General features: G+C 40.8%; 6 protein-coding genes, 1 long non-coding RNA gene and 1 other non-coding gene across 14 annotated transcripts; 3 read left to right on the forward strand and 5 right to left on the reverse strand.

Annotated features, from left to right (window-relative positions):
• The first annotated feature begins 3,704 nt into the window (after positions 1 to 3,704).
• Positions 3,705 to 31,543, forward strand: LOC124073161 (F-box/WD repeat-containing protein 7). The gene is made up of 11 exons (XM_046415184.1): positions 3,705 to 4,248; positions 8,510 to 8,592; positions 10,314 to 10,455; positions 13,913 to 14,047; positions 16,628 to 16,751; positions 16,919 to 17,055; positions 17,729 to 17,842; positions 23,256 to 23,437; positions 24,946 to 25,171; positions 26,191 to 26,401; positions 28,955 to 31,543. Exons 1-11 carry the CDS (start codon positions 4,210 to 4,212, stop codon positions 29,221 to 29,223), a joined length of 1,662 nt encoding a protein of 553 aa, XP_046271140.1. The 5' UTR covers positions 3,705 to 4,209; the 3' UTR covers positions 29,224 to 31,543.
• A 2,228-nt stretch (positions 31,544 to 33,771) lies between these two features.
• Positions 33,772 to 135,477, reverse strand: LOC124073180. 2 transcript variants are annotated; one of them, XR_006845655.1, is made up of 7 exons: positions 135,054 to 135,477; positions 75,440 to 75,600; positions 38,721 to 38,854; positions 38,381 to 38,510; positions 35,513 to 35,615; positions 35,335 to 35,431; positions 33,772 to 35,052 (listed from the first exon to the last, which is right to left on the reverse strand). It is a non-coding gene; the product is annotated as an uncharacterized LOC124073180 (long non-coding RNA). The 2 variants fall into 2 exon arrangements; XR_006845654.1 differs by having other exon boundaries at positions 33,774 to 35,052; positions 38,721 to 38,838; positions 135,054 to 135,476.
• Positions 135,478 to 139,017: 3,540 nt separating this feature from the next.
• Positions 139,018 to 140,299, reverse strand: dctpp1 (dCTP pyrophosphatase 1). The gene has a single exon (XM_046415462.1). It carries the CDS (start codon positions 140,189 to 140,191, stop codon positions 139,637 to 139,639), a length of 555 nt encoding a protein of 184 aa, XP_046271418.1. The 5' UTR covers positions 140,192 to 140,299; the 3' UTR covers positions 139,018 to 139,636.
• Positions 140,282 to 156,881, forward strand: gatb (glutamyl-tRNA(Gln) amidotransferase, subunit B). The gene is made up of 13 exons (XM_046415423.1): positions 140,282 to 140,583; positions 142,082 to 142,235; positions 142,321 to 142,434; positions 147,232 to 147,430; positions 147,892 to 148,014; positions 148,137 to 148,250; positions 149,490 to 149,574; positions 150,579 to 150,623; positions 151,058 to 151,250; positions 151,493 to 151,626; positions 156,045 to 156,123; positions 156,244 to 156,378; positions 156,495 to 156,881. The coding sequence occupies exons 1-13, from the start codon at positions 140,435 to 140,437 to the stop codon at positions 156,618 to 156,620; spliced, it is 1,650 nt and encodes a 549-aa protein (XP_046271379.1). The 5' UTR covers positions 140,282 to 140,434; the 3' UTR covers positions 156,621 to 156,881.
• Positions 156,882 to 158,074: 1,193 nt separating this feature from the next.
• On the reverse strand, positions 158,075 to 185,580 carry fhip1aa (FHF complex subunit HOOK interacting protein 1Aa). 2 transcript variants are annotated; one of them, XM_046415409.1, is made up of 14 exons: positions 185,257 to 185,580; positions 177,878 to 177,948; positions 175,918 to 175,973; positions 174,089 to 174,309; positions 168,424 to 169,104; positions 166,685 to 166,843; positions 166,466 to 166,552; positions 165,910 to 166,077; positions 165,027 to 165,106; positions 164,622 to 164,824; positions 162,416 to 163,417; positions 162,133 to 162,311; positions 161,575 to 161,695; positions 158,075 to 160,672 (listed from the first exon to the last, which is right to left on the reverse strand). In XM_046415409.1, the coding sequence occupies exons 4-14, from the start codon at positions 174,194 to 174,196 to the stop codon at positions 160,476 to 160,478; spliced, it is 2,985 nt and encodes a 994-aa protein (XP_046271365.1). In that variant the 5' UTR covers positions 174,197 to 174,309; positions 175,918 to 175,973; positions 177,878 to 177,948; positions 185,257 to 185,580; the 3' UTR covers positions 158,075 to 160,475. The 2 variants fall into 2 exon arrangements, with proteins under 2 accessions (XP_046271365.1, XP_046271355.1); XM_046415399.1 differs by lacking the exon at positions 177,878 to 177,948.
• A 1,124-nt stretch (positions 185,581 to 186,704) lies between these two features.
• On the forward strand, positions 186,705 to 202,512 carry sh3d19 (SH3 domain containing 19). Of its 5 annotated transcripts, none has more exons than XM_046415369.1 (21): positions 186,705 to 186,925; positions 193,247 to 193,286; positions 194,837 to 194,877; positions 195,168 to 195,207; positions 195,312 to 195,444; positions 195,775 to 195,949; positions 196,070 to 197,080; positions 197,304 to 197,417; positions 197,551 to 197,663; positions 198,063 to 198,103; positions 198,208 to 198,421; positions 198,503 to 198,571; positions 198,719 to 198,859; positions 198,975 to 199,047; positions 199,530 to 199,660; positions 199,749 to 199,807; positions 199,902 to 200,131; positions 200,911 to 200,960; positions 201,130 to 201,316; positions 201,975 to 202,081; positions 202,178 to 202,512. In XM_046415369.1, exons 1-21 carry the CDS (start codon positions 186,844 to 186,846, stop codon positions 202,286 to 202,288), a joined length of 3,162 nt encoding a protein of 1,053 aa, XP_046271325.1. In that variant the 5' UTR covers positions 186,705 to 186,843; the 3' UTR covers positions 202,289 to 202,512. The 5 variants fall into 5 exon arrangements, with proteins under 5 accessions (XP_046271325.1, XP_046271335.1, XP_046271308.1 ...); XM_046415379.1 differs by having other exon boundaries at positions 186,706 to 186,925; positions 195,796 to 195,949; positions 198,716 to 198,859; XM_046415352.1 differs by having other exon boundaries at positions 186,709 to 186,925; positions 198,716 to 198,859.
• Positions 202,513 to 203,139: 627 nt separating this feature from the next.
• Positions 203,140 to 207,047, reverse strand: rps3a (ribosomal protein S3A). Its single transcript, XM_046415450.1, has 6 exons — positions 206,894 to 207,047; positions 206,154 to 206,257; positions 205,608 to 205,795; positions 204,266 to 204,474; positions 203,522 to 203,631; positions 203,140 to 203,310 (listed from the first exon to the last, which is right to left on the reverse strand). The coding sequence occupies exons 1-6, from the start codon at positions 206,953 to 206,955 to the stop codon at positions 203,183 to 203,185; spliced, it is 801 nt and encodes a 266-aa protein (XP_046271406.1). The 5' UTR covers positions 206,956 to 207,047; the 3' UTR covers positions 203,140 to 203,182.
• On the reverse strand, positions 203,391 to 203,458 carry LOC124053904. Its single transcript, XR_006842263.1, has one exon. It is a non-coding gene; the product is annotated as a small nucleolar RNA SNORD73 (small nucleolar RNA).
• Positions 207,048 to 207,248: the final 201 nt, after the last annotated feature.

A 207,248-nucleotide genomic window follows, 5' to 3' on the forward strand; every position in this document is an offset into this window, starting at 1 on the left:
TGGTGGTATAAATGCAATCAAATGTTGAAATGTCTTTTATTTAGCCAATTAATATTAGAACTTATTGTGTCCTCACAAGACAAAAAAAGGACTTTACCCTGACTGCAATGCATCAGTTTTTATCACCTCTCGTTATCTGGCAAATATTCCAATTAAGATTCTGTTGAGTGACTGATAAACAACAAATAATACTCTCTTTTATTTTTGTCCAATATTTTATGACAGAGCTTCACCCCTGAAGCCTTTTAGTGTATGAAAGCGTGCCTGAGTAGGAAGCAACACTGGACGCTGGTTCTTCGATTTTCATCATCCTGTCCTCAGTGTACTCATTCATTGCATAAACCATTGCCTGTTAGTTATTTTGTCAAGCCTTCCCTGCTTGTACACACTTTAAAATGCTGCAGCTGCTTGAAACTCTAATTTGTAAATAATTGCCAATAATTGCAAATCCTGACCCCTCCTCTTCATTTATTTTCCAAGGAGACCATTAATGTCACAAGAGAGATAGCAGTGGCCCTGGCCTTAATTTCTTTTTCGACCTGACCCCTTCAAACTTGAATGTTTCAGTCGCGTGGGTGGCTGTAGGATATGTTAATTCAACACCATGCAGATGATTCTATTATTATCCTGTGCAGAATGCCATGATCCATGGTTTCCTTATTCATCAAACCTCCCCCACTCGTACTGCATCTGCCCTGCCTGGAATGGAGCTCACACTTCACCATTTCAGAAAAATCTATTGAGAGGAGACCCCCTCGTCCTCATTTTTTTCCACGGGGTGGGGGGGTGGCAGCAATCGCACAATGACATGGCTCCATTTAGTGATGCATCATTGCCCAAGAAGTATTTGCCTCCTTCAAGTTCAGCACCTCACATGAAACATTTGTTCAAGAAAGCCCCTTTTTCTTCTGTAGTGCAGGATTTTCCCACCGACATCTGTCGACTGGAATAGCAGGCCAGTCACGTTCTTCCTATCGTACTGCTGGACAGGTGTTAGACCTATAATTGACTCTTCTAAAGTTTAAACGCTTAATCAGTGACTTAACAGAAAATTAATGCGATGATTTAGATCATGCATTCATGGTTGCATGTAACTGTTCTTTCCATAATCGGTTGTCTGCAGATTATTTCTTAGTTAATAGATGAATTGTTTGGTTTATGACATGAAACAATTTCTGACATTTTGAGGATGGAAAACTCAGTAAATTATGATTATCAGTAAATAAACTGATGAGGAAAATGATCAATGTTTTCAGTCAAAAAATATCCTCATCCATTCATTGATCATCCTTATCCATTCTTTAATTGCCTCCTCCTGTATCTCCATACATCCAAGGATGCTCAGCTTATCTGCAGGCTTGTAGAGTATCTGTTGACTCCATATGCTGAAACCTTGGCGTTGATGTTGTCTATTATTTGTGCATTTGTGCATTATTTGTTTCCCCACAAGCTATCTGCTGCACTGCGATGTAATGAGTTTATTTTTATACCTCTGCTAGTGCAACAGGAGCTGATATCTGATGTAGCATTTTTACCTGAAAAGGTTTGCCTGTTGACAAAATAAAAGATCATTAAAAATAGTTGGTTGGTTACCACTGACCAGCAGGATTTTGGTTTTGGGGGTGAGAGGCCTATTAATGCGTTACCAACTGGCAGAAGGAGAGCGACAAAGGAGGCCACGGCCTATTCAAAGGCCACAGTGCAACTCCTCTTGCATGCCAAGCATTCCAATGTGCTGTGTAAAGGTTGAGCCAGCAGAGAGATATGAGAGGGCCTTTCTCACGAGAGCCACCTTAAACACACACACACAGACAAAGCTTGGACCGATCTGCCCGACGTGCCCCGACGTCCTCCAATTTTAACGCTTTTTTTTGTTTGAATTGCTGCGGGGAGAAAAGTGTGACTAAAATGCCGGGATTAGGCAGTCCCTTCACACCTGTCGTGTCCCCTCAAAAGAACGTGATTTATATCTCTTACTACATTCATCCAGGCTCACATCCTGCATCTTACTGTGTGAGATTACCCTGCAAAAAGCCATAGGGATTGCAGAGTGCAAGTCTCACATCGCATCTGATTGTTTGTCTTGTCCAAAATAACTCAACAGTTCTGTTCCATCTTGTGGCAGGTTTTACCAGAACTCGTTTGCCAAGTTTTTCTTTCCCAGTAACAAGCCCTAAAATTCGCCCCTGTTCCAGGTTGCCAGGTCACTTAGTAATTACAGGTTGTAAGCTGGGAGCGTCTGGAAGGCTGCCAGATCTCAATGCTCCATCACCTGTGAATAGAACCCTTCCCACGACCCTTCATTGTGTCCCCTGTTTCGATGATCTAATGCCGATGTCTTGTGAGGTCAAGAGTAGCAAATGTTGAAGATCTATTGAAAGTTATGGCGTGGTCCGAAAAACTCACGTTATGGCACGCGCGAAACCCAGCAAACCCATAGCTTTAGGAGGTTTTAATCTATACACAAATCTCATTGTGGTCAGTTTAATGTAAAAACACGTTTCACTTTGCTCTCCTGCAGCCCAGTCACGTAATACAGTTGGCCGGGGACGTTGTTTAATATCCTCTGTGCTCAATTTGTCCAAATTAATCAAACAAAAAGCTTCTGGTATATTTATCTTGCATGGCTAAACAAGATAAATATATTTTATGTGACAACTCAAAATGCCTTGAAAAGCCTGTAAATGCTTATGTGTTTTTAAACTAAAGCTGCCATCTTGGGGTTGTGATTTTTGCCAGCTGTACCAATAACAGTTGTGAAGCCATTAGCGGTGCGCATTGTTGTTAACTGGGCAGGTGCAATCACCCATTACCTGCTTATACTGAAATGCAAATATTGACCTGTTGTGTGTGTGTGTGTGTGTGTGTGTGCAAATGAGCAGCTGTAGCAGACCATGATCCATTCACACTGTTGCCTTATAGATTATAATGGTGGATTAGTTTCTGTCATGTGATTTGTAGGCTGAGATCTTGATGCTCTTTAAAGCAGCCTTCCGGTGCAGTATCTTTAATGTGTGTGTGCGGTGGTGAATGAAATATCAAAAATATGAGAACTTTTTATTTAAAGTAGAGAAATAATATAATCAAAATGTACTTCAAATATACCAAGTACTCTTCTACTTCTAATCTTCTGCTGTGAAGATTTGCTGCTCTTCTTCGTGATGTTAAACTAGATACTTTAGACTCTTTTTTTATGGACTGTCTGGCAAAACAAGCAATTTGAAAACATCTTTGGTAAATCACGGTTCTCTATTTTCTGACATTTTGTCGACAAATCTATTAATCCGTTAATTGCCCCCTCTGTATCGTAGTGAAGTAAGCATAAAGTAAAATGAAAAGGATATACTCCATTTGTTTTTGATGTAAAATGTACGTGGTTTCTTTCCACCACTTGCTTAGGTTTCACTGGGAAGGCAAATGTGCTGACTTTTCCTGATCTAATCTGCTTGACGCAGACAATTTTAGAAGTGAGGATCCCTCCTGTGTGAACGTAAAGAGAGAGCAGCCTCGTGCGGGGTGCATGGATGAGGCGTTTGGATTCAGCAACAAGTGGGGGGTCCACCTTTTTTTTTTAATGCAAGGGGACTAGCGCACACCCCACCCGGTCTCTGTGTGATGCCTCCTCTGTTACGCATATGCTCCCGGTGCCCTGCTCGCAGAGGATGCGCTGCGCACAGTGTCGGCTGTGGACTGCACCATTCCTCCCGTCTCCACCGGGGAGGCTGTAATCCGATCCTGTTTAGAGGAGCCGCCGTGCAGCCTGTGAAGAGGAAGAGGGCACTGCTCTGCGCTCTGACGCTCTCTCTCCTCCACTCCTCCCCTTTTCTGCCGAGTGTCACCCTCTTTCTCCCTCATCTGTTCACTCCCTGCTCGGTGAGGCTGGTCGGCGGCGCACACGCCTCCGGGATCGTCGCATCGCATTGTTCACCCAACCGACCGAGCCCCAGTTCAAGTCGGCGCGACACGGCGGCAGCTTTTCGCCCTTCCTTTTTTTTTTTATTTCACATTTTTTTTAATGCCGGGGGGATCTACTGTATGCACGCCAGTCCGGTGACGTGCTCGAGCATGTTCACATCAGAGGCGGCGTCGGATTTACCTGAGAGTACGCTGCCCTCACACAGTCAGAGCGATCTCCCCACCGCGCACGCAGATTTGGACTTCACCGTTTGTCACTGAAGAGGAAAAGGGAAAACACACAGGATTACAAGGATGGGGTTCTACGGCACTTTAAAGATGATTTTCTATAAAGTGAGTAGGGTTTTTCTGCTTGTGTTTTAACCGGCCGTGTTACCTCTAACACCGTCTCTTATTATTTAATGTGTAACTCGCTCTGTCGCCCTCATTATCTCTGACGCGCCTCTCACGGCAGATTGTGCGGCCACTGCGGAGGATGAACGGCGATGTAGCAGACCCCCAGAGACGCCGCTTTAATTGTCCGGGCCTGTGTGTTATGTTATGTTTTGTTACGATAACGCTGCGTTAAACGTTGGAATATCACGTCGCCGTTTTGGTGTGTTATTCCTTCATAGTAACTTCAGTTTCGTAAATAAACGCCGCCGCACCGATCCAGGACTCCTTGTTGTTTTGTTTTGTTTTTTTTTATTTTTTTTATATATATTTGTAAATGGAGTTACTGCTGTGCCACATATGGACGTTTAGTCCTGCAATGCTGCATGGAAATATGGTCATATTTCCGCCTTATACACTACTGATTTTCCTGTGGACGGCATAAGATCCCATTTTGCCTGCGCGTTGGCTCGATGCTCTATGCACCTGTACATCAGCTGTGGTCTTTCCTTCCCCATAACCCAAATGGGTGCTTTAGCTTTTATCATATATAGTAGATACAGATAGCTGGCATCACCTCCCTCTATGTTTTAACACATGCAGGCTTCCACTTTTCTAAATAACAATCAGTGCCGCCAGTTCCCACCCCCCACACACCCGGTGATCCTCCTCAGTTTGCAGGGTTATTATGATCCTGCATTATGCAGCAGTGGTTATCTCGCACTGACCACAGTGACTGCTTGAGATGCATGCATGCGATCAGTCTGCTGTCGCCTGTTGGAGCAGCCTATTCCCTGACATTGTGCACTCGCCTCGGGCTCCAACCACAGATAATGGGTCACTGTGTCAGACTGCGCGAGGTAGAATATCCTCAAGGATGTTGGGTGTATTATGCTGGATGGCAGCCATAAAATGATCCTCTCGTAGTTGGAATTGCAGAGCATGAATCAAAATAAGAAAGGGGATCTGTTGCTTTGGGTGTGTTAAGTGAACAAATTGCATATCGTTCAAAATCTGACCAAAAAAAATCCCTTGCAGTGAGACGTTTGTTGTGCAGCCGTGTGCGCTTTGTATGTGTTGAAACTTTTACTCGATTAATCCTAATGATTGAGTGAAAGTCTCATTCTTAGTCAATGGGCAATAGTTTATTGAGTTGAACGGTGACTCATTTGTATTCTCCATCCATTTTGTGGATGTGCTCACTCTAAGATATCAGGATGTTGAAGTCAGCCCCTAGAGCTTGCTCTTTAACGGCATTGACAGAAAGTGAAACACCAAGACTGATTAGTTTGAAATACATCCTCAAACCCATTTTCTGGCTGGATGTCAGTGTTGGTTCTTCTGTATTTTCCAGCTTGCCACTTCTTTCCAAAATGGCCAGTAGTCAGATGCAAGTGTTTCTGATTGACACAATGAAATTGTTTCATTGCAGCTCGAAACAAGGAACAATTTTTCAAGTGACTGATTCTGCAGGATGTAGTCTGTGTTGAAGTGAATCAACACATTATGTAAGAGTGATTGATGTCTTTAAAATATCATTAACTCTCCGTGTTATCCATCTGTCGTGCTTTTGGACAGATAGGGAATGGGGAGGGGGGTGGGGGTGAACCAAGAAGTAGGAGGGGAGGACTGATTAGTAGTGATTTACAAACACTGCGTTCTCTCCTTACCTTTTCCCAGGCTGAAACACAAGAAGAGGCTGGTTACATGTCGTTTTTTTTTTCTTTTTTTTCCACACCCGCATTTAGTTTGAGGTTTTTCTTACAAGTGCACACACTCAAAGCCAGCCAGCGCTCCCCCTTTTCTCTCTCACACTCTGAAGCACACACATCCAATGCATGCATACACACACCAAGGCTCTCCTTGGCTACTGAACTGCCAATGCAGTGAGATCACTGCTTTAAGAACAAGGCAGTTGGGTTTAAGAGCTGGAATATCTTATAAACCTGCCTTCATGTTCCTTAGCAATCAGACACGCTCCCAGCCACTTATTTTAAATCCAAGTGGAAAGTAAGCTACATACCTACATATCTTTTCAAAATATTTAGATGACATTTCCATGTTTTTTTGCCACTTAGGTTAAATTTACCAGTGTATATATATATGTGTGTGTGTATAATATATACTTTTTTTCTTCCCGCACGTCTCATCTTGAGATTTTCACGGCTGCTCCCTTGATCCTCTCTGCAGCGTCACACAGGAGCTGACTTGTGAGGAGAAGCTCACAAGTCCTTGGTCAGATCACAGTCTGAAGTCCAGGGGGCATCTAACCTGAAGTACATGTTGGTGTGCTAGTCATGTACACGTGCCTGGAGAAACCCAGGCTTTAGTTGTGTCAGGTGTATTGGTGCAGCGATCCGTTCCTGGATCGATTCTGCTGATAATCCTTCACACCGCTCAGCGTTTCTGAATATTTCTTTTTTTCGTTCTTGCTTCGTCATTGTTATGATATGTTGCAACACTCAGATGTGTGCCTCAGGCTGGGAACGCTGGGAGGACAAACATGCTCACCAAATTATAGTGATAAAAAGAAAACAAACATCAACAAAAAAAAAAAAAAAAACCCACACACATCTCAAGAAGAGACATGTAATCATGCCACAGTAAAGCCAGACAGCATGGAGTCAAACGTCCAGTTCTATTTTCTTGTGTCGCATACACTACAATAACTTACCCAAAATGTATCAAAAGAGCATTGTTAGCTTCAAAAGGGGGGAAAATGAATGTGGTTTTTGTTTTCTACAAGCCATTATCAGTTCCTACAATGGCAGGATCACAGCTGGAAGTTCTGCAGCAACTCGTCCAGTACAGGTTGCGTCATGCAGCACAAGAGGCCGGACAGTAACTGTAGACAAACTGTTGACAATTTCTTTTGACCCTAACCGAAAGTGTAAAATATGAATTGTTATGCCACACGAGGAATATAAACCTCTTATGTCTAACAGTGCAGGATTTAATCATCCATCATCACTGTGATGTATGTTTTTTTTTTGGTGTTTTTTTTTAAATCAAAATATACCCTTGTTATGCAGCTGGTGGCTCCTGTATTATTTTAAATGAAGCCTAGAAAGAGAATTGATAGCGATTTTTATTTTGCCCTTTTTGTATATTCATTTTCTTTACTTGAGGCCAAAACTGCAGGACCATGATCAGATCTCGCTGGGCTTCCGCCTCGACATGAAACATATTTAACTAATCAGGAAACGAGTCAGACAGTCACATTGTATATCCTATTTTGGCCACACAATCAGATTGAAGGAGTGACAATGAGACGGTGATCGCTTGCATGTGTGGTGAGAGGCCTTGCTGTGGAGAGTGGCAGTCATGGGATGAAGAAAATTGGCTTGCCCAGGCCTTTACACAGACTCCTTTGTTTGTACAGTAGGGTAGGTGGTAACAGAGTCTGGGTGGTGTGTGCACATGCAGGTGATAGATTGTGATAAAGAACTGACTTGCTCTGTTTTTCATTCTCAAGTATCAGTTTGAATTGAACTTTAATGCCAAAGAATGTACTCTGTACCCTCCCTGAACACATTTGTGTACTTTGTGTGCATGAACCGTCTTTACACTTGGAGCTTTGGGTGTGAATGTGCGATTGTGCCTCTGGATATCATGGCTTGTCTGGTTGCCCCGGGGACCACTGCTGTCACTCGTCACGTACTTTTTCAGCATGGAAAATAATCGAAATAAAGCTCAGCATTTTTAAACACCTGCTTTGTATCCTGCTGTCTCATTGTGTTGAGCCAGTTCATCTGCTTTGTTATGAAACGTGTTAATAAATTGAATCTCTAGCCTATGCATTAAAGTTTAATTTCCTATTAGCATAAAGCTTTTGCAAGTCTGTGGTGTCTGTACTTTATATGCTGAATTTCAGACATAATGTTAACAAAGTCTGTAACTCGGAGAAGCAATTTTCTGCTTCCGTCCCCGTTTTTAAAAACTTTTGTGAACTGTGTCCTCTCTTAAATTTGTTTTTCAAGAGCCGGCTTCTCCTCTAAAAGTAAAGTGATGTAGTTATCAGAAAGAAAGAGGGAAAAAAGATGCCAGAACTGTGCCCCTCCACAGAAACTGCTGCATGACACTCGTGTACATTTTTATCCGCCACTCAGAAAGATGTAATGCCATAATGAGCTTTCTGTGTTGTGTTTCTGAACATAACCTCCTTCGGTATTATGCTGTGGTGGTTTCTAATGTTTGCTTTTTCTCTTTCTTTCTTTCTCAGATGAAGAGAAAGTTGGACCATGGCCCCGAGGTCCGATCTTTCCCTTCAGGAAAAAAGCCCTGCAAAGGCCCAGAATATCCAAGGTAAGCAATTTAGATTTTCCCCACAAAGCCTCCTACTTAGTGAACAAGGAGACAGAGACGGACCTTCACACGGTTTTTCTTTTACTGCAACATTCTGCATTTGTTTCCCTCCTCTGGGTCAACAGTATTGTAGTAGATAACATGTTTAAAAGCCGTATCCCCACTTTTTTAATGGCTATAGTAAATGAACCTAGCATGAAAAGAAAACTAAGAAAAATTATGGTATGAACAAAAGATGTTATGTGTCTTCAAACAGCATGGTGCTTCACATCATATTGTATCTCCAGCATCCAGCCAGCAGCCCCAGATGTTTCTCTAACCCTGAATATTTAATGCACGTGTTCGCATGTAGTCCCATTAAAATTCAGACCGAACACAGCCACTTAACTGTAAATGTTGCCATGTAACAGGCTCCCTCTCAGCTTCCTCTCCCATTAAAAATGAATCAATAATGAAATGGACCCCAAGCTTTCCTGTTTTGCTGTCAGCAAGCAGATTCTGGAGTATTGAGAGTGCCCATTGGATAGTTTCTCCTCCTGCCCTCACATTACAAGGGTAACATGGGCGCCCTTTGAAGTCCTGCACTGCTTTTCACATTCAGGTTCTGACAACAGCAGTCTGGACTCAAACAGAAATCTCTGGGATTGTACATACTTTGAAGTCTCTGAGTTAAAATATGTATCTTGGAAGCGCTTTCAGGCAAATATTTACTGAGTCTCTTTTGATTTTGGAATACTGCACATCATTCAGATTTACTTTTAAAATTCAGTTTGAAACTAGAAAATGTTTGATAAGAACATTGATCTATCCTTATTCTTCTCAAGCCACAATGTTTTGTTGCAGTCTAAAGTTTATATTTACATTTGCTAATTCAGGCTAGAGCTACCTTAACTATAGTTTGAATTATGAATTATTGCTGTTGAACCTGAAGAATATAAAATACCCTTTGGCTGCGAAAATGCAAGTGTTGTAAAAAGTACCTCAAAGTCATACTTGAGTGGAAGTAAAGATATCATGCTACAGTATTGTTTTGGTAAAATTGAAAGTTATAATTATGAGTAAAGTACCACATTTGCCACCAGAATGTGGTGGAGTGTAAGTATAAAGGAGCAGAAAGAGGAAATACTCGCATAAAGTACAAGAACCCAAAATTGTACTTCAGTACAGTATTTGAGTAAATGTACTTAGTTTATTACTGGTAAGACAAGAGATTTTGCCCTCATTAGTATGCAGTTACTGCACATCCGTTCACTCGGTCTTCACTGTAAGAAGAAAAGAGTGGGCTTTAAAATAAATTAGCATAACATAAAAAAAATTGAACAGAATGCGCATGCTTTCAGCTGGAGTTTTTATTACTAAATCAAATCAGTCGGAGGCAAAAATGCTTTTAGTTTCAAGTAAGGCTTAAATATTTAATTCAGTGTTATTAACAATGCCAGTGTTCCATCTTTTGTGTTTTCTCTTTTGTCATAATTATTTGTAGTGGAAATATTTGCAAAGAATTACTACAAAATACCCACCAGGAGCTAAATGACCTCATTATGAACTTATTGTTTTTAATAATGGTGTTTCCTGTGTGTCTGTAATGTGTCTATTTTTTTTAAATACATCTTCTTGTTGCAAGCAGCTTTCACATCCTTTGTCTGATGTGTGTAGCTATTTGGCAGCGCAGATCTCATGCTGTTATTCATTTGTAAGATGTTTTCTTTCCTTAATTGCAGCCCAACAGGAATTGTCCCTTGTCCGGCCACACCCACCACATTTGGCCACATAAGAGCAGCCAATGGTCAGGGGCAGCAGAGACGACGTATCACCTCAATCCAGCCACCCACGGGTCTCCAAGAATGGCTCCGAACATTTCAGGTGAGCACAGTGGACTTTTCTGCTTCTTTTTTTTTTCTTTTCTCTCCATGGGTGACTCTGAAACCTCAAGCAAAAGCTCATCAAAAAGCAGATGTTGTGTCCAATCAATGTTCACTTAGTCTCAAAGATAATTGGTGCCTTGTTGTCGTGGCCCACCACATTACCATAGGCACTGTAGCGTGGAATTGGAATTAGCCGTACCTGTTCAGACTAAAAAGCAGAGTTATCACAGAGTTTCTACAGTAGACTTATTGTATTAAAAGTTGAACAGATGTTGTCCTCTATAAGTTACTGCAGTATAATCTTAGTTTATTGTTGCCATGTTTTTTTTATATATTTTCTATGGACAGTACTGTAGACTTTAGTTCTTAAGATTTTATTTTGGTGTGGAATAGATGAAGTTGACTAATTTAATCTGGTTTTCAACCAGTTCACATTCGTTTTAGTGTGCATGCAGCCGACAAATAATAAATAAATAATACTGTATTCATTTTTCAATATTTTAATGATTTATTATATTTTATCTTACTATATTATCACTGTCCGTAGAGATGCAAGGTAATACAGTCATTTTTTTTTCATGCTAGACTTAAGATCTAATGACCTCATGGAAATAGAGTGTCATTTAAACATATTAGCCTTGACAGGATCTCTCTGATTTCCTGTATAATAGGTTGCCGTGTATTTCATTACCTAAGAGAGTTTAAACTCATTATCTCTGAATAGCTGGGCGAACCTGTGACACCTCAATGTTTATTTTACGTGTATTAATCTTCAGACCTGACCTGCTGCAGATTCTTTCATCCGGCAGCTAAACCTCAGACTTACATTCTGTTCATTCCCCAGTCCAGTCCGATCCTGTAGCTCCTGTTAGAGTGGGAGACACGACTACAAAGCAGCACACAGTCGCTAGAAAGAATGTTTTCCACAAAAAATGTCCAAACTGCTGGTGTTATTGTGGGATTTGGGACTCTAAATGACAAACACAAGGACACACGTGGCCATACCAAAGTCACATATTACATTAAAGGATTAGTTTGAGATTTCAGGAAAATGCGCTTATTCGCCATTTGGTCGAGTCAGATGAGAAGATCAATGCCACTCGTGTCTCCCATTAAATATCAAGCTGCAGTCAGTTAGCTTAGCATAAAGGTTCCAAAATCCACCTACCAGCACCTCTGAAACTCGCTTATTAACATAAGCTATCTTTTTTATTTAATCCTTACAAAAACCTCATTTTATAAATGACATTTTCTCACTTTATGGATGATTATGACAAATTAGTGTTACAGATACATCCAGATTGATATCGTACGTTGCTAAAATTTTAAAACAAAGTTAAATAAGACGTATTTCCTTCTGAGTTTTATGTAAGCCACAACCCAGAGACAGTTACTATGCAGATGAAAGAACTGCCTCTTCATTGTCTTTGTAGCTCAGTTATCTGTGTTTGGCTTGCAGCCTTTTTGAAGGCTAAAGAATGTATGTCTTCATGAAATTAAGTAGGAGTTTTTCAGCAGATGCTTCAGCATTTCCCTGATTGTCTGAAGTATTTTATCAGCAGCTTGTCACCATGATTCAGTTGATCAAAAAAGAGCCAGCCTGATGCACTGTGATTGCAGATGTAAACTCCTGGTTTGTGTTATAGCCACTCTGTGGGGGTTGTTGGTGTTGTTGTTGTTGTTGTAGAGAGGAAAAATACAAAAATGGTAAACTACCATTTAGTCACTGGAGTTTATCCTGGAAACATCTTAGAAAACGTTGAGCTCTTCAGCACTTTGATTTGTTCTAAATATTCAAAAATATTCTGCAATGTTTACAGCCCCATAGAGAACAATGAAATTCTTTTAAGGGACCCACTTGTTTAATTATTCCACATTTTACCTGTTCATTTTACTAAAATGGTCCAAACTGTTCTGACATTTGCCAAATCAGATTAAAAAGTATTAAAAATAATAATATAATATAATAACTCTAATAATAAAATAACTCTCATCAATGTACATGAAATATTGCCAAGTACATTTATGAACACATAACAAACTAAGCTAAGCTAACAAAACTAGGCTTTAAGCGTTTACTAGCAGTTTAAACAAGAAGATCACTAGTAGTCCGTGGTAGAAAACTGATGTAACACATAAGTGGCTGTTGCGTGCTTCTCTCATTGGTAGGGAGGAGGTCTCTGAAGCCCCTGATTACCTCCAGAACTAGCACCTCTGGCTAAAGCTTTTAGTTGCCAAATTACAGGTGGTTTGTGTGTGCCAGAGTTTCCATCCTGCCTCGTAGCCTGTAATCATTGTTTGGAGTGCTCCACAGAGAGAAACAACTGCGGCTGTTGGGTCCAAAGTATAGTACAGTGCTATTCAAGCAGCGTTAAACAACTGAATGTTCAAGCACAAGAAGTAACCCCACAGAGTTGCTAACAGAGTCTGCTTCCCTACGTTCAAATTTTCCACTTAATGTGTTGGCTGCTAGAAATAGGCAGGCGCCTCAAGCAACTCAGTGCTGCTGCGAGGTCACGTAGGGAACATTAGCGTGTTAGACACACTGCACGAGGCGGTTCTGAGACGTTTCAGTCAAAGTAAAGTTAGAGCTTACACAAGCACACTAAGGCTTCTGGTTTGACAGCGATGGATGGGCACAATAAGCCCATACTGCCCGGCTGCTCTGTTGTCTACGTTTGCTGCTGTATCAGGTGTGGCAATCCATATGTGGATTATTCTGCTGTTCAACGAGTGTTCTGCCACTTGTGATAGCCAACTGCTGTGCAAGATGACGGGCTCTATAAACTCACTAATAGCTACAGCACAATGTGTGTTAATGAAGATTTGGTGTGTAAATGGAAAAAAAAAAATCAAAGTCCCAAAAAAAGAGCTAAGATACAGGGTAAATTATAGGAATGTTGTGCTGTGTTTAAAGTTGTAAAGTATGTGAACAAATGCTTAAAAAAATGCTTTTTATATGCTTTGGGTGCCTGGCAGCAAAATCCATATTTGTACAAAATTTCACAGATGTCAGAGGTGAAAAGTAACATATTAAGTCTGAAAATATCTTATATGGCTGACAAGAATTTCAGGTTTTTTTTTGGTTGCTCTTTTTTTCTTCAGTCCAAATCAGCAGTTGTTTGTGATGCTGTTGATGGGTGCAACTTAACTTCTGGAGGATTAAGATTACTGGATTTTGTCTTAAGTTGACTCACACATTTCTTTTTCTTATTTATGAGCCAGTTCATTCTAGCTGCTCATTTACATCTGGTTAAAACAAAAACATCCTTATCAGTTATGCTGTCACTGAATTCACCTTTAGTTTTTTGTTTAACTTAACAATATTTGATAATGGGAAGTGCAGTTTGTGGGTAGTGTAGCTTTTTTTCCCCTACATTGAACACTTCAGACAACAATATAATGTAGGATGCGCAATTTTCTAAAACCGTTTCCTGCATCCTGATGTCTTCCAGAGCTGGACTGGCCCAGAGAAGCTGCTGGCGCTGGATGAGTTGATTGACAGCTGTGAGCCCACACAAGTCAAGCATATGATGCAGGTGATCGAGCCGCAGTTTCAGCGAGACTTCATCTCCTTGCTGCCCAAAGAGGTGAGGACCTGAATCCCCTTTCTTGTGTTACCAATTCCTAACTTCATCTCTTATCCCTGTATCCCTTATTTCCCTCCCCTCTGACCTGAACTGCCATGGGAATCTCTCGTGGCAGGCGCTGTTTTGTGAATGAGTGTACGCCACAAAGACGAGGCTTCCTCTCCAGCCCTTATCCTGTCACCGTTTTCCTTCACCTTATTTAACAGCATCCGTGGCGGCTGTCTTGTTTTTGCGCTGCGTCATAATTGACAATACAGAACATCTAAAGTGCCACACTGATGATAAGATCACATGAGGGGCTCTTATGAAACAGCCTCAAACCCACCATATCTGGTTCTCCTGATCAAATGCCTAACACCTCGTCTCTGTCTGGCAGGTTTTAGGATGAAAGAGGGAAGTTTGGTAGCAAAAAGAATGAGGCAATAGCATGTAAGATTTTAAGGTATCTGCACCAATTGCTCCAAAGCCAAATGTGCAACAGCATCATGTGTGCTTTGAGGAGGCCAGCGCTCGCTTTTTATCGTGTTTTCTGTTTTTCCTTTTGTCATATCCTGTTCCCTCTGACGTCCTTTTGATAATCCTGTCTCCTCTCTCTGCTGGAGCTGCTAGATTTATATTGGGCGGCGCTGTCAAGTCATTTTAACAGACAATCCCTGTGGCCGCACTGTAGATACAGTTGAAATTGAAACTATGAAGAGAATCTTCAGAAGGCAATGTGTCAGGCTTAAAAAGCAATCACTGACTCAAGGTCCATTCATAAAACTTTTAGAATATCCTCCGGCCCGGTAATGACTACTGGCTTAGACAGGCTTTCAGGTGACTGAGGGATGTCGAGGTTTGTGGGTCTTGTCTGGGGCAAGTGACTTGGAATAATCCGAAACAGTAAAAACGTTATGAATGTCAAACGCCAAGGACAAATCTTCATATTGACCCACATATGTCTTTTAAAATGTCGTCAGAGCAGCTTTGAACTGCATAAAGTCATGTATTTGACAAGGAAAATGCCCAAGAACTTTTCAGGCACAAGGACGTTCAGATCAGCTGCTACAGTTTGACTGACTTAAATCTTACTAATAGCCAGATTTCAGATTAATATCGAAATTAATGTGTTGCACAAAACTTCTTCTTCGCACAATTTCTTGAATATCTTTAAGTTGGCATAATTTAGCAACATCAGACTTCAACAGTTTGTCTTCTGTAATTATTATCCAGTAGTTACAACACTTTACTTGTAAATTTCTGTAACAAAAAATATGACCACAGTAAATAGTCTCAATCCCACCGTCGACAGAAGCATCAGAGGCTTAGTTGGATAAAGAGCTGACTGGCTGTGTCCTCGCTGTTGTATCTTATCAACAGGTTACTGCGCTCTTTAAAAACTCCCTCCTTTCTTATTACTCGCTCAACAACCTTAGTAATAGACCACAATTTATCAGCCATGTTTTCCTCTGGTTTCTTTGTCATTCATTTGGTGACCCTGTTCGACAGGTGTCGCTGATTGGTACCGTGGAAACTCAAGTCTCAGGAACGACTTATCGATCAACAGAACTAAACAGAGATTAACCTGCAGCTATTTTAATAATTTAGCAATAGTTTGTATTTTGTAAAGCAGAAATGTCAAAGGAAGTTTCCCGCTTCTCAAATGTGGGGGTTTGATGCTCTCTTCGCATGTGATAGGAAAAGCTATGAATACATTACCTCAGGCTGTGAGAAAAATTTAAAGACCAGTTGTTTAATTGAGGATATAATCCACAGGTGAATCCATAATGAAGTAACTAAGCCTTTTTTTGTTTTTTTTTTTTAAATTTGACTCAAGTCTGAGAGTAAAATGACCACGGCTGACCCAACCCGATAGATTAGCACCTCTATGAAACCAGTCCCTGGTTACTGTGGACCTGACATTTGTCATACGACTCCATCTTGATGTTCATGACTCCACTCCTGAATTTGTCACACAGCGTGTTGCGGGTCATTATCATCTCGTATTATTGCAGTATGGTAAAAAAACAATATTTGCACAACGGGTTACATCTCATCCTGCAAAATGAACCCATAATCCTCACTCTTTTTATGATGATATAGAGAAATCACTTGCCCTAATGGTTAATCCACTGCATTGTTTCACAGTACCAACAGACATTGTGTGTTTAGAGCTTGTCCAAATATATGCTTGTTTTTTTTTTTTTTTGTTTTGTTTTTTTGCTCAGAGGTCCGGGTTTATCCACCAGGTTTGGTGTCGTTGTATGCAGGCACTTGATTCAGTATCGCCTGCTGTGTGAAGCTCCTTTTGCATATTTTTTGTTCGACTTCAACAGAAATGTTGGTTCAGTTCTGTGGTAATACCACTGTCTGCCCTTGTCAGTTAGATTCATGCTGCTAATATTGTGTACAGTTTGTTCGCCGAGTGTGTTTCTCATCTGTCCTTTTTTGTTATTGTGATTTAGTTTCTTTAAATTTTAAAGTCCTCTACCATGAGGTGTTTGTGCTGTTATATACACCCGCTGCAGTGAATAATGGCCTCTTTTTGTGTCTCTGTTTCCATTTACACCCCTCACATTCCTCATCCTTGTCTTTCAACAGCTGGCTTTGTATGTGCTGTCGTTCCTGGAACCGAAGGACCTCCTCCAAGCAGCACAGACGTGTCGCTACTGGCGCATCCTTGCAGAAGACAACCTGCTGTGGAGGGAGAAATGCAGGGAAGAAGGTAAGTCTGAAGGATGGATGCAGAAAGACAACATGCAGTCACCCAGCGGGAGCAGTCTGAAGCTACTGCTGCGGTCAAAAATGTGGCTGTACCGCTTTTTAAAACAAACTTTTCAAGGAAAAACGCAAGCCTCTTACTCCAGCCTGCCTCCGCCTCTCCCCCAACAGGCATCGATGAACCTCTGCCCCTCAAGAAGAGGAAAATTGTCAAGCCTGGCTTCACTCACAGCCCCTGGAAGAGTGCCTACATCAGGCAGCACAGAATAGACACCAACTGGAGGAGAGGGGACCTCAAATCACCCAAGGTGGCTTTGTCTCTCTCTCTCTGTCTCTCTCTTTCTCTTCAAACTTGAATTCCCCACAGGGTGGCTGATCTTATAGATCTGATATGAAATGGCTTTGAGTCACAAAATGACAGTTCAATAAGGGTGTGAGATGTGGAGTTGATAGAAAGTTGGTGATGGGTCAGGTCCGTGCTCCGCAGTATTGGTGTTGAATGATAATTGGATAAGATGATCTTACTCTCCTTCCATCTAAAGACCCCATTTATCTTTTGCCTGTTCAGAAGTCTCCCATAAAGCAAGACCAGCAAGCTGGAGCTGATCCTTAATGAACCTTGCATGCTTTAGAAACAGCCTGGGGTTGTTTTAGGCCAACACTGTGGTCTTCATATTGCTTTGCATATACAGTGTTTGCTGATCTAGCAGTCCTGTGACCCAATATTAGCCAGCCGAGACCACACACACACACACACACACACACACACACACACACACACACACACACACACACAGAGCTCTGTTTAAAGAGTGTACACCTGCAGCACTTGATGACATTTTCCTCTTATCTCGTCTTTGACATATAAAGCACCAGTCGTGTCATTGTCTGCCTTAGTTCTTGTTGCTTTGTCGTTCCACATCCACCTGTCCTCCTTGTACATATTTTCTTTTTTTTTTTTTAATCTCTCCCATCTAAAAGGTGCTGAAAGGTCATGATGACCACGTGATCACCTGCCTCCAGTTCTGTGGCAACCGCATCGTCAGCGGCTCCGATGACAACACGCTTAAAGTCTGGTCGGCCATCACAGGAAAGGTATGCATTAATTGCTTTTCCCATTTCCTGTTTTCTCCTCTAGTCTTAATGGCTTACTTTTCTTCTGCACTGCTGTCAGACGTTAATGGACCGAAGGAGATTTTTTAGACCTGAAGGAGGCAGTCATCTAAATTACTGCTTAATGGTTGTAATACTTTCTGCCATCTTATGTAGCATGTTGTACATTTAGCAATACATAACAACATAAGAGATGACTTCTCTATCCATACTGCTCCCACTAACCTGATAGAGAGCAATTAGTGCCATTTGCTCCGTCTCATAAAAACATCCTGACTGGCCTATCTCAGTGTGTTCCCCCCTCTTACACTCAGCAGACTTGTTACACAGCACATATCTGCGAGCAGCGTTAGTATTCATTGCTGAAGCTGGTGCAGCCTCACAGGCCTTGTGCTGCAGCTTTACGCTGTGTATTAAAAAGAAAGGCAGCGGTTGTACTGTTATGTTGGGGAGAGGTTCACAGATTGTTGTAAATCACAGCGCTTTCATGCTTCAATGTTGGACTCCGTTTTCAAAGGAGCTTTTGTACTAAAAATCCTCTGTCAACTGTTATTGCATATTTCTCGTCTCCAGTCTCTATTGCTTTCACTTTCACTTGGCAAATAAATGAGATACGGTTTGGCTGTGAAGTCACTATTCCATTTCACAAAAGTAAAAAAAAACACATGCAAATGAAAAAAAGAAAGTCCTTAGAGAAACTAGTATTCTGCATGATCACTCTGCAGTAGGTTTATTTTTCTGTTGGACACAAGAGACCAGAGAGCTTGCCTTTCATTGCTGCAAAGACTCGGCCTAAGAGATAGTAAAGTTGGCATCCAGCCCACGAGTGATTACACGCATATCAGTCACAGCATTTGCTGATCTGAACAGTTCTCGCCAAGGTCATCCGATAGGCATGGAGCACGATCTGGCTCTCCTTCACCCAAAGACTAATATTCGGACGACAGGTTGTTGAGTTACAGCGGCGGTGGCTCCGTGTTGGTGGTTTGCGAGTCTGCGATGAGTCACATCACCAAGCAGGCTCAGCTGCTTTTTCTTGAAACCTCCTTGCGCTCAGACTTGCGTCACAGAGAAACATGGGATATTGTCTGTGGTCTCAACAACGTTAATCCGTCTCAGAATTGTTTGTTTATATTCATCATGAAGAAGAGATGAGCTTAAATCCGTTTCTGTTTGGGTGCTGTATTCAGAGCACATCCCCTCTGTGGATTTCATCTCTTTGCTTCCTTAGCTCTCAACACCAGAGAGAGAATCCCTCACTCGAGAGGAATGGCCAATTAAGCCCAGTCGACCATTTCGGGTGAAGTGGCTGTCGATGCCAGTAAAACTGTAAAGTTAAAGTACAATGGGATTACCAGCACCTGCATTTGTTTTTCCTCTCCTCTGTCAACACTTGTATAGTCTTTGCCGGCGTATTTGACGGCTTGATTGCTACGTTTTTTTCTTGCTGTCAGCTTGTCCCACGAGAGATGCAGGAGTACAAAGTGGCTATCAGTGATCTCGAGGTGTTGCACAGTCTGCGATGGCGCCTGGACGAATGCCTCTTGGTGCTTCCAGTTTTCATGCAAATATCAACTCTTCTTGTCCTTCATATTGCAAATAGCCGAGATGGTAGGAAAATATCTCCTCCATAAAACTCCCTTTTTTAGAAGTGATTTGATAGACATTCATCTTCCGACTTCAGAGAAAGCTTAGGGTACCCTTTCACAGTACCACTGACCACAACTTGGGTCTTACTCAAGAGTGACTTTGGTGGACATTTATGAATAACAAGGGTAAATTTGGCTCACAATCTGCGATCAGATTTTTATTTTTATTTTTTTCACAAGACGAATTTGAAAAGCAGCTGCAGCGGATTGGGCTGTAGGTACAGGAAGGAAAAAGAAATTCATCAGAGCGCAGCATTAACGCTTCTTCCCGGCCACTTGTGCTGTTTTTTGCTCTCGGACCTTGTGTTTGTTTTTGAGCGAGCGAAAAGACTCTGACTGGACAGCATGGAGTGGATCAAGGGCTGTTATACCACTTTTCAGTGTCAAAATGTTCTTGTTTTTTCTTAATGCCCACAGCATCCGCATGCCATCTCTAAACAGTGCATCAGTTATGATGCTGACAAGATTGTAACAGATGTTTTTATCAATAGTTTAATGAATCTGTTCAAGATTTGTTTGTGCATTATTTATTTTTTGATCTCACTGGGCATTTTTAGCACAGAAGTCAAAGTGCTGCATCATATTGAGTGGGTCGTTTGCGTGTGCATAGCTAACAAAATGTGTGGATCAGATGCTGTTACTCTGAGACAGTCTTGCTAAATGTTCAGCAAACAGTAAGACAGGTATTTTTTTTGTGTTGCTGTCAGCGTTGTCTTGCCCTTGATGTATCTCATTACATAAAACACAGTGAACAAAGTGAACCCCCTGCTGTGCGGCAATCAGGGAGTTATTATTTGAGCATGTTTTTAAATGCTCCCACACCTCTGACAGGCCCGGGCTGTTGCTTAGCGATCGCTTAAGACAAAGGGGATTTGATTGTGGTGAAAATATTGCGTCAGGGACTGAGCAAATGCAAGTTTACGAGTTTGAAATTAAAGTGACATCTGTCAAATCTTGCATGTGCAACTCAGATTTGTGGCCTGGAGAAATTTCGGTAAGCTTGTTTTGCAGGCCCCATCTTCACCCGATGGACTTTTTGTCTTTACGTGTCTTCCAGCATCAGTGAAAGATGTGAATCTTCCACATACAAACAGCTGCACTCCTCTCATTGCTGTAAAGGTGGCTGCCCGGTGCTAAACAGAGCAGTGCATGTCCTTGGTGGTGCCCGTCAGCAGCAACCTCAGCTGTCAGGCAGATCTAAGATGGCAGACCTGTGGACTGCTGTCATATACAGGCAGAGCTTTCCTCTGCCAGATGGATACTCCGATCACCTTCTCCTCTCATTTTACCCAGCGCAGATTGAAGATCGCTGCTGGAGCTGTGGCCTTCAGATGAACAGAGATAGAGAAATGACTTAAATTATCAAATTGAATTAATGAAGGTCATCGAGCATTTATGTATGGCTACACGTGAATGCACAAAGGAGGGTGTTTGTTTGCTCCTTTTCTGTTGAGTAAAGCACAGTGTGTAGTTGCGAAATGACACCTGTCGATATTTTTAAAGTGAAACAGTAAATCATGACCCATCAGAGCACATTCAGACTTCACCATTTTGATTTATCTGCCTTATTCCTCCTGGATCGTCAGTTAAACAAGCTGAGAGGATGGTCGGTGTTTGCAGTTGCAGGGGAAAGCGTACCAGGAGAAGCGTTTTGATGTGAGGTGTCATGGTGGCTCAGTTGGCTTACGTCTCCCAACAGAAAATAATGGAGGAGGCAGCAGTGGAGAGTTAATGCTTTATCTGTCAGGATGCTGTGGAGGACATCTGTGCGCATAACAATCGCCACTGAACGCCAATGAATGTTATTTTTTTCACATTCGTATGGGAAGTATTTTTGGTTTAATCATGAGCTTAGCTGTTCACCATATACATAGTATATACCATCACCTTTGTTGCTGTGGTTGTTTAAAACATAGAAGCTGTTCTGAACAGAACTCTTCTTGAGTTGTGTTAAATAGTCTCCTGCCACCCAAGCAGAATCTTGCATTTTTCACAGTCATGTTGGAAGAGCTCGAAAAAGCAAGCAGGGATATCTGAAGCGTCTCTATCCTGTCCCGATGTTCTTCTTAACTTTCAAGATGTGAAATCAATCCCAAAAAAAAAATAAAAAAATTAAAAAGGTAAGAGAAACTTCAAAGCTTGCCTGATGTCACATGTGGACTGAGTGATCTTTTGATCATGCAGTGTGAATCTGTAATAATGTGACTTGAGGAGGGGTTGGGTTTTTGCCTGCAGCTTTAGCAGAGTTGACCCTCATTTTCTGATATTTCCTATCAGGGCCAACAAAGGTGACTTTCCAGTACAAAGAGAAAACTATTGTCTTTCATGGTCCAGAGCTTTAAGGCTGCTGTACTGGACACGCTCTCTTTTCTCAAATTGAAGAAAAAAATATGATGCAAATGGTGAGCATTGCCAGACAAGCCTCATAGGGTTCGGAAAAGGTCCCTCACGGGTTTGTTAAAAAAAAATGCAAATCTTCTTTCGCTCTCAGGGTCGGCCTTGTTTTGTGTTTGTTTCGCCGAGAGATAAAGCAGCGTAAGCCCTTCGTTTCAGGTATTCTCTCCTCCCACACGGTGTTTGAGTAGGCTCTGATCACACACTGCGATTCTTATTCTGGAACCTCAAACTCAGGCTTCAATTCATGAGAAAAATCTTGCGTGTTTGACAGTGTGATTCACTGTGAAGCGCAGGCCCGTGTTAGAGAAGAAATGTAGCGCAAATGTGAACAATCTGAATAGTAATACCGCAAAACATTTATGTCTCCGCTACACTTTAAATGCACAGTAAAGTGTAAATTAGCCAAACGTTCTTCCAGCTGCGGTTTTATTCTTTTCACTGCTATATAAAGCTGAGAAAAGGGGCCGTGGTGATAAAACAAGTAAGACTTTTAACACTGTAGAGAAGTTGATTGTACGGTCATGCCACATTGGCCCACAGTTAATGAAGTGATTCTCTTTATCACATCACAGAGACGAGGGGGGGGGGCAGGCTGCATCATCATCCTCCTCTTTCACTTGCTGCAATAAAGCCTCCTGCCCTGTGTCGCCATTCGCTGCCCAATGGCTTATCAGCCTCTGTTAGCGGGTCACATGTTGTACACCACAGCAACACGCTCCACTTTGAACCCGACATGCCCACAGCACTCACCACCGACCTCCCCGACCTCCTCCACTGTTTGCTCCTCTCCGCAAACAATTTTAATTTAATGCATTTAGGATAATTAAATCCGGCGACAAGTGAGACAAACTGTGGAGACGCAAATTCAATTGATCAGAAAGATTTCCATAACTGCAGTAATCAATAGCTAATCTACCATCCCTAATGAGGATGAATGGGCACATTTCTGTATTGGAGACAGTTGTCAACCCTTTTCTGCTAAGAGGATGAATCACCAGCTTTTCCAACAGATAAGTGAAAGCAATTATAAAAGGACAGAGGGGAGATTTTGTTCCCAGTCCAGCAGCAGGTATGCAATGACTGAACTCCTCTTTCCCATGAAAGGTCACTAGAATTTCATTTTACTTGTCTTTTTTTCCCTCCCCTGAAGGCAATAGGATGTGGTGGTGGTGGGGGGCAAACCACAGATGTGATTTTAGGAGTTCTTCCACTCAAACGTGATGAATATGAATGAAATCGCCCTGCACGTCTTTGAAACGAACTTTTCCAGCACCCGAAGCCTGCAGTAACAGTGAAGGTATATACTGATCAAGACTCTTCTTCTTCTTCTTCTGTTGTGATCTTTTCAGTGTCTGCGCACATTGGTGGGCCACACAGGGGGCGTTTGGTCATCCCAGATGAGAGACAACATTATTATCAGTGGCTCCACTGATCGCACACTCAAGGTCTGGAACGCAGAGACAGGAGAATGTATCCACACCCTCTACGGGCATACCTCAACAGTGCGCTGCATGCACCTACATGAGAAAAGGTATGGAGCAATCTGCCCAGAGTGCTTATATAAGCCCGTGTAAGATGGAAGAAAAAGCATGCAAATTTAATAATTACTAAATCTTGAGATGAAAGAATTAGTCCATTAACTGATGAGCTGACATGTTATGAATCTGTCAGCTGTTCAGATATTAGATTTTCCAAACACAAAACTTTCTCTTGCCCATCGAGGATTTGCTGATCTTTCTGTCTCATGCGACGCCAAACGAAATATATCGAGGAAATAATGAACAGGAAAAAATTCAAATTAGCTGCAACCTTAAATAAACCCATTGAATATGTTAAATTGTGGGCTTTACAAACAATTTTGTTTCAAACCAATTCTTAGTTTATGAAAAATGCTTTGTTTGCTTTCTTGTTGAAGTTGGATTAGAAGATTAATAATCTGTCGGGTGCATATGAACTTGTCATCCACAGTACTTGTTGTTGTACTTGTTAGTTTGACCCACACAAAAAATCAGAGTGTAAATCTTCTCATGTAACTCTCATTTAAGCATTTGTCCCAAAATGTTGAACTATTCCTTTAACATCCCTTATGCTGTGTTTATTATTAGAATCCCAGCACCCGACTTAGCAGCGACCCCACCAAGCTAAAAGAGCATCTCTGGCCGACCATAAGAGGACAGTATCTGTATGAAAGTGAGCATGTGGTCTCACAGTGATTAAATGGACCCTGTGAGCCATCTTAAGTGACCTGCTGCTCATTCATTCACTCAGTATTACTCTCCGGAGACTCAAAGTGCTCTTTTCGCCTTAGGGCCCACCAAGGTTTTTGTGTAGCATTTGATTACTCACTCACTCTGGAAATGCTGTGTGCTGCAGGCACACAGTGAATAACATGTTGATGATTTTCATCTATGTTGCACCTTGAGGCATTTTGTAAGTAAAGAGTATTTACAGCTTGCTGACTGAATAGCCTGTGATAGACATTTCACAGTATGGGGGAATGTCTGTCTCAGTCTGTTTTTGAAGTGTCAGGAATCTGGTGGAAATTAAAGGAAGCAGGGTCGGCCAACGACCAGGTTTTTCTACAGCTGAATATTCCCTCCATCTCAGGTTTTAATAACATCCTTGGCCCAAACGGTTCTTGCTGTAATAATCTGAAAAATGTAACAATCTTCTATAAAGGGAGTTTGCTTCTTTGTACTGTCTCTTTGGTTTTCCACTCTGGGTGAAGACGCTGCTGGAGGGCAGTTGTTAAAGTTAAATGGGTGTTTTTCCGCGCTCAAGTACGAACACGAATATGACGCAGCAGGATTCGCGTTGTCAGAGGAGCGAAAGAAAATGTTCATACCTGCCTCATTATTCTGTCAATGCAGCTGCCAAGGTGTGTGTGTATGAATGAACGCGTTGTGTAGACTACTGAATTTAATCTCGGCTTCTTTGTGTGGGAAGGCGAAGCTCAGCATAAAGACTTCTGTTCGACTGCTTGGGCCGCACCCAAGCACCTGATTCACCGTCTCCATGCGTTTGTTGCTTTCCTCTCAGGGTGGTCAGTGGCTCTCGCGACGCCACGCTGCGCGTCTGGGACATTGAGACAGGTCAGTGTTTACACGTCCTCATGGGCCACGTGGCGGCGGTGCGCTGCGTGCAGTACGACGGGCGGCGGGTAGTCAGCGGTGCCTATGACTTCATGGTCAAAGTGTGGGACCCCGAGACCGAGACCTGCCTCCACACGCTGCAGGGCCACACCAACAGAGTGTACTCGTTACAGGTGAGCGCCATCTCACACGCACACACACACACACACTCGTATGTGTTGTTTTAGGCATTTGTACAGCCGCCAAGTTATTCCAGTCATTTAGAGATCAACATCAACAGGCTCACGTCCCCCGGCTGATTTAGTAATTTGCTTAAAAGGAAAAAAAAACAAAAACCAACAACAAAACATTAAAAGTAGGAATATGTTCTCTAGCAGAGGCTTGTAATCAGTTTGACATCAAATAAAAAGCAATCGGCTGTGTAAACGGGACATCACTGGAACATCACAAACTGTGACATAACAAATGACAGTTTTCCTGAGCCAAATGAAATGTTAAAACGAACTGCCGATGTAAATGTTGCTATAATAACTTTATGTACACACATTAACAAAGATTTGTGTTTCAGAGTTTGTAGGGAGCGAAGTGTCCGATAAGGCTAACCTCACACTCACGCTATCGACAGAACATTTTGTAATTCGGGCCAACTTATGTTATTTTAAAAATCTTTCCAGTTTATGGCATTTAAATCAAAAGTTGCATATTTTCAAATTCCTTAGATACATACGAAATACTTATAGTCCTTATATTCCTGTAGTTTCTTTGCCAGAGTGGCACATAAAAGCCATAAACTCGTCAATCTAATCTGTTTTTCCTACTCTTTTTATATTGCGTGTGTGTGTGTGTGTGTGTGTGTTTTTGTGTTCACTCCTCTGTGTCCTCTAAGATGTCCTCGCGCTCAGTGTGATTACAGTGCACTTCAGCAGGTGCCATCACCAGAGATGTGAGAGCAGGCTGTTAAATCACACATCACGAGGCTTCTCAAGTGTTCGTGCTCTACTATTGGATGTGGGGAATAAAAAGAAAAGTTTCACAGATCAATAACATTCATTCATTTCAATGAGTTTAATCTTAGGTTTGTTAACAGAAACTTGGGGTGACAGCGATGGACACTTGATTAAATGAATCAGCATTCGGTCTGCCATCAGGATGAGTGCAGAGGCTGAACTCTGGATCCTTTTCTGTCTCCTAGTTTGATGGGATCCACGTGGTGAGTGGCTCACTGGACACGTCTATAAGGGTCTGGGACGTGGAGACGGGCAACTGCATCCACACGCTAACGGGGCATCAGTCCCTCACGAGCGGCATGGAGCTCAAAGACAACATCCTGGTCTCAGGCAACGCAGACTCCACTGTCAAGATCTGGGACATCAAGACGGGCCAGTGCCTACAAACACTGCAAGGTGAGTCCGTCGTAATCTCTCGTTAACGGTTGTTGAGGCGGAAAGGTTAAATAAATGGTAAGGAGTGCTATTAGAAGAGTCAGAGAAAAGGTTGTATTTGACGTTCACATGAGGAACGTCAAATACAACCTTATTTATGACATTTATAATAAAACTGATATGAGTGCTCGGTACTCTTAAAAGTGGTTTTACGCTGCGTTCATTCGTGATTGGAATTGCTGCGGTTAAGGTCTTATGGCTTCAGCTTAGTTCGCAAGTGAGCAGAGAAATCTGAACTGTTGGTTAGCTGTGAGAACGCCCGGCTTCTGCCACTCCAAACCGAAACCTGACAATGAAAGTGTATGAAAAAAATGTCGTAAGAAATTCCATGTTTCTATCAGCTGCTGGTGATTATTTACATCCAGGTTAAAATCGGTTCCGTTGAACCAAGGAGTTCTGGGGCTCACCAGACAAAACAGACTGGGAGATGCTGTCTTACATCAGTTATTGTTTTAGTTAATTATATAACTCGTGTGATTTCTGTTTCGAGTTGGTAGCATCTTTCTGCAGCACATGACCCGAATAACGCACAACAGGAGGAGAAATTCCTCTCTCTGTGCAGCCACGTCGACTTTCTTACAGTTTGTGCGACAGGTTGCTGAACCTCTCGTATGTGCACTGAACTGAAAACCTGTTCCTAAACCCTGAACACCAGCGTTGAACAATGACAAAAATTTTTTTTTAGAAGATCGGACTTGAAACTGAGATTCCAATTAAAATCCGGACCAGATGACCGGTTTGTCTGTATGAGCCAACACCTCGCGGGCCTGCTGGACCTGATTACAGTCTCATTTCCTTTGTGTCTGTTTGAATAGTTCAGACTCTATTAGAAGCTCTGGTGCCTCACAGGAAGTTGGAAATCCTTTGCTGAATAGCAGCCACAGCCACCAGTGCCCCACCCCTAAATGCCCTCATTAGCAAACTACAACTCTGTATGCTGTGCCCACAAACACCAACACACACACACGCACACACACATACCCGCTGAACAAAAGGATGCCCCAGTGAGAGCCTGAAGAGAGAGGGGAGGGATAAGACCGACTGGGGGAGGATGTGAGTGCGTGTCTCGTCAAGAGGGGGTGACTACTGTGAAGGGATGAGGACCGAGGGAACTTTGTAGGTCACATAATTAGGTCAGCGGACAATTTCTGCCATTCATTAGTGTGTTTTGATAAGACAATGGACCAGCAACAAGGTCGTCACTGTGGGCTGAAGAGACCGTAGGTAATGACGGAGCAGGCGGCTTTGTTGTGGTGATGGGGGGAGGGAGGAGGGGGCAGGCAGGTTGGGGGTTGGTGCAGAGCAGCACTGTATACTGTAGTAAATAAAAAAAGCACAGCCTTTGATCTAACTGGAGGCAGGGCTGGAAACATGCGAACACTTGATGACAGTGAGATTTCAACAAATTTTCTTTGCAAATGGATTGCCAAAGTGGAAAGATATTAAATGTGAATGAAATAGCTGCTGCAGCAACCTCGGTAAAAAGCTCTTCATTTGCCAGCACTCGATTCTGTGCTTGTTTGTGTTCTGTGTCAGCCTAATTGATTTAATTAAGATATCATTTTCAAACCCTCAGGGGATTCTGAAGTCACTGCACATGTAAAGTCACAAATAAAGTCACTTCAGTGAAGGGAGGGCGAGCCGCCATCTTTACTTAAAAATGTGGCCTCCTGCCAGCTGCTAGCACACAGACACGCCAGACGGAGGTGTAGGTGGAGCCGCTTCGCCTCCGTGACGGGCCCGGGTCCTGGCATGTTGCTGCAGCTCCTTCTAAACACCTCGCTGCTCTCACAACAGCTTCACGAACACGAGAGATTTCATTCGCGCCCCTTCGTCTCACGGGCTTACCGAGATTTTGTTTTGAGTTCCTCATTCTCGATCTTGGTTCTTATGCTGCTGCTGTTTTTCATTTCAGATCCATCCACTACTCTGTCAGCTGCATTCACCTGGTTTTTACCATATTATTGTAGGAACTATGGAGCCCCTGGGCAGGTCAAAGTCTTGTCACATGATCAATCATATCAATCATATCCTTCAAAGATAGCAGCCTAAACGGCAGACAAACATTACGTTAAATATTGCGTTTGCTGTGTGAAATTCCGCTCCTTTCACCTGAATGTTAATGTTTTCGTTCATAAAAATGTTTTTATGATGTGAGCGGAGTTCATCTTTAGCTTAGGTGAGCTTGTTCCTGTCTTTTGTTAGAACACACTTGAAAAAAAAATCCTGCAGGAAGTAAGAGGACGTTACTGTTTTGGCATTGCTGTTTACATTTCAGACTTAAATGGTTACTGGAGGTGAGTTAGAAATTAGATGTGCAGAGATGTGCATATCAATGAAAAGTACAACAAATTCCAAACCTATCAAAACCCAAAGTAAGCAGTAAGTAATACACATTGAATGAATGTCTTGAATTAGTCTTTGGGTGCTGGAACAACAGTAAATATTAAGACAAAACAGCATTTAATGTGCGGTCTGATCCTTTAACAAAAGCCGCGTTCTCTGTGTGTTCAGGTCCCCACAAGCACCAGAGTGCAGTGACGTGCCTCCAGTTCAACAAGAACTTTGTCATCACCAGCTCGGACGATGGCACCGTCAAACTGTGGGATCTCAAGACGGGCGAGTTCATCCGAAACCTGGTGACTCTGGAGAGCGGCGGCAGCGGTGGTGTGGTGTGGCGCATCCGGGCCTCCAACACCAAGCTGGTGTGCGCTGTGGGCAGCCGCAACGGCACAGAGGAGACCAAGCTGCTGGTGCTGGACTTTGACGTAGACATGAAGTGAGCAGGGACGTGGTGGGGAAGGACGAAGAGAACGAACCACAGGGAGGAAGGAGTACAGAGGGAATTGGGAGATGAGGTACCTAGAAACCGGCGGGCGGAAGCCCAGAACTCTTCACCCAGACTTGCAAAATCTACAACCACCACCACCAACAGTGGGCTGTCCTGTCCTCTACCATTATCTTCCCCGTCCCCCTTTGGGCAAATGTTACCGACAGAGCCACAGACCCTCGCGTGTTCAGCCCCTTCTTTTGACCCCCCCCCCTACCACCAATATGAGGTGGAGTCTGAGGAGACCTGGTGAAAATGAAGCGGATGAGGGGAGGAGGGGCACGACCGGTCTGTCCCTTGACTGGCTGGGAGAAAGCAGAGAGGAATGATGACTGAACTCTTGAAGCGACTTGCAACCCTTTCGGTTTGTGGTCGGCTTCTCGCAGAGACTTGGTTTCGCTCAAGCCTGACAGATTTTGAGATGTACAGAGATATATTATTTTTTAAATATCCCCCCACCCCAACACCCCTCCCTCCCCCGCATCAGTGCGCACCCACACACACACACACACACACATATACAGTCAAACGGCCAGCTGGAAAGTGGGAAAGACCGAGGAAGATGGCAGACGTTTTTAAAGTTATATTTCCACATACACAATTACACCTAAGAGCTGCTTATTGTAGAGGAGAGAAGAACGATCGGAGGGTTCGGCCTGAAATCGGGCTCGTTTCTTGTCACTCCGTTTCCGTTGTTATTGTTCTCCACCCGGTTTCAGCAGTTTGGTTTCTTTACAATATCGCACACAAACACAACTGTGAATTTCAATACGTTTTTGGTTTATCATATGAAAGGGGTTTTTCTTTATTTTTTGTTTTTTCTTTCTCCTCGTGGTTGCCAACAGCAACAAATCCCAGTATTAGAAAGCTGCTCTGTTTAGGTTTGCTGTCATTATGTCACAAGGGTTTCTTCTTTTTGTCTTTCTGAGTTGTTTGTTCTTCCTTTCTGTTTTCTGCGTACCTGGGTTTTAGAGCTTCGTCTCCACGTAGGACATCAAAGCTGTCCAGACTTTTTCAGAGTCTAGCTGGGGTGGTTTCCTCAATGCTGGTGCTGTGACGAGAGGAAGTAAAGGTTCTTTGCTCTAAGCGCTGTGGATTAATGCCCCTGAACCCCCAGGCCCCTTCCCCACCCTCTACTGTTTTTCCCCCAGTGGCCAAACTGTATTTATGCTGCTAGATGAAAGGAAAAAAAAAAGAGAGAGAGAGAGAGGGAACTTTTACTTGCTGCGACGTTTTAGTCCCAGGCAAAATTCCAAATTGAACTCTGTATGTTTGGACTTAAAGAATGACAAATGACAAAAGATAACATCCATCATTTTTGCTTTATTTTCTTTGTTTTTGCCACTGAAACTTGAGCCAAACGTGCCTCTACGAGGCTGAGAGGAGGGAGCGTGTCCGACAGATACTGACGGGATCGCCTGCAGAGAGGAAACAAGGGGATGTACACTGTTGGCGTGCGTGAGTGTGCGTGTGTGTGTGTGTGCATGAGTGTGTGTGTTGGCGTGTTAATGGGCAACCTGTAAACACATTCCTTGGGACAAAGCTCTTTCAGCCTGTTCTTTGGGGAAATGTACAAATGCTGTGTGGACTGGCAAAGAAAAAAGAAAAAAAAACCTAGCAGATGTATCGTTTTTAACACGTGAATGAAAGAACTTGTCCGTACCCGTGTGTGATTGTTATTCCATTCAAAGATGTCTGAAGCAACAGAGGAGACCATCACAAGCATCAACTGACAGGAGTCTTAGTGTTACATGCGTTGCAGTCGAAGTCGGCGAGGCGGCCGCTCTGCAGCGGTCACAGACTTGTGGATTGTTTTGTGGGAGAAGTAAAAACACAAAGGCAACAAACGTGAACAGAAACATTGTAGCCAAACGAAAATCGTCTCAATCTCCAAGAGTCACAACTCAAGCTGAACTGTGAAAGTGGTATAACACTGTATATTAAAAAGAAAACAATCTCGCTCTATCTCCTCTCGTTGTTTTCTCCCTCTGTTTTAATTTATGATCTGGTTTGAGAAATCAGATTTGTTGCAGGTGTTTTATTTTTTCAGTTCATGTAAACTGCCTGGCAAAAAAGAAAACAGACAGAAAAAAAAAAACCTTAAAGGGATTGTGTATTTGTTTGATTCACTTAGAATTTTATTTTCTTATAACTTAAGTGCAATAAAATGTGGGTTTTTCTTTTTTCATTTCAAGCATATCAGTTGTCTGTTTTTGTTACCTGTGTGAAGGCATCTTATATGTTCAATAAAGCAAATTATTTGGTTAATTACATCCAAGAGGGAATACTTTTAACATTTATCACAGGTTTTGTAGGCCAAAATGTATCCCTAACCTATTTAAGAATAGACCCTCATATTCAGTTTTCCTGATTTGAGGAGGAAGCGGTTTTACCTTTTATAGATGAGCTTTTATCTCCCAGGGAGGTCGTGTTTTCAGTCCTGTTTGTCCGCTCCAGTTTATTTAAACGGTCTGTATGGTACTTGGCAGGATGTGAACTGGGAGAACAACATTACAACATAAACAGGAAAAAAAAAATATATCTCAATACTGTGGCCCCAGGTTGCCATTTTATTAGTTATGCTGACCAGGGCTGGAACAACAAGGCGGCTGATCGGATGGGTTCTTCCGTAGCCTAACACACCTTCAGTTTCTTACCTTCAAATCCAATGCACCCAAAGGCACGGTAGGAAGAGTGGTCGCATACATAGCAAAATACCCACACTAACGCTGAAATTATGAGCTCAGTAACACAAAACCTTCATTCATCTGGTAAAAACACCAGTTAACTAATTCTGACGTGTTTTGGCCAGAAAGAAAGTTCCAAGTTTTCAAGAAGAAATACCAAATACTTTCTGATGACCCGCTCCTTCTACTTCTAATCCCAATGAATGTAATTTATTTAAAGAGATTAACCTACCCCGTGAAAACATAATAAGGGGTATTTTTCCAATTTAGTCATTAATGCAATTTTTGTCTTTGAAGCTTTTAAGATAATTTAGGTGATTTTAGCCTCACTGAGGCCAGAACAGAAGAACATATTACCTCCATGCTGTTCTCAGGGTATACGAAGGTCAACAATTTGAATTTGACCCTCTGTGGGGTGGGGTTTCCTCCATCAGTGTGTCAATTATATCCAAACCGTTATCTGTCATGAGCCCACACAGCTCGCCGCAGCAGCAGTAACACAGCCTGTGCTGTGCTGCGGATTCCCTCCTGCCTGTTGCCTAGTGATAGCTCGTCTCGGGCCGGGCCTCGGAGCTCAGTGCGCAGTACTCGCAGTATAAATGGTATTGTGAGGAAGCACTGAGGGCCGTACATCCTCACATGAATGGACGCGTGGGGAAGTTTCCACTTTGGTTGGCAAAGGTTACTCTTAGCGCCCGTTTGTTCTCAGGCTCCACTCTTGCATTGTGCAAGCAGCAGCAGCTCTGCTCAGGTAGTAATCTTTATTTTTTCTTCATTTTTGAAAAAGAATGTTTGTTTGTAAATGTGTTTCCGGTTTCTTACATCGACACTCACAACACATCTATGTTTTAGGGCTAAAACGATTGGTGTACTGACAGAACGTTGAGTGATTGAGAAGATTGATCGTTCAAGCAGTTACTCTCTGACTCAAGCTTCTCCGGTGTGAGGATTTGTTGCTCGTCTCTGTATTATATCACTGTGAATGTAAAAGACTGTTGGTCATACAAAGCCTAACATTTTCAGCTAAGTCACTTTTTTTTTTTTTTTTTGACATTTCATAGACAAAGTGATCGATCCATCAACTAACTGCAGCTTGTCATTTTAAAGGTGGCATCTAGTGGTGAGGTTGCTTTTCAAGCATGTACAGTAACTATGGTGACCCTCTGTGGAGCCAGCGTTTGGTTTGTCCTTTCTGGCCCACTGTAGAGCAACATAGTAAGATGGTAGACTGACCCTCTCCAGATATAAAAGTCTCATTATAAAATACAACATATAATATGAATGTTATGCTCAACTTCAGAGAGCCTCTTAAATCTTAGGCACTAGACTTTTAATTATTGTATAGTTATGTGGTTTAGTTAAGTGATTCCCATCTTATGTGTCAGGGTCTTTTCAAAGAAAGAAAAAGATTTTGATGTAAATCTGAGGGGTCACAAGATGATTAATGACTTTTGACAATTTCTTTAATCTAATTTTTTTTAGTGAAATATCAGATTTTTATTTTTTTTTTAAGTTTTTGGTCCTTGAGCAGTTATGAAACCATTTGAGAAGCTTAGAGTGGAAATACACAAATTGTATGCCATAGTGAGGTATGTATCAGAGAACCAAGGTTATGTGAGTAACCTTGTTTTTTTTGTTTTTGTAAATCTGAAAAGTTAAATCGATGATTTGAAAAATAACGAAAGCTGTCAGGTAAATGTAGTGAAGTAAAGTGTAAATATTCATCTCTAAAATGTAGTGGACTAGAAATATAAAGTATCTTAAAAATGACATACTCAGGAAAAGTACAAATACCTCAAAATTGTAATGAAGCACAGTTCTTACTTTGCACTGCAAGAAAAAATGGCAGAGAAAGGTTAGCTACAATATTTTTTTTAATTTTTTTACATTTTTCTTGGAGGAAAAGCTTAACGTCCACTGCAACAAACATCTGGAGTAGGAGACACTGATGTATCTCCACTGATAGTCCTTTAATGAACTTCATTTTAGGAAGTGATGAATCAACTCATTCCTTGAGGTTATTAGCCATTTATCTACCTAACACTTAATGCCTCTACTGCACTTCACTTCCTCTTGATGAATGACTGTCCCTCTCACCGCTTGAACCAACCACGTCCGCTGCTGTTGCCTCTCAGCACTAACTCATCCGACAACAGACAACACGCCACGGTCGTGAGAGATGGAAAAAAACGAACGAGGCTGCCTCAACGAGTAGAATTTGATGATACGGGAAGCACTTAAGAGGTTTGGATGTCAAGATGAAAGTAGTGGAGGGAGGCTCCCACACCTCATTCCATATCCCTCCATCTCTTTGTTCAGTAATCCTGCCCTGCAGCATCTCGGCTCTTCTCATTGCCAGCAGATTCTCAAAGGGCCGTAGCATTAGCAGTGGTAGCGTCTCCACGTCTCCGCTTAATCCTATTTTGTACCTTTGTTGTAGCCCTCGAACTGATAAAGGAGCACTTAATCACCATAACCTGCTGTCAATGAATGATGCTGAATGGAGTTACTGTACTGTAGCTCACCACTGATCCATGCACACCCATACAGGTAGCTCTAAAATGCCTTTGTTTCCTTCAGGGAGCGGATGTTGATGTCGGTCATTAATCTTGACGGTTACCCTCTGAGGGAGCACACGCATTTGTGGCCGTGAGGTCAGCGCGTTCACTCGACTCGTCCCTCGTGGCTGAAAGTGCGTGTTTGTGTGAATTTGACAAGTCTGACCTTTTTCTCCTTTAGACTCGTCTCATATCCGAAAAGCTGCAGTTCTTGAAAACCGCATTGAAATGCCAGGTTTGTCACTGGCAAAACTGGCAATCTGAATGAATTCCCGCATTTGATCACAGCTCAGCAGTGTACCAAATCACATCTTGTGTTTCATAATGAGATGTGTCAGAGCCATTTTTGAGTACAATAGTCATGTGTGAGAGCGCTAGAAGCAGAAATATTCATTCATCTTTTCTTTCTCCCCTCTCTCCTAAATCAGGCACGGTTAATCACACCCAGGTGAATACGAGGCAGATCAGATTAGTCCAATCTCTTTGATTGTCCAGATGGGATTCATGCCTGACTGCCTCTTCTTCAGCATCAAGAACCTGACAGCAGGGGGTAAAACTGCAGGGGTCATTCATTCATATCACTGACAATCCCACAGCCCTCCCAACGCAAGATGTGTACACTTTACAGTCAAGATTTTGTCAATAAATTACCCACCCTCTCAGGTTTAATTATAGAGAAATGTATAAAATAATTTGACATAATGACACCTAAAAATTTCCTTTTGATCCAAAATGAACGTGCCAAGAGCATTTAGCAATAATAAATCAAAGGCAAATGGATTCGCTGGTGAATTCTTGAGATGTTTTTTGATCACTCACTCAGTCAGTGAATATGTCCTTCACGTTACGCCACCCGAGAGCCATTGAGATCACGTGCGAGTCTTGAGGTCGGAGGCGAAGTGCGGTGTGAAACCACCTGAGGAAAGAGGATGTCAGGGATTCAATGTGAACAAACGAGTACTTCTACCACAACTATCCTGTGACCTGGACGACCTACCGTCTCTCCTCACACTGTAATTTTGGGCTCCCTGTTGACAACTGTGGGAGAAAAGGTGGTAAAACCTCTGGATGTCACTATAAAACAGAGATCCTACACCACCCTGTGAGATATAAGAGCCACACACATCCAAGTTAGATCATTTGTGATCAAAGACAGCCTCAATCTAAAGTGTCAGGACCAAAATTCACACAGTGTGACTGCTGCTACGACTCACCTCTGCAGACTGTTGGAATACAGCGTGAAGTGACATACAGTACAACGACTGACAAAGCAAAAGTCAAAATGTGCTCGTACTATGGCAGCATCACAGATGGATGAGTTAATAACATTAGTGTCCTTGCGTGCATGTTTTTCTCTGTTTCGATTGTAATTCTGGCATTCGTTATGTTGTGCAGTGAGACAGATTGCGAGCAAGATTTCATTGTCTTGCACAGTGTGACACGACACTGTGCAAGATGCGCTGAACCTGCAAGGCCGTCGTTATCGCACAGTTTGTAGGGGCTTAAGTTTAAAGGCTCAGGGAAGAAAAACATTTCCTCTTGTAATTTCTAGCCGTGCTGATAGTTTTGGTCTCATTGGTTCAGTTTGTTATTCAAGTTAAACCAACAGTGAGTGAGAAAACGTGTTTATTGCAATTTTGGTGAGCCAAACCTTTTAAGGTATGATGGCAACTAATGGCCATTTTTATTATCGATTCATCTGTCCATTAATTTACCAGTTCCCATCACAGATTTCCCTAAAACCCAGGGTGGAGTCTTTAACTAGCTTATTTTGTGGTGTGGAGCTGTAACTATTACTGCTAAGTCTATTGATAATTTTCTTGACTAATTGTTTCACTTATAAAACTTTTAAAAAGAGTAAAAAATTTTCCTGTGTTTTGTTCAAACAACAGTCTAAAACCTGCTCGATTTGATATAACATAAATTTGAGAAACTGGAACAAGCGAAAACAATGAAAGAGCTTATCCAGTAATTTTCTGTTCTTCCACTGGTAGACTAATTGACTAATAGTTTCAGCAATAGGACAAAATATTTTGCTGTATGAGTGACTTCTCTCGGTGCTGTGACCTTGAGATTGTCAAACTCGAGAGGTAGGAATGTAAAAACTCTGTTTCACTATCACGGAGGACTGCAAAGGAGCATTTGCGTTTCACGCTACAACAGAGCCCATCTGCAACGCTCGTGTGCGTAGGCGGCAAAAGTATGGCAGGGGAGGATGCCAGCACATACTGCTATGGAGAGGGCATACACGCCGACTACCCAGCACCACCTGTCTCACTTGGGTAACTGATGAGCACAAGGTGTGCGACGGTGTGTGCTCTCATTTATCTGCAGAGAAGATGAGTAAGCAGATTCACCTGTGGTGTCGTCCTCAAGTGCTAATTATGCGGTCAATTTTCTGCAACAGGGGACAGAGGGTGACAGAGATCTATTATGTTTGCATGAATATGGAACATGTCTGGGATGTAACAGAGTCAGTGTCAAGAAAATGCAGTTGTATTTTCTCTCTTTTCATTTTTAAGCAGTTGTGTGCTCCTGTTTGTGTGTGTGTGTGTGTGTGGAGGTGGAGGTTGCTGCTGGTTTCCTGCGTCTTCGCCCGCTGTGGCTTGGCAGGAAGACACTGACAGCTCCTGAGCAGGAGAGTGCCGAAGGCAGAGCTCGGGCATGACAGACCCTTCTGGAGCACGATTAGGACTCAGCTGAGCCATGATACAAAGACTACTTGAATCGCTAAGGCCCTGACCCCCTACATAATTCACGAATTGTGTGTGTTTTGTGCAGGAATCTTTTAACCCTGGAAAAGCTGTTACCAGTTCACACTCTTATTTTCATAGTTTAAGCCATAACTGCACTAGAAAATAGAATTTGAGTAAAAACAAGTGACAAAAGTAAAGGCACATTCAGACCAATCTGAGCCCTGAGTGAAAAACTGCAGCCTTGTCATTCAGTTGAATGGAGTCAGTCCATCTGTCAGACCACCCAACTTATACTCATAGAATCTGGGGTTATGACAGTAATCAACAGTCTCGTCTAGCAGAGCATGTATGAATATGTCTATGTATTATTTTCTGCACCTGAAATTTGCTCCACTTAGCTATGTTGCGCCTCTCAATGACTTTGAAATCTTGAACCACAGCAGCTCTGCCAGGATGTTATTTTTGCAAAGTGCCATTCACATTGACTGGCAGCCTGTCATGCTTCTAGTCTTATATATATATATATATATACATATATATATATGTATATATTAATGCGGGTCAGTCCAGCTTGTTGGCAGAGTTGCACTTACTCTCACCATTTTACGCACAGCTGGTACAGCATGGATACTTTCATTAATTATTTAAATCTTCCCACACAGCACCAGGATGGACCTAACTGACCTTCTACGCACTAATGAGCTAAAACTTCGTACGGTGAGATCACAGCCGACTTTATAACTTAAATCAGATCCCCAACACTCACACAGAGATGGTTCAGAGCACTGGCATCTTTTTTTTTAAATCTACGTCATGCATTGGATTCTAAATGTTTGTGGTCGCGTCCCACCACCTTCACAGATCTCGGCACTTGTGAGAACAAAGTTGTTGAGAGCAAAGTAGTTATTATTGACAAATATAAAAGGCCAAAACTATGAAAATGACAGTTTTAATAACTGGAATTTTTAAGTAGTAAACAGATAATTGTCACAATTCTACCTTAGATGGAGCGTGACTAAAAAAAAAAAACATTTTAGCATGTCAGTGAAATAATAGACATAAAATGCTTTACATTATCGAGGTTAAATATTACCCAGAGAGAGAGAGGAAGGATGCAGTGGACCAAGTACTGGAAGTGCCTTTAATACCAGGAAACTAATTATACTCACCATCTGCAAAATATTGCGCAGCAATGATTCCCAAGGCTGTGTATTGTTACCCTTTCATCACGATCACAGTTTTCCCCAGGAGGAAATGCTTCCATCCAGCTCGGGACCAATACAAATCTGCGTATGGATCCTGTCAAGTGTTGCAGTGTAAGAGCGTGATTATTATCCCTTTAGAGGTCACAGCAACATTCAATTAGTTTAGCACTCATATTCAAGTTAATTAGAGCATCAGTGCACACAAAAACAATTCAAAGTGCTTTACAGGGTGACAAAACAATTAAAAAAAAAAAAAAAAGGTTAAAACTGAGACACACAGAGACACACATATATTCACACAAACCTTGCATGATCCTCAGGATCACGGAGGGCTTCGGGTGCATCAGCACTCAATGTTCAATCGACAGATTAAGGACGAGCTCTGGGAATTTGATCTTGACGTGTCTGGTCACCTGGGAAATCTGTTAGGTGGACAGACTGGAAGAGGGTCAGATAAATAACCTGGACTAGACCATCAAGAACTTCACAACAGGATAACAGGTAACAGGATCTTAAAGTCGATTCTGCAATTAACAGGTGGCAAATGGAGATGGATGTGAGAATCGGAGGGATATGATTTCGTTTTTTGGTACTAAGATGTGAGTGGTTGCATTTTGAATGAGCTGAAGCCCTAAAATAGCTCATAAAGGATGTGTTTGTTTGTTTTTTAATGGGACTGGATAACAGCAAACTAAATTCAAAGGAATCTGAAGGTGCTTTGGGGATCCAAATGGCACAGTAACAACTTATTTGACAAACAATCCCCTATAGCTTGACACAGATTAGCTTAGCTTAGCATAAACAAAGGTTGCCTTACTTAAGTCCCACTAAAACACGTATGGAGTGAGAATCCCACCCTGACATAAGATCAGGAAGAGAACTGCTAGAATTACTGCTGACCAACACCCAAGTGGGACTGTCTCATGTGACTGCACTGCCAGAGCATCTAACTGGTCATCAAGTGACGAGATTCAGCAAACTATTTAACAAGTTAAGATCTCTGCTGTTACGGTATGCTCAAAAGAGAGGACCCCTCTGAGAGGAAGAGTGGAGTGTTCTGTGAACACCAGAACCGAACCAGTCCAAACATCAACTGGAAAAGGGTCAAAACCATTGACCATGAGTCAACTGAGGCCCAGAGAAAGATCAGGGAGGTCCTCCACATCCGATGCCTTTTTGAACAGATGCAGTCGATGCATTTCAGTAGCGGTTAATAAGCCCTGCATCGCTGCATTTTGAGGAAATCCTGTCAGCCAAGTTTGAGTCTCCTTACTGACATTAATGTGTACGAGAGACCGCATAACAGAAGTAAAGGAGGCCATGGAAAACAATAACTCAAATGCACAAGAGGGGTCCCCCTATACAGGACCAAGTCTTATCCCGAGACTGAAATTTCGTACTACCTAATGATGATGAGTGAGCGAACTCCACTGGTCAAAAAAGAGTGTGAGATGCAGTTGAAAGCTGTGAAAATAAGTGAGCTAACGCTACCTTGAGCCAAGACTGTTTCATCAAGGTCATGATTGAACCTTCATGTCCAATTTAACAGCTCATTATGACGACATTGTGATCTCGGGGGAGAAGGTCAACTAAAGGCGACAGAAGCGCATGAGCAGGACAATAAATTGTGTCGACCCTCTCCTGACCCCACTAAGACCTGAAGTCGGTGCTCTTCTGGGCTCTGCTGTGTTATTCCGGTCTGCAGGTTGTGATGTGTTTCTCTGGCAGTCTCATAAAGACAAGTGATTTACCCTGAAACGTTGTGTAATCATTATCGATTCTCATTGTTCTCATTTTGTCTAATCACCTTAATTGCCAAAATGCTATTTTAGAGAGCAGATAATCACAACCATAAAAACTCTGGTTCTTCTCCTAATCCTCCAAAGTGACTGAAGAAATGTATTTTCTATCTTTCTTTTTTTTTTTTTTTTAAATCTCAATTAATTAGTGTTACATCAAAGGAGCCACTCTTACTCTATAAGCAGGATATGTAATTAGGCACTAATGATGAAAAAGACTATGCTGCTTTCATTCCTCCACAGTGACACTAAAGGCTTGTATCAAAATCTCACTTCTCTCTCCCCCACAGGGAGTTGATCAGCCAGTCGTTGGGTGAAGCTTTAAACCTCTTGGGTGAGATAAGACATGTAGGGGACATACAAGGCGGGGGAGGGTATTGCTGCTCCTAATGACAAGTGTAGGAGAGCTCAGACTGTCGAGAAAGCCCGACTTCAAAGGGGCATATGAAAAGAGAGAAAGAAGGAAAGCGCAGGCAGGCATGACGTGTCACAACAGAAAGCGGACTGTAGCTGTCTGAGAGAGCGGAATATAAAGGTTTGGGATTTACATTTTTTAAGTTGAATGCCCTTAAATACTGTCAAGGAGACACCTGAGCGCTCGAGTCCACCTCCAAAGACTGTACAATGCACCACCAGAAACACTGGCTCACACCTTTTGAAGCCTGCAGGACTTTTGTTTGTGATGTATAATTAAGCGAACTGTGGCTGGACGTTGGCGTGCTGCAACGCCTCAGACTGTATTTTGATTGATAATAATGATGGTAGCCCCCGGCTGTATGAAACCACTTGCATGATGATGTGCGCCACACAAAACTGATCAAAGCCCCAAAATATGAAATGTGAAGATTAAGGTTTTTAAATGAGAGTGAGAAAGAAAGAAGTAAAAGAGAGAGAGAGAGAGAGATCCTGGAAGAAAAGAGGCTGGTTTCACCATAGAAACAGCAAATGAGCAAATGAATGCATATCAGATCTTTTACAGAAATAGACTCTTTTCTCACTTTTCTCTAAGGGAAGACTGCTTCAAATCCCGGTGAAATAAGGAATGCATAAGGGCCTTCCTAGTGGGGCCGCAACGTACGCGATGAGTTTTCTGGAAACATAATGAAGATGCTCTGGGCCCGTTCGGAGCGGGTTCTGTGGACGTTTGCTGTGCAGCTGATGACTGCCAGAGCCTTGGGATAATGAGGCCTGGGATAAGACGACTGTGAAGAAGGATTGGAGGAATCTGCGGCAGACTGTTGGCAGGCTTGTGTTGTCTGAGCTGGGCTCTTACACCAACTGCACCAGAGGATGACTTCTTCAGATGAGGGAAGGCTTGCAGAAAAGCAGAGGAGGAAGTTTGTGTGAAAGAAAAGAAAAACACCCACGTGTAACAGCAAAACATTCAGCTTTAAGGCGCGTTAGATTTCCCCATGTGGCCTGCTGCTACCAAAGCGACAGGAAACAGAATAGAGGGATGTCACTCAGTGAGACAGTGAGTGGGATGAGATGATCTGCCAGCGGATGAGATGAGTTGACATCACCAAACATACTGTATCGTATCACAGACGAACGCTGTCCTGGTTTTCTGCTGTTTTTGCTGTTTCTCAAAGTGCGCACAAACCTAACTCATTTGTCTGTTGAGACTGAACTCTGCAGAGACGGGCTGAGAAACTTTTAAAGCCCTGATCCCTGCTAATAATATGCTATATATTATTAATAGTTACAACATTTATTCAGTGCAGTAAGTGAAAGTGTATCAATCAACTTCGAATATTCTAATATGAAATAATGTCAATAAACAGCAGCTTTTCGTAACTTCGAATAGTCTACAGCCAGACAGACATGACACAGACATGCAAAACCCTTCATTTCTCCTACACAGAGCCGCGACACCAAGCAGTGCGTCTTCTTCTGGTCGTTTTTGCGTTTGTTTTGCATCTCTGTGTGGTAAATTTGTGCCTTTTTGCATTGGTTTCTGGTTGTTTTGTGTCTCGTTGTCGTTTGTGCCTCTTTTGGGTCATTTTGTGGGGTGAGTTTGCGATATTTTGGGGAGAATTTTCAACACTTTGTGGTTATTTTGCATCTCTTTGTGGTTGATGGACTGACTTTCCATCAAGCCAACTATCTCTCACCTTCTAACTTTAGTGGGCAAAAGGTTCCAGAGGGGACCTTGTGCCACCTCTGGCCAGCCCCCCAGCCCTGTGCCTGAGGTCCAACCCTCCGTTCAGACTATTCTGAGAGCATCAAGAGAACAGAAAGAGGCAGCTGCTGCTTGCATCCCCCAAATGTGTTTTATCACAAATTTGGGCATTTACAGTGTGCTCTACACGCTCCATCTTCTGTTGTTTTCCAATGATTACAATTTCAATTTATCAAAAACAACTTCTCCAACAAAAACACAACACAGCAGCCCATGTTCAGTTGGCACCACAGTTAACAGGGGCCATTCATTAGGCTCTCTCATTCATAGTTTCCCCTTGAACCAAAGGGAATGATTAAAAAGGCCGCGAATGGTTGGAGAGTTTCTGATTCTGCACTCATCCCAGACTTCAATCATCCTGTAATTGAAAAGTTATAACGAGGTTCAGCCAAGCTCAGCTAAAGCGCTCCAGCTTGACTCGGATTCAGCGTTGGCCTCGTCGCTCAGAACAAAGAGAAGACACAGTTGTTTGAGTTTTAACACAACAACCAGTGTGGAAACAGATCTTCACAAGGGGCTTTTATTCTGTTTTCTTTTTTTTTCATCAAGCTTGAAATGAAGTGACATTAAAGCTTGATTTAATGCAAATTGGATGCGCAAACGCAGTTATTTGTCATTGCGCTGCATGTGTGATCAGCTGCAGTCCATTCAGACTCACAGAGGATACGAAGGAAAAACAATGTATACATACTGCATTAGGGAGCAGACGACCAGGGAGGAGCATCATTAATCAAAGATCTACAAATACAGCTGATAATGTTAATTCAGAGCAATTCATTTCCACAAAGAGGAGAAAGATGCAAATCCACAATATGTGCTAAATTATCCATTAGTACGCCTAGCACGGTTCCCACCTTTTCTACTGGCTTACTTTTTTTTAACCCATCAAGATACATGAAACATGAGATCTGCAATCCCTGATGTAATGAGAGGAGTATGTCAGCTTGCATGCTTTTATTCTCACCTCGAGCCCCAGTGAGGCACTGTTAGTATTCCCCATACGTCTCATCTTGCTGCTGTAGCTTTGAGGTATATATATATATACTGTATGTGCAAGTGGATGTCTGTTATTGTAAAAGTGCTTCAGATGAAGGCCCGCCGCCTTACTGAGGGCATCACAGCAGCGCAGGAGGCACACAATCAATCGCCACTCGCACATATCTGCTCAAATTAATTTCCCAGTGATTACCTCCAGGTATCCGCCGCTGATGTTTTTCCTTTGCAAATCTATAGTGCAAACAACCTCGAGCAGCTGCACGTGTGCGTATGTGTGGTTTGATTTATTTATTTAATTATTTATTGGTGTGTGTGTGTGTGTGTGTGTGTGTGAGATGCACAAGCTGGTCGAAGCAAACTATAGCTTGTTGAAAAATGAGCACCCCTGGGCAGTGAGGGAGGGAAAACAAGAGAGGCCGGGGAGAAACAGGAAGAAGTGGAGGCAAAGTTTCACTCTATGTGTGTGTGTGTGTGTGTACATGTGTATGTGTGTGTGGGTGTAGAGTGAAAGAGGCTGAGGACAATTTTTCCTGGAAGAGGGATGTGGAGAGTTAATATAAGAAGTCTGCCAAAATATTAAAGGCCTATAGAGAGAGAGAGAGACAGAGAGAGAGAGAGAGAGAGACGGAGAGAGAGAGACAGAGAGACAGAGAGAGAGAGAGAGAGAGACGGAGAGAGAGGGACAGAGAGAGAGAGAGAGAGAGAGAGACAGAGAGACGGAGAGAGAGAGAGAGAGAGAGACCGGTCCATCTTAAGAGAAGGCTGCGAGTGAATCTGTCCCACTGATCAATACTCACAGGGTCCTCTTCTGTGAGTAAGATCCTTACATAAACTCAATGGCAAAGCCTATTACTGTGCACTCAGCTTCGATATACAGTTAAAATATTATTTCATGCTTCGGTGCCCGTTAGCTTACTGGACTTTCTTTTGCTTTTTCTTAATATTCGTAGTAAAAAAACAAAGAGACATCTCCTGAAAGCAGGCGAAATGGATTCATAATGTTCTGCTGTACATCTTCCAGATCACGGCGAGACATTGCCGCTTGTCTGTTGGTGATTTCCTTGACAACCCCATTTTTAATCTTCAATAACTTGTTGGCGTTCTTCTGGAGAGGATGTGGGAAAAAAAAGATCACACAGAAATAGCTAATTCAAACTATCATAAGTCCAAATGAACCCATTACCATAATTCTCACTGCTATTCAGTTTTCTCATATCTCTGTGCTCGAGGGCAATGCTGGGAGCCTTTCCTACCCATCTCCATTACGCTCAGCTTGTCAGCCAGCAAGCCAAGCAGAACAAGGGAGGAGGAACAGTGGTCATAATGAGATAGACAATAACAAAGCAGAGGACAGAGGGATGGTGAGTGAGATGGTGCTAAACAGTCTGCATGCCTTGAAATGAAGCGTGGTCATCCCTCACAAGCATGGGGCTTTGACTAGGGATCATGAATTTAAAACAAAGGAAATGACAATTAGCGGGTTTTTCATCATTTGGAGTAGCCGGCCGTTGTCCAGAACAATATCGAGCGCTGTTCTCCACATCATTTAGAGAAAACGATGAATTAAACATGGCCACTTACCACCCTGGCGGAGATGTGATGAAATTTGAAAACATTACTGACACTTGTTTTTATGTGTTATTTGATTAAAATAGCGTCCACGAGCGTGAAGGATTCTGAAGTGATGAGTGATTAACTGGGAGGTGAAATGAACCTCCCAGTTGCTAATTCTCTCCAGAGTGTTATTGCCTTTGGCAATTGTAACACTGGCATGAAATTATTCATTTGCAGCACCGAAATAAAATTCTTATGCTTCCAGCCTTCCTGTTCCAGCTGCCCTTTTTCTCTCATTTCATGTCTGCTTTTTTGGGCTCAGATTCATCCGTGTGATACGACTAAACCTCTCAGTCTGTTTTGCCTGCAGCTTCAGCAGGTGTATCCACAGCCCGTCACAGGTCACTGATCCTCAGTCTGTCCACCTGCTCCCTGTCTGTCCTTCTTTAAGACAGCAAACAGGAAGCTGCTCTTTCTGCCAAAATAAGAGGTCAGACGATAAAATGCTACTCCATTTTCTTCTTATCAAAGTGTGGCCCAGTTCCAGCGTCCACACTAAGCCCGAAGCACTGAACTCTTACAGAACTTCAAATGACATCACATCCAGAAATGGCAAAGTGTCTAAGTGAAGGTAGGTTTTAAGGACCCCAATGATGTGTGGGGATGGAACAGCGTTTGCTTAAGCCACACAGCACATAATTCATGCCTTTGTATACCAAAACACAGGATCATTTTAATCATTACAACAGCGCTCCAAAGTTGATCAGAGAGCCCTCAAACACTTGTCGAATTCATCATGGGACAACCCTCATGGACTACACGAAAAAACAAAAGGCCCCTCATTCACTTTAATGAGACCACTGTGTTGGCATAACCAGGGTGCCAAGAGAGCTTTCAGCAATGCCTGAAACAAGCTACATGTTATCCTAACACACATGGCTTTAGTGTTTATGGCTGACCCACACTCACAGAAAGGTTGAATCGAGTGCCATCATAAGGGAGGTGAAGGAGAGGTGAGACATGTTGACTGAAAAAAGGGGAATCACAATGCACAGTGTGGGTCTTTCAAGAGTTTCTCTTCCTCTGCAGTACATATATAAAGCGGAAAGCATACGACAAAGCTTCAAACCCTGCCTTCTTTCTCACCTCCACACACACATAGCCAGTGTGTGCTGTGCTTTTCATTTTCTTGGTTTTAAAAAACTTACAAATATTGTTGGGTGCAGCACATCAAATTAACAAAATTAAAAAGTTGTCAACGGAGGAGGTTTTAGATGCTATTCAGTGATTCATTGCAATTTTTTTTTAAGAATACCGACCCATTAAAGAATGATGGATTTTAAAGAATTTCCCCTCTGGGATAAATAAAAGAATTCTGATTCTGAAGACAGCCTTACAACATAGTCTCGCTAGTACCTTAAGCAACAAAGCCCTTAGCATTTATTTTAACACAGTGTTTTTGTGCTTCTGGTCTGAACGTCTGGTAATCAGACATGCAGTTAAGTCAGTGGGTCTTTAAGGTGACACATGGGCGCTTGGCCTATGTCACTGAGGACAGGAGGAGGAGGACAACATTACTTATTTTATGAGACGTCTGTGAAATTGGAGACAAGCGGCTCTACCTGTTTTGTTTGACTTGTTCAGGAAAAGTACAATCTACCAATCAGTATTTTGAGAACAAAAGCTCTGTTTGTATTTCTTATTTGACATTATATACAGTATTTATCTTTGACGAAAGTACTGACATTGAAATTCACGGCATGCAGCCATAAAAACCTCATTTTATAGTCTCAGTTTTCAACACAAGTCAATTCAAACTCAATGGCAGAGCCAGAAAGTCAGAGCAGATGTGCAGTAGGGATCAACACTCCAGGAACTATGAGCGATACAATATTGATGGTTGAGCCTAAATAATGAATCCAACCAGAGAAGAGAATGTGCTGCTGCTTCACATCAACTTTTCTCTCTTTTTCTAAAAACACAGTAAAAACTAAACATAATGTAATCACTTAGCCATCAGTGACCATTCATGATATCCTCTAATATTTCCAAAAATAATCTTCACCTACTGAAAAAAACAAAACAAAACATTATTTCAACACACAGCCCAGTTTTTGGTCTTTGTTTTCAAATTCTCTTCTCCTTTCTAATCATCTGCTCGACAGCAGCGAGTTCTGCTGTATCCCTTGCAGTTTGTCTTGTACAATAGCAGGCGTACAGTATCAGAGTCCTAAAATCGAGCACAATGGCATCCCCAGATAAAAGCCCCCCAAATTGGCATCCACAGATGAGGAACGAGGGTGTGTGTTTCCCGTCCGACAGTCTCCGTCTCCCTCTGCTGCTCTGACAGCTGTGTCTGTTTCACAGGCCTCATTATGAGCCTCTCCGTCTCAGCTTTTTCCATGTACCTTCGATCGCCCACCCTCGATCTCTTCCTCATATATTTTCTTCTCTCTCTCTCTATCCCTGTGACTGGGGCTGATCTTTGACTGCCACCCCTTTTTAGTTGCAGGTCCATCTACTGCCCTGATTGGCAGGTAATTACCAGCCAGGTGACAGCAGCCTATTCCAAGAGTTGAGAGGTTATCAAGGTGTTTTTTCTTTTTTTTTTTTTTTTTTTGGTAGACTGAGTTTTCCAGGACCTCTTGGAGTTCTCAGAGCTGGATTCTTCTTGTGAGGCAGTGCCAGGCGGTGACAGGGCAGAGCTGTTAGTTCTGTCGTTCTGTACATGGTTTTGTCATTGCCGCTCCCATCCACGTCCTCTTGAGCCATCTTTGATCCTGCGACTGAAAGGCAGGCGGGGGAGAGTGTTTGTTTTCCTGTCTTAACCACTGTTATTGCAGTGGGACAGGCGTTGCGATTCAAGTGCATGCAAGGTTATGTAAAAAATACTGTAAACTAAGCAGAAGAAGAGAAAGATGAAACAAAGCCTTAAGACAAAGTGTGTCAACACTGAGATACAGGATTAGAGTGGGAGTTAAAAGTCACAGGGAAATGGTCTTTCGATGGTGTCTTTCTTGTTAAACAGCGTTGGGAGGCACAGCTCAAAATAGGTTGGACCATAACAAAAATCAAAAAGAAACTTTTTGTTTTCATTGTCTTGTCATGTCTTGTGTCGCCTCCAGCAGGCACTGTACCAAAATTTCATTTTAAAATCGGGTTTTTGTAGGATGCAGGAGCAGGTTATTTAGGGAAATCCTCAAAGATCAGACTGTGGCATGTTTAGTTAGACCTCCACCGGACATGGAGCAACATTTTAACGTGAATTTGGTCTTACTGACCACCAGGTGAATGTACGTACAATATTCAACCCCCTTTTAGCTCTGTTTTGGTCTCCACCGACTCTTAAAGGAAATATTTGTCTCTTTTATCAGTTGCTGTTCAGTGTACAGCTACTAATGGACACTGTGTCACTGTGAACAAGCCCTTTAACATTGCACAGTCATTTGATCCAATTTTTGTATTATGTCAAAGTTTTAAAGAGCTGTTTTAATGGAAGACATTATATGAACGACATGAAACGACCACTAAAATTTTCTTACAAGCCAAACTAAAGGGAGTTTGATAAGAAAAACATGTTTATAATGGGAGAAGTAAAGCATCCCAAAGGCTGTAGTGAGGTGCTGATCACTGGATGGAGGCTTGGAAATAGAAATGGGACAAAATGTTACAGGAAGAAAAATACAAGTGAAGAATGTAACACCTTTTCCCTCTTTCTAGGAAAAAATGGTTTTGTTTGTCCTGCAGCTCAGTGTCTGAATGCGTCATCGTATCCATCATGTCACAGATATAACAGCTTGCCTGTTTCTCCTCAGCTTCTGCTTCCTGGCCTTTTGTCTTGCTAAGTGGTGTAATTGTTGTCTGTGTGATCTGGTCAGGTTTCTGCTGGCCACTACCCCTCATTTATCTCATTCACAGAATTAACACATTAAAACAGCATCCTGCAGCTACATTTGCTGTTCAAAGACCAATTAGCTGCTCATTTAGCATTAGCTTCTCAGCACCAACACTGACACAAATGCTAACTAACAAAAAGGAGGCAAAATAGAGTAGCATTTAGCATCATAATGCGCTCTGTAGTTAATCACAGGTTCAAGCAGCTCAGGATTTGTTAAGCAAGCAGCCAAAAACAAGCACTTTACCTCAGAATGTGTTATTTTACCCTCTGAACTTTATATAGAGCTCTGGTTAGGATGTACAAGCAGATAGACTTCTGAGAAAAGAGATTCAGTTTTTCCCTGTGAAATTGTGAGAGGTAGAGTTGAATCAGCCCTTATCTGATTGAAGCCACGGCGCCTGTCAGAGCGACGCCCCTGTGATATTTTCAGAACAACATGAACAAGTTGTGTCTCTTCTTTCTACTCAGTGTACTGTTAGTGCACACATTCGGACCTCGGTTACATAAGACTCAGTAGCCTTTATTTAGCCCGAGAAGGCTCTCATTTGAGGTGCAGCATAAATGATGCAGGGCTCTGAATGACGCACGTAGACACAAAAGCAATGGAAACGTTTCCCACTGAGGCCGCCACTTTGGGCACAAACAGTCGCCACCATGCTGGCAACACGGCTGAGTCACATAGTGGACTGCATGTATGACGTCTGCACCTCTACTGCAAGTCTGTGGCTCAGGTCTTCTCCCAGGACTGAAGTAATCTTTTATTTTAGATGCCTTGGTGCATAATTCAAGAATCAGACATTTGAGCATTAAAGCAGAGCAAAGAAAAATGCGGCCTTGCTTGCTAAGAAGAAAAAAAAGTCTCTTAAACATTGATGCTCCTCAAATGCTGAAAAGACAAACAGTCCTGCAGACAAACATGAGGGTGTGGTGGGACTCGAGGCTTCCTCTTCCACAGACCAACACCACAGAACATTCTGGAAACTGCTGACCGACTATTCCCATCCGCAACCACCACGCCGCCATGCAGGACCATCATTTACCAACAAGACGGTGCCTTTTGCACCAGCTCACCCTAATGCACACTCCCACACATGCTGACAGTGCTATTATCATCTCAAAATTATAGTATTCTCCCTGCTCTTCACTCAACACAAGCAACTGGCAACACCAGCCTCACAAGTCTCTCTCTTTGGCCCTGTGATGCATCTGCATGTATCGAAGACAGCCAGAGTTACACGGACGTGGTCCTCATCAGAAAGCACCCTGTGTCCCGATTGATATGCACCAACTGTCCTCATATAGGCTGCTACTACTGCTGCTGCACTGGAAGAAAAAAACACAAGCAGGCAGAGAGCTACTGCACAGAGACACAGATAAAAAGCACACAGCTTACTCTATGATCCAGCTTCTCTGTTAGGCCCTAGGAAAACAGGACAGAGCAGCACTCTATGTTAAACAGAGCTGCAGATGTGAAATCATTAATCTCATGTAAACCAGCCCGACTGATGCTTCGATGCTGCTCGGGATGCAGGTCCACTCTTGTTACATACGCACTCATGCTATGAGACTTGAAGGGTTTAAAAGATCTTCTCTGGATGTGATTGTATTTGACAGGAGTCTTTGATCTGTTGCAAAAGGATGAGAAATTATCTCTGGTGATGCAAGGAAAAAGAAATATAGTCATCATGGTGTTTGTGTGCAGAAATTTATTTGGTTTTCTAATGCTGAAAGGTCAAGAGGTTCGTGCTGAAAGGGGGATAAAAAAATCAGGCATATGCCACAGCGATCAGACATCACAGGGCCTCTCAGATGTTTACAAAATTAATGGTTTTCAACACATGCATAAACTGTTGCAGTCAGATTTAACAGACCCTCGTGCTGTATCACCTTCACTATGGCAGGCTGAGCCACGACTTAGCTCATTAAATGGAGACAAAAGAGGGCTTGACAGTTTACATAAACCGCAACAGATATGCGCCCTGTAGGCATAATCAGCAACACCAAAACATCTCCTTAATTAAAAATCATTAACTTGATGCATTTGCTATTAACAGCATCAATTAATTACATACAGAGCTAATGTCTCATAAATAATGGAAAGCAGGGTAGACGGATGAAAGGATAGATGGATGCGTTCACTGTAGAGGGAAAGAACAGATGGATGTTCCTTTCACTAGTTTTGCTGCGTCAGTTCACGTTAAGTCTCCCGCCCAGTCCACTAAACTACACTAATGGGGCTCTGGTGTCAGCGGTCCGGCGGTTGATGGCGACAACTTTGTTTAGGGGAACAAATGGATCTGTCTGAACCGCTGCTTGAGCCATCTGTTGAAGGGAGCCCACTTCCACTGAAGCAACGATGGCCTCTGCAAAGACACGAAGCCCTGGTATTCAGCATCGCTAATTTCATTAAGTGTGTAAGGGGCCACAAGTGTGTGCACACACACACTTTCGCATCTGCATGTAGTTGTTGCAGGAGGAAGTGTGTCTGAGTTGCAGAAGCAGATGGTCAAAGCTCGTCCTAATTTGTGAATCTCGTGTTGCCATTACATTCCAGTCGCAGAGCTGAGCATCTGTTTTTACAAAAAAAAATTAAATTCCCGGCAAACTTTGAAAAACCCAATAGGTCATTTGACAAAATACTTACTGTTGCAAACGTATTTCCAAAATCCGCAACCATCTGGATGAAAAACAAATATTCCAGCTGTTGCAAAACAGAACAAAATCCTACTGATTCTGTTGATCCCCTGATATTATCTCCAACATCAGATGGAGCTCAGCAGTTCAGAGTGAAATATCTTGACAACTAGAGGATGGGTTCCCATGAAATTTGCTTCTGATACTAAAGGTTCACAGAGGATGAATTCTCATGATTTCGGTAATACCCTGGTCTTGGTTTTATTAAAATATCTCAACAATTATTGAATGAATTGCAGTGAAATGGCTGGTGCATACCTGACCTTTCATGTAGCGCCATCTTCAGGTCAAAATTTCTGTTAGTCAGATACTTCAGTTTATGACCTGAGCTAATAAGAAAAATGCTAGCAACATGCTAAGAAAAAAAATGTGCATAATTAGCATAATGACGCTAGCACTTCGCTATGCCGAAGTGCAGCTTAACAGCTTTAACTGCTAGTGTGGCTGTAGACACACAGCCCTGTTCCGAATGCGAACTAAGAAGGCAGCCAGAAATTACGTATTGCATATGTCTGTGCTCATCTTATTTGGTGAGAAACAAAATTAAAAGGTTTTATTATCAGTTTGTCTAACCTAATATTACAGCCTTTTCTACCGAAGAGTATTTACAGCCAAAAAAAAAAAAATTTTGTTTATATTTTTCTTGCATCTAAGAAAATGAGTGAGGAAAGGTGTTAGTCCTGGTTACGTGGAAAAGGAAACCAAATTTGCAACTTGGGGAAAGGCTTGAAAATAAAAAAACAGATTTAGCATGTTTAATCTAGACAGTTAGGAAGTCTTTAAGGGGTCTGGAAATACTTTGCATTTGTCATCACCTACAAATCATATAAGGCAGGCATATGTATAATACAGAGTGCAACGTGTTGGGAAAAGCATCAGCTCCCCTCTCTCTCTTCTCCCTCACTGCCTCTGATTCTTTTTGTTTCTTATTTCTCTACCCGTGCTTGTTTCCCACTTCCTGTCAGTAGCAGCAAAAATTATAAAAGCAACTACTTCATATCTTTGAGTATATCTAAAAACAGGAGGGCTCCCAAAGCTCCCTTCCAAGTAGAAAGCAATTCTTTTGATATACCGCAGAACAATTTTATGCCCAGTTCATTTATTCCCTGGGTACTTTAATTGTGAACTATTTTCAGATCCACTGTAAAATTCCTACCATCTAATATTGTTAGAGTGGTGGTACCAATTCTCTTCAAAGTCTAGACACTGCAGTTAGAAACTTCAAGCTCTGTAAGTGCTTTATTACACACCCTTAATTACAGTCATTCAATTTACACTTTTTCTTACTGAGCGAGTATATAAAATATTTAGATTTGGAAAACATTGGTCCCACATGAACTAATGAGCCACAGCTCAGACTTGCCTCCTTGTCAGTTTCTCACTCTTTGTTGGAAGTGAATTTAACAAACTCTACATGTGAGCAGTGTTTTATCTCCGTTATTGGTTTAGTTTAGGGTCTACAGACTTCAGGCTTTCAGATATGAAAACAAACAACAAACACTGCAAGATTTTTCCTCCACCGACCGATCAAAGCCCACATCACCAACCCCATTAGTGTCAGTTTACTCCACACTAAATCTATAATCTATCAGTAGAAGTCGCAGTTCACAGCTTGTCCACCGCAAACCACATCCAGAACGGGGCAGCAGTAAAACAAAGTCAGCTTCCATCTGCAGCGCTGGCCTCCGCATGGAATAGTGCTGGATGTAAATATAAAGCAACTTTTATTTTTGTTGTGTTTGATGTATGATTTAGCTGCTTTGTACATGACAGAGCAGGAAAATAAGATCAAGCCACTTAAAGCACTTTTTTCTGTGACATTTTAAAACCAGCTCCGGCTGGGGCCATCAATCTTTTTCACAGCAAACATTTTAACTTGACAAAGTATGAAAAGAATAGGTGTTACCAAATAACTTTAACAGTGGCTCTCTTCTTTTGCCAGCACACACAAATCCAGGATCTTGAAACCGCTAACTGAAATAGTATTCATTTTATTCATTTGCACTTATGCTTTTCTTACTGCAACATGTCAAAATGTCTTCTGTGAAAAACACAGATACTGGAATAATAAAAAAAGGAAAAGGGTACCACTACTCTCACTGACCAACCCACACAGTATGCACACATTTAAGGGTACAAACTGTATTAAAGAATTATTAATTTAAGGATAGACGTTAATAATTCAGAATACTAGAAAACATACTTGTAATTCTGGTAATGCATGTGCATGTGTGTAAATTTCATGTTGATCTGTCCCATACATTTCAGTCAAGGCCACAACCTGATGTTGGCACTAAAGGAGGGAAAAAAACAAGGAAGTTCATCATCTGGAGAACCAGAATGTATATCCAATGTATACCAAATATTGTGCCGATCCATCAAATAAATGTTGAGATAAGGGCCAAATTTGACCTTGTGGTGGAGCAGGAGGAGAATGTCAGAGAATCACTGAAGTTATTTGGATTCATCATCTGGGAACCAGATGAATATGTCTAACAAATTTCATATGTAAATATTTTTTTTCTGTACCAAAGTGGAAGACCGCTGAACCAACGGACAGACAGACAGACACTGCCATCTTTAGAGTCCCGCTCTATTTACAGGTTGCAAAGAGCCTGAACTGAACTAGACCACAGTATGCTGTACTGCTTACTGCTGCATATCTTTCCATACTACTGTAGCTTATTTGAGCAACACACAATTTATTTTGTCCACCATTTACCAACAAAGAAAATGATGATGCTGAGTTATGGTAATTACTTTATCGAACATACAAGTGTTATGTCAAAGTCTGTTTGGGTTTCTCTCTGTTTTCTCACTTACCTCAAACGGTAACCCAACCTTAGCCCTAACTGCACCCTCTGAGCTTCTGTGATCCTTATGCTGCCCTTCAGAACTGCTTCTCAGATGGTTTCCTCCCGCACCTTTCTGATGTCTGAATAGGGGTGGGGTAAGTCTGACCATTTCTGTAACTAAAACCGACTATGCAACATCCACATCCATTTCATGGCCAGCTGTGTGGCAGGTGGAAAGCAGCCGGGGTTTGAACTTCCCTCCCAAGATCTCTAATTTATTCCAGGACTATTTCTGTCATTTCTGTTCTGGTTAAATTCTTGCACTGAGTTGGGGGCTACTATAATGATAAACTATATACTATGAGACAAACTGGTGAAGCATCAACAATTTCTTCTTGCAATAATCTAATATTTATAGGTTCAGGTCATTGCCTCCAGTGTGACTGCTTTAAGACAATATCTGGACTAATGCCTCAATTCGATGAGGTACCTTGATTTTTCAGGTATTTAATTTACTGGATTAGTCATTCAGTTATTACTGCCGCCAAGGAGGTTATGTTTTCGCTCTGGTTGGTTGGTTCATTTGTCTGTTTGTCAGTAGGATTATGGGAAAGCTACTGGCACGATTTTCATGAAAACTGGAAGGGTGTAGCATGGGCCAACTGCTAATCCATTAAATTTTGCAGTGGATCCAAATCACAGGTGGATACACACATTACTTTTCACTTCCCAATATGCATTTCATCTATATCTAATATCTAAAAGCAAAACTCTTATCAGATGGGGGACCTTGGGACAAACTTGTCAAAGGGGGGTCTGTAGTCTAACCAGGTTTAGGGGTTGCCAACCTGAAAAAGTCTCCAAGCACCCTTCCAGTTTTATCTGTAAATGGCATTTCATTGAAATTCTAAAAACATTACTATGACAGAAGACTTCATCAATATTTTCACTCCTAAAATTAACTAATTGCTTTGCTGCTGTGCTTGCATTTGCATATCCAATCATATTAACCTTTTTATATTTGGCAAAATAAGTGGCTAGCTGATTAAAAGATTCTGCCTGGTTTCCCGACTACTGAGGAGTACAGTACTCATCAGGATACTGGGATTGTGTATATGCAACGCTGACAGACATGTTTGCCAAAATGAGACACAAAGAAAATGGCTTTGTCAAAACAGTGAGCATGTGCAAGCACATTCAGTGTCCATACAGGCACAGAGCCTCTCAAATCAGAAAAGCCTTTTAAATCCATGCTTTACAGGAATTGTACCATAATAGGACACCTCTTATCCCTGCCGAACAAGGACACGCAGGTTTAGTAACTGAAGCACACATGCACTGTATGTGTAATATTATTGCAGAGAACTATCTACCATGATTTAATTAAAAGATAAATACAGCAAAGTTTTAACAAGAGGCTTAATTTTTGCTAACAGACAAATGTACACCTGCTCCTTCAGGATGTTGGGGGATGGATTAGTCTTTGATTAGATTCTATTGCTGATGGGGCAAAGCAAAGAGGGTCATTACAACAAGCAGCTTGAACCACAAACCTCACCAGCTCCACAGGGGCTCAGCATTTACTTGTAAATACTCTTCGGTAGCTGGAATAACAGGTGGAGGCTTCATAACATTTCAGGTGCAGTCTGTCTGCCACAAATATCTCCTTCTGTACAAGAACAGATTGGAGTCCAGTTCATTTTATAACCAACAACTGTGTAATTTTTATTTATAGATTTTCTTAGCTTTTTTTGCCTTTATGAGACAGTATAGGCAGACAGGAATTGGTGAGGAGAGACAGGGGTATGACATACAACAAAAGTCACAGCGACAGTGACAGTGTGAAGGCACCAGGGGTAACCATTTGGCTATCAAGGCGCATCACAACTGTGTTACTGATGCAAATAATCTTGCAGTTCAGTAGTTCTGCAGAGAGGTGGTGGGTGACTGATCCTGGTACAGCAGCTGTGTCCCAGCTGCACACTAAAGATTAGTTCTTCCTACCAGTGGAAAATACCATGCCAGAATGAACAGCACTACAAGTGCTGATAAGATTAACCAATATTCTGATGGCTTTTTTTCCCCAGTCAATTTCAGCCCAAGTTAACCATGCCATTAACTCTTGAAAAAAGTCAGTCCATTCACTTTCCTCGAAGAACCTGTCCAAGCCAACTTATTCTTCAGAGGTACAAGTGGTTCCTCCCTGCACTTGTGTTGCAAAGCCTTAATTACTTAAAACATGGTGATTGCTGCCTGACACTTCTGAGGAAATGAAGGAGGTTAATAGCTTCCTCTTTATGTCATGACACTAACCCAAATTACTTCAATTACAATAATAAAAGAACCTGTTTCAGCGCATTCCTATGAGTTTATCAACATGACATTACATGCATGCACATTGACATAACAGTTGATTAAAGACTCAAACACTGATCAGTCAACATCTTCGCATTAAAACTGAAAATAAAACTCATAAACTATAAAAAACATAAATGTTATGTCTCTGTTTTATCCCTACACAAACACAAGTGTAAAAACAACTTTTTTTTTCTTTTTATGGAGTGCCGCATGATGCACAACAGCTGGGCTGTGACTCTGCACGGCATCCCAAAGACTTGTCATGCCAGGTTTGGCTTTAGTGCATCTGCACAGAGACCAAAACCAAAGTCTGTGCTCACTGAATGCATACAGCAGCCAAACACCGCAGCCAGAGATATTGCTCACACAAGTACAGCACGGATGTTTATCCGTTCAGTTCAATTTATTTATACAGAATCGATTCACAACACAAGTTAGCTCATGACACTTTTAATTATTTTTTAATACAGAGAGACCCAACATTCGCCCATGAACAAGCACTTGGCGACAGTGGAGAGGAAAAACATCCTTTAGTAGGCAGAAGCCTCGGATCAGACCACTGCTCTAAGTGGGCGGCCATCTGCCTTGACTGGCTTTGTTGTGAGGGGGAGAGAGGGGGGTATAAGGGGCACACAGAGATGCAGTTACAGAGTACTGGAACTATACGTAATAATCAGTACACATTCGGAGTGAAACAGATATTTCAACGTGTACCATTTCTTGCTTAATTTGTTGTCACCTTTCCCCTTTTCATACTGTAAGAGACACATTGACAGAAAACGCTCATTTCCGAATGAAACTGTGCTGCTATGCCTTTTGCCTTTAGACTTTAAAACTTAATCCAGTGTATTCTGGTAGCCAGCATACTTTTTTTTTTATTAGTGGGGAGAAGGGATTCCTTCTTTGTGTTTCATGAGACCAGTGTCTTCCCATTGTGGCTCTGGATTTTCTGTATTATTCCCTGCATAATTTAACACAATCGTCTTGGTAGCCAACAATGCCTTTTTTGCATTTTAAGCAATTGGGAAGCTCAGCTGTAAATTAGAGTAGTAATGAGCTTGCACCAGAATGCTGTGTTGTTTTCTCTCAAGGCTTCATCAGAACTCGACCCCTGAAAATGGGCGCCATCATCAGTGTGTTTACCGTTTAATGCTGATCATCCAATCAGGTCCTACCGTCACAGCTTGTGTCCCGCTCCCCTCCTGACACCAGAGCTGGACGCACTGGCAAAACAGCTCGGCACAAACAAGCCACGGCAATCAATAGGCAACACAAACACATAACGGCAGTGTTCTAGAGTAGCCTCTATCTATTTCTACTAAGCACAGGGTAGCTAAATAACCTTTTAGTGGGCCCAGGCAGGCGAGACAGATGACTTTCCTAAATGAGGCTTCTGCTGACGCTGGGCCTTAAATCAATGGTGGTGGCAGGCGTTGAAATGAAGCCCCTGCAGCATGTGCTCATAGTTTCCTTTGAGAAAAAGAGATGGAAGCTATACCTCTCCACACATATTAATATTTTATCACTGACACACTTATTCCTATGAGAAAGTATTGTAGCTGTGGGCAAAATTGTGATCAAATCCAGTACAGGTTCTTCACGATCTACCGTGATCATGTTTCTAATGTTTGTTTTCTATCACTTAATAGTTTTTCATTGTTTGCTGGATCCCGATTAGCTTCTGGTACAACAGTTTCTAGCATTTGTGCATGAATGGGACAACATGGGACAAACATTTTAGTTACAAATGAAAATTGACATACTGATATACACTATATGTAAAACATACACTATATATATATATATATATATATATATAAAAATTATGTTCATAGAGACACAAATGAGCATAAAAGGAAATGAAGCATTTTCACTTGCACTTCAGTTCTTTGCATTAGTCATAAACAGTATTAGTTGTGAAATGCATTTTTTCCAAACAGCAGAACAACACCTCCTGATAATGTTTGTCTCTTCTCATTTTCTTTACAATTTCACCACCATGATGACATAATCTTAGCACCCATGAACTATTATTATTACTTTTATTCTTCCTATTTCACAATTCTTAGATTTATTTTCCTGTAAATTAGCTAAGTATACCTTGTCTGTCCAAACTGAGGCCTCAGAAGTCCATAGAAAAAGAAATCAAAACCATAACAATGTACATCTTGCAGCAGGCTGCAAAGTGTTTATGAACATATGTCTCTATAATTGCTACCCTTCTCAACAAATTATTTGTCAACAGTAAATTGTTATCATTTGACACTCTGCATGCTGAGATAGACATAGGGCCTAACCTGCTATGTAAGGGCTTTTTATTGAGATGCAAATGTTGTCTCGAGGATTTTAGCTCCAAGTCAATGGTTCATTGTGTGTCTCCAGCTTCCTGGTGCTCTGCAAATTTATGATGTTATTTGTGATTCAAATAGATCCACCAGGGCATTGAGTACATGCAAGATTTTTGTGCATATTTGATCTGGAACCTTAGGAGGAGCTTAGCTTACCCTTACCCGAGAAATGTCTTTGAAGTGGCAGTTCTCATCAAGAAAAATTCATTCACTCCGGTTAATGATAAGTTATAAAATCTAATTTGGTGTTATGAAAATAAGGAACGGTTTGAAAAATGATCATTAATACATTATGAAGAACTTTCCAAATAGAGAAGGTGATGGTGTGCTAATAATATGAAAGCAATTTCCTTTGACAGGTAGCAAATCACCTTGAGTTAGTGATAACTGTGATGGATAGGGATGTACTTCTGCATCTATCTATCTATCTGAGGCTGTCTTAAGAGTTTTACTCCAAATGTAAAGAGGTTGGAATGTGGTACCATATCTTAGTCTTTCCAAAACCAAACATGCAACAGCAAAACTTGTAAGAAATGGATTAAACACCTCTGTCTGCTCTTACATACACTGCCAACATTAGCATGTCTAATGTTAGCAGCTAACAACTTTACTACCTAAAGTAATGACCTACCCAGTCATACAACTGCATACATAGTATTTCATACTTTGTGGGGTTGCAGGTTTTTAAGTGAATAATGCATATATTAGGTATTATTTTCCCACTGTGTGGAAGCTTGTTCTGAGTGTAACTATGTCAGAATTTGGACTAACGTTAGTGGCTACGTACTGCTATTTAGTGGATTCTGGGAAGTGCCAATGGCAGCCAGACTCATTATCTGAGACTGCATTATGCTCGCAAATGTTTAGTCCTCATCTACTCCTTCCAACATACTGTTCAAAAATGTAAACAATGAAGCTTAATACATTTTCTGTCTTGCTTGTCCAAGTATGTAGGCTAAACATCCATACATGGCTATGTTAGAATAAAGGAACAGGCTGATCCTACATTTTTACCTATCATGAATAATACTTGGACTAAGTAGCTCTATGCTGTAATACAACAATGATCAAGTTTCTTTATTTATATATCTTCGACAAGTTTTTGTTGAGGATATGCAGCTTTAGTCTTTTAACATGTCATATTTCCCTTCGGGGATAAATAAAGGAATTCCAATTCTGATTCTGATATGTATAGCCATCAAGTATATCATCAAGACCCTTTATACTGACTTTATTTTAAAAGGATATTTGATAACCCAAAAACAGTCAACAGCAAACAGCGTTTTCAACCAGCTCATGTTGCTAACTTTAGCTTAGTTATCAATTAAAGGTCAATGGAATCGGCGAGCTACTGCTAACATTTCTGCAAAATATAGTCACCAGCTTGAAATGAGAACCCAATTTTGTCTCCTTCTGTATAAAATCAGACACTAATTGTTTAAAAACTACTACAAATTTCAAACAGGCATAGCAACAGTAACTAAGGAGCTGAACATGGGCATTAACAATTATAGACCTGCTTGTTGTGAATTGGCACTATATAAATAAACCGGATTGAAATGAAAATTATTTACAATACAGGTCTGCGGATCCGTCTCAGAAGACAAGATCAAAGTCAAACTTGACAAAATTGAAAATCCAGCCGGTTTTGTTCTTAATTCATGGAGCATCAGTTCAACTTTCCCTCCATAAGACAGATGAGAGTGTTGAAACAATGGCAGCCTTTTCATCACCAAACCTACAAGTCCCTCATCACTTCAGGTGACCTGACATCACCAGCTCTGGGAATATGATATCTTCTCTCTGTTTCTATGTTTTCAGCAGCTGAGTGCTGCAGCACCTAATGTTTCGCTCCTGCCGTATTTAGTTCCATATTTTGCAAGTGGTTGAAAACATAATGGCCTGCACCTAAGCCACAGCGGCTAATACGTTATGGTCTTCATATAATGGATGCACATTTACCTGCATCCCTCTCCTCGCTCTGCTCTCTCCTGCTCATTCTCTCATCTCTCGCTCTGTCTCAGACTCAAGCCTGTAATGACACCTCACTTCAGGACGAACACACTGCCATTTTTCATAATTACAGCCAGATGTGATTTTCATACAGCCTCCTGGTTGACATTTCTGAACACACACACACAAACACAGTCATTAGAGGCTGCATGAGGACCAAAACTGAGAGAGAATGAACACCATTAAAGAGGAATTCAAGTATTTTTAAACCTGGGCCCTATAGTTACATATTTTGATGTGTAAACTCACACACACCCAAAGTTTTGGAGTTTATCCAGCATTGTTGGCTGGACCATTGTTGTAGGGCGACAGTCATGGGGACACAGGCTGGACAAAAAAAACCACGACAGCTTGACACATGACATAAAATATGTTTTTCTTGAGTTTATAGGAGTGGTACCATCTACAGCTTCCTCTAATGCAGTAGATCTCCTGAGCCATTTTCAGCAGGGAAATGTTTTGAGTATGAAACTTCTTTCTTCTTAATGGATGAAGAACATGGAAATCTATGCTCTGGAAGTTCAGACAGCACATATTTAGTCTCTGTGGAGCTGTGTTACTTTCTTTGAGAAACTCTCATGTTAAACTTGATTTTATACATCTTTTCTTACTGCGGGCAAAGCCTGCCTGATAACTTCCTTGGGTAGACACATTAAGAATAAGGATTAAATTACTTTTGTTTTTCTGTTTTAATCTTTTCTCTTCTGTTATTGCTTCTTGAACACAGAACACAGCCATTACCCTTTAATTATTCAGCTGGATTGCACAATGGACATTATATAGTAAATTTCGTGACACTTAAGTAGTTGTAGACAGAGAAGAAAAGGCCTTCTACCTTTTTCAACCTCTGTTACCATTTGTAGTCTCTAAATGCTCTCGTCCTACATTTCAGCACCCAGATTCTTTTCAGCCACCCTGACATGTTTCTCCTCCTTGTTTTGATGTTTAAATGCAAAGTGATGGGGTGACAAAACACTGTCAATCAAAATGTGTTTCATGACCACTTGAGATTCTTGGCTGGTGTCGGAGTGTGAAAACATCTGAGGCGCTGAAGCCAAGGTCTCATCGAGAGACTGAGCAGCAAAACCTGACTTGGCTGTGAATGGGCCGCAAGATTCTCACTCTGAACTCAAGACTATTTCCTTGACAATGGCCTCCATAAAATGCTGTTTTGCAGCAAAGCTTCAGTCCCATTCTGGTTCCCTCTGAATCAGTGCTAAGCTTGTGAATGCGGACAGCCTATTTGTCAAGTCTTTCAATTAGAGTGTATAATGCCACTGTGTTCCTAGCCAGGAATTTGGTTTTTGAGATGTATAAATACATGGGCAAACACTCTTATTTACCTCAGTGTTCTCAAACATAATCACCGTGCTTGGCTCCATGCTCTGTGCCCTGCATGAAATTAGCTTGCTATTGATTCCTTAAACATCCCCCCACAGCTCTCAGCATCGTAGGGCCCTAATTGGCTAAAACCAAACTTTTGGTTTCAAGCAACGTGACAGTTCTGCTCTTAATGTTGTCTACAGCAGAAAGGCAGATATTATACCAAATCTTTTATGTTTATAATCCTATTTCACATCTCTGCCTATGACTTGATGAGCTGGAATGCTGAGGTCTTGATGTGACATTTGGTGACATTTAGCACAGGAATGTGAATGAACGAGACTTAACATAAAAGGTCATGCCATCCGGGAGAGTTTGCCCACTAGATCTGACTTATGTCTGCACTTGTGTATTAGTGTGCAGAATATACATAACATTTGATTATTTTGCCCTTTGAGGTGGTATGAAGTTGTGTTGTTTTGCGATCTCAGAGTTTCCCAATAATTTCCTAGAAAAGAATCAATATGTAACTATAATTTCTTAGGAGGGTTCCCAGAAACAACTGTGTAATCTTGTGCTAATTATAGGCTAAAAGTTCAACTGGTTCACTTTCAATTCCACCGAGTGTATGACCTTCTTTTAAAGTAACCCTTTTTAGTGTACAGCAGCTCAGTATGTCTTTGTGTGTAAATCAGATGCAAGCATACAATTCAACACATATAAAGAGGTAAATTTTCAAGGAGTAAATGAATATTTGCTTGGGTTTCAATGAATGTCCATCAGTAAATAATTTCCTTCGCAAAACAATTGCTTTAAAACTCTACCCAACTCTGTCTGTTTAGATTCACAGTGATCCAGGTCGTCTTGCGACGAGAAGAGCTTAAGTTGGACCAACTGGACTTCAGTTTAATATCTAACTATGTAACAATCATATAATTCCCACTTTCTTTCTTTAAAACCCCCAAAAATATCTTACATATTGTATCAGAACATTTTTTCTCTTTTCCCTATAATTAACACCAAACTGCATCGATCTCAACTGCAGCTTTCAATGAAATTGTTAATTAACTAAAACAATCACTAAGGCAATGTTTTGGTCTCAATATTGGGACTCTGAGTTTAGCTGAAACAATGAAGTGATTGATTGATTAATTAGTCAAATGCCATTTAATTTATTTTGCAAACTTTTTTTGGTTTTGTGGTATAATTTCTAAGTAAGTTGGGATGAGCTAAAGTTGTAGTATGCAATGCCATATGATAGCATGAAGTAGTCATGTTATGTTCTGATTATGATTGAAAGAAAAGCAAGATACAGCTGCATTAAACAGGTACAACTGTTTAAAGGCCTGTTAGCGATGGAAGGTAAAACTGTGTAGTTGTGAAACTGTTTATGGTAGTGAAACACTGTCTGTGGTAGCAAAACACTGTTTATGTAACCTCATTATACTCACTGCGAACCTGAAAAAAACATACAAAAACATTGCATAAAACAATTATTTTTTAAAAAATGTTACACCAAGAAGCCTGGAAATAATGGTGTCTAACGCCAGCCGAAACTTAGGCTGAAGCCAGCCTGGGAAAAGAAATATTGGCATAAACTGTGCTTGAGAAGCAATTAAAAAATAAATAAATAAGTGCAAGCAGGTGCAAGATAAGGCCTGTGGAAAGTACCCAGCTAACCCAGGGCAAGCTGACCTAATAGTGTAAAACAGTCCTAAACAAACCCAGGCCGAGAAGAAAACCTAATGGTGTAAAAATAGTGATGGTAAAGGGATGGACAATAGGCGTGGAAAGGTCCAGACCATAAGGTATATAAAGTGAAGCCACCAGCCATTTTGTTCAGAGCCCTTCATTTGTACTCAGTGTATATTATGAACGGTGTTCCTTTTTTGCCGACACTAAAGTCTGCTCAGAATCCTGTCTCCTGTTGATGATTCTACTGGACTTCAAGAGAGGATTTTCCTGAACAATTAGACATAGCTAAAACTTTTAAATTTAATGTTTTGTGGCCCTGAGCCTTGGCTCAGAGTCCACATGACAATTTCTCTTTTTAATTTTTATTTTTTGTATTAAGTGATAACGAACCAAATATTTTAGGTTTTGGAGTGTTGTTTGGACAAAAAAAAAAAAAGTGTTTAAAATTTTTTTTAAACATTTTATAAACCAAATGAGTAATCGCTTAATCATAAAAATCCTCATCACACTACACGTTAATGAAAGTAATCATTAATTGCCGCCAAAGAGCAGATTGATGTGATCACTGAATGGAACACTGTGACCTTAACCTTAATTAAACTTAAGCACTGAAGTCCTGCTTGTATTAGCTGGTTCAGCTGCTTCATTCATGCTTTGCAATCACTCGCTCATTTATCAGCTGCTTGCCAACCAGCTGATAAATAACATCCAATCATATTCATACCTTCAGAGCTTGACATATCTCACTATGCTGGTGATACCTCCACAGCCCAGACCTCCTCCTTATGAGCAAAGTATTTATTTATTTTTTTGACTCTTGATGTTTGTGTATGTGTTTATTGAAGAAGGATTAGTTCTTGCGGCGAAATCCTTCTTGCTGCTTGGATTCTCTAAGTGCTCCCTCAAGGAAGACCCTTTTATTTATTTATTCTTTATCAATTCTAGCCATACAGCCATTTAATATAAATGCTTAATTCTTTGATGTAAGAGTCTCTGACTGAATTGCAACTTAAAAAGTGGCAACTTAAAAAAAAAATTATTGTAAACTAAATGTGTTCTCCTCTTTAATATTTCCTCCACCACCAAATCCAGCCTACGGTACTGCACCATCGAGGTTCGGTCCCCCAATGGCTTCTAATTGGTCAGGGACTGAGGGGACACTTGTGATATGATGGCAGTGACAGAGCCGCACTGCCTGTGGGAGCTCTCGCCACATCTTCTGACAGAATCAATGTGTGCAGCTGGCCTAGTCAAGGCTACAGGGACCCTAGTTCAGCAGAACTAATTACTGTTCATTTTAAAAGTTCATTTGCTGCTGGTTCACTCCTGTGGTGTGTTTTTCTTTTCTTTCTTTCATTGAGTCTTTCTTTTCCACATTTCTTCACTGAAGGAGTTGCCATTATTTTAAAGTGCTTCATTAAGTGTTGGCAATCAGAGAATCCCAGACAGCTCAAATCACTGCCTTGATATATTTCAAAGAGGGATTCCAGGGCAAATGAATGACAATAATTAGTAGTTATTCAGCCGATTAAATAACAAAAAAAAAAAAAAAAAAGGCATTTTCTCCAGATTGGGCGGCACGGTGGTTAGCTCTGTCACCTCAAAACAAGAGGGCTCTGGGTTTGAGTGCTGGAGTTTGCATGTTCTCCCTGTGCCTGCATGGCTTTTCTCTGGGTACTTCGGCTTCCTCCCGCAGTCCCAAAAACATGCAGATTAGGTTAACTGGCCACTCTACATTGTCCCTAGGTATGAGTTTGTGTGATCGTCGGTCTTTGTGTGTTATCCCTGGGATTGGTGACCAGGCCAAGGTGCACCCTGACTCTCTGGATTGTCTCCGGGTTTATTTGTGATTTAATTCTTCTTAAAACTTTCATTGTCATATTTTTTTATTGGCTGAAATTATTCCTCATCTATCAGAGCCACAACATAAAGAATAAATCATCTTGTAGTCTAATTGATGATTTCACTATTCAAATATGACAACATCTAACACATTGTTTTCAGTGATAACACTACAGCAGCTCAGTCATGTCAAGGCCTTTGCTCTCACTTCAACTCAAGACTGACAGCGTCCACGCTCAGCACCACCTGACATATTGTTTACTGCGTGACAGCAGCTCTATGCACCAGCCTGAGAGATGTGTGTGCCCACGCACACACACACACGCACACACAGCCTCCTCCTTATTGGGAATCGAGGGGTGAAGCCTTCAAGCTGGGGTGCACAGCTCTGAGCTGACGTGAGAAGACAGGCTCTCATAAGTAACTGAAGGGGAGTCGACGGACTCCGTCTGTGGGGAATCCACGGCAGGAGCTCCTGAGCAGGTAGGGGGCTCACTGCAGCGCTCTCCTCCAGCAGGGCAGCTGATAGATTGCAGCATGCACAGACAAGACATGAGCCAGCGGTAAGCGGTAGTCACAGGATGCTTAAAATAGCAGTGACTCGACAGAAATGACCCAGCTTTAAGGGGAGCTACTTCAGAAATGTACCTCTTCAAGTACTATTACATAACAACAAACATTGCTGTGTTTATATTATTTCCTTTAAGTAACTTTTAGTAATAAAAATAACTATTCTTTATTGCAGTCAGCCAACTTATATGAAACAGATTTGTTTGTACAGTACCGAAAATATGGGAAGAGAGCGTAGTAAACTACAGGAGAATTGGAGCCTGCAGGTGGATGCTGGTTGGAGTTGGGGCTTATGAAATGCTATATGAGCATCATCTGAACTGTTATTTAAAAAAATAAACGTTAGTGCCATTGTGAAGTGAGTGTGTAATGGTGGCATCAGACCAAACACTATGGTCAACATCAGCAATTTGCTCCCCGGGTGCCTGAAATGGCAGCCCACTGCATGTTGCATGTGTGTGTTCAATCAGTGAGGTATGTAAAAAATATACTGACAATAAAGGTTTGAAGTTTATATGATTTAATTTAATTCTCTAACGTGATATCCTGACCGCCCTCTAATATGCTATGCTTGAGATTTTTTTAATTAAGTCCTAGTAGAATCAGAGAGTAGAGTATCTAAGTCTGTGGTTTCACAGATGTAACCTCCTCAGTTCTTCTCCACACAAACATTGTCACTGTAAGATTTGTCAGTTGCCAAGGACTCAACTGTATGCTGTGGAGGTCAAGCTAAAATGATACAAAAGCAGTTCATGGAGCTAAACCAATAGTTTTGCTAAGTTCTTTTGAGCTCAGTGGGTCTGTTAGGGAAAGGACATTACAGTACAGTACACACAACTTGCTACATACAAGAATACTAAATGTGTAAGCCAAGTATAACTTACATCAAACATCTAAAATTTGCTTTCTTTATGTTTTTCCTGTATTTCTGCAACTGTAATTTAAATAATGCTGCTCACGTTCCTGTTGTTTGTCCACATTGATTGCTGTGTTTTCAATTTTCCTGTATTGATTTTAACGCAGCTTGTAGTGCCATGTTCCTGAGTGTGGACAATAAAGTTCCTAAGTGACAAACATCGAGCATCTCGTTCCTTTTAAGGTCTAATATCGTAGTATCAAAAGTTGCTTTAAAAATCCAGTTAGTGAAGTTTAAGCTGGAACGAATGAGAAAATGAACTGAGGCAGCAGCTTGGCTTTTGAAATCCAGTGTTTATACATCCTGTTACTCAAAGATTTATTTATTTCAAGTTTTTATTGTGCAGTTATTTTGCGGTAATATACAGTATTACTGACAAAAGTGTTGTCACCACTTGTGTCTGGGACTAAATGTAACAAACATTACAGCACACACAAACACTCACACCTCGTTGGCTGAAAAAGGATCAAACACAGTGTGGGGGTTGACTTAAAGTGCATATAATTTCAGAGACGGATATTAAACCGATCCTTTGAAATCCAAAATAATCATTACTTTGGGGCTTGGGTTGCATTTCAGCATATTTAATATTTCACGCCTAAACTGAGGCATGGCATTAACAAAAATCACTTAATTCATTTATTCGGTTATCAGTTAATTCATTCTTGGCAAGGCTGTTCAAATTTTCGAGCATTATTTTTAGTTATGCTGTCTGAATTGCAAGAGGATAATAAGCGTTGCAGCTGGATAAAACACTTAATGTCTTTTGGTGCTCTTTGATGCCCTGTGTTCTCTCTGTGTGTGTGTGTGTGTGTGTGTGTGTGTGTGTGTGTGTGAGAGCGAGAGAGAGAGAGAGAGATGGAGATCCTCAGAGTCTCTATTTAAGGGCAGCAGGCAGGGAGATGGTTAATCTCAGGTGGGCTGAGTCCACTGTGGTTTCTGCTTAATTAATGGCGTGCCATCTGTCTGTCTCCAGAGGAGGTAGACCACCAGCTGCTCAGGCTTTGATCTCACCTGTCTGTCTGTCTGTCTGTCTGTCTACGAATGTCTGCGTGTGTCTAAGAGAGGGTCTGAACATATGTACGTAAGCATGTCTGTCCTCGCCTCGTCATTTCAGAGCCGCTGGAATGTCATCAGTGAGTGATGTCATCAGTTCTTCGCACTACATGTTACTTCTGGGTAAAAAGGGACGTCTAAAACTCTTTTCACAGCTTTAAAGTAACGATCTGACACATTAACATTATGTAACTGTTGGACATCCCTTTCTGCAACTATGGGCATTACAGTTAACATGCTATTCATGCCTCCACTTGTCTGGGAACCCGTGTGCAGGGATTTGCTTCCGTTCAGACACAAGAGCATGAACCATCCCAAACTGTTTTGAGGGGTTCAACTTGTGCACAAAGGCTTTGTTTTGTTAAAAAAAAAGGGCCTTCCCCTTTCTACTCCGGCAAAGTTGTAAGCACATCATTGTCTAAATTATGACTGTATGCATTACAATTTCTATTAAAGAGAAAAAACGTTAGACAGACAGACAGACAGTCACAATGACACAAAAAAGTGTCATCTGAGCAGAGGACTTTGGGAGCAGGCAAAATATAAATATATACTCATTATACTACGCATTGTATTCACACTGCAGTGATACAAAACCAGTTGAAAATCTGTAAAACTTCCCTTTAACTGGAACTCAGGCACCAAGACCAAGCAAAGAAAACCAGCCTTAAATGACCAGCATGGTGCATACTGTTTGACAGACTTGTCCACATATTTATGGCCATATTGTGCACAAATTATATTATATATCTTATTTATATGTGCTTCTTTTCTATTTACATTTAATATTCGGGCTACACTGACTACTCAGTGCTCTGTGATACCTCTATTATCACCATCTACTGTCTCCCTCCTCCATCCATTCAGAGAGTCAGTTAACGCTCAGCATCATTAGTCCCATCATTGATCTCTCTCCTCGCTGCAGCTGAAGCCGAAGGACCGTCTGCTGCCAGCGCTGGCTCTGACGTGTCCCCTTTAAAAAGTCAAGGTGAAGCGTCAGTATCTTGTGTGGGAGGAGAACACACCACAGATCACGAAGGCTGCATCTTGAAACTGCCTTCCGACAGCAGAGGTAAAGCACGCACGGCTTTCACTTCAATCCCGCGTCCCCTGAGAAAGCTTAAGGAGGAAGATTCATGCAACAGTTGAAGAAGAAAGTTTGCCATTGAGCACAGAAGAAGTCACCCTGTCCCGGTTTTTAAAATTCTTTTCACCACTGTCTGCATCTCAATTTAAAAAGTGACACTTATTCAGATTCTAGATTGAGATATATACAGGATTTCTGTATACGTTTCCACAAAATGATAAGGCATCATCTATTAAATGAAAGTCACACAAGCTGCACCGGTGTTTTACCAGGATTTGTCTTAATATCGAGTAGGTCCCCCTTCTGCCCCCAAAACAGCCCTGACCTGTTGAGGCACTAGACTTCTGAAAGTAGGCTGTGGTATCTGGCGTCAAGCAGTCAGCAGCAGATGCTTTAAGTCCTGCAAGTTGCGAGGTGGGACCTCCATGGATCGGATTTGTTTTTCAGATGCTCGATTGGATTGAGATATGGAGATTTTGGAGGCCAAATCAACACCTCAAATTCGTTGTTGTGTTCCTCAAACCATTTCTGAACCACTGCAAAAGAGGCCACTGCCATCAGGGAATACCGTTTCCATGAAGGGGTGTATTTGGGCAGCAACAATGTTTAGGTAGGTGATACATGTCAAAGTAACATCCACATGAATGGCAGGGCACAAGGTTTCCCAGCAGAACCCTTTTCAGCAATATGAACTTCAGTAGCTCTTCTGTTGGTTTGGACAAAAAGGGCCAACCTTCACCCGCCTCCTGCTTCAGTAAGCCTTGGCCACCCATGTCCATGTCAAAGGTTCACCGGTTTTCCTTCATTGGCCTGCTTTTGGTAGGTCCTCAGCCAGACCAGGGCAGGTATATGATCAGTGACTTAAACCGCTAAGCCACAAAATGCATGTTTTTACTGCATGAATTTAGCATCTAAACAAAATACAATATGCTTGTGGCTACAGCAAACTTAAGCACTTGGTAGCCACACCAAGTCTGACTTAAACCAAGAGAGGTAGGAAAATAAATGTTCTTCTTGTCCAGTTTTATCCTTTATAGTCTATACTGCTGATGTTCTATAAGCACCTCCAAAGAATGGAGACAGACTGATTCAGGGCAGATTAACAGGTGGTCAATTCAAAGAGAAAATAATGTCCTAAATAAATATAAATGTTGGGACACAGTGACCTCCATCTGCAGATTTTTATTATCAGACTGGTGAGCAAGCCCTCATAAGATCACCGTGACGATTTTACATAATGAAATTCATTTAATAAAAAGTTAGTGGGACACTTGATGGAACTGAGTCATCGTCAGTGTTACTAAGTCTGCCTGTGGTCTTCCAGCTGCAACGAGTCAACATGTCTGCTGCGCAAACAAGTCCAGTGAAGAAATTCATTTAATATAAATGAAAAGTGAAATCTCTTTTTACAGATTCTGGGACAATATAGAGTCAAAGACAGACTCCAGAAATAATGAGGGGGTTTCTTGAAGAACATCGCTATGTATCCTCAGGATGCTTTATGCATTTGTGCATTTAAATATGTATTTTTATAATGTGTTGCATTATGGAGATGACACGCTCCAGTGTAGTGTTGTTTTTGTTTTGATAAGGTGATAATATTCGATAGCAGGGTCTATTTTTAGTTTGTAATATTCTTAAAAAAAAAAAAAGAAAAGAAAAAAAAAGAAACTGGTAACTCATTCATTATGGTGCTACGATGCCACAGAAGACACTCTGCAATGTTTTTTTTATTTCTGTTTTATTCTTGAGTGCTGCTATTTGAACTGACAGCCTGTAACTCTGCTGGATGATGGATAGATACTTAACGTTTCCAAATGAGTTTGTGAGCCTGTGGTTCAGTATATTTACATCTCCACATCACCTAGTACTCTAGTTTTCAATCTACAGAGACCTGCGGCAGAACATGTTTCCTGTGTTTTTACATTATTTACTAAAGGTGCCAGAGGTTTGTCATAAGTCTGATTTGACTAACTCTCTACATATGGCTTATGACTTATTTAGCTTAGAGGAAGAAAAAGCATCAATACATAAATCGCTCATTACTGATACAAAAACACAAAATTCTACTTCTACATAGTAATCATAGTTGCTGGTGGTGACCTGAGTGACATGAGTACTCATATGATAACACACAGTTTAATCCTATCGCTGTGCTTGAATGCTATTTAAGTTTGAATATCAGAATCAGTTTTGTTAGTCAAATATGTTTCTAGAAACCTTGACCTGCTGCTTTTCAAGGGCTGGAAAAAGCAGCACTGGCAGCCAGTTGAGAATCTCTGCAGTGTGTTCTGGTTCTACCACAGGGCCTTGAATTTATTTTAGCAATGATGGAAAAAATCTGAAGGCTGTCCATCATTTTTACAGCTTACAACATTCAGGGTGATCTACTTTAACATTAGTAATTCAAACACAACCCTGTCAACAACCACATGTGGACCACCTGTAGCAGATGCCAGGACGTGTCCGAGATGGCAAAATGAAACAATCATCCAGACTGTTTCTATAAACATATCAATACTTTCAGCGCCCCTAACAACAGAAATTTCATCTGCGTAGTTTTCATACAGCATCATAGAAACAACAACATGAACAATAACCAACTGAGTTCCTGTATGTTCAGATCAAAGTAATAATGAACTGGGCTCTCTTAGGTCAATCAATCAATAATAACAAAGTAAAGAAGAAAATTGACTGGAACATTGCAGGTGCTGCATAGTAACATAGTGCTTTTTTGAGTGTTATGGTTTATATATGGTTGGTAGTCTCCGGTGGACTTCAAACGGTCTTGGGCATTGACAAGTGTAAAACAAATCATGTTCTGCCTCTCAGTTCAGTTCTCGGCCGCTCGGGTGTTTCGTTTTGTTGGTCCTGAATCATTCTGACGTAGCAGGAATGACCTTGCCTTTACAGCCTCGTGGTGCAGATCCTCGTGAAGGACAGTTTACACAGAGTGGGCGGGAGCATGGGGAGCCACGATATGGGAAGACAACTCCCCCAACTTGTAGGTTAATACCCCCTTCATCTGTGCATCTGCCCTTTCATTAATTTCCCTTCTCTCGTCACTTCTTTTCTTCCATCCATTCAGAGGTACAACAACACTCTCTCTGCTCTGCTGTCAACACTGTTAAAACAACCACTTGCAGCCTTGTCCTGCAGTGGAATATTAAATTTTAATCACGTCAATACAGACTCATAATTGCATTATGATTGCAAATCATCTGCGCTATTATTAGACAGTCATTGATGAATACATGAAAGCAGGAGCTGCTAGGAGAGTGACAAATGACAGGACTAATGACACTACAAGCTGACTGCAGATTAGCTGTGGCCTTATAAGGTCAGGAGGAACTGCAGCAAACTGACGTGACTCTCTCTCTCTCTCTCTCTCTCTCACACACACACACACACACACACACACACACACACACAAACACACACACAGCTACTAATATGCACAGTTGTAATGGGCATTTTATCCTATTCCTACTTTTACTCAAGCATGCATTTTGCACATGTGCATGAAGGAGCTTTACTGAATACTTTGGAGCTCTCTCTTGCTACTGTGTGACCTGCTGCTGGCCTGAGCACAATGACTGGGCCCAGTGTACTGACAGGGGAATAAGTAATAGCTCCACTATGGCCGCCAGCCTATACAATCATCCCTGCTATTGCCTCCACTGATTTATTGAAAGACAACGACCTTTGGTTCCAGTGAGCGCCGCCGTCGCCTGGCCCGGCTCCCGGTGCATGTATTGTTTTCCATTTTAGTGCCACATATTGCCATGGGGAGACACTGCGACCCTGAGCTGGGGTCCCTGTCATTGCTACAGATGTGTCTGCATTTGCTGTTCATAAAGCAGTCACAATAAATTAAACGACACTTTTGCATTGCCAAGCCCTGTCCATATGAATCTTGATGAAGACAAGAGCAAGTATTTGAACTGAATTTAATGTAAATTCTGTCAGAACATTTCAGGACTTATAACAAGACGTAATATTATTTACAACACATTCTCAGTGAAAGACACTAATATACCACAATAGTAATACATCAACTTTACAATTGGGTGGATTTCTTTTGATTGATGAATGCTTTAATTAAAATACATTTCAATTATCCCAGTTGATGGAGTACAGATATAGTGCTGTGGTAAATCACACAAATTGTGAACTGGACTGTTCTTGAGATGAAACTAAATCACCTCTCGGTCAGATTTTGCATCTCAGAGTGTTTGTTAATTTATATTCCATTTCACTTTGTCTGGACTAAAATGCTTTATGGAAAGGCAAATATTTCCGCCCGAGCCAGAAGTTGCTTCCTGCGCACACACCTTCATCATTCACTTCATGGTGCGTTAAAATGCTGCCAGGAGCAACCATGCTGATAAAACAGTGTGGCTTCAAGCAGACCTTGATACTAATACAGCAAATATGAGAGTCTGGTGTTAAAATCCTAAAGAAAGAAAGTGGGAAAAGTGCAGAAATGAAGATGATCAGTGCTCAGTCAGTGTAACAAAGAAAAACAGAAGAGTAGAGATGCTGGGAGAACTAATATAAACTAGTGTAAATTTACATTTAATGATGAGTCTCCTGGATAATTTAACAATATTACAGGTTTATGTCATCAGGCCAGTGGTTTGAGAGATCTTTTGTCTGGTTTTATTTAAGTGCGTAAAATCATTTTTTTAAAAAAAAGGTAGTTTGGTGAAAGGCCTAAAATGATCTGCTTTCTGCAAGGAATTCTTGTTGACATTGTAAATGCACTGCAAAAAAATATAACTGTATCTATGTCACATGAGGAAAACGTCAAAGATCATCTTTAAACAGAGACATAGATCAAAACTTCCCCTGCAACCACATGACCGATCTGATAGTTCTGGAACTTGTAAATACAACGGACCTCAAGCTAAGGTTGTTTTGTCAAAGTCACACAAGTAAAGTTCACAGGCGCTTTGTTGCACTAGAGGAATTGGGGCACACAGTTTGGAAATGCTTAGGGGTCATTTTGGACGTCACAGACAACACTTATCTGTGGCCTGTTCAGACCGGAGGGCTTGTTTGAAAGCCTTGGAGTCATACCTTTCCTCTCTCCTTTGGTTTGTATATACACAGGCTGGTAACTTTAACTTTTTATAACAGAAATAAAAGAATATTTCCTCACATTTGCTCATCCTCTTTGCTAATGATTCAACCAAGTGAGTTTCAAGTACATCCAACTTCCAACCACCCAACATTATCTATGCAAGGAAATGACTTTTACTTCCATAACCGTAGGAGCCAAAATAACTCTTCCCTCTTGCTACTCTACGGGAATTATTTAAGGTTTTATGGCTCACCAAATAGTGGAATGAGAGAGGGAGAGAATATTCAAGTAGAGGGATGGAGTGAGAGTCAAAATGCTCTGTCCGCTTACATATCGAGGTTATGTTCTCCATCAGTGGGTTTGAGGGACTGAGGAAGGAGAGAGAGAGAGATCCAGTCTGCTGGGCACAGGAAGCCAGAGGGATGACACGAAAGAGCACACACACACCTCATCTACCTCTATCAACTCACACCTGGACTTATTTTTCCGCTGTATCCTTCCACGGCTTTCTCACTTCGATGCGTCACCTCTTAGCAACTCAACTTTTCTGTGCCCTTTCCTGACTCCATATTTCCTTGTATTTTAAATTCATGCGCTTCATACACTCGGTTAGACTTACTAAGGCAGGGTGTGAAATGTGTTGTTGTTTGTCAGCAAATAAACAACATGTCTGATGGTTAACACTGAATGCTCAATGCTCTGTATGTTTTTGTCTGTTTCTGTTTCTCTCTGGGGTGAGAATGTGGTTGGTGAAGAATGACTGGGTGACTGGGTGACAGGTGAACGGAGAGGAGCTTCACAGGTTCATTACCGGCTGGCAGAGCGGAGCACTCCAGGGCACGGCGGTTGGAGGTAACGCTTCGGGCCTCCTCATCAACATCCTGTCACCTCCATTTTCAGCTCTCAGGCTTGGCACAGCGGCTGACCTGCTCCCCCGGGGGAAAACTGTCTTTGTGAACAATAAGTCAGCACCTGGTAGCAAGAAAAACACAGTGTTTGTTTAGTCGCAGAGAAAATGGAAAGAGGCGGCGTCAGCTGACCTTCATGTAGATTTGATACGCAGTTTGCATGAACAGCAGGGAAGACTGAGTGTTTGTCATTGTTGGTTTGTGTTAAAAGACGTTCAACCACATTCCACATCAAATAAACCATTTCAACATCACCATATCTGTTGTGCCTTTTATTAAAGGTCTCCATTACATAAGTGTTGGTTTCCGTCAAATGTGACAAGAACATTGTGATTAAAGTTGTAATGCTTGTACCATGGCATGCAGGAGGGAATGACATGAAGCAAAGGGAGAGTCAGACGGTATAACCAGGGGTGATGAACTCTGACTTAACTGACCAACGTGAACTTGAGGGACAGGCGCCCCCACTTCTCACTCATTTTCATTGTTTTACCATCATTACTTTGTGATAAATGTTATTATTATCTGTATTTATGCTAAGCAATTGGTATGCGTAAATTGTGATATATAAATGAAGTTTATTATTACCGTTCTAATTAGTCTAACCAACCCTGGAGGTCGTCTAATAAATTCTCTCATCAATGTCACCCTTTATTAGATAAAATGTAGACTTTATCAGATTAGCCTCAGCTATACAATGTCACGAATGCTGCTGTGACACAATACAACCTGCCTTTAGATTCTGTTTTTTGGGGGCCATTTAATTTCTTTATGGCCATCAAAAAAAGACGACAGGAAGTAAGGAGGGTGTGATAAGGAAGGCCATGAAGCAAACATTTTTGTAGAGATGATGACCAAATGACCAATATTTATTACAGTACCCTTTGACTTCTGTTTATGCTGCTGTTGGCTTTACGTTCATGTGGCAGCATTCGGTTCAACGTTATGATGTCTGACTGTAAGATTTCAATGCAGTAACTCAAGTGTTTATACAACCGTGAAAAACTACATGGAAACACAGAAAATGAACAGCACATTTAAGTGTTTATTAGCATCATTAGCACGGTCTGATTTTCCTCTTATCGTCCACACAGACCGCTAGTTAGGGCTCTTGATTTCAAACCACAGTCAAAGGGAGGTTTTCTTTAACTTCAGACACAAAGTCTTAGACAAGTTCCCCAGACAATTTCACCGAAACAGGAGTGTACTTCTCACTGTTATCTTCAGGTAGAAGAGGTAGGAGGAAGAAGTCATGCAATATCAGTCGGCGATATGTTTAGCTGAGGGTAAGAAATAGCCAGACTCGTAATTGCTTTGGGACAAGCCAGGATGGCTCCTCTGCCAACAGGAGATTTGCTTTTGGTCAACCATGAGGGCAATAAGACAGATAAGAAAGAAGGGAGAGAGACGAACTGAGAAAGGAGAGAGAGAAGGAGATTTTCAGATTTTCTGAAGTGTTCAGATGAAATAGAGGCATTATCGTCCCACGAGGCTACGAAGAAAAGCCCACAGTTGGTTGCCCTTCCAAACTCTGAGTTTTAGGAGAGGAAAGCACAAGATTGGGAAGGCAAAATAAAGGAGAGAAACAGTTTTGATTTCTGCACATAAGCATCCTTTACAACTTTTTGTCCCCAGCTTGTTGTGACTGTCAGACAACCCTCAGAGGAACCGTGCCACAGTGTCGGCTTTCAGTGTTACTATCAACAGCTATTCTCTAAACGACTTCACTCCTGTTTCATTACCACCTCTCCATGAGATAAAACCTGCTGAAAGATACAGGAAGAGAGTGAAGCACCTGAAGCCACTGATGTGTTCGACTGTTTCCTGCAGTGGTAAGGTACATCACTTGCATTGTCAGGACAGAGCTTGTTTACTGTCTCTGAGGTGTGTCCTTTAATTAATAGCTCTAGGGCAGTCCTGTGTGTTAAACTGCTCTGAAGTGGGAATGAGTTTATAAAAGTGGATCAGTCATGCATACTTTTTACCCCTGCAACAGGGAAACAACTAGTCAAGCCATGAAACTAATTTCTAACTGATTAATCAGCTAAGTTGAAGGAGAAATTTCACTCCCTCATCCCAGTTGTCTCAGTTGTCAGCATTTGCTGTTTGTCTTTGTCTTATGAGATGGTTAAGTTAGTTAGGTTTAAGAGGGTTGGCCAGACAAAGACACAATATCTTTCACTAATTTCTGATATTGTATAGATGCATCTTACAGGATAGAAAATAATTAAATAGAAAAATTAGAAAATAATCTGATGAACTGATAATGAAAACAGCTCTAAAAAAATACCAATATATTATTCAGATATACATGTGAACAGACAACACCGTACAGTACAGTCAGACTGAGATCTGTCAGCAGCCAAAAGAGCATGGTTTTCATATTGTAGATTTGTCAAATTGTAAACAACATAGCGACACACTGTTAAAAATTCATACTTTAAACATTTGGCAAATGTTAGGGGTCTCAATAACTTTTAATCTGCTTTTAAAAGATTTGTGTGTGCAGTGTGAGATGAAGCGTGGTTGATATTGCACAGGTGTTGTTGTTACCTCGCGATCTGATAATGAAGCACCTTGCACAGTACGCAGCAAAGAGAAACTGATGAGATGAATTAAGGGAGTGTATCAAATATGTTAGTTATGGTGGCACTATAGCACTATAGCTGGGTGTGGTCACAACGGGACTCACCAAACCACACCCAGCTGTGATGTTTGGGTGTGGTCAGAGCTTAAGAGACCCATAGAGTCCAGTGAAGCTATGCATGTAATCCTTCCACAAAATCTAGTGTTCATTTGGCTTTAATAACAAGCTTTAATATAACCTTTTTCATATGATTTTTTTTTTCTTAAAAACCTTCAAAAGCCTTCTTAGTCTGTCATGCTTTAATTGCCTTTCAAGTAATTGTCGACTTCTCCATGTCTGTTTTTCAAATGGTTGATGTGGTGCTTGTGATACCGCCTTTTGAAATGTCACTGAAACATCACTGATCACTGAGCTTTCTCCAAGACAGTAAGACGGTAATGCTCCCATACAGACAATAATGTCTTTCAGTTTTACCAATTTTAACAAACCACACATGCACACACGCCACCTGTTGCCTTCTAACGTCACGCCAGATTCGTGCCCAGCCCGTGGCTTCTTCTTCAAATCAGTAGTTGTTTGTGTTAGCCACCGTTGCCCAATTGCAAATAACCAACACAATGATTTAAATTTGATCTTACTGGGATATTTTGTTAGCAGTTAAACTTACTCAGATACATGTAAGGACTGGCAGCACCTCAGCCAGTGGCATCATGTTGGCGACACGGACAACTTGTAAAGAATTTCAGTCTAGGCGTCACCCAAGTCCAATATGAATCTAAATCTCGATATTTTTGTTCAATGAGCTGAGACAGATAATAGTATTAGACACCTACATTGTGGATGAAAGAGAACATCATATCTAGGAAACAGCATGTTGTTTCCCTTCTGGTGATTCATTTGTGTTACTCATAATGTTCTCTTTTTGTCTGGCAATGCTCCTAAATTCACAACATCCTAATGACAGAAATTAAACCGGACATGCTGCTGCCTAGAGGCACTGACTAGACACACTTTTTCATCCCATTGTTTTAATCTCTTTGTCAGTTATTTTGTTGTTTTCTTACAAGTTTGGCAACATATCACATATCGCAGTTATTTCCACTGAACTCTGTTCTGTTGTTCTGTAGCTTTTCACATGATAACTCAAAGCCCCGAACACCTCCTGTTTCAAAAACATTTACTCTGCCAGTTTACTTGCTCCAGCAAATCATAACAAATGTGCACAACCACATCATCCTCAGTAATGCCCCTGTTTCTTTGCCTCCTTGTTCTTTGCTTTATTTCCCTAAACACTCATTTTCCAGTCGAGCAGTTAATTGAATTTGGTGCTGGGTGTAAAGGAGTGGGTCCGTAGCCACAGCTGCCTGCTCGTAGTGTATGAGGTAACCGAGGCTAGATTAACCAAAGATGGGCTCAGATAGAGGAGCCAATGGTGCATAGCTACACCCACTGAGTAACTTATCATGTTACTCCATGCTGAGTATTCACAGTCGCTACTGGTTCTTAACAGTAGTGAATCAGCTGCTCTGTTGTACAATAGGAAAGTTTCAATCTCATAACTCAGTGAGACGTTTTGCTTTTGGCTATGGTGATAGAAGATGGATAAATGCAACACATACAGATGATTGTCTTAATACACCAAATGATCCTGCTGGGGAGACAGTACAGCTAGAACAAATGGTCCTTCAGTGTTTGTTATGTGGCATCCTCAAGATATAATGTCTGCAGAGCAGTATTGTAGCCAATTTAATCTTGTCCTTCTCTTCTGAGCACCACTTAGAACTTAAGTGCTTCATCTCTGACTGTTGTGACCCTCTTCATCGCAGTGCAGTTTTTTTTTTTTCCAAATATTCATCTACCAGTGCATGCATTTATTTTCAGCAAGCTCACCACTAAAACCACATCAGTGCAAAAAACTGTAATGATAATAATAAATGTAAAAAAAAACTTAAAAAGCTCTCCTAGAAGCCAGCAGGCACACGGAACGAGGTTACATCCGAGTCGACCTTACTGATGACTCCGATAGTGGCTTTAAAAATAGCCCTGGCTGTCCGCCTCTCCCTCCTCACAACACGCCACTGTCAGTGTGTCGCACCTGCTGCGGTGAGACCATTGCATAACCATCTCTGCTCACGCAGAAGATCAGCATTCCTCTCCAGCAGCGCGCTGTGTGTGTGTGTGTGTGTGTGTTGTGTGTGTTCTTGGAGACTTCTAACAGAGAACAGTAAAGGACACTGAAGGACAACACGCTGCAAACAGGAACAAATGCACCTTTTTTTTCACAAATATAACTCTATAAAATATTAAGAGGCTCATGCTGTGTTTTATCATGTTTGCAAAATTGGACTTTTCTAACGCTGTGTGATGTCCTCAACTAAAGTTTAGGATGTCCTGTCAGAGGACAGATCACCTCATAGTGTTTATATTTTGAGTTTCATGGTGAAATAACTTCATACTTCTTCTGAAACACCTAAAGCCCGAATTGGAAAGAAAGAAGGAAAGGATTGATTGAATTACAGACTAATTGCACAAAGAACACCTGAGAGGAAGGGGGGCACCTATGGTCTCTGCTATGGCAAAACATCTGTACTTATGATGGGAATGCTGTTACAGAAAAATACAACTTTCCAGCCTACTTCTAGTCTGATTTTAGACAAATGTTAACAACTTTATGGCATTAGCAGCATAGAAGTCAGGCTTCCTGCAAGTACAGCTCACTAATAGACCAGAAAAGCAAGCTAATTATGCTGCTTTTTTCACACTGTCATTATGGGGGTCTGAAGACTGCGGTGAGGTGAGAGCTAAATTTCTTCTTTGACAGCATGTGGTGGTGTTGTAGAGCAGAACAGAAGAAGAAAACTGGAGGTGAGAGGCTGGATTGCTTGTATTTGCCTGAAACTGATCCCATCATCTGAGAATTTACACTTTCCAAAAAGATACAGGAATCAGTTAATTAATCAGTCACTGATTAATATTTCTGCTATAAACACAAAAGCCTGGCCTGAAAAAGTAGGCCCCCTCATAACATCAGAGGAAATTATTACATCTTTATGAAATATAATTTTAGGATTATGAAGCCAGCAGTGGTTGTCCACCCCACATCAAAGCCCACACATTTAACAGACGAAGTTATTGTTTAAACTGCCATCTAGTAACTTTAATAATAAGATGAGACGGGCCAAAGAATCTTCAGCTCAGCAAGGGATTGATGGATCAATTTCATTTTTCGGGTGCCTTGCAGTAATTAATCAGAGCAGCTCACCACAGTGTGTTTGTGAGGATAAAAGGAAATCTTCAGTCACAATCTGGTGAAATTCCACAAAGCTAAAGTTGGTTTGATAAGCACCAGATGGACACACTTCTACACAGCACGGTCTACATCAATTTGTTGTCAGTTTATGAAGGGCCGTGCTTCCCACCTCCACTAACTGAAGGGTGTTCTTATTTCTATTTTGTTATGCCCACGCAGATGGAATATCATTAAGACACACGCACTTCATATGCATTATACATTTGCACTGGGGGGGGACGCAAGAAGCTGTGAATCCACATTCAAGAGGTCAACACCTCCCACCCATTATTCAATCCACCACCCATTATAAGCAAAACTGACAAGCAAACCGTATATCTTCAGATTTCAGTTAATCTGTCATGCACATATGTTATGAATTGTGCAAAGAGGCAAACAAGTACAAACACAGACAAAATGCATAAAAGCAGGAGCGAGAGAGTGAGCGAATAAGAAAAGAAACCCACAGCAACAGCAGGTTAAACTAATAAGCAATTTAGTAAGATTTACAACAACACGTTCCTTCTGCTTTTATCCAGAAAAGTCCTCACTTCATAGGGAGAACGTGTAATTAAACAAGAGATAATAAATAGCATTTGTGCCTGGATAGACCGCCTTGAGTTTTAATGTTGACTTTAACTGCACTGATTTACTGAGATAACTTATCTATAAACTGTCCAAATGTGGCCTTCACACCAACCATTAGCACAGTCCATTTTAATGTAACTGCAAAATACCTTAAATGCTTTAATGCTCTTTTACAGAGAAGCTGAGAAATACACTCTGCTGTTGATCTAAATCTCTATGAGTAATAAGTAACTCCTTCTACTCACTTCAGATGCAAGTACAACTGATGCAAACTCTTGTACATGTCTATGCAGTGACCGTGAAAAGTGAGTTATAACGAGTTTCTCCACCCGCTAAACCAAACCTGTATAATACAGCACGATGGAGTTTATGCACTTTTTTATTAATTAAAGAAATATAAGATTCACTCAGGTGTGGCCTTAATATTAAGGTTTTAGTGAAGAATCTGTGGAAAGATTTTAATCATTTATGCAAATGTAATCTCACTCTTTGTCAACAGGCTCGTCTTCAAAGAAGCTTCCTGAATTAAATTAACATTTTCTCTCCAAACACTTCTTTAAATACTAACTTTAGACAGGTTTGGACTGCAGCCAGAAAACATGAAAGTCACCTTTTTATGTATATCCTTTAATGATTTCATCTCTAATTTTACAGTTGTTTTCTGTAAAGTTTGTCTGACCTACAGTGCTTAATGTTCCTCTTAACGCAAACTGAGTAACGCCTTTCATGTATGAGGGCATCTCTTTCAACACTAAAGACAGCTTTGGAGAGGATTTTGTATGCTGTAAGTACAAACATGACACACTCAGCTGCTTTGATGTGTGACTGTCTGACTGACTGAAATGAGATGGATTTGAAATTGCGATCCAAGACGTCTGCTGCGAACTGCGTGAGCGTGTTTGCTGTGAGGTGTATCGAGTCAATTATAGTGGGAGTGCTGGGCAATACCGCTCAATTTCAATTACTGTTATCACCTGCCTTAAAAGATGCGCGTATCAAGTGGCAATGCAGGCTTCAACCAAACAGAATGGCTTCATAGGTCGATGCACAGATAGAAAAATGAATGGCTTCAACAGTGAATGGAGTTATGGAGCTCTGTCATGAAGAGGAAAGAATGAAGTTTCATAACTCTTTGTGAGTCTTTGCCACTAAGTTATTAAACTGTTATTAAAAGTTACACTCTAACTTTTAGATGCTATTCTCCACGTTTTGTGGCAGGACGTGCTACCTTTTACTGTGTGAGTAGATTGAACCTTTTCATTGATGCCCTGAGAGTCGAGGGCCTGTGAAGGCTAACAGACCCGATACTGACTCTGTCAGATCACAGTTCAAATTGTTGGGTGCTGTTGATAGGGTGCTCTATAATTTCTTTACCAGAGGCTCTGCCACAGAAGTAAAGGTCAAAAGATGGAGTAGCTGGAGTTGATTTATGAGGAACAAAAATCAGCAAGAGAGGCTGGGGCTTTCAATTTTACACCATATCCTTCATGCGTAATGATGTATATCAAGAGTACTATGGTGGAAGTCAATGAGCATGATGACCTCATGATGATACAACTTTGTTCAGTGGTCAAATGATTGGTTTCCACAAGGTGCAACTGACTTGTTCCTGCCAGAAAATTATTTTGGTGATATTTCATATCAGTGGGAGAAAACATATTTTGCACAAAATAAATAAAACTAAATTACTAAAATCTGCTGTTCTGTCTTCAAAATCAGACTCAGTGGGTCCCATCATAATTTTAAGGCAGCCACACAGGGATTCTAATGCTAAGCTTGGGAAGTGTGTCTGCTAGGAGACAACTGACAAACCAGCAGTTAGTTATGAAGATACACAGTGAGGATCATCAAGAAAAGGTAATTGGAAAGGAATTTAGTGATTCACTGGAAGAGGGTGGAAAAAGGAACTTTAAGGCGTTTTACCGTATGTCATGGAGCCATGTAAAATTTCAAAGGGTCACCAGGATGTCACAGTCCATGATCCAGATTCCTCTTCCCAGAAAGAGGAAGTACATCGTGCATGAGAGTGAGTTCTTGGCAACAATTTCCAAACCACAGGCATTTTTATGTCTACTTAGGTGCTGTTTGAGTAGAACTGCTTATGTAAATTGGATGAAACTTGGTGCATTTTCACGCGTACAAAAATACACATCTGTTCCTGTTGTCTTCATGGATTTCATCAACCATTATGACATTACAGCAGTACGCAGACAGTTACAGACGCACATTTGTAAAAAAAAAGAAAAAAACAAAACAACAAAAAACATTATCTCATCACGTAGCTGAACCACTCACTGGCATTAAATGCATTCTTGTTACAACTTTAGATTTGAATGTAAATGTTGAAATGGTTATGCTCAAGTGAAGCAAGCTGGCACAAAACACCTGCGAGATTATGTGATGTTTACACGGTTCCTGGATCACCTGCGGCCATGAGCGCCCACGTTATGATGTGATGTGAGCAGACAATGGGAGAGATGCAAGTTTTAAAACCACGATTGCACTGCATCTCAGAGCAAGCACTGGGAATCCTCTCTAGTGAGCTCTCCCACCTAGTTTGTCACAGGCTGTTACAGTGAGCTGTGAAATTGCCAAACAGGAGCAGATGAGAAAAAAAAATCTGGTTCCAACAAAATAACCACAAAGCACAAGGCATCAACACAAAAACGGGACAATCTGTCTTAATCTGACCGCTCCGGTTGTAAACAGACATTTACATCAGATATGAGGCGTACATAATAAAACTCTGTTGTTGCATCTCTTCTTTCTCTAACCAAAAATCTCCCTGACTTCAGGCAAAATAATAATTAATATGTAAATAGAGTTGCTTGTCCACTTTACAGAGCTGGGACAGGAAGCCTTATTTCTCAGCTACACAAAGAATGTCACAAATACCTCCAACATTTTAATCATTTTTACACTCTCACAGGTCTGTGGAGAACCATGAAATGAAGAGGATTTGCCAAAGTAGAAATTTAAATTCAAATCCATGCAAGTCCTGCAATGGCGTATTTTCAAACAGATCATCTTATCTTTCATGTCTTGATCTTTTATCCACTGGGGAGTTTTGCAAAATGTTGCTTTGTGAACGAAGGTAGTCCGTGAAACTCTCCAGGCATAGTTCTTTTTAACTCTTAAGCATAGCCAGTAAAAATGTTACTTCTTCAACAAAGTGAAAAGTTGCAATACAAAAAGTTAAAATAAAAGAGATAGCTGTCATAATTGGCAGAGAATAAGGAGCTATGGTAAACAGGACAGAAACAATTTATCTGTCCAGTGAGGTGTTGGAGGCGACAAGTGGGAACGTGGTGATTATTTCAAATGAGCTTATTCATTGGAGTCATCCATCAGTATCCAGGGGCTGTGTTTAAATTTTTCCTTTTGTTGTTGGCCCACAGTCAAAAAACAGATACTATGAGTACACTGATTTTCCATCTTATTTAGATGCCAGAGGGTGCTGGCTCAAAGTAAAGTGCTGGCTATGTCAAGCTTCATTTCTTACATTAGTATGCCCTCACCAACGTACAAATGAAATAATGTTTTTCCATTTTTGTCATGCCTTCAAAGGTACAGTACCTTGACTAAAGAACAACCTCAGTGTTTTGCATGTTGATTCATTAGCATTATTTTAAACCTGAGAATAGATGCTATGAGGTCATTTCAGCTGACACTGAATCAGAATGAACAGGCATAGTAAAGTAAAATTCAACTTACCCAAATCTAAGTTGAATTTTAGTTGCAAGTTTGGGCCAAATGCTTTGAATATTTGTGGTGCAAAAAGGGTATGTTGTGGTCACAGTTCCTGGTCCTGGTCTTTCCTGAGTGGTGCCCGACAGCTCTGTCAGCCAAAGTGGTGAAAATGCTAGAAGCATGGCCAGAGTCTGAATCATGAGCAGACTTTGATTGCATTCAGCAGAAGGGCTGACACGATCAGATCAGGGAGCAGAAATGAGCAAATTACAAGCAAAACACAGTGTTTGTTCATGCCCTTTAGACACATGGAAGCTTTTTCTGATCTGATGCCCCTCTTGGTATGTCGATGTCATTTGTTTGTCCCCTCTAAAGCCATTACAAATGACCGCTGAAGAACGAAAAAGCTATTTTTGTGACAACCAATGGTTAAGGTTTGGCTAGTTTTATGTGCAAAAATGACTTGGTCAGGTTTAGAGGATCATGGTTTGGGGTAAAATAAATAGTTAAAGTTCCAGAACCATCTTGGTTTGGATTAAAATGACTACTTCCTTCAGGTTAGTGGACTTTTCGCCATCATGGTTACACTAATAACCAAGTGGTCATGACTGACATTTGTTTTTGAAACAGGGAAATGCACAGTTCCGTTACCAAGTGACTGCATTTTGGTTTTATTTACGTCTTATGGCAGTGTCCCAACTTCGTCTGTGGAAATGGGGTTGTATTTCAGGGAAGCAATAATTTTATAATCACAGTAAAACCTTCAATTCTAAATTTGGGCCTACTCAACTGATGATTTGAATCATCAGTTTTTAGCAGGCAGGCCTAGTGGTGATGTTAGATACATGTCCTTTCTGAACTTCTGATGACAGAAATTGGGATTCACAAAACACTTTAGGGAAGTGGCTGCTAAATTGAGTAAAATGATCTGGAAGAGAAAACGTGTGAATAAAATAACAAATAGATGAGTATATGGGTAGGCCAAAAAAGTAAAATAGTATAGTTTTTGTGGTAAGTGAGCATTAGAGTGCTGTTTGTTGTGAGTACTCAAATATCAGTAACGGCAGCTCCGCAGTTGCCCAAAATAAATAAGCATTGGATGGGATACTAGTACCACTAATTCTCCTGAATAACTTTAACAGACAACAGACACAGGATTTGAGTTTGTTCTGTGCAATCCACCAAATTCTACCAACACAACAAAGGATCAGCAGCCTGTTGGCCAGACGTAGTAATCTCACCATCTCCAAACACTGTTTCACGGATCGGGTCAAGAGCTTCAGTCGTCTCTCCTGAAGCTGGCGAACATCTCTGAATAACATCTTGCCTGTCCTTTACAGACTTTAAGAGGGTTATCGATGCTTTCATCTCGTCCTGTGGACTACAGCGTGCCAAGACTTTGACCCCAGTGAGAGTTTGTGCTCCTGTCTAATGGAAAATTCTGCTGCAGGGCTTGTAACAAACAAAAAAAAAATTCAACTTTTCCTTTCTTCTTGCTGCTGATTCATCTTAGAAATAAGATCTGGCCCTAACTCTTAAGAATCAATATGGCTCTCATCGCAGCAGGCTTTCTCTCTCACATCTTCAGTTTTAATGATATGCTTATTGATTGTTCATTTATACTTTTTTGCTGCTTTTATTGTTGCTCACTGAAGAACTATACATCTTATAGCTTGTTTGATTTGTTTGGATTGTTATGGTAAGACAAAGATAGAAAAATTAGAGGCTTATGTTTGGTTACAGAAACTCCACAACAAATATTAAAACAATCTTCTACAGTATGAAAAAGATCTTGTATACAGTCAACAGGTTTGAAATTATTGATATTCACTCAAGTAAAGCTAATGGCTTTCAAACTCGCTAATGAATTGCTGTTTATTTACTGATATAAAATTAATGTAAAACTATAATCCAGAAACTCATCAAAGGTGCTTCGATCAGGTTTTCTGGGGTCAACCACTGATAAGTAGAAACAGCAGTGGCCAGTGATGATCACAATCAGAATGTTGTGTTGGTGAGGAAATAAATAACTGTATTTACTTTGATTCGACTAAAAGAAATAGATTTTTTTTAAAATGAAAAAGTTGACTGTGAACAGATTTAAGACACAGTTCAAGTGTTGAGGAAATGTGCTGTGTACTTGTCTGATTGGCCCTTCCTTTACAGAAATCAAAAAATATCAGCTGACAACCGGTGGCTGATCTATAAGAGAACCTTTAAAACTCATACTGGTGCCAAGTGATTTATTAATTTGTGGTTTTTCTGTCTTCAAGAGTTTCAAAATCTTGTTTACGTGTAATACATCAAACTGGTTTACTAATTTTGATTTAATTAAGCTGAAAGTGGAAGCAGTGAGGTTTTTGTATTGTCGTCACGGTTTTGCTGACCTGGAAAGGACGAAGAATACCTCATATGTGCACATGCATACGAGTATACACACACTCTCACACAGATAGAATCGCATCAGCGATTTCAGAGCATCTGACTAATTGTTAGGATGACAAGGCTGCAGCTAAAGGGGAATAAATATGATTAGCTTAAATGATTTTGCTCATATCAGTCATTAACATGAAACAAAGAGTTGATCCTCGTCAAACCAATTTACTGTGGAGCGGTGCTCATCAGAATTCAATGAAATGGAAACTTTGAATATTAATTTTAGAATATCAGTGGGTTTTTTTCTTATTTCATCCACCAGAGGACTGACAATCCACAGCAGGCGCAACAGTGTCACCCTTCAGTCAAATGTAGTGTTCTCATTTATAGACTTTGAGATGAAACAGCCTCAGTGGATTTAGTTTCACAGAAAATTTACAGCCAGAGAACTTTCCCCTTATTTTTTTCTTGTGTTGGTAGTCACCCTGTTGGTTCTAATGTCTCTGTTCTATTTCTTCACACCTAATCTGTGACTTTTTCTAAGGTCTCCGAAAAATTACATTTATATACTATCTACAACAGAAAATACGTCTTTAAAGAAAGCCAATAATACTCACTATGCGTTACCTTTGTTTTCCCTTCAATATCTGCTCAATACAATATTTCTTCATAGCACCTAAAGTACAATTGATGGTTACATGATCATTTATTAATAGCACTTGCTTACGGGTAGCGAGAGAATTAGATTTTGACTTTAAAACGACTTTAAGAGTTGAGAGCGTCATGAGACAGGACATGTTTTATTTTTCCATAGTGAATCAAAGCAATAATCTTTATTGTAGCCCACTTTGTACTTAACTGTGGGGCACAAAAACATATTACTTGGACTGGAACAAATATTATTAGTGAACATAATCAAAACACCTATGAAATTTACTATTTGGGAAAAAAACACTAATAAAAACTTAAAATAAACTTAAAATGCCTGTTATTTAACATGTTAGATTACAAAAACAGTTGCATCATTCATACTAAATACCTTATTTAAATAAGTAAAAATGATATGAAGACTCAGAGTGAGCCCCCTCTTTCCCTCTGCAACACATAGAAAAATCTGCACAGTATAACAAAACCACAGGGCTTTCTTCAGTACCACAACTAATCATGTCAACCTCCCAAGATGCATCATTAATTGAACCCATCCAGTCTCTCTTGGCTTGGACAGTAGTCATCAGCTTTCAATAGATACCTCAGCTCCTGGATCAATGGGACTATTTGACAACTGGAAGTCCAAATGAGAATTTGATGACCTGCGCTTGTGTCAGTCGGTTGTGCCTCTAATTGGACCTGTCTGCCAATCACTTGTCTGGGTTTGTTAACAATGAAATGACGAAGCAGCTTTGGAGTCCTTCCTGAGCACAGTTAAAGTGTCAGACAAACAGAACAGGTGCTGACTTTGCTGATTTAGCACGTTTCATGATAGCTGCACAATGGGCTCATTATAGTAAATGGCCCAGGATTCTTCCTCGAGGGAATTAATCATCATGTTTGGCTGGATATTAACTTCAGGTTAATTTAACTTGAGCTGCAACATCAGTGCAAATAGCAATTAAATAATTAGACTATTCTTTTATTTATTTATTTAGCAGTGGGAAGCAACAAGCATTAACAGAGTTGGCTGGAGTTTTTGTGATATTGAATTTGTGCGTATGTGTTGGTGCAATGCTGTAGTTTTAGAAGAGTTTGACAGATATGAACCTATGTTCACTTTTAAAGAGACAAATATATATTTTTCACAACTACAGCACCTGCATGTCAAATATGTACACTTAGAGAGCTGTTTGTTGTAATTGTTCCTCCTGTTCATACAGACTGTGAATTTCCTGATTCTTTTCAATGTCAGAGAGAGAATCTTTTTCGGTTTTGCTTTGGGTTTTTTCACAGCTTTTCTAAAATCCTGGCGACAACCCTGCACAGTCCACAAGTCACCAATATACCAAACATGCACAGGCAAGAGAAATAACAGACAAAACTGCTACTTCAGTGACCCAGTTACCCCACCATGCACCAAAAATAGAGCCCTTATTGTTTCCGTACTTTATCTTCATCTCTTTCCTCATCTGCTCGCTCGTCATATCCTTTATATCTACCACCCCCAACCATCACTAATGTTCATAGTCGTGCAGCCAGTGGTGCTTTATGTTGCAGCAGCATTTAAGCAGCTGTGTGTCTGCGAGAGCTCCGTAGCTGCAGTTATCTGAGGGCACTGCCAGGAGCGCTGCTATCTCAGCTACAGTCAGGAAGCTACTATAGATAAGATCCCATCAGCTCCTGTGAGGAAGACTCGCTACATGAATGATCACACTCCTTTACTTTCATTCATGGCTCAGAGGGTTTGAGTAAAATAACAGTTCACAAGTTAACTCACTTGCAGAATAATTTTAAAGAAAGCACTATGTCCATACGTTTCTAGCTCTTTCGATCATACTGTAATGTATACCTGTGTTATTACTCTTATTATAAATCCTGCTTTCTGATGGATGGAAATGTCCAGTGATGTATTTTCATTAAATATTTGTGTTGTGAAAATGCTGGCGGAGGATCAAAATCTATCAACACAGAAACTCTGCAGTTTGAGCACAAATTGGTTTTGGAGGAAACAGAATGGATCAGTATCTCTTGGGCTGGTATTCACATAGCTCAAAACTGTACTGTCTGTGCACAGGAGTGTGACAACAGGAGGAAAGATTATGTTGATGTAAGTCTTAACAGAGAAAAATAACACAGTTTGGTGAAGAATGGTTGGCTTTCCCAGCCTCAAAGAGAGAAGAGAGAGACTTTGACGCAGTAAAGTGGCTTGATAATTACAGTGGAACAATACACACACTACAAGACAAAAATATAACAGAAAGGTACACACAGCAGCACTAAAATGATGTGATTGTCCTGTGGGTGTTGTGCTTTCTTTGAATGCCAAATTCTATTATTATCATTATATAAGTTGAGAGCTTTTCCCCAGTGTAAAACTTGGTCTAAAAGTGCAAATAGGTTTTCACTCAAATACACAGCAAATGTCATAAACCAACCCCCCTGATGGCATTAACAGAGTCAAGAGTGTTTCCCTGACCTTGTATCTGTGTGTCTGTTGCTTATTACTGAGCAATGGAATACCCCAATCACTGGAGAACGCCATCCAATCTTTAGAGCTGAAATGAACACTTGATTTAATAAAATAGCTGATTAGCAAGAACTGAATAGCCATAACTGATAATCAATTAATCATTTTAAGCTGTTTTTCAAGAAAAAAAAAAAGCCAAAACATCCCTCAGAAGCAGCTTGTCAGTTGTGGACATTTACTGTTTTTCCCATTTGTACATCATTGTAACTAAACATGTTTGGGTTTCAGACTGTGGGCTCAATGGACTGATAATGAAAATAATTATTAGCCGTAGCACTGATACAGTTCCCCTGTTGAAAAATTAGAACTACCACCGCTATCTGGTAGTCCACTGGCACTGTTACTTCATTACACACTAGAGACGCATGTCAACCAGGACAGCACAACATCATCCAGAGTCTCCATCAGGATGCTCAGAACTGCAGTTTGATATGTAAAGAAACACTTCCTCTCCACAGAACACAGTCATATGGACAGTATCCTCCCATTCCTCGGTGAAAACTCGAACATGGCGGCAGTGAGAGGAAGCTCCTCTGGCCTTGCTTCCTCTGAAGCAGATCAACTTGTAAGTAGGGGACAAGGATTTTGTTCCAATGCCAGGGCGATGTATAGAGTTGAGCCCAAGTATCTCAAGTTGTCACTGCTACTCCTCCTACTTTGACTCCTGCTACTTCCCTTAGCCAGATTCTCAGCAAATCCATGTCCTGACCTGGGACCTTGATCGACATGGTGGGCCTGCACAGCCACAGACTCCCAACAGCCTCCTGCCGTTAAAACGTCTTTTGATAAGAGGACTTTTCCAAGAGGCAACCATCATAATCCTGAAGCCAATGTCTAAGAGCTATAAGATGCAGTTTTTCTAATGGCAACATAGTGATTCCAAAAAACTGACTCAATTGTCAGGTCAAGGGGAAAACTCCCAACATCTCTCTGGAAATACAAATTCAATTATTTCCTTTTCACTTGGTTTTAGGGTCTCGATAGCCAGTGTCACCTCCTCTAATGTGTGTTTTGCTGTCAATCCTGAAAATCATTGCTAAATTAAGAGGCTGTAAAGGATCCAAAGTGGCGTTTGATTGGAGGTGGTGTCACCTTGATTGCCTTGTCTATCACATTGATCATGGAGATAGCTTATTACTATGGCCACCCATCAGCCAAATGTGGTTTCCTGGCTCCAAACAGTTCAACAAGGTGGTCTCGAACAGTAGATCAAAACTCTAGGCTTGAAAACGTCCCTTTAACAAATTACGGGTGATATCACGGCCACTTGTCTTTCTAGTAGCTGGTTGAACATTATAGATTTAGGTGTGACCAGATGTGAAAAAAAGGTTTTGTTGAACAGTTTTCTGCTCTGTGTAATTCGGTGGTGATTTGTGGTTTGTTTATTCACTCAAGGCTGGTGTCATTTACATAAGGCACAGTCATTATTGTCATATATCATGCTATTGCATTTTCTGATGTGGGACACCATATGCTACCCTTTATATTGTGGTAGCTTATAGCTTATATAAATTTTTATAAGGATTCTTGCATCAATGTAATGGGGTATCTTGACTTTTCAGGTATTTAATTCACTTCACTGGATTAATGAAAAACAAACAACCCAGTCAGTTTATTTCACTCATTTTCATTTTTTCCAATTGATTTTCTATAAAGTTTATTCTGTTGTGCTTTGCAATTGACAGAGATTTTCACATCATTCACTTTTAAATTGAGACTTACGAGGCAGCATTTCAACCCTTTCGATATCATGTTTTTGTTTATCGTTACCTGACCAATTGCGTGAATATACATGCCCTTTTCATCATCTTATTCTAAACCTTTACCTAGAATGGGTTGTGAACTATAGCATATAGCATTCCCTAAATTTGGGGGAGGGGGGGTTCTACTCGGTCAAAAGTCCAAAGGTTTTGCAGAGCTAATAACATCATTACACTACTTGTACCTCATCAAGAGTCACAATACACACAACCACCAAAGGTCCTCGTCAGGTATACAACAGTTGCAAGAGTCAAACGTTTTTTGCTGGAGGGCCACATTTGGCCTATTTGCTTAACTCTGGTGTACAGCAGTCTTATCTCACAGCGAGAAAGATTTTTTATCAATGAAGCATTACCATATATGCACCTAACACACTCCACCTCAGTTCATCTGACGCAAGTGCTTACTCCACATTGGGGAAAGGTACTTTGCTTGTGTAAAACCTTCAACCAAAAGGTGTAGGTATAAAAATCTATTATAGTGGTCAATTTCAAGCAAAGGAAGGACTGGTCTGTGCCAATTTGTGAATGTGTCAGCTCATGTCCAATCTAATTCAGACTTGTCATACCAACACCTCTCCAAAACACCGTTAGAGGGCTGTTTCTATATCTATTAATACCAACCTGCAAAGAGCACAGAAAGGATAACTCAATTAGTTATTCTTTCTCTGACCTTGCCTGTGCAAAATGTAGTGTGAAGTAAAGTGAATCATACTGACGTCAGAGGAAGTGATACGCTATTACTGACCTTACCATGACTACCCATCTGGCCCATTTAAGGTATTGCTGCCTGCTACACTGTATTGTGGTTTCCAAGGTAACAAAAGCAATTTCAGTCTTGCATCCAAACTAAATCATCTCTTACTCCATTATTGTTTTTTCCCCTCACAATGTCGGTATACGTCAAAAGTTATGTGCCTATAAATAATTACTGTAATCATATCAGACAAATAAACACAGAGAGTTTGAAACAGTAGGATTACCACAGGAGCAGTATATTTCTTGCATCTGAAAAGATACATACTACTGGTTACTCACACAAAAATACGTTGAATGTCAGTACCCATATTGGGTGTATAGTGCAGTGTGTGTGTAACAGATAAAACAATGTTGTGAAAATACTATTCAAAGTTACTGATTACAATAGTTGATTAATCCATGCTACTCTGAGAAAAATACAATATAAGAGTTTATAATGTACAAGAGAAAGTCGGAATATTTCTGCCCATGAGAGGTTTCAGCAATGTACAAAGGAGGTTTTTGTGATTGTTGAACCCTAACATTTGCATAATACGTGACAGTGACAGCTGAGAAAGGAGATTTTATTTCCTTGGTTAATAGAAAAGGCGCCTGGGCTGAACAAAATCTCTGCTGCTTGGACAAAGGAACACAGACATGAAGTGGCAAATGCCAACTGGCATGGATGGTTTCTACCTGCCCATTATACTTTTCTGTTACTGGGTTTGCCATGCTTGTTTAACCTGGCGTTGGCTTTATTCGTATCTTGACTAAGCTTGCTCAGCTCCCTCCCTATGGGGCCTGCTTAACTGCAAAGACCATAACAGCACTAAAGAAGTTAAAGCTATCCCTGTTGTTTACATTTCTGTAAGGATTTGGAGAAATGCATCTTCATCCGAGGGAGTAGCAACTTAGTCTTTAACATTTTAACATGTGGGAAGCTAAGGGCACTACGGTTATTAGAGATCTATTTCAGGAAAGTTTTTTCTGCAACAGTTAGATCTATCTAGGGAATGCTTCTTCTGCAAATTCATCACTTTATTAATGTGCATACTTTCGCCTTGTTTGATTAAATATTTCCAAACTCAGGCTCAACTTCTACCCCTTTCTAAATTTCATTTGTGTCACACCCAGTGGAAATGGGAGAGGGAATTGAGTCAATGAGAATGACTGGCAAGAAGCTTTTTGATATATATATATATATATCTATATCTATATATATGAAACTGCAGAGCCAAGGAGCTTAATGATATTTTCAAATTAAAATTAAAAAAAGAGCCCGGGCGTTTTCTGCTGGGGCTGCTCTCTAAAGATGTGCCACTTCCCTCTGTAAAAATTCAATTTCTGGATAAATTAACACTTTTGGCAAGAAAATGTACTTTGTGGTACAAGGAGATCTTTAACGTAATACCTCATGAGAGGATAAGCTCTGTGCCTAAAGATAATGATTAGTCATTTCTGAACATAAGGAGGCCATTCATGGCCTCAGTGGAGAATATTAATTTACTGTCAAAGGGACTTTCTTATTTGAGCTGAAAACCTTCAGGACAAAATACTGGTATTGGACACACTCTACGTGAACTAAGCTGAGGTCAGAGGTGACATTCAGTGGTGGAAGGACCTATGGGATCTGCTGTGTATTTGACAGAAACTGCGTCTTATTGTTCTTGTCTAGACAGCTTTTACATTGTTTTACAGCTTTTATGTTTTGCAGGTCTATGTCGTTTCCTCCCTGTGTGTGAAAATTTCTTTTTATTTATGTGTGTATGGTCTGTATAGTGTTTGTTTCATCTTATTTCAGAAGAATCAATACAACTGTTTGGAGAAGAAAAACATCAATACTGTTTTTTCCAATTTAATTTCCTCAGGAGATTTTGAAAACTGCTCTGGTTGTAATGGTAAAATTCCCAATGAGGTATTTATTGGTGTAAACTGTATTCGAGTGAGCTTGAGGACTGCAGCAGAATTCAGGCATGTGAACTGTCTGTAGGAAAGCAGCATCAGGTACATGAGAAGGATAGATGTTTTTAGAGGCAGAGAAGAGTAAACTGTGAGGGGGAAAAAAATCTTATGCTCTGAATCAGAGCTTGCATCAGCATGAAATACATAAACTTCAGCTATGGCACTAAAAAAAGTCCTGTCATTTAAGTCAGAAGTCTGTGACAACTTGGCTGATTCCATTTGCTTTTAATTTCAGAGATTAAAATAATTTCGTTGTCAGAACTGTTGAGTTGATACCTGACAGACGGGGAAATAAGCCCGAGTGCTATTTTGAGTCACAGTCACTTGACAACACTGTGGCAACTGTGCAGAAATGGAGCTCAAGACATGCAACATTAATTGAATAAAAATACACTTTCTGTGCCCCTCTGAATCTGATATTTCACTGGAGGAGGAACATGAGGCTAGTCGGGTAGGGAGATGTTCGAAGGTCTGCTTAAGATAAAATAGTTCATAGTTCATATCATTCTAGCTAGCACCTTCAGAAATTAAACTGAGCAAAGATTTCAATGTTGGCCTTTTCACCACGTTCTAATACTGTAGCATCTGTGACAGGAAGCTACGCAAAGGAGGGTGGGAATTTTATTTCCCTTCTTATCCACTAATGAGTTAAAGAGGGACTTTGATCTCACACTGTAGATTCCTCGCAAAAGATTAAAATGCAAATTACTTAAAGGGGAACAGTTACTAGAAATATCAGAGAACATTTTCATAATAGTCAAACAGAGAAATTGGTGAGATTAATTCCGAGCTGAAGTACACAGATGGTGGGCTCAAAGGAGCAGTTTGTGGATTTTCAACCGTATTTCCCCATGTTGCCACTGTTGTCTGTATCATTTCCATCTACCTGTAGCACCTGTAGCAATTTACTTCCACCATCCCCTGACATATTGGATGCCTGGAGAGAGTAGATAGTTGAAGAACTGCAAGAGGATTTGGCAGTTTTGCGTTGTTCTCCTCACCATTGCTCGGTCTGCTATCAGAGCTGAGAACCACATTTTGGACTGACACACAATTTTCAGGCATGCAGTGGACATTTTGGATTCCTACATATTTTGTAACATGTTGTTAGCCAAAGCATCTTTGCTTAAGCCACATCCCAGCAAAGAAGGAGAGGAGACAGATGTAGCAGTGGCTAGAATACTGGGAGGTCAAGTGCGGCTATAAAATTCTGATTTTTAAAACTGCAGCTTTCAAACTGCATCCATTTGTTGAAAAGGAATGCTGGGTTTCTTTTGGGAATACACTTCCTTCCTCAGACTTAGATGAGAAGATCAATATCACTCTCATTTCTGCACGTTAAGTACAAAGTGCAAATGCCAAACCGTCTAAAGATTACTAATTGCATCATGTTTGATCTGTGCACAAACAGAAATGTTAAAACATTTGGTTTTAAGAGGAGTTACATATTGTTACTGTTTCTTTGATCATAACAACCGTGACTTCCCACAGTCATGTCATGACTGTGAGGTTAACTGGAAATTAGCTACTGGTCCCAGAAGCATTTTGCCCACTCTGAGTTTTTGTTGGTTTGGTTTGGTGTGGTTTTATTCTGCCATGAGAGAACCTACACATAATGCACTACAACCAAAGTGTTAGAAATAAAACTGAAGTATAGCACAGATTAACTTTTATATTCTGCTGATACAGTTTGCAATGAATCACCATCTCATCTGACTCACCTAAACTATATAGACAAAAATATTGGGATAAGGCTGTTTTTCAGGGGTTGGGCTGGCCCCTTTACTTCCAGTGAAGGGAAATCTTAATGCTTCAGCATACCAAGATATTTTGGACAATGCTATGCTTCCAACTTTGTGGCAACACTTTGGTAAAGGCACTTTTCTATTCCAGCATGACTGTGCCGCAGTGCACAAAGTAAGGTCCATAAAGACATGGTTGGATGAATTTGGTGTGGAAGAACTTGACTGACCCATACAGAGCCCTGACCTCAACCCCACTGAACATCTTTGAGATGAACTGAAACACAGATTGTGAGCCAGACCTTTTCGTCCATAATCAGTGCCTGACCTCACAAATGCTCTACTTGCATGAATGGGCGAAAATTCTCACAGAAACACTCCAAAATCTTGTGGAAAGCCTTCCAAGGAGAGTGGAAGCTGTTACAACTGCAAAACTGAGCATGTATTTAGAATACAATGTCATTAAAGTCCCTGTTGGTGTAATGGTCAGGTGTCTGAATACTTTTGTCTACATAGTGTAGCATAGTGTAGGGGAGGCAGGGGATTGGATTGCTGGGAGATGGCATAAGCTGCATTATTGTCCATGATTTCAGCTTATAGATGACAGAAAAAAGTTCTATTCATGTCCACTAACAATTACAGAGCAGCGTGAATATCTGTAAATCATCCTTTTCTCAAAGTGCCTCCCAGGGCTGAGGCACACTGCAAACGCTACACACTTTCATCTTGTCACGTTTGCTCATTATGGGAGAGCGACACACCAGCTGTGACTGGATTCTTTGCCTCCTACCCAGGGTTGTACCGATTCGCCTGCGTCTCCCTCCTCAATCACGTAAAACAAATGAAGAAGCATCTCCTCGCAACAGAACAAGGAAAAGAGAGAGAGAGAGAGAGAGAGAACAAAAAATAAAAAATAAAAAAGGTCAATAAATGATATGATCATAGGTAACAAATTACTCCTGGCCCTTGGGCTTGGACTCTGTGTATTTTACTGTGTTATGATCGCTGGTGGTGAGAGTGCAGACTTGCTTCTCTTAAGTATTTCCTCATCTGTGACCGTGTTGGCCAGGGTGGATCACAAGAGGATTTCAGAAACAGCAGGGAATATTGACAGGGATGATAGGGTCAAGACCTCCAGATGTATATCATTTATAAAACAAGAAAAAAAAAGATCTCTCTTCACTGTATGGAATATCTGGTTGGAGACAGTTATGTCAAAGTTTCTGTTCTCTTTGAGAATCATTAAGTATTTTTTTTTTCTGTTTATCATGATGAACAACACATACTTTATTCATTCAGCTTTTATGAGCAAAGTACCAGAATCCAAGGCAAACATAGAGGCAAACTCGGTCGATGGCTGCTTGGAGAGATCTCGTACAGCCTGAAAAATTAAATGCATGTTGTTGTTTTTTTTTTTTAAATATGGATTTCAAAATAAATAATTACTGTCTTTTACACCGCAGTCAGTTCATATTGTGTTTCTTTAAAGCTCTTAATCAATATTTTTATACTAACAATGGATCAAGTGATTAAGTTGGATGTTGAAAGGAGCCACTCATAGTGACAACCCCCTTCCCCCCACCAGATAATTATTAGCAAAACTTGTAAATGGAGGGTTTGATTGGAGATGGCTAGACATCCAAGGTAAGGGTGGTGAAGGGGTGGAGTTGAGTTGCAAATCATCACAGGGCTGGAATGACAGCTGAATGACAGCGAAGAGAGAGAAACACTTGTAAGGTCTGACAGCTTGCAAGTGATTGGCTAAAGGAGAAACATGACAGGTTGTGATTGGAAGAAGATGAGAGTGATTTAAAATTTAACAGAGGAGATTAAGGATCACAGGAAAATGCCTGTGACTGAGCGGCCATGTGCAGAAGGAGAAGGAGAGAGAGAAACTTCATTTAGGAGATAAACAGCCTGTTATTTGTTTCAGGAGTTGGTGGAGACCAAAGCTAAAAAGCAGAATGAATATTGGACTTACAATTGAATGCTGCTCTGAACACGTCTGCTGTAGTCTAACTACTTTATGTCATGTTTTGTTTATATTTTGTTGCATTGCCCCAAGTGAAAAAAAAATCAATTAAAGCAGGTTTGAGCTTCATTAAAATGCTATGTTTCTATTTATGTTTTACAGGTGATATTAGCAAAAGCACAATGCATTTATTTATTTTAGCCAAAGACAGTTTCAACCAACTAGCTAAGAGGGTGTGCATAATAAGCAGCATATATACAGTTTATGCATTACAATGAGCTGAAAGAACTTGCCAAGTAATCACTTAGTTGATTGTGAGAAATTTTTAGCTTTTATTTGTCATAAATCATCATAAATATCTAGATGTGTGTGTTTTGGACTTGGTTGAACAAAACAAGCAAGATAAAAACATCACCTCAGGCAATGGGAAGCCTTTCATTTGCTGGAAAAACAAATCAATAGAGATTAATCAATAATGAAAACAATCATTAGTTACAGTACTAATTAGCTGTATCACAAAAAATAAATAAATAGAAGATCAGGAAGAAAGTCAGTCAAGACAACTAGACAACTCTCATTACATTATCACCATCATCTGTACATATAGAAGACATGTTTGTATTTTTTAGTGAAACATTAGCCCTGTAAAACGCTTGCTCATAAAATGACAGACAGTTGTTGGTTCACAGCATGTCTAACAAGATTGTAATTTCAGTGCTGCTGAGTGGGATCAGAAGTGCGAGAGGACCAGGGTGTGTAAGTTTCTTTCTTTATATTATACATAGCGATAATTTGTCCTTTGGTTATACATTTATGTCATACTAATACAATACCTCATTACACACATTCATCCTTTTTATTAGAAAGAGTTGGTTTAATATGAATGATAATGCAATAAGAAAGGGATCATTATATCCTTGATTTTTAACTTAGGAATTACTTTTCTAAACAAGGTGACCACAATCGCCTGCAATGCCACACCAAGTCAAATTTGAGGACAGATTGTCAATACGCAGTTCATATTTGTTTTATATATATTCCATGGTCCAATAAAATAGTTATTCTATTTTTTTTATTATGCTATGTTCTCACATCCATTATGCATGTTTAACATAGGGAAAATGTGTTTTCATATTGAAGATTATATTGGCTCATGAGGCTGCGGCTACAAACCCCTGTACTCTTTTAACAAACGGCTGTGTGACTTACTATACATGCATACAGCTGAGACAACTACCAGGCAACAACTGAAATTCCTGTAATCTTTAACAATGAGTATGGACTTGGAATGCACTTTCTTACAGTGAAATCTAGTCCATCTGCTGCTGTTTCTGTTGTACTTACACAGTGAGTCTTTGCGTTGGTGCCGTGCCTCTGCAAAGGAGTAATGGGTGTCTAATCAGATTATGAACCATCACTGTGTCCTTTCAACCTACAACAGATTTAGTCACGTCCAGGAAAATCAGCTCTCCATTTCTGCCAATGGGCTCGAGCCCTTTCATCTTATTGTCTGATGGAGTATGGCTTCAAAGGCTAACATATCTTCCATTGTGGGGGAAACTGTGGTTCAAGGAAATGAAAAGAAACTTTGGTTGCCCACACTGTGTTGCATGCAGTACTGCATGTTCTGTAATGAAAGCACAGGAAACAGACAAAATGTTCAATATATCTGATGCCTGAAGGAACCAAATTTAAATGAGCACGGGTGAACATAATCTAATTACACAAAGCCAGTGTTTGTGCTCTATCTTTCTATTTATCTCTCCCTTACAGGTCTGCGTGATCGTTTAAATGATACATGCACAGATAGCCGTTTCATTTGTATATCTACAATGTTAGAAAGAGTCCTTATTGCTTTTCAGTTAAGATAAAGTCGCAATGTTTCCTGCGGGTTTCAACACATTGTAGTTTAAAGATGCCATATCGTGTCTACTAAATGGAGCTCAACGCAGCACGGACGCTAATGGGCAGGGTTTTGTTAGGTCATTCAATTAACATCCCACGTTGATGTCTGCTGTTGTTTCCAGCTCCTACAGGACAGGAAGATGTTTGATCTCCTTCTTTCCAATCAAAGGGTATTTTAAAGATGCCTCGCACAGCAATTTTTTTGTGGTATCACTTGGTTATTTTGTATTCCTCAATATTGATACACAAATCTGAAAATGTTTTACTCTGTACTGTTAGTTATTGTGCTGTTTATCCGCTGTGACCTGCTGATTGACTAGAGATTTGCATCACCTTGAAGCTATAACCTGTTAGAGTGCATCTATGTTTGAGCTGTGCACTATCCCTTTTCAATTAAATAGTTTGTGTAAGAATGGGATTTAGATATAGAAGTAAGAGCTGAGGGGGAAGTGCAGAACTGAGTAAACATTCTGTGTGGGTTTGTCATTATGAGTGACACTTCTCACATTACGCTGTCATTTAAATTCATTTGGGGTCAGATTTTCTGCAAAACTGTTAGAGACAACTGTCTGGAAGATGAAAGAGATAAAGCTAAAGGATAAAGGACAGAAATTACCACATCTGCAAGAGAGGACAAGTCATAAGCTAGTGCAGTGCCAGTTGCTGAATATTTTAGTAGTAGTGATGATATACAAGTACTGTAACAGATGTTTATATTTATGTAAAAGTCCCACACTGCAGGCTTAAATAAACTGAACAGCAAACGATTTCAACTGAAGATTGATGTAATATTAATCTGAAAACATCATGTAATACCAAAACACTAGGATGAGGACCATCTTACTGCAGAGTGAGTACTTCAGCATTTTATATTTTAAGTCTAATTTGCTGATAATACTTGCACAGTACTATCATAAATTCTGAATGCAGAACACTTAATTGTAGAGGAGTATTTTCAAGTACTGCTACTTTTACTTAGCCGAAGGAAATGAATTCTTTAACGACTGACCATCCAACACACAAAACCCTATAACTGATGTGGACCAATACAGTAATTTTCAGGACCACTCTTGCATACAACACATAGGTGTCCTAACAACTGTAACAGGTGTGTTATTTCAGTATAATAAGATACTGAAACAGACTGACACAGTATGAAATTGCCATTTATGACCTCTGATTGGCTGTATGGTGAAAATCAATGTGCCGTCTATGTGCATGACGAGAGACAACAGAACGAGGACAGAGAGAGATTGCCCAGACGTCTCAGATATAAGCCATTGTGGCACGTCAGTCTAGATAATTAGTGCTTACACTGAGGGAACGGGACTTTAATCACCAGAGCTCTGTGTTGATCATCAGTGTTCAGTGTTCCACAGAGTACCACCAGTCTGTTGATGAAGTCATTAACCCACTGGCATGTTGGCTAAAGGCAAAAAGAACATGTACATCCATCGAGACCTGCATCATCTTCTTCACTTGCTCATATTTTCCTCAATTCAGGGATGTTGCTACAGACTGATTTTGTATTATACAAGATAACATCAACGAAGATGCCAGTTGATTGGCTGGTTGTACATGTTAATCCTTTCAACAGTTATTTCGGTCTTGACCAAACATTCATGGTTCCCAGAGGATGATTTTATCAGTTGCCCATGACTTTTCTTGTTGCAAAAGTTTTTCATATGTTAATCTTGTGATCAATCTAAACTCCACAAATGGATAGGAAAAGATTGTTGTACAAATACTTATTGTTCCCAGATGATGAGGTAATCCTCTGACATCTCTAGCGCGACCATTAGTGTGATTTTGAGTGAAGTGTCATGACAACTATTGGATGGATTGCCATGAAATTTGGTAAAAACATTCATGTTACCCTCAGGATGAACTGTTATACATTTGGTGAACCACTGATTTTTACTGTAATGCCTTCATAAGAACTGAACTGTAACTGGTCCATTACTTTGGTTTAAGACTCAACACCTGTAAAACTAATGACATCAACCTGAGCTGTAGTTTGCATTTTGTACATATTAGCAAGTGTTAGCATATTATCATGCAAAACTAAGATATGTTTAGCTCAAAACACAACCGTGCCTAAGTACAACCTAACAGAACCATTAGCAGAGCAGTCCTGCTTTCTGCAAATCTGTAGCCCGTAAACCCAGAGAGTAAAGTTAGGAAAAGGCCGGTTAATAAAGAGGCAAGCATTGCAAGCTTATGACAGGACAAAAAACCTTTTATCCACCCATCTACCACCCTGACATCCACACAAACACCGACACTGAATATAAATCATTGTGGAGTTGTTAAATATGGATGTAATTCCTCGGGATACTGAGCTAGTATACCACCGAGAAACACTGACATGCAGTGCAGATCTTCGATTATGGTCTGGCTTTAATAAAGAAAATGACAGACAGAGAGAAAAACCGAGAGAGACCTTTTGTGAGAGACATCGCCTCCAACTTCGAGTTTGTTTGTTGGTATTAAATGTAGAGCTTGTGGATAGGATGTGGTCACGATGGCAGCTGTGTGGATCCGAGAATGCCCAGCCATCACTCTCTTTTTGAAGCCAAGTGTGAAATGGGCTTTAAATCACTTTTACCCCAAGCAGTCTCATTATTGATGGCAGCCTCTGAATCCCATGAAAGAGGGCGTCTTATCGGTTTAGCACAAATGCTGCAAATTAGTAAAGTAATTATTATGGCTTTAGCTTTATAAATGCAGCTAACCACAATCCTCTCAAAGACACGCTTGCATGGAAATTAAATATTTTAGGGATGCCTTTGTGAATGGAACAGACCAGAGGGCACCTTCCACAATCCGGTCTGATTCATGTGAAATTTATCTCTTCGTTTCTTCAGCACCAAACAAAAAAAGTAAGGACCAATTCATTATGAGAGGCCGGATCACTTTGTGATACTGTATCATTAACGGATTGAGGACAAACAGAAAAGGAATACATGCTGTTGATGCCTGAAGCATTCATGTATGATTTACCACTTCAGAATGTCATTGCAAAAAAGATCTAAACCTTTAAAAAAAACAAGCCTTGCCCTGTTACACTTGTAGGCAGAAACATGCTAGATCTAGCAGGGGTACAGTTAGCCTGTGCTGAGATATGGGGCAGCCCTCATGGGACTGGATGACCCATTCAAATCTAGATCATTTCCCATCTGAGCCTCACTGACCTTCAATTTGTCCAAGCTGTGAAGAGGCTTTGTATAGCAAAGAGGAGAGGGCAACATCAGCAGAGTACAGCTTCTTTAAGCACAGGTACCTGACAAATGTCATAGCACTATCTCACCTGTGGGCTCTGCTGCCAGGTTCGGTGCCAGCCTAGGGTCTGTGTACTAGCGGCTTCCAGCAGCTATACAATTTATCTTCGTTTTGTGTATTTCTCTGGGAGAAATAAAATGACACCGTTCCCACTCTCATTTCATCTCATTCTCCGGAAGCTGTCTCTGCTGTGATGAATCATTTCATCTTCTGTTCATTGTTGGATGGTGGAGAGACAGAGCAGCAGGCATTTCCAAGCCAAATGTATTGTGTACTCATTTTTACAGACCTTAGACAGTGAGTCAAAACATCCAATATTACATTTCATGTCTGCAGGAAAGATGATAATGGACCCATCACCACCCCCTGTACCCATATGCTGCACACACATACTCACCAATGCACACACAGCCTTTGTGTTAATATTTCTTTTATTATCTTACTTTGTTCTAATATTGAAAAAGATCCAAATTCTGAGTTCATCTAGGGGCTAAGGAGGGCACTGGCTCATTCCTATCAAGGAACTGACCATTCGCTAAACCCCTCACTGAAACAGCAGTTGTCCAGTCATAGCTTAGCAACCAAAACGAGGCTCAGCACGCCTGTCAAGCTTTGGATCTGTCCACATGTTGAAGCAGTGTGCTGTAAGGTGTGAGCTGTAAGAGAAACTTTTCTTCTCAAGACCCACCCTTCTCTGCTTCTGATTGGTGTTATTATTACCATAAGCCAAGCCCACTTCTGTGAACTGAAGCGTTGAGCAACATAATTCTGAAGGACAATGAGTTGACAGTTTGAGTCAAGCATAGAACAGGCTATATTCTCTGGTTGTGTGTGCATTTTTCTTTCAGTTGGTTTGTAAAACAAACAGCCTGAAGCAGTGCTGAGCTTCCCTGGTAAACACAACAACCTCTTTCATGGCCAAGGATCTGAGGCGAGTCAACTGTTGTCATTTAACTTAGCCAGCACCCAAAATACTAGTCAGTTATTAAATCTTCCCTCCACCCACACACACACACACACACAGCGCTGAGAAAGTTTTCATACAACTGGAGTCACACTGATGGAGAATGCTAGCTTAACCAGCTAGCTAGCAAGAACTGATAAAAGCTGCTAGTGACAGCTGTCATTTCAGCAAAGAAATATGCAAGCTAGAAATTAGAAGGCTACAAACAATTCATTGATCCACTCTTTCAAGAATTACTAAGAATTTGTATTGATAAATCTGCAAAACTGAAAAGCTTGACAGGTATACGGTAAAGGGAAAGGCTCAGCAAAAGGTCAGCTGGCACTCCACACTGTCTTATTTTAATCTTTCTGAAGTTAGACATTTGTCATTTTGATGTGTGTAATGTGTTTCAAGACACCATCATCACACAGTTTATTTCTAATACGGAGCCTCATGGCTTTGCAGCTGCTCCTCATCCCCACTTTGCCCTTTCCCTGACACAAACAAAGACATGATAAGCTCTTATTAGGAAATCTGTGGCATGTAATAGCTTCAGCTGTGTCCATCAGGAAAGAAAAAAACAAAACAAATTGCCTTATCTTACTGCAGACCAACAGAGACCAGGGCAAAGATGCATTTCACTGTTAATCCACAGTTGCAGTCACCACCCCTTTTTACAGCCAAATGTATGTTTCATACAAAATCATCATCTTTATTCCCTCCCTTTAATATACACTTAAGATGAAAAAAATTACCTACAGTGGGTGGTGATTGTGCAAAATAGATGTGAATATCTCAATTGTGAGTGCAGCTGTGCTCCTTGATTGATATGGATGTGTAGGCTGCATACATGGGGATTGCAATTTTCACCCTGTCTCTGCTGTAAGGGGGCATTTTCAATCACAGCCTCCAATCAGCCCACAGCCCTCGAGATACAGTTTAATTCATCACCATACGACCAACACTGTACAACGTAATGACAGCTGTATTCACTTTATCCTACCCATAAAAAACAAAATTTTATAAATGTGTGAATGAATAATAAAACATAAAAAACAAGAACTATTTATATCAAGCTGGGTGTGGAGACTGAGTGAGAGAGTCTCACAGCCTGAGGAAAGAAGCTGCTCCACAGTCTGGTGCTATACAGCAGCACAGCATACTTTTATGTCACTGTGTATTGTCAGTGACCTGAGGTGAGAACTGGAGGCTTTGACTACATTGGCAGTGATGTTAATGAATCTTAAGATCATCTCTGCTTGTTTTCCTGACAGGACTCGAACATACTGCAAGGAAACTTCAGTTCACTTGCGCAGTCCCTGAAAAAAAGACTCTGACGCATGTGACGCCTGTAGATTTGATTTGTTTTGTGCATTACTGAAAGGCTGAAAAGGGAGTTGATGACATTATCTACAGCTGAAGGATCATTTTGTTTCACAACACGTCTGCAGGATTCCTACAGTTGTCAGGTGTGAAATAACTTCACTGGCGATGCAGCCAATGTTTATCTTCATTAGATTATTCTGACAATTGTTTTCCAATGAGTCTATTAATTATTTCATTTATAAAATGTCAGCAAAAAATGAAAAATGCCCCTCACTACTGAAACGGGTTATAAAATGGACAAATGCAACCAACCTTCATGACTGAAAAGCTAAAAACATCATCTCCATTTCTGACAACTGACAATTGAATTAATTGATCGTGAATCACTTCAACGCTTCACTGACGCAACCTTGGACATAAATGGACATTAGGGCTGCAACTAACAACATTAATAAGACAATTATTTTTTTCAGTTAAGAAGTTATCATTTATTTCCACAAATTGTCAGAAAACCATGAATTGTGTTCATTATAATTTCTCATGCCCCAAGCGGATGTCTTCAGATGTCTTGTTTGGTTTGACTAATTGTCTAAAACCCCAAAATATTACTTTTACAATATCAAATGACAAACAAAAGCAGCATCCTGAATATGGAAAATGAAACCAGCAAATGTTTGGGATTTGTGCTTAAAAATGATCAAAATGAGTGATTACAAAAATAGTTCTTGCTCATAAGAGGAACGTGGGGTTCTGCAGAGTGAGATCTAGACCATCTCCGTTTCAAGGATAAACTGTATGGTGATTTGGTGACATCTCAATACGTGATTTGACTTATTGATTTCTTCTTATGATGATAGTTGTGGGAAATTTGATTTTCACAGGTGAGTTCATAATCTGGTTTGATAGCGAATGAGGCCTGTAAAAACAAAGCTTGAGGAACAGTTTTTGTACACCATGCAGTTATTGTTTTTTTATTTTTTTAAGAACATGTAATGTCATCAGTACAAACATGTTTACATGACATACACTTGGTCTATTGCCAGAGTGTTACAAATTATATATGAGTGAATTACTGGCTTTGACATGCAGGGCTCACACATTTAGTTACTCATTTGGGGTACAGCACAAACACAATAAATAATTTACTGCAATGTCCTTAACTGCATCTGTCGTTGCAGGGAGCAGAGTGGTAAATCGTGGAAGACAGAGGTGGCTATGTGTGTTTGTGAATAGCTGCATGGGTTGTATTTGTGTTTGCATGCTGTTTTTTATTAACTGTGCGTGGAGACACAAGTAAAACACATCCGTGCAATCTCTTGTGTCAGCGTTACTGCCTCATCCCACATCTTATTCTGATGAACACAGAAGAGAAAAGGCGAGCAAAGTGAAAGCTTGCCATTATCTGAATATATCTGGATTATGACAACATCATTACTGTAACAGAGGAGTAATTAAGGGGCTCTGACTGGTGACGCGTCACAACTCAGCGGAAATTACAACTCAGTGTGGAGAAATCATTTCTCTGTCAGACACATCTTTCTCTGTGAAAGAGGACTAAAGGTTTGTAGGGAAACATAAATTGAAACAGAGACTGTTTCATCAAAGTGGTTGCACTTTGCTGATAGACTATATAATTGTGATATGGAAGCCAACAAATTGTCCAGGACAGAGTCTGAGAGCATGGGAAGCCACCAGGGCCGCAGAAAAAAAACAAACAGAAGACCTTGAAGGTAATCAGTGTCATTTTAAATGTTCCCTCTGCTTTTAGGAGCCTGTGTTATATTGTCAAGCCATAAAAGAATCAGCGAGAATCCTTTACTTCGACTTCTAGATTGTGGGGAAAACCAACAGTTCGTATAAAAGGCTATAAATCTGACCGCCTTCGTTATGTTGGTAACATCTTTTTCTAATGGGCGTAATAGAAGATGCTCGGTACTGCAGAAACCACTGCTAGGAAACTGCAAAAGGTATACTGGCTTCAACACACTTTATCAAAGTCAATAATTTCACTAAGATGCTGCGGCTTATTAAAACAACACTGGAAATGTCAAAGTCAGACAGGGGCTCTGAACAGACTCAGAAATATGTAATGTTGGGTAGAGGGAAAAAAAGTTTATATCTACATCTAATCTACTCATCTACAGCTGATGTTAAAAGAATGACAGAGCTGTAAAAAGGGAACTCATCATAACTTATAACAACTTATAAAGGTTACAAAAAGGCAATAACTATTTTTTTTTTTAAGTTGCTTGGTCAGTAAAACACAAAAGCTAATCAACTTAATATCAGAAAAGCAGAAAATCTTTTAAGTGGTCATATTGTTTTCAGGTTGCCTTTGGACAAGGAGAACTGGATCAAATGCACACTTCCCCTCAGCTTTATGGAACTGCTTAGTCAGTTTGAGCTAATTCTTTAGCTGTCCCCACTAATCTGATTAACAGATAGTGACCGCAATGTGCACATAAAGGTAGACACGACTAGGAGGGGTGGACTTAATAAAAAGTATCAGTAATCAATGAAATATAACTAATAATACAATTAAGTATCTGTATATTATTCAATTATATTCAATGAGATCAATACGGTCATTTTAATATGAAATGATTATCATTAAAATATCATCACTGCATCATTTAAGGTGGTATACTGTGATCAGAACTTCTGACTGACTACAAACCACAATCACACCAGAGTTTTATATTGAAAGTTAAATTCAACTCCACAGGGCACGTTTTATTTTTCTGTTGATCAAGTGATTGATTTATCTGTTAACTATGTCGTCTCTCAATAGATTTAGGGCAAGTGTTTTTCCAGTACGTTTACATTATGCAATTTTTGCATGAATAGACCAGAAGCAAATTATTACCCAAATGTATTTCATATAGCTTTAGCCTCGAGCAATGTAGAGAAAAAAACATTTTAAAATCAATATATACCAACATGTTGAGTTACTTCACTGAAGATTTCATGGGGCAGCCTCAAATCTATTGAATATAAAAATGATAGCAGACTACTTACACTTAAGCCTCTTCAGTCTCTAAAGTGAATGCACGAAAAGACCAAAATATTTCAATGAAATCTGATGAATTTGTGCATACAAAGATGAAGTCTGAGGCATAAAACAAACAGATGAGATGTCACCACACTCACTGAAAAGGACAGCATTTTTTTTTTTTCTGCAGAATCAAGCCCCTTAAACAGACCCTCTGTGGCTCGGAGACAACAAAATTTGAATATCTACAGCCTATTCATCTCAAAGCTGATCTCAGTGTGCCTCCCATGTGCTTCTTATCTGAAGGGCTTTTAAACTGGCACATCCCTGAATACACAAACCCACAAGGCTGTAATAAGCCAAAGCTGCAGTCATGGCATTACTGCACCAAGAATTCTTGCACCGCTTGTTCAGACTGGAGTAGTAATTCCCATCTTGGCATCTGTGCTGCCTCTCAGTCGATGAATGGAACATGCATATGTGGCAAATCCAGCCCACTCCGGGGTCTTTGTAGTACGTGAGTATGGGCATGAATGTCTCAGCTGTGGCATCTTTCCATGTCAGTAGATTTTTAATGTTTCCACTGAGGGGAGTAATTGCAGACAGGCATGGCCAGACTGGCAGTACACATTACAACACACACATTCTTTCCCACTTCACGCACTGTGTAGGGCCATAATGACAGTGCTAATGGTATCTGCTATCAAAGGCAGCAGGAATTAGCCATGAAGGACGACAAATTTGAACATCACAGACACAAGCTTGTTAACTGTGATGTTTAGATGAGCTGAGTAAACAAACTCACAGCTATTAATAATGTCAAAGAGGCATACAGGGAATTGTAGTAATGATGCAATGGGAAAGATGCAGAGTAGCTGTCCAATTTTCATGCAGAACAACAGGAATAAGCAGAGAAATAGGGAGATTTTCAATCATGTCTGTGTCTTTAAAACTGATTGATGGTGTGACATTTCCACATCACCGTGCCAAGCAAAGCTGTAATTAGTTGTGCTGCAGAGATAGGATGAATAATGCTTTATTTTCCAGAGCCATGTTGATGCAGGTTTTTATTTCTGGGTGTGGAGAAAAAGAGCAGCACAATAAAGTTCATGTCTGATATAAAGTACTCGGCTTTCAGCGCTCGCATACCCCAGTTCAGCTCAGACTCCAGAGTATGACGATGTGTTTGATCACCATGTTCTCTTTGCTCCCGAGATTGTTTTTGTCAAGTATCTTGTGAGAGCAGCGTAATCAGAGAAGTTTCATGAGTTTGCATCTGAGGATTAGCTCAGGCCCGAAGAGAGCGGGGGTTAAAACTGCTCAAATTAAAAAAGAAAAACTTTGATCCTAAGTAAGAAGGGTTACACCAAAGAGTTTCCAAGAATAATTGTGTTTGCCTAACACTGCTTCACTTATGAAAGAAAGTGTAAAACTTCTCCCACCTGTCCGCTGGGAGGAAGTCAGAGGCAGAAGTTTGCCAAAGGTAATATTGTCTTTGGAAGAGGCAGTGAAGACTATGCATTATTCATCACAACTGGTCAACTTCAAAGGCTAGATGTAAGCAACAGTAAGGTTGCACCACTTGAGTGTTATCACCTCACAGACCCTCCAAAGGTTTTAGTTCTCCAGAGCAGCTTAATATGATGTTGTTTTACGAATTATGCATGTGTTCTTCATTTTGATGTTTGACAACAAATAATCGTTCTCAGGAAAAAAAAGTAAATAAATAAAACATTATGATGTGTTAGATTTAGCTGTACCATCTAGTGGGAAAAGGCACCTTGGTTTTAACTTGCACTGAATCAGTGTGGTCAAATCACATGAAATTACTATTGAGAATTTGGGAAGCCAAAAAGCTGAGATGTTTGTGTTTTCGTCACACAAAACACAGCGACGTGAGTTTTCACCTCAAAAAATGTATGTCATCTCCAAAGCCTGTGAAAGGGCTCCTTAGTGTGCAATCAACTCATAAGTTCTGATTTAGAAACCTGAGCCCTGATATTATCAGCCAACATCAGCCTATCACGGATGTGTCGTACAGGAACTTACGTCAAGTAACGAGTAACACAAAATTGCAGAACAGAAATTAAGAAAGTTTAGAAGAATGTTTCAAAATTTAAGAGACATGTATAGCAAATGTTTATTTTATGCATTTACATATTTTTGTTAACATTTAAGAAAATCTTATTTTTTATCAGTTGGTCGCAGAGGTATTAACAGACAAACAACCATAGAGCTGTTGTTAAAAAGCAATTTTTTGTTTTGTTTCTTTTCCTCCAACTGTACCAAAAACATACTGAACCATGACTTCAAAACTGAGGTACCTCCTGTGTACTGTGTTTTGTGTACCGTTACATCCCTCATAATTAGATCTGATCCAAGGTGCAGCCAACCCAAACAGACCCAAATAAAGAGCGTAAACTGCAAAAACAGCTCTCGAGTTTCAATACATTTTTGGTAGAAACCAAAATATATGCTTAACAGAGTATTGAAAGCTGGTCCCAACTCTGGCTGCAGCATAGTGATCCACTGAGTCTAATTATATTTAGACTAGACTGGATATAATTTGGACCTGTCCAAAGTCAGTTACTGGGTCAGGTTTCAGTTGATAGGAAGTAACCGCATACCTCCCTGATGAAGATGTGATCAGTAAACGCAAGAGAGACAACACAGATTCCTGATCTACCCTATGAAGATGTCAGTTTGTTACTGGGAACTATCAGTGCACTATCAGAGTTTTTCTGGCTGCAACTCCAGAAAGAAAGTGATCTGAAATAAGGGAAGGATGGGGAGAGATCAGGACCAGACTTGCAGCAGCTCATCCTACAGCCACAGGGCCCCAACACTTATTGAGAAGCAGAAAGAGAAAGGGACAGAAAGAGCTGCTGGGTGCAGTTTGTTAGACCGCAGAGACAGCTGTCTGATTACTTTCTTCCTAAGCTAACGATGACTCTCACAACAGCAGGGGTACAACAAATATCTTACAGCCCCTGCCTTTCTACAAGGGCCTATTGTCTGCCCATAAATCAACAAACGACTACCAGACCGTAACATTAACTGCTCTCCGTTTCTCAGTTTCTCAGGCCACTGAATACATCATAAAACAAAATATGCACAACAGATAAAGAAATCTAAAGGTGCATTTAGATATGTGTGTATTTCAGAAGGCACAATAGGCGGTGAAAGAAATGGACAAAAAAAAGATATGACTATAAGTTGAATTTAATTTCACAGGACATAAAGCTAGCCTTTATTAGTTTTTCTCAGACTGTGAAGCGTGCTCTAAAGCCATAGGCCATAGAATATGCTGTACTTGGGAATTATTGAAAATCAAATCATAAACAGTAACTATGGCTTCTTTCTGCCCCTCCCTTATTACAAATCAAACCTGACAAACATTGTAGGAACTGTTTTGTCATTTTGTTCCTGTCTTAATGCATTGATTTTCTTGCTTTCACAAACTGAATACAAAAGTTGTTTTGTTTTTTTTGTTTGTTTTCTTTTTAATTCTCCCACCATATGATTACACTGACCCAAGTCTGAGGAGAAACAAGGAGAGGGGATATGAAAACTTTTCTGATATCTAATGCAGACTGTGTAGATTAAGACTCAGCTTCATTAGCAGCAGGTCCCTTAACTGCATTGACTGCGGTAATTGGCAAGGCTTGAATAAAACATTTAATGAGAGTGCCCTGTACTCCTGAACAGGAGTGACAAATAATATATGTATAGGCTGTCAGCAGCCATGTTTAGCTACTGAGGGGGTTTATGTGTCTCTGTTTCACACAGTGTGATTGCCAGAAAGAGAAACAGATTTTCTAAGTTTGCTTCCACAACTAAGGGTCAGTGCTTAATGAGAACTGCTTTACATTATAATTCAGAATCCATACTATACATGTGATTGATTACTTGCGATAAGCAGCACAATAGGCTGCCTAATGCTAAATGACTATGTGCGACACTACTCCCATCCATTTTGCTGTATCCATCCAAAAACGATACGAATCACTGCTGCAACCATCCTGAACATCAGTCTTTCCTGTCTTCTTGAATTCCTTAGAGGAAAGATGGGGAAAAAAAGCACCACGAGAGATGGTTGGGTGGGAGAACATTTTTCATAACGCAGGTATATAAAAGACATCTATACTCCAACAACCCCAGTCGGCCCATGACTTTTGCTTCGTAAGTGGGGAGTGAATGAGACCCAGTGGCCTGCAAATGATGCCTCTTCCCTACCTCCTCCATCTCAGAGGCGAACAAACCACTTTAAAAAAACGAGAGAGTAAGAGGAGCTACACTAGCTAGAAAGGGGGGCTGGAAATCCTGATTTTTCTGGGTAGATATTTGGTAACATATCACAGACATGCTTTTAACGTGCCTTGTGCCTCTCTCTACAAATTGTTATAGCAAGACCTGACATATAATTTGAATGACGAGATATGTTTTAAAAGTCTTAGTGAGTGCTTCGTTTAATAGTAAAATGGTTCTTCATGGATCTATGTGCTGGCTGCCGCGATCTCGTTATGATTGAGTGTGTTAATTAAGTTCTCGTAGGGAGTGACATTTCCATGCTCACTCTCTCTCGTGACGGGCTGGCGGGAAAGGGAAGCCAATACCACCATCTCGCCTTGCAGAGAAGCCTGAGAGTAATGAGAGATGACACTGAGGAAGGTCTTGCTGCAGCCATAATATATGAATCAATGCATATACAATGTATGTGAAGTCTTTATTTGAATTTTAAGCACCAGACAGGGACAAGTGTTGGGATTCACAACGTGTCTATTTCTGTTTGTGTGTAACATTATATTATGTTTGTCAGTGCAGTTATGTCAGTGAACAGTATTAGGTTTATAAATAAATTTCAGTGGTTACTGTCTGCCTGTGTCTTCAGGCCGGATGTTCAAAGCAACTGTTAGCCAGATGCAAAGAAGCAAAGAATTGAAAAATCCAGAAATCTTTTTTTCTCCTTATAAAAAAGACACAATTGTTCCCGCAGTACAAATAATCTTTGTCACTGATCCATGCAGCTTCACACACAGCCGGTAGCAGTGACAGACCAAATGTTGCCTGGAGGTGATGTATCATCTCACTATACCTGAATGGAAAAAAAAAAAAAAATCCATACAAGCTACTGTAGGTAAGCAGAACAGACAATAATTAGCATATTTTATACCAGCTACAAATGTCCAGTTGGGGCAACAAGCAGGCCATGATGTTCTGTACAGAGGCAGATTACTTGCAAAATAAGGCTGACTACAAAAGGGAAAAGTCGGAAAGTTCTGCTTTTGTTGCACAAAAAAACACACTAAATCACACAACTGTCAACCTGAGGTGTTGTTTGCTAACACACGGGCTGCAATATTTCAAGGTTCTACAGTTGCTCGAGGCAACCTCACGTCAGGTAGCTTGAATCAGCTTGAAGTCTTCTACAAAGATCTGTTTTGGTAGAGGGAAAATTTTACTGAAGGTACATCATTGGACATAATAACTCTGAGGCATTTTTTAAAAACAAGACTGCGACTACTCTGCTACAGCTCTGTGAGACTGTGAGAAATGCTTAGACAATGCCTTTTTTGCTGATCTTTACCAGGTATGTTTACCATATTCAGCATCAGCTTTAGTTTAGTCAGTCAGTCAGTTTTAGTTAGTGACGTTATTAGGATTCATCCTTTTTGGAATTTTGAATCTCTTTTCCAAATTTCATGACAGTACACTGCAGTTGTTAATTAATAGTGCACGTCCAATCAGGATTTTTGAGGCCAATCATTGATTGTTGGAAGAAGAATCAGGTTAAAGTTATAAGTTATGTATACATTTTATTATGAAGTTATCACAAAAGCACCATTAAAGTGCTGGTAAAAATGTACACTGAAAAATCACTGAAATTGAAAAATTAGGGGGAATGTAGGCCTTTGTATCTAGAGGTTTAGCTACATTATTACCTGAAGCTGCTTGGTGGCTGATTTCAGAACATTTCAGAATCTTCTGATTTTTCATAGGCCTCACACTGTGGAGCCAGACACTGATAGTAACTAGAGTTAACCGAATGAGAAGATGTGCTTTGTTGTGGTCAGCACTGTGTTCAGTTTATTTGCTATTTTGCTATAGTCTGTTTGTTCTCCTACAGAATTTTTTAAACATTCAAACATTTTGAGTTACAAGTTAAAAAAGAAGAAAAAAAGACATTTCTCTACACTATACACTACACTGACTTGAGTCATATTTTGACCTAATTTCATTATTAATTCTCTCACATTTACATAAAATATATTAGTTCATCATAATTTCTTGTTTTTAGTTCACCTTTCCAGAAACTCTCTTTAAAACTTCATGTATGCTTAGCAAAATTTAAATAGTGAAAAAACACTCATCTAACATCTACAGCGCTGTGCATGCGTGCTGCACCATCACCCCACACCACATCCACATTGAGCTTTCAATTTCAGCTTTTTTATTGCAGGGCAAGGATAGGTGACTGCATCACCCCATGCTGATCTGTTCCCTACCCCCTCAGTAGATACTGTGTGCTTGCCTTCCAATCTGGCAACCCCCAAAATGCTCAATCACCTCGCACCACCATATTCAGCCCATGACAGAATATACTGATAGCCGGCTAACCTTCCGCTCACACACAGGCTGATAATTCCACCTGCACCTGCATGCCTCCAAATTGATTCGTCCCTCTCTGCCCATCCCTTTGGTATAGCTCCGCTGTTTGATTGAGGTGCTCCCTAATGAATTCTTAGAGGCCAGGTGCTGATACTGTGTTAACTGAAGGCAGAGAAAGCCATCTATTAAACAGGAGGGCACAAGTCTCATCGGAGAGTTAAGCTATGCTCCTGAGGGGACAGGCCTAGATGAAATACAGAGGCAAATATAATATCCAGCAGCTGTTTTGTTGTACCACTGGGCTGTCTAGTGGAACACTGTCACACCACTTTCACCGGTGTTATCAATTTATGGAAATGATCCAACAAATATTACATGCCTTAGCTTCACCTTTAAGTTAGATGGACGTTGAATAGACGTCTGTATTATGAGGCACGACACAAAGGATCCTGTTTTACATAAAGCTGCCATGATGGACGCAGTGTCACCGTTGCTGTTCAGAATTAATGGGAAGATGAAATGAGTTGTCTGTCTGGGGACATGCCATGTAAGAGATGGCTGCCATTAAGATGAGAGGGCAGGAAGGCTCTTCCTGCTCATCTGTCCGACATTGTAATATGTGCTGACAAGTTTATTGCTGTGTCCCATCCTTGAACGAGCAGCAATTACTGTGGCAAGTGCTGATAGTCAGTCAGGCCATGCCAAAGGAATTTTATCACTTGAGGGGGAAGATTTTAAGAACGAGCCAACGAATTAATTCAGGATGTGTAAATGATTCAGAGCGCAGAAAGTGTTGAAATGAAGGTTCAAAATATGGAGAAAAACTACTCAAAAATATTTCCCAGGAAGCACAATGCTATTTTAGCACTTTTGTTCAAAACTCAAAATGATCAAATGAGTGTATGTAGTGAAAATTCACATGGCTGCCCACGGCAGCCTCCACAAATCTGGAGGACCGTCGAGAAAATCTTTTAAGTTATTGGCTTTGGAATGGAAAATATGAAACAATAAAGAAAGCAGAAAGTTTCTCTCAACTATAAACCGGTACTTGATGTGAAATTGTCTGAGTTACCTATCAGACCAGTTAAAGATTTGCTGCGCCCCACCTCAGTTAGTTACTGCTGCTATGTAAGCTTACAAGGTTACAATGACAGTGGCAATTTTACATCTAAAATGTCTCTGCCATTTTTGAAACACTGGCACAAATGGTTTCATACAAATGAAGACAAAAGCAACCTCCTCATTTCTGGCCAGCAACAGTGTTGCCAGTTGATGTGACAATGTCATCAGCTAATTAGCTGTAGCTAGTTTCCTAATTAAGCTAACATTAGCTCCATGGGTTGGTTGAAAATGCCATTTCTGGCTGACTTGATGTTTACAGCCGAGTCATTAAAAAAAACACACACACACACAAAAAAAAAACATAAAAGGGTCTTTAATATGAACTTAGCATGAGCTAAAGCTGCATGTCCCAGGCAAAAAGACATCATCCCCATGAGCTGATGATCCATGAGGATGTAGATCTACTTAGTTTTAATATACATCACACAAAGAGGAAAAATTGGGGTCAATCTGTCACAGAGGACTAAAATAATAGCATTGATTAGCTTAAACACTTGTTTGTGTTTTCAAAACATGATTTCACGTTAAAAGAGAAAAGGCTTTCAGGAAGAGGATTAAATAGACGATTTTGACAAATGTAATGCCATCTTGGGTTTGACCGGAGGTTTTGCTCGAGTGTAAACCAGCAGTAGAACAGCAGAACAGCAGAACAGGACCGTACTCAACACTAATCCAGAACCAGCTTCCACACATTCGGGAAACACTACACACTGGATGTGCAGGTAGGTGGTGAATAAAACAAAAATCCAAAGCTTGATGGCCCTGCTGTGTCCGGTTATGATTGCTAAGTTATGATTGGACCATCTATGGACCATCAAAGCAGAATTCAGGAACAAGCTATTGTTATGCCACTCATCCTAACCAATCAATACAAATAAGACAGAAAATATGTCTGGTGTTTCCTGGAATGAAAGGCTCATAATCATAATCCAGGGATTGGTAAGAAACAGCAGGCTTTAGTCTGTCAGTTTTTGTCTTTCGTTACCTCCACAACTAGTTTTCTGTTTTTAATATCTGAATATTGTAGACTATACAGTGTACTGTGTATCCAGAATCTTAAGCACCTAAGCTGTCCTGAGTTGAACTGAGCTGGGCTTATGTGGGCTGGACTGAACAAAAATTAACTGATTTTAACTTCACTGAACTGATGCTTAATGTTCATTAAAAAGTGAAATGAACTGGACAGAGCTGAATGCAACAGAACTGAACTGAATTGACTTTGAATTGAGTAACAGAATGAGGAGAGGTTGAGACGTGCTGCAAACACTAGTATCCTTCTTATCCAGTCTGGTCACACCTTCCTGCAAATTATACTGCTTATTATCCCTGAACACTATCGCAGCCCTAAATCAGACTGAATTATGGGTGCACAGCCTCTGCCTGTGACCGAGCGACGCTTCCAGGTTGTGTGACAGCCAGAGACAACATCATCTTACTTTTTCCATCCTGTCGCTTTGTCTGTCTCTCTTTCATCCTCTTTGTTTCTTACATTGTGTGCCAGTGCATCTCTCTCAGTCAATTTGACTTCATTTCAAATCTACTCTCTCCCTTTATTCTCTTTATCTCCAATTTCAATTTTCTACTTCTTGCGACTACTCTCATCCCTCCTTATCTTATTTTGATTGGAACTGCTGCACCCTCTTTCTCCATTTTTTTTTTTAATTATCTTTGAAACATATGGCATATCATTCATAAAGACTAACTTTTGTAAACAGATTGCATGGAGAACTGAAAAGATCAATAAATATGCAACAACAACAACATCGCATTTTCAGGTTAAAATTCTCTCTTTTACCTCTGTTTTGGTCTCCACCGTCTCCACTATATTCACTAGTTGTTAACTGTCAATGTCTGTTGTTTAGTGCTGAGCAGGTAGAGTAGATTTTGGACATTCTTTTTTTGTTTTGCTGAAAACAGCTGCCTGCTGCATCCCAAACTAACGCAAAAACCCCTTGTTAATTAGTGAGTTAAATATTGATTTTGGTAAGAAAGGTAGTTGATTAAATCTCATTCTCAGGTCACCAAATTGCCACCAACCCAACAAAAAAACAGCCCAGAAATACCGGTACAGAGCTAAGAAAAATAAGATGGGCTGAGGGCAGGGTCTCTGTAGATAGAGACACGACTGCACTTCTACTGGGTCATAAGTGATAATTGATAATTGGTTTATCTTTGTATGAGTCTGTACATCATTTTTCTCAAGAAGCTGAGATCCTGTACAGCAGCAAGTGACCATTTTCTGACTTAAAGTTTGGCAGAAGGATAAATGCAGTCTTGCTGTTTAATTAAGTGACAAAATATCTTGACAACAGAAAAACAGAAATGGAAAAAACAGAATTAATCATGGAATCTCAAAGGACCAAATCCTCTCCCACAGTTTTGCATATTTTTGCAGTTCATAAATTTGACTTGCAGAAATGTTGGAGTGTATTCCCCAGCTCTGTGTAACCTGTTACATCAGGATGAATGCATGATTAGAGCTCAGCAGTTTTCCTCTAGCACCAGCAGCAGTCCCTGATGATCAGCTTTAAACTTTACTTATGCAGATTGCATTAGCATTATGGGTTTCATTCAGTTTTTATTTGGCGAAATTGCGGATTCCTCAGTTTGCTACTGTGTGCCTTATGAATGCACTTGGATCCTTGAAACACTTCACAAGGCTAATACTTTCACAGCAAGCTCAAAAGTATATTTTGTCACCATCAAATCGATAGCTGCAATTTAAAAAAAGAAAAAAAGGAAAAAGGCAACAAATTCATAATCGCACTAAAAAAAAACACAAACAGTAAAGTGAGAGTGGCCAGCAAGATCAATGGTGTTCAGCAGCCTGATCTGGCTCACATTTTTCCAAGAGCAATTTCAAAGGCTTAAATCATTTTTGAAGAGCCCTCTCTATTGTCTGTATGAAGAGTTTTAGTTTCGCCCCTCTGGACAGAGATTTAGCCTGCTAGAGGCCCGTAGGACATTGCTTTATCTCTGGTAACATCAATTCTTCAAAGTCTTCTGTATAAAAACTGATGCTTTACAGTCATAAGTAGGAAATAGTGATGAGGTTTAACTGTATATTGAGTTAGATGGCTAAATATTGTCCTGATTTTATGTTGTATAGTTACTTTTATGTACACTGTATTTTATGTGATTTTAAGTGGTAGGTTTTAGCATATTTATATAGACTCTGTTGTTAGGTTATTAAGTTGTCCAGTTAAATCTATTGCAGTATTGCAGTAACTGTATGGTCATTTTGTAGGATATATTTTGCGGCATCGTTGAACTGTTCATTACAATACGATTAAACAGCGCCACAAACCACAGCCTCCATAAATCTGAATCAGCACCTTTCTAAAACAGTTTCAACAAAAAAACTGAACATTATAACTCTATATAGAAGGATTATATTGCAGGACTGCATATTATACCACGTTTGTCTTAGTTAGGTATATCTCATAAACTGATAACTGAGTGTATACACCCATTTAATTAAAGTAGTGTCAGGCAAATTGCTCATTGTAGTTGAACTGTTGGAGAAAGAGAAATTAGAATTAGTCACATTTGTCAGATCGTCAGTTAAAAGTTTATGGGACAGACTGCAGTATACTGGATGTTACTTGAGCAAACAGATCACGTACATGTCTCTCAAATAGAAGAACTCACTGAGCCTTAGGACATCGTGAATCTTCTCATGGGAACTGTAGTACTTATGTCATTCAATATATAAAACTGTATCTTTACACTGAGATGCAGCACAATGGCACAGCACATTATGGATGTTGTACTGAACGAGTCACACAAAGAGCCGGTCTGAACAAATGTTGAGTGTGTAAGTTGGCTTTGGTTAAAGGGAACCTCCACACCCCCCCACCAGGCCTTAAAGTCTTTGACATAGAAACTGGGAAGGAGAAGAAAGAGGAGGAGGAGGAGATGGGCTAAAAACCCAACTGTAGACATGAAAATTCAAATGCTCTGCAAGGATTTCTATTATTTATCCAGGGCGTAGTCTCTACATTCCAGGGATTTGCTTTGATTTGAATTCTCAAAACCAAAATGCATGAGAATTAATCATTAAAATGAATGTTTATTGAGCCAGGATGTTGACTATGTACAAATGTCTAATACTGTATCAAATTTACCGTACAAAATACAAGTTATATATAAATACATGCAAGCGACTGTTGCAAACTTAAGTCGAACAAATGTTTTGTAAAATGTCTGATGTACATTTAGCAACAAAAATAAACTGTCTGGGGCCGCAACTCATTATGACTGATTAATCCGCTGATTATTGTCATGATTTAATTAATGATTAAGTAATAATTAATGATTCATCATTTAGTCTATAAAATGTCACAAACCCGTGAAAAAACTCATCACAATTTCACAGAGCCCAAAGTAACGTCCTCAGATTGATATGTTTGCCCAACCAGCGGTCCAAAACCTAAAGACTCTTCATATAATGTCATAAATGACATTTTTGCTTGAAAAATAACTGAAACAACTAACTGGAAAAAGTTTGCAATTAATTTCTTTCAGCAGACAAATCTATTAATCGCTGCAGCACTTGAACTGCAGCAACATTCGTGCAAAAGTAACAATGAGAATCCCAAATTTTCTCATATTTGTCAGATGCACGCATGCGTGTGATTAAGCATGTGTGGTTCTGAGTTAAATTAGTCGGTAGGATTTGTGCCACTCCTGTGGCAGGTCCATATGGCACAGAGCTCAGCTTGAAGGCTGGCTCCACTCATTAACATTCCCCTATCATAAAGGCCAAGGGGAATGCACAAACCAAAATGTGTGTGTGTCTGTCTACCCTCCAGAATTGTCATATCAGCACTCGGGCATAGCAGCAGACATCAGTGAAACTACACCTAAAACTTAATGTATTACACACACTAGGCTTTCAACATATTTGGTTCTAATGACGACCTATAATCAAGTGCTGATAGTTATGGTGTTGAATGCAAATATGAACTAATTTGACGAAGAGCGTGGGGGATCAATCTCTGAATCAGTGTGTTGCATTCCAAAAAGGGTGTCTGCCATATGCTTGCTGTTGAAGAGGCAGCTGCCCCCAAAGCCTCAGATTCCATGTTTTTGTGGTTTTGTGTTCTGGCGCCACCGCACCAGTGTGATTCTGTACTAATTACTATTTTGGAACATGAGAAAAAAGAGGACAGAGACACAGAGGTGGAGGGAGGGAGGGAGAGAGAGAGAGAGAGAGAGACCAGAATGGAACGAATGCTCTAACTTTGAAAAATAACATAAAATGAGAATGAAGCTTTTTGTCTTATGTAACCAAGATCATTTTGTGTTAATTTATATACTTCTCTACCATTCATCTTGCCCTCATCAGATGCAATGATATCCTTGCTGAGAACACAGAAACATTAAATTTGGTTTCAAATGAAGCAAAATGAATTGCATTTCATGTTTTCTAAAGCCGTTTTTTGCAGTTTAATGGCTGTTTCGGGTAAAAACTTCAAATGAAATCATCTGTCTTCAACCTTTAATTGCATGTGTGTTTAGCTTACTGCAAGGCTGTGCACCCACACATCAGTGCAGACCCTCAGTGGCTTCATGTACAACGATTTCACATCATTCACATCAATATGCATCCCATCTTTTTGGACAACATTAAAATCTTCTAAATTAAATTGTGCAAAATGTTTAGGAACATTTTCTTTCTCTTAGACTAGTTATCAAGTGCAGGTTTAAGCTTCCTGCTTAAATGTCAGGTGAATTAGTTGTTAGGAACATCCCTATACAGCACCAGCTTCGATTCCAGTTTAACTCCACCCACAATACAGACAGCAATTAAACACTCAAAGGCCATGAATTGTTTGGTTCTCCACAGTGAAGCAGTGAAGTGAAGTTGGTGTGCAGAACTTGAGTTCATTATCATATTACACTTATACACTGTGCATGTGGTACCTACTGTACATCAGCACCAACAACATTTAGAAGACTGGTGACGTGGAACTTGGGGAGCTTCCAGATTGGGCTTTTAGAACTCCTGTGGAGTTTTTTGAACAGTATGTAACAGGCTGAGAATGGATATTTGGCTCCAGTGAGTTCAAAAATGATTTCTGTGAAATTGCACCTCCATTCCAGCTCGCTACCCTGACAGACAGCAGGACATTTGATGACAACATAAACTCAGCAAATGTTCCCTTACATTTCCTTACTGTCTGCTTCTTACACTCTTTTTTTGTTTCAGTAAGCAACCTTTCTCAACTCCTGTATCATTATTCACAATAACGCTCACATCGGTTTCACACCTCTTTATTCTAGCTACCATATAATAACGATTAATAATTTGTTTCCATCTCCACATTTTCATACACCTGTCAGCCAAAACCACTGACAGGTGAAGTAAGTAACGATGACCACCTCTTTTACAATGCAATATGCTGCTTGTTATCCAGAATGCCATTGTGACTGCTCAGCGTGAGTGGTTTTAAGGTGTTGTGTGACTTGGGGCCATACTTCTTCCAGTCTGTGGATGCTTGATCACACAGTGATCTGGGGGGCTTTGTGGCCAGAACAGCACTTTCTGCTCTTTGTCATGTCATGTCATGTCCCCCGCGAGTCATTTCTGAAGGTTTGTGAGGTGTCAGTATTACTGAATTTCTTTTTCTTAAAGCTTTCATTTTTTTATTGTGCCTTTATTTGGCATAATGTATCGCAATCGTGGGTTGCTGTTTCTAAACACGCCGTTCAGCGACTCTGGAGAGAGATAGTTGATTGCAGAGTCTCATTCCCAGGTCGTCAATCGCCACTAATACTTCAGTATTTGACAACCTGGGAATGAGACTCAACAATCATCTATCTCTCTCCAGAATCGCTGAACGGTGTGTTTATAAATAATATACGTTTTCCAGAATCACTGAAGCCCAGAACCATCACAGAAAAATAATGAAGCAATATATAATGCAGGTAAAGAGCACACTGACACCACCACACACACTTCTAGTGAGTCATAAGTGATGTCTGAGAGGGATTGTTTTGTATAGCCTACACAATATTTATTTATTTATTTATTTTTAAGAATATTCCTGCATGTCAGTACCTGCGGTATATTTTGCATGAACCTCATCAAAAATAGCTGTGATGTGACACAACAGCTAATGGAGATCCAAATAAACAAATAAACATAGTTTGTCTTTCAAATATCAATAATATCTAAAATTGAAACCTCAGCAGCAGAAAATCCAACAAAAAAACGACGGTACTTATCTGGGAAGTTCAGGACTTAATCTCTGTAACAATATAACTGTAAACAGAAGTTCTTATTTCTTCCAAAGATGAAAGAGCCTGTAAGAGTGGTCTCTTGAAAACACTGTTTTCCATAGATGTTAAACAACCAGCCATGGTGGTAATTCAAACAAGAGGTTGTAACAGACTTTAAAAAAAAAGGTGGCAGAGAGGAATGAGAGAAGAAAATGAAAAAAAAAAGAAAAAGAAAAGAAGTACTCCTGCTCTGGAGAATATTTTCTTTTCAGTGGGAGAAAGGACTCTCCTCTGCCTCTGTGGTGCCCCTGGCTCTGTCTGTGTTTAGCTGTGGGAACAGACCACTTGGTGGCACGTACTGAATAGGGGGCCGTCGCCCCTTGACGCTTTTTAAGTGGGCCTGCCAGTAAACAGGCTTTCGGCCATCTCTTTCTCTTCTCCACTCTCATTTTGTTATTTTACTCTTTCATGGGCACATTCATCACAGCCTTACTACGACTACCTTCATCTTTCTGCTTACTTTTCTTTACTGGCCTACGTTGCAGCTGTTCTTCATTTCTTTTGTCACATACGTGGTCATTTCCCCCCCATACACAGCAACAGAAAAGGAACTATCAGTACAAAAGGGGAACCCTGATTCGTAGATGCATGTGCGTAATAATTAGTCATCTCTTAGGCAGGTTTCCAGAGAGGCTCCCCTGGAGGCTGGGATCTCTGTTGTGGAGGGCTGGACTTGGTCACTAGGAGCTGGCCCAGATTCCTCTCTCCCTCTTCCTCAGGGAGGGAGGAGGGGGTACAACTGGCCCGGGTGGTGCAAAACATACGGACACAGACCAAGTCTATTACCCATAGTGATTTAAGGTCCTGATGAGGGCTGATTTATAACCACCTATAGAGATGTGGGGCCCTTAACTTTGGCCAACATACCGCCCCCATCCACAGGGTCTTGAGTGGAGTGAAGAGGGATAATGGAAGAAGGCGGGGTCTAGGCAGAACCAATTAATAGTCAATGGGGCCTGCCATGCAAATGGACTGCTAAAACGATGGAGGTAAAATTTATTTATGTGTGTGAAAGAAAAAGAGAGACATCAAGCATGCCTGTGTGAAAGCGGTCGCTTAATCCATTTTCCCCATAACCAAATTTCTGATCATAACTTCAAACTCCTTGTTGTCAAAGATGAAAACCAATTTAGGGATGTAATGAAGCCAGACTGAAAAGTGAAAGAAATATTGCCTTCAAAAGCTCTTATTCTGAGCCAAAACATGATTTTATTTTTCAAACACTTTCTTTTCAAACAGGAAATCACTAATGAGCCAAAGCACTCTCAGATTAGTAAATCAGTCAGATCTCATATTATATTTTTTAAAAAGCTGTATATGCAGTATATCAGTAGTAATTTACAGCAGAAGTAATTACAAGCTCATCAAAGCCTTACTGGCTATAATACATACCTGTGAAGTTTTCCCTTATAATTTCCGTAATAATGACAATAACATTATCCAGCTCCAGTAATCATTCCAAATTTAGCCTCCATCATTCCCTGTAATCCAGTTCACTCTGCACGGCAGGAGGTGTGACGCTGCACGTACTCATCAGAGATATCCAGGGATATTAATAATCACTGTGGTCCATGTATACTGCAAATTCTCACTTGGTGCTCTTTAGCTCCCCATGATCTGTGGGAGGACATGCCCCTCCATACCGCATGAACCATACATAATCTACGAGCTGCCATGTTTGAAATGCGATAAGGACGGCTGAGCTGCTCAGCTGCTCTGCCAGACTCTGTGGCCGATGCTTCAGGACAACCAAGTCAATGTGGAATTTCACAGGCCGGGGTGGGGGGGGATGGAGAAGATCTCTGCTGGTCTCCGCTAGATTTATTGTTTGCTTGATTTCTTTAAATAAAATATGTCAGAACTTCACTTTATTTACATTTTTTAAAAAAGGAGAGACTATGAAAGTGTCAGATCCATTTACTTCAACCCTTCACTAAAGAGTTTAAAAGAGGTATAAACAGTCAATAAATGCTTGGCAACACACTACAGTGCAGGAGCACACATGCAACACTCCAAAAACCTGAAATACTGAAATGAAATGACAAACATTGCCAGCAATCAGTCATGTCAGCTGTCAACATTAATTACTGACGGGTTAAAGTATGAAGTGTAATGTTTAGTAGCTAAAGCTGTTCTTTCATATTTGATGTATTCATTTAGGTGAATAAGAGCATTAGATCAGAGTCTCAATAATTGTTACAGGACTCAGATCAAGATGGGAACAAAAAACCTTGTTTGGTACATCCCTAATACTAACTTTGCAGTGGCAGGGCTAATGTACACAATGTGGTGAGCTAGCTAGCACTTGACTCTGCAATATGGTACAACTGAGCAAGCCATAAAGGGCTTTTAAAATCCCTCTCCAAGTATGATATAGTTTGGTAGCATAACCCTGTTCCAGACATTTCAAATGAGTGTACTCTATTAAACTGTTCACGGTTCTAATACAACTTTTGTGTGGTTGGTGGAGGCTACTGTACTGGAGCGAGGTATTAGTTGTTGTCTTTTTTCCCCTGTGGTGGTGCTAAGTGATAGCCTGTCAGTGGAAACACGGGGAGAGAGTTGATGACCCCTTTTAAAAGACCGACGTGAGGTAGCTCCTCAAAGGTTACATGAGTGGTGGGGTGAGAAGGAGGAACTGGTGGAGGGTAAGGAGAAAGAGAGGCAATGGGGTAACGACCAATAAAGACCAAACAAGGGAAAGGGGTATAAGTCTGAAAGTCAAATTGAGCCACGGACTAAAACACCCTTTGCAAGTATGGCTTTTACCACAGGGTAGCATACATTATCCCAAGAGAACTAATGTGCAGCTTATCTGTATTCTGGCCCTGCTCAGTGAAACACATGGGGGTGGTATTCATAGAAAAAGTATCAGCTGCTACTCCAAGAGTGATCAAGAACTCAAGCACAGGAGGAGAATTTGCAGTGCAAGTTTTTATATATCAGGCACAGAATTAAAACAAACAAGCTTTAACAAGTTTTCATCCTTGTCCTTTTTTGTGAGCAGTAATTTGTAACTAAACATTAGCATCTGATGGTAGGGAATTGTTTGAGACACTGTATCCATTGCTGACCATGAATATTCTCAATGTCTGGCTTGTTGTGTGGATTGGCAGCAGAGCAACAGTGAATCAGTTGTGGACCATTTCTGGTTATTCCACATGGAGAGTGGAGGATTGCTTTGATGATGCCAGTTTCAGTCCAGAGGGGCACAGCAGTATCCCCAGCAACTAGAACAGCTTAGCACTGGCCTTCGTCGAATCAGCTGCTGCAGGTAGGCAGTCTGGGATGCTGAGTATGTCCTTGGTGGCCTGATGTTTGAGCACAGCAGCAAGGCCAAAGTGGAACAGCAGGTTGTTCTCAGGAGGTTTACAGACCTGGACGTCCTCTGATTTCAGGCCCCTGTGGAGGGGTAGTGCTGCAATGCTCAAAACACATACCTCATTACTGTGATGTACACCAGTCTTTCAGCTTTTAAGTGCAGTGAAAAAGCTTACAATCGACTGAGCAAGTATGAGGTGCACAAGTCCTGTGAAGGAGGTGGGGTGCTGCTATACCATATGAGCATCCCACTGCATTTGAGGCAAATATTTTAACAATTCTTTCATTAACTTTCTGAAACCAGTCCATGTGTTCTCAAAGACTAAACCACAACTAGTTGAATTCCAAGTCTCTCTGCTGTCAATCTTCTTGAAAATTATTCTTACACACTAATAATTTCCAACATAATACAAAAGGTGGAAGTATTTTGTGGACTGTGTATTTTTGCATTACTTAAAATGAAATGATTGTAATGACTCCGCAAAGACAAAATGTTTCTACACAATAAAAAGCAACATGTTCACTGACAAACTCTTTAATTTGCGATATCTGCTTGCAGCAAGTAAAGCATGTTTAGAGTTGTTGTTGGCTTTTGGTTAAGTTTAGAAAAAGGTTCTGACCTTGGTTAAATATTGGGGAAAAAAAAGTCAAAAGTGATTTTAAGCATGAGACAAGCTATGTTTAATTTACTCATATTTAATCAAATGGACAATCTTTACACATACCAAAGTGCTTTTTGTGGCTTAGACAAGAGGGACCGCAAACCCTTCAAATCGAACCCAAATTATAGCACTTTGGACACCCACCATCCAGCCTGACCAGCTACCTAAAACTTCCCTGCATTCCAAAATATTTGGGAAATATACACAAAATAACAACAAAAACAGTATAGACAAATCATAGATTGAGAACAGATGATTTAAGTCTTGTATCATACCTATCCTCTAAGTTGTAGATATATTTTTATGCAGTTTGTGATTAAAAACTCTAATAAAAATGACACAGTTGGCAGAATAAAACAGTAAAAAGTGAGACACACCTATCTCCTTCTGGTAAGTCTGTCACAGACACACACTTCCAGTCCCTCTAGCCAATAAGTCTCACTTGTCTGGTCATAATGCAAAAGAGGATAAAGCAAAAATTCTCTTTAAAATCTGGCTGTCCAGGATATTACAGTGACTCTCTCTCTCTTGCAACATCCAACATCGTCAATCTTATTAATCATTACACTCTCAGTAAAATTTAATATGGTGAAATGCAGCATGTGTCTCGGACGTTAAAACAGCCTGACAGCACAGGCCATTAACCAGCCACTGAACTGTCAGTTTTACAGATGGAATAAACTATTTTTCTGCCATATTTTGGCTCTTCTTATACGCACTTCTTGGACAAACTCACAACAACCAAAAAATATTAAAAGTACAATTAAGCATCTGTGTTTAGGAACATCACGAATGCCTTGAGGCCTTCAAAACACATAAACTATATTCTGTTTGAATATTCACAAAGCTGATATTCAGAATGTAAATGGTAAGAGGAGAAAGAAGCCGTAAAAAGCAACCAATGAGGTGTGATGATCCTTCACCTGTTGACAGCCACTGTGAATAGCGCCGGCACTGCTGCAGACCTGTACACTCTGGTAACTTCTTGAACTTGATCAATCTACTTCTTTCTCAGCGCAAGTGAATGAGTCACCGTTTTATTTTTATCACTGTGAGGAAGGAACCTCCTGCTGATTACCTCAGGTTGGACTCCTCAGGAAACACCACACAGGAAGAAGAGAGAGAGAGAGAGAGAGAGAGAGAGAGAGAAAGGGCTCCTCCCTGTGGCGAAGCTACAGCTGTCCATCGCTGTGACAGGGTGAAAAGACTCCTCCATAGCAACAGTCCTACATAGCAACAGTCTCTTTTAATAAAGATAGCCTTGGATGCCATTCAGAGAGTTTCGTGTATTATCAGTCCTTAGAAACGAAGGACATTGTAAGGCAGCATCGTAATCATAGGCAGGACAATCATGCATCTCACGCTTTGCATGACTTCAGTGGTCTCTTTTACTTCATTTTTGGTTTATACAAGTGGCCTCACGCCGTTACATTGTAGAAGTACGAGATTCAGTCCAACTATAGGCTGTGAAGTGAAAAAAGTCAGTGGCTGATTTCCAATTTATGCCAAGCAGAGAATAGAAAACTGAGGCCCAAAAAATGGGGAATCTTCTGAGAACAGAAACGTCTTGCACAGAGTGTTCAAAGACTTAAGAGCTCCATTTGAATAACAACACCTCTTAGCCCCCTCCGGTAGAAACATCTCAACCAAGAATTTGTCACTCTCTATTTGAACTTTTCCTCCGTCATTTCCACACTCTGTATGATGAATCATTCAAAACCCTGGGCTCGAAATGAGACCAGACAGGACGGAGACTTGCCTCGTATTGAGCTTTCAGCAGCCAGCCCAAGTCCAATTTCAGCCCAACAATGCAGTACTTTGATCAGTCTATACGGCTGATTTAGGATGTCACTACTAACTGTCTATCACTCCTACGCAGCCCCTCCAGGAGCAGTCGAGCTGAGCATGCTGGGACTGGGACATGCCAAGTAATCAGGAGCAGGGTGATACGCGAGACGGAGGCTGACTTTCAAATTAAAGATGTATGTCAGGACAAAAATGCCCAGGCACCAACGTCAGTCATCTACACAAAGTCATACTATAGTAATGTGTATCTCTGCACAGTATCACAATCAGGTAATATTATATATTTTTGTTATTGACAAAAAAAAATCCATTGGGAAAAAAAAACAACAACAACAAATTATATACGAATATAAGATGTATCACTGCACCTCCATTGTTGTCCAAAAACAATTAAGAACACACAAAATGATTAAAAATACATTTGAAGAGCCCCACCATTACACTGAGGCTCATTCATTTCAATGAACACTCAGGACACTGCAGTTTATTTTGATGTTTTGATGTTCATGTGCTGTAAATATGCTTGAGTACTGCATTCGCTGCAAAAATAGCCTAAACCATAATTACTTCTACTTGAGTAACATTTTGGTGAAACTTACCGAGGTGTTTAAGGGAACCATCTAGCATTTTAATAATTAATGTATACATTTGACCTGTTTATAAATGGCTTAAATCTGAGAGCCTCAGGCAGAGCAGGGAAGTAAAAAGTATCAAGAGACAGAATAAAGCATTGCTGGCTTTGATCTCTTGGTGGGAAATATACAATAATCCCACTGTATAGAAAAAAAAATGGTTGCACACTTTATTCCATGTGCAAAAAGTGACAAAATGTGGAAAAAAAATGTATATGGCCAGCACTGTATGTCAGCATGTCATGAGTCTTCTGAATGCTGCACGGCTCAATCAAAAGACAATCCTCCTGTCTGTCACCGTCACATCTCCGTCGTTCTTGGCTCCCCCTGGCCGATATGTGAATGGGACCTGTGCCTGTTCTGTCACACTTTGATCATTGGTGCTATTAACCATTTAAGAGATATATCTGTCAGATGCATTTCACAGTTGGGTCTTCGCATAATTTAGTACCTGCTGCAAATCACAACGTCCTTAGAAGTACCTGCAGGGGCTGGACACAATATTAGCAACACCTGTGCAATCTAATGCAATCTAGTGCTGTACGCATGCAACAAAAGCTTCTTTCAATCTTTCTGAAGACAATGCTCCACTTTTGTTCAAACTGTGCCGGGAAGTGTGTGATCATTTTGGAAGGCGTAGTTTAGCAACCCTGCGCTAAATCCTGACGTTCTATTTGTCATGGCATAATGTACACAAACAGCTACCGAAATGCAGTTTTTAGAAGCCTTCAGCTGATTAATGACTGTTATTTTAAGTCTGCTATTCTTTATCTCACTTTACTTCATATTCTCTTTCATTTTTGCTCCAGGTCTCACTGACACAAGGAGAGATAGCAGAATGTCAAAAGCAACAAAGATCTGAACGCTTCTGTCAGAAGAAATGTAGCTGTACTACCTTTGTGAGCGCTTTGGGAATTCTTGGCCGAGCTGTCGACAAAATCAGTTATTTTCCATCATAGGCTATTTGGTCGCTTTGTTTTGAGGAATTCGAGACTGTCATCTTTGTACAGATGTTCTGTTTTATGGTTGTGTTTCATCTACAACTGAAGCCGTTAGTTTACAAAGGGATCACTTGGAAATGTCAAATTCCAATGAACTATCATTAATTTGCACATTTTACTGACGTCAAGCAGAGCAAAATAACTACATTTTTATCAAGACAGTCATGAAGAATAGTGGGAAATTTTGTTGAGATCACAACTCATAACTAGAAGACATTAGCTTTGAAATGACCTGAAATTTTCCTGGTAGTATTATTATTAGTAGTAGTAATAGCAGTAGTTACAATCCCCTTTAAAGCATTGGAAAAGTTTTGTTTGTTTGTTTGTACAAATGCTTTACTATAGTTTCTCAAAATATTCCATCCATCCATTTTCTATACCACTTATCCGTCAGGGTCGCGGGGGAGCTGGAGCCTATCCCAGCTGACTACGGGCAAGAGGCAAGGTTCACCCTGGACTGGTCGCCAGTCAATTGCAGGGCCAACACACAAAGACAAACAACCACAAACTCTCACACTCTCACCTAGGGGCAATTTAGAGTAGCCAATTAACCTAATGTGCATGTTTTTGGTATTGTGGGAGGAAGCCGGAGTACCCGGAGAAAACCCACGCAGGCACAGGGAGAACATGCAAACTCCACAGACCGGGAGTCGAACCTGGAAGCCTCTTGCTATGAGGCGACAGTGCTAACCACTGCACCACCGGTCCGCCCTTCTCAAAATATTTTACAGTAGAATTCAATACCATAAATAAGCAGATGTACATGGTATGATAACCGACAACTTTCATACCATGATATACCACTGCCATCCTAATATGCCTAGAGAGTTTTTTTTTTTAATTAACACAGAAAGAGGACTATAGTGAGAATTGTAAAGCAGAAAAACTACTTTACAATATTTTTTGTGGCTGTTGAACAGCTTGTCGGGTCGTACATGTCCTGGTTGACAATGATAATTAAAATCTGTTAAAACAGCAAAGTAGCAGCTGTGCTTTTCACACCAAGTTTTTAGAGTAACAAGCTGAAAGCAACAAGCTGAAATCAACAGCATTAGCCCATCAGCTTCACACTGAAACTAGATGTCCCATTTTCCTTCTTTTGTAGTGCATGATTCAATTGAACAGCAGGCTTTCACAAAACCTCAACAACTCCACTATCTTTGATGCGGTTCAAACATCATTTCAATCAGCTCTCATTGCTGCAGAGAGCAACACTGTGCAGGAAGATCCAGGATTCACATTTAAAGTAACTTCAGTAACACAATGTGCTGCAGAGGAGATATTATATCAACTGTTATGGCTGAGAGCATTAAATGCAAAACAATATGCATACAAAAACAACAGGCTGTAAAAGAATCCCACATGGATCACAAGAGTAACATTGGCCCGGAGGCTATGATTAAACTCAAAAACTAGTTCAATATAGACAATGGATAAATACAATATGCTACTGCACTGCAGATACATTAAAGTCTGCCACCTTGTCAATTGAATGGATGTATTACTAAAGAGAAGTACAGGGTGTTTTTGGTATCAAGAGACTGACCTCAATCACTTGCTGCAAGCAAACACTGAGCTCAGCAAAGAGAAGATTGGGGAGTGACAATGATATACTCCCCCAGAAGGGAATGAGAGCCTTCAGGTGGATGCTGGGGTGGTGGTGGGGTTTACAAAGTGCTGTATGAGCCGCAGCAGCAGCGATGCTGAAGTGATGCTTGCAGCAGTAATGTAGGATAAACTCCAACTGTTGTACAGTCTGCATCCCGTTTGACACCTCAAACCATCAGGGTAAAACACTACGTTGTGACCTGAGGAATGATACATCGAAATCCACCTCATGCGTGGCCGAAGGCTTGGACACATCAGTTATAAAAGAGTCAATATAAAAGTGTAACAATCTTTTACTAATAAACTGTTATGAAGAGTTAAGGAGCAGATCACCAGTAGTCAGCAGCTGTTCTGTTTATCAACCAATCAAACTTTGTTTAAATGGCACTTTTCATAGAAGAATAATGTAGCCTTAAAACACTTTACATGATAAAAAATAGAAAATATTTCAAACCATGATATGATATGAAGAATAAGAAAGCCACTACAATACCTAATGAATTTGGGTTCAAATCTTTCATTAATCCTTAGCTAAATGTGTAAAGGCAAATTTGAAAAAGACTGCCTGTTTTGTGTACAACAATAGTCATGCTCATGACAGCAGCCATCATTAATGCGAACGGGCTTTGTGCAAAACAGCACTCATGCTGACATTTCTAAAACCATTATTCAATAAATAAAACCATCATACAATAATGTAATATCCTCCACTTGAGACCCAATTTGCATTGAGGCACTTGGCAGCTCCACAAGAACACCAAGAACCTGGGAGAAAATATGTCGCACAACCAATTCATCTAACAACACTCTAATACTGATACACTGTATTTCACCACTATGCAAATTAACACCGTTAAAGCAACATAATCCGTGGGCAAAACAAGAAGAAAGCAAAGCACAGGCATCACAATAAATTAATTCACAACTAACACCAATGCAAACGTTGCACAAAATGGCAGCAGCATGAGAGCAAAAATTAGCTGCCAGCATGAGCCAACATGATGCCAACAAACACCGGATGAATGTGAAACAGCAATTAAACAGTAGCAGCAGGCTTACAGCTGAAATTACCAAGCACACAACTGAACAAAGCCGGCGCATGAGCCTGGTTTGTAGCATAATCAGAAAATTCTCACCTTAGATGAAATGACGAAGTAATGATCAACATATCTTCGCATTAGTGGGGAAAAAATCCTTTGGAAACAGGTGTCCTTTGGTAGGAGTTGTGGTACTGAGCTGCCAACAGGTATGACAGGAAGTCACAAGGCTTCAAGTACAACTGTTGCTAACAGGCAAAGCTAAAACGACGAGCTAATGAATTCGGTTAAGGAAATATTCTTCCTCTTAGCCAAGAAAAAGCTGCATGAGTGAACTTTTGGGCATTTGTGCTGGTTTCTAAAAAGCTAAGAAGAGCAACCTGTGTTAAAAGTTGCTCGAAGATATTTAAATTAGAATTTAAAAAATCAGCAGGTGGCAGCAGAGGACGAAGAGCATAATTAGCTTAAATAAACCGCCCCACCATAAAGGGTGCGTTCGATTTATGTTAGAGACTGCACAGGTGAGAGAGCACGCACAGTACCAGGGCACCGGAACTTTAACTGACCACACCTGTGCTGTTACGTCATGTCAATCTATGATCTAAAATCACATGTGTCAAATGAGTTAAAAGTGCAAAGATCAGAAACAAAAAGGGGAAAAAACATTGCATTTCCTCATTGTTTCTCTTGGCAGAAAATAAGCACCCTATCTGAAACAAAAACGTAGTTTAGTTTTTCATGTGGGTAACTGTAAAAAATGTATTTCCCTTGGAAATGTCAAGGGAAATACATTTTTTCTTTTATAATGTCATTTTCTAAATCACAACTTACACAAAATGATATTCATTGTAAGGTATAAACTGTAGAGACCATGGAGACAATATTTCTCAGCAATGTACTTTATAGATAAGCAATAGCCTGTGACCAGATTCACCCTTGCGAACAATGAAGACTGAACTGCTTGTAAACCATGCACATACTCGCATAATCTTAAATTGTTGGCAAGGAATTTGACTTGTAACACTGCTGTAATGGCTCAGCTGTCAGGTTTATGAAAGGAAAGAAAATTGCCAAGCAGATGATGCTCAGAATGGATCAGTTTGGGGTATTCAAGATGTGATTGTCTCTGGCAGCACCGCACAAAAGAGACAAAATCATGCCCAGCCATTAGCAGTGGTCCAAAATAAAACAGTCTGTCTGTGTGTGTATGTGTGTGTGTGCGCGTGTGTGTGTGTGTGTGTATGTGTGGGATGTGATGCGATGTGAACCCCTGCTGCTGCGTAACCCCACTGTGTGTGAGATCTGACAGCTCCCACTGCTGTCTGTATGACAGGATAAAAGAGCATCTATGTGTGTGTGACTCAGATAGTGAAAAGGAGGAGGAAGTGGACAGTAAGAAAGAGAGAAACTGTAGCTTATTCAGACAAAAAAGAAAGAAAAAAAAGAAATACAATCACTCGAGGAAACGTCTCTTTGAACGCTTATCTGTGTGAGCATGAAGAATTAGACATCCCACATCCTTTTGAAACTCAAAAGAAGCAACAACAAGTTTGATTGTATCTGCTGGGTTGACCATAGAAAATCTAAGATTTAACCTCATCAAAAGTCTTCAGTGTAATTAAGCCCTCAGTGCCTTCTTCAAACAAGAAACGACGCCACGGCGAACTTCTCTCTCAAAACACGAAGAAATGAGGGCACCAAACATTTCCTCAGCTAACTTTCCGCTAACAGTTTTAACAACTGGAAAGTCTGAAAGTGTTCATTTGATAACAACTTTACATTTATATCCCACTTTTAGGCAAACAAAATACAACCTATTAATATAAGCAGCCTTGCAAATCTGCACTTAGCAGTTCTCGGTCCTCTTCGTTATTTGGATTGAAGCAGTTCGTGCATCGTAACTCTGGCTGCAAATGTACAATTTACTATGACATTTGTTAGGTGGTTCCTACTCTCAGAACACAACTTTTGAGGTATTTGTAGCATTTAAAAGTCATTTGTCCACTCTGGCTATGAAAAAATGACTTCCACCAAGTAGCAGGTAGAGACTACATGAAGTACTCTTATCAGCAGTAAATGGAATCCACCATTACTTAAAGTGCTTAAAGTATTAAGGACTTATAAGGATTTCTGAAAGTATCCCCATCACTGTAGCCCGGGAAACATGAGAGCAGACTTTGTGAATGTAAAATGACTTCACAGCTTCAATGGGTAGATGCAGATAAGGTCGTTCGTTCATTTGCGTTAATTAATGCATGACAAAGCAAAGACCATGACAAGTGCTTCAAAGAAGAGTTCTAAAAAATATTATTGTTCATATACAACAAGTGAATGTGGCATATTATTACAGATTATCAGTGAAATGTGTTGTATAGCCTCAGAGGCAGATTAAAACTTATTTTACATCTGTCTTCACATGTGCAGCAAATTACAATGTGTAAAAATGTGCTACACCTCATTATATTCCACCACTTCCACCTCAACATGCATGAGGATTTCACAAAGTAAAGAGATCTTGCCAAGGATAACTTTTGGCAGTGCTCGTGTACTCTCAGAGAAGCAGCAGGACAGAAAACTGCAATAAAAGCAGTGATGCCGGATGAAGGAGCTTACAGTTTACTCTCCTGGGACAGCTGTAACTGCAGCTTGCTTCCTGACTGGCACAAAGGTAGACAATGAATATTGAGATGGCACCTACAATGTGTCACGATCTCTCACGTAAGGCAGCGCACACTGTTTTGCAATGAGGTTCGCTGTGCATCACAAAAGTCAACCTGTAAGTGAGGAGTGGCTCATGTTTTAGATTAACTACTGCAGAATCATATTTCACTTTGTGCTGCAGACTTTGGGGAGGACTATTGTAGAGGGCTTAATAATCTCAAAGAACAAATTTATGGTGGGCGGCTACTGTTATGCTACCCCATTTGATCATGAAAGACAAAACTTAGTCCTTGTTTTTCCTGTAACTCTGACACTTAAGAGCTTAAATTTGAAATGATATTTACCCATTACAGTGCCAGAAAAGGAGGAGAGTGTGCATATTCAAGTTTTTGGATACACATCAAATATGTGGACAATTGCACATTCTTAATGTGGCATGCTATGTCACATCTGCTTAAGTAAATTTTCACTTTGAAGTGAGGTTCAACTTGCGCACCGAGTAACACTTTGGTGACGCATGACTGTTCCCCTTTGCAGACTGCGGATGACTCATTTCTCTGAGTGAATACAAGTATATACAGCTGAGGGCCATGTTTGCAAATCATAACACATCAGATGAAAAATCACAGATGTTTGGTTCACCGTTATATGCTACACAGCCTCCTCTTAAACGCGCAGACATGACCAACCGCTGTCAGTGTGCTCTGGTTGTTCAACAATCCCATGGTCTTCCAAGTGTCCACCGGCAAGATCATAAACCCCATATTTGTTCCTAATGGTTAGGCATGCTTGCATGATGGATGTTTACAGTGTGTGTGAGTGTGTAAGGGTGAATATGTGGCAAAACTGAAAGCCCTTTGAATAATGCTGTCTAGCACTCTACAAGTTACGCGGTAAGTGGACTGATGATGATCTGTTGTTACGCTTAACGTGGGCCATTTTTATGTTGTTGAATCTAGGCAAGATGAGTCATGTAGATTTGTTTTAGACGTGCACTTGAATTGCATTCTTACGCTGAGGCGTATTTGCCATAGCAGCCAGCCCACTTCTATCAAAGTCAGTAGACCAAATATTAGAAACAGGCTTTGCTCTAAAATACGTAAAATACAATTCAACATTTTTCACAGACTGCAGCCTCCCAAAATGACCATAAAATTGAATCTATGAGAGAGTTTCCACAAAAACAGAATGTTGTAACCTTGAAGGCAAGTTTTACATCAGGGCGTTTGTGTTAGTAAAGCATTAGACTCAGCTAGGTGTACTTAATAAACCTGGAACTGAGTGGAAATTTCTTTCCATGGTCTTATGTTTACTCTGAATGTGCACATAGCCAACAAACAATTGAGCTCCCATTGACAACCATTTTTTAAAACTTCAACAAGTGAGTGAAAAATACACTGGACAGAGTCAAAGCAATGTTTACTTCAGGGAAAAACAGGGCAATTGTGAAGTGAACAAAGTACAATAAGAGTCGATCCAACCCTGACAGGAAATGAGGATACATCAGAGAACCTAATAACCCAAAAGCAATTTAAAATAGTCAGAGGTGGTCAGAACAATCACAATCTGTTTCAACTCCACTTTTCTGATTCACTCGGTCACATTCATAAACTGGTGAGAAGCTGTAACTTCTACAATATATTCTTCTTAATACTCCCCTTACTCTGCACAACAGTAATATTTTCCTGCAAAGAGCATACACTGTTTCAAACCCACTCAGGCACATCGATAGATCAGACTAAAAACAGGATTTAAAAGTTACCCCAATAAAAGCCAACATCCCTCAAGTGTGTACTAAATGTGACTTTGCACATGAAGGCAACTAGGCTAACAAACGCGTATCACAGAAAATACACAAAAGTTAAGAGCATTAGAGTTACGTAACAAGCCCATCCAGGAGAAAAGCCATTTGAACCAACGGGCATAATGTTCAGTAGTGGGCCCAAGTAAAACTACTGCATGCTGTCAGTAATCAGCAGCTCCAGCAGTCATTGCGACCGGCGTCTTCTCAATACCCAAACTCAGTCCTTGTACTCAGTGTACTTTTTGGCCGATCCGTGCACCTTGCTGGCGGGGTATTTCTGTCGGTTTAAGGCCATTTTACGAAGCACCGCCTGGGGAAGGTCGATGCGACACTTCTCGGCGAGCTCCACCAGGTAGATCATCACGTCGCTGAGTTCGTGTGCCAGGTTCTCACGCTCCGAATCGGTCCAGTCCGGCAGGCCCTCGGCCACCTCACCCCGCCACTGGAAGAGCTCGGCCACCTCGCCCACCTCCCCGACCATAGCCAGTAGCAGGTTACGGGGCTGGTGGAACTGGTTCCAGTCCCGCTCGTCCGTGAACTCCGCTTGCATCCGCCTGATGTCCTCAACGGTGGGCTCAGAGCTAAAGGTGAACCTCTCAGCCCGCCCGGCCCCTCCGTTCTGCAGCTTGGAGTGAGACGACGCCTCGGCTGCTGCCCCGTTTACCAAAGATGAGTGAGACTTGTTAGCAAAAACACAATTGCTGCCATTTAAAGACACCGATGGCGCGTCACTTTTTCTTCCACAGGCGTCCTTTCCGTTTGTAGCCATCATGTTGTATTAAATGTACACAAACCACTTTCTACGGTCTGTAAACAACCTGCTCAGCACATACCATGTGGACAAATCCCGCCAGTTGTCAAAACGGAAATGATGCAGCTTATGTCGGAAACCGGAATCTTGCTAAGATTTACGCATGTTGGGTCTTGTAGTTTTAACCCGAAAACTAGCTGCGTATTTGTCCAAATGTCACCTTAAACGAAACTACAGCTCCCGTGTTCATTAGATTCGTACAACATGGCTGCCCCCTCAGTTGCAGCAAGTGAGTTGCTGCACAGCATGAATAAACAAATATCAACATTTTATCCAAAGGCTTCGTGTGTAATTAGAAGAATAAGCACGTCCCACGCACGATGTGGCAGTCAACCGCAACCGAGAGCAAAAAGGTGAGTGGGGCTGCTAAAATAGAAAGAGTGTGGGATAGTTTGCGTCGCGGTGTCCCTGACATGCCCCTCTGCCGAGCTAGTACATCTCAAGTTATATGTAAGCAGTAGTTAACGATAAAGCGAACGAAAGGCGAATATTTTAGTGTATAACAAGCCACTCACCGTTAACCTACTGAAGAAGAAATAAAGAATTTGTGTTCAAATGGCCTTTTTTCTTTAAGTGCGTCAGTTTAATCATACTCAGTTTAAACCGGCGAGCTAGCAGCTAACTTACATTCAGGCAAAAGTGCTGTTGCTATCGTTACATATCGTCTGTTATCCCTCTCAGTTCCGCTCACTTGCCGGCTGTTTTGTGTTGCACTTTCCTTGCAAGAGACAGATTTTGCAATGATGACAAGAATGGAAATCAGAGTTTGGGACGCCGGGATATATTGAATTATAGTTACAACTTTCAAAAACATCCTACATTACCTATGATGCAACACAATAGCATATTTTTGGTAGACTCTCCCTGCCTGTTACAAGCCTCCAGTCTTTAAAGTTTACCATTTGTGGTCTCCAAGTGCAACTAGCGGTCTGATTACCAGTTTGAGCAAAGTGGGCCTATGAGACGGTTGGTTTTAGGAGATGTATTTGAATGTAACGTGACAAAGACCATGAAAGTAGGTGGTAATCAAATAGCAAACCAGGAGCCATGTAATTCTGAGTGCAGCAATGTTGTTTACATGCTCAGAGAGGGGGATGAGCAGCTGATTTGTCCCAGAGGGCCCCTTAAAGGGTTAACTGGGCCATGTTTGCCATTGCTTAGTTTCTGAGACAGCTCCCTCTGATACCACAGTAGCCGTCCAACTGTTTTCATGCATTGCTTCTCATGAAAAGTTAGCAGAGCTTCATGTGCAAAATTGATGGAGTTGTGAGACAGACAGTGATACAATACCAAAGTATTGTTGTGTTCCATTTCCATACTACACTGTAGTGTCCGCTTTGTAGCCTACTTTTTTTTTTGTCTTTTAATATACAAAAGAAATCAACATGATCCAAGTGGTGGCCCATTAGATGTCAAGTTAATTTGTTCACATAAACTTCTCAAAGAGAAAGCAAAATGTATTTTCAAAGATTTAATGCTTCAGGAATTGTATCGCATCCATTTGCAATTTATTTTCTGTGAGCTGTGAGCAGTACATACATCAAAAGCAAATCAAAAATCAGGTGTTCATTAGTACACATGTTGATTTTTTTTTTTTATCTTCCCTATGTGAACACACAGTGTGCTGATACTGTTTAGAATTAGTATGTAGAAGGGAATCAAGAAACCAGTTCTGTATGAAATGTCCTTGTTTTAGTGGGAGCTTGTCATGTAGGCAGAAAGAAGTAGTTTCCTTTGTCATGATACATGTCTGGTGTTCTGGCTAATTTTGATATCCTCAGTTCACTGGAATGGTAGAAGTTTCTTTTATATGGTCCTGTCTGTTCTATGTCTTGTTCGTCTCTGCTTCAGTGCTTCCCAGCAGCTGGTTGGAGTGGTGGGCTTGGAAATCCACGCCCAGATTAACTCCAAGAGCAAGTTGTTCTCTGGCTCATCGGTTTGCTTCTCAGCACCTCCGAACTCCCTCGTGTCATTCTTTGATGCATCCTTGCCTGGCACATTACCCGTAAGTGTTTAAGTTAATTCAAAGGAAAACAGTTTGTTGGTTTTGGAACACATTTTCATGGGCTACTGTCCCCACATGTCCCCAGGTTCTGAACAAACGATGTGTCGAGGCAGCTGTGATGACAGGATTGGCTCTCAACTGCGCTATAAACAGGAAGTCACTTTTTGACAGGAAACACTACTTCTACGCTGACCTCCCTGTGAGTTTTTCTCTCCCTGTCGTTACGTTCTGTACAACATCTAGAGTTTAATAGGTACAGGCATTAGTATGGGCACTTTATTTGACAAACAGCAGTGTAGACACACTATTGTCCTGAACATCATGCTGCATCATTGCATCTGCCTCCAGCTTCTCCATCACCCCACTCTCAGTGAACTCTCCCAGCTAATAGTGAGCAAGTCTTGCTGAAACAGCAAAAAATGCTGTTTGCCACACAAACCGATGAATGACATAGAAAGCCGTTAAAGAAAATCGCTGGTGTTTTTTTTCCCCTCTTATCAGCTCATATCCTTCAGTGCACTTCTGTTTTTTTTTACATTACCCACAGGTCATTTCCTTCTCTGTGCCTTTGCTGATAATTTGGGGATAGCTTTCTTTTTATTCACATAATTTCCATCATTAGTAGAGTCATTAAAATCCCAGGCAGCCATCTCTGACTGAACAGTTCTGGGTGTGATATGTTTGATTAGAAACCGTCTGAACTAATCATAAGATATGAAAATTAAAAAGCTAATTAAAATGAACAGTTTTGTAAGTTAATATAATTCTGATATTCAGTAGTTATTGTTAATGGACTTCACTTAGATACCAGCCTTTTTCTTAAAATAGGTGGTGGTATTTTATAATTGTACCTCATTTCTAACTGAAAGTCCTCATATAGTGACTGTTGAGTACAATCTTTTAAAGCAGTGTTAATCACTGTTCTCATAGTGCTGTTTTCTGTTGATGCGGGCATCCGTTTTCAGCCATAAAAACATTTAGTAGTTACAGAGACCAAAAACAAAAGAAACTAACTGAATATAGGACTTACTTTCTCCAGGTGGCTACAAACACAAATAAATGATAATGTTGCTTCATAACTGCTGAATGTTTTTTTCTACTGCCCCCAAGTGGCCAAAAAGGGTTCCCTGCAGCTTTAAATTCTTATTATTTCAGTTTTCCAATTTACTGCTGTTAAATAAACAAATAAATAGAACAGACATGTTTACCAGCATGGTATTTCAGGAATTATAAATGAGCAGTCTAGTAAGGTAGTGGTAGAAGTATAAAAAAAAAAACCCAAAAAATTTTTTTAACAGTGATGTTTCCATTTAATGGTCTCGCCCAAGTGATGTTCACTTTGCTGTAATGGAGTGCTTGCATGGCAAGAAGGGTAATTTTACTGCCATTATGAGTGACATTTTAAGGCATAGATGGAAATGTCATGGGAAGTCTGCAGTGTCCTGCCCTATGGAGACCTCTTACACCTCATGTTCTTTGAAGAAAGGTGTTTGAGAATTTTGCATTTTGAATTTTCAAAGTCAGTCTCTCCATGGTAAGATATTGTGCTTACACAGCTTTGGGCAAGGTAACGAAGGGGATGATTATGGAGTGAAGAGTTTAAGAGGCATATTTTCTTTTCTTTTGGTAGTATTTCATAGAAACTACCCATTAAGAATTTTAAGAATTTCCCTTCAGGGATAAATAAAGGAATTCTGATTAAAATGAGAGATCCGTCATGAAGCGGCATGCAGTACACTGTAAAAAAACCTTTAGCTGGTCATTTTACTGCGCTGTTTTGTTTAGACAATAGATTAGACAATTTGATGAGTTTTTGCTCAAATTTCTCACCTAACTTGACTTTATTGTTAAAACGCTTGATGGAGCGCAGTAGTTTTCTAGTAGTAGAGTTTCCTCCCATGTCATATTTCACAGACTTACTGATTATCACAAAGTTGCAGCAGTACATATTTAAATCACCATGGTAGGGATACATTATCTCACCCAGAAAGTCCTTGCATCTAGAAATTCCAGCAAAATCCCCTCCAGAAGCGCTGGGATTACAGTTTGGTTCCTCTTCTCTGCCATTGTGTGTTTACTGGAGATTGCATCACCTCTTTTGGAGTAATTCTCAGCAGTTGACACACACAGCAGGGGCGATAATACCCGATTACAGTTTTACTTTTTCTGTGACATTTCCCAAACAACTCATGCCAGCAGGCTGAACCTGAACTTATATTTGTGTTTAAAATTGACTGTGTGCCCTGTGCTTGATACCTTCTGTTGCCTTATTTATAATTGTTTAGTTTGTATTAGTGTCTTCAGCTGTTCAAAATCAGTGATCTGTCCCGATGTTGTGTGCAGCAGCTTGATAAACTGAAGTCAGATTGTAGATGATGGAACATTTTTCACATTTGGCCTAAAGTCTGACTGTAATCTGTGCTCATCAAACGAAACTAGGAGCAGGACTGAGGGAGAAATTATCCCACCCTTGAAAAATACATTTGTAAATTGCGTTGTACATTATTGATATGTTCCACAATCCCTGATTGCGTTTGTAAAGCACCACAGTTGCTCATTAAATGATTAATAGTGCTGCCCAGCCAGTATTCCTTCTGAATTCAAGCGGCAGACAAGACACATATACAAAGTTTTTAACAGCCCTGTAATAACATGCACCAGCAGCCCTGCACTAACCTATGAGCAGAAGCAAATTACGATAATAATTACTATTTCCCTGAGATGTTACGTCTCTAAACAAACACACCCGGCCTGGCTGATGAAACCTTGACATGTGTTAAATGGGAGCTATGAATGTTTTTGTGACCTCCGCGGGCAGCCGAGAAGGACATCAGCGTGCAGGCGTGAGTAATGAGATGACCGACTGGTTTGTTTAGCAACTTTGAAATGAGTCAGAAAATGACTCAGCAGCTCATAAGATAGAATTTAGTTTGGCCCGCGCGTTTGTACGATCCTGTGCGTACAGCATGTGATCAGGAATTCATCTTTATCTTTGGATATGAAAAGGGTGAGGAGTCACAGGAAGTGTTTGGAGCATCGCTGCTCATTAGGGCTCAGTCTGCTGTCAGAGTGTAAATGGGGCGGGGGGACTTGTGTGGCTAGCAGGAACTTATTAACAACACTCTTCCTTCATCATGTAGCAACAGCGGTTGATGTATTATGTAGGAAATGCAAATAGCCTTCTCTTACACAACTCCCTAATGTACAGCATGCTCGTGTTTCAGCCAGCAGAGACATTTTCAACAGCTGAGGCCAAACTCGTGAAAAGATTATGTTAGAAGCAGGGGATTTCTGATAAGCTGCCACAGTATTCACAAAGCCAACAGATTTAAAGATTGAATCCACCAAGAAGAATAGAAATTGAAAACGAAAATCCCTGATAGTGTTGGGTTTTTTTTTTTCTCTCGTTTGTTTTAAAAGGAAGAGGTGTGGGGGTGATTGATTGTGTCGATCAGGCACATCGCGCAGAAAGCCAGTGACTAACAGCCCCCCAATCTCTTCTCCCACGGCCTCGCTCTCTTTAGCATAAGTATGATTAATGTGTAGGTCCTGTGATCTGGTTGCCATAGAAACATGGGGACGTTAATACTTGAGGAAGCAGATTCTTTTAGGAATATACCGTAGGAGCAGGTGAAATATTTATTCTCATGCTTTTGTGAGCAGAGACCTTGAGAGGAATTTTTAATGACGGCACAGCCAATCAGAAAGCACTGAGTTTAATCGATGCTGCTTTACACAGACCCATGACACTGACTGCAGCATACTCACTCATCACTGTTATTTCACTGAAGTAGGGAGTTTTAAATGAAAGACTCCAGGAAATGGTATCTTACTTCCATAATTTGATGTATTTCCTGTTGAAAAAGGACATTTCAGTCACGCAAAATGAGGATTCATTCGATTTACTCGATGTATGACTAGGAAATAAAGTGAAACACTGAATTACTCACGTTATGTATCTTTTGCTGATACAGATTTACTCACATTGCAGCTTGCAGTACCTGTCTGCACGCTGAAAAAACACATGTAACAGTCAATGGGATGAGAAGTATTTTCATGATACTTTAATAACATTAACAGTGAACATGAAGGCCTACATTTAATGTAGGACATACAGAAAGGAGATACACTTTATAGACAAAAGTATTGGGACAGACCTGCAGGTGTGATATGGGGTGGTTTTTCAGGGTTGGCCTGGACCCCTCACTTCCCATGAAGGGAAATCTTAATGCTTCAGCATGTCAAGTCATTTTGGACGACTGTATGCCTCCAGCCCCATGGCAACAGCCCTGGAAAGGCCCTCTTCCACCCGAGCATGACTGCACCCCCTGCACACAAAGCGGGGTCCACAAAGACATGGTCGGGTGGGTCCTTTCCAACACCATTGCCCGACCCCACAAACGCTGCACTGCATGAATGGACAACAACCCCCACAGAAACACGAATGGATGCTACCACACCCGCAAAGGAGGGACCAACTCCACAACAATGTCCATGCAGTTATATATGTGATGTCACCAAAGTCCTCGTTGGTGAAATGGGTAGATGTCCCAGTACTTTTGTCTGTATAGTGTATATGTACTGCAGGAGAAAAAAATATTGTTTTTGAGGAAAATCTGAACATTTATCTATAATTTATCTATCTCTGTCTTTCACCAAACTCATCTTCCAGTGAACTAGAAGGATATCAGTTAGCGACAGACTGTTGTATTTTGTGAACGAGGTTAAAGGATGACATTGTAAAGTTATTCCCGACTGGTGTATCAGTTGAAATTTTTAATTACTCCTACTAGAGCAGCATGATATCACCTTTGATGTTGACTTCAAGGAAGTGAAAGTGATCAGCCTGTTTTCCAAGCTAATTTCATGTGGGATGAAGTATGTGCTGGCAAACATTTTGGTTTTGGTTTCTCTGTTTACACTGCAACCGTGCTGGCAAGAGTTGTACACCACTGAATTTTTTTTCATATCAGGCTGATGCATTTTCAAATTTCAGGCTGGATACCAGATAACTCAGCAGCGACTGCCCATCGCAGTAGACGGCAAGCTGACTTACAGCCTCCTCGGAGGGAAAAAAAAGAACCAGGTCATCAGAAAAACTGTCAACATCAAACAGATTCAGCTGGAGCAGGACAGTGGCAAGAGCCTCCATGATGACCTCCGCAGCCAGACACTCATAGACCTCAACAGAGCAGGTAACAGCTGAGAGCAAAGACCTGTTCCCTGCTTTAAAAGAATATATGTGGGGTGTATTCTACATGTTTATCTTCAATAAATCTCAAGAAAAGCAACAGTAAAATGATACCAATGTGTAGTCTGCTTTGGGTGACATGTTTATCATTACTATGAACATGGGCTCTGTAGTTTATAAAGAAATTTCCGTCTTCCGGCTTTGTGTTGAGTCCCATGAACAACAGGGAATTCAGAAGAGGTTTGAATGACATACTAACATGTTTATTTGTTGTGGTCTTATGAAATTTGTTGATAATAAGAAGAACTTTTTCAGAACACCAGCTTCCTCTTTTAATTCTGAAAGAAGTGATATTCATACGGATTCCAATTGCCCAACAAAGCAAGAACTGTTGAGGTTTGCTGCAGAGCTCTATGGGATCGGTACCCGAGAGATGTAAAACACAGCTGTCTTCACATGCGTCAGGTGTAGGTCTAATGGAGCTGGTGATGGAGCCAGACATGAGCTGTGGAGAGGAGGCTGCTGCAGCTGTCAGAGAGCTTCAGCTCCTCCTGCAATCCCTCGGCACCTGTCGAGGCAACATGTCTGGTATGGAAATCACTCTCCGTCTCTGTCTCTCTGCTTTCGTCCCTCTTTTTATCCTAAGCTGCCATACCTCCAAACCCAAACTTATTTCCCGTTGAGCGCATCTTGTTCGTCTTTCTTCACAGAGGGACAGCTGAGAGTAGATGCCAACGTGTCTGTCCACAAACCAGGCGAGCCCCTGGGCGTCAGGACAGAGGTCAAGAACCTCAATAGCATCCGCTACTTGGCCAGGGCTATCGGTGAGCACCATAAAATATTTAAAAGTTAAAGGCGGGACAGCAGGATGGCTTAAGAGAGCAACAGATATTTAGGGAGCTGCTTTTAAGGCTGCTCTGTCTGAATGGGTCTCACAATTGCATGATTGCTCACACGCGCAAATACACACACAATCCTGAAAGTAAAGACCATTTAGTGAGTTTACGTTTGCATTTCTGTGACCCGAAAAGAATTACCTTGAGTGTGTGTGTATGTGTGTGTAATTATGTGTGTGCCACAAGTCAAACTAGTAGAAATGCAGTGGTGGAATGTATATAAGTATATCTGCTCAAATGTTGTGCAGAAATGGTGTTTTGACAGCAGCTGTTTAACTTTGCTTGGCACAAAGACTGGAAATGGAGGAAAGCAGCTAGCCTGTCTCTTTTCAAACAAATATAACAATAAAATGCTACATACACCTGAATGTAATCAGTAATACCAGTCCAAAGATGTAATATAACACTCATAGGGGCCATGTTTCAGCATTGTGAATACTTTTATAATTGATATTTTTATGTACTTTTACTTAAGTAATATTTTCAGTGTAGAACTTGTACTTGTTGTGTTGTCATAATGTGGTACTGCTAATTTCAGTAAAGGGTCTAAATATGCAAAGACACTCATACAAAGGAGCAGGTTATTTACGTGCTGTCGGGTATAACAAACCGTTTTATGTCTTTCACATTCTATTTAATGAAAACAAGATTTATGAAGAGACATTAAGACAGGAAGCATAGTCAGTATTGACAGCATCTCTCAAAGCACAAGTTTAGGACTGACAACCAGTCACAAACAGTTAGCTGTGTAGATAGAAGCTAATTTGGCTTCTCACAGCTGTTCACTTCGAAAGGCATGGATTTTATGTCAACTGTGACTCCTAACTTCAACTGACTGTTGATTGAGCTTCACTTTAAAAAGCTGACGAAGAGCCACAGCCAGAAAATTTTGTTGTTTACATGCAGTTTTTCAGGTGTAGTTTGACACACCATCATGCTGTGCTTGGATTATTTATTGATAAAGGTGTATCACAGTTGCCCACTTCACTGCCGCTGAGGTGCTCTTTAAAAGTCACAGAGAAAAAGATTGTTTATCACAGTTACAATGTGGCAGCAGTCAGAAACCTGAGGATTGCCAGTACATCACACACAAAATTATATTTGTGTGTACTGCTGTTTTGAATAAACTGTCTGTATTTGTGTGCATCTTCTCCCTTACGTCGCCAGACTACGAGATCCAGAGACAGATGGGTGTTCTGCAGCGAGGAGGGACAGTCCAAAACGAGACCCGGGCATATGATTCCAAATCAGGGTAAGAGAATGAAAGAGCAGCATCACGATGCCAAGCTTCAGCCACTACGGCACCCTCTGACTGGGAACTGTGCCTGGTTCATTAGTCCTGAGCTTTGCTGTGGAAGAACCATCATGGTAATCATGATGAATAGAGCCATTTGGAGGCCGCCGTCATCCTGTGTTATCTATGAGCTATGTGCTACTCATAGGTTTATGAGCTTACAGAATGAGCCAGCTCGCATGCAGCTGAGGCCTTGATCATCTTCTGGTGCTCTGGCTCCTTCCCATCAGTTCTTGCCTGTCCAAGGTACATGGTGAAGTGTGTTTAATAGAATGCATTCTAATTTCCTGAAAAGTTCAAAATCCAAATGTACATACATACATATATATATTTATGGAATAGATCGTTACAGTTGAACTTGTTTTTGGTATCATTATGAATAATTATCTTTAAACTTGGAAATACTTTGAGGTGGAGACCTCATTTACAGCACAAAAAATAGGGAATAAAATAGAATGGTAACTGGTAAATAAAAAAAATGGTGTTAAGAAGTAAAAATAATAATGATAAAAAAACAGATTAGTAAAATTACAAAACCTTCAGATCAGGAGAAGCAGTTAAAAATAAATTTCAAATAAATGACTCAACCAAAATAACAACAGTTGGAGGTTAAATAATATCAAAATGAAATGAAAAATTTAAATTGATGAAAATGAGGTAAGCTTTAGCTTGTTCTGCATGTTATTTAAGGTTCCAGGTGCCCAGTGAGAAAAACTGCATTCTCTCAACTCAGTGAAAGCATTCTGGATCTGTAACAAGTGATTATTTTTACTCTAAATTGATTATCTAATATGTTGCAGATTAGTTTTCTTTTGATCAACTAATCCATAATTCGATAATTACTACAGATCAGTTAGATATGTCACATTTTTGCAGCAATTCCCTAAGTATGATTTCTTCTCATATCTGTTTTTTAAGTCAAAAATGTTCATAATTTATGACGCATGCATCTTTTTCTGTAGGGAGACCGTGCCTATGAGAGACAAAGAGGGTCTTCAGGATTACAGGTGAGGGTTAGTTTAGTGTTGATGGGCTCTCTGCATATCTGTTTTTTTTTTCATCCCAGGAGGTTGGGTTTATTGGCATGCAGTTATGATATCAGAAGATGATCTTGCCCTCAGCGGGGACTGAAAGAGAGAGGATGAGAGCCTCTGAGTGGCAGCTAGATGGAGGGAAAATAAACAGACATCACTCAAGGTCCTGGCCCTCAGTCGTATGTATGTATGTGTGTGTGTGTGTGTGTGTGTGTGAGCTTAGGAGGGGGGAATGATAGATGGACAGGTTTAAGGCTGATGGAGTCAAATGATTAGCAGAGTAAGTGAAATGTGACAAGTGTGGTGTCAAGAGGACTATTAGTATCTCAGCAAGAGCCAACCTTCTCTTCTCTAAGCTTATCTGTACTGCTGATAAAGCACCCCCACCCCCCAACCTCTCTTTTCAGGTTTATGCCAGAGCCCAACCTGCCCCCTCTGATTGTGTATGAGGATAACGCATCGCTGCCTGCTGGCACTGATGCGTGCCAGGCGGTGGTGGTGCAGAAGATAAGGGCAGAGCTGCCAGAGCTACCCAGTGTCAAAAGAGACAGGCTGGTGCAAACATACGGCATCCTGCCCGAGCACAGCTTCACTCTGATGGTGAGTTTATAAGCGAGTGAAACCAACCAGTGAGAGAGTTGTTGATTCCCTCACCAAATCTGTTTCCTGCATCTTTTTTATAATTGCCATCTGACAAAGTCCAAGCAGAGTCAGCTTGGGTGAGGTTCTGTTTGAATGCAGTAGACAGCTGCATACTGCTGGACTCTGCTGGGCTGAGTTGATCCTAATTGGATAATATGCATGTGAAGTGATAAAAGCATCCTCTTGATATTTTGTTGCAGAATGAGGATGGGCTGGTGGAGTACTTTGAAGCGGTGTTGAAGGCTACAACGAAGGAGCCAAAGAAGGTTATTGGCTGGGTGATAAATCAGCTGTTGGGACACCTCAAACAACAGGACATGAGTGTGAGCCAGAGGTGAGACACACACAGACATCCTTTCATGTCCCTTTTACAGTATCCACACAATGCCATCATCGCTCATGAAAGCAGTGCTATTCTGCTGCCAGTGTTCTGCTCTGAGATGTTAGATCCCCAGGGCATGACCCCTCCCTCAGAGACTCTTGTGTTTGGCTCGTTCACTTTCTACCTTCTGAAATGTGGCAGAAGAAAGAATGGAACAAGGGGTACATTCAGGTACACACATGTGAAGATGCTTTGTTGCAGCCCCTTTCAGCTTGGGAGTCAGGAGGCCATGAAATACTTTTCCACGACTTTGCCACAACTTTTGCTGTTTCTTGTGAAATGGGATTCCTCTGATAAGTGAAACAACATAAATAGAGAAAAGTTAGAAAAAAAGGTTAAACTATCCCACCCCCATAGCAGTTAAGACGCTGACCGTAAACCGTGCAGTCTGTGTATGTCAAGCTCATCTTTACTTTAAGGTGTCATGAGCCTCTGTTTCAAGGGTTCTTGAAAAACTGATTCATCTCAAACAGGATAATCACCTAGAAGTGATTTATTACATCTTATACCATTTATTCTGCTTGATATTCAATAACTCAAGACTAAACTTTAGTCAGAGGCAACTCAAGACATCTGTAGCAGATGGTTATTCAGATGGATTTGGAGTACAAAGCTCTACTCTTTGAGAGAGCCCTCAAAAGATCCAGAAACAAATGAGGGTTCTGCAGGGACATCTAATCCAATCTTGATAAACACTTGAACGAACATTAGATCTTAGTTAAATCAGTAGTTTAGCACCTAAGGAGGATGATGTGATGGTGAAAGTGAACAGTGTCGGCACATGCATATGAGCAGTCAAAATTTACCTGAACTTTACCCACATGGCCAGAGACAGTGGTGACAGGAAGTGGCGTGGGTAGGCTCGTAAACATGAACTGCAAGCTTTAGGCTGATAACAGCACTGAACAACACAAAGTTGGAAATTATACACTTTGCCATCTTTGAAACAGCATCCTTTCTTCTCTGACGTTGAATGTGAAGCAAAATCTGGTCTGACTGCACCACAGTAGTGAGAAGTATTGGAGCGCTATACACCTGCATGGTTGTAATTGATATAATTAGTCAGCTGATGATTGTGAAGTATGAATCAAGCAGCTGTGGACTGAGGTCCGTTCAGGGGCCTTTTTTTGTTTTTTTTATGAGCACAATATGAACAGTGGTTAACCACATTATTAATGATATTCGATTTGCTAAGTGAGGAAAAATGATAAGTGGCTTTCTGCTGAACTGAAAAGAAACCAAAAAGTGCAGGACAACAAGAACCATAATGACAAGCTCACTTCAGTTGGAAAAAATCAATCAAATTTTCGGCGGTTGCTGTTGATTCCCACCTCTAACACACATAACCATAAACAAACCCTCAGTTGTTCTTGGCTCAATGGGAAATGTCGCTAAAATCTAATGCATTGAACTGCTTCCTCCCTATAAGAGTCAGCACTGATTAGCCAAAAGAAAAGTTTGTTTGTTTTTTTTCCTGTGCTGTGTAGTGCTCAAAATAATGTCTCTATAATCAAGCTGCAGCATTACAGGATTAAAAATGACAGCATATAACCTTCGTTAGATAAAATAATTATCTATCCACGAAGCATTTCACACTGAACTGGTTTGGTTTGACTGACATCTGGGATTATTAGATTCTTAGTGTTCACAAGTACTGATTAGACCATTGCATACCACACAACAATCACCTGAATTCATAAATCATCTGATAGCCCCTGATTCTTTGTGCCCGATGATGTGAAAACACCCGCTGTAGAATGACAGCCCATCAGGGGATCACCCGTTTTGACAAATCCAATAACATAAGTGAAATCATTACTCTCTGGAAGAAGGTGTTGTTTTGATCTCCCCTGCCGAAAACCTGTCAGATGGAACATGTTGGATTTCGTAAATGTTCCAAAAACACTTGAAACCAAGGTCTTTTTGATGTTTTGATGCTAAGATAAGTATGTAATACTTCCATCACACTTGTGCTTCAAAAAAAACAAAAAAAACATGAACATGCAGTCACTGGCTATGGAAAAACAGCACCAGCTGACTCCCACTGTTTCTGTTTATGGCACACTGGGATGAATATCAGACACTTATTTAAACTCATTTATTTGTAGCAATTTTCTTAAACTGGCAGTTTGATGGTGTCTGTAGCTAAAAGAAAAATGAGGACCGTCTCATGCATCTGAGTTGTATTTGTGAAGCTGTGACTGGATTATGATTTTAGAAACTTCACTCCAGCTTGCTCAGATTGTTCTGAGTTATAAACTGTGATGGGTAATTTTCCCCATTGTTCAAATATGATGGTTTCTCTGAATAAAAATCTCTGAGTCATTACAGAGCAAAATGAAATTGAAACAAGTGATCGGTTGACGTCAGTGCAGATGCTGCGAGCTTTACTTTATCTACCATTTCCAGACTGTTGTGTTGCGTTTGTGTGTGAGCAAACCGCAAAGTAGCTGGTGTTTATTTATGCATAATGCTGCATTTGCTTTGGTTGAAAGGAGGAGAGTTGAAGAAAAACAAAGGGCGGCCCGCAAGACTGTCAAAAGCTGCAGGCTGAGAATCAAACATTCTTAGAAAAACATTTTTGAGTGTGTGCATCCAGAAGGAAGTAATGAACATTTTGGGCATAAAATGAAAGGTTTTGAAGGGTGTTCTTAAGCATACATGTGCTTCCATATGATGACTTCCAATAGGCTTATCAAATCTTTTTTTATCTTGGCAGTCCTTTATAATGTTCACAAAGTTCCTTTCCCCCCTCTGGTTCTCAACCCTCAGGTAAAATGGAAAAAAAAAAAAAAGAAACTGGAAAGCATGTTGGTCGTACAGTCGGAGAGGTGAAGCTCCAGACATGTCATGAAGAGCTTGTTGGGTGGTTTTAGCCAGCTGAGACAAGTCTTCCAGTGTGCTCCCTTGCTCGGTATTCTGGCAAATGCCTGAATGTCACTGCGGGTTCAATGGCTGATTTGTGGCAGCGTGGTGACAGGATGCCAGACCTACATTAAAGTTTTAAAACAAATATAATGAGGGCTCTCTTTTTGAGTGGTGTGTAGACGTGCTCCCACAGCCAGATAAGTTCAAGTACCCCTTCACGAGCACCATCCAAATATGTCTTTAATGGGTTATGAAGTGGATGGTATTTGGCAGTTTTAACTATTTACAAATATGGATGCTGATATATATATATATATATATTTATCTCATTTACTCATCAGTATTCAGATCAAGCTGCAGCTATGCTACTACTGCCATTGCTTACTTTAACTGTTTCAACTGTTGATTTGGTTTACAGCTAACTATTTAAAGGATCATTTATTATTTTAATTTATTTGAACCGTTTCAACTCTTTATTCAGTACTTAAAACTATTTCAGCAGTTTTTTTGAAAATTACATTAAGCAACTGTTTCAACTTCTTATCCGTTACTTTTAGCTATGACTTTTAATTTCCATTTCCTGTTATCCATTACTTTTTTATTTCAACTGCCTGTTGATTACTTTCAGTACCTTTAGCTAAACTACAGCTGTTTATTTGGTATTTTTAGCTCAATTTTTCAAAAATGTATCCAATACTTTTAGCTAATGTTATTTCAACTTTTTGCTAACTTTTTATCAAGTACTTCACTACTTCAACTGTTTTTTGTTTTGTTTTTTTTAAATTAACTTTAGTCAACTATTTAAATTGTATGTCCAATACTTTTAGCTCTTTAGGTCGTTTAAATCAACTGTCATTTCAACCATTCGTCTAGCATTTTTACTTAAACTATTTCAACTGCTAACGATTGCAGCTTCATAGCTCGCTTGCTAACTAGTTTTCGGCGCTCAGGTTGATGCAACTTCATGGTCATTGTAATTTTACTAAAGATCTTTATCACATCAATTGGTAATCCTATTTGGCTGTTTATTTTCCTACTTAACACAAACATGTCAATGTATGTTTTTAATCAAATTACAGCTTCTGGTTTAGTTAATTTGTTGACCTTTCCTTGGAACCTGCAGCAGGTCCAAGTACCCCTGGCTGGGATTCACTGCTTTATTTAACATGTCAGTCAGGCTGAGTTGTAAAGACAGATACTTGTCATTTGTTTTTTTTCCCAGTGTCTTTGCAAGAATTTTAACTGAGTCTGGCCTGCAGTATGCTAAATGGAAGTGTCTCTAATTAACGTATTCTTGCAGCATTTTGATTGTTTGCCTGGTAGCCTGGGGAATAAACAAAAGACATAGGAAAGACAAACACTTTTCATTCACTCACAAATGCTGATAGACTCTTTTGCCATTCAGGCTAATACTCCCACTCGCTTCTTCTCACCCTCCATTTATAATCACTAATTTGTCAGTACACCTGTTAAACTGTAATTAAACTGCCCTTTCATTTCAGCCCTATCACTCCCTCTGCCCTGGCTGAGCTGCTGGAACTCCAGGAAACAGGACATATCTCCTCTTCGATTGCCAAGCAGGTCAGGCAGCTGCACGGACCATGCAATTATCCCCTTCTACCTGTCACTCAGTGCAAACAGCAAGGGCTCATTTGCATTCTGGTTCTCACCTGTGTCTTCCTGGATTCTCCCTGCTCTCAGGTGTTCCAGGAGATGTGGAGGTCATCGGGCAAGACAGCCCTGCAGATCATCCAGGAGAAGGACTTAGGCCTTATTAGTGACATTACACAGCTGCAGAGCATCTGTCAGAAGGTGCTAGACTCGCACCCCAATGAGGTGAGGGCTCACATGCAAATTCTCACTCACATTTACATTTTTTTGTTTTACTTTTGCATGTCAAATGATTTCAGATGATACATCAAATGTTTTGTGTTTGCTGTGTCTCTATTTAGGTTGATGCCATCAGAAAAGGAAGCAAGAAGATTCTGAACAATCTGATGGGGCTCGTTCACAAGGAGACCAAAGGCCGAGCCGACCCAGTTCTGGTGAGGGCAATTTTAGAAGAGAAGACTTCGTGAAGGTCGAACTTTTCATCACAGAGCGGGAGTGAAATCACGGCATATGTGACCTTCGCGAAGTCATATTGTAGGTATCTGTATCTTCTTTGGGTTGATTTAACTATTGATGTTCAAGCTGAAAATTAAAATTAATCTTTAGAACTTGAGAAGATGAAATTTTTGTAAATACTGAATAATGTTTTTAAAAGACAGCAGACACGATCTTCTGTATTTATGTACAGTATTTATGTGTTTAAAAAGTAATAAAGATTTTCAGATGAATACTCTCAGTGGCAATGACATTTGGAATATTTTCTATAAAAAGGTGTTCATGAATCCTAATAAACAGTAACTATCTTTTTATATTCTGACCTGGTGATAAAGATAGGATGAGACTTAATACTGATTGGAAAAAAGCTAAATCTGCTCAACAGAAAAATTAATTTAATGTTTAGGGTTAGGGGTTAGTATAAGTTAATGTAGCATTGTCCTTATTAGCTATCATGGTCATTTGAGAGTCCTGACAATCACACAAGCAGAAGGTGAAATTACTGACATGACAGATGCTCTCTTATTAAGAGATTAAACAGAAACCTTGCCCCTCAGACTTCCAGGCAGGAGAACGATCAGTGAGCTCCCTCTTGTGGCCGAAGTCCATTATTTGCTTTGTTATGCTTGATATATTAAATATGGATTCTCTAAATATTGAGCTGTAGATCCTTTGCACAATCTTTATCTTAATTGTTTCAGTGTGTAAATGTCCTTATCGAAACTACTTGTGATCAGTAAATATGGAAAAAAGACAATCAATGCACAATAATGGCTGCTGATGGGACTCATTAGTCTTGTTTCTTGCCTCCAGTTGTACATTCAACGCAGTTTAGCACTTAATGTAGTGAGAGAAGTTCCATATATTGCCAGTATTTGTGCATAGTTCCCATATCCAGACTGCCAGTATGTCTACTGCACACCCCCAGAAACTGCTGAAGCGTTTTCAGTTCTTCTAGTTCTAGTAGTTCCTTCTTTGTGACAAAAGTTGAAGTCTGATGGCAACGTTCTGTATTTTCCCTCCTGTACATATTTTCTCCAGTTTCTCCTGCATTCATGTACTTTCATGTGCTGCTGTACATGTAATAACTTGGTGCAGTTTACTTTGAGAAGAAGCTTTCATCAAATGCTTCTTATTCAGTTTGGTTCATCTTTGCATTATTTCAAAGTCATGGAAAACAAATGGAGAATCTAAGCTCTTGTTAAGGATGAGACCTAGATCTGAACAAAATCTCTCTGGCAGGGTGGGAGACAGCTAGCAAAGGGAATGTGTATTTAATGAGGACGTCAGTGTCTACAGAACAGAAAGGAAAGCGTATGATTGTGTCAGGTGAAACCTGTTAGGTAATGCAACAGGGTTTCTGTTTTTAAAACCTTTCTTTAAAAAAAAAAAGTTTCAAAAGCATCAGCACATCAATTGCATCCGGTTTCATTTACTAGAAGTTTTCTTTATTAAAAAAAAAACATGCCTTTGAGTCTCCGACATCAGCGACAAACAGAAACCTGATCACATCTTGAACAGAAAACTGAGGCCACACAGTGTCAGGAGAAGATGAATCTTTTGATTAAGAAACTGAGACAGTTGGTTGGTAATTTTGGTTATAATACCTGCCTTTATGCCGCAATATTGCTGAAACAGTGATGTTATACTGGGCTAGGTATGTTACAGAGACTGAATCTGTGCTGGTTCAGGGTCTGTGTCAGCAGTGCAGAGGGTCACTGCAATATGAGAAGGCTGATAAAGTGCTCTGAAACATTCCTGTACCAGAAAGAGACATATTCAACAAGTGGCTTTGACTGATACAAATATACATTTCCAAGACTCTTTTTTTGTTAAAAGTACAAACAGATCCTACTGCATAATTTGTTGACTGAATTCTTTGTCTATTAGCTGGATTTATGAGATGATGACATTATTTAACCTAGCATAGTTTCACAGTCCATTATGTCAGTCTGGATCAGAATGTTTTTGTTACCGAAAAAACATCAGTTCTGCATAAAGAGCTCTAACCATTTCTGACATTTTTCAATATAAAATTCAGAATCTAATAAAACTTGTACAACAGTTTTTTAAAAAAATGTTCTGCATCTTCATCATCTGAGTTGTAAATGGTGGTGAAATTTGAGTTTTACCAAGAAACGCATTCTTTTTGAAAGCAGTGCTGGTGTCTTCTGTGAAGTTAAATTAGTGTGAAACAGAACATATCAGAAATAAAGGGATGAAACAATGGATTCAGTCCCTACGGCCTTTCCTTTATGCTTTGAGAATGGACATCTTCAACTTAGCATTTTCTTTAAGTCACTACAACTTTTAAGCTTAAACTGTGACATTTTGTGTTACTCCTGAGTAAATCCATTCAAAATCAGGCAAGGATGTGAACTACAATCATAATTCAGGCACCTATTTTTAAGTATTTCTGTTCTGGTAAATTCATTTAGACAGTAGGCGCATGCTCTGTAACAAAATACTTCTCTTACATTATCTCATTCTAACAACAATGTGCAACACCTGGACTAAAACAAAGGCGATTTCCAGCAGTTTGCCCTCGGTAACCGTTACAATCCGAGATGGTTTTCAACAGATGCAAAACTTGAACACACTCATCACAACTAAATACAACACCATATGCAATCCCTAAATGTAAGATGATGACAAACTATAACAGCTAACTTCTAGTATAACCATGTTGAAAAAAAAAAATGGCAATAGAAACTCTCAAAAGCTTAAATACCCCTTCCCAGTCTGAAAAAGTTAATCATACCCAAAATATTGTTGATTTGCATAGTGTTCTATGTCATTAGAACATGTTTCTTATGATATGTACATTACAAAGCAACACTAAAGTAAGGCAAATTAAATATAGCATTCTGGTTTTGGTGCTCTGATTTGGAGAACAGGTGGAGCCCATTATTGTGAGAAACCAGTGCACTGGAGGAAAAATGCTCAAACCAAAGACCATTTAAGAACAGAACGTGCATTAAAAATCTCCTGAGGTACCGTCACAAATGAAAAGAAAAAGCAATGTACATCTAACACAGAGATTTTGTGGAAACCCCTCGTTGTAAAGTTTAAAGGCAAAAGCGGACAACTTGTTTTGCCCAAAAAAAATCTAGTCATGTAACATTTGCATAAGAACAGAGAATAAAAGATCAGAGTGATTATGCCAGCCCTTCTGCCAATCAGCTACAACAGTTAACTTCAAACGACATTTGCTGCTAATCTAAACGCCCCGTCCTCTCAAAGCAGCAGAGGCTCCACGTGGTCACGGTGTGTGCGTGTGATCCAATAGAAAAGAGAGGCAACAGCTATCTGGAAAGGCCACCTGAGTATTTAACAGGACCACAAGGAGAAGTGGACATCTGGAGCTGGTTCTAGAAGACATTCAAAAAGAAGGCAGGACCCTGAAGTTCAGATAAGGGCTGATTGCTAAAGAATGCTGTTTTTGTTAAAATCATCACTTTACAGTCTTTGGTTGGTGGACCTGGAGCTCACTCATATGAACATTATTAGCCAGTGGAGGCTTCAGTGAACAGGTTAAGTTTTAGCTGAAAGTCTGGACCTCCTTCCTGGCTGCCAAACCCATTTTACAGAAACACTAAGATGAAACTGAAAAGCACATGAAATTGATTATCTTTGCTTGGAAAATAAATATGCTATCATGTTTTTTTTTTGTTTTTTTTTAAATAGTTGCATAAATCACTTGATCTAAGGTTTTCTTCATCAAGTAGTGTCAGAAAATGACCAAAAATAGAAAACCATTGTAAAATTAAGTCTTAATATCTTTAAAAGTTAAGTTGGACTCGTCATGGAGGCCTACTGGGACAAGATCACTCTTCCATAGGAATGTATGATAAGATGGAGTGCTCTTGTGCAATGGCAGCCAGTTCCTTGAGGAACTCGGTGAAGAGGACGGTAGCGAAGACTTCTGTCCGATCCAGAGAGATGGCTTTAGGTTTAGGTGGTGGCGAACTCTTCAAGAGCCTTCCAGTCTCGCCGTGGGTGGACAGTCTGCTGCTGCTTTTGTCTGAGAACATGAGGATTTAACATGTTACAATGACAAAATGAGAATAAATAGTGGAAGCACATGGATATATAAGACATTTTGTAAACATAACATATTCCTGTTAATGATTTCTCCATTTATAAATAATTTCAGGCACAAAATAGGATCCTAAGTGCTGCTCTTCTGGAAACACATCGAACATGCACAAGAAAGCAGAATATTCCAGTTAACCAACTAAAATATTCCCTTTAAATTTCCCATCTAAGAAAACTCTGGCGCTTATCTTTATGCAAACATACTCCCAGCAACATTTTTTTGTAGATTGTACAACTGTGAAACCACTGGAAGTTGAGTTAAAAAAAAAAACTCTGGGGTATAGCTGTGACTGAACTGCAAAGTCTTAATGTGACTTAATGAAATCAAATAGAATTTATTCTGATTCCCAACAGGAGCCAGAACACAACAGATAATGAACGCAGAGCTTGTTTTGAACTTGACCCATTTTTGACAGCAACTTAGTGAAATTGAGGAACAACAGTGCAGAATTTATATTCTACTCACTGAGTCGCCGCCTAAATATTTCTCAATATTCACAATATCAGGCTTTCTGAGGATGCTTACTCCAAAACATCACAACTTAAAGGAATATTTAGACATTTTGTGAAATATGAAGCTACCACCAATACCTGGTTAGCTTAGCTTAGCATTACAGACTGGAAATGGTGTGAAACAGCTAGGTAAAAGAGTAAAAGGTAAAAGAATCTGTCTACTAATAAAAACATTATATGTTGAATAAGAATAAGAATATTTTAAATACTTCATTTTCCATGCATAAGTCATACCACTATGGCTTTATTTGAAAATACAGATTCCAACCACAGCTGGCACAGACACAAAAGCCCTACATGTGGGTGTATTATTACCAGCAGCCATGGACAAAGTCTCCCTGGCCAGCAGCCAGTGTTGGGCTGCAGTGATCATCTCGGGAAAGTCTTTTCTGGTGGCAGCCACCGCTTCAATCTGGATCTTGACAGTGGCCAGTACCTGCAGGAAAACAGAAAAGAAATTAAATGAATGAGGATTACATCCACATCGGCAGTATCTGCAGGAACGTTTGTCATTCTGAGTGACAGCAAGTCCGATTAGCTCCTCGTGTTTGTCTTTGAATTTCCCCCATTGGGATGAATAAAATATCTATCCATCTAAATATCTATCTATCCATCTATACTGGTGTACTTAAAACTAAATGAACGAGAACAACCCTGAAATCTGCAGTCTGATTTTATTCATCAAGGATTTCAAACAATTAACTGGATTACAATTTTCAGTCTGGCCTTACAAAAAAGTACGTTTCAACATCTTTCAGTGATGCCACAAAAAAAAAACTATTTCTTTGTCTACTTGATTATACACAAGCCTCTGGGAAAGTAAAAGGCTCAATCCTGGCAGCACATCCATACACGGAACAGATAATCTGTCACCTGGTAAAGGGAGCGAACACTTGGCTGAAAGACCAAGTTGGTGTTGAGGAGGAATGAGCGCAGGAGAGGCTGAGGGTAGGCTGCCAACTGGGCCAGGATGCCCGTCAACAACAAGTTGACATGAAGCGAGTTGGACAGCATGTTCTCCATACGAGACAACAGCACACTGACAAATGGACCTGCAGAAAGGATCAATCACAAACAATCTTTTAATTGTGCCATCTGGGTGTATTGTTCAGTAAATAATGAGGCTGCTGCAGAGGGAGGATTTCCCTTAACTTACCTGTAAAAGGCACTGAATGACTTCTACCTGCACTTCCACTGAAAAACTTCCCAAATGGTGAATGCAATTTCTCTGGCTCTGGTGTTTCAGCAGAGAAGGAGGTGAAATCCATGTCTTCCTCCTCCACCTCCTCCGCCACAGGTGTGACAGGCTTCTTCAACTCTCCATCAGTTTTGACCTGTTTTCCACCTGCTGCAGTGTCCCAAGTACGAATGAGCTCCTCATACTGAGCCAAAAGGTCACCGCCAACCTCATGAGCAGTGTTGTTTTGGAGGTTGGAGTTACAATCTGTGTGACCTTTGGCCTTTGAGTCCGAGTTATTCTTGCTGTTATCAGCCTTCAGAGAGATTGGAAGTGTTAGATTCAGTCCGTTTTTTAGTGGAACTTCTGTTGAGCCTGGTTGGGTTTCTTCTGATTCAGATCCGCTGGATTTGAGCTTGCCGTGCTTGACATCTTGGGCATCTTTCTTGGCGACAAGATCGTAAACCATGGCGTCATCCTGGAACTCATTTTCCTCAATATATGAGCCTTTTACCAACATGATGGCTGTTTTCCTCATCTCCTGGATGTGCTTTGGGGGCTCAGCAGGTGGCTCCAGTGAAGGTTTACTCTCTGTAGGAGCCTCAGCAGTCTGAACCGGGCACGCATCGTAACTATCATCCCACTCCAGCTCCAGCTGGTTGTTGGATGGCTGTTCTGTATTTGACTGGGAGCAGGTTGGAGGACACGGCACTGGAGGCTGAGGAACTCTCTTGAGAGCCATCTGTGTTTGCCGACTCTTCAGCCCTGGTTCTTCAAGGATGCCGGGCTGATATTTCTCAGGCGGCGGGTCCTCGCCGTCGTACGGGGCTGACCAAACCTGGCAGGCCCGTAGGCAGCTGCTGATGCTCAGACGGGCGTCGTAGAGGTAATGGAGATAACTGACATCCAGGTAGATTTCCGAGCCGATTGTGCAGGAGTTACCTGAGCCATCATCCCCTTCAGAGAAGCCTCCGTTTTTCTCTGGGAAAAATAGGTAAAAAAATGTTGATAAAGGCTGGCGTGCAGCGGCCACAGCGCACACACAGAGCAGAACTAATGAGTTTGACAGGAAGCTACAGGGGGTAAAGTGATGCAATACAGCGAAACAACAGGAGATCGCACCATTTGATATAACACTCATAATCATCCCTGCTTTATGTTCATGTTCCAGGAAAATGCATGCATCAATATTCTGCAATATATGATACTCAAAATTATATTTTAACACATTTCAATGTTAATGAAGTCTACTTTTTATTATTTATTAGTTATTACTAGATTTAGATAAGCACTCTCACTGCTGCAATGAATAAATTTCCTCTGATATGCTCCGTTTGTTCCACTTGCTTTGACTGCACCCCACTATTACTGAGGTTATAACATGCACACACTCAAATGGGGTTATGAATAGTAAAATCTTTTGGATGAATTCACCAGGCAATGGAACTGAAAGAAGCAAACAAACATCCATTAAAGCTGATTACAAATATGGATGAAAAGCAGTCATTCATTTTGGATAATCTGTAGCACACACAGCACCTAAACTAAATGAAAAGTGTTCCATAGTCTCAAAGAGCATCATTAAAACCTCCTCGCTTTCTTCTCGCATGTAGCTCACAGGAGGACTCAGTCATATGCACGAAGAGTGGACGCCTACTGACACAGAGCCCTAGAAATCTGCTTTCCTACATTCAAACTATCATAATAATGGGCTAAACTCCACAGAGTGCACCATACACTTATTAAATTCAACTTTATTACAACTTGTAGTTTTGGTCATCATTCACTTCTGTAACATCACTGCTGAAATATGGGAACAAAGAGACATCCCTGACGCCAAACATGGCAGGACGGTCAGGCAGGTTATGAACAGGCTGAACACACCAGATTTTCAAACGATTCTTGTCGTTATTTGTTGGTTATAACCATCTATCACAGTTTACAGATGAACCTCCGGGTTCACCTAGTTGTGTGTGTGGTTCTCCTGTGCAGTGAGCATCTTCTTAGGTATACAAATGTTCTGTTTTGCCATAATCTGGCCACTGACAGCAATGTCTCCCTGTTGATCTGAGCAATTACTTTGGCAAGTACAACATAATCATAACTCACTGAAAATGATGTCCAAATCAGTAAAAATTAGATCCAACCTAGACAAAACGTTCATTTGATGTCCTGTGCCTCTTACCCGTGGCACTGCTGCTGCTGGGAGCCTCTGCACCCTTGGAAAAGAGGATGGAGTCCAACTGTCGGAGGGGCGGGGGGCTGTGATCAGGAGAGCAGCAGGACGGCGTTAATGCCAGGATCTTGGATGCTGACACCGAGTAGCAGTCCCTCTCCCTCACCACACGTCTCTGACTCAACATCATGTGATTACAGGGGATCAGGTACCTGGGGGAGGCAGATGGGAACGAATCCTGTTAGGAAGACCAACGGGTGGTCGTAGGAGGCGGAGTGCGGGGGGAGGATAGACAGACAGACGGTAACACAAGTCTGCGTGGCAGGAGGTAGAGAGTAAAAACTCATCACATCGTAAACCAATTAGATGTACCACGCTTGAGAAGTGGGATAAGCGTGTGCGTGCGCCACTCACCTCAATATGAGCTGCAGCATCACATCTTCACAGTACAAGCCAATGAGAGTGCGGAAAAGTGCCAGAGACACAGTGCCTAGCTGGAGAGTTGGATAGAAAGAATTGAGCATATAACAACACCTGAGGATGGCGTTTTTTAAATACCACTGCTGAAATGTTTCAGTGTGGACAGTGTGGAAAGTGTCGTGTGGCTGAGCGACCCACAGAGCCACACCCCGTGAGATTTTATCTTCAGTACAAACCACTTTTACATTCATTAGCTTCGAGAAGGTCGGCAAGGCTCAATACTGAGAGGTTTTTTTTTTCTAGATACAAATCTGAAATTTTACTCTGTGTGTGAGTTTTTGCTTCAGCGAAAGGCGTTAAAGATTCAAACAGCACGAGGAGCATGACCTACCTAATAAGTGCCAATTTTTAAAGTTATTAAACATCAAAGGTAAAAGCAAACAGAAAAAAATAAATAAACAAATGTGAAATATTTGTGTGTTAGTCAATGTTTAATTTGGCTCGAGGTTAAAGGTTTGAAAAGCAAACATGTTTCTTATTTTTCACTGAGCTGCTCTCCCCAGGCCATTTCCACAGTCACACAGCCAAGTCAGTCAGGACTACATCACATATTCATGTTAATGGTTTAGTTTGGCCAAAATATTTGAACAAGATGTTCAGACATATAGGGCTATGTTAAAATACTGGGATCACTTGTTTCACTAACAGAATATATCACAGCAACTGAACATCACCACGGCAACAACCTGCCAGTTTTGCTGCTGACATTTAAGTTTCAGCATGGGTCCAATCGCCTCTGGGTTTAGTGTTTCTGGAGTTACCAAACACGAGTTCTGCTGCTGAAACAGAAATGTAGCTACATGCATGTATCCTGTACCTGAAAAGGAGTGTTGATGCGGCTGACCAGAGTATCTAAAATGTGGACGCCCTCATGTTGGTGGAGGAGGATGAAGGAGAGGAAAGTCTGCAGCAGGGCCGGCTCAGTTACACTCCTCAGGAAGAGGTCGAGGTACGCCGTGGTGGTCATTACCTCCTCTAAGGTCAGCTGCACAGAAGTAAGAAGACAGGAGCATGGGGTCAACTTCCAGAGCAAATAAAAACAACATGCCAGAGAAGGATCTGTCAACCATGTCTACATGTACAAATCTGAGCACACTGTTTAATTTATTACTGCATTAATTTGATACACTCTTAATTCTGCGCACGGATAAAAACAAAAGGTGCAATTTTAAGTATTTTTTATGAGTGAAATTTATTCATTTTCATGCGATAGAAGGTCAATACCCGCTCAGACCTGTGTGGTGATTACAAGGCTACTTTTCACTCTAAAGCATGTTAGTCTTAAAAGATTTACTTCCCCCTCAAATATAATGTATGCTTTTACAAATGAGGCATTTATGGCGGCGAAGAGGAGTAGGAAGAAGAAAACCAACCTTGTGGAGAGCTGGTGCTAGGACAGGCACGAGGAATCCGTTGTAGATGTATCCAACTAGCTGGTCTCTGATATCAGGGTGGGCCACCTGGGCAAAGTCAATAATAATTCACGTGTCAGTCAAGAGAGCAGTGAAGCACATGTTTGCAGCCATTTATCACGTGCGCATACATTTTTCATGTGGCAGAGCACCGTGCATGCGGCCTTGTCACATTTTCACCTGAATTACAGCGTTGCAGAACTCCAGCGAGTTGAGAAACTGGACGAGGGCCGGCATCTGGAGCCAGTCCTCTTTGTGCAGGCAGTGCCACTCCTCATTGGGAACCTCCAGCTTCGTGGGCAGACTGGAGTACAGGCCGCTCAGCCCTGTGGCCAGCACCTGAGGGGAGAGAAGGTCATCACCATCAAACAGTTACAGTTAAGGTCTAATTATTATTCATTTTGCTACTCTTCACTAATGCTGTGAAAATACGTCTTTATTTACATATGTGGTTGCGAGACATGGATCCTCTGACTTTTTCCCCCCAGCACCCACAGGAATTCCCACAGGACGATTTGCAATAACTGCCTTTTTATATCCAGTGTCATCATCAAGTCAAAATACCTACTTTGGTTGATGAATACATACATGCAAAATGAATGAAGGTCTACTGATGATTTGTGCCAGTGAGTTAACGTTAGCATGCTGATACACAAAACCAAGATGCTGAACATTACCCGTGCCAAACGTCGGCGTGTTAGCACTGTTGCCACTGTGAGAATGTTAGCCTGCTCAGAGCACTGCTGTGTCCACACACAGCGCAGTCACACACGCTTTGGTCATTAAGATTTGTTTTAGAGCTCTTAATAAAATGTGTGTTTTGGTACTAAACTACAAAACATTTCTCCAAAATGCTACTTAGCTGCTAGCTTCCAAAGCAAAACTTTCACTGTAAAATAGAAAAAAATAAAATAAAATAACACCCCAAGCATCATGTGATATATACACAGTGTAATGAAAAATAATTAGGGAATATTACAGGCTTCGTTAAACACTGATGAGGGAGTGTGTGGCATGAAGGACACATGAAGAGCTTCTTTGTAATCCCTTTCACTTTTATCCTCACACAATGGCTTTAAAACAGTGTTTCACTGCTCACTACAACCTAAAATACTTTGGTAAACCACTTCCACCTTTTGATAATGTAATGCAGATGTCAGCAGAGCACTGCAGCAGTCACCGTACCAGCCTGCCTTCTCCTCCTTGCACAGTAAGGCAGCGTGCATATGTGGGTTGATGCCTCCTGCTGGTCAGCTCTATAAATATTTGAGCAGCGAAGAGTTGTATTGCCTTTAAGTTTCCTGCCTTAACATTCATTGTGATGTTGTAACTGGGTCACTAGATAAATCATCAATGTCAACAGGCTTTCCATATAACAAACAGCCAATGATCTGAATACGATTTCAAACAACAACAGAGTCTATAGCACTGCAGTGTAATTAAACTGTAAGATCAGTGCATCATTAGTGTTGCATTGATGTATATGTACATTCTCTATAGAGGATTATCCTTGGAGCTTGCCAGCAGAACTAATTAAATTCAGTCTCCAGTTGTTAAACTGGCATCGCATCAAAAGCTTTTTTTCCATTGGGCTGTCTGCAGCTGCGGCTAAGTGGAATTATTTACATGGGATTAGCTTGCAACCATGTCATAATCTTTTGAATGCCAGACATTTGTGACTTTCAATGCCAAACATGTTTTAACCTTGCTTCAAGTGGCTTCATGAATTCATCTGCATATTTTAGCCTGATTATGAGCCCCGGGTTCACAATGAGGTATGGGATTTTAGAGTGGCTCTGGGAGAATAAGAATGAACAAATCCTCATATGTAAAAGGTTGATTTCATTTGGAAAATTAAAAAAAGAGAGAGAGAGAGATTGACAGATACCAAAATCCACCATTCATCACGCAGGACTGACCGGACAGAAGTAGGTAGTCTCTGCGATGTGTTTGGCCACTCGCTCGTTCTCAGCGGACAACGACATAATGAGCAGCAACGCGTCTCTGGCTTGCTGGCCCACTGTGCCTTCCCTGTGGATGAAGGGGATGAGCAGGGAGAAGATGAGGAAGTTGGTGGCTCCCTGATCCTCGCTGGTGTGGAAAAACAGTTCCAAAACTGAAGGGTCCTTTGCCAGAACGCAGCACAGCTGGTTTAACAGGAGCACCAGCTCGGCCTCGACCTGTGGCGCTGTGGTACCCGAACAGGACGACAGCAGCATCATGAGCGGCCGCAGGATGGGCTTGTGATGCAGCAGAGGCTGGTGCGCCTGGCCCACCAGCATCTCATACATCTTTAGCTGCTCCAGCTTCATGTCATCTGTGAACTCCCTGCGGAGGCTCCACACAAAGAGACGCTCCATCACATTCTCCATCACCACAAACTCCAGTATGGGGCCCATAGCGCCGGCCTGACCGCTCTTCTCCTCCATCAGCAGGAACAGCATGTGCTCCACATAGTTCTGTACCGCGTTTGCCTCGTCTCCGGGTATCGGGTAGAAACGTGGGCCTCCACTGGAGCCAGCGCTGAGGTTGATGACACTGAGGGAGGGTAGGGTGGAGCTGCTTCGCAGGGGATCATGCTTTTCTAGGATCTTCACCACCTACAGTACAAGACATGACAAATATTACATTATTACATGGAACTAATTATAACCACATAGTGTTTTATATTCAAATAAAAACAGCTGCAAACTTTGCCAAGTAACCAGTAATTAGGCTTTGGCTATCATAACTACATGTCAATGTCCAAGTATAGGACAAAGTCAAAGGTTGTAAATTATACTTCAAAACTGAAGCCTTGAGAGACAATGACAACTTTGGCGTTACCTTTTCGGTAGAGGAGAAAACTTGTTTCATTTACATAATAAAGTTATTGTGACTTGTATACATTGCACACAAGTACAAAGGCTTTCAGTTCTAATGAAACACCACATTTAACAAACTTGATACACCTCTTTGTTATGTTGGCAAACAGGATTTTAACCATTACCACTCTTATTAACACTCATTCCTTTTAAAAGCAGGTTTAATCTTGTGTTTAGACAGGGCTTGTATACAATGTTATGTTAAAACATATTGCAGGGTTCCTGACAAGTTAACTATCAACAATTGAAGGGTGTAAATAGACAGCAGTGCAGTGCAGATAAACTCAGTCTGCTAGCAGAGAGTGAAACAGTCCTTTGTGTATCCAGTCCCTCCCTTGTGTGTCAGCTGCGTAGAAACCAGAGTCACAATAATGGAGCCAGTGTCCCCAGCCTGCCACTGCTGCCATGACAATAACTGGCTGTGCACAAGAGGACTGGGCATGGCTGACGGAAACAAGAGAGGAGTATGTAATCCCCATATGAGCTCGACACAGTCTGGCCCAGTGGCCTGGTGCTCAGAGATCAGTCCAGTTCAGGCTCACCAGGCCAGTGCAGCAGTGACAGGAAGGGTCCAGGTTTCAAGGATCTTACTCACTGAACATAAGGAGCCAAACTTGTGGACTGCCTGCTGGCATAATACTGACATTATCAAGGTCAGCTGCAGGCAAGGTTATTTAAAGTACAATGTATTGTTTGCACACTAGCTGCAAGTAAGTGTGATTTTTTCAGGTTCTACAAAGTGAATGTGAACGATGGGCGCTGGCAAATCAGCAGGAGGGGTGATGGGGGGTTGGTCAGACACTAACTGCAATAAAGTGTTTGTGCTAAACAAATATAAACAAGTGAAATATCAGGTGAAGCTGCCCTTAACCCCCAACTGTTCCAGCTACTCAGACTGGGGCTAACCCATCAGACTGTGGGCAGTGCTCCAAAGGAAACTTCCCTGAATAAATAAAAGCTTTAAAAAAAAACACCTGCACCTACAGTGAAAGTTCAGATTAATTCTGTGTCAGAAAAATTATAAAATAATGTGTCTAACCTAGCCCGACGCACACTGATAAACAGAACTTTGCATTAATAAAAACTGTAACTTGATAAGATCATAAGTATGGAGAAAAATAGTGACTTTTTTTTGAAGTTATAACAATACATCAGTGCCAAATTTGCTGACGTTGGTGTCTTTTCTGAAAACTTTTTGAGTTTTATGATTAGTCAGCATATAAAGTACAGTAAAGTAAAGCGTTTTAAAGCATACCTTATGCATTATTAATACAACATGACAAATGTGGTGTCAGATTCAGACAGTGCTCTGAAGTGCCAACTTCAAGGTGTTAACACTGCAAAACAAACTTAATATCCGTACTTTCAGTTTTAGTTGAGGAAAGGAGACATTATTCTACATGAAACTTCAACTGAGGGATGGGAGCAATGGCACCTGTTGACCATTTTGTTTCACTTCATCTTTTTCTGGTTTTGATACCCGGGAACAAGTCTGAAGTGAGACTAACAAGTCTGAAGAAGCTCTTGGATGTGCACTAGATGGTTATGTTTCCACACAAACTGTACAACAATTAACGGAAACACATCCATAGAACTTTGACATTAGTCATGACTGGAATGAGTCAGGAAGTCTGAAGAGTCCCAGTGACAGGCAACAAACTGCCCATACTTCACTGTCTCTAGTTAAGGATTGCTGGCAGCTACAGCAACTGACGGATCACTTTTGCACAACAAACACAATGAGCTCTGTGAGGTCTGGAGAGCTGCAGATAAGACACGGCAAATGAACATAAACCTTATCTACCCATGAAGAAGGCAGAGCTTCTTACAGAAGAGCAAGGCAACATTACTTACAACGTGTTACTCTGATTTCAAGGTTTATCCCAACTGAAACCAAAGTCAAGGGCACTTTTATCGGGCTGCAGATTAACCAGGCGTGGAAATACGACTCTGCAGGAGTGAAATTGTGCTGCCAGTTTGCCTGAAGAAAAACAAGCTTTAATCGGGAACAGGGAGTTTTTCTTTTTTTTTTTTTTCTGTTCACAGTCAGACGCTGGGACCAGTCACACTCTTGCATTTTTCTTTCTAGTAACAAACTCGTCACATGCATGTTGATGCACAGGGTGGATTATGGGGACTTTCATTTTATTATTACAGTTAAAGGACATTCATTTCAAACCTAAAACCCAACCTTCAGTGGTGGAAGAAATACTCAGATGTTCTACTTAAAGTAAAAGTAAAAACAAGTAAAAAGCCACGCAAAATCTCACTAAGTAAAAGTACAGAAGTATTAGGATCAAAATTAAAGTACTCATTATGCCGAACAGCTTATCTCAGAATATTTATGATATGACTAGATTAGAATTATTGGTGCATTAATTTTATTAAACTATATAATATATAATGTAGCAGCTGGTAAAAATGGAGCTAATTCTAAATATTTAATTCGAACTTATTAAGTGAATGTAAAAATTCTAAATGTGAATCTGGTACAAAAAATTAAAAAATCCTGGTTGAGGTTGAAGACTTCATGTATATGTTAAAAATGAACCGTAAAACAAAACAATGGCTGGCCTGCCATTGAGGTCAGTGCCAGGTCTGTCACTGGTCTGGAGTTTACTGTCACGCCTGCTGAACTTGGCACCCACAACAGTTACGTTTGTATTCACAACAATAAGCTCACTTACAACATCAGCCTGAATTCACCCACCACATCATCAGATACACCCAGCATGATGCACGTCACCGGAATACTTCACCTCCTCTTATTTTTTCCAGCGAGTTTTAAAATGAAAGTTTTAACATTATTTTTATTATTATTTTTTTTTTTTTCCCCTGAAAAGTTGTTCTGAGTGTTTCGAGTTTCCACGTCACATTTTCAGAAGTTGCACACTGGACCATGAGTGGTTGTTGTGATATGACAGAATTATGCTTGTGTATGGAACAAAAAGGAGACTTTTTTTCCCCTCTTTTCTCAGATTCAAATTGCTTTTCTCCCATAGACAGCTCTCTGCTCTTCATTTTGATTTATCCTTTTGTAACACAAAATGCAGTCTTAACAGGTAAATGCAAGGCTAAATCCAAGAGTAGGCATTTAGAGCTATTTATTGTTTAAGCAATAAATAGGACACATCTGGGTGACAAAAAACACCCATCAGTCACATGTTCCAATACTTTTGCTCACTGAAAATTTAGGTGATCTGGCACAAAAGGTGCTAACTCCTATGCTGTTTATGTGATCTGGACGCAAATACCAGGAAATAAAAGCTGAGATTCTTTTGTATCACATTCATCTTTTGATCTTAAACCAAAACGTGATCACAATACAGCAAAAACAAATGAAATGGCCTTGCTGTTCCAATACTTTTGGAGGGTAGCTGTGAGCACCTCAGAGCGTCCTCAAGGGGTCACAATGACAACCACTAATGGAGACATAAAAGCAGCTGACACCACCCTATCCCCTCAGTGTCTGGTCTGCTTCATACTTTTGTCAGTGTGTGTAACGTCTGTTCATGTCAGTGTGGGAGGAGTTGGTCTTGCAGGCTGTCAGGACCCACAGGGGTGAACAGGGACACATGTTGCTGCAAAGAGCCAAGAGTGTGAGACAATCGGCCTCACGCTGCCAAGATTCCACCGGCCACAACTACACTGCAGTTCAGTGTTGTTGGGACGGCAGCAGTCGGACCGCCAGTTCTCCTTAACTCTTTGCATTGGTTAAAGTGGTGGTTCCCAATCCAGAAATGGGACCTCTGCTCTGGGTCACACAGAAATAATTTACTTTTTTTTTTTTTTCAACTTTTCTATGATTTTGCTCTTTTCCAGTGAAATAGTAGATGCTTCTACCTCTTGAGGAAAATTACTTGCCAATTCAACTCAGATATGCAATCTGTGATGAGGACTGATTTAAGGAAACACAGGCTGAAAAGGTCAGGAGCAACTCTTTTAAAGACAAGTTTAGCTGAGGCTTATGGACATGCATTGGTGGAATTTGGAAATATTCAACATAGTTTCAGAAAATATGCTTGATCGCTTGGGTGATTAGCCCAGCTTAGCCAATAGACTGGAAGCAGCTAGCCTTGCTTCAAAAATACCCCTACAAACACCAATGAAGTTCAACATTTAACACAATGTACCTGGTTAGTTTAGTCTGCAAAAAAAAAAAACAGAAATGGAAAAGCAACAGTTTGTGGTTTTACGTGGAGTTATAAGCTGCAAGCTGCAACTGGTGACCAAAAAAAAAAGTTTTTCATCAGGAATCAATCTACAACTGCAAACTGTCCTCTTGCTTCCAGTCTCTATGCTAAGCTAAGCTAATTGCCTTCTGAGTAAAGCTCTATACTCAAACCACAAACTTGACAATTGCCTTTTTCTTGTTTGGATCTTATTTTTGCATGTATTGGACAGTCGACAGTGATGTAACACACAGGGAAGGGAAGAGAAAGAGAGAGAGAAAGAGAGAGAGAGAGGGAGAGAAAGAGAGAGAGAGAGAGAGAGAGAGAGATGGGTCTGACATATAGCAAAGGTCCCTGATTGAAATTAAACCAGAGACACTGAGGTAATATGTCAGGCAGTGTGACCGTTTGCCCACCAATGCACTCATGAAAGTTGTATTGATGTTCCCATCCAACTCACTGCACAAAAGCCAATAACTGTATTGCCAAACGCAATACCAAATCATTCCTTCATGCTATGGGACTCTTGATTCAGTGCTGACGTTTACCTGAGCCCAGTGGTTCTTGAACACAATCATGCAGGTCTCTGGATCCACCCCTTTCAAGACCAGAGACTGCCCATCTTGGTTTCCACTGGCAACCATGGAGGCCATCATGGTGACCGGATCATATGTGGATTAAACCATGTCATAGACAGGAGAAGGAGGACGTTCCTGACTGCTTACTGGGTGCAACCATAACCACAGGAGGAAGGATAATGACAGAGGACCTGAGGATGCAAAAATAAAAATAACACAAGCAGACATCATCAAACACAAGTAGCTGCTTTATAAAATAGTAGCATAGATGCAAGGAAATAACTGGAGAGTGCAGTGCATTTCTCTCCCTCTGCATGGCTAGACAGCAGCTATGACAGGCATGCAGGAAAGAGAACAATAACAGGCAAAGTCAGATGACTCAGTCGAGGGGAGAAAGAGACACATCTTGCTCAACTCTGGCTCACAGCTGAGTTGCCTGCTGCGCTCTGGACTTCGGACTGAGCTGTCAAATTGCTTTTGGAATATCTCAGACGCCCAAAGCGGATTCCTGCAGGCCCCCTGACATCACTCCCATTACAGAACAATTTTTTGACATCAGAAAGCGAAACGGCAACTGGGTGTGAACAATTGTGGCTTAACGTGAGGAGTTGTGGAAAACAAAAGACGGTCGCTAGTTTTGTAGATCAGATTTTGGTATGTGGTATGCGTGTGTTTTCATTTCTGCATGACATATTTTATGACATATTTAGGGAAACGAGGCCTGCACTGCTCACACCGCTCATTTGTATGAAATATGTGTACATATTATTTTAGCTGGAAATAGCCTGAGGGGTGCTTTGTAGATCAGTTCCAACACTCACACTGGCACTGTGGAAATTTGGAAGATGCCCACTTTTTGCCCCAGAAAGGAACTAATTTGTTGTTTCCCTTGGAGAGGATATCACTGGAAAGACTTATTCTGCCAGACATAACAGAAGTTTTCATTGACAGCAACGAAAACAAAGCTGTACTGTTAACATAGAGTTAACCATCTTAAAACAGTATTGGTTAGCATGCTAACAGATCCTAATTAGCACTAAACATAGAGAACAGCTGAGGGTGATGGTAATGTTCTTCAAGTTATTCGATTTAATAGTACCGGACAAATTAAATTTTAGACCTGACGATGGCGCTAGAGGGAAAGTCAGGGCATCGACCAAAGTTGTTAGGATTTATCATCTGGGAACCATGAACGTCTGTATACTGTTTTGTTCCAGTACATAAAGTAAATGTTGTCATCTCACTGAATTAATGAGAGTAATTCAAGCCAATAGCTGTTGAGATATTTCACTAAAAAAAAACAAAAATGTAAATCTCATCTCAGGTGATCACCATAGTCAGCAGGCTTCAACCACAGGATACCATGAACACCAGCCCCAGAGAGATGCCATTAATGTGGCTAAAACGGACATGCAATTGTTTAAGTCCTTCTGTCTCAGCTCACCAACACAATGTCAAAACCTAAACCACACAGGATCATATGAACTCTGTCACCACAGGGGATCAACTGTAAAACCCCGCAGCAGCTGCATGCCACCATACCAAGTTAGGGCCTTTCAGGTACCACCCCTAATTGTGTCTCTCCACCAATCGCAGTTCAGTCCCTTTTTTTGAATCCACTTTGCCACAGCACCACAGAAACATCCCCACCAACCACAGAGTTAAAGCATAACAAGGCACACAGTCAAACTTTCACCATCTGCTTTCAGTTAGGAGGAGAGCGTCGGCTGGTTGGATTCTTGAGAAGGAATGTAAAAGCAGCGTGGGGAGTGTGTGTGTGTCTGTGTGTGGCTTCCTACCTTTGCTGAACCATCTTCAACAGGGACGGATCGCAGACAAGGACCTCATTCTTGTCCTGTTGTCACCAAAAAGAAAAAAAAAAAAGAGAAAGAGGAGGATATGAAGCGAGGAGCAGGAAGTGAGTGTCCGTGTGAGAGGCGCGGCGTGGTGGGAAGTGACTGGACATGAGTAAGCTGCTCCTAACTCAACTTGGATGGAGATGTAGAAGAGGAGGAGGAGGTTACAAGCAGGCAGTGAGGGAAAAAGGGAAGAGCAGGAGGGGGAGGGAGTTAAAAAAGGAAAAACACGGTGAGAGAAAGTCTACAGAAAAGGAGGAGGTACAAAAGGAATGACAGCAACAGTGTTCACGTGCAGGAGGAGAACACAATAAACCTGGACTAAAGCGTCTGTATGAATTCATCATGAATATCTCATCCTCATGATCCCTCCCCCCTCCATCATGAGAGGATAACACTGTTGTTCCTTTCAGTTAGTGTTGTGACTGGCATCCCCAACATTATGTCAGAAATCACATCACGTAAGCCTCAAAACTCACAAAATCTTGTCGTGAACCTCACGTACGACACCACGCCCTGACCACATAAACGCTCTAATTCTGCTGCTGATGTTTCGGCCAATAAGAATTTAAAACTGTGGGCTTCTTGGAAAACGTGCAGCGTTTCACAGAGGCGTGATGTCATGTAAACAGGGAGAGTGAGAGGGAGACAGATGGAGATGTGTGTGGGCGAGTGTGTGAAAGAGGAGTCACCAAACACTCATTTTGTTTTCCAGGCTGGTTTTGTGCCTTGCTTTGGATTCATACATGCAGTTTTTCTTTTCAGAAGCGCAGCACAGAAGCCACCCATGGAGCCGGGCATTACATTCACTGGTTAATGAAATTTTGTTCGTTAGATTCCATTGACACGTTATTTTTCCTGCTCAGAAAGTGAACCGCCGATCTTGTGATTAAAGGTTGACCCACACTACATCTGAGATTGCCTGAAACGTTACTTTATTTTACCTATTTAAGGCCTTTAAAGATGGCTGCCACGCGGGCAACCTGCCATTAGCAGCTGATTGCCAAAGCCGACAGAACGGTTGCCATATCTGAATGCTTTATAACCGGAGTGATAACAATCCTGTGTAAGCGTACCTCACGCGTCAGCAGTGAAAAACTGATATCAAGAATGGTTAAACATTATGCATAACACAAATCTTCCTACCATTTCTGTTTCTCCCCATCACATAAAACAGATTTCATCAAAAACACGCTAGTAGAACTGATGCATTGGTACATGGCGGCCTAGGTAGGCCATAGGTAGTACAGAAATGTCAGCTGCCATTACTGGATGAGCTAAAGTCACTGGTTGAACAAACAGTGAAAAAGTGAGGATACTAAATTAAAAAAAAAATTGGCAACATGCTAGCAAGGAAAGCTGAAGAATTATTATCTACCGTTGAGCCGTCTCTGACATGGAGATGCAGAAAACCAGGGAAGGCTGAGGAGGGCTTTTTATTTTAGCAAACAAAAGCCAGATTTTCCGGTGGTGAAATTTCAAATTGCCCCATTAATCAGCCTACTTGCTGTATTTTTTAAAAGCTGGCTGTGGCCTGTTTATCTAAAGGTTTGTGTTATTTTCTTATTTTGTTTTTTTTTTCTTTGTTTGTTTTCCAGCTCCACAGCAAACAGCACGATAAGCCCAAAACACTGGCAACCACTCCTCTCAAACATGCTCCACTCCACAAAAATTTCCATCTTGAACTAAGAGCCAAATAGGTTAAGACTAACTAACTCAGTACACCTTAACGATGACCCAACGCATGGAAGGTCTGAATAATCTACTATATATATTATTATATCCATTCAGGACAACAAAGAGCACCACATGTTACTGCAGACTAAAATGTGCTTTTTCATCTAATCTGGCCAAGGTCTTTTAATAAAAGTCACGACCTACATTGTGCTCTCATTTACAGTACCTGCTGTCACGTCACACAGAGGGAGAGCCCACGGTCGCTCCACAGACACTGCTCTACTTGCTCAAAATAACCTGAAATGGGACAAGCAGGGCACATGTCAAAATATAGGTTGGTAAAAATACATGTTTCGTGTGTGTGTGTGTGCGAAGCCGTTAGCTCGTTCTGAAATAGTTTCTTGAGAGCTGGATGTTTCCATGAGAACGCAGTGTGTTGTGCACGTACGTTTGTCTGTTCACAGCCTCAAACTGCCGGCGTAGCAGCCGCACTGCTACACGAGCCTCTCCTGATTTGGTAATTTCTAATTATCCAGTTACAACAATTTGGTAATTACACATGTTGCTTCCACTTCTCCACAGTCAGCGACATTATCGACAGAGCAGACAAATCCAAACTCAGTGCAGTTAGCTACCCTCACAGATAAATAATCTATTGCTTCATTAGACAAGGTCACATGTTTGAGAAACACACAGTGCCAGTAAATACAGGATTCATCTCAACAGGCTAAATGTCTTCAAACAAAATCTCGGACGCGTTTTAAAGAGTGGAAACTTGTGACGAAACTTGGGGAAAATGTTTCACTGTGTTGCGTTGATTGGCAGAGCAGAGAACTGAAAAGCAATGAATACGTTTAAATATGAAGGCTGGAAATTAAATAACAATAAAACAAATGCCACATTCAATCCTCTTTTCTTCTCAAACTAAAGTACCAGACACAATGGCCCATTTCTCAAAGGCTTGCCTGGTTTTCATTCACTTGCGGTGTGTTCCCTCTAATACTGACTATGGCAGCCTTTAGGAGCTGCTGCGGTTAAAATCATCAATTGTTTGGCCCATCCTCATGAAAAAAAATAAATCATGGCTATAAAACTGTCATGCAAATAATAAAACAGAAGAAATGATGTATACAACAGAATAAATTCATAAAAAGAATAAAAAAAATGAAAACTGAATCAGTCAGACGTATTTCTAAACAAGTGAATGTGAAGTAAGGCCTTTGAACGGCTGCACTCACAGCAGAGCGTCCAAGTTAAAAGGACTTTTGCAGGTTAATCCATGAACAAGGTGCACTGTAAGAGGCTGACATTTTCCCTAATCCAGCTCTAATTCATGGAACGTAAAGCAACAACCTTTTCTGTGAGCGAGTACCAAGAATATGGAAGTGCAGGGTTAAACCAGGGGTGAAATATAGGACGAAAAGCATCTGGATTAAAGCTTCACAGATGAATAAAAACTAGTGCCTCACAGCCAAAGATGCCCAGTCAGCCTTTTGAGAGACGGCACTGGTGGGTGCTGCAGGGATCATGAGGTATAAACCTGAGGGCTTCCAGGGATTTGAATGTAGAAGCAGCAAGTGGTTTTACAAGTAGTGTTGCATAAAGAGCAACAGGCTCTCGGTCTCCTCGTTCCCGAAGGTGAACATGACGACAAAGCGAGAACATGAGCTTGGCTATTGTGTTGCACATCACTGTTTTTGCCAAAGTTGCCTCAGAGGAATCCATAAAAAAGCAGTTAAAGCCCGAGGCTGAAAGGAGCAAACACGGGCTAAACATGAAAGGGAAATGCTCGCCGCTGGGAGTTTGGTCTTTTTTTTTTTGTTGTTTTCTGATCTGGTTTCTGGCATTGTCAGCTTTCTGCAATCTCAGAGGTTTTCACGCACACAGGTGTGGTCTGGACAAACAGCTCAGAGGCAGGACACACCCTTCACCATAGTCATAACCAAGAACATAAAGATCATCTTTCTTGCTAAACAGGAATTTGATTCATGAGCAGTCAGAGTACAGATGTTCTACTTCAAATATTTCAAAAGCACATTCTAAAATCTTTTCTAAACCTGCCTCCGTCTTTGTGGAAGAGACTAGACAGAAACTTCTCCCTGCAGTCTGTTCCCTCTCTGCTGAGGGTTCCCTCTCGCAGACGAGAAATTTACAGTGGAGGCCATGGCAACCCAGTGACAGGCCCATTAACGTGAGAGCAGCTGTTGAAATATTTAGAGCTACAGGTGAAGCCATTGAAGGGCCAGATAGCGCCTGGTCAGGCTATTTATAGTCTTCACCATCATCCAATTCATTCATTTGCTTATCTATGTTTCTATTACCCCCTTCAGCCAGTGGGGGAGTGACCACTGTGTCGAGCCATTCATTCCAATGACAAACAATGACTTGACATTTTTACCTGTTAAAGTTCATAAACATACAAATTAATAAAGAAAAAGGGGTGGTTGAGGGTTTGGCATTATTTTCCAACATTTTAGTTGAAGAAGTGTTCTTTTCCTGGCACTATTTAGCTAAAGCAGCTGTAATCTGTATTGTTATATTCACAATGGGGCAAAAGACAACTCCTATGTAAAGGGTCAGATTGCAGTAAAGAGAACATACAGAGAATCATCACCCGATACTGCAGCTCCCCTCAGTCCTTCTGAGCTTTTTTAGCATCTTTCAGCATAGATTATAACGGCACTGTTGGCAGCACAGTCTCATTTGAACATGATATTAAAGGACAAAACAAACAGTGTATAAAATATAGGCTAAAATATAAAAACGGGAGAATTACAGCAGTTACATTTACCATTTTACATGGTTCATGTAACCATGGCTAGCAGTGTGATGGTAACGTAATGTAACATAAACCAGTTTCAATGGTTTATTCAGTGTAAGAAGAAGGAAAATGTTTATCCAACAAAGAACATCTAATCTCTTACATTTTCTTAAAAATTCATCACCAACGTTGGAGAGGCGGTTTTACTTAAGAGCAAGGATTAGAAATGGCTGCGAATCTGAATGAGAATGTTTTGTCTCCACTGGACTTGACACGTAAAAATCTGTTCCATATGAAGCAAAGCCTGTCATAGGCCGTTTCTAAACAACGAAAGACAAGCCTGACAGGTGCTGAATAATTACTCTGACTCGCTTATGAGATAAGACCGTGATTACGTAAGCAGATCCACTCTGCAAGTCTGTGTCCACAGGCACATGAAGGCTAACAGGGTGTTGGCTGTATTAACAAACAGGTTGTTGCTCCCACATTGCTCAATGATTATGAAAAGAGATCCATTACTATGTGCAAACACACACAGGTGATCGTTTAGGTTGGAAAGGAAAAGAAGGAGGAGCAGGTGCTCAATAGGCACAGCAGTACCAAACCCCCCAGAAGAAAAGAAATATGTGATTTAGAAAAGAAAGAGTTCTATAAATAAAGCAGATAAAGCCTTCAAGAGGCCTACAGGAGCGCACAGTAGCCCTTATGGCCCATTGTTAAGATCAAAGACATCTGGCCCACTTCAAATGCCGCCAGTCTCCTGAAAGAGATTTCAGTCAACAGTATAGAGAGAGTAAACATAGAAAGACAGAAAGACTCTTTTCATAATCACCCAAACTTATCACGTCCCAAACGTTACTGAGGACATGACTTCAGTGACACTTTAAACCACAGGTCACCACACATTTTTCACTATGTTTTTTTTCTGTCTCTCACAGGCTTAATTACTATATTGTGTGTGCACAGTGTGGGGGCTGGTGACATCATTACTTCTTTCATGTTGGTATGAGGCTTCAGGCTAGTCCCACACCACTATAGGCTTCTCTCAGTGATAAGACCGTGTTTAGTGTGGGTATATCCTATCTCTGCTCCTGCTGCTTCCTCCGTAGCTCGTTTGCATCACGTCTCACGAGCCGATTTTAAAAAAAAAAAAAAAAAGGCCAAGTTTGCATGTGGGATGGAAAGAGAGCAGGACAGAAGATATGGCATATCTGTGGAGTTCAGAGATATTTATCAGAGGGATGGGAGCAAGCTGCAGCATTGTACTCACCTAGTTAAGGAACTGCATGAAGAGTCCTTTCAAAAAACAGGATACAAAGATGACTCAAAAACTGAAGTTTCTCTTTAAAGGGAATACAGTGCATACCAAAATGCCTGTCAGGCTCATCTGTTTCAAATATTTGCTTGGGTGCGGATTACTGCAAACCTGTTCCATCTCAGTTCTGCTCGTACCATTTTAAGACTTTTCATTGCCTCTAAAACTAGTTCACTTGAGCAAAGACAAATGCTTACTTTAGTGGCTGCAAACTCTTTCTATATGACTACCTTTATTTTCTTAAACTTTCAAGGCGGCAGATGCAAACTTATGCATATTGGCTTTTAAATACTGACCAATTTACACCTCATGCTCAATGTTTTACTTCATGTCCACGACTGGCTTTCCTGTGACAGAGGACAAACTCCAAGCTCCGTAAACATAACCTGTAGCGTCATTCCACTTCATTCTTGGACAACAGAAGTGGTTCAACCTGATTCAGTTACAATCTCTTTTCACAAAACTGTAAAGAGACGTTTTTCTGAAAGACACCGTAGAGAGACTGCGGGGGGGGGGGACACAGGGTGAATCCATTGTACTAAACTGGAACGCAGGCAAGCCAACAAATGGGCCAGTATCACAAATGCAATAATGAATCACCAATCTGAAGCTTTTACAGTAAAATACTCAAACACTTAGACTAAGAAAACAGAACATTCTGATGTCTGTATGTCTCATATGAAGCTAAAGTAGGGAGAACGTGATCGAGCCAAAATATAATACAATCACAATCTCAACTGTGACCTTTAATCTCTATTTCAAAATGCACCGTAGATTACAGCTACACTTCAAATAGCCTTTCAGCGTTCATATTTACAGCATTTAAACACAACACTCCCGTTTCTTTTGGCACAAAAAGCTGTTGCATGGCTTTCAATACCACATGAAATAATCCACCCAATTAGCATAGCTAGTTAGCTACGTGACTCTAGTGGCATGTTCACATGTTCGCAGATCCACTTGGAAACAGATGTAAGAGGAAATGAATATCACAATCTCTATGAGTTATTGCCTGAAACGTAGATTTGCACGCCCTCGTGATCGATCATGAGCTAAAAGACTGCTCCATCCCTGCTATGGAGCATGGGGAGAACAGTTAGCATGGGAGATTAAATAAATAAAATACAAATAATTAGATGAGCCTAGATGAGGGCCGAGCTAGCTGATTCTTCACGCATCTGGTGTTTATGCTAAGCTAGGCTAATCACCGTCTCCCACAACTCTCATAAAGAAAGCAAGAACTTTCATGTTGTCTGCTACTTCTCAGGGTCAGAGTGGGGACACAAGCAGGGAAGGTGGGCCTAATCCCAAACACGGGACAGAGCTGAGCTGCCTGTGTCTGTGGTGGGAAAGGGAAAACAGGTTAACACACACACACACACACACACACACACACACACACACACACACCTGCTGGTCGGTTGACTACTGAACCTGTCCCACTTAATTTTTGAAAGTTCCACCAAACCTGTGCTGTATTTGACAGGCTGACTTCCAAAAAAAAAAAAAAAGGTTCCTTTGGCATCATTTTTTCATTTCAACTTTCAAACTATAAACTATATAGTAACACTGTGTTCAGCATAGGCAGCCACAAGCAAGGCACAGCAGATCCAGTCCCAATCACAACCTTGTGACTTGAACCTATACATCTAATCACATCAGAACGACGATTATTCACAGTCTAGCATGCTGCGAGGGACCCACGGAGATCCTGTGTGCGGATATCTTGACTGCAGGCCTGAAAGCTGATGTAAGCCAAACAAAATTGCCACTAGATCAGATCTGAGTCCCCACTGAAGATCACTAGCAGTCCTGCAGATGACTGATTAGCCTCACATTCCTCTCATTCCTCAGAAACTGTTCCAAACACTAAACTTCACATGCACTCTCACTGCAGGTCAGTTTTCAGCCTACTCACATTTAGAACGCCCTTATGAAAAATGAGAAAATCTACTGAGATTTACTTTTTTTGCTGTAGACTCTGGAGTGAAGCTGATTACCAGTCAGACTGAACACATTCAGACAGCATCAGATTCTTCTGTACAAGTCACAAGATCACACCGAACTGAACTTTTCTGCGATCACAAAAACCCCATAATTTCACTTCCTTCATAGTGACAGATACCTTTTATGTGGTCATTCTGCTGAGAAACACTGTTGTATTTATATCCTTTCCCCTGAAACCAACCCAGCTCTGAGCCCGAGTGCAGAAAACAGCCACTTTCTAGTGTGCTGGCAGGCCTATAAGAGCCTCCTGAAGAGCATTTTTAAGACCAGCTCAGAGCCACAGAAGCCACATTTAATGATGACATGCAGACATCTGTGGAGGACACTTGTTCTTACAATAAATAACAGTCTGACAAAGTAGAAGGCAGAAATGGTTCAGTCGTCACCGCACGAGCAAGCTCTTTTCCAAACGGTCCTGCGAGTGGATCTTGTGCTAAGAATTCTAAAGCTCACAAAACGGTGGGTCGGCTCCAACCATATGGGTCAATGTAGATTTGACTGGCGTGAAGAGAAGGCATTCATCTGGTCCAAATTTACCCTTTAACAACAGCAAGATCATGATGAAGAAGAAAATTAGCTATTTTTGATGATCTATTTTTCTAAATCTTCAGCAAAAACCATAAAACCAGAGTAGGTTACAACTTCTAAAAGTTTCGGGGCTTTATGTCTCAAATGATCTTTTCTGGTCTTGTTCTGGGCTGCTAAGACAACATAAAATATTTGAATCAGCCACTTTGGGTTTTAGACACTGTGATGAGCTCTCTCATTTAACAAGCTTTCAAAATACTCTGCTGCCTTACAAACAAAACACAAAAAAACCCTTCCTGCAGCTGAGTAATAAATCAGACAAGAGATCATCTAACTATCTACAGAGGACCAGAAACCTGAAGAAAAAAAAACAGTTTAAGGCCAGTTTTCTCCCCCATAAAAAGGGGGAGCCTCAAAAGCTCAGTTTACATCAGGTTATTGTGAACAACACTGATTAGGCAGGTGAAGCTGAACACCTGTACAGGAATGACACTCACACCGCCATTAAACATTAACGATGTTTGTTTGCGGGTAACTCGACACCCCTTGAGTTCACAGGGTGAGGGTGGGTGAGGGTGGGGCTGAATCAGGGACAGATTCAGGCTGCACCTCACACTTCTCCTGTCAAATAACTTCGTCTGTCAACAACAGCACGTGTTTCGGGGGGGGGGGGGGGGGGGGGGGGTGAGAGGCTGCGGGCACTGCAAGTTACTGCGAGATTATGAGGTCAAAACGTGTTATTAAGCATTGACTGGTTTATTGGCTGAGGCTGCCAACTGTGCCGGGGTGGGTCTACTTTGTCTCTATGGTGAGGACAAAGTGGAAACACAGCAGCGCTGTCGTTAGGCAGTTTGGTTTGTCATTTCTTTGAGTTTACTAGGATGCAAATTTGCCACCGTCGTCTTATAACTCAACAGGTACATTAAAGCTTCAGCTGTAGACGAGACCCAAGTGTTGTTTTCCAGGTTTCTTTCTTTCGTTTTTGTTTTCTTACCGTCAGACGGATCCTCCGCTTGGACGGAAAGAGCGCACAGCAGTGTAGTTTGAGCGGCGTCGAGCAGCAGGTTGAACCACAAACACACGAACACACACTCGGTATGTCCTCTCAGGGATTAAAAACACACTCCGTCTCGGTCACAGCTCCATCGTTTTCCTCCTCTTCCAGACCAGTACGGTCCTAAATGAGTAACCAAGATACTTGACCTGGTCCCGGAGCGCACGCAGAGGTGCCAGCGCACTAATCCCCGTCTGAACGCTCCTCCCACTGAGCTGCAAAAGGCCCACATCCACTGGTGGGCTGTTTCACCGTGAGTCTGTAGTTTCCCTTATGAAACAAATAAGCTGGTGAGATATGAGAAGCGTAATATTACTGGATGCTTGTTGTGGGCCAGAGTTTGTCATGGTTAATTCACGGACAGCCTGGATTGTTTGGTCTCCTGAAGCTCCACTTCTCTCAATAGAAATAATATTTCCAAGTATTCCAGTTTCCCAAACCTTTAATTTGGATGAGAAACGTGCAGTATAATTTGTACATTTAAAGAGTAATCCGATCCTACTGACATAAGGGCAGTTTAAAAAAAACAAAAAACCATATTGGTTACTTTTATAAGAGCTAAAATTCAGATTTCACGTAGATATCCACAGTATACCGCCACACGTTGGACAAAAAGTGAAATACAAGGACAGTGTGAATAAGAGCTATGTGACAAATTAATTCTTACTTGACTTAAAGGCGAAATTTCTCTAGTAACGAGTCTTTTTAAAATAATAACATTTGATACAAGCTTATTTTCACTCTGGTTAATCCAGAAACTAAGACTTTCCTCTGAAGCTTATTTGGTTCATGTTGTGTATCGTCCCCACATTACGTCCCTTCCTATATTTATTGGTTCTGTGTAAAGCTTTTACTTATTGTTCAGGATCTCTAAATCCACCCGGGCTTGATTTCCACCATGAAATTATACTGTAGAGTTATGAAAAGGGAAGATCCGACATTTATGTCTGATTTAAGGATAAATTTAGCCCAAGTCACAGTCACCTGAAATGATTTGATCTGAAAACACTAGTATTTATTTGTATATCTTGAAGTTAGTTGGACGGGTTTGGTAAAGGTGAGCAGGCCTGTAGCGACATCTAGTGGCAGAGCGACTGAAGTGCACCTCCGAGTGTAAAGTGTTGAACAATATTAAAATGTTGGTCTCGCCAGGTATTTGACTGGCTCTTGTTAGAAGTTGTTCTTGACTTTTTGAAGAGACAAACGCACCAAGATTGATATATTTGAACCACAAGACACTCCAGCCAGTGAATATTTTCTTTTGTCTGAAGCGTTAACCGTGAACTAAAGGGATAATCCCGCTCTCTCTGTGTACATCCCCACGCAGAAGTTGGACTGCGTTGCGTGTTGGGGTCCCGCACAGCGAGTGGCACCACCTCCTCCACCCACTGCAGGGCAGGACCAGATGAAACTTCCAGAGGACGGGGCAGTGAGCCACGTTTTTAACCACCGCGTAGACAGATGAAGTAACCACATTTCTAATAAAGGCTCTTCGGTGTTTTGTTTTGTTTTTTAATTCGACTTTAAATGGCCGAAGCCCGGCGTGAAGAGGAGGGAGAGATGGGGCGCAGAGATCCGCGGGATGTCGGGAACAGGAGCCAAACAGCAGGTATGTTGGGGAATAAACCAGGCTGACAGGCCAGTGATGGACTGAATCCTCTCCTCAGTCTGCCAGCGACTGCATGCTGAGTTAAAACATGCTGTCTGCTGATCATTTGGTGTCGAAGTGGAGCGTTTGGTTTTGACTTTTGAGAACTGAAGGGCAGATTAAATGCGTTTGGTGACCGACAAAGAAGCAAGTTTAATCATTGTTGTTCTGTTTTGTTTTTTTTTGGTTTTTTGTAAAGACTGAATTTTGCATGTTTTCACCAATTTGCTACACATCACTCACAGGCCTGCTTTACATACTTCAGCAAATCACGCAGTTGTCTTGTGGGAAATGTGGGCGTATGTAGCCATTGTTCTCCATTCATTTGCAAACTAGATGAAAATCCATCAGCAGCCTTTTGGAACTTAACTGAGATGTGTAATTAATCCATCATTGTGAACATCAAGACTGCATTCATTTCAGATTGTTGTGTGGACGAAGATGTGTTTGTTGGTTTTGTTTTTCTCGTTCTTATTGAATGTTTCTGCTTCATTGTCTGCTATGTGTTTGGAACCAGAAGGCTGTTTTCACATCCATTGCTGAAAGTGTAAATTTTTGTTAAGTTTACTTTTATGATTTGGAGGCCAATCCTGGTGAAATCTTTAACGTGCACAGGTGTGATACGGCAACTTGAGTGTGTGCACACACACACACTGATAATACAGTGAAGCAGGAGTCCAGCAGCTAAACTTGTGAAATGGAAAATATTTCTGTGTTTTGGGGATTTTTAATGAGGGAGAAGTAGTAGGTGTCATTTTAGGGATTTTAATGTGGTAATTATACTTCTTACCACACACTGGAGAACGTTCGTTGACACTGGATAGGCTGGTTGTCAAGTTTCGGCCTCCTGAGAGTAAGTAAACTAAAACTTTTAAGTTTGAAAGCATTCCATTTAAGATAAAATACTGCACGACAATAGAAAGGGCATCATAATCAATAACCCCCATCAGCGAAGATGTGATAGCACAAATTTCTTTGGGTTATCACTGAAAAATCCACAGAGCAGAGTCAAAGTGCGCTAATATCAACATCATTAAATGATGTGCCTGCAGGCGCTGAGAGCAACAGTAGCCACAGGCAACAGAACCGAAAAGCTGTCGCCTTATCACAGTTACATCGCTTACCCACTTAGTGGCCCACACACCTCATAGTGTGTCACTCGTCTTTCTTTTAGTTTTGACTTGGCTTAAGCCTGTGATTTTATGCACAGACGTAAACTTTCATTGTCAGTCAGCTGCTTCTCTCTCTCTCTCTCTCTCTCTCTCTCTCTCTCTCTCTCTCTCTCACACACACACACACACACACACACACCCTCTACTTTGCTTAAGAACAAGGTTCCTTCTCAACAGTTGTCTTTGTTCCTATTTTTTCTTCCAACACCTGGTGTGCAAACTCTTATTCCTTGAACCCCACCCCATTACTTTGCCCATTTATCTGCAACCAGTGTATCAGCTCAGACCTCCCCCAAACCACACCCTGACCCCACCAGCTGTCTGGATGGGAATTTCTGTTGGAGACAGGCCGCTGTGGCAGGAACCAACTGTACTTGTCTCTACTTGATGCAGCCTTTATTCCTTCAGAATAATGTTTGAATGTGATACATTCCATCGAGTGGTGTGTACCAGCATATATGTCCATTTCAGGTAGTTTCCGCTGTGAATCACTCGTCTGCATTGGCGCCATCGAATCTTCTCCGACTAAAGGTCCGCACTAGCTGTTGACATTGCGTTAGTCATTCATGACACCACAATCTGTCTTGTTCTTCAGCTGAGGGAAAATCTGTTTTGTATGGTCGTCTGTTAGCAGCAACAAAAATGTCGTGTTTATCCCTGCGTGTTCAATATGACACGACACTGGTGGAAGAAGTGTTCGGATCAGTTACTAAAGTGAAAGGACTAATACCACACCATGAAAACAACTACAAGTAAAAGTCCTGCTCTCAAAACCGTATGCAAGTATAATCAGTTAAATTTACTTAAAGCATCAAAGGTAAAAGTACTCATTCTGTAGAAAAATGGTCCCTGTGAGTGTTTTGACATTTTATATGATGTTTTTGGATTAATATTCCTACTGCATTAATATGCATTTTACTGCTGTAGATGTTCAAGCTGTACTTAATTACAATCCACCATTAAACGCTACTTTAGCCAAAGCTGGAGAAAGACGACAGCTAAACTCCCTGTCAAACTCATGAAGTTCTGGCCAGTGTGGCGCGGCGCTCAGAGGCAGAATGTTTTTCTTTGGCTCCCTTTGTTGCCATCCGCAACACCAGCTGCTCTGTGCCTGCTGTTGCTGTGCTGAGTAATGTCAGCATGTGTTCAAGTGAGAGTGCGGCTGTGAAGGGAAGAAACCCGTCCTGCTGACTTGGCAGCTTTCCCCATGTGCTTGCTTGTGGTGTCTTTTCAGGTGTCTGTGGTCTTTAAATACCAAGGGATATGTGGTGATTAGAATTAGAATCTAAAACTTTATGAAGTGTTCATGGGGCTCATCAATTAATCTGACAAGGATTTGCATTTTCTCAAAAGTCTTCTCATGCACAGTTTGCATTGTCGTGGGGTTCTGCTCTTTCAGATAATCTGCATGCTTTTTAAGAAATACCAATGTCAGCTTGTTGTGTCACCTCTTTGGTCCTGATTGGTACGGTGGCCGACAAGCACCAACGCGCTGCGTATACAGACAGAAAGAAACAAGAAACAATTGCAAAAAAACCCCCAAAAAACCGCTGCATATGCAGTCATACAACAGAAATACTCCAGGCCTCTAGGGGCAGTGCTGAGCTTCAGTTGTATGACTCCATATGCAGCGTTTTCTTTTTGCATTTGTTTTTTCTTATTTGCAGCGCCTGTCCGTATATGCAGCGCGTTTGCACTTGTCGGCCACCGTATTGATTGACATATCACAACAACTAATGGATGGATCGCTGTGAAATCTGCTACAGATATCCACAGTCCCCCGAGTTTGGTGATTTGACCTTTTTTTTTTTTTTTTTTAGCATAATTTTGGTTAATATCTTTGGTTCGTATTAAAATGTCCTGACAAATGTGGGATACCGCCAGAGCAAATCATGCTAACAGACATTCGTGCTCTCCAGAGGGTGAATCATAATAGCCTTGGTGATCACCTGACCTTTTGTCTAGCGCCGCCATCACCTCAAAATTTAAATTTCCATAATGTCTAGAAAACTAACAATATTGTCATCAGCCTCAGCTGTGCTTGTCTTTTTGTAGTAATTAGCAAGCGAATTCGCAAACCTAAGATAGTGACTGTGGTAGTGATTCGTGTGTTAGCATTGCCACTGTGAGCATGTTAGCAATCAGCAAACGTGGTAAACATTTTACATGATTAGCGTGTTAGCATTGCCACTGTGAGCATGTTAGCAATCAGCAAACGTGGTAAATAATTTACACGATTAGCGTGTTAGCATTGCCACTGTGAGCATGCTGGCAATTAGCCATCTAGGGCCATTGCTTTTGAATCTACATACCAGTTTACTCTCCCAGTATCCATGCCAGTGCTTCATATCTGAGCTCATCATTCACAACTTAATTTTTAACCATGTTTTTAATCACTATCTGTGGGAATTGCTACAGCTCAACCAGGATATAAAAAATATTGAGGTGCTGGCCACTGGAAGACTTAAATCCAGCCAACTAGTGAACTTTTAAATCTGCTATTTAATGTCTGTAATGTATCATACAAGTGCAAAAAGCAAAGACAGTAATGTTAGGTATAGGTTATAGGTGTATGTATATGTACAGGTTATATGTTAATAGGTGATGCTACCAGTTGGCTTGCCTGTTATAATTTTATTTGATATGGTTTCGCATAAAAATCCAAGTCATCTGCTATATGTTTCAGAAGAAATAAGACTCCTATGAGGCCATGAACAGATTACCTGCAAGTTTTCATACTGATTTTAAAATTCTGTCACTATTTTTAAAGCGATAAAATGGCCTTATATTAGGCGACAGTAAGGCTCCTTAGGTACTCTGATAATGTTATTGACCACCTTTCAGCCAAATTTCAGCTGAACAAACAGGCCAAACGTTAATTATTCATGTCATGCCAGGAGTGTGAATATCCCTGTGACCTCTAACTTTGCAGGAAAGAGACAGTGACAGTGCGGCGACATGTGGAACAGCCACTACTTCCTGATCGACCACATTCCAGTTCATCAGGCTGGCCAAGTATACACAGGAGAGCTGAGATATTCTAGGGCCCTCCCTCTCTGTCCTGTTGTCTGTGGGTGTGTGTGACTGCTAGTCTTTTATCACACTCACTCGATGGAGCAGGAGGAAGGCTCCTATTGGAAATATTCTTTTGATGCTGAAGATTTGATATTTATTCCTTTAACTCCTCACAGGTAGGGACATCATTGCATGATATCACCAGAGACACGTTTTGTGCAGCGCATCACACACACACAAGTGAAAGCTAACGAGACAACTGTGCTGCTATGTAAATCAGACGACATATTCACAAGGAAATGGTGGTGTTTGTGTATGTGAAATAAGGGTTTGATACTTTGTCTGACTTGCTGAAAACATGTTTTTTTCTCACTAAGTGAAAGTAGACACTGGAGCTAGCTCCACAGGTTGTTGAAGTGTAACCTGAGGTGGGAGCACTGTGGCACTAATGGATAACAAGTAACAGGTGCGACAGGTGGATCTGACTGCAAACGAGGTCGTGGTTTCAGGCTAAAGGCTTTAACAATAATGGTGACTTAAACCATAGCCTGTAGTTTTTTTTCTCCAGGATCCTTCTGAAATATGAGGAAACAAACTACCTTAGATTAGATTGTTTGCATTACTGATATTGCTCCTCAGTCTTGCGGTTAACTATTGAACTTGGATGTGAAATCTACTTTTGGCTGCTTTTATTGCTTGTTGTTTGAGTGAGAAAGCAAATCCAGGTCACTGCCAAACAGCAGACCTCAGGAAATAATAAAACCATAACCTGGAGATTGCTCGCTTCCTTTCACTTTTGCCTGAGTATACTGAACTTCATTAGTTTCCTTTAAAATGACGTACCTCAGATCTCTTGAAGTTCTTTTGACAGTACTGCCGCTCTCTTTAGGAATTCTGTATAAGAATTGTTGTTCAGCGATGTTTCACTTATACTCCTAAAATAGTTTAGTCTGTCAATCCACTGTATTTGAATTATGTCTATATATGTATATTAGATGTCAAATGTAGAAACAAGTGAATTCATTCTGGTTATCATTGTGTCTTTATATTTGGAAACACCAGCACACTTAACACACTAACCAGTTCATCAAGATTTTAGTTGCTGCTCCTGCTGGTTAAGGGTTACATAGTTCCTTAAATTCATTCCCAGGCTACAGGTTTTGCCTGCTTTGACTGGTATCTTAGCTGACTAATGTTAGAAAAGTGTTTATAGATATTTCTGTGTCACTCTGACTTTACTGATTCAGTCTGGTTATCATCATGATGCTTCATACACTGACTACCACACTGATGACTGCTGCTGTTAAGTTCTGACACTTGTGTTTATGGGGTGTATTAAAATATAGTCAGAGTTATTGTATTTGTATGTTGCATTTCTGAGCCCATAGACGGCAGTAGACGTGATATCATCCCTTTGCCAATCCTGCATGGCACGATCTTCTTCACTTCTTGCTTTTTTTCAGGAGCTTTTTTCATTCAGGGGATGATATTTGAAACCATCATTGTGCTGCAGTTATCTAAAATCAAGGGACTGTATATTCCTCTGAAAGTGTTACAAATCCTTGTTCATTCAGTATGGATGTGAACACCTTCCAACACCTTTCTAGCTGAAAGACGGCGCTTTAATCGTATAGATGTTGTTTCATTTTAAAGCCAGTGCACCTGAGTGGAGTCAAAACAGTGAAAATCATCCTACTGTCCTGGTCCAAACAGAGAACAATATATACCCTGAGACAAAATAAAACCATGGTGGTACTTACCTGAATATTTCTGTGTATTGGGCCATTGTGAGTAATGTAGCAAATCAGTGAAAAGGATTGGTTGAGTGTGACTGATTTGTCAGCTACCCACTGAATCAGACAAAACAGTCATTCCCTTTTGATGATCCTATCTCTTAACAGTTTCCCAATTAGACTTTATACTCTATCAGGATATGCATTATATTGATACAGAGGATTTTATCCCTATAACCCACTTGTATTACAGATATGACATGTAAATGACATAAATCTTCATTCCATTAATGCTGTGAGTTCTGGGATGTTATCTTTGTTGCTACACATTTTAAACCTCTGTTGTCTCTTTTTCTCTGCAGATCATCCTGAAAGAACCAAGCCAGATCATTTAAATTCTTGGTATGTCTTTTTTGTTCTTTTTTTTTTGGATTACTACTAAAAGCTGTTGACTCACCATCAGTGAACCATATGTGTTGCTGGGAACAGGGCCCTGCGCCTTTAACAGTCAGATCTGCTGATGGCGAGGTTGTGAATGGACCAAACAATACACTGATCTCTTCTCACTGACTGACTGACAGAAGGTCACTGTGGGATACAAATGGGTCACCCTGGATTTTGTTGTTGTTGTTGTTTACATTAAGCAAAGTAAAGCTTCCTCACTTACACTTGAAGAACTGACAGAGAAAATAATTTAAAACACAGTTTAAGAGTCCACAGGATGTTTTTATCCTTAATATCCTTGTTTGCAGCTTGGCAAATATAAGGATTAAATAAATCACGTGTTATCAGGACCGGGGCGGGGAGAGGCAACTAGTCTTTGCCCAAGAGAGTTTGCATCACCCTCCTGCAGTCGTTCCTTAATAAGCACGATATGCATTAATGATGAGCCTGCCTCTGCTGTCAAGAGAATTCACCACAGCTTTGGTAAAGAGGCTGTTAGCACGCAGTTGTTTAATCTCTACACTTTTAAGTGAGAAAAGCACAAACACGAGGGACCTTAATGTTCCGGTGTGATCAGAACCTTCACCACTGAGGAGTAAACGTCACGCTGTGTCAAACGTTCGGCTCCCGCGGTGAGAGAGGGTGATGTGTAGAGGAGCAGCTGTTTGTCCTGTGTTTACCTGGAAGTGGTACCGTCTACAGGGCACCGCGTTGATGTACGGTAGGCGGTTTTCAGCCGAGACCATGAACAGCACTTTAACGGGTGGTTAAATTTGTTCATTCGTGTAAATCTGGAAGTCATCACTCTTTGCAGCACGTTTTGTGGTACAAACCTGTGGCGAGACTTCAGTTTTTTTTTAAATTTTAGAAATATTTTTGATTTGAAAAACCATCACTTTGTTGAGTATTGTAATGCAGAAATGATAAAATTTGCCTGGCGAAAGCCTTGTTGCTGTTCTTGCCTTATTTAAACCATAATTATCTGAACTAGCAGCTTTGAGCTCTTCCTATATTAAGCTGAGTCAAAAATATCTCCATCTGCTTCCATTCACATGTGCCACTCCTATTCTGTGTTTACATCTCAGAAAGCAATAATTCGTCCCTTCAGCAATTACATAGAATACAGAAAATGCACTGTGTATTATGACTCCTTTGACATTTTAGAATCTCCTTCTCTTTTTATTGTTTTAGCCTGTTTTGTATTTCCTGTTACTTTAATTTTTTGTTCTTTTTACACCATGAAGCTCTTTTATTAAACATTCTCCTGTTTTCTTTATGTCATTTTTTTAGTTTAAAGTCATATACTTCAAATCCTATTTCTCTGCTTCGCTTTACAACAGCAGTATACCAGTGTGGATTGAGCGTATTGTGTGGTGTAGGCCAGGTGTGACTGAAGAGATTTTGTTCTTTAACAGTTGAGTCACCACACAGGTATGAACCTGCTGGTTTGTGTGAGACCCACACCTTAGTGATAAATCCTGTTGTGCTTTTTTTTTTTTTTCCCTCAGCCAAGGACCGCTGTCTTCTATACGAGCTGCTATCAAACGAAGTGAGTTTGTGTGAGAAAAAGTGACATTTCAGTGACAATTGCAGGTCACATTTAAGCAACACATCCTGAATTAGTCTTTTGTTTAAAATGAAAGATTTATAAGGGAGAGTTATTAGCATGCTTAAAAAATTTTTTGTTCATTATAATTATATAAAATATGCAATCATTTATATAATTTTTTTTTGAGAAAACAGAAAACACAATGTAAAGTTGTCTTTTAGATCGAAGTCTTTTGAAATGTGAAAAAAGGTGAGAAATAATTAACATAATTATGATTCTTCTCCTTTCAGCAAGAACAAACTCCCAGAGTGATCACACCAGAGAAAGAAGGTAATGCAAACAAAGCAGAAAGCCAATCATCTGTAACCATGTGTATGCTGGTGTTCTGAATTGGTGCCCTTGATATACAGTATAGGCTGTGGTTTTTGTTCCAGGCGACCAGAGATCACCATCGTCTCAGCAGAACCTCTGGCCAGTAACAGCTGGTTCTCAGGACCCTCTGTGGTTTTCCCTCCTCCCCTTCCTCCTCAGAAAGGCTGGTCAACAGGCATACAGGCTGTTTCCCAGGTAGACCTAATCAATTTTGATCTAAATTAGGTGTTTTATGAATTTGTTGTCCGCGTATGAATACACTGAAAACAAACTGAGCAAGTTTTTGCAGTTTTAAGCAGAGGTATAGCCAGAATCTCAAAGAAAATGCAGACACCAACTGTGACATTTTTATTCTATTATGATTATTATTGTAATTTCAATATATTAAATCTAAAAATACTGGATCTTAATTGCAGAATGTAAACCCCCTTCATTACCTTAAAAAATAAATCCTAATTTAATATACAGCACATGAATAAATAAAATATCCTGGATGTGTGAATGCTTCTCTTTTTCATGACTTAGCCCCCACCATCCTATGACCAGGTGATTCAAGAGAAGACCCAGGAAGAGCATATTGTCAAGCCCACTGCAGCCCCCCGCCGGACCACCTGCACCGCCACAAGTGCCACGCAGACTGACCCTGTGAGGGAAGACGCCTCCACCGTTGCCCCGCAGTCAGTGCAGAAAAGACCAGCTGGTAAGGCACGAGAATCAGTGGTGATGGTGTAAAGGTCTACTGAACTGCCAGTTTTAAGTTTCAGTCTATCTCTGCTTCTACACGTGATTATTCTTCCATGATGGTCACGTCTCGTTCCAGGTAAAAGGCCACAAAAACCACCAAGGCCAGCGCTTCTGAAACCAGTGAAAAGAGAACCTGCCACTGAACCCACCGATGAGGAGGTTGCAACAAATACTGCACCACCCACAAGCTCTGAGGAGCAAAGTGACCCCAAGTCGGAAGTAAAGCAAACCAATCAAGCAGATTTCTCTCATACATGCACCAGATCTGTCACTGTACACTGGGATATTCCTACAGCAAACCTTTCTACCACTGCTGCTGAAACTACTACCTCTACTTCAGATTCAGAACACAATCAACGGCCCGTTCCTCTTCCTCGTACAAAAGCCCGAAAGCAGGCAGTTACAGAAGAGGTCAAAATTCAGACTTTGGTCAGGCTCAGTGAAAATTGTGACAACAGTCACTCTGATCCAGAAGAGGTTTCATCGAGTAAGTATTTAAAGGAGTTATTGGAGATATTTAATGCAGATAACAAGCGTGAGAACAACAGCGACACTGTAGAACAAACAGACGAGACCTTACAAGGTGAAAATGCTGGTGGCGAGATGAGCGCTAGCCACAGTCAACGCAACATCCGGGCCAGGATCCAGGCCTTTGAGAGTCAGGCTGAGGCAACTGAACCAGTCAAACCCGAACCTCGACCTAGGAAGGCCATCAACAAACCCCCAGTTGCTGCTAAACCTTCTGCAGCTCTTAAACCTCAGTTTAGCCACAGTATAGACGATGACTTCCAGGGTGTCTCATCTACAAACCTTATATCAGCCACCAGACCTCAGCCTCCTAAGAAACCTGTGGGACTGTCCATAAAAGACGAACTAGAAGCTTTAAACAACAGGGCAGTCATCCCAAACAGATCACGTCCTTCTGTGCTGACCAGAGCTAACAGCATCTATGAAGAGGAACCTCCACCAGTTCCACCAACACCTCCGGTGAAGCCTTTTAAGGAACCCCTGAAACTGAACCTTAATATAAACAACCACAACTCAGCGTCCATGTTCAAAGAGAATGAGTATGTGGACAATCCATCAAGTGAGTCGCGTTTTATGTTAAACTGTAAATTTTGTGAGACTGTTCTGTTCTTACTGCTCTGTAGCTATGCAGCATAGTCAATAGTTACACCATAGAGTAATCTGTTGAGTAATCAGCTGTTTTCTTAGAACATTAAACCATAATTTATAAGTAACCTTTCAATGTTATAGAGTACTGCACAGCAATCAAAGTAAATAACTGAAACTGAAATAACTTTATTCAGATCACATCCCAGTCAAACCTCTGCACAATGCAGACAGCAATGGAGGCTCTTTCACCAGACAAAGTGTATCACGGAGACCAACCACCATCAGGGTCCCCAGCAGAACTGGTTCATGTGAGTCCAAACATTGTATTTCATAGTTTATTGGTGTTTTTAATATTATACACGTGTTTCTATTTTTAAAACGATACAAAACATATTGGTACAGGTTTTCAGTATGTTGTAGTAAAGGCAGCTCTCTTCACAGTGTCAGATCATTTTCAGGACGGCCCCCCTCCTCTTCCGCCTCAGAAGCCCGTAGGCAACCTAAGCACCTCAACCAACCACAGACAAAGCCTGATACCCATCCTCCCCCATCAGGTAAGATTTGCATTAACCTGAGCAATTTAAAAATGAGCAGGAAGGAGAATAAACTTGTGTTGTCTACCTCTTTCTTACTACTGTGCATACAGAGGGCCTTCTCCTTTCTAAACTTGCTCACTTTTAAACTATGCCGTGGTGCATTTTGTGCCCAGAAAATCTTCCTCAATCAGGTTTATCTTGTCTGTCAGCTGTGTGGCTTACCTGCTTCATTTCCTCGGCTTTGCACAAACAAAGACGCTATTGTAGCCCCGTGAGCACATTGCCTGCTGTTGAGCTGAAGCTAGCTGTGGATGAATGCTATGTGTTGCAGCCTGGTTTCCATGGTTTCCAATACCATGTGCGGTGTGTTCATTTGTTTTAGTCCTAATAAAATTTCACAATTGGATTCTCCTCCAGGATTCTTTCCAGTCTGGGCCAGAGTTATCACTGCCACCTCGGTGAGTCAAAAGAAAAGCACATCTAGCAGTAACATTTAAACGTGGTACACTTTAGAACACTTTGTAAAAAGCTTGCTCAACTTGATGATGGTGTTTCACTTCAGGAGGCTGAGTACAAGCAAAACCCTTCCACCTCGCCCACCTCCAGCCAAAACAGGCCCAGGAAGACCTCCCCCACCCAACCTTCAGTCCACAGGTCGATCCCAGTCAGCACCACAGGAAGCTACACCGAAGCCCCAGGCACAAAAGCCCCACAGGAAAGGACCTGTCTTACCTCCAAGGCCCAACCCAGGCCACCGTCTCTACAACAAATACACTGTGAGTGAGATCCCACTGTTGTAATCATGTTTTAAGTACCGTTTGATGAGCAGATGTTTTACTTTTGCTTTCTTTCACCAGCTTCAGCTTTCTCATGGGATTGCTGCCGTGGACTACAATGGGGCTAATACAGGAGAACTGACATTTCAGGTGTCTAAGCTATCTTTTACTAGCTCACATATTACTTTTATATAAAAGTGAGATGTTAGTCTCAATTCCACAAGATTTCTAAAAGAGCTGGATGTACAAAGTTGACTCGGTGACAGAGAATATCTGTGTTGGCCTTTTAAATAGAAGAATGAAGTGCTTCTGCTGCTGGAGGAGATTGACCGCAATACATTTGAGTGCCAAGTTGGAGATTCGAGAGGCAGAGTCCGCAAGTCTCACATTAAGGTCATAACTCCTCTCGACTCCGTCTCAAACGCGTCCCCACCACAGGTAACTTGTTCTTATTTATGAGCATACCTACGTGCCTAAAATACCTGAGGCTTCTTGCGCCTTTGTGCCCAATGGGCTGTGATACATTCACTGCTAAGTTTCTTCTGCCTTTTAGGGTGCCAGTCCGACTGGTTCAAGTTTAGCTGGTTATGGGCTGAAGGTGCAGGCCTTACACGACTTCATTCCAGGTGACACATCTTTTTTTTTTTTTTTTTTTATAACCAAACGGCTGCTAATACTCACAATAAAATAAGACAATATATTAAAAGAATAGTTTGACATTTTGGAAAAATAACTTGTGTACGACAGGATTTATATACATTGACTAAACAAACTACATACAGAACACAAAAGAAGTACAATTTTCACGAGTATTTTTCATCTTTGGGAGAGAGCTAGGCTAGCTTTGTCCTGTGCTACAACCACAAATAGGAGGAAGTAGCTAACAGCTCTGTCCAAAATTTAAAAATACATCTAGAAACACCCCTGAAGCTAGCTAACATGTTGAGTCTCATTTCTTTATTCATATGCAAACTCAAACACAAACATTAGTGATATTCTTGCACTTCAGAGAGAACCAGGCTGATTCCCATCTGTATGCTAGGCTTTAACTGTTATACAGATCCATAATACACAGCTATGAAATTGGTGATGTGTCCTACACACACAGTGGGTCCAGGAGAACTCGGTCTGAGAGCTGGAGATGTTGTGACCATGGTGGAGCAGGTGGATAGTGAGTGGTACAAGGGCACCTGTCGGGGAGCTACTGGTTTCTTTCCCATCAATTATGTCAAAGTCCTGGTAAGCAGAGATCACATCTTTGTGTCATTTCAAAATGTTTACTATGATTGAAGATTCACTGAATTTAACAATTTCATTATCATTCCAGTCAAATTCACCAAAACCCCTCCCTGAACGGAAAGTGAAGCCGCCACCTGCTACAGTCAGGTACTGTTTATACCGCATAATTGTTTGCACCAGTGTTTACACACTGCGCTGATGAACTAGCCTGATGTTTCAAATGTTGCTGACTCCCCTAAAGTGGTCCAAGATGCGTGGCGAGATTCGACTTCGAGGGGGAGCACAGTGATGAGCTGACGTTCTCTGAGGGGGATGTGATCCAGCTGAAGGCGTACGTTGGACAGGACTGGGCTCGAGGACAGATTGGCATCTCTACTGGTATCTTCCCTCTTAACTTTGTGGAGGTCATTGAAGATCTGCCTCCACCTCTGATTCAACAGCAGACACAGGTCAACAAGATAGCATTGCCTGGTAAGATTACATGGAAGCACCAGCACTAAATCCACTCATTCTTTACTCCATGCCCTTGTTTGGCCAGTAATTAATTGAAATTCAGTTTGCCAATGTCTTAAATGGGAATATTTACATTACACCAACATATCATCCGCTTGATCCTCAAATAAAAACAGAACAGCAACTGTGTCTATCAGCGGAAAGCCTTTATCCCTTCATGTTGGCTGACATCTCGCTCGATGGCATGTCAGGAATCTGTGCTTCTGTTTATATTTAATTAAATAGCTGTTTACAAAAGGCATCTTAACAAAAATGAACCTGAATTCTGGACACATTCAAGCAACAAGATCCAAAGGGGTGAGTTTAGTGTAAATACTGAGATCCTTAATTAAAGTCCAATCCCCCCAAATTTTTATAAAAAGTTAATTTACTTTTTTATTTATTCAGTTAGCTGTTATTTTCTGTAGATTTCTTTATGGAACCATTAAGTACTTCACCACAACAAACTATACTAACTAAAATAAGTGTCCCAGAACTTTATGTCTGTAATTTGTCCAATATTAGGAAATTAGCAAAACACATTATAGTTATATTTCCCATCATGAAGGCTTTTGAATGAAATTCTGAAGTCCTGTAAATACTGAATTTGTATATTTATTTTGTCAGCTTGCAACTCCTCTCATATTAAACGTAGTGGTAGAACACGAAAACTAGTAGGTCACGAAACCCAACAAATTGTTAATGGCTGATGGATGATGTATGGGTTTAATTGTTAGTAACCTGTTTTCCCCCCACAGGCATGGTTACTTCTCCAAGTACACACCCTGAGGTTGCCAAACCTTCTCAGGTAAAATAAATAAATAAATAAATAAATAACAAGAACCAACCAACCAAAAAAAGAAAAGAAAAAAATCACAGATAAAGGCTTGTTCCATTTGAATACGGTGAATGGTGTTCGTTTTACCAATACCTATACCATCTGTCTGCCTTTATCTCTTGCCCTGGTGATTCTGCAGGCATCTCAGTCTGGCGTGGAGTGGGTGGTGGCTCTGTATGACTTTGCTGGCAATTCGGAGGGCGACCTGTCCTTTCAACAGGGCGACTGCATCCTGATCAGCCAGCACATTAATGCTGAGTGGAGCCGCGGCAGGCTCGGCGGCAGAGAGGGCATATTCCCCATTGCTTTTGTTGAGAGCTGCACAGGTATGAAGTTCTCACAGCATCGGTATGTTGACGATGCGACAAAATGACTGCCTAAGTACTGTACTTCCGATCTGGTGTCAATATAGACAAGCGCATTAGAGAGTGTCTTGGTGCTACCATGTGGTTGGTTGAGAAGGTCTTAAATTGCTCACAAATGTGAGAGAAAATTTGTCACACATTCTTCAAGTAATTGATTTGTGGGGCAAATCAAGTGTACTTTTGCATCTAACAGTGACAAACTATTATCACTGGCAGTGTGATTGCCAGCAGTGGATATTTTCACTATTGATTCAAATGCTCAAGACCTTATTCATCTATTAAAGGTGCCTTTCACAATTCTAAGAAAGCCCAGGGTGATATCTTCAAATTACTCTAGTCAAACAAAGATATTCAGTCTAAAGCACCAAATAGTCACTATTAAGCTATAAGAATAAGAACCCGTACCTGTATTTTTAGATTTAGACTTATCTTGCTTTTGTTTATCCTATTTTTATATCTTTCACTTTTCTTTCTCGGTCAGGAAAACTGCAAGTGCAATGTCTGTACGAAAGGAATTTCCCTTCGGGGATAAATAAAGGAATTCTGATTCTGAAACAAATAATTAATCGACACATGGGCAGTTTCACTGATACGTTAATTCAGTGTATGTCCCTTTCAGCAGGCCAGCAGTCATCTGTTGACCAGCAGAAGATAGCTGCTGTTGGGGGCAGAGCCAGGGCCATGTATGAGTTCACATCAGACTGTGATGAGGAGCTCTCTCTGCAGGTATAGCGATATTGTTGTCCCTAATGCACAAGTTAAGATACAAATACCTACTGAGAGCATTGCCATTGAGTCACCCTCTCACTCCATCTCTCTCAGGTTGGAGATATTATAACCGGTCTGGAGTCTGTTGATGAAGAATGGTACCTGGGGGATTTGAGAGGAAAGCGGGCCCTGGTACCTAAAAACTATGTGCAAGTACTAACCTAAAACCATGTTGCCTTCACTACAAGAAGACACTGCTGGACGCTCCTGGGCCTGAGATGAGATCTGAGCGACCCGAGGTTTTCACCAGTAAAAGTCTAAAGAGAACTCTTAAACTGGAACACAGTATTTCAACTTTTTTTTTCTTTTTACCTGCTGCATTAACTTAAAATTAAATGTTTATTGAATAATTTCTTGTGGTTATTAATAAATATCAGAGTAAAGCCGGCTGACATTTTCAATACACACAGGGTATTACATGCAGTTCAGGATTCTTCACTGCCTGTGCATTTGTGCCACCTAGTGGTTTCTCATTTTCCTGTCCAAAGTTAATACCTTATGACTTTTCCTTCATAACTGGGTTTGTCGCTTACATTCCATTCAATTCAAATAAAGGTCAGACAACTTAAAAGGGAACAAAAATATTGATACCAGATTAAGTATTTGTACCATTTTAGCCACTCATTTCTAGATTTCTGTTCAAGTAATGGAGTAATGGAGATTGCCATGAATGTGACCACCTCTAATTGCCGCTGTTCTAAGTCTTTACCTTTGCCTCATTTTGCCATCTCCCAAATCACTTGTAATTTCCATTTTCAAAAGTGCTACATAAAATTTACTATAATGCAAAACTCGTTTTATGGAATTCAAACTAATGTACTGGATAAATCAAAAATCACTCGATATGGAACAGTTGGCACAGATTATGTCTCATGGCCACATGAGCCTCTACTAAAACTGGCACACGCATCTTTCATTCTGCAGCCTCAACTTTTGGATTTGATTTCACTGCTTGTACAGGTTTCGGTTGTGTTCTATTACTATATGCACAAGACAAAAAAGAAAGGAAAAAAAAGTCTGTTGGTCATTTACATTTTTTATTAAATCTGTCAGGATGTTTTAGACTGTCTCCTGGATGGGGGGCTCATAGCCATCAGCCCTCTCCACCTTGGCTCCAGCGTCATCACCGGTTGCCTTTGCAGCACTGCCAGCGCCGCCCTCACCATGGAGCTCCATCAGTTTGCCCACTGCAACAGAACAAACAGCTTTTTTTTTTGTCATCTCTCCACAATAACCGAAAACAATGTTTTTTCCCCTCATGTGAGGGAACATCAGCTGATCTCAATGGGTAATCAGGCGATCATCTGGGACCGAAACAGTTTGTCATCACGTGTTTCCACAGGTTGAAAGCTTAAAAATCCACTGGTATAGCCAGTGTCTCAGCTGTGCATCACTTACATTCAAACTTGGGCTTCTTAAGCATCTTGACCTTGCGGACGTAGACGTCATGTAGAGGGTAGATGGACTGGCAGGCCTTCTCAATATCCTTACCAACGCTGTCGGGGATCCTGTAACAACAACACACAACCCATTACTGCAAAGGGTAATCACAATTAACACTACAGCATTTAAATAAAAAAAGTTTCCAATAAATTACGGAAATCGCCTTTCAGACATTGTGATTTTCCCTATTCACACACACACACACACACAGCTACATCCAGGAACATTTCTGTCTTGCACCTTGTCACTGGCAAGGCACAGGCCAACAGAGGGAAGTAATGCAAACTTGTGGATGCCAGCCACCATGAAAAACAGAAGATGGGAGCAAAGCCAGATGTACATGTGGCTAAAAGAGGTCTCATTTTTAAAAACATGACAGGCTAGGTGTTTGTCTGGTGCTCTTGTAATATTAAACAATTCTGTGAGACAGTGTACTTTGTGACCTTAAACAAGCTGCAGATTCAAATGTCATGATTCTTGTCATTGGGTCACACAAAAGCAACTTGTCAGATGGGCATAACCCTTCACATGCTTGTCCCAGCCATACAAGCATTTTCCCTGAAAAGATTCAAGGTCTTGAGGTGCTAAAAATTTCTCTGAATATTGAACTTAAGCTATATACTTAACTTATATACTACTTAAAATATACTTTGACCAAATGATGATTAATTTCTGCAGGAGAAACTGTTCTTGACTTACAGCTTGTTGACGACTTCCTTCAGGTCATTGGTCTGAACCTCACGGGTCATGATCTCCATCATCTTCTTGCGGATCTGGCGGACCTGCTGGTGCTGGGCATAGGAGGTCTTTCTGATCTGGTTGGTGCGCTTCTTTGTGAAACCCACGCAGAACAGACGCAGAAGGTAGCCATCGGTGGTCTTCACATCCACATGGGCTTCAATCATGGTCTGAATGAAGACAGATCAATCCTGATTAGATGTCGCAGTGAGGATTTCACCCCACAACAGTTTCAACCTGTCATCTTTCCATTTGTGACAGTACCTATATTCCAAACAGCGTGGTAATCTAACTCATCATGCTCACATTCCTTGCACCTGCCATCTATTTCCTTCTTCACATAAGATACACTCTCATAACCAGATGGCAGGTCTGTTTACTTGGTGTTTGCGAGATTCACTTATTTAAAAGCTTTGTAAATAAAACAAGCAAAATGTCTTTACATTACGAGAGGATGAACAGCATGACCTTTTGCAACCAAGATACATATCGAGTCAGTAACCATAAGCAGTATGTCTGGTGAGCAAAAATACATTTGAAACTTTAATCCAAATGCTTCATAGTATTATTTGAAAAGTGTGGGGAAAAAACGACCCAAACACCAACTTCACTTCTTTTCTAGAGCTTCATAGAGCTCAATATAAAGATACCCTAGCTGTTCAGGAGTACAAAATGCTCCTAAACTCAAGGCAGCACTGCTCCTGCAGGGGCAGGGAGGAAATTATAAGACTACTGAAAAAAGAAATGCAACATGGAGTCTAACTGAAGCCTTTTTGCTTTGCTTCTAACAAATGTAAAAACTCCTCAGGAGGTTTGCTACTGATCTCCGTAATACACAAATGCCACATGAGTACAGGACAAATCATACAATTAATTTTCATGCCTGTTTTGCCCCCAAAGAAAGCTCAACCCTCTGTTCTTTTTTTCTAGTAAGGTCTCTTCAGTTGCATTTAGAGGCTCTTCTGTACCAGTTTACTTCTGGTACCACTAAAGTAGTTAATTAAGCAAATAAAAGCAGCCAGCCTAAAAATTCAAACACCTGACCTTTTAGTTTCAACCAAACATTGCCACTGATCCTCAAACCAGATTATCTTGATCTGTAACATTTACTAAATAAGGCACATAAACCTGATGATTAATTATAAATGTTGTGGAATAATAAACTTCTAAAACAGGACTAGGTAACAACCAACGTTTGAAGTCTAATAAGGATCATGCAAGTACTGATTTGGTATTGTTGCCTCAACACATAATGGCTACAGTTAAATTTTGAGGCAGACACAGAACACCCTTTCATCATTACCTGCCACTTCTTGACCATGGAGCACATCTTGTCGCGGGTCAGGTCCATGCCGTGAAAGTTGGTGAGGCAGTTCTTGCCCTGAACATCCTCAGTGATGAGCTTGAACTTGCGGAAGGCCACCTCGTCGTTCTGCAGGTCAGCGAGGCTCACCTCAAACACACGTCCCTTAAGACCATCTGAGGCGATTCCTAGGTGGTTGCAGGATGATGCATACAAGTTAGAAATGAAGCACATGTACAGATTAACGTAACTGCAATCTTTGGAACATGTGGAACCTGAGTATTTGGGATATGACTTTCTGAGAAATAATCAGCAACCACCATTTGGGACTGAAACACTATCCTATATCACCACTACAAAACGAAGGCTATCCACATAGTTGCCACTTATTAGGTTTTTAAACAGCATCTAAAGTTTCATCCGTAAGTTTGACTATCATCTCAATCATCCCTCACGGACAAGGTCTTTACACAATGACAGTAATGTGTGGGACAGTTCTATTAATGCAATGCAGTATTAATGCAAATGATCACTTTTCAAACTTACTGGTTCCCTGAGTCCTGGTGACCAAGGTCTTGCCAAGATTGCGGATGTTGAACATGGCTGGTGCCTTGACATCATACCAGTCCTTCTTGGAAAAAGGGTCCACACTGCATGAGAACAAGTAGAAATGATAATCCACTCTATACAAATCATAATCCAGACGGGACTGGACAGTGGGCTTACGACCTTACGTCGGCTAGCAAGCCGACTAAGCACGCACTCCAGCGCACACTAATCAGACCAGAGAACAACACGGATAACTTAGCTCCAGCAATTCAATGTCAATGATTTCCCAAACGACTTTACCATACAATTCAGCCACTCCAGTAGCCCGGTGCAACTACGGTTATCCTCATTTGTAATCAATTAACTGTCGCATTTGACTGCCATGTTGATAGGTAAGCTCGGCTAAGTCCATGCTAACATTTGGTAGCCTATCGCAAATAGTCACTGGTAGTATGTATGTGGCCAAACTGGTGTTTTTTTAGGTTTCCATAGGCAGACCTCCTAGAAACCCAAGAGACAAATATGATAAACATAAATAAATTGTAACGAACTAACACAGGAACACGGCATGCTACAACTTCATCCAGCGCAGCAGAGGCCGGCGACGACGAGACTAGTACTCGCCCTGTAACATCTATTTAAAATCATCTTCATCCTTCACATTTCTTAAACACATTTGACATTATTGAAAAATGCAAAGCCTCTTTCGAGTAACAATGAGTGAATTTGCTACTTACATCTTCTTTTTGGCACCTTTCTTGCCGCCTTTGGTCAGCCTCTTATTCTTGCCGACTGCCATGTTGGCTACAGGGAGTGAAAGAGGAGGAAATTCGAAATCCCGCGAGAAATAAAGAGACTGACCGAGGTTGTGAGATTTGTCTTATCTCGCGAGTCCTTGTAACTTCTCTTGGCGCCCTCTGTTGGTGAGAGGCTAATATTTCATCTAATAACGTCATGGAATAAGCTTTAATGGGTAAATTATCCTCTTTGTGTTGTGTATGGAAGCAAATAAATACCACAATAATTTAATTTTATAATCAACCGAATTTTTTAATTGTTGAATTAAGACATTACTGAATCTGAAACTATTTA

This window comes from Scatophagus argus, chromosome 2 (assembly GCF_020382885.2).
Source record: "Scatophagus argus isolate fScaArg1 chromosome 2, fScaArg1.pri, whole genome shotgun sequence".
In the NCBI taxonomy this organism is placed as follows: Eukaryota; Metazoa; Chordata; class Actinopteri; family Scatophagidae; genus Scatophagus; species Scatophagus argus.

What these genes read in the sequence shown, in the direction of transcription:
- sh3d19 (XM_046415352.1), top strand. Translation starts at nt 186,844, where the DNA reads ATGGCCGAAGCCCGGCGTGAAGAGGAGGGAGAGATGGGGCGCAGAGAT. An exon ending in GAACAGGAGCCAAACAGCAG is followed by an intron (nt 186,926 to 193,246) that starts GTATGTTGGGGA and finishes TTTTCTCTGCAG; the next exon opens with ATCATCCTGAAAGAACCAAG. An exon ending in TCAATTATGTCAAAGTCCTG is followed by an intron (nt 199,661 to 199,748) that starts GTAAGCAGAGAT and finishes TTATCATTCCAG; the next exon opens with TCAAATTCACCAAAACCCCT.
- fhip1aa (XM_046415399.1), bottom strand. Translation starts at nt 174,196, where the DNA reads ATGATGGCCTCCATGGTTGCCAGTGGAAACCAAGATGGGCAGTCTCTG. An exon ending in ATGCTGCAGCTCATATTGAG is followed by an intron (nt 164,825 to 165,026) that starts GTGAGTGGCGCA and finishes TGCCTCCCCCAG; the next exon opens with GTACCTGATCCCCTGTAATC. An exon ending in GACTTTGTCCATGGCTGCTG is followed by an intron (nt 160,673 to 161,574) that starts GTAATAATACAC and finishes TCATGTTCTCAG; the next exon opens with ACAAAAGCAGCAGCAGACTG.
- LOC124073161 (XM_046415184.1), top strand. Translation starts at nt 4,210, where the DNA reads ATGGGGTTCTACGGCACTTTAAAGATGATTTTCTATAAA. An exon ending in TAAAGATGATTTTCTATAAA is followed by an intron (nt 4,249 to 8,509) that starts GTGAGTAGGGTT and finishes TTTCTTTCTCAG; the next exon opens with ATGAAGAGAAAGTTGGACCA. An exon ending in ACAGAGTGTACTCGTTACAG is followed by an intron (nt 25,172 to 26,190) that starts GTGAGCGCCATC and finishes TCTGTCTCCTAG; the next exon opens with TTTGATGGGATCCACGTGGT.
- gatb (XM_046415423.1), top strand. Translation starts at nt 140,435, where the DNA reads ATGGCTGCCCCCTCAGTTGCAGCAAGTGAGTTGCTGCACAGCATGAAT. An exon ending in CATAGACCTCAACAGAGCAG is followed by an intron (nt 147,431 to 147,891) that starts GTAACAGCTGAG and finishes CACATGCGTCAG; the next exon opens with GTGTAGGTCTAATGGAGCTG. An exon ending in GACATGAGTGTGAGCCAGAG is followed by an intron (nt 151,627 to 156,044) that starts GTGAGACACACA and finishes CTTTCATTTCAG; the next exon opens with CCCTATCACTCCCTCTGCCC.
- dctpp1 (XM_046415462.1), bottom strand. Translation starts at nt 140,191, where the DNA reads ATGATGGCTACAAACGGAAAGGACGCCTGTGGAAGAAAAAGTGACGCG.
- rps3a (XM_046415450.1), bottom strand. Translation starts at nt 206,955, where the DNA reads ATGGCAGTCGGCAAGAATAAGAGGCTGACCAAAGGCGGCAAGAAAGGT. An exon ending in CACCAGGACTCAGGGAACCA is followed by an intron (nt 205,796 to 206,153) that starts GTAAGTTTGAAA and finishes GCAACCACCTAG; the next exon opens with GAATCGCCTCAGATGGTCTT. An exon ending in TAAGAAGCCCAAGTTTGAAT is followed by an intron (nt 203,311 to 203,521) that starts GTAAGTGATGCA and finishes GTTCTGTTGCAG; the next exon opens with TGGGCAAACTGATGGAGCTC.